Here is a 288358-nt window from a genome sequence, read left to right on the forward strand (position 1 = left end):
GGTATATACCCGAAGTCTAACTTCAACTGTTTCAGCTATATTGTGGAGAGGCAGGTTTGTGACATATGACACCACTCTGCCTATTAAGCAGGATTCTCACCTACCCACATCAGGTGCCTGAGGACTGGTGACTCCACCCATGCCACCTAGACACTTGCAAAGGGCATCTAAGAATAGGTGGTGCCTCCCAGGTCTTATAGCCAACAGAATTAGATGCCCACAGTCTGGCTGGAAAACCCACACACCTATGCACTCTAGGGAACAGGGACATGCTTTACTTGCAGACACTCAGGGGCAGCTGTCAGCCCCCTGCTTGCTCAGTGTGTTACCCACTACTGCATCCAGATACCTGTGTCTACACCAATTACCCCTGCTAGTCTAGGACTGTAGATAAGAGCCTGCACCACACACTTGGTGACTGAATACCTCAACACCTGAGCTGAATCCACATGAGAAAAGTAAACAGACTCCTGGGCTCACATATCTAGTAACTGCTCTAAGCACCTGATGACAGGACATTAGCACTTCAGAGGTACCAATAATCAAACTAGCTCACTTGAGCAGCCTATTTGGGCATAATAAAACAAAACAAAACAAAACAAAAAGCTAGGACACAGTAAGAAAACATAAAATAAATAAATACAATAACTTATTGATGGGATAGAGGAAAAGTCACCTACAAAGGAAAGTCAATAAGACTAAGCTCGGGCTACTCAGCAGAGACCATGCAGGTAAGAAGGCAAGGGGATGACATACATATAGCCATGAAGGAAAAAAAAAAAATTGCCAGCCAAGAAGTATATATCCAGCAAAACTGTCTCTCAAATATGATTGCAAAATTAGGACATTTCCAGATAAACAGAAGTTTAGGGAATTTGTAATAACCAGACCAAAATTACAAGAAATACTGAAGGGAGTCCTCTGGTTGGAAAATCAGTAATGGCAAACAACAACCCAAAACTAGAACCCAGGACAGAGCAACCAGATATCAACCCAGATAGGGAAATCACAAAAATAAATCAAAGCTAAAATGCCCCAAACAGGAAAACAGAGACTCCATTAAGTAAAACAAAAAAAGAGGGACTAAAAAATGTAGTCATAGATCTTTCACATGGAGGGGAAGTGAAGGTAATATAAAGAAATAAAAGATTACTTTAAACTTAGAAAAATGGAGGTAACAATCATACACATCAAAATACAAAAAACAAGAAAAACATAAACACTCAGCAAATACAAAATCAACAGCAACCAAAAAGTGGAAAAGAAAATATATAAAGAAAAACAACTCAGCACAGAAAATTAAGTGTAACAAACAAAACAGTCAACAGCACACAAAAAAAGACATCAAAATGACAGCACTAAACTCGTACCTATCCCTAATTACACTGAATGCAAATGGGCTAAATGCACTTATAAAGAGAGTGGCGGAATGGATAAAAAAACATGATCCGTCTTTATGCTAGCTACAAGAGACACCTTAGACTTAAAGACACAAACTAAAACTCAAAGGATGGAAAAATATATATCAAGCAAACAACAATCAAAAAGAGCAGGAGTGGCAATATTAATCTCTGACAAAATAGACTTTAAAGTAAATCCACCACAAAGGATAAGGAAGAACACTGTATAATGATTAAAGGGTCAATATACCAGGAGGACATAACCATAGTAAATATTTACACACCTAGTGACAGGGCTCCAGAATACATAAAACTCTAACAGCATTGAAAAGCGAGATAGGCAGCTCCACAATACCAAAATGTTACAAACACCAAAATGTTAGAAAGCATCCTTTTCTGACCATAGAGCCGTAAAAGTAGAAATCAATAACAGAAAAAGCAAAGAAAAAAATCAAACACATGGAAAATGAACAATACCGTGCTCAAAAACAACCGGGTTATAGAAGAAATTAAGGACAAAATAAACAAAATCGTAGAATCAAATGAGAATGAAAACATCCTACCAGAACTTTTGGGATGTAGCAAAAGCTGTGCTTCGAGGTGAATCGATAGCAATATAGGCACACATCCAAAAAGAAGAAAGGACCAAAATCAAAGAATTCACTCTACCACTCAAACAAATAGAAAAAGTGCAGCAAAAAAAAGCTCTCGTGCACCAGGAGAAGGCAAATAATAAAAATTAGAGCAGAATTAAATGAAATAGAGAATTTAAAAACAATTGAAAGAGTTAACAAGACCAAAATCTGGTTCTTTGAAAAGATCAACAAAATCGACAAACCGTTGGCCAAACTGACAAAAGAAAAACAGGAGAGGAAGCAAATAACCCCAATAGGAAATGAGGTGGGCAATATCACAACAGACTCAACTGAAATTAAAAAAATCGTAACAGAATACTATGAAAAATTGTACTCTAATAAATTTGAAAGCCTAGAGGAAATGGACAGATTTCTAGAAACACAATACCTACATAAACTACACAAACAGAGGTAGAACAACTAAATAAACATGTAACAAAAGAAGAGTTTGAAAAGGTAATTAAAAAATTTCCAACAACAACAACAAAAAGCCCTGACCCTGACAGCTTCACTGGAGAATTCTACCAAACATTCTGAAAAGAGTTAACACCAGTACTACTAAATATGTTTCAGAGCATAGAAAAGGATGGAATACTCCCAGACTCATTCTATGAAGCCAGCATAACCCTGATACTAAAACCAGGTAAAGCCACCACAATGAGAGAAAATCACAGACCGATATCTCTCATGAACTTAGACGCAAAAATTCTCAACAAAATCCTAGCCAATATAATTCAACAACATATCAAAAAAAGAAAATTCACCATGACCAAGTGGGATTCATACCAGTTATGCAGGGATGGTTCAACATTACAAACACAATTTATGTAATCCATCACATTAATACTTATTAATACACATTAATACTTATTATTAATACACATTAATAATAAGACAAGAACCACACGATCTTGTCAACTGAAACAGAAAAGGCATTTGACAAAGTCCAATACCCATTCATGATAAAAACTCTCAGCAAATAGGAATAGAAGGGAAACTCCTCAACATAATAAAGGACGTTTACACAAAGCCAACAGCCAGCATCATCCTAAATGGAGAGAGTCTGAAAGCATTCTCCTTGAGAATGGGAACCAGACAAGGATGCTCTTTATCACCACTCTTATGCAACATGTGCTACTGGTTCTAGTCAGAGCAATTAGCCTAGAAAAAGAAATAAAGGACATCCAAATTGGTAAGAAAGAAGTAAAAATATTTCTACTTGCAGATGATATGATTTTATATGCAGAAAACCCTAAAGAATCCACATGAAAACTACTGGTACTAATAGAAGAGTTCAACGCAGTATCAGGAAACAAGATAAACATAAAAATCTGTTGGATTCGTCTACATCAGCAAAGAGAATGTCGAAGAGGAAATCACCAAATTAGTACCATTTACAATAGCCCCCAAGAAGATAAAATATCTAGGAATAAATCTAACCATAGACATAAAAGACCTATATAACGAAAACTACAAGACACTACTACCAGAAACCAAAAGAGATCTACGTAAGTGGAAAAACATACGTTGCTCATGGAGAAGAAGACTCAAAATTGTGAAAGTGACTATTCTACAAAGCAATCTATAGGTACAACGCAATCCCTATTCAAATTCCAATGGCATTTTTTAATGAGACAGAGAAACAAATCACCAGTTTCATGTGGAAAGAGAAGAGGCCCTGGAGAAGTAAAGCATTACTGGAAAAGAAGAACAAAGTGGGAGGCCTCACACTACCTGATTTTTGAACCTATTATACCACCACAGTAGTCAAAACAGCCTGGTACTTGTACAACAACAGCTACATAGACCAATGGTACAGAATTGAGAAAGCAGATGTATATTTATCCACTTATGAGCAGCTTATATTTGACCAAGCCCCAAAGTCTGTTAAGTGGGAAAAGACAGTCTCTTTAACAAATGGTGCTCACATAACTGGATATCCACCAGCAAAACAATGACACAAGACACATACCTCGCACCATGCACAAAAATGAACTCAAAATGAATCAAAGACCTAAATACAAAATCTAAAATTATAAAGATCATGGAAGAAAAAATAGGGACAATGTTAGGAGCCCTAATACATGGCATAAACAGTATACAAAACATTACTAACAATGCACAAACACCAGAAGAGAAACTAGATAACTGGGAGCTCCTAAAAATCAAACACATGTGTTCATCCAAAGACTTCAACAAGAGTAAAAAGATTACCTACAAACTGGGAAAAAGTTTTTGGCTACGACAATTCTAATCAGTGTCTGATCTCTATATTCTACCTGATACTGCAAAAACTCAACAACAAAAAGAAAAATAACCCAATTAAAAAATAGGCAAAGGATATGAACAGGCACTTCACCAAAGAAGACATTCAGGCAGCTAACAGATACATGAGGAAACACGCACAATCATTAGCCATTAGAGAAATGCAAATCAAAACTACAATGAGATACCATCTCACCCCAATAAGGCTAGCATTAATCCAAAAAACACAAAATAATAAATGTTGGAGAGGTTGTAGAGAGACTGGAACACTTAGACACTGTTGGTGGGAATTGAAATGGTATAACCACATTGGAAATAGATTTGGTGGTTCCTTAAAAAGCTAGAAATAGAACCATACGATCCAGAAATTCCACTCTTTGTAATTTACCCTAGAAAAATAAGAGCCCTCACATGAACAGGTATATGCATAGAGATGTTCACCACAGCACAGTTCACAATAACGAAAAGATGGAAACAATCTATGTGCCCATCAATGGATAAATGGATAAACAAATTATGGTATATTCACACAATGGAATACTACACAACAATAAAGAACAACGATGAATACATGAAACATCTCATAACATGGATAACTATGGAAGGCATTAGGCTGAGTGAAATCAGTCAGTTTCGAAAGGAAAAATACTGTATAAGACCACTATTATAAGAACTCAAAAAAGAAAAAAAGGTTTAAACACAGAAGAAAACACTCTTTGATGGTTACGAGGATGGGGAGGGAGGGAGAGGGGTGTTCATTAACTAGACAGTAAAAAAATAGACAGGAATTATTTTAGGTGAAGGGAAGGACAACACATGATACAGGGAAGTCAGCGCAACTGGGCTAAACCAAAAGCTAAGAAGTTTCCTGAGTACAACCAAGCACTTCGAGGGACAGAGTAGCAGGGGTAGGGGTCTGGGGACCATGGTTTCAGGGGATGTCTAGATCAATTGGCATAACAAAGTATATCAAGAAAATGTTCTGCATCCCACTTTGGTGAATGGAGCCTGGGGTCTTAAATGCTAGCAAGCGGCTATCTAAAGATACATCAATTGTTCCCAACCCACCTGGAGCAAATGAGAATGAAGAACACCAAAGACACAGGGATGATATGAGCCCAAGAGACAGAAAGGGCCACATAAACCAGAGGTTCCATCAGCCTGAGACGAGAAGAACTTGATGGTGCCCTGCTACCACCAATGATTGCCCTGACAGGGAACACAACAGAGAATCCCTGATGGAGCAAGAGAAAAGTAGGGTGCAGAACTCAAATTCTAGTAAAAAGCCCAGACTTAATGGTCTGACTGAGGCTGGAGGGACCCCAGAGGACATGGCCCTGGACTCTCTGTTAGCCCCAGACTACAACTATTCTGGAAGCCAACTCTTCAGACGAAGATTAGGCTGGACTATAAGACATGATACTGGTGAGGAGCATGCTTCTTAGCTCAAGTAGACACATAAGACTAAGTGTTCAACTCCTGTCCAGAGGCGAAACGAGAAGGCAGAGGGGGATAGTGCTAGCTGAACGGACACCAAAAATACAGGGTGCAGAGAAGGAGTGTGCCGTCACATTATAGGGAGAGCAACTAGGATCACATAACAATGTTTGTATAAGTTTTTGTATGAGAAACTGACTTGAATTGTAAACTTTTGGTTAAAACTCAATTAAAAAAAAAAGAACTCAAACCATGTGTTGGATTGGGCAAATCTGCTTCAAAAAAAAAAAAAAAACCTCTTTAAAGTGTTAAAGAGCAAAGATGGCACTTTGAGTGCTAATGTGTGCCTGGCCCAAGCCACGGTATTTTCAATCACCTTATATGCATGTGAAAACTGGACAATGGCTAAGGAAGACCAAGAAGAATTGAAGCCAATTAATTATACTGTTGGTGAAGAATATTGAATGTACCATGTACTGCCAGAAGAATGAAGAAATCTGTTTTGAATGAAGCACTGCCAGAATGCTCCTTAGAAGTGAGGATGAAGAGACTTAATCTCTTGTAATTTGAACTTGTTATCTGGATGGACTAGTCCCTGGAGAAGGACATCAAGCTTGATAAGGTAGAGGGTCAGCAAAAAAAAGAGGAAGACTCTCAACGAGATGGACTGACACTTTAGCTGCAACAATGGGCTCCAACATAGCAATGATCATGAGGATGATGCAGGACTGGGTAGTGTTTCTTTCTGTTGCTATAATTCAGAATTGCCTCAATGGCACCTAACAACAGTAACAACAACTGTCCCAATGCTACCCAGAGGCTTTTAATGAAACAGTAACTTCCACTGCTCCCTCTTTTGCTCTCTTACTGTTGCTGTCTCTCTTTTATTAATCACCATTTGTTCTAGAATTTAGCAGGAGTCTAAGGCTTTTTTTTAAGGCTTGGAAGCTGACCTTAGCCATCTTCGCAGTCATTTCCAATCCTATGCTCATGTGTTTCAACAAAATCTTATTCTTTGTTTCTGTTTCTCAATTTATTAATATTTACCTTAATAAGCTGCTTTTCCCAGGATTTTATTACATTTTGCTATATGCTGTGGAGATTTTGAGAAATATGTGATGAATCAAATGATCAACTAATTATTTGTTTTGTGCTCAATATGTGTTTATTACTAAGTAGATTTTTTGGAAATGCAAAAGAAGCATAATTTCCCTGCACACAAATAGCTTACAGTGCAGATTGGGAAAGAAATGGGAAACAAGAAATAATTAATACAATTACAAAGAATTTATGGTCTTCATTGTATAAAAAACAAAGAATTATCACACATGAGGTGCACATATCCAATTATATATTCAAAATTTCATAACTTAAAAATAGCGAAATTATTATATAAGAGATACAAATTATAAATCAAAATTTTAAAAACTAGAATGAAAAATATCAAGGTCAAAAGTATGAGAAATTGACTTCCAGTGGAAATAACATTTAAGTTGAACCTGATGGCTAGAAAGAATGTAGATAGAATCTATTTGGAAAGAGGCTAAGTGTAGAAGATAGAAACTTCCGAAAGTATATTGTTATTGTTACGGGAAAAGTTCAACATGAATTCCTAAGATTAGTTTTAAAAAAGAAAATAGAAGCTCTCTTTCCTTGTTAGTCAATCAATCTATTCTTGGAATTAAAGTGATCCAAGATACCCTTTTTTCTTTAGGAGATCAAGGACAGCCTATTAGCAAATCATTTTGAGGAAAATAGGCAAGCTTTACCATGGTTGCTTATTAGAAACTCAACAGTGACTAGACAACCTAATGACTTCTACAAGTGGTTGTTGTATGAAATGAGAGCTTTATATAGTGTGATAAGGCCCTAACACATTTGAAGGCTGGGCAATGAATAAGGAAGCCCGAAGAATTGACCCTTTTGAATTACGGTACTGGCAAAAAATATTGAACATACTGTGGACTGCCAAAAGAACAGACAAATCCATCTTGGAAGAAGTACAGCCAGAAAACTTCTTGGAGATGAGGATGGCAACACTTTGTCTCAAATAATTTGGACTTGGTGTCAGTAGGGGTCAGTCCCTGGAGAAAGACATCATACTTGATTAAGTAGAGGGTCAGCAGAGAAAAAGAATAAAACACTCAACAAGATGGATTGACACAGTGGCTGCAACAATGGGCTCAAGCATGACAACAATTATGAGGACGGCACAGGACCAGGCAGTATATTGTTCTGTTGTACATACAGTTGCTATGAGTTGGAATCAACTCGATGGTACCTGACAAAAACAACAAGACCCTAATGTAGTGCTGTTTAATATGGATTAGTTTAATTATGATAGAAAAACAAATTTGGTACAGTCCTGGAGTCCCATCTTGGAGAATTGAATTTCGGATGTTTTAATTTCTGTTTGTAGAGATACTGTAATATTAGCTCTTACTTGGAGTGAATGTAGAGTGTACTTCTAGCTTTAATAGCATATTATTTTCTATTAATCATTTCCTCTATGGCTTATACAATTATCTTACAAAAGAGATTTGTTTTTCAAAAGTTAAATTAAAAATCTCCCCTTTTATCAGAGTAGTTTACCCTCGTTGAAATACATATTTCAAATTGTGAAATTGCTCTTAATGTCAAAGTGATAGAATAAAGTTCTGCAGAGAGAGATTAATTCTTATGGATATATTTTTTAAAGTTATATTATTGGTAGTCCTATGATTAGAACACATATTATTGCTTTATTCTCTTATGCTAACAATGAACATATTATTATTACTTTTAAAATGTTAAGTAACTTGGATTAGCACAAAATTGACCGTGATTTTATTTTGATAAAAAATGTTTAAGTCAAGTAAAATGATTTTGCATATGTTGAAGTACTACTATTTTAAAAATTATAATTAATTATACACAATGCTTCAACTTTATCAGATAATTTCATAAAGGGCAGTATGTTTTCTTCTTGATTAACTTGAAATGCTTTCTCTTGGAACCCAGTTATCATCCCTTGAAGACGCTTGGGCAGTCTGTAGAGAGACTCATATAGAGAAGAATCAAGGCCTCCAGTTTAGAGTCCCAGAGGGGCTCCCAGATGACATTTAGCCCTACTTGCCAATCATATGATTTAGCAATCTTGACATATAATTAAAAATGTTTTGATTACTTAGGAATTAGAAAAATAAGATGAATGCATGACTCAATAGGCAAGATGTGGGTAGGAGATTGTACAGTTAACCCAGGAAAATGTTTTGCATTTAAGACCATTACTTGTGTGTTGAATAACAAGAATAAACATGAAACTGCAATTATATTTGAAATAAAATCGGGCTTACAAAGTAAACCACAACAAATTTTGCCATTCAAAATATAGGGAACATTCATAGACACAGTAATTTAGAAAATTCTAGAAGTAGTTAAAGCCAAGTGCTAAAAATATTGTGGTTGTTTTAGGTGTGTTGAGTTGGCTCTGACTCATAGCAACCCTATGTACAATAGAACGAAACACTGCCTGGTCCTGCACCATCGTCGCTATGGTTGCTATGTTTGAGCCCGTTGTTGAAGCTACCGTGTCAATCCATCTCCTTGAGGGTCTTCCTCTTTTTCACTGATGCTTTACGTTACCAAGCATAATGTCCTTCTCCAGGGACTGGGTCCTCCTAATAATATGTCCAAAGTATGTAAGAAAAAGTCTAGCCATCCTCACTTCTAAGGAGCATCCTGGCTGCACTTTTTCCAAGATAGATATGTATAAAAAATAAATAAATAATATGTGTAAAAAATCTACTGAATGACAATCTTAATAAATGTCTATTTTGAAAAAAAGTGATAAGTTTCTCAGTATGCGTTTACCTCCAATGGCATATCATTCCAGTCTCAAATCTAAGAATGATTTTTTTTTTTCTGGGAACTATATGTAAAGACACAAAAATCTAATGTTTCTTTTATCAGTATAAAACATACTTTTTTTTAATCCCAATACTTGTTCCTGAGATCTCATTTTATGAAATAGTTTCTTTCCTTCCTTCCTTCCTACTTTCCTTCCTTTTTTTTCTCCTTTCTCTCTTTCATTCTTTCTTTTGTTTTCTTATTTATTTTTAATCTAAACCAAACACCTTGCTGTCCAGTCAAATCCTACTCGTAGCTACCCTATAGAACAGAGTAGAACTGCTTCCCCACCCCCTAGGGTTTCCAAGGAGCAGATGGTGGATTTGAACTCCTGACCTTTTTGGTTAGCAGCTGAGCTCTTAACCACTACACCACCAAGGCTCCATTTTTAATCTAAGGGTTATAAGAATACTGTATTAGATTGAGACTGTTAATTAAATTGCTATTGGAATAAAATAAATAAAATCTTAATTAAGCAGTTATTTGTTTTATCCAGGAGTCCTGGTGGTACAGTAGTTGAAGTGCTTGGCTGCTAACCTAGAGGTCTGCCATTCGAACCCATCAGCCCCTCCGTGGCAGAAAGACGTGACAATTTTTTTCACCAAAGATTACAGCCTTGGAAACACTGTTCTACCCTGTGCTAGAGGTCACTATGAGTTCGTATCAACACAACAGCAATGGGTTTGATTTTTGGTTTTATCTATAGGAATATAAACGGTCTTAAAAAAAAAATGGCAAGTTAGCTAGTAATGATGATGTACGTTAAAATGACTTAAATGTTCACATACATTATGTAATTTCCATATTAAGACAAGAAATGTAACTTTAATTATGCTTTATTTAATTTAATTATACGCACTTTTAATTTTAGTTTTAGATGATAATATGTACCTATGATTTTTACAAACTATAAATTATAGAGTTTAACAATGTTAAATTATTCCCCTCTTGTGATAATACCTATTAACTAAATTTAACTTATAGAATTGCTGGATGATTTCAAGTACGTGCCTTTAAAAGACACTTTCTAAAATCTATCCCTCTCAAAATCAGCGTTTGTTACACACATGTGCTATTACAATTTCTTTGTTTGATAAACTGTATCTTATTCAAAAGACCTCAAGCTTGACATAGCACTGAATATATATCTTGTTGATTTTCAAAGGATCACAGCTGGGATGCTATTCATAAGAAACTGAAGGGTAATACCACTATTCAACAGTATGCAGCATTTTTCAGATTCGCAATAATGTGTAAATTTTAAGCAATTATTACTCATAATAACTCTGGAAGTGCTATTTTCTCTTTCTAAACGGACAAATAACCTCAGAGCCTACACTGGAGAAGTATTTTAAAATAAATAACATACAATTTTTTTTGTTTATCAATACCTCTTTAAAGCACATTAAGGGACTCAGTTTTGATAGGAAAGTAACCACACACCTGATTTTTTAAATAGTAAAGAAATCAAATATCTGAATCTTTGAAGGAAAAGCTTTTTAGTGCCCTTCATTTACACATTTATTATCATTTTAAAAGTAATAACTTAATATATTATCTTAATAGCTCTGAATTGATCCTGTTAATTGTATTATGTGGTGAGAAAAAAATCACGTTCTAATTTTGTTGTTCTGATAATCCTTTAGAAATCTGAGGGCCACCTGCCCCTCCTGTTCCCACATATATTTATGGTATATCTTCTACTTTAGGAAGGAAGAGGGGAATAACTAGTTGTACCTATTAAAGATTATTTCTCAAACATATGACACCCATTTCTGTCTGAACAGTTTTTATAAAAATAAATCTTATTTTAATGCAGCAAATTGAATATGTAATGCAATTTCTCTTCAATTTTTTTTCCTTAAGCTGTGTGTGTAATGTTATATTAAATGAGCTGCCTGCACACTGAAACCTCTTCAAATGAGATACTGAACTAATAACTGGATATTAACACCACCAATCTATTCTGCAAAAATTGTCTAAAAGGACAGAAATCCTCCCTGCTTTGAAGTAGGTGCCTGGGGTGGAGGAGAACTCTGTGTCCTGCACAAAATACATACCCCTGAATAAAGCTGGAAAGGAAGCCATACCTGCAAAACATATAAAAATGGGACAAAATCTTACAAAAGTAGAATACTGTATATGATTATTTTGCGTAGACAATAAAGAGGGTTCAGTTATCTCTTTTTGACTGATCTATAAGTCTCTTAAGAAGTCTTGGTGGCGAAATGGTTAAGTGCTCGACTGCTAACCGCAAGGTTGGCAGTTCAAACCCACCCAGCAGCACGGTGGGAAAAAGACCTGGAAATCTACTCCCGTAAAGATTACAGCCTAGAAAACTCTGTGGGGCAGTTCTACCCTATCACATGGGGTTGCTGTGAGTCAAATATCAACTTACAGAAACTTTCAGCAACAAGAACAACAACATAAGTCCCTTGGTGTCTCGAAACGTATACCTCAATGCTTATTAAACAATAAAATAGACTAGTTTGAAAAGGGATTCATTCTTGATATTCGCAAGCACCTAAAACGTTTGCTCAGCAAAGAAGTCTTGTGAGTCTATAACCTACGATGTAACAACACAAAAAGCTGAGAAATTAAATGGAGACATGACCCAATCTCCTTCAGAACATCGAATTTATAATCTTCTGCCAATTCTTTAGTTACTAGGCCATTTGTTATGCTTCCAGGAACACACCGTTTCAGCTACATTGTAATGAGTAAGTTAAGGACTGGTCACTTTGACTGCCAATACATATGAGATTTAGAATAAAAAGGTTTTTAAACCCTGGATACTTCCTTTGATGTTATCAAGGTGCGGTGTCGGAGTCACTATGTCTTAAGAAGCAGAAATTTTGGCACGGAACAGCAGCACTTTGTCCCTGGGTTTACTGTTTTATATCCTAGTATCTTGGTATAAAAATGAAAACATCAGTATTTGCAAAAGAAATTAACCTATTTAGGCAACAGCATATGAGAGATGCTTCTTTTAATTAGTTCTTAAATTTTATTCTCCCTGATTCTGAAGGTTTTCCCTCTCTCTATAAGTATGCATTTACATGAGCTACTATGAAAATTTGATCTAATTTTGTGTTTTCTTAGCTTTTTTGTTTGTTTCTTTGCTTCTATAACGAATTATGTTTTTTCTGTGTTCCTCTGTTATGCCTCACTGGACGAAGGGGTGTTAATAAACTGAACTCAGCAAGAAAGATAAGCTAGATAGCAATTAACAGAAAATATATTTCCTCTGTGTGCGTCTGTGTGTGTGTGCGTCTGTGTGTGTAGGAGTGATTCTAAAGCTCCTCCTTTTAGACACGAAGAAATGTTTAGGTGCTTCATTTACAAAAGGACCGCATTTCCCAAAAGTTGTTTTACAGAATACTAGATCCAAGGTATGTTAATACGCGCTGCTTGTAAAAGTATTTTCTTGATCAATGAACAATTGGTAATATCTGAGATTCTAACTCAGAATTTTCTAAGCACATAGTCCATGAATCAAAACTTTGAGACTTAGCCACAATTTGGGGACAACAGGAACTATCTTACTCAATATTTTATTCCACATAAAAATATATTTGGATTATTTAACATTTTAATAAAAATAATAAGGAATATCTTAATAAGAATGCTGCCTGTGTTTACAATGACAGAATAAGAACAGAAAGCATTTGTAAATAGTAATCACAGAGGGATTTTATCTGATGGAAGGGCAAGAGAATAAGGTCAAAAATGGTAAGAATATATTTTAGATGGTACAGACAGGGTTCCTAAAGGTGTTAAAAAAAATTTGAGATTACTTTCAGGCAAACGGTTTTGCTTTATATTAGCCAAAAGCTCAGAGTTATGAACAAATTGTATTTTCTCTATTATGTTCCAACTTTAAATACATATTCATTAATATCTCTTTTGCAGAGTTTTGTGAACACAGTGGGACTTAGATATTTGATAAAGTCTTCATAGTTAATAAAATGCAAATGCTAGAAAGGAACAGATTTTAGCGCTCTAGTAGCAGAGCAATAAAAAACATCACAGTCCTCCTGCATATTCTCATTTTATATTTTAAAGACATTCATCTATGTTATGAGTTTTTAAATGGCCAATCATTTTTATGTGTAATGTCACAATATTTTTCATCCAGGAAATATGTATAACTTTCTTTGACTTTTTAAATGCCTTCTGAGCAGTTCATAAAAGTACTTCAAGAAAAATTATAATTTTATTTCAATATGTCATTCATTGTTCCAGAAAAGGAGTTATGCTCTCTCTTACTCTCTATAAAGTATATAGACATTCATCTTCGCTTATAAAGGCAGTTAGAAGAAATGAAACATTTCCAATTTTACCAGCTTTTGCAAAACCAGACTGTAGTCATACAAAAGATGTTTGCAAATAAATAACAGAGCACTGATAAAGAAAATATTTATTAACCTGATGTTTGGGTCGTATTAGTATAGACATTTTATTTCTTTTTTATTTTATATTTTCTTGCATAAACAGATATTCTAATATTTAACTAGCAATGCAAAGCCCTATACTACAAACCTAGCAGAAAGAAAGGCATACTCTTCTCTAAACATAAAATGTATTATACCAGTTACTACCTTCCTAAACAACAAGTTTGGTTTTCAACAACAATTAAAAAAAGTGCCACAAAAAAAGACTGACAAAAACAGCCTGAAGGTGCAAAGTAAGCATTAGAACCAGATGCAGATATGACACCGATGTTGGAATTATGAGACGGTATTTTAATAAATATGATTAATATTTTAAAGTTTCTGACGGAAAAATTAGACAACATGCAAGATCAGGTAGGTAATATCAGCAGAAAGGCTTAAAAAGTAAATAAGAATCAAGTGGAAATATTAGAAATCAAACTCACTGAGACAGGAATGAAGAATGTCTTCAATAGGGTCATTGCTAGACTTGATAAAGCTGAATAAACAGTACATAAGCTTGTAGAGTTGTTGTTGTTGGTTTGTTGTCTAGTCAATTCCAATTCATGATGACCCCATGTGTGTAGAGTAGAACTGTTCCATAGGGATTTTAAGGCTGTGACCTTTTAGAAGCAGATCTCCAGGCATGTCTTCCGACCTGCCTCTGGGAGGATTCGAACTATGAACCTTTCCGCTAGTAGTGAAGCACTTAACTGTTTGCACCACCCAGTTACCCAAATTGCGATATAAAGAGAATGTGCAGTGAATTTGAGAGCTGTGGGGTAATGTCAAACAGTCTAAGTCCATGTAATTGAAATCTCAGAAAGTGAAGAGGGAAGGGAGCAGAAGACATCGTTAAAGAAATGTTTTAAACTTTTTCCAAAATTAGTTGCTAATACTAAAGCACAGTTGCAAGAAGCACAAAAAAGCAACAAATGGGATAAACGTCCAAAGAGACCATTACGCTGGCATATCAAATTTAAACTGAGGAAAACCAAAGACAAAAATAAAATAAAAGGCCACATTATCTATAATGGAAGAAGGAAAAGAATTACAGCACATTTAGTGTCAGAAATCATGCAAGGAAGTAGCCAGAGAAGAAAAATCTTTAATATGGGAGTAACTTAAACACACCGAACCATAAAATTTGCTTGAACAAATGATATATTACCACCATTAAAATAAATAGATTAGATTTTACTAGGTGACTCCAGTAATTATAAAATGCTTTTGAAAAAAGTGTCAAGATGAACTAAAGTATGTACTTACTGACGTCTAGGAATTGCTAATAACAAATTTGTAACTGGTATAAATAAAATGATAGCAATTTATTTGCTCTATTTGATTGCATCGTATTTTATCTTTGATTTATGGAAGAAAAGCAGAAAAACATAAAGGCAAAATGTTTACAAATAGTTTTTGTAAATAAGGTACTATTACATTGATTGAAAGATACTTTGAAAAGCATATCCCCCCATTGCCCCATTGCCATCCAGTCAATTCCAACTCATAGCAACCCTGTAGGACCGAGAAGAACTGCCTCAGAGTTTCCAAGGCTGTAATCTTTACGAAAGTAGCCTGCCACATCTTTCTCCCGTGAAGCGGCTGGTGGATTTGAACTGCCGACCTTTGGGTTAGCAGCCTAGTGCATAGCCTCTGCTCCATCATGGCTCCTTTACAAAGAAGATACATGTATGTATATCATTTTACATAAATCTCTTTAAACGATCATCTAATATATATTTTAGGGTAGTCTTTTATTCCCTCATTTTCTTGTTTTTACCTAATCGCCCTGTTTTCGTTCTTCCATCCATATCACTTTTTCACCACTAATTAACTGCATTTTCAATCCATTTTACTTCCTTTCATATTTTTCTCCATACTCATATGATCATAGCTAGATAAACAGTAACAGCAAGTATTTAGTTTATGTTTACAGTGCCAGATCCTGTTCTGTTTTCCAAATGCTGATACTGTTGCTGGGTGCTAGGGAGTTGATTATGACTCCTATCAATGCCATGTGACCGAACTGCCCCTTAGGGTTTCCTAGGCTGGAATCTTTATTGGGAAACCCTGGTGGCATTGTGGTTAAGTGTTACCGTTGCTATCCAAAGGGTCAGCAGTTCGAATCCACCAGGCGCTCCTTGGAAACTCTATGGGGCAGTTCTACTCTGTCCTATAGGGTCACTATGAGTTGGAATTGACTCGATGGCACTGGGTTTGGTTTTTTTGGTTTGATCTTTATTGAAGCAGATCACCCACCAGGTCTTTCTCCTGAGGAGCTGCTGGATGGGTTAGAACCATCAACCTTTCAGTTAGTAGCCAAGTGCTTAACAACTGTACCACATTTAGGATAACTTTATCAGTTAGGTACCCATCATCATCTCTGTTTTCCAGATGGGAAAACTGTGCTATAGTGAGGTGAACATAAAGTTCAGATTTGGATTTCAAATGAAGGCTGCCAATGTCCAGAATCCACATTCTAGACTGCTTTGCTACACTGCCTTTCACAACCTCCTACCTGTTGGAAACACAAAATAGTCAATCTTCCACCAAGATTTATTTACAGATATGCCGTCATTTCTCTTATGCTAATATGTAAGAAATAGCTAGGGAAATCTTTAATCAAAATGTACATCATGTTAAGTTAATTAAATGTACTGTAAGAAGGAAAGAGGTATTGTTTTAGTAGAAAAAGGAGAAATCACTAATCGCTAATGGGCTGAATAAAATATTTATGAAGTTTTTATTAAACTGTCTTATTTAATTGCCTTCACTGACTTGACTAATTTTGTCTCTGGCAAATTACACTCTAAATTGTTGTTATTTTTAGTAGCACTTAAGTAAGACATTCTAATGACTGACATTTGGCAACCAGCAAGAGTAAATAATTATGCATATCTCCATGTATGATGGGTTCCTGAGATATAAATTTAACTTTACAATTTGGGTAAATAACAGAGTGACTTTGCTCTTAACCCACACATATTGTGGTGTGGGGTTAAGCGAAATTTGGGGAAAGTTAAGAGAATTAAATTACCTTAAATTAAATTAATTTGAGCAACTATTCCACAGACGATCTGATTTGAAATGAGCATTAAAGGGCATTGTAATACAACTAGAGTTTACATTTCCAAACTGATGCAGTTTTAACTGAACTAGTTTCCAGATGTTCAGGAAAGCCAATTTACTCCTTTGTATTAACATTTAAAAAAAAGGAAAAACTGAACTCTTAACTACGTATTTTTGAGACTTCTTCCTCAAGAATATTTTCCAATATTCAGACTATTTCAAAGTACAAATTTAAGATGTTAAAATACACACAAAACTTTATTACACAAGCCTCCACAGTACAACAAACTGATAGACAAGTGGTGATTTTAAATTATAGTCTATATTTATTTTACTATGACACAATAGTAATCGTTCTCTAATCTGACTGCATTACGTAATTAAAATTCTGAGCTTTAAGAAATACTAATACCTGGTTTCTGGCCTCAGGATTTCTCTTCAATTTATACAGGATTTTGCCTGACTTTAATTTTTATAAAACGTCCTTAGGTGATTCTAATATGCAACCATGTATGATAATCACTTCAATATGGGTTGTCAATTGAGTAACGTTCATGCATTTATAAATATGAATTCTTAACAGTTTAATCTTTTTAAAGCTATTATTCTAATTTTTAAACTCAATTTTATCCTTCACAAGTGAAGCAAAAATAAATATTTCATTTTTTTAATAACAGTATTACTAAATATAATTCACATACCATAAAATTCATCCTTTGAAAGTATAAATGCAGTGATTTTGACTTGTGCATCCACCAAACCATCCATCCTGACTGTATAGGATGGAGTAGAACTGCCCCTTGGGGTTTTCAAGGAGCAGCCATAGCTCTTAACCACCATGCCACCATCACCATTATCTGATTTCAGAACAGTTTTGCCACCCCCAAAAAATCCCCTAACCCATTAGGAGTCACTCTGCACCCCCCCCACCCCCCTTCCACAAGTCCCTGGCAACCATTAGTTTACTTCCTGTTCTGTAAATTTTCCTATTCTGGATATTTTGTGTAAGTGAAATCATACAATACCCGGTCTTTTGTATCTGGCTTTATTAACATATCGTAATATGTTTACAATTCATTCATGCTGTAGCATGTATCAGTAAGTTATTCTTTTTTATTGCTGAATAATATTCCATTGTATAATATGCCACATTTTGTTTATGTATTCATAGTTTGACTGACATTTGAATTGTTTCCACTTCTGCTAATATGAATAATGCTGCTATGAACAGTGGTTTGCAAGTTTTTGTGTGAAAACATATTTTCAATATATCTTATGTATACACAATAAACCCACTGCCATTGAGTCAATTCCAAATCATAGTGACCCCAAAGGGTTTCCAGAGCTATAAATATCTACAAAAGCAGACTGCAACATCTTTCTCCCATGGAGCAGCTGGTGGTTTGGACCACCAGCCTTTCAGTTAGCAGCCAATTGCTTTAACCACTGGGCCCCCAGGGCTCCTTTCTTTGGTGTATAACTAAGAATAAAATGCTGAGTCACATGTTAAAAGTATGCTTAACTTTTTGAGAAACTGCCAAACTGTTTTCAAATTGGCACACCATTTTACAACTATGTTAGTAACGTATGAGATTCCCAATATATCCACATCCTCTCTAAAACTTGTTACTCTCTGTCTTTTAGTCTTTTAGATTTTTACCACTCTAACGGGAGTGAGGAGCTCTGGTGGCATAGTGGTTAAGAGCTATGGCTGCTAACCAAAAGGTTGGCAGTTCAAATCCACCAGCCACTCCTTAGAAACCCTATGGGCCGTGGTATCTTATTGCCACTTTATTTTGCATTTTGCTAATGACAATGACTAGTGATGTTGAACATCTTTTCCTATGCTTATTGGCCAGTAGGAAATGTCTATTCAAACTTTTGGCCCATTTTTCACTGGCTAATTTTTCCTTTTATTTTTGAGTGCTAAAAATTCTTTACATATTCTGGATACAAGTACCTTCTCAAACATAGGATTTTCAAAGATTTTTCTCTTATTCTCTGAGTTGAAGTCCTTTCAAGCAAAAACATTTTTAATTTTGGTAAAGTCCAATTTATATTTTTTGTTTTTTGGTCATTTGTGCTTTTGGTGTTACGTCTGAGAAAGCATTGCCTAATCCTAGATAATGAAGATTTATTCCTACGTTTTCTAACTTTAGTTTTCTAGTTCATCTCTGTCAAGGTATCACGCAATTAATTCAGAGCTGAACTTCCTACACATTTTCCCCTAACTTCTTTTTACGGATAAGCACTATCTCAGTAGTATCTCCCACAGAAAAATATCATATAATCTTAATCAGATGATCAACATTAACTTCACCAGTGATAAGTCATGTTGATATCATATGCAAAATCCTGTCTGTGGTATATTTTCTCAAAATCTTTAACCCCAGTATATCCCTGAGAAAACATCAGACAATACTGTTTTCTTAAAATGTTCTCTTGAAATGGTTTTGAGACATTTACTGGAGGCTGGTCTGTTCCCTTTCTTGAGCAACTAATTAAGTTCATTCTCTAACAACTTCCTTTATCAAATTTTCAGAAACCTGGGCCTCTATGCACCCATCCTCATTGTCAGGAGACAGGTATCTAGCAACTAAAGCTTGTCTTTATGCCTAGAGCCTTAAGAATTTTTCAAAATTCCTAATCTCCAGGAAGCCTACCAACCTAGCTAATCTTACCTTGCTTGCCATATATAAACTGTCTCCTACAATTCTGGCTTGCCATTACATTGTCCCCATGGTGCAACCCCCTGTGTGGCCCTACATCAAGGCATGTGTGCCTCCCTGTCTCTGGAAGCTGTGAGTATAACAAACATAATTACTTTTCATGGCCTTCCTGACTCCTCTTTCCCACATTGCACCCAACTAACCATCCCACAGATTTGTTAGAACCCAGACAAACTTAACTTGAGGGACATTATATAAAATACTTGACCAGTCATCTTCAAAAGTGTCAAGGTTGTAAAAGACAAGGAAAGACTGAGAAACTATTATAGGTAGGAAGAGATTAAGTAAACATGATGAGTAAATGCAACGTGATATCCTGGTTTGTATCCTGGAACAGAATAAATACATTAGGGAAAACCTGGTGAAAGTCTGCAGTTTAGTTTACTGTTGTACCAACATTAATGTCTTAGTTTTAATAAAGACACCATGCTTGTGTAAGACATTGACAGCAGAGTGAATTGAGTGAAGGGTGAAAGGAAGCATACTATATTATCTTCGTAACTCTTTGGTAAATCTAATATCATTTAAGAATAAAATCAATAGAAGATGAGTAATGTCATGTTCATGGATGGATACCCTCAAATTAGTAAAGGTTTAACTTTTTCCTCAAATATCTTATAAATATGCAAAAGTTCCTTTTAAAAAAAAAGCAACAAGTAATAGAATTTATTGTAGAATTGGAAAAACTGGCTGTAAAAATTATATGAAATAATAAAACTGAAGGCTTTGTTAAAAAAAAAGAAATGGGAAGATAAAATCTCAATAGGTGACAAGGATACAATAATTAAGACATAAGAACATTGTTAGAGGAAAGGACAATTAAGTGTGATTGGCCCCTGCTGATCAATCCAGCTTTAGCTTGTGCCATTCCATAATCCCTTGAGCCACTGATTTTTTTTTTAACTTTTATTGAGCTTCAAGTCAACGTTTACAAATCAAGTCAGACTGTCACATATAAGTTTACATACACCTTACTCCATACTCCCACTTGCTCTCCCCCTAATGAGTCAGCCCTTCCAGTCTCTCCTTTCGTGACAATTTTGCCAGCTTCCAACTCTCTCTATCCTCCCATCCGCCCTCCAGACAGGAGATGCCAACACAGTCTCAAGTGTCCACCTGATACAAATAGCTCACTTTTCATCAGCATCTCTCTCCTACCCACTGTCCAGTCCCTTCCATGTCTGATGAGTTGTCTTTGGGAATGGTTCCTGTCCTGGGCCAACAGAAGGTTTGGGGACCATGACTGCTGGGATTCCTCTAGTCTCAGTCAGATCATTAAGTCTGGTCTTTTTATGAGAATTTGGGGTCTGCATCCCACTCATCTCCTGCTCCCTCAGGGGTTCTCTGTTGTGCTCCCTGTCAGGGCAGTCATCGATTGTGGCCGGGCACCAACTAGTTCTTCTGGTCTCAGGATGATGTAGGTCTCTGGTTCATGTGCCCCTTTCTGTCTCTTGGGCTCATAGTTATCATGTGACCTTGGTGTTCTTCATTCTTCTTTGATCCAGGTGGGTTGAGACCAATTGATGCATCTTAGATGGCTGCTTGTTAGCATTTAAGACCCCAGACGCCACATTTCAAAGTGGGATGCAGAATGTTTTCATAATAGAATTATTTTGTCAGTTGACTTAGAAGTCCCCTTAAACCATGGTCCCCAAACCCCCGCCCTTGCTCCGCTGACCTTTGAAGCATTCAGTTTATCCCGGAAACTTCTTTGCTTTCAGTCCAGTCCAGTTGAGCTGATCTTCCATGTATTGAGTATTGCCCTTCCCTTCACCTAAAGCAGTTCTTATCAGTAAAAAACCCTCTCCCACCCTCCCTCCCTCCCCCCCTCGTAACCAAAGAAGTATGTGTTCTTCTCAGTTTATACTATTTCTCAAGATCTTATAATAGTGGTCTTATACAATATTTGTCCTTTTGCCTCTGACTCATTTCGCTCAGCATAATGCCTTCCAGGTTCCTCCTCCATGTTATGAAATGTTTCACAGATTCGTCACTGTTCTTTATCGGTGAGTAGTATTCCATTGTGTGAAGGTACCACAATTTATTTAACCATTCATCCGTTGATGGACACCTTGGTTGCTTCCAGCTTTTTGCTACTGTAAACAGAGCTGCAATAAATATGGGTGTGCATATATCTGTTTGTGTGAAGGCTCTTATTTCTCTAGGGTATATTCCGAGGAGTGGGATTTCTGGGTTGTATGGTAGTTCTATTTCTAACTGTTTAAGGTAACGCCAGAGAGATTTCCAAAGTGGTTGTACCATTTTACATTCCCACCAGCAGTGTATAAGAGTTCCAATCTCTCCGCAGCCTCTCCAACATTTATTAGTTTGTGTTTTTTGGATTAATGCCAGTCTTTTGTTGTTGTTGTTGGAGTGAGATGGAATCTCATCGTAGTTTTAATTTGCATTTCTCTAATGGCTAATGATCGAGAGCATTTTCTTATGTATCTGTTAGCTGCCTGAATATCTTCTTTAGTGAAGTGCGACATGTTCATATCCTTTGCCCACTTCTTGATTGGGTTGTTTGTCTTTTTGTGTTTGAGTTTTGACAGAATCATATAGATTTTAGAGATCAGGCGCTGGTTGGAGATGTCATAGCTGAAAATTCTTTCCCAGTCTGTAGGTGGTCTTTTTACTCTTTTGGTGAAGTCTTTAGACGAGCATAGGTGTTTGATTTTTAGGAGCTCCCAGTTATCTGGTTTCTCTTCGTCATTTTTGGTAATGTTTTGTATTCTGTTTATGCCTTGTATTAGGGCTTCTAATGTTCTCCCTATTTTTTCTTCCATGATCTTTATCGTTTTAGTCTTTATGTTTAGGTCTTTAATCCACTTGGAGTTAGTTTTTGTGCATGGTGTGAGGTATGGGTCCTGTTCCATTTTTTTGCAAATGGATATCCAGTTATGCCAGCACCATTTGTTAAAAAGACTACCTTTTCCCCAATTAACTGACACTGGGCCTTTGTCAAATATCAGCTGCTCATATGTGGATGGATTTATATCTGGGTTCTCAATTCTGTTCCATTGGTCTATGTGCCTGTTGTTGTACCAGTACCAGGTTGTTTTGACTACTGTGGCTGTATAATAGGTTCTGAAATCAGGTAGAGTGAGGCCTCCCACTTTCTTCTTCTTTTTCAGTAATGCTTTATTTGTCTGAGGCTTATTTCCCTTCCAAATGAAGTTGGTGATTTGTTTCTCCGCCACATTAAACAATGTCATTGGAATTTGGATCGGAAGTGCATTGTATGTATAGATGGCTTTTGGTAGAACAGACATTTTTACTATGTTAACTCTTTCTATCCATGAGCAAGGTATGTTTTTCCACTTAAGTAGGTCCTTTTTAGTTTCTTGTAGTAGTACTTTGTAGTCTTCTTTGTATAGGTCTTTTACATCTTTGGTAAGATTTATTGCTAAGTATTTTATCTTCTTGGGGGCTACTGTGAATGGTATTGATTTGGTGATTTCCTCTTCCATGTTCTTTTTGTTGATGTAGAGGAATCCAAGTGATTTTTGTGTTTATCTTATAACCTGAGACTCTGCCAAACTCTTCTATTAGTTTCAGTAGTTTTCTGGAGGATTCCTTAGGGTTTTCTGTGTATAAGATCATGTCATCTGCAAATAGAGATAATTTTACTTCCTCCTTGCCAATCCGGATGCCCTTTATTTCTTTGTCTAGCCTAATTGCTCTGGCTAGGACCTCTAGCACAATGTTGAATAAGAGCGGTGATAAAGGGCATCCTTGTCTGGTTCCCGTTCTCAAGGGAAATGCTTTCAGGCTCTGTCCATCTAGAGTGATGTTGGCTGTTGGCTTTGTATAAAAGTTGGCTTTGTATAGATGCCCTTTATTATGTTGAGGAACTTTCCTTCAATTCCTATTTTGCTGATAGTTTTTATCATGAATGGGTGTTGGACTTTGTCAAATGCCTTTTCTGCATCAATTGGTAAGATCATGTGGTTTTTGTCTTTTGTTTTATTTATATGGTGGAATACATTAATGGTTTTTCTAATATTCAACCAGCCTTGCATACCTGGTATAAATCCCACTTGGTCATGGTGGGTTAATTTTTTGTTATGTTGTTGAATTCTATTGGCTAGAATTTTGTTGAGGATTTTTGCATCTATGTTCATGAGGGATATAGGTCTGTAATTTTCTTTTTTTGTGATGTCTTTACCTGGTTTTGGTACCAGGGAAATGGTGGCTTCATAGAATGAGTTAGGTAGTATTCCGTCATTATCTATGCTTTGAAATACCTTTAGCAGTGGTGGTGTTAACTCTTCTCTGAAAGTTTGGTAGAACTCTGCAGTAAAGCCATCCCGGCCAGGGCTTTTTTTTGTTGGGAGTTTTTTGATTACCGTTTCAATCTCTTTTTTTGTTATGGGTCTATTTTGTTGTTCTACTTCTGATTGTGTTAGTTTAGGTAGGTAGTGTTTTTCTAGGAATTCATCCATTTCTTCTAGGTTTGCAAATTTGTTAGAGTACAATTTTTCGTAATAATCTGAAATGATTCTTTTAATTTCAGTTGGGTCTGTTGTGATGTGGCCCTTCTCGTTCCTTATTCTGGTTATTTGTTTCCTTTTCTGTATTTCTTTAGTCAGTCTTGCCAATGGTTTATCAATTTGGTTAATTTTTTCAAAGAACCAGCTTTTGGCTTTGTTAATTCTTTCAATTGTTTTTCTGTTCTCTAATTCATTTAGTTCAGCTCTAATTTTTATTATTTGTTTTCTTCTGGTGCCTGATGGATACTTTTGTTGCTCACTTTCTATTTGTTCAAGTTGTCAGGACAGTTCTCTGATTTTGGCTCTTTCTTCTTTTTGTATGTGTGCATTTATCGATATAAATTGGCCTCTCAGCACTGCTTTTGCTGTGTCCCTGAGGTTTGATAGGAAGTATTTTCATTCTTGATGCATTCTATGAATTTCCTTATTCCCTCCTTGATGTCTTCTATAACCCAGTCTTTTTTCAGGAGGGTATTGTTCAGTTTCCAAGTATTTGATTTCTTTTCCCTAATTATTCTGTTATTGACTTCCACTTTTATGGCCTTGTGGTCTGAGAAGATGCTTTGTAATATTTCGATGTTTTGAATTCTGCAAAGGTTTCTTTCATGACCTAATATGTGGTCTATTCTAGAGAATGTTCCATGTGCTCTAGAAAAAAAAAGTATACCTTGCAGCAATTGGGTGGAGAGTTCTGTATAAGTCAATGACGTCAAGTTGGTTGATTGTTGTAATTAGGTCTTCCGTGTCTCTATTGAGCTTCTTACTGGATGGCCTGTCCTTCTCCGAAAGTGGTGTGTTGAAGTCTTCTACTATAATTGTGGAGGTGTCTATCTCACTTTTCAGTTCTGTTAAAATTTGATTTATGTATCTTGCAGCCCTGTCATTGGGTGCATAAATATTTAATATGTTATATCTTCCTGATCAATTGTCCCTTTTATCATTTTGTAGTGTCCTTCTTTATCCTTTGTGGTGGATTTAACTTTAAAGTTTATTTTGTCAGAAATTAATATTGCTGCTCCTGCTCTTTTTTGCTTATTGTTTGCTTGATATATTTTTTTCCATCCTTTGAGTTTTTGTTTGTGTCTCTAAGTCTAAGGTGTGTCTCTTGTAGGCAGCATATAGACGGGTCGTGTTTCTTTATCTAGTCCGAGACTCTCTGTCTCTTTATTGGTGCATTTAGTCCATTTACATTCAGCATAATTATAGATAAGTATGTGTTTAGTGTTGTCATTTTGATGCCTTTTTATGTGTGTTGTTGACAATTTCATTTTTCCACTTACTTTTTTGTGCTGAGACGTCTTTCTTTGTAAATTGTGTGTTCCTCATTTTCATAGTATTTGACTTTATGTTTGCTGAGTCGTTATGTTTTTCTTGGTTTTTATTTTGAGTTATGGAGTTGTTATACCTCTTTGTGGTTATCTTAATATTTACCCCTGTTTTTCTAAGTAAAAACCTAACTTGTATTGTTCTCTATCGCCTTGTATCACTCTCCATATGGCAGTTCAGTGCCTCCTGTATTTAGTCCCTCTTTTTGATTACTGTGATCTTTTACGTATTGACTTCAATGATTCCCTGTTTTGAGCATTTTTTTTTTTAATTAATCTTAATTTGTTTTTGCTTTTTCTCTATTTGAGTTGATATCAGGATGTTCTGTTTTGTGACCTTGTGTTGTGCTGGTATCTGATATTCTTGGTTTTCTGACCAAACAATTTCCTTTAGTATTTCTTGTAGCTTTGGTTTGGTTTTTGCAAATTCTCTAAGCTTGTGTTTATCTGTAAATGTTTTAATTTCACCTTCATATTTTAGAGAGAATTTTGCTGGATATATGATCCTTGGCTGGCAGTTTTTCTCCTTCAGTGCTCTATATATGTCATCCCATTCCCTTCTTGACTGCATGGTTTCTGCTGAGTAGTCTGAACTTATTCTTATCGATTCTCCATTGTAGGACACCTTTCTTTTATCCCTGGCTGCTTTTAAAAGTTTCTCTTTATCTTTGGTTTTGGCAAGTTTGATGATAATATGTCTTGGTGTTTTTCTTTTTAGGTCAATCTTAAATGGGGTTGGATGAGCATCTTGGATAGATAACCTTTTGTCTTTCATGATGTCAGGGAAGTTTTGTGTCAGGAGATCTTCAACTATTCTCTCTGTGTTTTCTGTTATCCCTCCCTGTTCTGGGACTCCAATCACACGCAAGTTATCCTTCTTGATAGAGTCCCACATGATTCTTAGGGTTTCTTCATTTTTTAAAATTCTCTTATCTGATTTTTTTTTTTTCAGCTATGTTGGTGTTAATACCCTGTTCCTCCAGATTTCCCACTCTGCATTCCAATTGCTCGAGTCTGCTCCTCTGACTTTCTATCACGTTGTCTAATTCTGTAATTTTATTGTTAATCTTCTGGATTTCTGAATGCTGTATCTCTATGGATTCTTGCAACTTATTAATTTTTCCACTATGTTCTTGAATAATCTTTTTGAGTTCTTCAACTGTTTTATCAGTGTGTTCTTTGACTTTTTCTGCAGATTGCCTTATTTCATTTCTGAGGTCATCCCTGATGTCTTGAAGCATTCTGTAAATTAGTTTTTTATATTCTGTATCTGGTAATTCCAGGATTGTATCTTCATTTGGGAAAGATTTTGATTCTTTTGTTTGGGGGGTTGTAGAAGCAGTCATGGTCTGCTTCTTTATGTGATTTGATATCGACTGCTGTCTCCGAGCCATCACTAAGATATTGTAGTGATTTATTCTATATTTGCTCACTGAGTCTTATCTTGTTTTGTTTTCTTTCAATATACGTGGATGGGCTACTAGATTGTGCTGTCTTGATTGTTGTAGGCCTTGACTTACTTATGACCTATTACCAGCTGGTTTGGGCTGTTACCAGATATATGTGCCTGAGTCCATTCACTATTCTTGAGTAGAATCTGATTTTGGTCATCAAGTGTGTGATGCACACTGTCACCTATCCACCTTGAGAAGTAGTGGTGATAGTTGTGTGCACCAGATTCTAGTAGCAGCTGGGGTTCACACTCTGGGGGGGGGGACAGGATGCTGACAGGCTTCCCCCAAGTGTCAGTGAGTTAGGTGTGTCTCTATTCCTAAAGCACCTTGGTGGGAGGGCTCTGCAGGTGTACCTTAGGCCCCCAGTGCAAGTACCTCTACAGATTGGTAGGTGTCACCCTCCTTAGACCCCTAAGGCAGGAGGCTAGGTGGTCTGGGGGAGCTTTAGCCCTCAGTTCCCTGTTGTGGGTCAGTGAGGGCTCTGTTGAATACGCAGAGATATCAGTCCTGGGGAACTTGTCTTTCCAGTAAATCTGCTAAAACAAATGCAGTCAGATCCCTATCAGAAATGCCTTTGCATTATAATAGCTACCTTGTTCCCTGTAGGGATGAAAGCCCAAGACTGTGGATCATATATGCTTGGCTTGAGCTGGTTCTTTGTTTTTAGTCCAATTAGGGAAGGATTTTTGGTCCCTGGGTTTTTTGTGGTTGCTTCTCTCAGGCCAGAAGAATGGGTTAGGAAAAGACCAAAAAAAGGGAAAAGAAAAACTGTGGAGCAGTTCTTCCTCTGGCTCAGGAAATTCCAAAGTTAATAAAGCCACCTGGGAAGGGGAGGAGAGGGTTCAGATAAATGGGAGACAATAGCACCCCAGAGTATGGACAAAGTTACTTATCTTGCTTGGGATGACTTTTTTATCTGAGATTCCCGAGGGGCGCGTCGCCTGTGTGCACTGGCTGGATAGATATTGCCCCTGAGTGTCAGGCCCACGTCCCCGTGCTTGCGCTGTCTCAGAAGCTGTGGTCAGTTCCTCTGCTGCCATTCCAAAGCCCAGCGTCAAGGTTCCCCGGCTGGGGCACTGCACTCCCGGCTCCAAAAACAGTCGCTGCCTGCGGGTGGCTTCTCCTCCCGCTAGCCGCATCGCCGCACCGTCTGCACAGACTGGCTGGGCACCCCCAGGTCAGTCCAGGGGGCTGGGGCTGTGCCCCATGTTTGCACTGTCACAGGATGTGGTGCTCAGCTCCCCTGTGCCCAGTCCAAAGCCCGATGCCAAGGTTACCTGACTGGGACACTGGCTCCAGGCTCTGAAAACAGTCGTTGCTTCCCCATAGTTGTTCGTTCTGGGTCTCTGTCACTCAGGTCAACTCTTTAAATCTGTGTTTATTGGTCAGGGTTCGTAGATTGTCACGTATGTGATCGATTCACTTGTTTTTCCAAGTCTTTGTTGCAAGAGGGATTCGAGGTAGTGTTTACCTAGTCAGCCATCTTGGCCCCCTACCGATCAACCCACTGATTTTCGAATTTGCCAAAGTCCTGTGTTTTATTGACTATGCAAAGACCTTCAGCTGTGTGGATCATAACAAATTATGGATAACATTGCAAAGAATGGGAATTCCAGAACACTTAATCGTGCTCATGAGGAACGTGTACATAGATCAAGAGACAGTTGTTCGAACAGAAAAAGAGATATTTTGTGGCTTAAAGTCAGGAAAGGCGTGCATCACAGTTGTATCCTTTCACCATATCTGTTCAATCTGTGTGCTGAGGAAATAATCTGAGCAGCTGGACTATATGAAGAAGAATGGGGCATCAGGATTGAAGCAAGAGTCATTAACAACCTGCTTTATGCAGATGACACAACCTTGCTTGCTGAAAGTGAAGAGGACTCAAAGCACTTACTGATGAAGATTAAAGTCCACAGCCTTTAATACGGATTACACCTCAACATAAAGAAAACAAAAATCCTCACAAGTGAACCAATAAGCAATATCATGATAAATGGAAAAAAGATTGAAATTGTCAAGAATTTCATTTTACTTCGATCCACAATAAAGACCCATGGAAACAGCAGTCAAGAAATTCAAAGATACGTTGCATTAGGCAAATCAGCTGCAAAGACCTCTTTAAAGTGTTGAAAAGCAAAGATGTCACCTTGAAGACTAAGGTGAACCTGGTCCAAGCCATGACGTTTTCGATAGCCTCATATTCATGCAAAAGCTGGACAATGAATAAGGAAGACCAGAGAAGAACTGATGCCTTTGAATTGTGGCATTGGCAAAGAATATTGATATACCATGGACTGCCAAAAGAACGAACAAACCTGTCTTGGAAGAAGTACAACCAGAATGCTCCTTAGAAGGAAGGATGGCAAGACTACGTATCACATACTTTGGACATGTTATCAGGAGGGATCAGTCCCTAGAGAAGGACATCATGGTTGGTAAAGTAGATGGTCAGTGAAAAAGAGGATGACCCTCAACGAGATGAATCGACGGAGTGCTTGCAACAATGGCCTCAAGCATAACAACGATAGTGAGGATGGAGCAGGACTAGGCAGTGTTTTGTTCTGTTCTACATAGGGTCACTATCAGTTGGAACTGACTCAACGGCACCTAACAACAACAATACAACAACAATGTCCTTCTCATCTATCCTGTTTCTTTTTCTACAAATAATCCCTACTTCAAGTGGTTAAATAAAGTTCACACTTCTGGCTTCACATAAATATCAATGGCTTTTATCTTTTTTCTGATGTCTCTGGCTAGATGAGGACTGACAATCTATTTTATAAAACATAATGCTTTTCCATTGTAAATACTTACAAAAATGGCAATTATGTTCCTGTTTTTTTTTTAGATGGGGCTTCATGAGAAAAAAAAGAAAAAAAATTTTTTTTCATGAAGAGTTGGCACATGCCTGTTTTGTCCACATCTTTATTCAGTAGTTGAATGAATGAATGAATGAAAAATGTATAACTCACAATTGACCCACACGCAGAAGTTGTGATTTTAGTTTTATTTACAACATAGTCTAAACTAACTGTCTTGACCTATAAGCAATTGAACAGTTTTATTAAAAAAAAAAAAATTTACAGCTTTAGCTGCGTAGAAATGTATTCATAATCTAAGACAACAGTTTTTTTCAAAGCTGTAATATTAATGTCACTAAGGTGACAGTTTTCTCTGTCATATCCTATTTTATCTACTTAAGGATTTTAAACAAGAATGTCATCAAAACAGAAAAACTCAATATTATTAGATTATGCCAACCCATATGTTCTAGGTTTCTGAAGCTAGCTTCTTCAAAGGCTTAAGTTTATGCTGTTCTTGAGCTGTCTCCTTATTAACAGGCAATCATTTTCCTGAGTGAAATTTTCCATAGCAATCATAATATAAAAATTAGCTCTTTAAAAGTTATTTTTTTAATGCAGAAATGTAAGTTTATAGTTATATTTTAATACCACATAGGCATGCAATTAAAAGAATTCCAAAGCAACATAACCGGTAAAAAGCTGTTGCTGTCGAGTCAATTCCAACCCAAAGCGACCCTATAGGACAAAGTAGAACTGCCCCATAGAGTTTCCAAGGGAGTGTCCGGTGGATTCGAGCTGCTGACTTTTGGGTTAGCAGCCGTAGCACTTAACCGCTACACCACCAGTGTTTCCCAAAGCACCATAGAGTTATGGAATACACAAATTGCTTAAAATGTTCATCTCTGCATGTATTTTAAGCAAATTCTTAATTAATGTATACTATTTGTACAGAAAAGTGTGCAAATTTTAAGTACACAGCTCAATATATTTTCATAAAGTAAAATCACCAATGTAACAAGCACCCAAATAAGAAACAGAACCAGCTCCCCCTCATGCCTCCTCCAACTCACCAACCTCCTCCCAACGCAACCACTGTTGGACATCTAGCTCCATTTATATATGTCTTCATTAAATTTTCTCTGGGTTGTGTTGTTGTATCTTGAGTTTGAATTTAACACAGGTTTTGTTGAAAGTTTTCATAGTATTTGGTTTTTGATGCTATTATAAATAACACTTTTAAGATTTCCATTGCTTATTGTTTGTATGTAGAAATTCATTTGACATTTTATATTCATCTTGCATCCTGTGACCTTTCAGACTGATTAACTCACTGATTAAACTCCCTGATTAATTCCAGTAGTTTTGTGTTTGTGTGTGTGTTACTATTTTTTTTGTTTGCTTGTTTTGTAGATTGCCTAAGAGTTTCTATATACACATTCACATTACTTGTGAATAAAGATAATATAATCCTGTCATTCTAATTTGTGTAGTATTTATTCGTTCATTTATTTCATCTTCTTGCATGAACCAAGATCTCCAGTATAACGTTAAAAGAACCAGTCATCGTTAACAGTCTTGCCTTATGTTGATTTTAAGAGATAAACATTCAGTCCTTAACCATTAAGAATGTTAGCTATAGCTTTCTCATAGATGACCTTATTTGGTTGATGATATTTTTCTCTATTTTTAGTTTATTGAGAGACTTTAGTATGAACGAGTACTGAATTTTGTGAAGTATTTTGTCTACATTTATTTAGATGATCATATTCTTTTTCTCTTTTAGTAAATAAGATGACAGCCTGATTGATTTTGAATGTTAAGCCAATGCTAAACTGTTGGGATGATATTTACTTAATCAAGGCATATTATCCTTTTCATATATTGCTGGATTCATTTGTTTTGTTGTTTTGTGACTTGCATAAAACATATTTAGAAGTCTGCTGTGATTTTAATCTTTATTGCTGTGTTGTTTTTTGCTCTGGCTTATTTTAAGAATTTTCCCATGTGTATGTGTGTTTACCCTACTTGCAATTTGTTGACCAGTGGATTGATAGTTTTGAGAGTATTTGGAGAATTATCAGTTGACTTTTTCAAATAAGTTTACTGCATCTTCCTTTCCCATCCTTCCAAACCTCCCGTTACATGATGGTTGTATCATTTAATATTTTCCCACATGTCACTAAGCATTTATTAATGTTTTTCCTGTGTTTTTCATTTTGGTTATATATTATGTGTTCAAAAAGATTTTTCTTCTGCAGGGTCTAATTTGTAAAATTCCAATCCAGTAAAATTATTTCATACATTGTATTTCATCTCTATATATTCCAATTGATTTTTAAAACACTTTCTATTTCTTCCCTGCTTATTTTTGTCTTCCTTCATATTTGAAATAATTGATCTAAAGTGATTAGCTATTAGTCTTAACGTCTCTGTCATTTCTGAATTTGTTTCTTTAGGCTACATATTTCTGCCTCTTGGCATGTATAGAACTTTTTATTGAAAGCCAGTTATTGTAAATATTACGTTCTTCAATGTCTGGATTTTTTGTCTTTAAAAATAAAAGGAAATTTTGGGATTTTACTTTAAGGCAGTAGAATGAAATCTGTTTGATTCCTTTGAGCTTTTTATTAAACGTGCTAAGGCAGAACTAAAATAGATGTCACTTCAGGAATAATTCAGCCTTACTCTAAAGTGTTCACCCTTGAGCATCTGTATTGAATGCCCTCGGTGATGCCTAATATCTCTCATGTCTGGTGGTCAGAGCTTGATGATCCCTCTAATCACTGTGAGCTCTGAGAATGGTTCAACCTTCAACCCCCATTCTTTTCTTTTTTTGGTTGGGGAGGGAGCCTGTGGAATTTTGCTTTATGCATGCATAGTCGAATATACAGCAACTATTTTAAAGGGACCCCTGTGCATATCTCTGGAGGCTCTTCTGTATGTCTCCTTCTTGAAACACTGCCTTATAACTTACAGCTGCCTCAGGCTTCCTGAATGCCAGTCATCTCTTTTAGCTCACTGAAACTGCCAGGCTCTTTTGAGTATCTGCTCCATGTCCATGCATTTATGAAATTGGTTTCTTGTGGAAAGCAGGGGTGATTTGTGGGCTTACCTCCTTTGTGTCCATCTCTCAGTGTTAAAAGTCTTCTGTTTCTTTTTGTCCAAAGCCATCTAACAGTTGTTGAATATGGTTGTCTAATAGTTTACGGTAAAAGTTCAAGTCTTGAACTTTTCATTCCATCATGATCATCAGACTAATTTCCAAAATATAATTTGTATGAAAAAAAAATGTAAGTTGTTTAATTTAATTGAATTATATCGAACTAGTAAATACCAATTAAAAAAAAATCAAACTCACTGCTGCCAAGTAGATTCCGACTCATAGTGACCCTGTGGGACAGAGTGGAACTGCTTCACAGGGTTTCCAAGGAATGGCTGGTGGATTCAAACTGCTAACATTTTGGTTATCAGCTGAACTCTTAACCACTGTGCCGGGGCTTAACCAGGGCTCCAAATATCAATTAATACCCCAATATTAGACCAACTTCACCTTATATGAATGAGTATGTCTTTGAAATCTAAAACGATTGGTTGACCATCTTGAATATACATATGTGCTTGTGTTGGGAGGAAAATTCAGCATTTTTCTGATTTCATACAAATATTGTTTATCCAACAAGAAGTTTATCATCCAGATGGCAACACTGAATATATTTTGAAAAGATGTGGTGATCATAAAAATACAAAAAACAAACCTTTAGCAGCCATTAATTTAATTCATTTATTAAATTTAATTAAATAATTAAATTTAATTAATAATTTAATTCATTTCCTGTCATTGTATTTTGATCTAAGAGAGTATTTTGAAATATTATTGGAAATTGGCTGTCCTACATGAAGGGGTGTGTGTGTTCAGCATTAACACAAAATCCAAAGAAGATAAGAAACATGTAAGTAAAATGAGTAAATGACACTCAATCTGGAGATTCTTTGATAATAACATTTTGCATATTTTTCCAAATATGTGGGATTTTCCAAAAAAAGTGAAACTCTGTTCATATTTTCACAAGAAATACAACGTACATAGATAGAAAATGTGCTAACGCAAGGTTACACTGTCTTTATGTTCAAAGCATTGGTAAATCAATAATCTAGATTCTTAATCTTACTGTCAAAAGTTCCTGTCAATACAAAAAGATTACAATATTTTCAAATATAAGCTATACCATTTCACTTGAAGTTTAATTATAATACTTAAGCACTGCTTACTTACTTCTATCCCTTGTATCATGAAAAAGTGGTTTTCATTGGGATTTTGAATAGCTAAAGGGATAAGTGGAGCCCCGGTGGCATAGTGGTTAACAGCTCGGCTGCTAACCAAAAGGTCAGCAATTCGAATCCACCAGCCACTCCTTGAAAATCTTATAGGCCAGCTCCACTCTGTCCTTTAGGTTTACTATGAGTCAGAATCATCTCTGTGGCAATGAGTTTGTTTTTAGTTTTTTTCTTTTTTTTGTACAATGAAGATTGTTATCTTTTTTTAAGGAATTACATCTGGAAATGGATTTTGCCATCAGCAATAATTAAAATCTTGTAGCAAGATTTTGCTACAAGTATTAACATATGTTCTCAGAATTTCTAAAATAACTCTAACAACTTTTCATTTAGAAACAAAACAGAGCCTATTTTGTGAGATAATAGACAAGTTATCATGGTTGTAATCTATGTGTTCATACTGTTTTAAGAGCTTCGTTTTAAATATGAATAATATTTAATATTACTATGCACAGTGGGAGCTTGGTAGTTACCAAAACACCTTCCATAATAGACACATTAAAAATCAGAAGAAATAAAACGAATTAAATTATCAAAGTATATCATGGTAAGTAAAGAATTCCATTTTCTGAGCTTTGTAAATGTTGGCAGTAAATAAGTAATATTTCAAAATAGCTTTATTGGACACTGAAGATTTATCTTAAATGGTAACTTTCACAAAATTATCACATTGTGATGCATTATATCATTTGCAAATAATAATAGTTATCTGTTGTTTATCTTCCATGACACGTTCTGTGAAATAGAATGTTATGTGATTTGAACGTTTTACTAACGTCCTATTACATATAGACAAATTGTGGGTTAAGAAGTCTGACAGTACAACCTGTAGTTATGAATCAGCCCCTATAAAGCCTATTATATTTAAAACCAGAGGTACATACAATGGTTTGTAATGACAAATGGACACTACTTTGCAATGCGCATAAAAACATTATTATTCTTAGGTATCTGCAGTTGGTTCTCACTCACAGTGACCCTATGTATAACAGAATGAAACACTGCCCAGTTCTGCACCATCCTTACAATTGCAACTATGTTTGAGCCCATTGTTGCAGCTACTATGTCAATCTATCTCATTACGTGTCTTCCTCTTTCTCGCTGACCCTCTACCAAGCATGATGTTCTTCTCCAGGGACTGGTGCCACCTGATAACATGTCCAAAGTATGTGAGATAAATTCTAGCCATCTTAGTGTCTAAGGAGCGTTCTGGTTGTATTTCTTCTAAGACAGATTTCTTTGTTCTTCTGGTAGTCCATGGTCTATTCAATATTCTTTACCAACACCATAACTCAAAGGCATCAATTCTTTTTACATCTTACTCATTGCCCAGCTTTCACAGGCATATAAGGTGACTGAAAATACCATGGCTTGGGTCAGGCACACCTTTGTCCTCAAGGTGAAATCTTCGCTTTTTAACTCTTTAAAGAGACCTTTTACAGCAGATTTGCCCAATGCAATACATCATTTGATTTCTTGACGGTTGTTGTCATGGGCATTGATTGTGAATACAAGTAAAATCTTTTCTCCATTTATTACGGTGTTGCTTATTGATCCAGTTGTGAGGATTTTTGTTTTCTGTATGTTGAGGTGTAATTCATACTGAAGGCAGTGGTCTTTGATCTTCATCAGTAAGTGCTTCAAGTTCTCTTCACTCTTGGCAAGCAAGATTGTGCCATCTGCATAACTCAGGTTGTTAAGGAGACTTCCTCCAATCATGATGTCGAGTTCTTCATATAGTCCAGATTCTGGGATTGTTTGGTCGTTATACAGATTGAATAAGTGTGGTGAAAAGATACAGCCCTGACACACATTTCCTGTTCTGTTCGAACAACTGCTTCGTGGTCTAAGTACAGGTTCCTCTTGAGCACAATTAAATATTCTGGAATTCCCATTCTTGGCAATGTTATCCGTAATTTGTTATGATCCACACAGTCTAATGCCTTTGCATAGTCAATAAAACACAGGTAAACATCTTTCTGGTATTCTCTGCTTTCAGCCAAGATCCATCTGACATCAGCAATGATATCCCTCATTACACATCCTCTTCTGAATTTTGCTTGAATTTCTGGCACTTCCCTGTTGATGCACTGCTGCAACTGCTTTTGGATTATTTTCGGCAAAATTTTACTTGATTGTGATATTAATAGTATTGTTTGATAATTTCCACATTCTGTTGAATCACCTTTCTATGGAATAGGCACATGTATGGATCTCTTCTTGTTGGTTGACCAGGTAGCAATTTTCCAAATTTCTTGTCACAGATGAATGGATGGTTCCATTTATTGAAATATCTCAGTTGGTATTCTGTCAGTTTCTGGAGGCTCATTTTTCACCTTTGCCTTCAGTGCAGCTTGGATTTCTTCCTTCAAGTACCATTGGTTCTTGATCCTGTGCCACCCCTTGAAATGACTGAACATTGACCAATTCTTTTTGGTACAGTGACTTTGTGTATTCCTTCCATCTTCTTTTCATGCTTCCTATGTTGTTCAGTATTTTGCCCATAGAATCTTTCAATATTATTATTATTGTTATTACTGTATTATTCTGTTAAAGATGTTTTAGTGTATCTGAAAGTGATTCTTTAATGTTTTTATGCATAGAAAGTTACAGTATATACTATATACTTAGACAAATTTTCATGGTAGATATGTACTGTAACTAACTGTTCTGATTACATACCAATATGACTTAAAGGTAGGCTTAGGAATGGAACTCGTTTGCATTCTTGGGACTGCCAGTACTTAGCAAAGCTATATGCGATACTGTAGTGTACAGTACCGCTATGTGCCAGGCATAATTGTTTTCTATACAAGAGATATGATATACACGTGTTAGGTGCAGGAAGCTGTAGTGTTCGCTACCTCTGGTTATATCTGCTATGCCCGTTCTAAGATCAGGATTTCTGAACTGTATTATAGCCTTATGGGACCACAGAAGTATACATGGTCAAATGGTGCCCAAATGGGCTGTACACAGCACATGACTGTAATAATAAAATCACAGTTGAAACAGATTGCATAAAACTCTCGTCCCATAGCAATTTTTAAAGTGCTTTAGGATTAACCTAGAGCAAAACTTGCCAGTCTTGTTGACCACTCAACAGGCATTCATGCTCCCATGCCACTTTTTGAAATAGCAGAGGTATTAACCCTGCAGTCCTGGCCTTACTCCAAATTGAGTAATTAAATTCTATGCACTTTATATTCCCTACATATTTCCAATTAGGAAAATTATTCTTCATTTCTCTTTGATATGGCTACTGGGAAATATTTCTGGCATGAATCTTTTGTATCTGTTTTCCCTTGGAATTTAATTCCAACACTGTTTGAAATTTGGGATGAATGACATCTTTATATTAATGTATTCTGCCCTCTAATAAACTGTGGCAACATGCACCATTGACATTATGCAGAATATGCAGTTCAGTTAAAATGTGGCATTTTGCTCATTTTTTTCTTTCTTAATCATACAACATCATAAGGGAAGAAAAGTAAATGATAACTTCCAGGATGTTTTAATGTACAGGGAGGAATTTTCTGACAAGAAAGCAGAAGTTTAAACTAATCAAAGCAGCTAGAAATTGTCAAGTATTTTCTCTTTCTTTCTATCTTTCTTTTTTTCACTTTTAAACCTCTACAGCTGTCTATGTGGGAGGGAAGAACAGATGGGATGACTTATACATTTAAATAGCCTTTGACATCACATCAAACACCTCGACTTTTAAATGGTACTTTACTATTTTTCTGCTAATTTGCAGCCATAACATTTTGCATTTTATTAAAATGATATATAGATGAGATTAATAATATAACATATATTAAAAGTTTTTAATTTTGTACTACACATGACAAAACAATATCAAACAATAATAAATGTCGTTATTTTAAATTAATAAACACCAAACAATTCTTTTTATTTCTTTACTCTGAAATCTGTGTTACCCTTTTGTACTAGTTGAAAATTATCTTTTTTCTTCCGCTGACATGAAGAGCATTTCTAAGCCAATGTTTATTTCAGGGATTTAATCGCTCTTTGAAAAGTAAGCAGTGTATAGAGCTTGCTGCCAGAAAAAGCCTTTTTAGATGTCTGACAAGCCTAAGGAACTTGCAGGTGGAGTTTGACTGTATATTATAATGACAGAATTTCAGATGGATTAATTAATAAATGAATTAATTAATTCAAAAAATAGTATTCAGATACCTACAATGGGACAGATATGGATCTAGGTGTAAAACAAAGTTTTAACCTTCAAAGCTTGCATGTTACTGGATGAGAAAGAGAGTTAACATCTAAATATGTAATTATGTAAGGTCATGTGTTTATAAGAGTTGTGAAGAAAAAGGAAGAGTAAAGAAATTGTTGTTGAAAACATATTACTAACCCAAGGTGGTTCGAGATTGTTTCTTTGGGCAAGTACCATTTCAACAAAAACATGAAAATAGTGCGAGAATGAACAGTGAAGAAGAGATAGAGGAAAGATTTCCAAATAAAGGAACAGCAAGTGCAATGTATCAGGATAGAGGTAACTATGCAGAGGCCACCATGCCTACATTAATGTGAATAAGGGAAAGAGGAGAAGGAATGCTCGGTTAGTATTGGAACCAGATCACAAAAGGATCTTATAGGCCATTTTAAGGGCACTGGCTTTACCCTAGGTGAGATAGAAATCTAAAGGGAAATTTTCTGTCAAAAGTGATGAGACTTGATTTATATTTTAAAAAGATGACTGCCTGCTCTGTTCAGCACAGAGTACAGGGCAAGCCAGGAAAGGTTTGAAATGATGGTGATTTAGACCAGAGTGTTAAGTGATGGTAATGCTTAGTAATGATTAGATTCTGGTGGTAATTTAAGTTAAAAACAATAAATGATCTGAAGGATCAGCTGTTTATATAGATGAAAGACAAGAGTAAAGGATACCACTGAGAATTTTGTCCTTTGAAACTCAAAGAATAATGTTGGGATTTAATAAAGTAGATAAAAGAAGGAAACAGGGAAAGATTTAGTAAGAAATCAATAGTTGATTTTGTGCATATTAATTTGGGAAGATCATTGAACATCTAAGGATAGACATCGAGTTAACAAAAATGGTTGTAAGATTTGTGAGTCACTCAGGAATAACTGATATTTAAAGTTGTGAGTGGGTGAAATCACCTGTGGAATAAATATGAAGAAAAGAGACAGGAGTATTGAGTCCTTGCATATTCCAACATTTAGAATTTAAAGACTCAGGAATGAGCAAAGGAGAATGAGAAACCAAATGAAAGAGTTTCAAGCAGCAGAAAGTGACACTTTGTCAGTGTTAATGGGAAAAGTAAGATGGATGATGGAAATAGGATATTAAGTTGAGTAATACTGAGATCACCATTGTACTTTCAAGAGCTATCTCAGTGGAAGGGATGCGCAAGACCCTGTCTGGTTTGAGTTCCAAAGAAAATGAGAGTAAATAGGAAGTTCAAGTTTTGAAATTTGGCAAATTTGGGAATTTGGTTGAAAGTTGGAACAGAGAAATGGAACAGAAGCTCAAGGTTGATGTAAGGTCAAAATATTTAAGAGTTAAATTTCCTAGCTCACAATAATTACAATAAATATTTTATCTATCAAAATACTGTAACTCATTCTAGCATACATAGTGACCAATGGCTTTCTTGGTAAATTTGCATATTGACTTAATTGCATTGAGAAAAATCTATATCCCAAAACGTATGACAATGAATAAATAACAATGCAATCATGTATTTCAGTATTTTGTCCATTTACAGGAATCATTAATTAAGTGGAAAATGTTAAAATATCTTCTATTGTGGTTCTAAAGTAAATGACAGAAAAGCTTAAAAACCAGAAATTTAATGAAGAACGGTGCAATAAGTAATTTCTATAAAACTTATAACATGAAATTTCCAACATTATTCAGAGAATTAAATAAATATGAATAGTCTCAATTATAATAAATTTCATATTGTTTTATTTTAATTATTAATGTTTAATAAATATTGTACTCATTTAGCTATGCCATGATTAGAAAGCAAATATTTATACAATTTAATTTTTATGTTAATAACTAGATTTTAAATTTACAAAAGAAAGTCAAGACTCTTTACCAATTTTTAAAAAATGAAGATTTGTTATAGACCACATTTTTTGGCTCAGTGCTGCCTCTGTTGTTGTTAGTTGCCATTAAGCCGATTTTGATTTACGGTGACCGCATGTGTGCAGAGTAATTTGGTTGCCAAGTTATTTAGACAGAATTCTTCTATGAGCGATGAGCGTTTTTCTCCATTTCATATGCTAGCAGGAAGTGGATTTTCGGGGAAAAAGTTCAGTTGAGGAAAAAGAACAAACGTTATAATAGCTTTCTGATGACCATCAACTTCAATTTCCTTGGCTGCTGTTATATTCAGCTCCCTCAACTAAGCCTTTAGGTCTGAGTTCATCTCCCTCTCAAGAAAAGCCTGAAAAATGCCAGACTCTAATTCATGTGGCTTTTCACCTTTGAGATAACATAATTTTCGTGCTTGAACTGAACATGGTCTTTTTCTTGCTGAGTGCCGTTCTAGGAAGGACTGGTCTCTTTCTTTATATATAAAATGACGGGTTTATATCCAATGAGGCCTAAAATCATGCTTAGCTCTAAAATTCAAGAGCAGAATAATTATGTTGCATTGACAGACACTCTGATAAGTGCCCAACACATAAGGCAGCCGTTATTACATCTGTCGAATGAAGAACTTTGAATTTAGAAAAGAAAGAAAAACGTGTAGTTTCAAATAATCCATGAGTACAAACCATTTTTCAGTAGATTCCACTGCCTCTTCCTTTCTTTTACTCCATTAAAAGCTATTTCATCCAATCAAATACATACTCTATTTCCTTCAGTTTGACAAGGAAGAAACCCTCCTCACTCACATAGGACTCTCATTTATCCATTATTCTTGCGCTAATAATTTTGCAACCTTTAAAATATTTCTTTCATTTAGGAAGACCTGATTTTTGGTTGTAAAATTAGTATACAAAAATAAGGTGTATAGATATTATATTTACTTAAAAAAATTTCAGAAAGTTCCAATGGATATACAGAATAAGCTAAGTGTTGAATTAATCAGGAAGACCTTTCTAATGGATTGCCCACCACCACCTTGATAAGAAACTTAAACAAGGACAGAAATTGCAAAATTAGGATTTTTTAACAATCAGTTATAAGGATAATTGGACTGGAGATGCAAAACTGCATCTGAATATAGTAAAAAGACATAAGGAAGTTGAGAGGGCACAGTCAATATTTGGGGTTCTGAAACTCATTCGTGCAAGTCTAAGTTGCCAACTGCTATGTATTTGACAAAATCTTTCCTTTATTTGAGCCCTACCATGATTTACTGAGACAAGGTTAAATGGATAAAATAAATTAGACCTATATATACCTAAGTAGATAAGAAAACAGGATTAAGGCTTTCATGTTTTAGTGGATTTTAGATGCATCTGGGGATCTAATCAAAAATTCATAATCCAGGGGCTTATCATTCAGAGATTCTAATTAAGAAGGTCTGTGCTGTAACAAATAGATCTTAAGAAGTCATGTTCAAAAAAAAAGGCTTCTTTCTAAAAATTAGAGATAAAGGTCCAACTAGAGTGATACTTACATAATATTTTTTATAATTATTAATTTTTATTTAATTTAGCTTATTAAATCTACCCTTTATACATTACTTAAGTTATTAAAAATAATCCTGTTGACTCATGCTTCTTGGTTTCCTGGGCTCTGGAGAGTTAGAGTAATTTTGACTCTGAGACACAAATTTATTTATTTAATTTGAATAATAGTTTGTTAGCAATTAATTTTAGCTCACAGAGACTGAATTTTAAGATGTTTCTGAATATAGTATGTTTCATTATATCACTATGAATATTAACATATTTATTGTTTAGCATACATTATGCTGAACACTGTTAGGAACTTTATATGATATTTTTAATCTTTTTCAAAAGTCTATGTAATAAGAATCAGAATTCTAGCCCATGCTTGAGTCCAAATTTCACACTTGTTCTTTTCACAGTTTTTTTTTTTTTTAAACTCCTCCTTATATAAGCAGCAGCAGTTTATAGAATATGGCTATTTATTTTTTGGTTCCATCATTAAATAATTTGATATTAAGAAATATTATTTAGAATAAATACAGACAATGGTATTAATAAAACATCATTAAAATTAATTATGAACAAATCACATTACCTTTTTAAATATTCGAGGCCCATTTTGTGAGGGTGATTTTAGGATTAGACCGATAATCCACTACTTTTTATCAATTGGCCAAGTGATTTTAATGTCTTGATTCCTTTTATTTATACTCAGACTTTTATTAGTTAATTATTAAGTAAGCCTAAACCTTAAAACTTTATAATAAGTAATATTTTAATGACAATCTACAATATTGTTTCCAAAAAATTCTTCTATGGAAACATGGCTATAAAAATACCAATATTACAGATATTATCTAAACAAACCAACATTGTTTAAAATTATGAAATGTTAGCAATGTATAAATTTTAAATCAATTTTAAAATATTCAAACACATTTAAGTTTCTCCCATTTGTGTGCAGTACCTGCATGATGGTCTCTGTTGCAAAATTACAGGCTGTAGCATATATATCATGCAATCTGGCCTTGAGATGTACTAAGTTGTTGTGAAAAGACATTTTACATAAGTCAAAATGATATACTGTGCTACTTGTGGCCAACTATTAGAAGAGACCCCAGATAGTGGAGTGTTTAAGGTGTTTGAATATTGAAATAATAGAGCATATATTTATTCTGTAGCACGCTCTACTGTGAAATGTGAGAAGAGTTTTATTATACGGAACCTTGGAGGCATTAAAAAAAGCTTTATGTCTATGGAATATCCAGGTATATTGAGTTAATATTCTCAATATTCCATTATTTGAATAAACCATTCTAAAAATAAATTTAGGTGCAAGATGAGAGCAAATGCTGTAAATGATTGGAATTTATAGAATTGAAATCAAAAGCAATAAAGCATAATGGCCCTGTAAGCAGCACCTTATTGAAATTTGTTCATAAGGTAAAAAAGGAAGATCCAAAAACAGGGATAGGGAAGTTTTATGTATATATTTATATGTATATATATACCCACACACACATACATGTGTAAGTATATATGGAAATCCTGGTCGCGTAGTGGTTAAGAGCTGTGGCTGCTAACCAAAAGATGGGCAGTTTGAATCCAGCGGGCACTCTTTGGAAACCTAGAGGGTAGTTCTGCTCTGTCCTATACGGTTGTTGTGAGTTGGAATTGATTTGATGGCAATGGGTTTGGTTTTTAGTTTATATGTCTGTACATATATATGTGCGTGTATATATATATACACACACACACATATACACACATATATATGTATATACATGTATATATTAGAGATGTTGGGACGGGCTGAGGAACTCAGCAAAAGTACTACATCACAAGGTGCATATGAAAAGTATTGTTATGTGTCAGCTTAAGGATTTACTTGTAGATATAGAACTTACTGTATAATCTCCAAATTACCCCAGCTATATGTAATTAGAAGATGTCACTGAAAATGCAATTTTTTAATTCACAGAATTTGTTGTAGGCAATAGCATTTTTTTTCAAGTTAGATGAAATCTTTTTTCAAATTTTAGCACATTCACAGCAGTTTATACCATATATATATTTTTTATTTTTCTAAAATAAGACTCTGTTTTCACTAAAAATAATAACAATATTTGTATTTTTATTTATCACCCAAATCAATAATTCCCACCAAAGTTAAGGAACGAAGATACCCAAGCAGAAAGTAGAAATGTTTGACCATCTCTCTCAAAATTCCTGTGTAAGACAATTTTGCCTCTTTTTGAGGGGCATGCCTATAACTCTTAGTGCCAAAAGGCTTGTATTTATTGTCACTTGGAATTTAAGTCTGATAGAAAGTATTTCTGAGGTGAGATAAAGTCATGGCAATACATCCCACACTACTCGTTACATCTGTGGTTAACAAGGCTTTTCATGAGACTATCTAAAAATAGTTTACAGATTTGAGAAATGAGATTTGGAGTAAGTTCTGATGTTGAATCTATATAGATTTAAAATAAATTTGGTCCGATATTATTGCAATTATATGTATAAATAAAAAACCTAATGGTACATAGGTGTCGAACATTCTCTTTATCATTTACCTAAGTAGATCAAACTTGAATTCTCTAGTAAAGTGTTTTAAATTTACTTGTGCTAAATGAGTGCTGCAAACAGCTAACACCTTCAGCTGCTTTGGAGGTTAGAGGTCCGGGTCTACCCAGAGGCACCTCAGAAGAAAAGCCTGGTAACCTACTTGCAGATAATCAGCCATTGTAAACCCTATGGAGTACACAGTTCTACTCTAACATGCATAGGGTCACCATAAGTTCGAATCGACTCCATGGCAACTGGTGGTTTTGTACCTATTGTATCGTTTTTACTCCCACATAGAGTGTCAATCTTTCACATGCATTTAAGAAGAAAAAATTCAATCATCTTATAGGTTGTGTTTGAATCTTGCAATTGGAATGTTTGGAAATTATTTGGTAAAAGGCAGAATTAACTTACATTTTCTCCCTTGTGTTAAATTCCTAAGGTCAGGTTCCTTTCACCATTCTATCTCCAGTGACCACACGCATAAAACCGGTTGCCATCAAGTCATTTCTGACTCATAGAAACCATACAGAATGGAGTAGAACTGCCCCATAGGGTTCCCAAGGCTCTAATCTTTATGGAAACAGATTGTGACAGTTTCTTTCACAGAGCAGTTTGTGGGTCCAAGCTGCCTACCGTTCGTTTAACAGACGAGTGCGTAGTGCCTGATAAAAGTGGCATACATTCAGAGATAATACAATAACATTTTAGAAATGAAGTAGCTCACAGTCTAGTGGGAGAAACATATGTAAATAGGTAATTTTAATAAAGTGTTATGAGCACTGGGTAAAGATCTGAATAGAGTACAGTGGTGGGACAAAAGATGCAGCCATATTTTCCATAAAAAATAATAATTATCTGAGAACATAAAACAGAGTGGTAGTGTTATTTCATGTGATTCCCTGGAGCTATTTTTCATGTACATCAAGAAATACATAATCAAATGTATGCTAAGTAGAAAACATTTTGATTCTATATTTGAATTCATGGGTAACAGAGACAACAGGGTCGTTTCTTCAAGATTTGGAATAAGAAAAAGCAAAGCCCCATTTTTACTGGCATCACTGCCTTCAATGAACTCATAATGTGTTTCTTTTAGAGTATCACAGGGTTAAGGACAGTCTTCCTTGCATTTAGTAGGTTGTTTCTTTCCACAGTTGTTATTATATTGGCCTTCACCCTGTTTTCCATATCACCCTTCTTCTATTTATAAAGGTTGCTTCGAATTATAATCATCATCTTCAAGGAGAAACCTAGCCTCTCTAACGTGACATGATCTACAAACAGAATTTTTGTATTGTCCAGTCTATCATTCTGGGCATTAATGAAAGCATAAAACTCTGAGTTTAAGATTAATTCTATAGGACACCAGTTGTTACAGCCCCTGCCTCCAGATTGACCCCTGTTTATTGCTTTTTGATTACAATTTAGTTAGTTTTCTGCTAACATAATAGCTATGTAATCTAAACTATATTTTCCAAGTACATTGGTAAGGATATTGAGCTTAAATATACTATGCACTAAGGACTCAAAATCCTTGCTAATGCTACATTAATGTTAGCACATCACAGTGATATTTATGAATACCCCAAATCCCTTGGAGTTACACTTGGCAGTAACTCAAGGTATTATAGTAAGGAAGTCGCCGACCATCTGTCAGTACAGCTGGGTAAGGGTAACAAGTTCATAACGAAGGGAAAACAAATTTTAAGCTATGGGTGATCATTGGTGACATTTCAGGAAAAGGATTGTTTATAATGTAACTTTTTTTTTTTTTTTTAGTCTAAACACTTATTCTGCAATACTGAATAATACCTAATCTCAGAATATTTCTAGCGTGGCCAAATATCTTGCCATACTTACCTTTTCAAGGGTGAAAGGGTAATATTAACATTTCATAAACAGTCTGGTCATCTTACAAGTAATGATAAGTAAAGAATTTCCTCAGGGGTATGTTATTGTTGTTGTTGGGTGCTGTTAAGTCAGTTCTGAATTGTAGAGAACCCATGTAACAGAGTAGAACTGCCACACAGGGTTTCTTGACTGTAATCATTACAAAAGCCATTTCCTAGGTCTTTTTCCTGCCAAATGGCTGTGTGGGTTCAAACCATCAACATTTTGGTTAGCAGCCAAGCCCTTAACCATTTTTGCCATCAGGGCTCCTCCCTTATAGATATACATAGAGAAATGTTTTGAAAACTCTATGTAAAATTAATTTCCTCGTTACCCATTTCCTGATGAAATGATTTGAAACTGATTAAAACAATTGGCAAAGAGAGGGCTAAGAAATAAGCAGTCATTTTTCCCCTTTTTCACCAAGAGCCTCTTTCATACCTTTAAACCTTTCAAACTTAGCATGCATACGTTAGAATTACCGCAGTTCTTAATTATATCAGACTACATTACTGGAACTAAAATGTTATCAGAAAAGGCTATAATAAAAATAATTTTCTTTTCACAAATCATCATAAGAACTAGAAGTACGGAAGTAACCACTTGTCATGGATTGAATTGTGCCCCCCAAAATATCTGTCAACTTGGCTAAGTCATGACTCTCAGTATTGTATGATTATCTACCATTTTGTCATCTGATATGATTTTCCTATGAGTTGTAAATCCTATCACTATTGTGGTGGTTAAGATTGAGTGTCATCTTGGCTGGGCCATGGTTTGCAGTGTTTTGGCAGTTGTATAATGTTGTCACTACTTCCCTATTGAAATCTGTTATGTGATCATCCCCATGATGGAATGTGTTGAGTGGTACCGGCAGGGGCAGGGTCTGTGGCAGCTCACCACCCACTCAGCCTTTATCTCTCTGCTGTCCACCACCTACTTTCTTCCTGCTTGCCTTGACAAGCCTTTTGGCTTGTTCTGGATCCTACAGCTGCCCCTTGTCATCTGATCTCCTGTTCTTAGAACTTGAGCTAGCAGCTTACCTGCTGATCTTGGGATCTGTCAACTTTCACAGCCTGCTCTCCAAACCTCCCGATCTTAAGTTCAAGAGCCCCTGAAGCTACGTGAATTAGGAGCCTGATCAATGGACTTGGGAAGTTCCAGCCTTTACAATCACGTCAGCTGTTCCCTTGATATAAATCTCTCTTTATATATATTTATATATATATAAAGGTTTATATTAAGAGAAGAAAATGGAATGTATTAAACCTATTTTATTCATTTGTTTGCTACACATTTTCTGCAGAGTGTGCTTATGAGGTAAGTCCATATTAGTTTCTGTGACAGAGCATTTTGAAGGTGGCATCTTTTCAACATCAGATTTAATGAAAGATAGGAGTCTCCAAGTGGTGCAAAACTTTAAGCATTCGACTATTAGCCAATAGGTTGGTGGTTCAAACCCTTCCAGAGGCAACTCAGAAGACAGGCCTGGTGATCTGCTTCCAAAAGATCACAGCCTTGAAAACCTTATGGAGCAGTGCTGCTCTGCAAACATGGGGTCACTGTGAGTCAGAGTCAACTTTGACAGCAACTAACAACAAAAGGGGCAAATTAACTTGTTGAAAAAAGCGAGACCTAAAGACAATGTAAGACTTAGAGTTGAAGTATGATTTTCAGCAGATTCCACTCTTTATCCTGAAGACTAACTTCGTGAATCATGAAGTAAAGTACAGCTCAGGGGATGAACAAGTCACTGCAGTTACCAGAGACTGAACATCAACCAGGACAAGGGGCACAGGAGAAAGGCTACATATGGTGAAACAGGCCTAACATTCAGAACCCCATGTGAGTCATCGCTGTTAAGTTTTTTAGCTCTTTGGAAGGATTTGGAGGTGTGGGTAAATATGAGCAAGCAATCCAGTTGCTGAGGTTGAATAGGATGAGGTTTTGTTTATTTGTTTTTAACTGATGCTATTACCTTGATTTTGGTAGCTTTAGAAAATATATAAATCTCCCCTTAAATTGTTAGTATTGATTCTCTCCGGTTGTTATTAAAGGTTTCTTACCTTAAAGGGTATTTATTTGAAATAAATCTTCTACTTAAGATGCCATAAGCCTATGGGCATTGCTATTTGAAATTAAGTGGATTTTTGATGAGTATTTTCTAATCCTCACAGATAAATAAATTCACATCTCCCTACCCCAACCAACCTTAAAATACACGGTTTCACAGCTCTTCCTCCCATTTCTTCTACACCAGCAATTGTACTCCATAGTCCAGGGTCATTAATAGCACCGAGTGTGTAGACTGGGCAAAACTATGAAACTGCTATTTATCTCAAAGACTCAAAAATCAACAGTGAGTAATGCTAAAAGTAATTTTAGAGACAATTTAGTTGAGTTCCTTTATTTTAAAGATGAAGAAATTGAGATTCACTTAATATCACCCTTCTTAAGTTTTGTATATAACTTATTTTTCTACAGGTTACTTTTTGAGGGAGCCCTGGTGGGACAGTGGTTAAGTGTTTGGCTACTAACCAAAAGGTCAGCAGTTTGAACCTACCAGCCCCTCCTTGGAAACCCTATGGGGCAGTTCTACTCTGTCCTATAGAGTCACTATGAGTCAGAATTGACTTATCAATACTCTTGAAATGACATTTTCTTATGTAAGATATGAGCAAAGAACAGTCAATTGATGAGTGATATGTTGCATATATTACTTATTGCTTATGGATCACATTTTTCTGGCTCAGCTTATCTTGTAGTTTGTTATTATGTGTTTAACACTCTGAGTGATGTATTTGTGGGAATCAAGATTATGTAGTCTTTTGTTTTTTTGCCTACAATTTTTTAAAAAATTTTGTTGTTAGTGCGAGTATACACAGCAAAACGTACACTGATTCAACAGCTTCCACATGTACAATTTAGTGACACTGATTACATTCTTTGAGTTGTGCAACCATTCTCACGGTCCTTTTCTGAGTTGTTCCTCCCCCCTTAACATAAACCAAACAATAGTTTAGTGTAACTAGTAAAAAATGGTCTGCCTTGAGCATTATGTTTTTTAAGAACTATCTATAAGGGATCAAACTGACAGAGGCAACTTAAAAGATTAGGTAGGATCCTTAGGGGGCAAAGAGTTTATGCTAGTATTGTCATCTTTTAAAGGATCTTGAGTCTTGTTCTGACAGCCACTTAAAATTACTGAAAATCAACTTGATCTCAAACTTGGTTTGATGCTTTGCTAGGGTGTCATGGATTGAATTGTGTCTCCCCAAAATATCTGTCAAGTTAGCTAGGTCGTGCTTTCCAGTATTGTATGATTGTCTACCATTTTGTCCTGTGTTGTGATTTCTCTCTGTGTTGTAAATTCTATCACTATGAGGCAATGAGATGGATTAGTGGCAGTTATATTGATGAGATCTACAAGATTAGTGTTTAAGCCAATCTCTTTAGAGATTCCCTCATATATATAATAATATTTTATAGAAATGATGTGAGAAATCTATGAAATAATGACTTAAAGTATCCTATGCGTATCCAGAACAGAGTGGTGACTCAATAAATAATAGGTATTAAGTTGGAAGAAGTGGTAACAGTGATGGTAGCAGTAGATAGGTACAGTGACATATATGTAGAAAGAGAGAAAGAGAAAGCAAAAGAAAGAATAAGATTTATTTTAAAGAATTGGCTCATGTGACTGTGGGGGCTAGCAAATTCAAAATCTGTAGGTCAAGTGACAGGCTGAACACTCTGGCAGTCTTGTGTCCAAAATCAGTAGACCAAATATCTGGGTGGAAACTTTGTTAGGATATCTATGTTAGGCTCTTGATGTAGAGTCCTTCTCTTCTCATTAAGGATTTTCTTGAGGAGAATACTGCTCCTCTGCAATAAGCTAATTACTGAAGAATTTGGTAAATAGTATTTGTCAGATGGTTCTGGGTTCTAAGTAGAGAAGGTTATATGACACAGAAATGATCAACACATGAAAAATTATAGGGAAAATGATCACACTGTTTACCTGGCACCGTTTATTCAACACTCTACCTTTTTTTTTTTTTTTCTACCTGGTCTATAAACATTCTTACATTCTACTTAATTAATGTTAACTGGTTTTGTTCTGTTGCTGATATTATTTTATAAATGATTATTACTATAATTGAACTGTCATCATTGTTGTTACTTAGTATCCCTTGATGACCCTACATTATGGAAGAAAGATTAGTAAAGTGGATTTATATGCAAACAAATCCCAGACTTACTATCTGTATGTTCTTGGCAAGTTTTTAACTTCTCTGTGTCTTGGTTTCCTGACATAAAATGGGTATAGTAAAAGCATCTACCATATAATATTGTATGGAAATTAAGTGAATATTTTTATACAAAGAACTAAGGACAGAGACTGGCACATAGTCAGTACTTAATGAAGGCTTTTCATTTTTATTTTTAACATTAAAATAATAATAGAGGGAAGACTGGGTTATTTACATTGTCCAGATATAGAAGACACTAATTAAGCATGTTCATGAATATAATATTTTATGTTAGCATTAAATGACTTTATGAATAAAAATTTGGTGGGATATAATTTTTGTGTGTTTCTAAATCTTATTTATTTTACTTAATCTTGTTTTTATTTTGAGATAATTTCAGACTCACATACAAATGTAAGATATAATCAAAGAGATCCTTTTCATACCCATTCTCCAGTTTTCCCTGATGGAACATCTTGCAAAAATAAAATATCAAAACCAGGACATTGACATTAATACAGTCAAGACACAGGACATTTCTTGGAAGCAGTACAACCAGAATGCTCATTAGAAGCAAGGATGGCTAGACTTTGTCTCACATAGTTTGGACGTGTTGTCAGGAGGGAACGGTCCCTTGAAAGAGACATCATGCTTGGTAAAGTAGAGGATCAGTGAAACAAAGGAAGACCTTCAATGAGCTGGATTGGCATAGTGACTGCAAAAACAGGCTCAAGCACAACAACCATTGTGAGCATGGTGCAGGACTGGGCAGTGTTTCCTTCTGTTGTATACAGGATGGCTATGAGTCAGAACCGAATCAACATCTCCTAACAATAACAGTCCCCAGTACCTGTGAATTGATGTACACTTATTTAGAAATAACATCTTTCCAGGTGTAATTTGTTAAGTTAAAAGGGTTGGCACTAATCCAGTATGACTACTGTCCTTATGAGAAGAGGAAACACAAGGAGAGAGAGACAGATAGACACACAGGGAGAATGCCACGCAAAGATGGAGGCAGAGATTGGAATGTTGCATCTATAAACCAAGGACCACCAATGATTGCCAGCCATCACCAGAAACTAGGATAGAGGCATGAAATGGATTTTTCCTCAGAGCCCTCAGAATGAATCAAAACTGCTGACATCCTAATTTTGTATTTTTAGTTTCCAGAGTTCTGAAAGAATAAATTCCTGTTGTTTTAAGCCACCCAGTTAGTGGTAGTTTGTTACAGCAGACCTAGGAAAATAAATCATGAATCAGATAGACTGATTCCTCCTATTTTATTCTTCTTTTTCAAAATTGTTTTAACTATTCATTCCATTATCTTTCCATACGTGCTTTAAAATAATCATGTCTATTTACAAAAATTCATGCTAGATAGAGGTAGAAATTTTGTTGGTGTTTATCAATTTAGAAAGAATTTTTATCTTTACTGTATTGATTCAATCCATGAATGTGTCTTTCCATTTATTTAATTATTTCATTTCTTTCATCAGAATTTTATTGTTTTTAGCATAGGAATCCCGGAAAAGTTTTGTTAGATTTACACTTAAATATTTTATTTATTTTGAGCAATTATAGATGGTATACTATTTTTAAGGAACCCTGGTGGTGCCATGGGTAAGCAATGGGCTGCTAACTGAAAGATTGGCAGTTTGAATCCACCAGTCTCTCCCAGGGACAAAGATGTGACAGTTTGCTTGCATAAAGATTTACAGCCTTGGAAACCATATGGGGCAGTTTTATTTTGTCCTACAGTGTTGCTATGAGTTGGAATCGACTCCACAGCAATGGGTTTGGGTTTTATACTATTTTTATTTTCTGTGTTATGTGTTCATTGCTACTATAGAAATACAGTTGATTTTTGGATATTCATCTTGCATCCTGTGACCTTCCTAAAGTTGCTTATTAGTCCTATTTCATTTTTCAATTCCTTCAGATTTTCTATGTAGACAATCATGCCACCTACAAATAGAGACATATTCATTTATTGTTTATGATCTGTATGCCAATTATTTCTTTTTTTTCTTATTGCACTGGCTAGAGCTATGCTAAATAAAAGTGGTGAGAATGGACATACTTGCCTTGTTCAGGAACTGAGAGAAAAGCATTCAGTCTTTTACTATTAGGTATAATATTAGCTGCAAGTTTTTTATAGATTCTCTTTACCATATTGAGGGAGCCCTCTATTACTATTTGTTGAGAATTTTTATCATGAATAGATACCAGATTTTGTCAAATGCTTTTTCTGCAGTGATTGATAGGAATATTTGTTTTTTCTTTTTTTCCCCATTAACCTATTGCTGTAGAGCAGATTCCGACTCATAGTGACCCTATAGGACAGAGTAGAATTGCCCTGTAGGGTTCCCAAGAAGCAGCGAGAGAATTCAAACTGCCAACCTTTTGGTTAGCAACTGATTTCTTAACCACTATACCACCAGGGCTCCTTTTCTCCCATTAGTGGGGTGGATTACATTGATGGACTTTTGAGTACTGAACCTGCCTTTTATTTCTGGAGTAAAAAACAAACACAAGAAGACTGAAAGGAGGAGAAACAATGACAGACAAGTTAGGAACCTTGGGAAACAAAAAATAACAAGGTGATTAGTTTCTTGGATTTTCTTTTTGCCTCATATACCCCAGACTAGGAGCTGAAGATGTCAGCAACCCAGAAATACCAATGGGTGCATACAATAAAGTCCCAACAAAAGTCTGCTATTTCAAGTATACCAGGAATGAGGTAGCCTAACAAATCAAAACCAAACCCGTTGCCATTGAGTCAATTCCAACTCATAGCAACCCTATAGGACAGAGTAGAACTGCCCCATAGAGTTTCCAAGGAGTGCCTGGTGTATTCTAACTGCACCGTAGCTCTTAACAACCACGGTTTCCTGAGGTAGCCTAGTAGAACAGAAGACATTTAGACAATTATCACTCTATTCTAGTAAAACACCACACAGAACACAATGGGCCCACCCATGCCGGTAAAGGCTAACAGGAGAACCTAAGCTACCATCCTTGTCAGATTGTAATGACTCACTTTCATTCCCTTTCACCTGCCAGCCCCATCATCCAACCCTCAGGCCCCCTCCATGGTGTCAGTTGAAACCACCCCAAGCAGACGTGGAAAAAAAAAAAAAACCGTTTCCCTGCTATGCTGGATGAAATCTTATTTTATTTTTTAAAATTTATAAAACATCTAAATCGAAAACATGTATACTTAGGGAATTTAAAAGGTGAATTTAATCCAAGTTTCCTGGGAGAGAGACTGTAAAGGGAACAATAAAGCATAATTTTTTTTTTTTGGTCTAATAAAAGAAAATATAACAGCTCTTTAAGAAAAAAAAAAGCAATTTCTCTTGCTGTAAATAAGAGAGTTCTTTATTACGTGTGATGTTAAAAATTATTATGATTGTTCCATCATTTTGTGTAACAAAACCGACTTGGCACTGTTTAAATAAATATAAGAGAATCAAATGTATTTAGCAAAAGTAAAATCTTGATCAAAAATGCCTGAGATTTCCCTTTCATATTTCTAACTTATATTTCTAAAACTCGAGAAAGAAAAGGTTGGAAAATTCAGATTTTGAAATGGTTCCCACGTTTCTCTATGATCTCATATTTATTATATGCAGATGTGTTAGCTATCCATCATCCTCCAAGATCTTCACACATTTAAATCATGGCAGCTTTAATTTTACTATTGTGAATTCAAGAAATCATTTTGAATACTACTCATGTTAGTAGGACACATTCTTATCAGGAAAAGGTGATATTTTAAAATTAAATGACATATTCATGGGGCAGCATAATGATGCCTTCCAAATATGATAAACTGTCTTTGGAATGTCTGTGCAAATAGGATGAAATGACTTGAACTGCGGGCACAACACATATTCTGGTGCTCCTCCCTGCTGATAAACTTATAATCACACATGTGAAACACATGAAAAGTGTATTTTTACTCAGAATTATATTTTTGTTTTATATCAAAATCATTTTTACATAAATGAATTGAAAAGGATTATTTTAGTTTTTTTTTCTTTTTTGGGTATTTTTTCCATTATTGACTATTATTTAGTTAATGATAAATGGAAATTTTACAGAATGAAGATTTCTACTTCTTGCATTTTGACATTATTTTTCCACTGCATATAATTCATTTGTTAGTTTTGAAAAATCATAGCCTTTTTATCTCATCGTGACATAACATCTAATAGGCATGAAATTGTGAAATATAATTGCTTATTTCTCAAGAAGGCACATCATCCCATTTTTGAACTTTAAAGAAGTTGATACATGAAAAACAGAATTTAAGCCAGGAGTGATTTTTTTTTTTTTTTTTTTAAGATAAAGAACAAGCTTAAAGACCTAAGAGAAATACTTTTATTTCCTAGACATTTTTCTAGATGTGTAAATGTTAATCGTGGATTTCCCAAACATTCTAGGATTGATGTTTTTAACAAATGTTCTGAAAGAAGCTGTGGGCAGAGAAATCAATTTGCATTCAAGTCAAACTAGATTTTTCAGCACAAAAATAACATTTTGATAAGATCAAATGTAGTGATATCATAAAAGCCTCCACGAGTGGACAGCAAATGAACAATGAATCTCCATTATATAAAGATTATCTTGAGAAACTGAAAATGTATACTTTGGGCACCACTGACCTATTGGACACAATAGAATAGAGACTGGGCATCATTTTTGACACATTTTTAAGTTACCTGTATATGTTATTGTTGTCATAAATACAAGAAAGAATAATGGCAATAAAAATTTTAAGGATCACATTTAACTTCTGGAGAGGTCAGAAATTTTAAAACCCTTTAGCTATCGAGGTGGGGCAAAAGGCTAAAGAAGTACATTAGTTCAAGAAGAGCAGGCATACTTTGACAGTTATAATGCACACAGTAACCCACTAAATAAGATAAGAAACCAAAACCAACCAAATCTATTGCCATCCTGTCTATTCCGACTCATAGCGACCCTGTAAGGATCAAGTAGAACTGCCCCATAGGTTTTCCTAGGAGCAGCTGGTGGATTTGAACTGTCAAACTTCCGGTTAGCAGCCATAGCTCTTAACCATTGTTCTACCAGGGCAATAGCTTACTGAAATCAGCTATAAATGGTACATAGATATATATGTGCACTCAACAATATAGACATGAATAATTATGGCTTTCAACACTCAATTTTCCCCCAAACATGTCTTTTTGTAATATGAAATTCATACAAACACATCAGATAAATCTAGTTTCTCTCTGTATAAACAATCTCTTTAAATGGTTGTCAATCATAGACACTAATACTTTATTACAAATGCATATGTGTATATGTGTGTGTGCCTGCTTACTCACATGTATTTAGAATGATTCTTGCATTACAAAATATTTTGAAAGTAACTGAAATGAATTCTTTAACCCATATTATGCAAGGTAAAATATACAGTATTTCTCATTGTACACTCTCTTACTTCTTCATTTGTTTAATTAAATAAATAAATTCTGATATAGCACTTATAACGTATCCATAACAAACTAATTCAGCAGCTGTTGAGTCAATTCTGACTCATGGAGATCCAATGTGTGCGTAGTAGAACTGTGCTCCACAGGGTTTTCAAAGCTGTGACCTTTCAGAAGCAGATCTCCAGGCCTTTCTTCCAAGTGGCAACTGGGTGGATTTGAATCACCAATCTTTTTTGTTAGTAGTCCAGCACTTAACAGTTCAAATGCTTTACAAATGATAGTTTACTTCATCTTCATAACAATTCAGTGAGATATCACAATTATCCCCATTGTAACATGAGTCAGCTGAGGTACAGATGAGTTAAGTAACACAGCTAACGTGTTGAAATCAAGATTTAAACCTAGGTCTTCTCTATCAAGGGCCCATTCTTTATAACAACGAACCTATCATGCCTTAATATGACAAATAAAATTACTTTATTATATTTAACACTAATGATATGACTATGCCTATAAATTAATTGTATTTAAGAGCAAACCCATTATTTGTCTTTAGGAAAACAGATTATTTTATTTCTTTAATTGACTAACACCCCTCTGTTATAAGAAGGGCCTAAAATTTTGTAATGTCTCAGGGAAAACTTCTTGACATAGTCCCATTTGACCAGAAGTTCCCTACCAAGGTTTTTCCACTTGCCTCTCACCAGTTGTCTCTCTCCTTAAATGACATCCCAGATACTCCATATGTGTTAGGGTTGATAAGTGACCATTATGGTATGCTGTGACAAAACAAAATTTTTTTAGTGAAATAAGAACATATTTTTCAAGAGAAGATTAAAGGAGCAGGAAACATGGGAGATAGAAGAAGAGTTAATGACTAGCCCGTTGACATCAAATCAATTCCAACTCATAGTAACCCTATAGGACAGAGTAGAACTGCTCCACAGATTTCCCAAGGAGCTGCTGGTGGATTAGAATGGCCAACCTTCCATTAGCACCCGAGCTCTTAACCACTGTGCCACCAGGGCTAGAGGAGAACATAAATAGAGTAAAACTGACTAGAGTTCTGCTGGTGATTCCCTATCAAGCTTCACCTCTAGCTACAGAGATTCCTCACTTTGTAATAAAGTGATACATCAAATACTAATAGGGGTTCTCTATTTCTTTTCACATTGTAATTTATTAGTCATTCATTCCAAATATATTCCCCTGAGGGAATTCTGTGTACCCAACTCACCTCTTGGGAAAACTACCCTTACCTTAACTAAGCTGGTGGGGAAATATGACCTAAAAATGACATGAAGCTACACATAGGTTTTAGATTTTTCTACCTATGATTAAGCACACACTTTGCTGAAGAAATAGTAATGTACTAAGAAAATAAATTTCTGAATTCTGAAATACATTTAATCTAGTTTCAGATAAGTAATTGTTATAAGTTGACTCCAATCACTTCTCATTACCCTCACTTCTGCTACCTAGTCTGAGTCATCATAATCTCTCTCCTGAATAACTATATTAGCCTTCTAATAGGTCTTGCTGCTTCTACCCTTATTCCCACCTCCATCACCTATACAATCTCCTCCCAACACAGCATCCAAAGTTATGTTTTTTGAATGTAAATCAGATTATTTTATTTCTTTAATTAACGAACACACCTCTGTTATAAGAAGGGCCTAAAATTTTGTGGTCTCAGGAAAAACTTCTTGACTTAAGTCCCATTTGACCCAGAAGTGCCCCACTGAGTTTTTCTCACTTACCTCTCACCAGTTGTCTCCCTGAATGACATCCCAGACACCCCATATGTGTTAAAAAAAAAAAAAAAAAATTTTTTTTTTTTTTTTGTTAGGGTTGATAAATGACCATTATGGCATTCTGTGATAAATTTAGAAAAAACATGTTCCCTTTTTGGTGACACCTGTGAGTGTCATTTAGGGTTGAAATCCAACCAGACGTCACAATTCAAGTGAAATGTAGACTCTTTATAAATAACCCTGCCACTGCTTCAACTACCACATCACAATTTGTCTCTGGCTGGTGAAGCTCCTTTTGCTCTGGTAGTACTCGCTAGTGTATTAACAAACTGAGCTCTTAAGCTTGCTCTTGGCCATGTCATTATCCAGTCATCCAGTAAAGTGTGAGGTAGAGGATTTTGGAAATTGCCTTTGCGGAGTTCCCTCTAGAGTCAATATAAACAATCTCACTCCCTACATAAAAAAAAAATACATAGCTCCCTATTATATTCAGAGTGCACACAATATGGCCTCCACCAACTCTATGCTCTTGTCTCCTACTAGTTCACTCTTCTGCTGCTACAATTGCTTCATTAATGCTTCCAGACTGATGCCAGACTTAACACCAGCTGTTTCATTAACCCAAAACATTTGTCTCCCAGATATTTATCTGACTAGCTATATCAACTTCTTCAACTGTTTGCTAAATATCCATTCTCAGTGAGATCTAACCTGACTATTGAAAATCGCAAACTTCAATTCTTCTCTATACCCACTGCACACCTAAATTCAACTACCATAATAGATTGTTCTTCTATTGTTCTTGCATTTTCAAGAATATTATGTAAGTTACTTGTGTCTTTTGTTTATGGATATCTTCTGTCTGTCCCAAAGAGTACGTAAGAGTCACATTGTCAGAGTTTTTTTTTTTAGTTAACTGATTTGATTTGCAAAATTTAAAAATTGCTTAATATTATTTTCTCCTAAATTGTTATTTATTACTGTGTCTCTTATATTCAACTGATCTTACAAGGAAATATAGTTCACATATTTAGCCATCTTTTGTAATAGATCTCTTTGTATATGTTGTATTTAACTGAAAATCTCATTTTCTTAGCTAAAAATGGTGGTTATTTGAAAACTATCAGTCTTGTATTCTTTTTAAGCATATAACCGTCATGAATTTAATTTAAAAGTGAAGACAGTCCACAAAGAAAAAATTTCTGAAAGTAGCCTCATCTGAAATAATGTTCAGTGAGTTGTGTTTTTTGTTTTCGTTTTTATTGATGAAATTAAATTACTCTACCTAATAACTCCAGATACACATGCTCATTTTGATGCTGTAGAATTTATATATATTTTCATAAATAAAACTGATATGGCTTAGTGGTACTTAATACTGTAGATGATTTGAAGAACTCTTTTGTTGGTTAAGCAAAAGTCACCGATAAATATCCGCAGTTCAGTTTCCTTCCTATAAAGTTGTGCACTGGGACAATTGGAAAACCCTGCATTTAAAAAAAGTAACTATTTTAATGCTGTTACCCACTTGCCTGAAAATACCAAAGTGGTCAAAAGTGATTAAGAAAATATGGAATACTTACTTCTGTTAGGCTAGTGACTATAATAATTTATATTTGACAAGGGAGGAAAAATACTGTTGCCAAGTTCCAGGGACTTAAAATGTCAATATATGTTCCTGTATCACCAAAATGCAAAATGCTAGTTTCTAATCACCACTGCTCCAATTTTGCCCTTGTCATTTGTGCTTCAAATACTAGAAAGTTTCTCTGACTTAATTTATGCATCTCCATTAAGCCAGTCATGCCTAGTGTTCATACCATGACCTACATATTTTAATCTGTATTCCTCAGTATGGCAATAAAAGTCATTCTATGACGTATCTCTGACTTCAATGACATCTACTAAAATTCTTGACTTGAAATACCTAGTTAAACCAATATTTTTGTTTCTTAATACTCTTGCTTTGTTTTGTAACCCATGCGTCCCCTTGTATATATTTTCCCAGGCCTCCTTTCCTTCATGATAGTCATTTCATCATTTAATTGCAATTTTATATTTACTTGATATTATTCATGTGATTATTTGTCTATTGTCAATCTTGCTCAATGGATTGCAAGCACCATGAGGCAAATATTACATCTGTCTATGGAAACCCTGGTGGTATAGTGGTTAAGCATTGAGCTGCTAACCAAAATGTAGGCACCTCTTGAAAACCTTATGGGGCAGCCCTACTCTGCCTTATAGAGTCTCTGTGAGTTGGAATTGACTCGACTGCAACAGGTTTACTTTGGATGCTTATTATTGTTTGCTTAGTGTGTAGTGCACTGCATATTGGTTGAGTGAATGGACAAGATGATTTCACAAATGACTTACATAATACTATGTATATTGAACACTACACCCAATACCTATGGGATTGGATTTACTAATTCTTCTGTATTTTTCACATAGCAACCCTTAGTGTACAAAACTTTTTCAAAAAGGTTCTAAAGAAAAAAAATAAAAGCATAACTTTAAACGACAAATTAATCTCTTTAAGGCAGTAGTAAGTTTGGAATAAGTGATTTAGTCATTTTTTTTTTTTTTTATTAAAGACTATATGCCCACATGTGCACCATTCCGTTAAAGACAAGGGGAAGAGAGTGAGTGCATTTGCTTATGGAGGCGGGGTGGGTGGGCAGTTTCTAAAGGAAGAGCATAATGAACAAAACCTGTTCACTTTAGATGTAATTAACCTCTTTATGCCATCTGCATTATTAATGCGATGAGACTATTATACTGTCCTAATGTATCTGAATTTCTATTAATGTTTTCTCTGCTAAATAAATAAAAGTGATTGAATAAGAGATGACATTTGCTTTAACTGTTCATTACGGATTTTTTTTTTTTTCTAAAGCTGTGGTAGTTTGCTAAATACAGGCTGTTAAATGGATGGTATTTCACGAGAGGTTTTGAACCTAATTATATCAAATGTCATCATTTTATTTACTAAAAGGATTTGCAAAATTGCTCAGCAAAAAAAAAAAAAAAGACATATACCTGAACTCTTATCATATTAAAAATTGTTCCAGTAATTTAAAATAATTTTATGAGGCAAATTATATTAATAATGCACTTAGTTTAAATTTATAATCAATTTGAGTCCTTTATAGACAACTTGAAGTTCTATGAGATATATTTCTATGCACCACTTGTAAATTATATTGCTGAAGGAGATGGTTATTGCAAGTCATACCAGTTAGATCAGAATGGAAATATTGTTATGCATCTTTAATTGAGTGTGAGAAGATGTCTAAACGTTTAACAAAAACTACTTTTTAAAATAGACATTCTGGCATTTAGAAATATAACATATTTAATAATTTTTAGGTTGATAGGATAAACTTTTGCATTGATTTTCACAGAGGGTAACACAAATGTGAACTTATTGAAATGTTAAAATGGATGTTGAAGCACATTTTCAACCACCGTCTTTTTTATTACGTTCTGTATTAAATGTTCGTTCACTGTTATTTTTTGTGGGAGGATATATTTTGGTTGACTTTGATGATAGTATTTCAGAGATTAATGTCATAATTGATGCTCCTGTATCTTCCTATAGAGAAAATTATAGATTCAGTAGTTTTCTGAGTTACAAAATCTTTATCTACATGTGTGTATAAGGATTCAATTTATTCAGTATTTGTATTATTGTCTCTGCTGATATCAGGATTAATAACACCATAAATCAAATTATTTTTTGAAGTATAATTCCAAATAGTTTTGGGAATATGGTTGTGAACTTTACTAAAAATACATTAAATCAAGAACATATGGGTTAGATGGCAAAAGAAAAGTGATGCCACAATAGAGAACTGTATCTCTGAAGTGCACAATTTGTATATTATCAAGAATTATTGGAGTTGACTGTAAAACCAATTTTAGGCATTAATGTTATATCTAGATTCCATTAAATAAATCCATAAATATTGTAAACAATGTTTAAATCTAGGTACTTTGATGTGGCTCCTACTTAGCTCTGAGAGTTCTTTTTTCCCCACCAAGTAATAGCATAGGGTAAATTCTAACATCAGCCTATTATGAAGCCAAAACAAGTAAAATAAAATATGTGCTCTGGTGAGGGAAGAAACATACAATTTATGGTAATACTGATGGGATAGATCCTTGCGCAAATGAAGAAATTTGCTCTGTTTTATGAAAACTGTCTCTACATTGCTATATACACACATACAATACACATGTTATATTTAATTTGAGCAGAATTATGGTTTGAGTCTTGTAGGGTTTAAGAAAATATCTATCTGAAGAATCTTTATGTTAATAGAGTTACTTTCCTTGAAAAAAAACATATGAATCCAACTAAAGTATAATCCTAACACACCACATTACTTAACATAAACCAAAGCTATGTTTTATTTTGATTGATTCATTTCCAATTTTTCTAGAAAAGCTATTTTTCTAAGTTACAACAACATTATCTACAACCTACGATTTAAATGAATAAATCCTAAGATCAGAAAGGATAAGTTGAAAATGGGTCATTATGTCTTATGCTTAAAAATAACCAAAGTTGTGACCTACAATTATATTCAAAGGGTAAGCTTTGAACAACTCAAGTTGGAAGCTTGAGTATTAACAGACGTCCAAGAAGTGTTACCTAAGTGGAAGAAACATCTCATTTTTCTTGATGAGTAGCACACACAAGTCAGTCTGGATAGAAGCCATAAGAACGGGGTGGGCAGGTGGGGGCACTGCCTTTTCAAACTCCTTTGGCAACCTCCTTTACTGTAGCCTTAAATAACGTTAAAGGCAAGAAACAACTGGAGAGCTGAATATGACCGCGGTATGAATCCTGGCTAAAGTACATGAATACATTTTCAGTAATAATTAAAATATATCATCCGAACTAATGCAAGATGATCATATATTCACTATAATGCTTACATATTTATATTTGTGAACTTGTAACATAAAATCTTTACAGTTTATAATCATTTTTGCCTGCATTACACCATCACATTCTTCTAATAACCCTGTGAGGTAAATTGAGGAAAAAATCATGGCAGTGAAACTCAAAATTCCACAGCTAGCTGTCAACAGAGCTAGAGCCAAATTATTTATCACCATTGACGCGGCTCACGTCATGTTAGGCAACTCTCCTTAACATAAAATACCACCCGCTGTTGAGTTGATTTGACTCATTTTTTTAGCCCCAATGTGTCACAGTAGAACTCTGCTCTGAACGGTTTTCAGTGGGTGATTTTTCAAGAGCAGAGTGCCAGGACTTTCTTCTTAGGCACCTCTGGGTGGACTCTAACCTCGAGCCTTTTGTTTAGCAGCTTAGCATGTTAACCCTTTAAACCAGCCAGGGACTCCCCTTTTTAACATAGTGCTGATAACTTTTGTGTTTTCATCGCTTCTTGATTCTTATCTTGCTCTGCTGACTCTTCCATTAGAATGTGAGACTTTTTTACATCTAGTATTTATCACAGTGTCTGTCTCATTATTAAAGGCCCATTACTTTTATATATATTTAAAAAAAATTATTAATGATCTAATGGATTATGGGCAATGTGATAAATACTTGGACTATTAAGGCAAAATATTTATAGTTCCTGTCTTTGAAATCATAAAATCTAGAATGAAAAGACAAATGATTATACTACATTGGTGAATATTGCAGCTCATCTGTTAATAGTGTGAGGAAAGAACAAAGCAAAAGAGGGAGAAAAAAGGAAGGGAAATAAGAAGTGAGGAAGGAAAGGTGATAAGGGAAGCAGGGAAAGGGGGAGAGAAGGAAAGAGAGAGGATGAAGGAGTGGAAAGAAGGAAAACTATAAAGGAGGAAAGGAAAGAGCAAGAAGAAAAGAATGAAGGGAAGAAATAAATTATACAGGGAATGTATATGTAAGACTAGGTTTTCAAAAGTGAATAATTCACCTAAAATTCTTACACGTAAACTAGACATGGTGACAGCCACCTGATAATTGAGCTCTACTGTTTGAGAATGGCTTAAACCATAAGCTTTTCTCTTGTCAAATTGCATATTTATTGATGTTGATCTCTCTAAAATTTGAAAAGTGTTAATTAATATTTATTTTTTACTTGGAATTCAAGATTAATTATTGGTTTGTTTAAAACAAACAATACAGCTGTCTGATTGCTAAAAGTCTATAAGGAGGACATCAGGACGAACATGAAGGGCAGGTAAACAATCTGTTAGTTTGTGACCCTTAAGGGGCATCAGCCAGTTGAAGTGTTTTAGGTGTAATATTCTTGGGAATTACTATAATGATGGATATGAGAATAGTGACATGAAGTCTTGCTATAATTACAGTTCTTCCACTATACTGCAATATGAATCTGGAAAATATTTCATTTTAGGATTCTTAAGTACATCTGGTTTTACATGATGATGAAACTTTTATTCATTCAATTGTGATAAATCTTATATGCATAAAAACAATTACATAATTGGATTGAGGTTTAAAACACATGATGGAGACTGTTTGCCTTATTTAAATTTGGTCATAATGATACTGTGGATAACACAGTCAGAAATAAATCACTCTTCAATCTTCATAATTTTTTTTATAAAATTAGCATAATTTTCATTCATTTGCCATGATTATGTAGGCCTACTGATCTCATTACAAATGTTTATATATACAGGCATGTTCAAACTTTCAATTCTGATATGCTGTTTTATTACTTGACTTATGGACTTTGGATAAAATGATGTGAACTATGAAGAAGATGAAATAAATATAGCCATGATTTCTTGTAAAAATTGTACTTTTATATGAGATAAGTCACATTTTTGCATATTAAAGTTTACCTATTCAATAAACATAAAAAAAACTAGTACAAAAAATGTACTGTAGATTACATGCAGTGTTTCCTGAAAAAAATAAATTTGCACATTAGTTTTAAAAAATTGAGTATAATGTGGCTCTATAAAAAAAAAAGAATCCTAGAATTCATATCCCTTACATTTTACTAAGCAAAATAAATGTAGAAGCAAATATGGTATTTGCACAAAACACTGAATCTTTATCACTCTCAATTCACAATTTTCAAAGGTGTTGATGAATTTCTCATGATACCTAACATGTGCCCCAAAAGAACTTGCATGGTCATTATTTGGTGATGATTGTGATCAGGCTCACTGAAGTTATTGCTCTGTGATACCTTAATGACATGGAAGAATTAGAATAATACTTATTAACACAGTGACACGTTGCCAAAATACCTAACTTGTACTCAGGGGGCAGTTTACAAATGGCGAGCATCTGGATGCTTACGAATTCAGCTCCCTCAGGTGGATGCCGCAGTACTTGCCATTATTCAGAGACATATTTAAAGATATGACACCTGCTCTATAAGAGTTTGCAAAGGTAAAGACAAAAACACACTGATACAATCTAGTTATAATAAAGCATAAACAAACTAGAAGATCTGGCATTATCAAAATAGGAAATAAAGACATTATAGAATAGCAATTACATTTTTCTATTACTATTGTAGTTTTAATGTATATATTTCTCTGCTCAGGCTTTGCTATAAAATGGTTTGTTTTGTTGTGTTTTTTGTTGTTGGTGGTGGTTTGTTTTTCAATAAATGATCATATTATTATACTTATTACAAGCCAAGAAAATGGACTAATGAGGGAGTTGTGAGACCTGCACAAGGACATGTTCGCACTGCACAGGCTGCACTGTAGTTACAAAGCAATCGTACAACCCACCAAATCACAGGGGCTCAGCACCACAAAGACGCATCCACTAGGAGTCTTCTCTACCGATGACTCAGAGACTGGTTTTCCTCCATGGTGAGGTTACCCACCCAACGCTTAAATTCCCGGTTCTCAGTGGTGAGAACTGTTATTACCCAATTTTATCCATGGAGAAACAGAGAGGTTTCTAGATTGCTTTAGACCCCTCCTTAGGAAGCAGTAACTCAGGACTTTTAGTTTCAGAGTCAAACACTTAACCACTATACTATACTGCCAACCAAGGTAATACACATTAAAACACTTCGACTTCTTGGCACATAGTAGACTCTCAATACCCCCTATTTCTTTCCATTTTATCTGCCAGACTGAACCCCTTTGGGCATAAATGTTTTTCTTATTAGCCTTTATCTTCTTAGTACTTAACACAAGGCCTGGAAAATAATAGAAAGTCAATAATATTAATTTTAATTCAAATTAATTTGTTTGCTGACATTGCAATGGGAGAGCTAAGGAATGTTAACCAAACACTAAATAAATGGGAGAGGTTAAGCATTTTTTTCTTCTCTTCTTATGCATAGATTTCTTAACCAGAAGAAACATACTTTAAAATGATTAATTTACAGTGAAATGATTTAGGCTTAATAAGTTTCATTCCAGATGATTTTAGTATATTTCTAAATATAATGAATTAACTCAGTTTTGAACTCTGACAAATTTGTGTGATTGGTAAAGTAGCCTGATAACTGAAATATAAATTCTTAATGGAAAAACAAAAAATCTCTAAAGTTTGCTAAATTGGAGATTAAAACAGTATTTAATTAGAAAAAGAAATTTAGAAGGCTCAAAATTGAATTCCCTCTCTCTATTTCTCCCTGTTTCTCCCGCATGTACACACAAACACAAACACACACACACTTAAAAGCAACCTAAAAAGGCTGTTCTAAGTTCTAAGTTGAATTAACGGTCTCAGAAATGCTAACCTATTCAGCTACGTAGCATCCCAGAAATGTTTGGGATTATATTTAAGAGTATGAAGTTTTAATTATATAAAGCCTGCCTTGTATTTATCGCATTGGACAAATGACAATGTCTCCAATTAAGATTTTTTGTTGTTGTTGCTTTTGTTTCTTTATGGTTGCCTAGACTCAATGAATGGAATATATACATCAGTGGGTTAAAAATTTAAATCTTGAACCTTAAGGTTATGCCCTAGAATCTAGATTGTTTTCTTACCTTGAAACATGGGAAAAATAATAACCTCATGATATGGTTGTTGTGTGGATTAATGAAAACTTATATGCAAACCACTGAAGATGATTCCTGCAATATATTTATTGAATATATTTATCGAATATATTTATTAGTAAGTAAAAAGTACTTATTAATTTTATTATTAGGTGAAACTATTTTTCCAGCATCATTACTGTTTGTGTAATTTGAAATATTTTTTATTTAATCTTTTGATTATGAACACAATTTGGTCCATTGTTGCTCTTGAAAGGAACAATGAAACAAAACCTTTTTTTTTCTAAATTCGCATCAATCTTAGTTCTTCGCAGCTTCACTTCTTTATCACAAGAAAATTCATGTCAATGCAAAATGCATCTATAAAAGTAAAGATGTAGCAAATCTGTTCAGCCCATTTTCTTATTTCAATTCCATGTCTCCTTCCTCCACTTTCTTTCCCTAGCTAACCTTCCAATTTGGTATAATAAGCAATTATAAAATGTGTCAGGTGGCACAAATGGTTTCTGTTTAACTACCAACCTAAAGGTTGGCAGTTCAAACACACTCAGCATCTCCATGGAAGAAAGGCCTGTGATCTGCTTCTGTGAAGATTACAGGCAAGAAAACCTTATGGAGCAATTTTCCTCTGTAACACACCGAGTTACCCTAAATTTGAATCAACTTGATGGCAAAGTGTTATGTATCTATTGGTGCTAGCGAACTGATTTGCCTTACATGAAGTTTATTTGTGCGTATGTAGTTAAGTTGGTTAATAAACAAAAGGGCACATTTAGAATTATACATTGGAATCTGGAAACTACTAGAGTTATCTTTTTACCACATATATAAAAAAAAAATTGCTGTTTGGAGCTGACCTTAATGATGTATATGGAGTAAGGCTATCAAGACTTTCATTTGCTAATGTGGCACAACTCAAAATGAGAAGAAACAGCTGCAAATATCCACTAATAATAGCAACATGAAGTGTACAAAGTATGACTCAAGGAAGATTGGTTGTTGTCAAAAATGAAATTGAAGGTTTGAAGGTAGATATCCTAGCAATTAATGACCTGAAATGGACTGGTATTGGCCATTTGGTGTCTGGCAGTCATATTGTCTACTATGACAGGAATGACAAAGAGGAACAGTGTCACATTCATCTTCAAAAAGATTTCAGGATCTTTTCTGAAACACAATGCTGTCAGTGATAGGATAATTTACACCTAAAAGGAGCACAGAAACCCTGGTGGCATAGCGGTTAAGTACTACGGCTGCTAACCAAAGGGTGGGCAGTTCAAATCTGCCAGGCGCTCCTTGGAAACTCTATAGGACAGTTCTACTCTGTCCTATAGGGTAGCTATAAGTCAGAATCTACTCGACGGCACTGGGTTTGGTTTGGTTTTTTTTGTTTAAAAGGAGCACCAGTTAATACAACTATTATTCAAATTTGTGCACCTACCACTAATGCCAAAGATGAAATAGAAGATATTTACCAACTTCTGTAGTCTGAAATTGATCAAACAAACAGTCAAGATGCACTGATAATTATTGGTGAATGAAATGTGAAAGTTGGAAACAAAGAAAAAGGATTCTTGTTGGAAAATATGAACTTCGTGATACAAACAATGATGGAGATTGCATGACGGAATTTTGCAAGACCAGTGACTTATTCATTGCAAATATCTTTTTTTCAACAACATAAACAGTGACTACATATGTGGACTTCAGTTGGTTGGAATACACAGGAATCAAATCCATTACATCTGTGAAAAGAGAGGATGGAGAAGTTCAATATCATCAGTCAGAGCAAGGCCAGGGGCTGGCTGCAGAACGGACTATCATTTGCTTATACACAAGTTAAAGTAGAAGCTGAAGAAAATTAAAACAAATCCATGGAGCCAAATTATGACCATGAGTATATTGCAACTGAATTTAGAGACCATCTCAAGGATAGACTTGAGGCATTGAACACTAATGACCAAACACCAGACGAGTTGTGGGATGACATCAAGGATATCGTACATGAAGAAAGCAAGAGGCCATTAAAAGAAAAGAAACAAAAGATCAAAGTGGACATCAGAAAAGATTCTGAAACTTGCTTTTGAACATAGAGTAGCTAAAGCAAAAAGAAGAAATGATGAAGTAAAAGAGCTGAACAGAAGAATTCAAAGGATGGCTCAAGAAAGCAAAGTATTATAATGAAATGTGCTAAGACCTGGAGTTAGAAAGCCAGAAGGGAAGAACATGCTAGTCATTTCTCAAGACAAAAGAACTGAAGAAAAAATTGAAGCCTCCGATTGCAATATCGAAGGATTCTATTGGTAAAATATTGAATGATGAAGGAAGCATCAAAAGAAGATGGAAGGAATATACCGAGTCGCTGTACCAAAAAGAATTGGTTGACATTCAATGATTTCAGAAGGTAGCATATGATCAAGAATCAATGGTATTGAAGGAAGAATTCCGAGCTGCACTGAAGTTATTGGTGAAACACAAGGCTCAAGGAGTTGACAGAATACCAATTGAAATGTCTCAACTAATGGATGCAATGCTGGAAGCGCTCACTTATCTACACCAAGAAATTTGGAGGACAGCTACCTGGCCAACAGACTGGAAGAGATCCATATTAGTGCCGATTCAAAAGAAAGGTGATCCAACAGATACAGAAAAAATCAAACAATATCATTAATATCACATGCAAGTAAAATTAGGCTGAAGATAATTCAAAAACAGTTGCAGCAGAACATTGACAGAGAAATACCAGAAATTCATGCTGGATTCAGAAGAGGACGTGAAATGAGGGACATCATTGCTGAAGGGATCTTGGCTGAAAGCAGAAAATACCAGAAAGGCATTTGCCTGTGTTTTATTGACGACGCAAAGGCATTCAATTGTGTGGTTCATAACAAATTATGGATAACATTGCTAAGATAGGAATTCCAGAACACTTCATTGTGCACATGCAGAACCTGTATATAAAAAAAGGTAGTTGTTCAAACACAACAAGGGGACACTGCATGGTTCAAAATCAAGAAAGGTTTGCAGCAGGCTTGTATCATTTCCTCATAGTTATTTGATCTGTAGGCTGAGCAAATGATCTGTAAGCTGAACTATATGAAGAAGGATGGGGCATCAGGATTGAAGGAAGACTTATTAACAGCCTGCGATATGCAGATAACACAACTTGTCTTGCTGAAGATGAAGAGGACTTGAAGCACTTATTGAAGAAGACCAAAGATTACAGCTCTGAGTTTGAATTACACCTTAACAATAAGAAAACAAAACTTCTCACAACTGGACCAATAAGCAACATCATGATAAATGGAAAAAAAGATTGAAGTTGTCAATGATTTCATTTTACTTAGACCCACAATCAAAGCCCATGGAAGCAGCAGTCGAGAATTTAACTGACATTGGGCAAATCTACTGCAAAAGACCTCTTTAAAGTGTTATAAAGCAAAGATGTCACTTTGGGGACTAAGGCATGCCTGACCCAAGCTATAGTATTTTCAATATTTTTTATATACACGCAAAAGCTGGACAATGCTTTTGAATTATGCATTTGAATTATGCTCCTGCAAAGAATATTGAGCATACTATGGACTGCCAGGAGAATGAACAATTCTGTCTTGGAAGAAGTACAGCCAGAATGTGCCTTAGAAGCAAATATGGCTAAACTTTGTCTCACTTACTTTGGACAAGTAATCAAGAGGCACTGGTCCCTGGAGAAGGACATCATCCTTGGTAATGCAGAGGGTCAGAAAACAGAGGAAGGCCCTCAAGGCGATAGATTGACACAGTGGCTACAACAATGGAAGTATTGTGAGGATGGTGCGGGACCAGGTATTGTTTCACTTTGTTGTACATGGAGCTGCTATGAGTCAGAACCGACTTGACAGCACACCTAACAATAACAACATTATATAATTTACTTTCTAAACATACTAGAAAAATAATTTATTTTTGGGTGGAACTTGATAAGCAAGTATCTAACTCCTGGATTGAGTGGAAAACTAAAATAGCATTTGTTAAAAATAAAAGCTGTTTAAATTTGATATTTCATCAGGGAGCTGATATTTTTTTAAACCATTGAAAATTGGTTTTTTACAGAATTTGGCTCCAACAAGATGTTAGAGACCAAGGCTTCCTTGGCAAAAACAAATAGAATTAATATCTTGATTTGATCTCCAACTATGGAAGACTATTTAGTCTTGTCTTATACATGTTTATGAGATGTAATAATAATTACAATACCAAAGGGATCCACTTAACTGTTAAAAGACCAACAAACACAGCAACAGGAAAAATAATGAAGACACTTGTGCGTAAAAGAATAATTTATTGGTTTTCTCAGTGGGGACCTGGGCCATAAATGAAAACACTAAAGACTAGCTAGGGGCAGCAGTGCAATTTAATATATTCCTGGCAAAACATACATAAGAGAGTACTCAGATGTGATTACAGGAGATGTCATCTCTTATGAATCCCAGTTTTTAGAACCCATTTGTAAAGCACTGCTAGGAATTTATTTTTTTGTTAAAAAAGTGTTTCTATAAGCACAATCATGAAGAGCTAGTAAACAATAAATAATTTGAAAACCTGTTAACCAATTTGATAGCAAGATAACTTGAAATTCCAAATGTTATTAATATTAACTATGACTTTATTTGGAGAAGATAAGAGAATGAACAAGAGAAAATCTTTTTTTTTTCCTAAGACATGAGTAGTAGTCTTTCATCACAAAAAGGCTTTGACAATTCACTCAATAGTACCTTCAAACAATAGTATCTTCAAAACATTTCAAAGTTCAATATGTTATAAATTAATTAGCAATAGCATATCAAGTCTGAGTCTACCCATGCAGAGAAAAGGGTGTATTTAAGCAAACTAAGTCTATGTTCTTTGACCAAAAATTAAGTACTTTCACCCAACTAACTTGATTATTGAGTCTATAATATTCCCTTTTTTGTGTTATTTTAAGAAGGAATCCAAGACACAGGTAAAGACATGATGATGATCAAAATGTATTTAAAATCCTGGAAATGGATAAAGGTATAAAGAAATTTCAGGCCAATATGCAAATTTCTGGAGGGATTTCTTAGAAACAGGAATTTAATGAACAATAAATAGCATGTTAGAACAAGGATGTTCATAACTTATGCTTTTGGTAGCCCAAATTATACAAAAATAAGAAAAAAGGATATGACTAAATAGGAAACTTTAACCTCTTTTTACACCACATACTTATAGAACTGGCACTTTTTCAATAAGTTTCTCAGTAAAAAATATGTACTTCAACTAATTGATGAGTAATTAGATGCAGTTTTCAAGAATAATAATGAAATTCTTTCTGAAATCCAGTTTATTCCCAGACATTTCCTGAGTATTTAACATGAAGGGGTTTACTATAAATAATATTTATTATGAATTCTATTACAATTACTTACCTGCTTTGGTCAAATAGAATATTGAAAAAGGAGTCATTTACCTAATCTATTAATTGTACACTTGATAAGAGATATTTAAGTAACTCACAAGTTCATATACAATATTTTATGTTACAGTTGCTTTATATGGAAGGAGAGCTCAGGGAGATGCAAATGCCAGGTTCGAATCTCCTCACAGAAAGAAGGGGGATTTGATTGGTTCCACAATAAGCATAATTGTTTTTCAAATAGCAAACTGACTTCAGAAGACAGCATATTAGATAACTTTGTCATCTGTTATAAAAATAAGTACCCAGTATTAAAAATATATATATATTTTTTACTTGGTGGAGAATAGAAGAATATATCCATTGGCATCCAGTCGATTCCAACTCATAACGACCCTATGGGACAGTGTAGAACTGCTCTATATGTTTCCAAAGCTGTAATCTTTACAGGAGCAGACTGCCACATTCTTCTTCCACAGGGCAGCTAGTGAGTTTGAACTACTGACCTTCTGCCTGGCAGCTGAGCTCTTAACTACTGCACAACAAAGGCTCCTTAAATAAAGTAACACTCTTACTGATATCTACTCTTAATGATAAAGCATGGACTGCCAAAAGAATGAGCAAATCTCTCTTGGAATAAGTACGGCTGAAATGTCCTTTAGAAGCAAATATGATGAGACTTTGTCTCACACACTTTGGACATATTATCAGGAGGGTTTGGTCCCTGGAGAAGAACATCATCCTCGGAAAAGCAGAGGGTCAGGGAAAAGAGAAGACCCTCTATGATATGGATTGATACAGTGGGTACAACAATGGGCTCAAGCATAGCAATGATTACGAGGATGGCACAGGACCAGGCAGTGTTTCCTTTTCTTATACATAGAGTCCCTATGAGTTGAAATTGACTCAACGGTACCTAACAACAACAACTTGCTGATATTGATAATTTTTCTTTAGTTAAAAAATAATATCATTAGAAAATCCTATAAACACATAACTGTCCTACAGGTTTGCCATGAGACAGAATTGACCAGATGCCAGTGGATTTATTCTTCTATTCTCTACCAACTGAAATATATATATACTTTTTTTTTTTTTAATGCTGGGTGCTTATTTTTTATAATAGATGACAACATTTTCTATTCAGCAGTTACAACATTACATCGACAGGAAACTGCCAGAAATTCAAGCAGTATTTACAAGAAGAAGTAGAACAAGGGCAATCGTTACTGATGTCAGATGGATCGTAGCTGAAAGCAGAGAATACCAGAAAAATGTTTACCTGTGTTTTATTGTGGCGTGGTGGTTAAGAGCTACGGCTGCTAACCAAAAGATCAGCAGTCTGAATCCACCAGGTGCTCCTTGGAAATCCTATGGGGCAGTTCTACTCTATGCTATAGGGTCATTATGAGTCAGAATTGATTCAACAGCAGTGAGTTATGACTATGCAAAGGCATTCAATTGTGTGGATCATAACAAATTATGGACAACATTGCAAAGACTGGGAATTTCTGAACACTTAATTGTGCTAATGAAGAACCTGTACTTAGACCAAGAGGCAGCTGTTCTAACAAAACAAGGGGATGCTGCATGGTTTAAATTCAGGAAAGGCATGCATCAGGGCTGTATCCATTCACCATACTTATTCAATCTGTGGAAACCCTGGTGGCGTGGTGGTTGAGTACTACAGCTGCTAACCAAGAGCTTGGCAGTTCGAATCCACCAAGTGCTCCTTGGAAACTCTATAGGGTGGTTCTGCTCTTCCAAAAGGGTTGCTATGAGTCAGAATTGACTTGACGGCAGTGGGTTTGGTCTGGTGTTGGATTCAATCTGTATGCTGAGCAAATAATTCAAGAAGCTGGACTATATGAAGAAGAATGGGGCATCAGTATTGAAAGAAGACTAATTAACTAGCAATATACAAATGACACAATTTTGCTTGCTGTAAGTAAAGAGGACTTGAAGCACTTATTGATGAAGATCAAAGACCCAGCTTCAGTATGGATTATAGCTCAACATAAAGAAAACAAAAATCCTTACAACTGGACCAAAGCACCATCACAATAAATGGAGAAAATAATGAAGTTGTCAAGGATTTCATTTAACTTGGATCCACAATCAACAGCCAAGGAAACAGCAGTCAAGAAATCAAACACTGCACTGCATTGGGCAAATCTGCTGCAAAATATCTCTTTAAAGTGTTGAAAAGAAACGACGTCACCTTGAAGACCAAGGGGCGCTTGATCCAAGCCGTGCATCCTGCGATTTTCAATCACCTCATACGCATGTGAAAGCTGGACAATGAATAAGGAAGACCAAGGAAGAATTTAAACCTTTGAATTATGGTATTGGTGAAGAATATTGACTATTACATGGACTGCCAGAAGAAAGAACAAATCTGCCTTGGAAGAACAATACACGGAATGCTCATTGGAAGCAAAGATGGTGAGACTTTGTCTCACACACTTTGGACACTTTATCAGGAGCGACCAGTCCCTGGAGAAAGACATCATGCTTGGTAAAGTAGAGGGTCAGCGAAAAAGAGGAAGGCCCTCAACAAGGTGGACTGACACAATGGCTGTAACAATGGGCTCAAACATAGCAATGATTGTGAAGAAGGCACAAGACCAGGCAGTGTTTCCTTCTGTTATACGCAGGTTTGTTATGAGTTGGAACTGACTCGACAGAACCTAACAGCAACACACAACTTATGATTAAACTGTAAGTGTGAGAAAGATAATGATAGTTTTGTATAAACCAGCAAAAAAGTATATATATTACATAATTGGCATTTCATTAACAATAGTTTTGAATTATGTCCTGCTCATTAGTAAAATATTTGATTTAATATTTACATAAGAAATATTTTAACTTTAGATCAGCACTGTGTAATAGAAAAATGTTGTTTTTGTTGTGACTTACCATCAAGTCATTTCTGAGTCAGAGTGATCCAGTGTATTCAGGGCAGTACTGTTCGATAAGGTTTTCAAGGCTGTGACTTTTCAAAAGCTTATCACCAGGCCTTATTTCTGAGGTTCATCTAGACAAGATTGAACTTCCAACCTTTTACTTAGTAGCCCAGTGCTTACTCATTTGTGCCAACCAGGGACTCTGACAAAAAAAAAAGTAATGGAACAAAATATGTTAAGTTCTTTAGATGTCACATTTAACAAAGCTAATGAAGATGGAGATGGAATTATTTTTAATAACGTTTAACAAACTGATATTTCTAAAATATTATCATTTCAGCATATAGTCAATTTTAAGATTGCTAAAAATAGACCCTGGTGGCATACTGATTAAGAGCTACGGCTGTTAACCAAAAGGTTGGCAGTTCAAATCCACCAGGCACTACTTGGAAACTCTGTGGGACAGGCAATTCTACTCTGTCTTACCCAGACCCGTCTTATAGGGTCATTATGCATTGGAATCAACTCGATGGCAATGGGTTAATGGGTTAAAGATATATCTTATATATATTTATGCTAAGCCTTGAAAACCTAGTGCATATCTTACACTCATAATACTGCAGAATTTGACTAGCCACATTTCATATACTCAATAACCATATTTGGTTAATAGCTACTTTATTAGACATTATTACTCTAGACTTCCCATTCAAATATATACTTATAAATAAAATAAATAATATTTTTAAAAAGTCTAGTATAAAAAATATCTTTAATAATTTTTAAAAGTTAATGGTACAAATTTAAAGCACCAAAATTGAACTTATAGGGCAGGACATAAAAGACATAAATTCCCAAAAAAATGTAGAATTTTAAACTATTATATCATCCTAGGGAACTATTGCATTATATTACTTTGTAAAACTTTCCAATAGAGGAATTATTAGGCCTTAAAGTCTGTTCTAAGTACTGTTATCACCATTGTAATGAGTGATATAATCCCAGAATTTCATTTAGTATATTTAGGGGTTGCATTCTTGAGGAGTATTTTGCTGCATTACTGCAAAATACTGATATGGGTCTCTCTAAAGGTTAAACTTATTTGAAATCTATGGGCAGAACACAGCAATAGGGAATTGGCATTAGTTTGTTAAAACCTAGTGGAATTTTTCAGGAGATTGGACAAAGGGTGAGTAAACTGATTATTCCTGTCTATTTGTTTCTGCCAGAGAGCAAAAGAGAGATTTTCATTGTGGCTAATTGTACAATTTAGATGTATTACTTGACTAATGTTGATAATACTTCATGGTGGTAATTATGCTATTTTGATGTATAAAGAATGAAACAGCATCTTGAAAAGTTGAATGGGAAGCTTAGGGAGTGGTGAATTTATGTTAATGGTAGTAGAATAATTTGAAAAAAGGATAACAAGAATGGATACATAACTTGAAGAATGTAAACAATGTCACAGAATTGTACATGTAGAATTTGTCAAAATGGTGTATCCTTAGTAGTTAATAGCTTGGCTGCTGACCAAAAGGTAGGCAGTTTGAATCCCCCAGCTACTTCTTAGAAACCCTATGGGAACAGTTCTTCTCTGTCCTATAAGGTCACTATGATCTGGAATTAACTTGATGGCAACAGGTTTGGTTTGGTTTTTGGTTTGCTATATATGTTTCACCAGTAATGAGAAAAGAATGGAGAAGTATAAAAGAATATAATGCTATAGATATTTTCACTTTGAGCTTTTTGTTTCATAGTTAGCAATTGCTCTTTGGCTCTAACTATATTATTTTTAATATTTACCAGATTTTTCATATTTTTTCTATGTTTGTTAGTGCTTTGTAATCAATAGGTAACTCTTAGACTTGCTTTCCAGCTCACAACTGATTTCTGCTCCTTTTAGTTTAGCCCATAATACAAAGAACTGGCCCCAGTGGTCAAACCTGTTCTGTGTAGCTGTACTGCCATGCTATAGGTGGTTGAGTCAGAGGTGGGTATCTGATCCAAATGGGCCAGGCAGATCCTCTGTTGTAGCAATACAATATTTATATTACCCACTGGTAAACATAGAAATGAGAATCACTGGATTTGAATTTTATTTCTGCAGGTTATGGAAAAAGGACCCACGAATTATTATTGCTGAGTCCCCTTGGAGAAATCTGGTTTCCCCAGTTCCTAATCTATAATAATTCAGCTAGCCCTTGCAGCCTTCCTGACGCCCCTAGATCCTTCCAATAACTTCTTTCTTTAATTATCCAGAATAAGTTCCTGTTATCTGCAGTCAAAGTAAATTGAACTTACTCACAAATTGTAGTAGAACTGAAACTACAGAAAACAGATATATTTTGAAATGGCTATTGAATTCATGCAGGGAAAAGGCAATATGCCTCTCTTCCCAATACAAAATGTGGGACTGGAAAACTTTGTTATGCAGTAAGCATACAGCAAATCACCTGGAACCAAGAGCACTCAGGGATAAGTTAAAGGGACAGCAGGTTTTGAAGGTAGAGTAAGGTCCAATAGGCTCTGATATGGAGAAGGGGAGTGCACACATCCTGACTGAGCAAAAAAAAAAAAAAAAAAAAAAACCTAAGAAATGAGTAATAGGAGAGAGGTAAAGACTATTCCTTTACTGCAGAACAACATATACTATGTCCCAGTAAAGAAAAAATAGTGCAATATTACATCATAGCATATTTTTGAATTTCACCGATTGTCAGAATTACTGTGTACTTCTTTGTAGAACCTTTCATTTTGTTTCATGGTAAGATAAATTTTCTCAATATATGAATTCCTGTGAAATCTTTGACAACTTCAGTCTTTTCCCCATTTATCGTGATATTACTTATTGGTCCAGTTGTGAGGATTTTTGTTTTCTTTATGTTGAGGTACAATCCACAATGAAAGCTGTATTCTTTGATTTTCATCAGTAAGTGCTTCAAGTCCTCTTCACTTTCAGCAAGGAAGGTTGTCTCATCTGCATACCACAGGTTGTTAGTAAGTGTCCCTCTAATCCTGATGCCCTGTTCTTTGTAGAGTTCAGTTTCTTGGATTATTTGCTCAGCATACAGATTGAATAAGTATGGTGAACGGATATAACTCTGAGGCACACCTTTTCTGACTTTAACCATGCAGTATCTCCTTGTTTTGTTAGAACGACTGCCCCTTGGTCTATGTACAGATTCCTCATGAGCACAGTTAAGTGTTCTGGAATTCCCATTATTCACAATGTTATCCATAATTTGTTATAATCCACACAGTCAAATGATTTTGCGTAGTCTATAAAACAAAGGTAAACATCTTTCTGTTATTCTCTTCTTTCAGGCAGGATCCATCTGACATCAACAATGACATCCTTCATTCCATGCCCTCTTCCAAATTCAGCTTTAATTTTTGGCAGTTTCCTGTGGATGTACTGTTGTAATCACTTTTGAATGATTTTCAGCAAAATTTTATTCATTTGTGATATTAATATATTGTTTGATAATTGCTGCATTCTGTTCGATCACCTTTCTTTGGAATAGGCACAAATATGGATCTCTTCCAGTTGGTTGGCCAGGTAGCTGTCCTCCAAATTTCTTAGTATAGACAAGTGAGCACCTCCAGCACTGCATCTATTTGTTGGAACTTCTCAATTAGTATTCCATCAAATCCTGGAGCCTTGTTTTTTGGCACTGTTGTCAGTGTAGCTTGTATTTCTTCCTTCGGTACTATCAGTTCTTGATCATATGCTACTGCCTGAAATGGTTGAATGTCAACCAATTCTTTTTGATACTGTGACTCTGCGTATTTCTTCCATCTGCTTTTGATGCTTCTTGCATCATTCAATATTTAATTTATATTTAACAATGACTTTTAGACATTTTCATGATCTTATTCTTAGAATAAACTAACTGTCCTTCTATTACAACTTTCTTCTAACCCTACTTATAATTTCAAAGTGCATTTAACTCATTTTTCAAAATTCTAATGGCTAAATGTGCCAAGATTTAAACTTTCTTACTATTAATAAAGATAGAATATTGCTTAAGTCAATGTCCATTTTTTACAATGATAGAAAATAATATCTACATGGGAGTGATAAAATTAATGTGGCCATGAAGAATGCTTAGAATTGAAATAAATTTATATATTTTTAAGAATATTTGAGATTTAGAAGTTTAGATGCAATTATAAAGAAAAATGATCAAGATTCCAAATGAAATCTACCATAAATTATAAACTCTGGAGGGAGAAAAGCATAATTAATAGATGAGAGATTATGTAGACATAATTTATTTTTATACTAGACTTATTCTATTTCATAAAAATATGATTTTGACTATAATAAGTTACTTCAACTGTGGAGCAGAAATGTACATTTCTTCTGCAATTTATTTATCTTATTCCCATGGAATATGAATTTCATTTTTAGAATTTGTAATTTTTTGTCTATTAAAGTTGTGTGACTGGGGACAACACCATATTATAACACTTAGAAGAAAATGTCAAAGTAGTGAAGTATGACCTTTTATGGATTCAATTTTAAAGCTCAGGCAGATAATATGTCTCCATTTTTCTATGATATATTTCATCAAATTATAATCTAGAAAAAAACATAAAGAAGGATTCCAAAACATTAAATATTTTTAATTTAAAATACATACTGTTTCTTCTGTTGTACCTCCTAGCTCAATTCATAGCACCTGGGGTCTTAAAAGCTTGCTAGCTGCCTCCCAAGTCACAACAATTGGCATCTATTCCCCTGCAACAACAGAAGAGGGAAAGTCAGGAATAGGAGGAGGATATGGAATGTGTGGCTGATTGCCTCCAGAAGCAACTGCCTCTCTTGCCACGAGAACAGAATTACTAGATAGTGCCCTGCTACTATTACTGAACATTTTAATCAAAGATTCCAAGGAAGAATTCCGATCAAAAGGGGAAAAATACAGAACAGAATTTCAAATTCTCAGGGACTCCAGACTACCTGGAGCCATGAAGGTTGAATGACCCCTGACACTATGGCCCTGAGATAATCTTTAAACCTTAAACCAAAAATATCCCCTGAAGTCTTCTTAATCAAACGATAGTTTAACTAGTAAAAAGTATCTGCCTTGAGCATTGTGCTCTTTTAAGACCCATCTATATGGGATCAAATTGACAACAGCAACGGGAAAGATTATACAGGAAACTTAGGGAACAGTGAATTTATGTTAATGAGGGAGGAACAACTTAGAAAAGGAGAGTGAGAATGGTTACACAACTCAAACGTTTAATCCAAACAGCATGCAAAAGCTGTTGAATTGGTGCATGTTTTGCTGTATATGTCAACAATAAAATAAATAAAATTATATAAAAAATACATACTATTACTACACTTCACATTTAATCTCTTTAAATCTGCCTTTAGCATGATTTTTCTTCAAGGTAAAATAGCATTTACCAGTCATATTTTATACTATTGAAGATATTTTATTAATCATTTCTTTTGATGAATATAAATAACATACATTTGAAAAATACTTTGCAACCATTAGAACCAGAAAAAGACATTTCTATAGCTAACAAAATATTTTAAAAAGATTTTTCTAAGATTTTATTATTCTAAGCAGGTATTTGGGAGTTGACAATAGAACTTGAATAAGTACTCTGTGGGTGCTTTATTCCTAAAACTCACAGTGGTAGTTGGTAGGAGGGTTACTGTCTGAGTGCATGATGGTGGTATGGTATTCTATTGTAATCCCACAGTGCAATATGCCTACATCAATCATGGCTGTAACCACATCTTTATTATTCAGTGTTCTCTGCAACATCCCTCACATTGCACTGCCCTACACACATGCACACACACACAGCCCACCATTTTGTTGTAGCACCCTAACATAAGAGCTTTTTCTTTTATCACTATGACCCCAGTATCTAGTCCATAACGTAGTAGGTTCTTAATAACTGTGAAATAAATTCATAAACGAATGAAATAAGATTTCAATTTGTTCATGGTGCCTCTCAGTTTCAACTATAACTTGTATAGATAAACTATTTTACATCTTAAAAAGTATTCAAATACTTTTTTAAGTAGCTAGCCTATCTTTGTTTATTAGCAAGGCTTATGATATATTATGTGGGGAAAAAACAAGACACAGGGAAATCATGTAAACAATTTAACCCAGGATTCAATAAAACCTAATCTAAATCTCCTCACTCCTACAGCATTAATGTTTTCATTGCAAAAATGTAATAAATTATATATATTGAATCTCCTCTACCTATAATCTTTCAACTTTTAAAGTTTCCTAGACTGGAATAAATAGATAGTGCTCTCAGACCAATAGAACATCAACTGTGCCCACCATGAACAGATTTCTTAGTTTGTTATATGTATTGTTTTTTCCAGCATATGAGTAAATGGACTTTAAAACAGATATTCTGGATTTATCCAGTTAGATCCTGCTTTGAACAAGCTAACTATATAAAGATATTTTAGGGGAAAATTGAGAATATTTGAATATGGACCACATGTGAAATAATGCCAAGGAATTGATGTTAATTTTGTTAGGTGTAATGATGGCATTGCAATTGTGTAAGAATATGTTGACTTTTTCATGATCATATCAGTTTTATAGGATGAAAAACATGATTTCTGGGAGTTTCTTTAAATATTCTAAAAAGATTTTAAAAAGTGTTGAAAAACCTTGATATTTGTTGAATCTAAGTGAAGAGTATAGATCTGTGCATCAAATTTCCTTTGTGTGTGTTTGAAATTTTTCATAAAAATAATATAAAGATAGTGTTTTCCATGGACAGATTGTACTAAACAATTTTTTTTGAGGAACATTATTTGTTAAGAAAATTAAGGAAGAACTTTTTTTTATTTATTCTCCTTGAGGTCCCTTGCATCTGCAGGGGGTCCATAACCAATTGAACCCTGGGTAAAACTGAATGAAACATTGGAGAGTCTAACTTATATACAGTATTCATTCATCCATTCAAAAAACATTTACTGATTATTCAGTTATATGGTAAGCTTTGTTCTAGGTACATCAAAATAGCAAAATATTTTGTCATAATGGAGCTCACATTTTATATAGAGACCATCTGCTCCTTCCCTATAAACACTCCTTACAACCAATTCCTTCCAGTGCACCTCCTCTGTCTAGACTCTCAAATTGTATAGTGAATGCTCCAGGTATACCTTATCACTGAGTAAGATTAAATTAAATATTCGTCAACTTTAAAAAAAAGGAGAGAAGTTAGTTATAGTTGGTATGTAATATTTGTTTCAAAATTATGAAACTCTGACAAAAATTAATATAGCATTGAATTAATATTGCATTAAAATTGCATTTATCCTCAACAAATGATACTGGGACCTTTGGCTTTCTGCCTGTAAAATAATGAAGCTGAACCCATACCTCACACCATATACAAAAATCAGTTCAAAATGGATCAATCATCTGAATGTAAAAGCAAAAGCAACAAGCTCTTGGAAGAAAACATAGGGGTAAATCTTCAGAAACTTCTTTAAAGTAATGGGTTCTTAGCTATGACACCAGAAGCACAAGGAATAAAAGGAAAAAGAAAAAAAAAAAAAAGATAAACTGGATTTCATTAAAACTAAAAACATTTGCACATCAAGAGACATTATCAAGAAAGGGAAAAGACAACCAACAGAATGAAAGAAAATATTCAGAAGCTATATATTAGATAAAGGTTTATTATCCAAAATGTAGATAGAACTCTTAAAACATCACAACAGACTAAACAACCCAATTAAAAAATGGATAAAGGACTTGAATAAACACTTCTCCAAAGGACATATACAAATGGCCAGTAAGCATGTGGAAAGATGCTCAGCATCATTAATCATTAATCAAACCAAACCAGTTGCTGTGGACTGGATTCAGACTCATGGAGACTTCATGTGCATCAGAGTACAACAGTGCTCCACAGGATTTTCAAGTGGTTCATATTTCAGACGTAGATCCCCAGGCTTTTCTTCCAAGGCAGCTCTGAGTGGACTCAAACCACCAGCCTTTCAATTAGCAGCCAAAATCCTTAACTGTTTGTGCCACCCAGAGACTCCCAGTAGGCACTAAAAATAAGGAAATGCAAATCAAAACAACATTGAGATACCACTTCATCTTCACTAGGATGGCTCTTATCCAAAAAAAGGAAAATAGCTATTGATGAGATGTGGAGAATTGGAACATTGCTAGTGAGAATGTAAAGTGGTGCGGTCACTGTGGAAAACCGTTTGGCAGTTCCTCAAAAAGTTAAACATAGAATCACCATAAAAACTGCTGTTGAGTCCATTCCTGCTCATAGTGACCCCACAGGACAGAGTAGAACTGCCCCATAGCGTTTCTAAGGAGCAGCTGGTGGATTCAAACTGCTGACCTTTTGGTTAGCAGCTGAGCTTTTAAGCACTGCACCACCAGGGCTCCAGAATCACCATATGACCCAGCAATTCCACTTTTAGGTATATACCCAAAAGAATTAAAAGAAGTGACTCGAACAGACATATGTACACGTTTGCTGCCGTATTATTCACAATAACCAAAAGGTGGTAACAACCCAAGTACCCATCAACAGATGAATAGACAACCAAAATGTGATATATGTAGTAAAACCTGTGAAAACCGGAACTGGTGGAAGACAGAAACCTGTCAGAAAAGGAAAACACAAATATTTTCCACTAATGGGAGCATGAGAGAAAAGTGCTAAGTCTGCACTCTGTCAAAGTTGGGAAACTTGCCACTCCTGGAAAAATAAGGCAGGACATTTTCAAGAAACTGAAAAGACAACAAGCAGAATGAGAGAAAGTATTTGGAAACTATATATCACATAAGGGTTTATCATCCAGAATGTAGAAAGAACCCTTAAAGTGCTACAACAAATAGACTAAGCAATCCAATTAAAAAATGGGCAAAGGCTCTCACAAGTTTTACTGTACTATTCAATCACAAAGAGAAAGGAAATCCTAGCACATGGCACAACATGGGTGAACCTTGAAAACATTATACTAAGTAAAATAAACCAGATACAAAAATATTGCATGATCCCACTTATATGAAATGTCTAGAATGGGAAAATGCATAGAAACAAAAGAAGATTAGTAGTTCCCTGGGCCTGGGTAGAGGAGGGAATGGGGGGTGGAAAACCAAAACGCAATACTTTCACTAGTATTGCGTTTTGGTTTTCCACTAGTCAGTACAGTGCTCTCATGGAGGAACAGTCAGAAACAGCACGTCCTTTGGATCCAGGAACCCTGCACTGAGAGACCTCTGCACCCAGGAGAGAGTGAGCTGTAACATTGAAGATGGCAAAAAGCTGACAGGAAGAGACAGCACTGCAGGCTTCCCAGCCCATGAACAGGGAAAACGGAGTGCCTTTGGGTAGAGGCTTAGGGCCAGGGAGAAGCATGTCTGTGACTATGGCTGTGAAGAAGCTGTTCTGATGGAAGAACTGTATTCTAAGTGTTCCTGTGCCTGAATTGTAAACCCCATAATAAACCCCATAATCGTGAGTATGGTCTGTAAGTTCTTTGTGGCTATTGCAATGAATAATGGAACCCAGCAGAGAAGTAGAGAATGCTGTGCGAGACACCGTTGGTGTCAGAATTGGTAAAGATGGTGGAGAGAAAAGGCATGTCTGACCACCGCGTCACAGGACTCAGCCTTGGGCTGTTGCTCTTGATTTTCCTTTCCCCTTGTGAAGTTAGGGGAGTTCAGACACTGCTTCCATGGCAATTTTACAAAAATCATCTACCACACAAATATTTACTGCGATAATTATCAACTGATACATTACCTTACAAAGGAGGATCATTATAATACAAAATAAATTTCAACTATCAAATATTCAATTAATTAATTTAACAGAGTACATTTTGCATTATTGACTCTGTATTTTCCATTTTCATAAGCATAACTGATTTCATAAGCATATACTGACTCATTTGTTTTACAGCTTAGTAAAAAGCTGTACTTAAAGTAATGTGACTGGAATAAAAAATGAGCAAAACTGGAGTTATGCAATAACTGTATTATTTTTGCTTATACTCTTGAAAAACCATGTTTAATTTTTCTTTCTTGCTAGATTTTGGTAAGCGAAGGTGTATTTTAGTATATTTCCCTGACATTAGAAGATTTTTGCTCAGTAAAGATGTGTCTGGAATTGTTTTAATACCCTAATCCTGTTTGTTTGTTTTCCTATGTATGTGAATATGTCAATTAAGGAATCCCTGGATGGTCGAATGGTTAAATGCTGGACTACTAGCCAAACAGTTGGCAGCACGAAACTCCCATAATTGCCTAAGGAACAGAGGACTGGTGATCTGCTTACAAAAGATCACAGCCTTGAAAACCCTATGGAGCATTTCTATTTTGCACACACAGGGTTGCCATGAGTCAGAATTGACTTGAAGGCAACTAAAAAGAACCAAAAACTCTAAATTAAAATCTGTGGAGAATCTTTTTTTTTTTTTTTTTAATTTCTCTTTTCGTTTTCAAACTGTCAAGTGTTCCCTCTATTTCTTGAAAGTAATATTACTGTCAGGAAGAGATCCAAATGTATGCTTATTCCCAAGACAGGTGATCCAACTGAATGTGGAAATTATAGAACAATATCATTAATACCACACACAAGCAAAATTTTGCTGAAGATCATTCAAAAAATGTTGCAGCAGAATATCAACAAGGAACTTTCAGAAATTCAAGCTGGTTTCAGATGAGGACATGGAACCAGGGATATCATAACTAATGTCAGATGGATCCTGGCTGAAATCAGAGAATACTAGAAAGATGTTTACTTGTGTTTTACTGACTATGCAAAGGCATTCGACTGTGTGGATCATAACAAACTATGGATAACACTGCAAAGAACGGGAATTCCAGAACACTTAATTGTGCTCATGAGGAACCTTTACATAGATCAAGAGGCAGTTATTCAGACAGAACAAGGGGATACTGATTGGTTTAAAGACAGGAAGGGTGTGTGACAGGGTTGTATTCTTTCACCGTACCTATTTAATCTGTATGCTGTGCCTACAGAAAAGGAGTCTGCTTCCCTAACCACCACAGCCCCTGCCTGTATGAAGAGACAGGACCCAAAGTTTCTGCTCTAAAATCAACAAGGCAGACCTCTCTCGGGGTCCTTTGGAGTCTGCCAGCACCTGTCCCACCCAGATACTGTCAGCAGCAAACCTACTGTGAGTTGCTACAGAAGGCCTGTGCAGTGAAGTCTGCTCTCATAATCAACACTCTACCAGCCTCCCTGCACACTCCGTAGCTCAGGCCTCTGAAAAGAACAGAACACACCTCTTAGGGAGTCAGGTCTGGTCTGTCTGCTCCCCCTTTCAAATGGTCAGTGCTGAGGACTGCTCATTGAGGCTGCTGTATGCTAGGAAGCAGGCATCTTTAGTGGAGACTATACGCACAGCCAGCATACTAGAAGGGGACTCTGATAGCAATAAGGCATACCTCCCTGAAGGTCCATTGTGAGCACAACAACCCCTCCCCAACCTGGACACTGTCATCTGCAAGCCAGCTGTAAATTGCTATGAAAGGCTTCTGCAATAGAGCCTGCTCCCATAATTAGCCCTCTACCTGCCTCCCTGCATACCCCAGAGCTCTGGCCTCTGAAACCAACAGGACAAAACTCCCTGGGGGTCAATTAGGATTAGTCTGCCCCCACTTCCAGTTGGTTCTGCAGACTGCTGATAGAGGCTACTGTGTGCTGGAAGTAGAAGTCTCATGGAGGCTGCACACACAGCCAATAATCTACCAGGGTGGGGGCAAGCTCTGACAGTAACAAGGCAGACCTCTATGGGGATCTAACAAGAGAGTGACAATGGCTGCCCCACCTGGTAATTGTTAGTTGGCAGACTATTGGAAACTGCTACATAAGGCCCCAAAATTGGAGCCTGCTCCCATAATCAGTACTCTACCTGCCTCCCTGTGCACTTCACAGGCAGTACTCCAAAACCAACAGGATAGACCTACCTGGGGATTAGTTTGGGTCTGTTTACTCCCTCTTCCAGTTGGTACTGAGGACTGATGACTGAAGCTGCTATGTACTAGGAAGCAGATATCATTAGTGGGGGCTACACCCACAGCCGACATACTACATGGGGGCTCTGATACCAATAAGGTAGACCTCCCCAGTGGTCCATTTAGCATGTGACAAGTCCCCCCCAACCAGTAGTTGTAGGCTGCTGGACTGATTTGAACTTCTACAGAAGTTTCCTTACAGTGGAGTCAAGAGGTGGGTCACCTAAGTGGAGAGTGCTCCCCCAGTCACCACAGGGCCACTGGAAAGACAGGGCCAATATCTCAGAGGTCCTTCTGGGGAGTGTCAGCCTCCACTCTTCCTGAAATGAAGGGAAGTCTGCTTGTGCTTCCCCTGAATGCCAGCTCCAATATAAGTAGCCCCCACAGGGCAGGGGAGAAAGGCAACACCCAGCCCCAAAAGGGTTTCTCTGGGTGTGGGTTTTCCAATACAAATGTTGTCACACAACAGAAACAGAGAAGGGAAAGAAGTAATAATCAGAGAGAGAAGGCTGTGTCTCTGATGGACATATTGATTAGTACACATATCTTGCCTGAGAAGCAGTGTCCACTGGTGGACAGACTGACCACAGTGTGTTCTCTGGTGTATGTGGGATAGACTGAAAGTTGACAACTGAGGCCTGGAACATTCAAATCCTAATTAAACCAGGGAGGAAGAAGCTTTCACAAAGAAGAAAAGGAAACAACAAACAAAGGTCAAAGTCTCTGCCTGTCTAAGAGTGTTTTGCAGAAAGTAGTATGGGCAAAACCAAACGCTGGGGAATGCTGAGAATGTTAACACCCTCAAAAATCCAAAGCCCCAACAACAAATCACAAGGTACACAAAGAACAGAGAAATAATACCCCCATTCAAATGAACATAACAAAGGAAGTAAAAGTGCATCAGGAGATGACCAAATAATAAAAATAATGGAAGAACATAATAAACCAATATTAAACATAATTAAAGAATTAAGGAAAACATAAACAAAGAGCTAAAGGAAATGAAGAAAACAATGCATGAAAAAAATGAGGATCTAAAGAAGAGACATTGCAACTGAAAGGGACAATAACTGAAACAAGAAACACTATAGAAGGACTCGCAAACAGATTTAATCAGGAAAAAGAAATAATCTGAAAATTAGAGGATAAGATAGTTAAAATTACAGACACTGAAGAGCAACTAATATGGAGGTCCAAGAAGGATGAGCAGAGTTCAATGGAATTATGGGACAACAGGAGACCTAATACACGCATCATAGGAATTCTAAGGAGATGACAGAAAGGGACAGAAAAATATTTGAAGAAATAATGACAGAAACCTAACAAAGAACATGAATCTACAAATCCAAGAAACTCAAAGGACCCCAAGCAGGATAAACCCAAATTGTTCTACACCGAGACACATCATAGTTAGGCTCCCAAAAAGTAAAGATGAACAGAGAACCCTGAAGGCAGTGAGAGAAAAATAAACTCACATGCAAAGGATCCCCAACAAGATTAAGTCCCAATTTGTCCTCAGAAACACTGAGGGCCAGAAAGCAGTGGAATGATACATTTAAAGTGCTGAAAGAAAAAAGATAAATAAAAAAAGACAACCAATAATACTATACCCAGTGGAACTATCCTTCAAGAATTAGGGTGAAATGAAAACATTTCCAGACAAAGAGAAGCTGAGAGAGCTTGTACCCACTGGGTCAGTCCTACAAAAAATACTAATGAGGGCTCTGTTAATGGAAGGGAAAAGATACTAGGAAGTAATAGAAAGCCATACATAAAGAGACAGATCCTTGATATGGGAATTGCATGGATAAGTATAAGAGCTAGCAATAAGGTATTCACTTTTGATTATTTTAAATGATTGTTCTTCCTATTTTTAATAATAAATATATATTAAAGAAAAGGATAAAATTTTGTTACAGGGTACAAGAAAAATTAATATGTAATTAGTGATAATAACAACCAATGGGGGTGTCTTAGTTATCTAGTGTTGCTGTAACAGAAATACCACAAGTGGATGGCTCTAACAAAGAGAAATTTGTTTTCTCACAGACTAGTAGGCTACAAATCCAAATTCAGGGTGTCAGCTCCAGGGGAAATCTTTCTCTTCTCTGTCAGCTCTGGTGGAAAGTCCTTGTCATCAATCTTCCTCTAGGTTAGGAGCTTCTCAACACAGGAACCTCGGGTCCAAAGGATGTGCTCTGCTCCCAGTGCGGTTTTTTTGGTGGTATGAGGCCTCCTGTGTCTCTGCTCACTTCTCTCTTTTATATCTCAAAAAAGATTGACTTAAGACACAATCCAATCTTGTAGATTGAGTCCTGCCTCATTAACATATCTGATGCCTATCTCATCTCATTAACTTCATAGAGATAGGACTTACAACACACAGGGAAATCGCATCAGATGGCAAAATGGTAGACAATCACAATACTGGAAATCATGGACTAGCCAAGTTGACACACATTCTTGGGGATATGATGCAACCCATGATGGGGGGAGGGGAATGGTATAGATACAGAATTTCTTGTTTTACTGAAGTTGGTACTAATTTACCCTAGAATGTTATAAATATAAACTGTTAAATATAATATTCATGTAACCACTAATAAAATATGTAAAAAAAAAACACGAACAAAAGGAAAGGAGAAGGGAACCAAAATGGGTCACTACAATAAACTAACAAAACAGGAAAGCAAGTAGTAGTAAAGGACAAAGGCAAAGAAGGCTTACAAATACGCAAACAAAATGACAAAATGGCAGAAGTAAGTCATTTCTTATCAGTAATTACAGTGAATGTAAATGGACTAAATGGAAAGAGTGACAGAATGGATTAAAACAAAAACATGACCCAACTATATGCTGTTTACAAGAGACACACCTTAAACCCAAAGACACAAGTTGGTTAGAAGTGAAAGGATGGAAAGAAATAGCCCATGCAAATAACAACCAAAAGAGAGCTGGTGTAACGATCTTAATATCAGACAAAGAAGGCTTTAAGAAAAAAAATCTGTTATAAGAGATAAAGATGGACATTACATAGTGACAAAAGGATCTATTAATCAAGAAGATTTAGCAGTCATAAATATATATGTACCCAACATTAGGGCATCTAAATATTTAAAGCAAACACTGATAAATTGAAGCAATAAATAGATAGTACTACAATTATAGTTGGAGACTTCAATACACCACTCTCAATATTGGACAGAATACCTAGAAAGAAGGTCAACAAGGAAACAGAGGACTTGAATGACACTATAAACCAACTACACTTAACAGATATATATAGAAGACTCCACCTAAAAAAGAGAATATACATTCTACTCCAGTGCACATGGGTCATTCTTCAGGGTAGATCACACTTTAGGTCACAAAGCAAGTCCTGATAAATTTTTAAAAGCTTAAATCATACAAAGTGTTTTCCTGACCACAACAGAGTGTAATTAGAAATCAATAACAGAAAAAAAAAAAAAAAAAACCCTGGAAAATACACAAACATATGTAAATTAAACAACACCCTATTAAACTACCAGTGGGTCAAGGAAGACTTCAAAAAAGAAAATACTCAAACATATGTAAATTAAACAACACCCTATTAAACTACCAGTGGGTCAAGGAAGACTTCAAAAAAGAAATTACAAATTTCTTAGAATCAAAAAAAAAAATGAAAGCACAACATACCAAAACTTATAGGATGAAGTGAAAGCTGCTCAGAGAGAAACTTATGAGAGTAAATGCCTACACTAAAAAAGGAGAAAGATTTCAAATTAAGAGCCCAACTTGGCAAAGCGATAAATTAGAAAGAGAGGATCAAACTAAGCCTAAACTTACCAGAATAAAGGAAATAACAAAAATTAGAGCAGAAATAAATAAAATAAACAGAAAAACAATAGAATCAATAAAACCAGAAGTTGGTTCTTTGAAAAGATCTATAAAATTGACAAATCTTAAGCTATACTGCCAAATAAAAAAAGAGAAAAGATACAAATAACCAAAATAAGAAATGAGAGCGTGGACATGGCAATTGATCTGTTAGAAATAGGGGATCATGACAGAATATTATCAACAACTGTACCACTACAAACTGGATAACCTAGATAAAATGGGTAAATTCTTAGAAGCACACAATTTACCCAAACTGACTCAAGAGAAAATAGAAAGTCTCAACAGACCCATAAAGTGTGAAAAGATCAAATTAGTTATCAAAAACTTCCAACAACAACAAAAAAAAACAGTCCTAGACCAGTTGCTTTACTGGAGAATTCTATCAAACATTTAGAGAAGAACTGACACCAATACTATTTAAACTCTTCCAAAAGATAGAGAAGGAAGAAATATTCCCTAGTTCACTCTATGAAGCAAACATAATTTTGATACCAAAACCAAAGACAACACAAGAAAACTACAGGCCGGTATCTCTTATGCAATTACATGCAAAGATCCTCAACAAAATAGTGGCAAACAGAATCCAACAGCATATTAAAAGATTCATAAATGACTTTTGCCAAGTAGAATTTAGTCTGGGAATGCAGGGATGGATCAACATTAGAAAATCAATCAAGGTAATACACCACATAAATAGAAAAAAGGAAAAGAACCTCACGATCATCTCTATGGATGCAGAAAAACCATTTGATAAAATCTAACACCATTTTTTGATGAAAACTCTAAAGAAGATTGGAATAGGAGGGAAATTCTTCAATATGATTCAGGGAATATATGAAAAGTCAGCAGCCAATATTAAACTTAATGGAGAAAGACTGAGAGCTTTCCTCTTGAGATTGGGAGAAAGACGAAGGTATCTGTTCTCAACACTTTCACTCAATATTGTATTAGAAGTCCTAGGCAGAGCAATAAGACAATAAAAAGAAGTAAAAGTTATCCAGATTAGAAAAGAAATGAAGTTATCTCTATTCACAGATGATATGACCCTATATAGAGAAAATCATAAGAGTCCAAAAGAAAACTTCCAGAGTTAATAGAGGAATTTTGCAAAGTTGCAGGGCACAAAGTCAAAAATAGAAATCAGTTGGGTTTCTATACACCATCAATGAGAAATCTGAAAAGGAAATTAAGGAAAGAATTCCATTTCCAATAGCATCTAAGAGGATAAAATACCTAGGAATAACTAACCAGAGAGGTGAGGGACTTACGCAATGAAAACTATAAAACACTGGTGAAAGAGATTAAATGAAAAGATGTTCCATGTTCATGGATTGGAAGACTTAATATTGTTAAGATGTTAGTACAATCCAAAGTTATTGTGGTGGTTAAGGTTGTGTGTCAACTTGGCTGGGCCATGATTCTCAGTGGTTTGACAGTTATGACGTAGTTTGGTGATCATATGATTTTGTGATCACTTCTATGATAAGATTTGATATAATATGGTTACCATCATGATGGGATCTGCTGTGAGTGGCCAATCAGTTTAAAGGGAGGTTCCTTGGGTGTGGCCTGCTAGAATATAAGCAGACATCCTGGCAAGGCTCATGGGCTTTTGCTCATGCTGGATCCTGCAGCTGGCTCCTGTTCATCTGACCTCTGGTTCTTGAGCTAATTGCTTATCTGTGGTGTTGCCTGTCGATCTCTGGGATTCATTGACCTTTACAAACTGTGAGCAAGAACCCTGTTCTCTGGTCTGCTGATCTTGAGTTTGCCAGCCCCTGCAGCTATGTGAATTAGAAGAAACCTGTATCCTGACCCACGGATGTGGGACGTTCCAGCCTCTACAATTGTAGGAGCCATTTCCTTGATATAAATCTCTCTCTGTGTATATTTATATGCTTTACTGGTTTTGCTTCTCTAGAGAAGCCAGATCAAGACAGTTATCTATAGATTCAACACAATCATGATCAAAACTACAACAGCCTTCTTTACTGAAATTAGCATACTGGTTAAGAGCTATGGCTGCTAACCAAAAGGTCCACAGTTCGAATCCACCAGGCGCTCCTTAGAAACCATATGGGGCAGTTCTACTCTGTCATATAGGGTCACTAAGAGTCGGAATCGACTCGACAGCAACAGGTTTGGTTTCTTTGGTTTTCTTTACGAAAATAGAAAAACCAATCCTCAACTTTATATGGATGGAAAGAGGCCGAATAGCTAAAGAATGTGGAAAGAGAAGGAAAAAGTAGAAGGACTCACACTTCCTGATTTTAAAATACAGTATACAGCTAGAGTAATCAAAACAGCCCAGTAATGATAAGACAATAGACACAAAGACCAATGGAATAGAATTGATAGTCCATAAACAAGCCCATCTGATGGAGAAAGAAGTGTGTCTTCAGTATATGGTGCTAGGAGAATTTGATTTCCATACACAGAAAAATGAAACAGCATTGATGTTTCACACCATACATAAAAGCAAATTCAAAATGGATTGAGGACCTAAATGTGCAAAATAAAACCATAAAATTCTTAAAAGAAAATTCAGGTGCAATGCTGTCAGGCCTAACATTCAACAATGGATTATCCAATATAATAACAAAAGCATAAATGACAAAACACCACAAATAAATAAATATGACCTCATACAAAGTAAAAAACTCTTGTTCATCAAAACACATTACTAAAAAAGTTAATAGGCAAGTTAGTAACTGGGAAAGTATCTGCAGAAACCATATATCTGACAAAAACCTAATAATCAAAATATATATAAAACTTCAACAACTTAGCAACAAAAATGTAAATAACACTATCATAAAATGGACAAAAGACTTGAATAGACACTTCACCAAAGAGGACATTCAAATGGCCACCAGACCCATGAACAGAGGCTCAACATTATTAACAATCAGAAAGACGTAAATCAAAACCACAATGTGATACCATTTCACTCCCACTAGGTTGGCTAAGATTAAAAAAAATAAAACAGGAAATAACAAATGTTGGCAAGGGTGTGGAGAAATTGAAATCTTTACCCATTGCTGGTGTGAGTGCAAAATGGTAGAGTCATTATGGAAAATGGCGTGGCCGTTCTGAAAATAACTAAAAATAGAACTACCATATGACCCATCAATTACACTCCTAAGTATATACCCAAAGACTTGAAAGCAGAGACTCAGAGACTTGTACACAAATATTCATTGCAGCACTATTCACGACAGCCAAGAGATGCCAACAACCTAAACGCCCATCAATGGATGAATGGACAAACAAGATGTGGTACATACATACAATGGAATACTGCTCAGCCATTAGGAAAAGTGAAGTCTTGGTACATGCTACAATAGGGGTGGAGCTGGAAGACATTTTGCTGAGGGAAATAAGTCAATCACAAAAGGACAAATAACGTATGGCCTTATTTACATAAAAAGACAAGAAAAGGAAAATGCATAGAGAACAAAGTTTATTAGTGGTGACCAGGGCTGGGAGGGAGGGGGACAGGTGGGTTAATATTGATGGAAATATAGCATTAAGGGTAGGTTTGCACAGCCAATTACTGTAATTGACATCAATAAGTTACAGACCTGTTAAAAGTTGAATTGGCAAAAGTTGTGTGATAGGTATATTTCCAACAGAGACAAAAACATAAAAGTAGCTGCTGAGGCTTCTTATATACAATCACAAACCTCATGGAATTTGGTTTCTTGGTTTGGAGGTTTAGGGTCATATTTCATGGGACATTCCGGTTAATTGGCATAATCATATGTTTGTCACTTCTGTTCTACCTCCTAGTTTGACAGGCAGTGCCTGGGGCCTTAAAACGTGGCAAGCCGGCAAGCCGCCACCATCCAAGCCACGATTGATCTCTATTCACCTGTAATAACAGAGGAAGAACAGTCAGGAATAGGAGGAGGATATGGAATACGTTATAATTGCCTCCAGGAACAACTGCCTCCTTTGCCGTAAAGCTGGAAGAACTGGATGGTGCCTGGCTATAGTTACTGAACATTTTGGCCAAAGATTCAATAGAAGAATCCTGATCAAAAGGGGAAAAATGCAGAACACAGTTTCAAATTCTCATGGACTCCAGACCTTCTGGAGCCAGGATGGTTGGATGAACCCCTGAAACTATTGCCCTGATATAATCTTTAACCTTAATCCAAAAATATTTCCTGAAGTTTACCTCAGCTAGTAAAAAAAAAAACTAGCCTCGAGCTTTATGCTCTTTTAACTTCTCTGGGATAAAATTGACAATAGCACTTTGAAAGTTTAGCCAGGAGGCTTAGGGGGCAGTGAGTTTAACATGGGAGGAACAATCTGGAAAAGGAGGTTGAGAATTGTTGCACAACCTGAAGAACATAATCAATGTAACTGACTTGTACATGTAGAAATCATTAAATTGGTGTATGTTCTGGTGTGTATATTTTCGACAACAACAAAAATAAAAATAACGTATTAAAAAATAACCTGCCGGGGTCATCTTTGTTTGAACTGATGAGAAGTAAATATTAGGAGCGGGCATGGCAAGACTTTGTCTCGTGTACTTTGGACATGTTATCAGAAGAGACCAGACCCTGGAGAAGGACATGCTTCACAAAGTAGAGGGTCAGAGAGAAAGAGGAAGAACAGCAACAAGATAGATTGACATAGTGGCTGCAACAAGGGGCTCAAATATTACAACAATTGTGAGGGTGACACGGGACCTGGCAGTGCTTCCCTCTATTGTACATAGGGTTGCTACGTTGGAACCGACTCGATAGCATCTAACAAGCAAGCTTCTATACATGAAATTGTAGGGAATATTTCTAGCATATAGCTACAACCAGGTTATATTTTTATGATTATAGCTAGTTTTCATTTAAGCCAAGCAATTAACTCAAATGAAATTCAAGTGTACTTGACTTTTGTGAATTATAAGCCACAATAATTCTGCATGCACCCTTTGAAAAGTCAAGTGTGTGCTGATTACATTTTGGAACGTGGTCAAATGTTTGTGATTGAGAGGTTAGCAAACTAAGAAAATGAAATGTCCAAAAATTTATTCTAACATTTGCTTACATTTCAATTATTAGATAAATGTAAATACTCATTATTTTTTTTTTTATAAGCATAGTAAGAACATGAGATATAGTAAGCCAAAATAATTTAGAATCAGGGATTTTTAGTATACAAGTGAGGATCAGATTTATCTCTAAAAAGCTTAGGGAACACCACATGGAATTAAATATATGAAAGACTAAAATTAAACCAAGATAGGAATAGCTAAAAAAGACTTTTTGTACCCACCTCTTGGAAACCCCATTGTGTAGTTTTACTTTGTCCTATAGGTTCAAAATGAGTTGGAATCGACTCAACAGCAATGGGTTTGTTTTGGTTTTGGTAATGGATTGAGGAGTCTGGTGTTGTGGTTAAAGCACTTGGCTGCTAACCAAAAGATTGATAATTCTAATCCAGCAGCTGCTCTGTGGAAGAAAGATATGGCAGTCTGCTCCCATTAAGATTACAGCCATGGAAATCCAGTGGGGCAGTTCTACTGTGTCCTATAGAGTTGCTGTGTGTCACAATCAATTTGATGGCACAGGTATTGGTGGTGTAATGATTAAGCTCTCATCTGCTAACCAAAAGGTACGCAGTTCAAACCCATCAAGGGCTCCATGAGAGAAAAGACCTGGTGATTTCTTCCTGTAAAGATTACAATAAGGAAACCCTAAGGGGCAGTTCTACTGTGTGCTACATGGTAGCTATGAGTCAGAATCAACCTGATGGCACACAATAACAGGAAAATAGTGGGTTGAGAAAGTGATGTCATTTGGCAGACAGATTATATTTCTCTGAGTGTTCTCTTGCTTTCTGTTCTTTCAGGAGGCAATTATTCAAAGATACATACTAGGTTATTTTATGTAGCATTTATTATCTGTTTAGAACACTTACAATAGTTCCCAACACATTCTAGGAACACATTAACTAATTTTTATCTTGATATGATTTTATATTTTTATTTGTACTTTATTAGTCATAATAATATTTACATATACTTGAAAAATATAATTATTCACATGTAATTGGCCTACATATTTATTTGATCCACTTATTATACCTGGTATACACTTAGCTATAATAGGTACTGAGATTAATTTTTCATTTCTATCTCTGCCCCACCAACCACTTCTTATTCGTAGGTCTCAAAATGTTTGATCCAACCCAGGGTACTTATTTCATAAATAAAGACATAAGGCTGATAATAGTTGATCAAATGGTTGTATGGATACTGAATAACTTAGACTAGCACCAAGACCTCCTGACTTCCAGTGCATTGCACTGTTTGTTACATGACGATGCCACATTTTCATTTGATATATATTTATAAAAATAGTTTGATAGGTATTTAGAAGAACAGTATGTACTAAGTTTGATTTGGATTGAGTGTCCTAATTTGGCATATTTCTTAAGGGGCAGAAACAGGAGAACCGTTAGGAGGTTATGCTATGATCCTTCCTGCTCAACTGTACAGCAAGGTATGAGAGTAGTTCCTACAGGTAATCAGAGAAATCAAAAGAAGTGGTTAGATTATGGAGTCAGTATTCTTCTGTATATATTGACATCACACACTACTTTCTGTAAGAAAAAGCTCTAGCATATTTAAAAGCAATAACATCTGAAAATGAATATTTAAAATTGCTTACTAATTACATTAAGTTAGAGAATTTAAAATATTTTCAATTTGACTTTTTATAAGCATAATTAAAATGAATTGTACAATAAATAATCTTGTACTATTGATTTATGTGTTTATAGAACCCACATGAACCTATGGCATCATTAGCAGATTAGTAATTCAAACATATTTCTCTTAATTCTCAGAATTTGTTTTCTATTTTTTTTTTCTTGGTTATATATACACATGTAGTAAAGACTTAGCACAGAATGAACATACAAGAAACTCCTTAATGTACATTTTATTCAAGGCATAAGACTATACAAAATGAAGAATATTAACTGATATAAAAACAAGGCATTTTTGTAACAAATAAAAATCATTTTATTTTAATAAAATTACATTCTGAGAAATTGAATATTCAGGCTACAAAAGACAAAAACATAGAGTTTACTGGCCCCATCATGACTCTAAAACATAATTTAGGAACTTAATTTGCTTGGAATGGAGGAGTGTTCCTATATTTCTGTGACAGCTATAACAAGACTTTCAGATAAAAGAAAATTGCCCTAGTCCCTTTCTCTAACAGCAGTCTAGATCTGCCTCTACAGTATTTTCGGTCCATATATATTTTCAGTCCAGTTTACATTTATAGTTTTTAACATATCCAGTGTATAATTCCATCTCTGATTGTTACATGCCAGACTGGAATTCTCATTAACTAACATCTGGCTCAGGATACTCTGTTATTGTAAATGTGTCCAAAACAGTAGATGAGCAGATGTTGTAATTTAAAGGGTTAGCATAGACACCATTGTGGAGATTTTACTTACTCAGGATTCCAGAGAGTGTAAAAAGGGACAACTGAAAGAACCAGATCTTTCAGAAGTTGCCTAATGTCTTCAAAGAGCCAAGGTTATGGTCAGGCCAGAATTACCTCTTCCTGGGTCTGTGGCCCGTAAGAGTGCCCAAGGGGTCAGGTGGTCTGATATGAGTTTAAACATATTTATGAGAAATCAACTAGCTTTAGTGACAAGTTGAACAACAACAACAAAAAAAAAACAGGATGCAGAATGACTAATATAATAACCGTATTCGCCATGTATCTTCATAAATTGGCTGTGCTATATAGGTAATTTATCTTCTCAAAGGGACAATTCTAACACTAAAAGACTTTATCAAATCATAGTAGTCAATGTTTGTACTAAAATATATCAATACATATTATAAAAAAAAAAAAGCCATAGAAAATTTATCAGTAAATTGGTTATTGTATTTATGTTAAGTACAGAAATATCACCCGGCAGATTTTATTCATCTTGTCACTTTCCTTTCATTCTGTACACCCAATAATAAATAGGATTCTATCTATTCGACTACAAAAGTATCCTTTTTTTCTTGCCTTAACCAACCCTCTGTTCACCCTGAGGTTCTATTATTTAATTGAAAAAAGAAATAGAAACTCAAAGGATAATGTGCACCTATCTTTGCCATTATAAGCTGATTCTAGTTTGTTTTTGGAATAAAATGGTGTTCCAGTGAAAGTGAACATTTATATTTATGTCACTTGCAGAAGCATTTTAAATCAAATTAATAAAGAAACGAGTATTCTGAATCTGCTCATTTTAACCCTAGTTTGTCTTAAGAGGAAATGATAGCTATTTAAATGCTGTTAGGTCACAGAGTACACTGAAAACAGAGGTCAATGGAGAGCAAACAACGATTCATAGATCAAGGATCTAACACTAGGGAATGTTCCAAGAAGCATTTCATTTAAAATGAATCCCTTCCACTTGGAGCCAAAGGTCAGCAAGATAGCATTAGTTAAAGAGGTCTCAGCTGCATCAAAGTTAAATAACAACCAAAAGTCACCCAGAGCAGTGTCTCTCTAATCCATAGATGTGTCCCCAAGGGCTGCAGGCCAAAGAAGAAAACAGAGAATTGTTAAAGGTGCCAACAATAAATGCTGTGATCAGCAAGCATGGGGCTGAGAGCTAAGGATAAGAAGCTCTTTTTTTTTTTTTTTTTTTGACTCTCCTTGCAGAAGAAAAAAAAAAAAAAAAATTCTATTTAAGTACAGCCGCCTATTGAAGTAACTGTATATACTTGGAATTGATCAGCCTTTCTAACAGAATATAACCAATTATAGTAATTTTTAGATTCAAGATACTTCACAGTAAACATAAGAAACTTTGTATTCTTTAAAAAGAGCTATTGTCATGATATAATAATCAACCTAATGAGAATGCCTTTTAGGTGAAATTTTTAAGAAAGGAAGAAGTCTTTTTGTAAAAAGCTTTTTCATCCTGTTGAAAATATCAATACCACATGCTGGAGTCACTACTCTCAGAAAAATAAATATTGATTTCCCTCCACCATCCCTTACCAATGGCAGGCAAGTGCCTTCAATGCTCTGAATATTTTATTGTTTTACAATTGACAGATTCTGTTAGCACCAAATTTTTGTTTGTTTCATTGTTCTCCCTCTTAAAAAACTCATTTGTATTATTTTTTGTGGTCGACAAGATGGAAAGGAGAGGCTGAAATGAATGTGGTGCCCTGTATATGATAGCTCCCTTGTGAAGTACGATTTATCGAAATTTGGCCTCTACTATCACTGACTTTGTAAAGATTTACTGAAAACTAAACTGCTTTTCTATTTCTTTTTTTTTTAGCAAATCAAACTATAAAATTATGTCCACTTAAGCAATGATTAATCTTTGGAACCAGGAATTTTTTCAAAAAATTCCATGTGAATGAGTTCAAACATCCTAGCCACCATTCTTTACATAATCACTAGCAATTATTATGTGGTGCTCTGTGTAGGCAGGCTTCATGGGTATATACAATGTTACCCATCTTTGGTCAAACCGAACAAAGTCAATGCAATGCAATAGGTGCCTAAGTACTGACTTGATCTACTGAGTTTATTTTTTCATTGCAAAATTTACTTAAGAATTCAAAATGAATATTAAAATGATATTGATCTTATTCATCAGGATTCAATTCATTTTTATGCCAAATGGATGAGTTCAAGAATAAATCTAACTGCAAAATGACCCAAGGAAATTACTTAAATACAGAAAAAAATGTCAATATAGTGCTTGAAAACTATTTTTTTTTAATCTCTAGTTTTAAAAATTCTAATACAGAGAAATACAAACAATTCATAAAAACATTATATATTATTATTGAGAAATAAAAACAATTCATAAAAACATTTTACATCAAAGTTAAGGTTATTTTATGTTAACTACTTTAAGAATATTAAAAATAACCCTAAAAACGTGCTTGCAAGTTCTCTTGATATTTCAATAGCTAATAATTTTTTTTTAATAATGTTTAGATAGCTTTTATGCTGAATTCCATCCAAGAAAAAATAATGCAGTATAAACAATGCAGTGGTACTGCACTATCTGTTTCTTGCAGGAATTCAGCATAAAAAGTATTCAAACATTATAACTTGCCTTAAAAGTTTTCAAGAATATTATAAAATTTGGGTTTGATTGAGGCTTTGCACTGAATTTGGGTAAGCTTAATTGATCGATTTTTAGAACATACGAGTAATTTAAAATAAAACATTTTAAAATTTAAGTATTCATGTTATTTTGTAGCATTAAATTGGTCATAGAATTTTAAAATGTGCTTACAGATAATTCTGGTGGATGGCCATTAGAGAGTTAGGCAGAAATGGTGGGAAGAGTAGAAAATCTTAAGAATTTTGTCTACCAAATGACCTGTTTAAAAAAGAGGAAGAAGTGGGAAAGAGAAAAAAAAGGGTGATGAATTATTCTAAGGTATTTTTTTTTTTTTTGTATATACACATATGTTTACATGGGCAAACAGCAGCTTTCAAAGAGATTAAAATTACAAATTTTAATTTCATTATGCACAAATCCTTCTGAACATTTGCTTATGAAATTTTTATAACTATTACTTAATTTTAATTTGAAAAAATTACCAAATAAATACTCTGGAAAACCTCCAAATGATGACTAATTTATTTTCCCAAATATTACACAACATTGAAAATGGAATTTATCTATGTGTAAATTTACTCACAAAATTCATCAATAAGGCAAATAAAGTGAACAATGATATTTCTAATTACTTATTAATTTTGACAGCAACAATTTCTCTTGGTTAAAGATGTCAAGTAAATTTTGCTGATGATTAGATTTTCTACTCTAGAGACTTCAAATGCCCTTAAGATAAAATAAACTCTGTGATTCAAAATTATATATATATATACAGTATGTGATCTTATATATATGTGTGTGTGTGTGCAAAATTTAAATAACATATTTCTATCAGAATTTGAGCTATTCAAAAGCTCTTCATGATATACTAACAATCCCAGTCCTATGGCTTCTTTTAACTGGAACTAAATTTTGTTCTTTCATTACATGTGGGTCATGACATACTAATTCAACACTTGCCCCTTTACACATATCAGATGGTTTGAAAGTGGATAAGAATTATCTTCTTGTTTCCAACTATAATATAAATAAATGTTAATATTTATAGGTCCATTAAAACATTTAAAGTTGTGTTCCTGTGGCATCTATAAACACACATATTAAACCTGTAAAATGCATATAGTAATAAAAATATAAAATCTCTTGCTTGGATTTACCTAAGCGTTAAAGTTTGTAAGTGGTTCAAAGTTTGGATTGCTATTAAAAACATATTACTATATTTTAAATGTCATTCTAGGCACTGTAATGTTTAGCTTTAAGAGAACTCTTAGAATTTTTTTTAACAAATTTAAATGTATGTAAACTAAGTAGAGCATATTTTATTTTTTATTTGCATTTTACTTGTTTTCATGAATATTTTAAATCTTTTTGTTTGTTTATTAACCTTCTAAAGAATATCCTTTCAAAAATGCCCATGTAAATAAGGGGTCTCCATTGCAATTAGTAAATTATTTTATTAAATCATCTAAAACACTAAATACAAAGCACATTCAGCAAAGATAGCTTGGCAGAAATCTCTAATGACACAGTTCAAAAAAATAAATATACCTATGGAAAAATAGGAAACCCTGGTGGTGTAGTGGTTAAGGGCTACAGCTGCTAACCAAAGGGTGAGCAGTTCGAATCCACCAGGCGCTCCTTGGAAACTCTGTAGGGCAGTTCTACTCTGTCCTATAGGGTCACTATGAGTCAGAGTAAACTTGATGGCACAGGGTTTGGTTTTGGTTTGGTATGGAAAAATAATTTTTCCAGCTCAAAATAAAATTTTCACTTTATGCAACTATCACAACTCAACAGCAAATCAAATCTCCATCCAAGCAAGATGTCTGTAGGATGTTTTTAACAATCTAGTTGCTGATTTTCAGCAAGGATGTAAACATTAATTATCTTTCTATTACCAGGCCATAAAGACAATAAGCATATTAACAATACTTTAATTCTTGCCTAAGTCTGACTTAGATTGCTGGTTTCATTTGGATTTCTTTTTCATATTTACCTATTTTCTTTATTTTATACCATTACAAATGAACATACTGAAGAAACCAAGCAATAGCTTATGATATAATAGGCAAATGGAACAGAGGAGCAGAGTGAGTTTTATCAAAATGAAAGCAAATAGATTTCCCCTCTACCCCTGGAGGAAATATCATGAGTGTGGGTAACACAGGAAAAGAATAGTAATTAGATCTGAAATGGGCTGTTAGTAGGAAGCATTGAAGACAATGATGGGAAGAGTTGATTTAATTTGTGAAAAGATTTGTTGTCACTAAGAGCTTGGGGTGGAAAATTGATCCATTTAATATTGCATTGTGTTAGAAACCTTTATGTACTTTCCCATGAAGGATGTATTATGGGGGTGAACTAGGAGGATTAATGAGAAGTAATTTCAGTAGCATAATGCTAGAATGATACCTGTGGCTATAGGAATTGAAAGGGAAAGTAGGATTACTCAAATACTGTCTGCAACTACCAAATTGTTTTCTTTACTCATGCTATTCTTTTTTTGAGCATGAAAACTTAACATATTCACAACTAAACTTAACCTTGCTGCGCTGATAGGTTTTTTTTTTTTTTTTTTTTGCTAAATCGTACTACCATCTACCAGGTCTCCAAAAACTAAGAATGGCTGTTATCCTCATTCCACTCCTACCACTCCCCATACATCCCAAGTACAATTGATTTGCTCTCCTTGGAAGATTTCATAAACTTCAATAACATATTTCTGTAAAGAAGGCCAGAATAACTAGCTGAGCAATTATCATGAACACATTCTTATAAAATTGTTTTTTGCATCAAAAGAAAAAGAGATGAGGTAAATGTGATATATGGAATACTAGACGTTATTTCCTAAAGGAGTATTCCTGAGTCATCAAAATGGCTGCCAGCAAAAAGTAGAGGATAAATAATTAAAAGTGTGAACATAATTAACTTTGGGCAAGTAGGCATTAAAACCTAGTAAGATCTCAGAGAAGATGGGGCCTTCATGGATTTCAATTTTAAAAGGTAGGAGTAGAACAAAATCTAGAAAAGGAGATGGCAGTAACAATCACGGTTATAGAAAAAAAAAAAAAAAAGAAGTAGCAGCAAAAACTAATTAAGTCCTTGTTTGTGCAGGGCATTCTTCTTAGGAATTTTACGTGCTGTCCCACATAATCCTCACAACTGCCACGTGTATGTCATGCTTGGTAAGGTAGAGGAGCATAGAAAAAGAAGACCTTCAGTGAGACGGATTGACACAGTGGCTGCAACAATGGTCTCAAACATCGAAACGATTGTGAGGATGGCACAGGAACAAGCAGTGTTTTGTTCTGTTGGACATAGGATCACTATCAGTCAGAACTGACTCCATGGGACCTAAGAACAACTGTCCTCACAACAATCCACTGAAATAGGAATTATTGTTACGGCCATTTTGAAGATGAGGAAATTGAGGTAAAAAGGATAAGAATTTACCAAAGGTTACAAAATGAGTTAATAGCAGAGCCAGTACCTCTTGATAAATTTAAAATGTGTTAAATAGCATCAATGACTGCAGACATTTCTCCAAGCCATTTATAATACATGCAACAAATATTTAGGTGTTTTTCTCCTGTATGCTGTTTGAGGTACAAAAAGGAAAAAAAAAAAAAATTGTTCTTGAAATGCTAACCACTGGAAGAAAAATAAAATATTAATGGCAATTAAGTCATGAATGATAAAAACCAGTATTATAGAAGTTCAGAGGAGAAAACAAACAGTATGGCCAAGATGCTAAGCTCCAGCTTCTTGAAGACAATTCCATAGAAATATTGAGATTTGAATTGGGCAATAAGAGATCACCTGCACCTGGTTAAGTAGAGAGAAGAAAAAAAATATTCCAGAAAGTAGAATGACATCAATAAGGTCATAAGTATGGGAGTGCATTATTTAATTAACAAGACAAAGATTCTCTTTCATAAAGAGATGCATAATTCAGAGTAACAAAGCCAGGTTTTAGCATCAGCATTAAACATGAAAATTTGTCTTTGTAATCAGGATGCGTTCCTGAAAAGACAGGCTTCAAATCACAGTTTTAAATAGAAATTTTATACTGAATTTTTACTTAATAATTAAAAATTATTCTAAATAAATTGACCTTATGGAAATTATCTACTTTAACAACAACAAACACTATATATAAACCACTATAGACTTATTACAAGGAAAGGCAAAATTACTACCAAAGAAAATATACCAGAATGTCATACTACTGTTTGTCAGGACAAAGGAAATAAAAAGATAATTTGATATTTTAGGAAAAAAGATATGCAATAATTTATTTTTTTTTTACTAAGTATCACTCATTTGTGAAAAAGAAAAGTTTCAATCGTTTCAAGATTCAAATAATATCACTTATGTATTCTTGTGAAAGTTATTCAAGGAAATAGTCAAGTCAAAGGAAAACAAAATGAAGAAAGAAATCTCAACTTCAAGGAAGATGGAAAGAGGAAGAATCCTGCTATACTATTATATTATTGGCTCCCAATTAAGATGAAAAGAGGAAGAATCCTGTCATACTGCTATATTTTTGGGCTTCCAATTAGCAATACCTCCATATACATTTTGGAAAAAAGACTCTGGGCTTGTCCATGGGATTTGCTTTGGCGGAGGGTACATCTGAAAGCAATATACAAGCAGAAATTTTATCAGCGCTTGTATATTGGGGTTTCCCCTCTTGCAAACCTTATGTAAGGAAGATTGGACTACGCTGCTGGAGATTGATGCCATATTGAGAGGGTCTGGAGAATGAAATACCATATAAAGCTACAGAGACCACGGTAAGAAGAACTGAGGCATTACTGAGTATCCTACTAAACGCAAATGGATGAATGACCCCAGTCGACACTGCATGGAAAAGAACTGCCTAATCAACCCAGGGGAAAAAAAAAAAAACCTGGTACATCGAGTCCATTCCAAATTACAGCAGTAGAACTGCCCCATAGGGTTTCCAAGTAGCGCCTGAACTGCCGAGCTTTTGGTTAACAGTCATAACTCTTAAAGCTATGCCACCCAGAGACATGAAAAATAATAAACTGTTATACCTCTATTCTAATAGGAATTAGAGTAGTTTGTTTTGCAAAAATTGATAACTGATAGACAAATGTGTACTAGAATTAAAGTGCTGCTTTAATAAAATAATTTCATGTCTTTGGGAAAGAGTGGCCTGTGTGAACTGTAGAGCCAGTGAGGACTTTATTAATGCAGGATGGAAAGCAGTAAGAAAATTCTTATTAAATGCTGAAAGAATGTTGACTTGTGTTTTGTAGTAGTAGAAATGTCACCTACAGCACAGAGAATGAATCTAACGGACTTGTGACTGAAGATATTTTCAGGCACAATGTTAAAAATACTAATCAGCTTCTTTTAGCTACCTAAGTTAAAATATAGAAGTGCGTCAAAGTTCTGAATAATCTGGTGGCTTTCCAACAGTGTTTAAAGAAACTATTTCTAACTCAGGATTTATGAGATTGGAAAATAGACCCATTCCTCACTTACTGGCATTGTCAGTTTCCAAAGCTCAGGTCGTTATGTGAAAACCATCATTATGCAAAACTTCAGCAACCAAATGCTCCTCAGGCCCCAGAAGTCATTTTGGAGGTGGCCCGTGGGGTTGTTCCCTCCCCTGTAGCTGCTCATCTCCACGTGACTTCCCTACTTCCCTACATCAGCCTGGCAGGTTGGCTTGTGACTTTTGACACCACAGGCAGAGCTGATGGGGTCAGGATTTGCAGCCAGAAGAGGACCCATCCTACTCTGACCCATGTGGAGTTCTTGTTCTCCACAGAAAGGGACCACACCACTGGTCCTATCACCCCCGAGAACAGAAACCGTGAGTCTAGGGTCTACGGGAAATGACCTCTGCATGCACTGCCTGCGTCCCTCTTCTGCCTTCTCCTAGACTCCTGGCTCTAAGCAGCAGCTCCACCACCTGCCTGCACCTGGCAGGGATTCAGCGAGATTGTGGAGCTCTTGTGCAGCTTAATGGCCCTAGAATCCGCCTTTGGTTCAGTTTTTTTTTTTTTTTTTAATCCTACTTTAACTTCATTCACATCCAAGGCTGGGGAGAGGGGTGGAACAAGAGGGATCAAGTATTTGGGGCTCAGGAGGGAAGGACTCTCTCCCTCAAAACACGTGGGTACTTACCTGGCTTTAAAGTGATTTAAATATATTTTTTCTTTTCTTTTCTTCCTTATTTCCAAGCTCTTCAGTCACAACAAATCACAAAGTTTAAAATAATACAGGTCAAAAACAATATCCTGGAATCTTTCAGTAAAAGAAAGCACCAAGATCAAATCAAGAATGTGTCTGTAAGCATTTTGCTAAAACCTTAGATTTCAAGTGGGGCCTCATGGACCCTCTCAGGTAAACCAAATAGCCATTAAAAATTGTAAGGGCATTTCTCTCTGTATCATAACTCTCAGACAACTACAGAGGGGCCTATCTCAGAGAGGTCTGTGTGTATAGCTTTTGTCAGATGGAATGGACTACAAATTAACACACAGAACACCTGCAAAATTTTAAGAAAATGTTGCTAGCCAAATACTAACATTATGAACTAAAAAGCACTAACACAGCTCAAAATAAAAGTAAACTTTTGGGACCACAAATTTCTATGTTAAAAAAGCAGGCTGAGAAAGTTATTAAAGTATACAAATAATCTATTAAAAGAAAGGAAAGATCTACAGAGAGTGGGTTAAGAGCTAAAAGAGAAATTGAAAGACTAGCAGAGAGCAATGGATTTGGGAACTTTCCCTAGGGACCACAAAGGGAACTGGTGACCTGTGCCCAATCAGATTTCAGAATTGCTATGGGACAGTAATTGCTATGTGCCTACAACCCCCTGCCCCAGTCACGCACAGTTTTGAGTGAGAATCATCATTATTTTTATTTTGTCCTTATATCAGCTTGTATTCAGGGTAATTTGTGAAAGATAACCTCTCAGATCTTTGGGACCCATGAATTAAACCTGGAAATCTTTATCAACATCTGAACTTTTTTGCATAGTAAGATCTTAAGCTTCAAGCCTAAGCCTGATGCTATAATGAGTTAAGACTTTTAAAGTTTTGGGAGGAGGATGAAAACATTTTGCATTTAGAAGAAGTTTGAGTCTTAAACGTCCAAATGGAAGGATGTGTTTAACTGTTACATTTGTGGGCCCCTTTAAATACTTGCATTGACTCTAGGCTTGACCACATGAATTGCTTTGGCTATGGACTCGATAAAGACTTTTGCATTAGTGTTTGTTCTCTTGGAACATTACCTTTGGGAACTCAGAAACAGTGTTATAGGGATATCCAGCCTATACCAAAAGAAAAGAGGTCCTAGGGCCTAGAGAGGTTTGGATCACATGTGGAGACTTGTGAAAGGAAAAGCAAGACACCCAGCTAATCTTCCAGATAAATATATCACCATGAGTGGCCCTAGTTGATAATTCATCAAGCAAAAGAAAAAAAAAAAAAGAGCCACCCGTAAAACCAAAAAATTGTGGGGGAAAAAAAATTATTTTAAACCACTACATTTTAGGGTTAACTTTTGGAGTTTTAAAGCTGCAATAGATAACATACTTAAATAGTTATTAAAAAATTGCTATATAACTAGCAATTCAAATCTCTCTGAAAATTACATATTATAGTTAAATATAAGTGGATAATGATAGCATGACTGGAGACTTGAAATATAATTTTAAGAAATCTTAAAACAGAAGAGACATACATTAAATGTTACTGATAGGCAGGAACTTAAATATTTAAACATTTTATAAAAATACAATATAAAGAAAAAGTGGAGAAGCAAGTATTTCTAAAGCTTCTTCAACGCCATAGAGGGAGGGTGAGTGGGTGATAGTTTGGAAGATCCTTTTTTTACAAGCCCTGATAGTGTATTTTTATTATTTTATTTTAATGAGTTATATTTTAATTATTTTACTTTAATACAATAAATTAATAGTTTAAGTAACTGTTTTGTTTTCCCCAACAGACAGCATTTGTCTTGATTTAGCACTAAGGAAAAATGGAATGGAAAGACAAATTTTATTTTTTGAGGAGTTGTTACGTTCCAGGCATCGCCTTGGAAACTTTATATAGACTGTCACATTTATTTATTATAACCAATATTAAAAAATAGATTTTATTTTTTCCTTATTTTGGAGTAAAGAAATTGAAATTCAATAAATTTATATACTTTTCCCAACATAAAACAGTGATCAAATACAGTATACTGTTGTTGTTGTCATCGTTATTAAACAACTGACAATACAGGAGTACCTCATTTTATTTTGCTTTGCTTTATTGTGCTTCACAGATATTGCATGTTTTACAAATTGAAGGTTTGTGGCAAGTCTGCATCAAGCAAGTCTATTGGTACTGTTTTTCCAACAGCCTGGGCTCACTTTGTGTCTCTGTGTCATATTTTGGTAATTCTCACAGCATTTCAAACTTTTTTATTATCATTAGACATTATCATTATATCTGTTATGGTGATCTGTGATCAGTGATCTTTGATGTTACTATTAGAATTGTTTCGAGGTGCCACCAATTGTGCCCAAATAAGACAGTGAACTTAATGGAAAAATATTGTGTGAGTTCTGACTGCTCTACTAACGATTCCCCCATCTCTGTCCCTCTCCTTGGGCTTCCCTATTCCCTGAGACATGACAGTATTGAAATTAGCCAAATTAATAACCTTACAGTGGCCTCTAAGTGTTCAAGTGAAAGGAAGAGTCTCTCATTTTAAATCAAAAGCTAGAAATGATTAAGCTTAGTGAGGAAGACATGTTGAAAGCTGAGATAGACCAAAAGCTAGGCCTCTTGTACCAAACGGTTAGCCAAGTTGTGAATGCAAAGGAAAAGCTCTTGCACAAAATTAAAAATGCTACTCCAGGGAACATAGGAATGATAAGAAAATGAAACTGCCTTATTGCTGGTATGGATAAAATTTTAGTGGTCTGGATAGAAGATCAAACCAGCCACAACAGTCCCTAAACCAAAGCCTAATCCAAGCAAGGCCCTAACTCTCTTCAATTCTAGGAAGGCTGAGAAAAGGGAGGAAGCTACAGAAGCTAGCAGAGGCTGGTTCATGAGGCTTAAGAAAAGAAGCTGTCTCCATAACATAAAAGTACAAGATGAAGGAAAAGGTGCTGATAGAAGCTGCAGTAAGGTATCCAGAAGATCTAGCTAAGATAATTGATGAAAGTGGCTACACTAAATAACAAATTTTCCATGTAGATGAAACAGCCTTATCTTGGAAGAAGATGCCTTCTGGGACTTTCACACCTAGAGAGGAGAAGTCAATGCCTGGCTTCAAAGCTTCAAAGGACAGGTTGACTCTCTTGTTAGGGTCTAATGCAGCTGGTGACTTTAAGTTGACTCCAAAGCTCATTTGCCATTCCGAAAATCCTAGGGCCCTTAAGAATTATGCTAAATCTACTCTGCCTATGCTCTATAAATGGAACAACAAAGGCTGGATGACAGCACATCTGTTTATAACAAAGTTTACTGAATATTTTTAAGCTCACCGTGGAGCCCTGGTAGCACAGTGGTTTAAGCATTTGGCTGCTAACCAAAAGGTTTACAGTTTGAATCTATCAGCCTCTCCTTGGAAATCCTATAGGGCAGTTCTATTCTGTCCTATAAAGTTGTTATGAGTCAGAATTGACTTGACGGCAACGGGTTTTGATTTTTGTCAAGACCTAGTGGTCAGAAAAAAAGATCCCCAAAATATTACTGATCATTGACAATGCACCTGAGCTCTGATGGAGGTATAAAAGGAGATTAAGAAGTTTTCATGCTTGCTAGTACAACATCCATTCTGTAGCCCCATGAATCAAGGAGTAATTTCAACATTCAAGTCTTATTATTTGAGAAATACATTTCTTAAAACTGCCATAGATAGTGATTCTTCTAATGGATCTGGCAAAGTAAATTGAAAACGTTCTGAAAGGATTCACCCTTCTAGATGCCACTAAGGACATTTGTGACTCATGGGAGGAGATCAAACTATCACCATTAACAGCAGTTTGGAAGAAGTTGATTCCAACCCTCATGAATGACTTTGAGAGGTTCAAGACTTCAGTGGAGGAAGTAACTGCAGATGTGGTGGAAATAGTAAGAGAACCAGAATTGAAAGTGGAAAGTGAAGAAGTGACTGAATTGCTAAAATCTCATGATAAAACTTTAATAGATAAGGAGTTGCTTCTTATTGATGAACAAAGAAAGTGGTTTATTGAGATGGAATCTACTGATGAAGATGTTGTGAACATTGTTAAAATGACAACAAAAGATTTAGAATATTACATAAATTTAGTTGATAAACCAGTGGCAGTGTTTGAGAGGATTGATTTCAATTTTGAAAGAAGTTTCACTATGGGTAAAATGCTATCAAACAGCATCACATGCTACAGAGAAATCTTTCATGAAAAGAAGAGTCAATCAATGTGGCAAGCTTCATTGCTGTCTTATTTTAAAAGAAATGCCATAGCCACTCCAACCTTCAGCAGCCACCACCCTGATCAATCAGTAGCCATCAACATTGAGGCACCACCCTCCATCAGCAAAAATATTACAACTTGCTGAATGCTCAGATGATGGCTAGCATTTTTTAGCAATATTTTTTTTAATTATGGTATGTACATTTTTTCAGATATAATGCTATTGCACACCTAAGAGACTATAGTATAATGTAAACATAACTTTTACCTGCACTGGAAAATGAAAAATTTCATGTGACTTGCTTTATTGTGATATTCACTTTATTGCAGTGGTCTGGAACGGAACCTGAAATATCTCCAAGGTATGCCTGTAATTTTGGCTAACATTGGAAAAAGGCATAAAAAGAAAATAAAATAACTCATAGAATAGAAGGGAAAGATGAAAAACTTCTCCACTAAGGACACAAAACAAACCATACACACAGGTCAGGTAGCCAGAACTAATGGCTACAGCTATTTTCATTTGTTCTGTTCCTCAAGCCTTAAATTGTTCTGAGAGAGGAAATGAACGTTCCTGCCTTCATCCTATATCCAGACATTGGCCAGGAAATGGCAAGGCATTCCTTTGAATAGCAGCCTCACCAAAACTGAATTAACGAGAGAAGGTTGGCTAAGGAGAACTCAACTAAAGTGCTGTTATCAAACAAAAGGGGAAGGGAGTTTGTTATTAGGCATACAAAACTGATAGATATCTACTAGAGCTAGTAGATGGGAAGATAGGATTCTTACTGGTTTGAATATAAGTGTATTACATTTTCATTAAGATTTTCCTATGATGTAAACAAAGCTGTTAATTATTTTTCAGTTTAAATTGAAAGACTTTGTCTACTGCCTACCAGTGCTTAACTACTCTCCACATCAATGATCGGATATCAAGATATATTTGAATCTTCTTAGCAGTAAGAATGTTAGTCTCTGCAGTAAATGCTTTATATTAATACTGGGAAATACTTTTTTGTAATTAAAAAAATACTAATAGGATAGAAAATCACTGTGAGAAGAAAATGTCTACTATGAAATCTCCTTGATGAGAATATTAACCTTAGGATGTTGTTAAGAAAGAACCCTGATGAAATTCTTAAGCAAAATATTTTATTTGAAAAACTGAGCCCTCAAGATGTCATTGAAAATGAATTATACTTAGAATTTTTATCTAATCATCATGTTTTCAATGTTATTCTAAGTCCATAGCTTCTACGTTAGTATTCTTCATAAAAAAAAAAAAAATAGAGGTATATCCTGACCTTACATTTTCAGTATAACTCATGAATAGACATTTTAAGATAATGTTATTTAATAATCCAGAGTTGATATTCTTCTTTGAATATTATTCTACCCATAATTTTTTCATCTCGATTAGCTTGATTTTTACAGTATCATGTACTTGTTTGTAAGTCATCATGGTTTATACAAATTATTATATTCATCAGGACTGTGAATAAAAAATAACCTACACTGTTTGGATTTATTCTTTTTTTTGGTGATATCTCTAATAGTTTGTGATTTAAGGAACCCTTGCTTCTCTTCAAGCATACACACTCCTCACTTATCAACATGGTTAAGTTCAAAAGACCAGGTCATTTTGTGAAAATCAGCGTTATGTCAAAATGGAGGATGATCACATCAGATCACAAAATAGAGGATGACTATATCATTACACAACTCCCAAATTATATCATTATATAACTACCAAATTACATAACTGCCAAATTGCATCATTACGTAACAGCCAAATCACTGAGATTCATGGCCCAGCCAAGGTGACACATAACAAACATTAACCGTCATAGCCATCATTGCTCTCACCTCCCACCTTGACATATGTTACTGCCAGACATAAGTCATTAATGTACAAAATAGTTGGATAGTAGACTTTTTTACTATTGCCCTAAGTATGAAATGTCAGATAAGACAGTTGTTAAGTGAGGAGTAGAAGTAATGACCCTAAAAATATAAATTGATATGTCTGTATAATTGCTATTATATTCAAAGTAAAATCAAGTGAATCTATATAACGGTCTCACCATTGTAGAGAACACCAGAAAGCATTCAGGAAGTGAACTTAAAATCTAGACTGAAATGACTCTTATTAGATGTATATCTGTAAAAGCAATTTGTAAAGTGCCTTTTCAGATTCTCAGCTCTTAAAACTAATAGGTGCAGAAGAATTTGATACAATGACAGTGTTCATCAAAAACCGGAAAACACGTTGAAATGAACATGGGATTATTTCTTACCTCTTCAAAAAACCTTTCAATATTCTTTCATTGAATTTAAGGTCTATTTCCAACTTCTTACCATAACTTAAAAGATTTTCAATTTCTAGTCCTTTTAACTGTCTATTTACTCCTTAGTACCCCCCACCCTCACCCCTGCTCTCTCTTGGTAAATTCACCAAGCTTTCTTTCACCTTCCAGTCTTTGAAGATCTTGTTCTCTCTGAAACAGTCTTTCCTCCCTCTTCACTTGCTTAGTACTTATGCTTCCAAAACGTCTGCTTAAATTCCTTTTCCTCAAGGAGCACGTCTTGAACCACACTTCCCATCCCAACCAGATTACATTAAGTTCTCTTCTTATCTTGTTATATATTTCTCTTTACCTTTGTTCCTCCTCTTTAATATTATTCATCACACTTGTCACAACATAGGTATTCCCATGAGAAAAAAAATTACTTTGTTTGATCACAATTGAGTTGGAGCACCTTTACAAAGTTCTTGGCGTATACTAGGCACTCAATAAATATTTGTCGGATTAATGACTACTGTGGCTCTAGAAAAATATTTTCTTCTATTCCCTTAAAAAAAAAAAAAGAAAACAAACCTGTTGGGCGTCGAGTTGATTCCAACTCATAGCAACCCTATAAGACAGAATAGAACTGCCCCAAAGTGTTTTCGAGGAGGAGCTGGTGGATTTGAACTGCTGGCCCTTTGGTTAGCAGCCAATCTCTCAACCACTGCACCATCAGGGCTCCTCTATTCCCTTAGGTAAATGTCAAAATCTTTAAATATCTTCTAACAAAAGAATCATGTGCATGAAATATCAATTCTGGCAGAGTAGTATTAAAACTCATTTTTGTATGCTAATTTTTTAGTAATATTCTTGCTCATGCAAAAATATCAAATGATTCATAATTATTTTTAAATTACACAGATTTTATTTTTACCTTATTTAATTTTTTTAATGCTTTCAAGATCAAAAAAGGTTAATAATCTTGTAATTCCCTCTGCTTTATTAATTGATGCATCACCTTCTTTAACACATCTCATACTAGTCTCAGTATTTATGTGTTTGCAAATTGGCCCTTTGTAGGCTTGGAAAATATTTAGTGATTTAACTGCAGACATCTCATTCTGGCAGACTGTGTTCAAATAATGCTGCAGAAAATTGCTAAGCACTGATTTTGCAAAATTTGGTCAACTGACTATTAATTTTTAACATTGTTCATACTTTATATTTCCTTAGGATGCTTTAAATTGTTCTTTTAGTTAGGGGTTTAATATTTGTTTGGAGGCTAATCTTCATTGCATTTTCTTCAAATGTGAATTGTATATGGGTTAAAATATTCTTTTATTTATTATTTTTTTAAAACATGTTATCCTTCATCCTGAGACCAGAAGAACTAGTTGGTGCCCAGCCACAATCGATGACTGCCCTGACAGGGAGCACAACAGAGAACCCCTGAGGGAGCAGGAGATCAGTGGGATGCAGACCCCAAATTCTTATAAAAAGACCATACTTAATGGTCTGACTGAGACTAGAGGAATCCCGGCAGTCATGGTCCCCAAACCTTCTGTTGCCCCAGGATGGGAACCATTCCTGAAGACAACTCATCAGACATGAAAGGGACTGGACAGTGTGTGGGAGAGAGATGCTGATGAAGAGTGAGCTATTTGTATCAGGTGGACACTTGAGACTGTGTTGGCATCTCCTGTCTGGAGGGGGGATGAGAGGATAGAGAGAGTTGGAAGCTGGCAAAATTGTCACGAAAGGAGAGACTGGAAGGGTGGACTCATTATGGGGAGAGCAAGTGGGAGTGCGGAGTAAGGTGTATATAAACTTATATGTGACAGTTTGACTTGATTTGTAAACGTTCACTTGGAGCTCAATAAAAGCTAATAAAAAAAATGTTATCTTACTGATTTTTAATGGTAAGAGTGGAACCCAGAAATCAACTAAATCTTGGAGTAGCCTGTCATTCTCAAAAAATTTCCCTCATTTACCTAAAGAAAGCAAAGCTATCTGCAAACACTAAATGAAAGGATAAAAAAAAAAAAGAAAAATCATCAATAAACTTCTCTGGTTTGCAAAAAAAAAAAAAAAAAAAACTTCCATTATCATTTATTAGGGGTTCATGTAAACTGTAGAACAAAATCTAAAAATTAAATCTTAAGAATGTTTGACATTGACATGACAACTCTTAATACCTAAAAGAGTAATTACTTGTATAATATCCTTTAATTATAGCATTCCCATAATATAGGTAAATCAATAGCTTAGTGTTCAAGTTATAATTAGGTCTAGATTTTATGACAATCTAACCTTGAATGCCCAACATTCTGTCCATTAAGAGTTGCTTACTCTGCTTACTCTGGACTTTCTTATTAGACAAGGAGGCATGCCCTTTCAAAAACCAGTGTATGCATATAGATTTGGTTCTACACATAACAGAAACAGAGACATGGAAAGTATAGAACAATAAAGAGAGCCTTAATTTACTTCATTGCTTTAGTGTTTGAGAAATAAATAAAATAAAAAGCCATGACAGAACACACTACACACATAGAATCCTATACAGCAACTGCGAAGATTTTCTTTCCATTCTGACCGCCTAAGTTATTTAAAACCTCTTTAATTATGAGACTTCATCAACATTAAAAGACCCCAATTTTTCCATGTTTTAAAGAAGCTTTTCCACAAATTAAGAGGGACAAAATTCTAACTTGACATTTCTTAAAAGTACCGCAAGGTGTTTCATTCATTTTCCGAATTTCTTTACCTAGTTACTACACTGAAAAAGTCAGGAAGACACATTCTAAGCAGTGAGTTTCAGAAGAAATAATCATAAACTTTCCATATTAAATTAAACCATCAGAGCAAGCTCATTTAAAACAATTGAACTTGACTTTTTGATACATTCCTTTAATTCATGAACAGAATAGACATAACAAAATCCAAGCCCATTGCCATCGAGTCAATCCTGACTCATAGCAACCCTAAGACAGAGTAGAGCTGCCCCATAGAGTTTCCAAGAAGCGCCTGTTGGATTCGAACTGCCGAATCTTTTGGTTAGCAGCTGTAGCACCAAGGTTTCCAAAGGCCTGTGGAAAAACCCAACAATACAATCTTCAACACAGTGATGTCAAACACTGGAGGTCACTAGATTTTCTTTTCTTCATTTTGTCTCCAGCTCTTGAAAAGGCCAAAAAAAAAAAAAAATCCTACAGTTTTTACAAAGCTTAGCATAAATGTAATGAGGCAGAGTAGATTATTTCATTCTTACTGGAAATGAAACTCATGCTTCCTCTACAACATGCTAAAGTATGCTGGTTTATGATAAACATGTCCTTTTCAAAAGAAAAGAAATCATTTTTGTGGGAGTTGCCTTCATGTTTATTTCAGATGGCAAAATGCTGAGAAAAACCCCATTTGCGGTAATGCACTGTGGTTACGTAGCTGAAATTTAAGAAAAGTTCTGTTTGCTGGACAGCTAATCACTATAATATGCTTTATCATATGTTTCTCTCTAGTGTATTTCAGCATCAAGAGATTTGTGTAGTTAGTGTGGTGGCTTAATGAACTAAACTATCACATTAAGAGATCAGAGTTTAAACTGTTTGCTTGTGGTATATTTTGTATATAAATTAAGTAGATAACTGTTTTGTGCTATTAAATTACCTCTTTTTTTCATCCTAAACCAGCTCCAAGGAGGCCTAGTCCTTCAGACTGACAGTTAATCAAGTTTAGGGTATAATTCAACCTTATCAATTTGAAATTTTCAGCTGCGTTAAAGTATACTGATGATACCTGCAGAAATAAAACTTGAAAATAAAATAAAAATTAAAAAAAAAAAAGGCGGGGCCAAGATGACTGACTAGGTAGACGCTACCTCGGATCCCTCTTGCAACAAAGACTCAGAAAAACAAGTGAATCGATCACATACATGACAATCTACGAACCCTGACCATCAAACACAGATCTAAAGACTTGACCTGAGTGACAGAGACTCAGCCAGTGTGAGCAGGCTGCACACTGATGTGGCTAACGAGAGAACGAGCAAACACAGGGAAGCAGTGACTGTTTTCGGAGCCTGGAGCCAGTGACCCAGTCAGAAAACCTTGGTGCCAGGCTTTGGACTGGGCGCAGGGGAGCTAAGCTTGGCTTCCTGAGATAGCGCAAACATGGGATGCAGCCCTAGCCCCCAGAAGTGACCTCAGGGGAAGCCCAGCCAGTGCACACAGGCAGCGCAGTGACGCGGCTGACAGGAGGAGAAGTCACCGGGAGGCAGCAACTGGTTTTGGAGCCTGGAGTGTGGCGTCCCAGCCAGGGAACCTTGGCACTGGGCTTTGGACTGGGAGTGGAGGAACCGACCAGGGTTTCTGATACAGCACAAGCACAGGACGTGGGCCTGACCCTCAGCGGCAATCTCGACCCAGCCAGCACACACAGACTACAGGTCCCTTGAGAATCTCAGATAAAACATTCCTCACCAAGCAAGATAAGTAAGTTTGTCTATATTCCTAGGTGTACTCTCTCCTATCTATCTGATCCCTTCCCTCCCCTTCCCAGGCAGCTTCATTAACATTGGAATTTCCTGAGCCAGAGAGTGAACTGCTCTGTGGGTATTTTTTTTGTCTTTTCCTAATGCATTCTCCTGGCTTGAGAGAAGCAGCTACAAAAAACCCAGGGACCAAAAATCCTTCCCTGACTTCCCAAAATTGGACGAAAAATACAGAACCACCTCCAGCCAAGCGTATGAGATCTACGGTCTTGGGCTTTCATCCCTACAGGGAACAAGGTGGCTATTATAATGCAAAGGCAATTCTGAGAGTGATCTGACTGGAATTGTTTTAGCTGATTACTGGAAAGACAAGTTTCCCAGGTCTTATATCTCTACTTGTTAAACAGAGCCCTCACTGACCCACAATGGGGAACTGAGGGCTGAAGCTCCACCCAAACCACCTAGCCTCCTGCCATAGAGGTCTGAGGATAGTGACACCTACCAATCTGTAGAGGTACATGCATTGGGTGCCTAAGGTACAGCTGCAGAGTCCACCCACCAAAGTGCTTTAGGAATAGAGACACACCTACCTCACTGGCACTTGGGGGAAGTCTGTCAGCATCCTGCTCCCAATGGAGTGTGATCCCCTGCTGCTACTAGAATCTGGTGCACGCAACTATCACCATTACTCCTCTAAGTGAATAGGTGACAGTCTACACCACACACTTAGTAACCCGAAATCAGATTCTACTTAAAAATAGTGAATGGACTCTTAGGCTTATATATCTGGTAACAGCCCAAACCACCTGGTAATAGGACATAAGTGATTCAAAGGCTACAACAATCAAGACAGCACAATCTAGTAGCCCATCTATGTATACTGGAAGAAAATAAAACAAGATAAGACTCAGTGAGCAAATATAAAATAAATCATTACAATATCTTATAGATGGCTCAAAGACAGCAGTCGATATCAAACCACATAAAGAAGCAGACCATGAATGCTTCTACAACTCCCCAAATTAATGAATCAAAATCTTTCCCAAATGAAGATACAATCCTGGAATTGCCAGATGCAGAATATAAAAAACTAATTTACAGAATGCTTCAAGACATCAGGGATGACCTCAGAAATGAAATAAGGCAATCTTCACAAAAAGCCAAGGAACACACTGATAAAGCAGTTGAAGAAATCAAAAAGATTATTCAAGAACATAGTGAAAAAATTAATAAGCTGCAAGAATCTATAGAGAGACAGCATTCAGAAATCCAAAAGATTAACAGTAAAATTACAGAATTAGACAATTCAACAGGAAGTCGGAGGAGCAGACTCGAGCAATTGGAATGCAGAGTGGGGGAATTAGAGGATAAGGCAATTGAGAGTGGGGGAGTTACAGGATAAGGAAATTGACACCAATATAGTTGAGGAAAAATCCGATAAAAGAATTTAAAAAATTGAAGAAACCCTAAGAATCATGTAGGACTCTATCAAGCAGAATAACTTGCTTGTGATTGGAGTTCCAGGACAGGGAGAGATAAAAGAAAATACAGAGAGAATAGTTGAAGACCTGCTGGCAGAAAACTTCCCTGACATCATGAAAGACGAAAGGATATCTATCCAAGATGCTCACTGAACCCCATTTAAGATTGATCCAAAAAGAAAATCACCAAGACATATTATCATCCAACTTGTTAAAACCAAAGATAAAGAAAAAATTTTAAAAGCAGCCAGGGATAAAAGAAAGGTCTCCTACAAAGAAAAATCAATAAGAATAAGTTCAGACTACTCAGTGGAAACCATGCAGTCTAGAAGGCAATGGGATGACATATATAGAGCACTAAAGGAGAAAAACTGCCAGCCAAGGATATCATATAACCACCAAAACTCTCTCTCAAATATGAAGGTGAAATTAAAACATTTACAGGTAAACACAAACTTAGAGAATTTGCAAAAACCAAACCAAAGCTACAAGAAATACTAAAGGAAATTGTTTGGTCAAAAAATCCATAATATCAGATACCAGCACAACACAAGGTCACAGAACAGAACATACTGATATCACCTCAAATAGGGTAAAAGCAAAAACAAATTAAGATTAATTTTAAAAAGAAAATAATGCTCAAAACAGGGAATCATTGAAGTCATTATGTAAAAGATCACAATAATCAAAAAGAAGGACTGAATACAGGTGGCATAGAACTGCCATATGGAGAGGGAAACAAGGCAATATAGGACAGTACAAGTTAGGTTTTTACTTAGAAAAATAGGGGTAAATATTAAGGTAACCACAAAGAGGTCTAACAATTCCATAACTCAAAATAAAAACCAAGAAAAACATAACAACTCAGCAAACATAAACTCAAAATACTATGAAAAGGAGGAACACACAATTTACAAAGAAAAACATCTCAGCACAAAAAAGTAAGTGGAAAAATGAAATTGTCAACAACACACACAAAAAGGCATCAAAATGACAGCACTAAACACATACTTATCTATAATTACGCTGAATGTAAATGGACTAAATGCAGCAATAAAGAGACAAAGAGTCTCAGATTGGATAAAGAAACAAGATCCGTGTATATGCTGCCTACAAGAGACACACCTTAGACTTAGAGACGCAAACAAACTAAAACTCAAAGGATGGAAAAAATATATCAAGCAAAGAACAAGCAAAAAAGAGCAGGAGTAGCAATATTAATTTCTGACAAAATAGACTTTAAAGTTAAATCCACCACAAAGGATAAAGAAGGACACTACATAATGATTAAAGGGGCAATTGACCAGGAGGATATAACCATATTAAATATTCATGCACCCAATGACAGGGCTGCAAGATACATAAAACAAACTTTAACAGAACTGAAAAGTGAGACAGACACCTCCACAATTATAGTAGGAGACTTCAACACACCACTTTCGGAGAAGGATAGGACTTCCAGTAGGATGCTCAATAGAGACACGGAGGACCTAATTGCTACAATCAACCAACTTGACCTCATAGACTTATACAGAACTCTCCACCCAACCTCTGAAAAATATACTTTTTTTTTTCTAGTGCACACGGAATACTCTCTAGAATAGGTCACATATTAGTTCATAAAACAAAACTTTGCAGAATCCAAAACATCAAAATATTACAAAGCATCTTCTCAGACCACAAGGCCATAAATGTCAAAATCAATAACAGAAAAATCGGGGAAAAGAAACCAAATACTTGGAAGCTGAGCAACACCCTGCTCAAAAAAGACTGGGTTATAGAAGACATTCAGGAGAGAACAAAGAATTTCATAGAATGCAATGAGAATGAAAACACTTCCTATCAAAACCTCTGGAACACAGCAAAAGCAGTGCTCAAAGGTCAATTTATATCGATAAATGCACACATACATAAAGAAGAAAGAGCCAAAATCAGAGAACTGTCCCTACAACTTGAACAAATAGAAAATGAGCAACAAAAGAATCCATCAGGCACCAGAAGAAATCAAATAATAAAGATTAGAGATGAACTAAATGAATTAGAGAAGAGAAAAACAATTGAAAGAATTAACAAAGCCAAAAGCTGGTTCTTTGAAAAAATTAACAAAATTGATAAACCATTGGCCAGACTGACTAAAGAAATACAGAAGAAACAAATAACCTGAAAAAGAAACAAGATGGGCCATATCACAACAGACCCAACTGAAATTAAAAGAATCATATCAGATTGTTACGAAAAATTGTACACTAACAAATTTGCAAACCTAGAAGAAATGGATGAATTCCTGGAAAAACACCACCTATCGAAATTAACACAATCAGAAGTAGAACAACTAAATAGACCCTAACAAAAGAAGAGATTGAAACGGTAATCAAAAAACTCCCAACAAAAAAAAGCCCTGGCCTGGATGGCTTCACTGCAGAGTTCTACCAAACTTTCAGAGAAGAGTTAACACCACTACTACTAAAGGTATTTCAAAGCATAGAAAATGATGGAATACTACCTAACTCATTCTATGAAGCCACCATATCCCTGATACCAAAACCAGGTAAAGACATCACAAAAAAAGAAAATTACAGACCTAAATCCCTCATGAACATAGACGCAAAAATCCTCAACAAAATTGTAGCCAATAGAATACAACAAAATGTCAAAAACATAATCCACCACGACCAAGTGGGATTTATACCAGGTATGGAATTTTTTTTTTCTTTTTTTATGCAAGGTTGATTTAACATTAGAAAAACCATTAATGTAATCCACCATATAAATAAAACAAAAGACAAAAACCACACGATTTTATCAACTGATGCAGAAAAGGCATTTGACAAAGTCCAACACCCATTCATGATAAAAACTCTCAGCAAAATAGGAATTGAAGGAAAATTCCTCAACATAATAAAGGGCATCTAAAGCCAACAGCCAACACCACTCTAAATGGAGAGAGCCTGAAAGCATTTCCCTTGAGAACGGGAACCAGACAAGGATGCCCTTTATCACCGCTCTTATTCAACATTGTGCTAGAAGTCCTAGCCAGAGCCATTAGGCTAGACAAAGAAATAAAGAGCGTCTGGATTGGCAAGGAGGAAGTAAAATTATCTCTATTTGCAGATGACGTGATCTTATCCACAGAAAACCCTAAGGAATCCTCCAGAAAACTTCTGAAACTAATAGAAGAGTTCAGCAGAGTCTCAGGTTATAAGATAAACATACAAAAATCACTTGGGTTCCTCTACATCAACAAAAAGAACATCGAAGAGGAAACCACCAAATCAATACCATTCACAGTAGCCCCCAAGAAGATAAAATACTTAGGAATAAATCTTACCAAAGATGTAAAAGACCTATACAAAGAAAACTACAAAGTACTAGTGCAAGAAACTAAAAGGGACCTACACAAGTGGAAAAACATACCTTGCTCATGGATAGGAAGACTTAACATAGTAAAAATATCTATTCTACCAAAAGCCATCTATACATACAATGCACTTCCGATCCAAATTCCAATGACATTTTTTAATGTGATGGAGAAGCTAATCACCAACTTCATATGGAAGGGAAAGAAGCCCTGGATAAGTAAAGCATTACTGAAAAAGAAGAAGAAAGTGGGAGGCCTCACTCTACCTGATTTCAGAACATATTATACAGCCACAGTAGTCAAAACAGCCTGGTACTGGTACAACAGGCACATAGACCAATGGAACAGAATTGAGAACCCAGATATAAATCCATCCACATATAAGCAGCTGATATTTGACAAAGGCCCAGTGTCAGTTAATTGGGGAAAAGATAGTCTTTTTAACAAGTGGTGCTGGCATAACTGGATATCCATTTGCAAAAAAATGAAACAGGACCCATACCTCACACCATGCACAAAAACTAACTCCAAGTGGATCAAAGACCTAAACATAAAGACTAAAACAAGAAAGATCATGGAAGAAAAAATAGGGACAACGTTAGAAGCCCTAATACAAGGCATAAACAGAATACAAAACATTACTAAAAATGACGAAGAGAAACCAGATAACTGGGAGCTCCTAAAAATCAAACACCTATGCTCATCTAAAGACTTCACCAAAAGAGGAAAAAGACCACCTACAGATGGGGAAAAAATTTTCAGCTATGACATCTCCGGCCAGTGCCTGATCTCTAAAATCTATATGATTCTGTTAAAACTCAACCACAAAAAGACAAACAACCCAATCAAGAAGTGGGCAAAGGATATGAACACACACTTCACTAAAGAAGATATTCAGGCAGCTAACAGATACATGAGAAAATGCTCTCGATCATCAGCCATTAGAGAAATGCAAATTAAAACTATGATGAGATTCCATCTCACTCCAACAAGGCTGGCATTAATCCAAAAAACACAAAATAATAAATGTTGGAGAGGCTGCGGAGAGATTGGAACTCTTATACACTGCTGGTGGGAATGTAAAATGGTACAACCACTTTGGAGATCTATCTGGAGTTTTCTTAAAAAGTTAGAACTAGAACTACCATACAACCCAGAGATCCCACTCCTCGGAATATACTCTAGAGAAATAAGAGCCTTCACACGAACAGATATATGCACACCCATGTTTATTGCAGCACTGTTTACAATAGCATAAAGCTGGAGGCAACCAAGGTGTCCATCAACAGATGAATGGTTAAATAAATTATGTTATATTCACATAATGGAATACTACGCATCGATAAAGAACAGTGACGAATCTGTGAAACATTTCATAACACGGAGGGACCTGGAAGGCATTATGCTGAGTGAAATTAGTCAGAGGCAAAAGGACAAATACTGTATAAGACCACTATTATAAGATCTTGAGAAATAGTATAAACTGAGAAGAACACATTCTTTTGTGGTTATGAGAGGGGGGAGGGGGGAGAGGGTTATTTACTGATTAGTTAGTAGATAAGAACTACTTTAGGTGAAGGGAAGGACAATACTCAATACACGGAAGGTCAGCTCAACAGGACTGGACCAAAAGCAAAGAAGTTCCCGGGATAAACTGAATGCTTCGAAGGTCAGTGGGGTAAGGGTAGGGGTTTGGGGACTATGGTTTAAGGGGACTTCTAAGTGAATTGGCAAAATAATTCTATTATGAAAACATTCTGCATCCCACTTTGAAGTGTGGCTTCTGGGGTCTTAAATGCTAATAAGCTGCCATCTAAGATGCATCAATTGGTCTCAACCCACCTGGATCAAAGGAGAATGAAGAACACCAAGATCACACGATAACTGTGAGCCCAAGAGACAGAAAGGGCCACATGAACTAGAGACTTACATCATCCTGAGACCAGAAGACCTAGATGGTGCCCGGCCATAACTGATGACTGCCCTGACACGAAGCACAACAGAGAACCCCTGAGAGGGCAGGAGAACAGTGGGATGCAGACCCCAAATTCTCATAAAAAGACCAGACTTAATGGTCTGACTAAGACTAGAAGAATCCCGGCGTTCATGGTCCCCAAAATGTTCTGTTGGCTCAGGACAGGAACCATTCCCGAAGACAACGCATCAGACATGGAAGGGACTGGACAATGGGTTGGAGAGAGATGCTGATGAAGAGTGAGTTACTTGTATCAGGTGGACACTTGAGACTGTGGTGGCATCTCCTGTTTGGATGGGAGAGAGGGTTAGAAACTGGCAAAACGGTCACAAAAGGAGAGACCGGAAGGAGGGAGCGGGCTGACTCATCAAGGGGAGAATAAATGGGAGTGTGTAGTAAGGTGTATATAAGCTTATATGTGACAGACTGACTTGATTTGTAAACTTTCCCTTCAAGCACAAGAAAAATTATTAAAAAAAAAAAACCCTCTAAAAGGAATTCCTATTGCCCTAAAATAGTTCTGGAAAATACATTTAAATAAGATACACCTGAATACATAGGTAAGAAATAAGTAGCATTTTTTTAAAAGTTGAACACTGATAGCACAGTGGTTAATCACTTGGCTGCTAACCAAAACCTGAGTTTGAACCCGCTAGCCACTTCACAGGAGAAAGATGTGGCAATCTGCTTCAGTAAAGATTACAGCCTTGAAAACACAAAGGGGCAGTTCTACTCTTCCCTCTAAGGTCACTCTGAGTTGGAATTCACTCAATGGCACCGAGGTTTTCTTTAAAAGTTATTTTTATTTAAACACAGAGGTAAATGATTAGGAAATGTTTGAGAATTAGCTCAACACAAGTGACAAAATAGTTTCTGATGTTTGCCTACCATAAGACATGAATTGCTTTCTTTCACTAATATAATTGTATATGCATAAATAACCTTGAAACTAGCAGAAATATTACTTCAGCTTGTTGTCATTAATACTATTCCCAAGAGAAATTTATTGTCTATAATTTGTAATATAAAAAAAATTTATGCACAGAGGGATGAAATGAAGACAAAGATATACTGTAGGTGGTGTTTTTAAAAACAATATCCATGTACTAGGGCAGGTTAATAGGAGTGTTGGAATAAAAGAGAGTCATAGTGTTTAAAGGATATTTTATGAATCCTAGAAATCTATAAAAATCAATTTACTAGACTCTATCTTCTTTCTCCCCTCCAATTTTAGTGCTTACAGTCTATGGCACTTTATTTGTACAGTCTAGGGCACTTTATTTGTGGGGTAAATGAATTATGTTATGAATTGAAATGTGTCCCCCCAAAATGTATGTCAACTTGACTAGGCCATGACTCCCAACATTGTGTGATTGTCCACCATTTTGCCATCTGATGAGATTTTCCTATAGTTGTAAATCTTACTTCTAAGATTATAGAGCCCTGGTGGCACAGTGATTAAGAGCTACAGCTGCTACCCAAAGGGTTGGCAGTTTGAATCCTTCGGCAGCTCCTAGGAAACACTTTGGGGCAGTTCTACTCTGTCCTATAGGTTTGCTATGAATCCACTCAACAGCAATGGGGTGTTTTTTGTTTTTTCTTTTGATGATGTTAATGAGATGGGATTAGCTGCAGTTATGTTAATGACACAGCATTCAATCTACAAGATTAGGTTGTATCGTATGTAAACCAATCTCCTTTGAGATATAAAAGAAAGAAGCAAGCAAGCAAAGAGGCATAAGGGACCTCATACCACTAAGAAATGACAGCCAGGAGAACAGCAGTTCCTGTGCTGAGAAGCTCCTAGACAAAGGGAAGATTGACGACAAGCACCTTCCATCAGAACCCACAGAGAGAAAAAGTCTTCCCCTACAGCTGTCCCCCTGAATTTGGATTTCTAGCCTCCTAGATTGTGAGAGAATAATTTCTCTTTGTTAAAGCCACCTATTTGTGATATTTCTATTCTAACAGCACTAGATAACTAAGACAAATTATAACAGATATAACTAAGAAGAAAAGAAACTATTCACCTTGGTGGAGGGGGCTATAGTTAGATCTCTTTTCTTACCTGTAAAAAAAAAAAAAAACAAACTGTACTTGCATACTTAAAATTAACAATACTTAGCACCAACTTTATACATAGTGCTGTGCAAGCCATTAAAAAAAAAAAAGCCAATTTGAGAAAGGAAGCTGGAACAAAAATAAAAATAATGATCCAGGATATTACATGATTAAGGTCTAATAAATAATTGTAATAAACGGTAGATGTTTATAAACTGTAGGCCACTTATCTGCCCTGAATAGTTGGGGAAAGCCTTGCTAGAAGAGATGACACAGACTTGGCCACAAAGACTAGACGGCATTTGGGTGAAATACAATGTAAGGCAAGTAAGAATCCCTTAAGCCTGGTGAACATTGAAATACTTTAGTAGTGGAGAAAACTGACAAACACTACTCAGCCAGCTGATCAGATTAATACCTCCAATAATAAGTCACACTGACAGTACGTACCCTTGACATGATGTGGTAAGAATGGCACTTAGCCCAAAAATTCATAACCCCAGTCTAATCATGAGAAACAAATTCATAAAAATAATCTAAATTTAAATACCAAAAAACCCAAACCCATTACCATTGAATCAATTCTGATTCATAGCGGCCTCGTAAGGACAGAGTAGAACTGCCGCATAGGGTTTCCAAGGCTATAATCTTTACAGAAGCAGACTGCCACATCTTTCTCTCTCAGAGTGGCTAGTGTGTTCGAAAGGTGGGCCTTTCAGTTGGCAGACTAGTGCTTTGACCACTGTGCCACCAAAGGTACTCTTAAAATTTAAATACTATCTACTTCACAAAACTGTCAAGTCAACAGTAACAAGGAAAGTCTGAAAAATCTTCCCAGTGTACGGGGGCCCAAAGAGACAGGACAACTAAACATAATGGCACCCTGAATGGGATCCTGGCGTAGAAAAGCGTTATTTGTTAAAATCTAAGGGCTTTACTTAAAAATAATGCATCACTGTTAGTTCATTAGTTGTGACAGTTGTACTATACTAATGTAAAATGCTAATAGTAGGAGAAGCTGGGAGTGGGGTACATGAGAACACTCTGTACTGTCCTTGCAATTTTTCTATAAATCTAAAACTATTCTAAAATATTATGCTGATTTTATAAAACTTGTGGACAAAGTAAGAAGAGTTAAATTACTATGAAGAATGAATTAGAATTATCTTTCTTATATTACATGAAAATGTAATTAATTGTGTTTATAATATACATCCAGAGGTTTCAAATCATTGGTAAACATAAATTAAACTTGTTAGATTAAACACTAAATAGGACAAAGCAAATGTGTTCCTGTTTGCAACTGAGGGAAAACAGAACATTTAATAAGAAAGAAAGTGACAGGTAAATATAACATAATAAACTAAAAATAAAGATTAATCATTCTTGAGAATATTGGGTCAGTTTGTCAATCTCACATCAACTGAGGAAGAAGAGAAATTAAAAAAAAAAATTTGGACAGGTTAAAAGGCTGTATTTCAACATAATTAATGTTTATAATTCTAAAGCATGAGCCATAAAATAAATATGCCACTTATATACTCAAGTTCCAGCTTCCAACTAAACCACATATGATAACTGACTGAAGCTGATTCTTTTTTTTTTTTTATTAATTATCAAAAGCTATTTTCAAATTTTATAGTTTAAGTTTCAGTAACCTGTGCCTACATACTTTGGGAGTTTATTTTTGTCTTTGATAAAACCTAAAGGAAATATTAAATGTTGATTTAATTTAAGCACTAAAATATCTATCATAGGAAAATCTCAAAGAGAGAATAAAATTCTGTTATAGGGTGTTATCTGTTTACTGTAGGATCATTTTTTTAGATCAAAATGGGTGAAGAAATCAATTCAAAACATTTCATGTGGTGCAACATTTACTGGAAAACTCTTATTATTTCTCTACATAATAATGATTCCCCTATAATTTAAAGTATGTTTAAAGTAACAGTAAAGTTGACGTTGGCAGCAAATTGAGATTAATTGATATTGGGCTCAAAATGATTATTGAAGTCTTCAAAGGCATAGATCTGGAAGCCTTTACTATTATAACGTTCTGCCTTTCTAATAAGCCACAAATGCACTAGACAGGATAGACAAAAATCAATTTACTAATTCAAAATGATTCAAAATATTTAACCACAGTTCTTACGGTTACATTAATTGATTTCAAAAAATGGCAAAAACACAAGCTCAAAGCATTAACCTAGAAGGAGCTGAGGTCATTTCCAAGTCAATGTGATAAATGATTTTATGTTCACCAGCACTTAAATTAGCAAATTGGGATACACTCTGCTGAAAAAATTAGAAAAACTAATGCTGGTCTTATTCCATAGAGTTTTCAGTCTACATTTAGTGCACATTTTTTTATCCTACCCTTTTTATCCTCTCCATACTCAATAGTTTAATTCTTCAATTGAGATCCAAAAATTTCAACTGAGAATCAAGGGATTTGTGACAGTATTCTCAGCAGTTCAAGAATTATCAAAATTATTTTTATTTTTTCATTGCATTTAAAAACAATATTTTATGCACACTCAATGCATAGTTTATAACTAAGTACTGTTGTAAATACCTACGCCTATGCCTAAGTCTACATTTGTGCTTAAAATCACATTGCCTTCAAGTAGTATTTTTTTAATTGGAAAGGGCTTTGAAAAACAAACAGATATGTACTTAAATACACAAATAGCATCCATAGCAGATTATTACATTAAGCTGAGTAAAAATTGGTTTGACTAATATATAAATAAGAAGAAGTGTTGGGATAATTAAGGGATAATATAAAAAAAATGCAGAAATGTATGCATTCCAAAAACAAAATACCTGCATATTCTTCTGGACATTCATATTGTAAAGGAATATGTCATAGAGAGACAGCCTTTGTACTTACCAATAAGTATGTCCAAGTTCATTAGTACCATAACAAGAATCCATCAAGGAGTTTTCCACAAATGACTTATATTATGGTAGCTAGTGAATGCCCTATTAAAACAAATGTTTAGTTGCTAAAAATTTTTTCAGTGCTAATCATAAGTCTACTAATAAACTGAATTAACAGCAATAAAACAAACAGAAACATCTCTACTTTAAATGCAACATCTGTGATTCCATTTCAATAGATCAATACCAGCTATTGTAATAAATTTACTGTTTCTAACTTCTGTTTCATTTGAGGCTTTCTTTGCATTAAATTTATGAAATATGTCTAGTTAGTAGTTACATAAGAACTAAAAGTGTAAAACATTTAAATACAATTTTATGTACATATCCCTCTATGCAATATTATAATAAAATATTATGGCAGCATTAGAAAGTCTGTGAGAGATATCTGACAGTGGTGAGATACAGAAAATATACCACAGTATCTAAATATGGGGCATGACTTACAATTGGGTATTGAGTAACAAATTAATAGGACTGAATATACAATACTACGGTGTCTGACATACAAAAGCCAAACCAGTTGCCTTCAAGTTGATTCCGACACACGGCAACCCCATTTGTTTCAGAGTTTAACTGTGCTTCATTGGGTTTTCAATGGCTACAATGTTTTGGAAGTGAATCACCAGGACTTTTTCCCAAGGCACCTGGGTGGATTCGAACTGCCAACTTTTCAGTAAGTAGCTGAGCATTTGTACCACCCAGAGACTGCAGACCTTACTTAGAGAAAAATTAAATATTTTTTACAAAACTACTCTCTTAATTTTCTCTGTGGGTGTGGGGTATAGTTGATGGTGACAGAAGATGCACTTCTTACAGGGAATCAGGGTCAAAAATATTTGAAAAAATCCTACTTGTACAATTTCATTCATCTGTGCCTTTGTGCAAATTCTATCCTTCTCCATTTTTTGTTTGGTTGGGAGCTAGATTTCAGTATTTACCATTAAAGAAAAAAAAAATTGCTCTTGCGTTGATAACCAATTCATGACTCCATGTGTTTCAGAGTAGAACTGTGTGCCATAGGGTTTTCAATGATTGATTTTTCAGAAGTGATTGCCGGGTTTTTCTTCCAAGGTGCCTCTAGATGGACTTGAATCTCAGCCTTTTGGTTAGCAGCTAAGCATGTACTCCCTGGGTGCCAAAAAAAGAAAAAAAAATCTCTAAACCCCAAGTTGAACTAATCTCTATTTGTGTTCTCATAACGTTTTACAAATACCTTTAAATTATTGTGTATTATATTAGTACTATTTTTATGTCCATTTTCTTTAATAAATTGAAAGCCATTTGATAGGAATTTTATATTATAACTTTGTGTCCACAGTGCTTAATGTGTTTAAAATAAACTGTTGAACTGAATTGAATTCAAATAAGCTATTTCATAATAAAAAGGTGGAAGACAAATAGCTGTAGTGAATAAGAAGGTTCTAATTATCTGGCTATTTGGACTCTTCAGTCATTATTATTATTATCATATATATAAACAAGGATGATAATATACAAAACACTGTAGCAGAATTTGTTTTTATGAAGTCTGATAAAAGGTTTAACAAATTCAGATGTTAGTAGTATAAGATATTGCCATAACAAATGCTAAAATAAGTGACATTGGCTTAGTAGTCACATGGCAGGCAATGAAAAACTAGATATTGAAGGTTGGAACTATGAAACTCATTGTATGAAATGTCAAAAACTTAGTAAAACTGTTGACCGCAAAAGTTTGAACTGTCTCCTCAATCTATAGCTCTAAGGCGACTGAAAAGAGAAAGTCAGTGGATGTTGGTTATTCCTTGCCTTTATAAAACAGCTATCATAAGGAAGAGATGAATTCAAGCAAATAGTGATTAATTTTCAAGCTGAAATAAAAAAGAATATGGAAAGTCTAGATATCTGTGTTTCTCAGGGTAGGAAGTTGAGCTGCTTCTGGATTCCAAAAAGCAGGAAATGAAGATTATAATGGTTCAAGAGCAATGATGGCCCATTGCAACTTCTGAGTCAAAAACTAAAAAATAAAGAAACTCATTTTTAGAATCACTGGATAAAATATCTTATGTTTTCATCCAAATAAATGCTTTGTTTTAAATGTCTTCAAAGTAAAAGCTGTTATTAAAATGTGAAAGAGAAGTGGGCTTGTGGGTGAAGAGACATAGAATAAAGCAGCCTTCAGCATTATGACTGGGAAAGTACAGTCAGCATGGATGCTAACATTTGGAACTGACTAGTAACAAAAAGGTCAAATGCCTTCTAAGTGTTCAAGGGGAAAAAAATATATATCTAAGTGTAAAGCAATATCATGAGTTGTGTAGGATTTTATCTTAGAAAATTAATAGGGAGATACTCAGGTTTGTCATGCACAAACTCGGTTTATTGCAAGGTAGTCATGGTAAGGCAGGCATGTAAGACTTCACAACATTCATTTAAAATCAGAGAATAAGAATTTACAATTACAATGTTAGTTCGATGGTTATAATCCAAATCTTTAGACTTCAGACTTTAAAAAGAGATCTCGGGGGAAGGCTAAACCACAACTCTAACTTGGTGGAGGTCCCTCGTACATACCGTCCAAGATCTGTGGCTGTGGACAAAATCTCAATTCCCTCTCTACCTTCTCTCAGTGAGTGAATCTGCCACCTTGGCTCCACGCAAGGGCTGGTGTAACATCAAAGACATATGTCTTTTCTCCAAGTTTAAAGCATAGTCAAATGACATATCTTTTGCTCAAGATTAGAAGTTAGGGAAGTTATTTAGATTTATGCCATATTTTCTTGTGAAACAGTATGCTGGGACACAGTGAACGTAAAGGTTGTTTACGTTCTGTACATACTTCACATGCTTCTATGTTTCCATTTCTAAGTTCAGAAATTTTCTAAATCATTTTCTTGTGACTTGCAGTTAGAGAACCTCACAAAGGTAGACATATTTCTATTTCTAAGTTCATATTATGAGTGCTTAAGCATACGTATTTTGAAAGTGTAATAGTGACTAATAGTCTATGGATTTTGAGATCACTATAGAAACATACAGAACATTATCACATGTAAGCAGTGTGCTAAGAGAGCTTTACAGCTCCAGAAGAAAGTATCTTCCCAAAACATCCTTTAGAATGGGCTATGAGTAATTTTGTACCAGAAGAACCTTTCATAAGGTGGACCCATGGGCAGCTAAAATCATAGGATAAGAACTTCTCCCAGAAAACATGTCTAGCATTTGACCTAGAGGCATCCTTCACTGGCAGAACAGAGGATTTTTGCAATGTCTACCAACTAACAGTCTATCAGGGCCATGAATGAGTTTCCAGTTTTCTTTTACTAATTAGGGATTTTTACTTATTTGTTCTGATCCCATCATCGTATACTGAGTATGGAGGAGAACAGCAGAAAATGTCTATTTATAAGATGCTAGATGACAGGGAGCCACATTCCCACATGGTACCAAGGACTTCATGTCACCAAAGTCTGATCTTTGAACTAGATGCTCTAACTGAATGGAACTTTTGGTTTTCTACAGTGAGCAGAGGATGAATGTGTGGGGTTTTTTATGGGAAGAATGATGCAAGAGGATATTTGAAAACAGAAAGGTAAAAAGAGGCAGATGTGTGTTCTCTAAATTTTTGTTGCCTATTCATCCTGGACTACCAACTAGAGTATATTTTTATCCTGAATTTGCTGTGCAATGTGGCAAAGTGACTGAACTTTAACTACAGGAAATTGAGTGGAAATGTTTTGTGCTATCTTGGAGCTTTTAAAAAAGTTGATATTGCCCATCCACTATTTTTTGTTTCCCATTTTCTTTTGGCTAGTTACAAGGAAAGGAGCCCTGGTGGCACAATGATTAAGTGCTTGGTTGCTAACAGAAAGGTAGGCAGTTCAAACTCACCAGCTAGCATGTGGGAGAAAAAAGCTGTCAATCTTCTTGCCATAAAAATTTCAGCCTAAGAAGCCCTATAAAGCAGTTCTACCCTGTCCCATAGGGTCACCCTGAGCCGGAATCTACATGAAGACACCTAGGGCACCTACCAACAAAAACAATGGTTACAACCAGCGACTGGGTCCAAGGAATTAGGGAACCACAAGTTGGAAAGAACCTGGGACACTGAATTCCCACAAGGAGGAAAGCGGTTCATTGGAAGGAATCCTCACTTTGGAACTCAATGTGACCAAAATTAAATTTCTACTATGTTTGAGCCATTAAGGTGCTGGAATCTATTTGTTACAGCAGCCCAACTTTGTCCTAATTAGTACTAATATCATGAGGGGAAAACATCACGAACTGTTTTTTAAGTGCCACTTTTTTTTTACATGTTGTTGTAAAAAAAAACAAAAATAGCATAGTGCACTTTACTAACTTGCTTACCTACCTAATTAAAACATGTGGAAATGTCTTCAGTCCTCCCTGTCAGGAAAAATAATCTCCCCAAACCAATTAAACGGCAAACTAACGAAGTATGCATTTCACAGTGACATTAAACTTATTAACTAAACCAATGAGCAAGCAGAAGTGCCAACGTTTTATACTTTTTCTTCTCAAAAACATATTGAAAATACTAATTATTCCATATCGGCATAGTTACATCACAGTTTTCTACAGATTGTTATGTTAAATATGGCATAAACATTGGAGCTTCTTGGCAGTGGCTGAAGCTCTCCTCCCCACTCCCCCTTCTTTTTGTGTATCCCTGAATCAAGAATTTTTTCTTGTATGCTGTTTTAGTGAGTGAATCTACAAAGGAGTTCAGTGATAATAAACACTTTTTTCTCTTCCTAACAAGACAGAGATGCCTCCTAATACTGTGATGATGGAAATGTTCTGTCATGTCTGTACAATATACAACCACCAGTTCCTGTAGAATTGATTCTGACTCATAGTGACCTCATCTGTGTCAAAATAGAGTTGTAATCCACAGGATTTTCAATGGCTGATTTTTTCAAAGTAGATTGCCAGGCCTTTTCCCCAGAGTGCAAAGAAAAAATTAAGCCACAAAGAAAAAAATTAAGTCATAGAGATTAAATAATTTGCCTAAAATCACAAAGGTAATAAATTATATCTCTCTATCCTTTCCATAAAGAGCCTAGTTAAAAATAACCGGGTATTCATAATAGCCAAAACAAGAGACGGCAACATTCCTTTTAAAATGCTATTTTTATGAGGTTTATTTCTGTCCTGGGCTTCTATACATTTAACATTGACTTGGGAGAAGTTAATTTATTTTGATATATACACATGTATACAATATATACACTATATATACATTATATGTTGTTGTTAGGTGCCATCAAGTGGGTTCCAACTCATAACAATCCTATATACAACAGAACAAAATATTGCCCAGTCCTGTGCCATCCTAACAATTGTTAAGTATAATCCATACTGAAGGCTGTAGTTTTTGATATTCATCGGTTAAGTGCTTCATGTTCTCTTCACTTCCAGCAAGCAAGGTTGTATCATCTACATATCACAGGTTGTTAATGAGTGTTCCTCCAATCTTGATGCTGTGTTCTTCATATAGTTCAGCTTCTTGGATCATTTGCTCGGCATATAGATTGATAAGTATTATGATAGTCAAAATTGTGTGTCCACTTGTCTGGGCCATGATTCTCAGTGTTTTGGCAGTCGTATGATATTGTGATTGCTTCCCTGTTGATATTTGATATGTGATCATACCCATGATGGGATGTGCTGTGAGTAGCCAGTCAGTTGAAAGGGGATTCGTTGATCTTCACAGCCTGTGAGCAATAGCCCTGCTTTCCAAAATGCCAATCTTAGGTTCTCCAGCCCCTGCAGCTACGTGAATGAGTCAGAAGCAGCCTTAAGGTCTTGCCCGCTGATCTTGGGTTTCATCATTCTTCACAGCCTGTAAGCAACAGCACTGCTCTCCAACCTGCCGACCTTGGATTCACCAGTCCCTTCAGCTACATGAATAAGGAGAAGCCTCTATCCTGTTCCATGGACTTGGGACGTTCCAGCCTTTACAAAACCATGAGCCAGTTCCTTGATATAAATCTCTCTCTATATATATATATAAATTTATATGTTTTACTGGTTTTGCTTCTCTAGAGAGCTCAGCCAAGTACAAGTATGGTGAAAGGATACAACCCTGAATCGCACCTTTCCTGATTTTAAACCACCCTGTATCCACTTGTTCTGTTCAAGTAAAGGCCTCTTGGTCTTAGTCAGGTTATGCATAAGTACAATTAAGTGTTCTGGAATTCCCATTCTTCTTAATATTATCCATAATTTGGTATGATCCACACAGTGCCATGCCTTTGAATAGTCAATAAAACATAGGTAAACATCTTTCTGGTATTATCTGCTTTCAGCCAGGATCCATCTGACATCATCAGTGATATCCCTTGTTCCACGTCCTCTTCTGAATCCGGCTTGAATTTCTGGCAGTTCCCTGTCGATATACTGCTCCAGCCGTTTTTGAATGATCTTCAGCAAAATTTTACTTGCCTATGATATTAATGATATTGTTTGATAATTTCAGCATTCGGTTGGATTGCCTATCTTTGGAATAGGCATAAATATGCATCTGCTTCAGTCGATTGGCCAGGTAGCTGTCTTCCAAATTTCTTGGCATAGACAAGTGAGCACTTCCGATGCTGCATCAGGTTTGTTGAAACATCTCAATTGATATTCCATCATTCCTGGAGCCTTGTTTTTTACCAATGCTTTCAGTGCGGCTTAGCCTTCTTCCATTAGTACCATCAGTTCTGCATCATATGCTACGTCCTGAAATGGTTGAACATCAATCAATTCCTTTTGATATAGCGACTTTGTATATTCCTTCCATCTTCTTTTGATGCTTTCTGTCTTGTTTAATATTTTCCTGGTAAATCCTTCAATATTGCAACTCAAGGCTTAAATTTTCTCTTCAGTTCTTTCCATTTGAGAAATGCTGAGCGTGTTCCCTCTTTTTGGTTTTCTAACTCTAGGTCTTTGCACATTTTATTATTTTACTCAGCCTTCTCTACCTGCCTTTTGAAATTTTCTGTTCAGGTCTTTTACTTCATCATTTCTTCCTTTCACTTTGGCTTCAGTACATTCAGGAGAAAGCTGCAGAGTCATTTCACAGCTCACCTGCTCTTTGGTTATTAGTGTTTAATAGATCAAATCTATTCTTGAGATGGTTACTAAATTTAGGTGGAATATACTCAAGGTCATACTTTGGCTGTCATGGACCTGTTTAAATTTCTTCAGCATCACCTTGAACTTGCATATGGAACAGTGAATGGTCTGTTCCGTAGTTGGGCCCTGGACTTGTTCTGACTGATGATACTGAGCTTTTCCATTGTATCTTTCCACAGATGTGGTCAATTTGATTCCTGTGTACTCCATCTGGTGAGGTCCAAGTGTAGAGTGGTTAAATATAAATATTTATTTTGGTGAAGAAAATGTATTTGCAATGAAGAAGCCGTTGGTCTTGCAAAATTCTCTAATGTGATCTCCAACATTGTTTCCATCACCGAGGCCGAATTTTCCAACTACTGTTCCTTCTTTGTTTCCAAATTTCACATTCCAATCACCAATAATTATCAGTGTATCTTGATTGCAGGTTTGATCGATTTCTGTTTGGAAAAATTGTTAAAATCTCCAATTTTTTTTATCTTTGGCATTAGTGGTCAGTGCATAAATTTGAATAATACTTGTATTAACTGATCTTCCTTGTAGTCGTGTGGATATTATCTTATCACTGACAGTGTTGTACTTCAGAATAGATCTTGAAATGTTCTTTTTGACAATGAATGCAGTGCTTATCCTCTTCACTTTGTCATTCCTGGTATAGTACACTGTGTGTTTGTCCAATTCAAAATGGCTAATACAAGTCCATTTCAGCTCACTAACGCCTAGGATATTGATGTTTGTGCATTCATTTTTGACAGCTTCCAGTGTTCCCAGATTAATACTTCATACATTACACATTCCTTTTATTAATGGATGTTTTCAGCTTTTTCTTCTTTTTTTTGAGTTGTGCCAAATTAGCAAATGAAGGTCATGAAAGTTTGACTCCATCCACGTCATTAATATACACTGTATATTATATGGAGGCCTGGTAGCCCAGTGGTTAACCACTTGGCTGCTAACCAAAAGGGCAGCAGTTTGAATCCACCAGCCACTCCTTGGAAACCCTATGGGGAACTCCTACTCTGTCCTACAGGGTCATCATGAGTTGGAATTTACTTGATGGCAACAGGTATATATATATATATATGGGGGGGGTGTGTGTGTGTATAGTAACATTTAACCTGCTTTCTCTGGCTATTATTTTTCGTTTGCTTTTTTCTGAATAAGTGTCTTCCAGAGAAATGAGGTTTTACCAAATTTGGTGTGTTACTAGAAGAGTGTAGCTGTTTATTCCAACTTCATTCTAAATACATAATATAATAGTTTATTCATATTTATTAAAATGTCAGTTTCATCCATTTGTGTGGTAACAAAAATTCACATACAGATTGTAAAACAAGAAATTGTTCTTTTCTTACATTAGAATGAATAGATCTGTAGGGTTTAAACAAGGGACTTAATTTATTTTAATCTCATTAATAAACAGAATCTAAAACAAAGAGATATTTCCTAAGGATTTTTTTAAATCTGGAAACACACACAAAAAAGCTTCTTTACCTAAGAGAGTTGTTTATTATCACTAATACAATGGCAGTAAAATAACATTGCCATTGAACAGATAATTCTCATCTCAAACCATCTGCAGATGTAAATCCATTAATGCAAAAACTTACAAGTAATAGATAATTGTTACTGTAAAGGGAAATTGGAGTTTAGATTATTCTCTTGATTTCAGTTTACCGTATTTGATATTTTTAGAGAATTGACACTTATCTCTACGATAAATTACTTTTTGGCCTGACCTAACTTATGCTTTAAAAAATATTAAAATTAAGATTTGAGAGACCAATAAATACTTGTAACATTATAGCTTTCATTTTGGTGGTTAAAGAACTCCAATCATAGAGTATCAAAATTAGGGTACAATTGTAAAAAAAAAAAAAATGCTCTTCTTTCAAAAATGAATAAAATATTTAGCTAGACATACTCTAAAATAATGATTTACCTGATCATCAGTATATTTTTACTGGTTTCCATCAAGTGATTAGGAACAAAGAAGATGAATTACTTATATGTATTTACCAATCATGTCAGTTTTTACTAATGTGTAAAATTCTGATGGACTGTTAAGAAAAATACTCCTTCTTTCAGTATGAAACTTAATCTGTATCTTATCATGAAGACCTTGTCTGCCCTAAGAGATATATGCATGTGAGTGATAATTATGATTTAAATTTATCATTATTATCCTTTATATATTAGCACCTACTGATGATCAAAGACTAAAGCCTTCAATATGAATTACACCTCAGCATAAAGAAAAAAAAATCCTCACGACTGGACCAATAAGCAACAACATAATAAACAGAGAAAAGATTGAAGTTGTCAAGGATTTTGTTTTACTTGGATTCACAATCAGCACCCACAGAAGCAGCAGTCAAGAAATTAAATTACACATTTTGCTGGGTGAATCTGCTGCAAAAGACTTCTTTAAAGTTTTTAAAAGCAAAGATGTCAACTTGAAGACTAAGGTACCCCTGACCCAAACCATAGTGTTTTCCTTTTTTTATTAACTTTTATTGAGCTTCAAGTGAACGTTTACAAATCAAGACAGAGTGTCACGTATAAGTTTATATATACCTTACTCCGTACTCCCACTTACTCTCCCCCTAATGAGTCAGCCCTTCCAGTCTCTCCTTTTGTGACAATTTTACCAGCTTCCAACTCTCTCTATCCTCCCATCCGCCCTCCAGACAGGAGATGCCAACACAGTCTCAAGTGTTCACCTGATATAAATAGCTCACTCTTCATCAGCATCTCTCTCCTACCCACTGTCCAGTCCCTTTCATGTCTGATGAGTTGTCTTCGGGAATGGTTCCTGTCCTGGGCCAACAGAAGGTTTGGGGACCTTGACTGCCGGGATTCCTCTAGTCTCAGTCAGACCATTAAGTATGGTCTTTTTATGAGAATTTGGGGTCTGCATCCCACTGATCTCCTGCTCCCTCAGGGGTTCTCTGTTGTGCTCCCGGTCAGGGCAGTCATTGGTTGTGGCTGTGCACCAACTAGTTCTTCTGGTCTCAGGATGATGTAGGTCTCTGGTTCATGTGGACCTTTCTGTCTCTTGTGACCTTGGTGATCTTCATTCTCCTTTGATCCAGGTGGGTTGAGACCAACTGATGCATCTTAGATGGCCGCTTGTTAGCATTTAAGACCCCAGACGCCACATTTCAAAGTGGGATGCAGAATGTATTCATAATAGAATTATTTTGCCAAATGACTGAGAAGTCCCCTTAAACCATGGTCCCCAAAACCCCGCCATTGCTCCACTGACCTTTGAAGCATTCAGTTTATCCCGGGAACTTCTTTGCTTTTGGTCCAGTCCAGTTGAGCTGACCTTCCATATATTCAGTATTGCCCTTCCCTTCACCTAAAGCAGTTCTTATCTATTAATTAATCAGTAAAAAAACCCTCTCCCATCCTCCCTCCCTCCCCACCTCGTAACCACAAAAGTATGTGTTCTTCTCAGTTTTTACTATTTCTCAAGATCTTATAATAGTGGTCTTATACAATATTTGTCCTTTTGCCTCTGACTAACTTTGCTCAGCATAATGCCTTCCAGGTTCCTCCATGTTATGAAATGTTTCGCAGATTCGTCACTGTTCTTTATTGATGCATAGTATTCCATTGTGTGAATATACCACAATTTGTTTAACCATTCATCCGTTGATGGACACCTTAGTTGCTTCCAGCTTTTTGCTATTGTAAACAGAGCTGCAATAAACGTGGGTGTGCATATATCTGTTCGCGTGAAGGCTCTTATTTCTCTAGGGTATATTCCGAAGAGTGGGATTTCTGGGTTGTATGGTAGTTCTATTTCTAACTGTTTAAGGTAACGTCAGATAGATTTCCAAAGTGGTTGTACCATTTTACATTCCCACCAGCAGTGTATAAGAGTTCCAATCTCTCCGCAGCCTCTCCAACATTTATTATTTTGTGTTTTTTGGATTAATGCCAGCCTTGTTGGAGTGAGATGGAATCTCATCGTAGTTTTAATTTGCATTTCTCTAATGGCTAATGATCGAGAGCATTTTCTCACGTTATTTGTTAGCTGCCTGAATATCTTCTTTAGTGAAGTGTGTGTTCATATCCTTTGCCCGCTTCTTGATTGGGTTGTTTGTCTTTTTGTGGTTGAGTTTTGACAGAATCATATAGATTTTAGAGATCAGGCACTGGTCGGAGATGTCATAGCTGAAAATTCTTTCCCAGTCTGTAGGTGGTCTTTTTACTGTTTTGGTGAAGTCTTTAGATGAGCATAGGTGTTTGATTTTTAGGAGCTCCCAGTTATCTGGTTTCTCTTCGTCATTTTTGGTAATGTTTTGTATTCTGTTTATGCCTTGTATTAGGGCTCCTAAGGTTGTCCCTATTTTTTCTTCCATGATCTTTCTTGTTTTAGTCTTTATGTTTAGGTCTTTGATCCACTTGGAGTTAGTTTGGTGTGAGGTATGGGTCCTGTTTCATTTTTTTGCAAATGGATATCCAATTATGCCAGCACCATTTGTTAAAAAGATTATCTTTTCCCCAATTAACTGACACTGGGCCTTTGTCAAATATCAGCTGCTCATATGTGGATGGATTTATATCTGGGTTCTCAATTCTGTTCCATTGGTCTATGTGCCTGTTATTGTACCAATACCAGGCTGTTTTGACTACTGTGGCTGTATAATAGGTTCTGAAATCAGGTAGAGTGAGGCCTCCCACTTTCTTCTTCTTTTTCAGTAATGCTTTGCTTATCCGAGGCTTCTTTCCCTTCCATATGAAGTTGGTGATTTGTTTCTCTATCACATTAAAAAATGTCATTGGAATTTGGGTTGGAAGGGCATTGTATGTATAGGTGGCTTTTGGTAGAATAGACATTTTTACTACATTAAGTCTTCCTATCCATGAGCAAGATATGTTCTTCCACTTAAGTATGTCCTTTTTAATTTCTTGTAGTAGAGCTTTGTAGTTTTCTTTGTATAGATCTTTTACATCTTTGGTAAGATTTATTCCTAAGTATTTTATCTTCTTGGGGGCTACTGTGCATGGTATTGATTTGGTGATTTCCTCTTCCATGTTCTTTTTGTTGATGTAGAGGAATCCAAGTGATTTTTGTGTGTTTATCTTATAACCTGAGACTCTGCCAAACTCTTCTATTAGTTTCAGTAGTTTTCTGGAGGATTCCTTAGGGTTTTCTGTGTATAGGATCATGTCATCTGCAAACAGAGATAATTTTACTTCCTCCTTGCCAATCCCGATGCCCTTTATTTCTTTGTCTAGCCTAATTGCTCTGGCTAGGACCTCTAGCACAATGTTGAATAAGAGCGGTGATAAAGGGCATCCTGGTCTTGTTCCCATTCTCAAGGGAAATGCTTTGAGGCTCTGTCCATCTAGAGTGATGTTGGCTGTTGGCTTTGTATAAAAAAAAAAAAAAAGTATAGATGCCCTTTATTATGTTGAGGAATTTTCCTTCAATTCCTATTTTGCTGAGAGTTTTTATCATGAATCGGTCTTGGACTTTGTCAAATGCCTTTTCTGCATCAATTGATAAGATCATGTGGTTTTTGTCTTTTGTTTTATTTATATGGTGGATTACATTAATGGTTTTTCTAATATTAAACCAGCCTTGCATACTTGGTATAAATACTACTTGGTCGTGGTGAATTATTTTTTTGTTATGTTGTTGAATTCTATTGGCTAGAATTTTGTTGAGGATTTTTGCATCTATGTTCATGAGGGATATAGGTCTGTAATTTTCTTTTTTTGTGATATCTTTACCTGGTTTTGGTATCAGGGATATGGTGGCTTCATAGAATGAGTTAGGTGGTATTCCGTCATTTTCTATGCTTTGAAATACCTTTAGTAGTAGTGGTGTTAACTCTTCTTGAAAGTTTGGTAGAACTCTGCAGTATAGCCATCCAGGCCAGCGTTTTTTTTTGTTGGGAGTGTTTTGATTACCGTTTCAATCTCTTTTTTTGTTATGGGTCTATTTAGTTGTTCTACTTCGGATTGTGTTAGTTTAGGTAGGTAGTGTTTTTCCAGGAATTCATTCATTTCTTCTAGGTTTGCAAATTTGTTAGAGTACAATTTTTCGTAATAATCTGATATGATTCTTTTAATTTCAGTTGGGTCTGTTCTGATGTGGCCCATGTCGTTTCTTATTCTGGTTATTTGTTTCCTTTCCTGTATTTCTGTAGTCAGTCTTGACAATGGTTTACCAGTTTTGTTAATTTTTTCAAAGAACCAGCTTTTGGCTTTGTTAATTCTTTCAATTGTTTTTCTGTTCTCTAATTCATTTAGTTCAGCTCTAATTTTTATTATTTGTTTTCTTCTGGTGCCTGATGGATTCTTTTGTTGCTCACTTTCTATTTGTTCAAGTTGTAGGGACAGTTCTCTGATTTTGGCTCTTTCTTCTTTTTGTATGTGTGCATTTATCGATATAAATTGACCTCTGAGCACTGCTTTTGCTGTGTCCCAGAGTCCAAACCATGGTGTTTTCAATGGCCCTGTATGCATGTGAAAGCTGGACTAAGTAAGGAAGACCTAAGAAGAACCGACACCTTTGAGTTATGGTGTTGGCAAAGAATATTGACTATACCATGGACTGCCAAAAGAATGAATAAATCTGTCTTGGAAGAAATACAGCTAGAATGCTCCTTAGAAGCAAGGATTGTGAGACTATGTCTCACATACTTTGAACATGTTATCAGAAGGGACCAGTCCCTGAAGAAGGACATCATGCTTGGTAAAGTGAGCGTCAGCAAAAAAGACAAAGATCCTCAATGAGACGGACTGACAAAGGCTGCAACAACGGACACAAGCATAATAACAATTGTGAAAATGGCACAGGACCAGTCAGTGTTTCTTTTTGTTGTACATAGAATCTCTGTGAGTCAGAACTGACTGGACTGCACCTAACAAATTTTATTTCTCAGTGAAACTGCACTTGCTTTTCCCTATGCAATTTGTTTCATACCCGAATAACATGTCATTTTTAAAATTTATTCTATCTTAATTATCTAGTGCTGCTATAACAGAAATACCACAAGTGGATGGCTTTAATAAACAGAAACTTATTCTTTCATAGTCTAGGAGGCTAGAAGTCTGAATTCAGGGTGTCAGCTCCAGGGGAAGGCTTTCTCTCTGTCAACTCTGGGGGAAGGTCCTTGTCATCAATCTTCCCCTAGTCTAAGAGCTTCTCAGTGTAGGGACCCCAGGGTCCAAAGAACACTCCATTCCTGGCTCTTCTTATTTGGTGGTAATGAGGTTCCTATCTCTCTGCTCACTTTTTTCTCTGTTTATCTCTTGTAAGATAAAAGGTGATACAGACCACACCCCAGGGAAACTACTCTTACATCAGATCAGGGCTGTGACCTGAGTAAGAGTGTTTCATCCCAACCTAATCCTCTTTAACATAACCTAATCTTGCCACAGGCAGAGATTAGGATTTACAACACATACAACAATTACATCAGATCACAAAATGGAGGACAACGGCACAATACTGGGAATCATGGCCTAAGCAAGTTGGTACATGTTTTGAAGGAACATGATTCAATCCATAAGAATAATAATAGGTAATAGGTATTAACTCTATTTTATGGAAACTGAGGCTTACAAAGCAATTTAAACAGGCCACACAGTCCATAATTGATAAAGGCAGGATTTTAAACTCTTGCTCTACAATACTCTCACTGTTGTAAAATCAGTAAAACAACATAGTTATAGAAATTACAAAATTTCTATGAAAATTTTGGAATCAACATACTCATTTTTTAAAATGAATCTTTCTGAATCTTTGAGACATAAGGATATAAAAAAGGCTAATTTTTTGGAAGCTTTGACATCCATTCTACAGATACTGATTTTGGTCCTAGTCTTGGCTACTAGGACACAGACTGAGGCTGACAAGGTATATTGACACTTTCCTTCTTGACCTTATGTGTTATGTAAACATTCTGTTTGCGCTATCACACAATTATTTTAAATTCTTAGGTGAATTCCTTCATAAGATGAGTAATATTATATTAAAGGAAGATGCTATACACAGTTGAGAAATATTCCAGTGTATCCTTCTACACTTTACTGTGTATGTATGAGGAAGAAAATAAGAGTTCAGAGAAATATCTACTAATAGACAAAAGCTAGGCCTGAGTAGTGTGATCAATATCATCAGAAATCAGGATCCCTGTAATGCAACTACCTTATGTGGGTGAACAAAAAAGCCTGCCTTACAAGGAGATCCCATAGAGTTATGTACTACACTGAACTCTGTTTCTGAGTGAAGCTAAAAATAATCAAAAAGTCTTCCCTAACTGATCTTGAGTTTGTTTTAACTTCAAGCCCCTGGCACAAGTAAACACCCTTTCTGGATAATTTTACTTCAAACCCAGTCTTCCAAATGTTCTCTTAAATGAAGTTGCAAGAAATATGAGTTAACAATGCAAATAAATCAGTTAATTTATGGGGGAAAAATACAAAAAGAATCATAACTCTATAAACTGAAATATTAAAACACTCAGATATAGAATAAAATTTAAAAATAAATGTGAGGAAGGGAAAATGAGACTATCAAAGATTTGAAAAGGGATTTTGATACACAACACACATGGAGATGAAATGCTGTGGTCCTTACTGAAGAAAAGACTCACTGCCCAGCTGTGGGGAGTAAGGTCTGTAGACAATTTCCAGCTCAGGCCCTCCAGGGTCTCCCTCAATTGCAGACAGATGCTTCACCTAAAGTTAAGCCCTTTTGGAGTCAACCTGCAACTGATGATGGAGCAAGGAGTATATAAAGGTTCAGCCACTTTAGGTCTATGCAGGTTACTCTCACAGGCAATACTGGCTCCAATGTTCCTCCCTCAAGGGGTTGGCTGAATCATTGACAGAACTACATCACAGTTCCATATCTTCCTATGCCCAGTTCCACTTCCTTTCTCTAGTATACATATAATTAATACTGCCTAAGCAACTGTTGTTGTTGTGTCCCTGTGCGGTGGAGTCAATTCGGACTCATAACAACTCAATAGGACAGAGTAAAATTGCCCCATATGGTTCCTCGGTTGTAGTCAATCACCTCATATGCATGGACAATGAATAATGAAGACCAAAGAAGAACTGATGCCTTTGAGTTATTGTATTGGTAAAGGATATTGAATATACTATGAACTGTCAAAAGAATGAACAAATCTGTCTTGTAAGAAGTATAGCCAGAATGCTCCTTAGAAGTGAGAATGGCGAGACTTTGCCTCGCATACTTTGGATGTGTTATGAGGAAGGATCTGACCCTAGAGAAGGACATCAGGCTTGGTAAAGTAGAAGGTCAGTGAAAAAGAGCAAGACCCTCAATTAGATGGATTGACATAGTGGCTGCAGCAATGGGCTAAAGTGTAAAAATAATCAGGAGGATGGGGCAGAACTGGGCAGTGTTTCATTCTGTTGTACTTAGGGTAGTTATGAGTCAGAACCAACTCAAAGGCACCTAACAACAACAGTAAAAATCTTTACAAAAGGAGCTCTAGTGGTATAGTGGTTAAGAGTTCAGCTGCTAACCAAAACATTGGTGGTTTAAACCCACCAGCCAGCTCTGCAGGCAGTCTGCTTCTGTAAAGATTACATCCTTGGAAACCCAGTGGGGCAATTCTACTCTGTTCTATTAAGCTCATTATAAGTTGGAATCTACTCATGAGCAATTTTTTTTTTTTTTTTTTGGTCATTGTTCGTTTCTTTGATCTTTATGGGAACAGATTGATGGGTTCAAACTGATATCTAAAATTCATCCCACCTTCTAACTCAGTACTGAAGTCAATCCTGAGTTTCACCCTTCAGCCAAAAATTAGCAGGTCTATAGGGCCAACAATAACACACGTGAGGGATGTGCTTCGTAGTTCAACCATGTATGCAAGGCTAATGAGCACACTAGCCCAAAAGCAAAGATGAGAAGGCAGGAAGGGACTGGAAAACTGGATGAATGGAAAAAGGGAAGCTGGGGTGGAGAAAGGAGAGTGTTGACACATCGCGGGGTTGGCAACCAATGTCACAAAACTGTTTGTTAACTGTTTAATGAGAAACTAATTTGCTCTGAAAACTTTCACCTAAATCACAATTTAAAAAAAAAAAAGAAGATAGCTAAACAAGATAGGTCTGAGTTAGCTCAGATTTTGTAAAATTGTTAAAAAATTAAAGCATTTTGAGGGCATTCCATCATAACCATCAACTCTATCTTACACCATACACCAAATTCAGGTCCACTTGGTTTGTAGCTCTAAATGAGAATGGTAAAAACCATAAAGCATTATTGAAGATAACAAAGGAGGATATTTTCGTTACTTTTGGATAGGCAAAAGTTTCTTGAGATTTCTTAAACATTACAAAACAGCACTCGCCAAAAAAAAAAAAAAAGAAAGTGTAGGTTGGAATACATGAAAAATTAAGAACTTCTGTTTATTAAAAGAATAAGAGTAAGAGAAGATATTTGCAATACCTGTAAATGACAAGAGACTAAACCCAGAATACATAAACAACTCCTTGTACTAGTTATCTATGGTTTAGAACAAATTACTTCATAACTTAATGATTAAAAAAATATATATGTATGTGTGTATATATATATATATATATATATATATATATATATATATATACATCCCAACATCTGCTTCTGGAGACCCAACTGCAGCAGGCACCACACATAATTTCTAAAAATGAACTGTAGGTAGATATAGATAGATGATAGATAAATATACGGATAGATAGATACATAGATGGGTAGGCAGATACATAGATACATAGATGATAGATAGATTAAGTAGATGATAAACCCCAACCCAGTGCTAGATGGATAAATTACAAACTTTAAAAATGGTTAAGCTACAGATTAGGCAGACCAAATAGGAAGCACAAAATGAGATTTTTGAAATGATTTTAAAAAATCTCTAATCACAACAATGCAAAGAGAGTAAACACCACAGCTACAAGCAAAAGATTACCAGGTAAGATTTAAAAAAAAAGGGGGCCATGTCTATTTACTGTGCTCATATACAAATAACATAAAGCCATAGAAAGATTAGAAGTAAAAGGAAGGGAAAGTTGAGGTATTGATTATTCCTACCACAAATTCTGATGGTGTACAAAAGCATCCCAACTCCCAATTTGTCTTCACTGCTTCCACAGCCCTGTTTGTTCGACATGAAACTTTTTTGAAGAAGCTATTATTTTTCATCCCCTCATGCTAGGGTTGTTCACAGACACTTTCCATAAATTCACTAGTGGGCACACTATTAACTAATCTCTTATTTGATAGTATGAGTAGTCATTTTAAATACAAATCTTCAAGGAGGGGAGGGTAAGGAAGAAGGATCTAAGTGCTCTGGGTGGGAAGAGATCTTTCCAAGTGTTTTCCATGTGGTTTTGTTACATTGTCTTCCTCTTTACGTGCCCCACGTATTTAATGAATGCTAAAGATAATGCACACAGATTTAGACAATCCAAGCAATAAAGAACAGTGAAAAAAAGAAAGGAGAAATCATTCCCAATCACTGTTAACATGAAACAAAAATTATATTGAAGCCATAAGTCTTCCAAATATCAATTCTTTTAAATTTTGTACACCATTATGATTGTTCACCAATAACAGCAACAACAATGAGAAACAGAATACTTTATGAGCATTTCTTATTATCTTTATGCCCAGGTAAGTGAATGGTAAATTATAATTGGTGATGTGTGTGGGCAGAGGTAATAAGAAATATACTGACTAGATTTTATTAGAAATGAATAATAGTTTTCCATTCATACTACTGAGACTATGAGTTTTATTTTTGTCTGCTTACTATCTTTGTAATTTAAAAAAAGTATACATATAAAAAAAAAGACATAAAATAATTATGGCCTCTTGTAGAAGCCAAGGGCTTTTCTTTTCATTAAATTCCTTGGCTTCTTATTTTCAATATAATTTCTGTCTTTGTTTTTCTAAAAAAGTAATTTATTATATTACTCTGCAGTTTCTGGAGCCCTGGTGGCACAGTGGATCCAGTTTCTAATGTCAGAGGCACATTCTGCCTTGCCAGAAGCAAGCTCAGTAACAGATTTTTAAAGCAGGAAAATCAGATTAAGGTTGAGCCCTAAATGTGGAGAACTGCTACAAGAAAATATTATTTCAGTCACAATGACCTTTTCTTGACATCCTTAAAGTTTAAATTGGAGGGAAGGGAAAAAACAAAACAAAAAAAGCAATGTAAATACTTTATCCAGATTTGAGAATCTTGTGAATGTAAATTGGGCCCGAGTGGCACAGTGGTTAAGAGCTGGGCTGCTAACCAAGAGGTCGGCGGTTTGAATCCATCAGCCACTCCTTGGAAACCCTATGGGGCAGTTTTACTCTGTCCTGTAGGGTTGCTATGAGTCAAAATTGACTTCACAGCAATGAGTTTGGTGTTTTGGTTTGTGAATGTAAACATTTTTTTCAATTTTCTGTGTGGTATGTAGCTTAACTATTGTATTAGAAATTGCTGCACAGAAGCATCTTTTTCATAAAGAGATATGAATCTTTGTACAACAACAAAAAACATACATTCAATATTTTGAGAAACAATCTCAGATATGGAAATACAGAAATGGATATTTTTATAGCATAGAATACTGGGGTATTGTGTGTCTGCCTAACGTTTTATTGATCAAACTACATTGTAACTGCTTCGGAAGTGTCTTAAATAATTAACGTATTCATTCATTTAATAAATATTTCTTAAGTGCTTACAAGGTGTCAAGCACTTGGTATACTAGACACTACACTGGCAATGAAAACACTAACTCCTTGTCTTTGAGAAGTTTATATTTACTGAGGACAGACAGAAATTAATCAAATAAAAAATTGTTTAAACAATATTGTCAGTGTGTGAGACGTTCTTACGCTCGCCTTTCCTGCTCCCCTAAACACAGAAAGCTTCTCAAAGTAGGTAAACATGTTTTTTTTTTTTTTTCTCCTCCTCCTTAAATTATGTCAAATAAAGGCCCCTTCCAAAGAGATTACAACAACCCTATGGGCAGTTCTACTCTGTAACACATGAGGTCACCAGGAGTCAGGGGCCAAATAACAACAACAGCATATAGAATTTATCTACGATAAAGTCTACAAAAGCTTCAACAATCCTTACCCTAGAAATCCCTTGCATGGAATACTCTCTTCAAATCTTGACTCTCTTAGTCTAAACTAGTAATGCTTTCATTTCCCCACATTCATTTGCCCACATAGTCCTTTTGCAATACTCTAATTTATTTTTAGTGTCATCCATTGCCAATTCATATTTTAACCTACTATCCATGTTTCTAAATTCTTCACCAATTTGTGAACTTTATAAGGCAAGAAACATTTCATTTAAGGATAAATATCTTAGTAAAAAAAAAGTCTTCCAACATCTACAAAGACACATGTGAACTCAGCCCCGGTCAAATATATCATTTTTTATTCCCAAGAGGTGATACTCAAACTGGCATATAGTAATTATTTACTAAATTCATCCTGAACAAAACAGAAGACATAAACATTTGGTCATTACCGAAAATAAAATGATGTGATAACAATCATTAATTCATAATTTTTTGTTAGAATCTTAAAATTCCTCTGCCGATAGGAATTTTAAACATATACATTACTGGTCACTAGGTTGTATATAAGGCATTTAACAATGTTTTATCACCCCTTGTTACAGCAGAAGATTCTATTTGGATCTTTTGTTTAGAAGTAACCTGCATCTTCAGAGAGTTAGTACAACACTACAATGGTACAGTATCCACTTACAGTAAGGAATGAGTGAAATGTGTATACTACAATATAAATGATCCCAAGTATGCTTTTGTATGTGAAAAAAATTATAGATAAATATATTTAGTATTTTACCATTTTTAAGAACAAAGGTGGCAGTATCAATATATATGTGTATAGGAATATATATGTGTGTTTATCTTTTAATTGCAGTAAAATAAAAAATAAAAACAAAAATCTATGAAGAATAAAAAAAAACTAATTTACAACATGTTTATCTATCAGAATAAAAGGAACAGGATGGAAGGGACAGAAAGAGAAGCCTAACATCTCCAAACAAATTTAGATATATGGTGCAAGATGGGGCGGCATTTCCTTCTGTTGTATATGGGGTCTCCTTAGGAGTCAAGGGCCAAGTTGACAGCAGCTGACAGCATCAACAGAGATACAGAGAGGAAGAGAGAGGTAGAGAGAAAGAGAAAAGGCACGTGAAACAAAATTCTTTAGCTTGGTTGAATTAGTATGTTTGAAATACTTCCTAATTAAAAAAAAAAAAAGCTGAAAACAGAGTTAAAAAAAGAATGTGGGTAGAATATAAAATTCCTTTTAGAAATACTGATTGTGAGATTCTAATAGAATAACTAAGTAATGTCAAAGGAAAAGGTTGAAAAGTTTCAGCTGAAATTTAGTACTGTCATTCCCGGTCCTAAAAGAAAAAAAAAAAAAAAAACAGTTGAACCCGTCCTAGGCTGCAAGCACTATGGTAAGTCCTGATCATATAAAAATGACTCATCCTTGCTTCCTGCCCTTGGAAGATGTGTAATCTGAAAGTTCCCATTAGATCTAGAAATAAGGGTTCGCGCGTCTTCAGCACAGAAGTTATAGTTGAATGCTATCTAGTTTTCTCTTTTGGGTTTTGTTGTATTATTACATCTCAGTGAATATATGAGATAAACATTTGTTTCAGAAGTTACTTAAAAATAATTTTGTCTTGCATTTGCCTTATTAATCCCACTGTATACAATTACCTACTTTATAAATTACCCCTTGCTCATTTATTTTTCTATTTTATTCCACAGTCAAATACTGATTTTTAATAATAAATAAAAATACAATTTTTAATAATAATGATCTCATCTCTCACATCACTAAATATGCAGACATCAAACGAACTATGGTTTTCTGAAACAGGCTCCACAAACCTTTTATAAAGCAGAATAAAAAGAAATGACATAAAAACCTCAAGCTATAAAGAATGATCAGAATCATCCTTGTATTTTTTAGAATGCAGTTTATTGCATTTTTAGATATCGTAACCTCTCTGAATTAGGTACCAAATCAAACTGGCAATTATTTCCTTCAGGATCTGCACTGATAGCAAAATAAGCCCAGCTGTTGCATCAGCATTATAACAGTTGGTAAAAGGAGGCTCTGAGTGACACTTGGTAATGCACAGGCTAGATTACAGTAGAAGGCTGTAACTGTATAATTGTATTTGTGATCAAATTCTAAATGTTGATACAATCTCAGAGAAAATAGAATGGAGAAAAAGGAATAAAGTATTATTTTAATATGTGCTTATTTTTCTCTAAAATGTTTTAAATGAAGTTATTCAAAATTTAGGAAAATCAAGGTACAGTGAAAACTTTGAGAGCCAAAATTTGACAGAACTGCCTTGTTACCTCAAAAATTTTCTACCTTTGGACAATGTGCAGTCTTACCTATCTCTCCTTTTAGTGGAAAAAGTTTTTTGAGTTTTCCATTTCTGGAAATTTTATGCCTTACACAGGTTCCAGCTTTTGGAGATTTTACTGAACATTTATTGCAGAAAATAATCAAAAGTCAACAATTTATTAATTAATAATCTACGTGTCTGTCAGTTTGTCGTACTGTGGGGGAGTGTGTGTTGCTGTGATACTGGAAGCTATGCCACTATTCAGATGCCAGCAGGATCACCCATGGAGGACAGGTTTCAGCTAAGCTTTCAGACTAAGACAGACTAGGAAGAAGGACCCAGCAGTCTACTTCTGAAAAGCATTAGCCAGTGAAAACGTTATGAATATCAGTGGAACATTGTTTGTTATAGTGCTGGAAGATGAGCACTCCAGGTTGGAAGGCACTCAAAAGATGACTGGAGAAGAGCTGCCTCCTCAAAGTAGAGTCGATCTTAATAACGTGGATGGAGTAAAGCTTTTGGGACCTTCATTTGCTGATGTGGCACGACTGAAAATGAGAAGCAACAGCTGCAAACATCCATTAATAATTGGAACCTGGAAGGTATGAAGTATGAATCTAGGAAAATTGGAAATCGTCAAAAATGAAATGGAACACATAAACATCGATATCCTAGGCATTAGTGAGCTGAAATGGACTGGTATTGGCCATTTTGAATTGGACAATCATATAGTCTATTATGCTGGGAATGACAACTAGAAGAGGAATAGTGTTGCATTCATTGTCAAAGAGAAAGTTTCAAAATGTGCCCTGAAGTACAATGCTGTCAGTGATAGGATAATATCCATATGCCTACAAAGAAGACCAGTTAATACAGCTATTATTCAAATTTAAGCACCAACCACTAGGGCCAAAGATGAAGAAATAGTAGAGTTTTATCAGCTGCTACAATCTAAAATTGATCAAACATGCAATCAAGGTGCATTGATAATCACTGGTGATTGGAATGCTAAAGATGGAAACAAAGAAGAAGGATCAGTAGTTGGAAAATATGTCCTTGGTGATAGAAACAATGCCGGAGATCAAAAGATAGAATTTTGCAAGACCAATGACTTCTTCATTGCAAATACTTTCTTTCACCAACATAAACAGTGACTATATATTTTTTTTTAAACACATGGACCTCACCAGATGAAACACACAGAAATCAAACTGACTACATCTGTGAAAAGAGATGATGGAAAAGCTCAATATCATCAGTCAGAACAAGGCCAGGGGCTGACTGTGGAACAGACCATCAATTGCTCATATGCAAGGTCAAGCTGAAACTGACAAAAATCAGAGCAAGTCCACAAAAGCCAAAATATGACCTTGAGTATATCCCACGTGAATTTAGAGACCATCCAAAGAACAGATTTGACGCATTGAACACTAGTGACTGCAGACCGGAAGAGTTGTGGAATGACATCAAGGACATCATCCATGAAGAAAACAAGGGGTCACTGAAAAGACAGGAAAGAAAGAAAAGGCCAAGGTGGATGTGAAAGGAGACTCTGAAACTTGCTCTCGAACGTCAAGCCGCTAAAGCAAAAGGAAGAACTGATGAAGTAAAAGAACTGAACAGAAGATTTCAAAGGGCAGCTCAAGAGGACAAAGTAAAGTATTATAATGACATGTGCAAACAGCTGGAGATGGAAAACCAAAAGGGAAGAATTTGCTTGGCATTTCTCCAGCTAAAAGGACTGAAGAAAAAATTCAAGCCTCGAGTTGCAACAGTGAAGGATTCCATGGGGAAAATATTAAACGAGGCAGGAAGCATCAAAAGAAGATGGAAGGGAGGCGGGGCCAAGATGGCTGACTAGGTAGAAGCTACCTCGGATCCCTCTTGCAACAAAGACTCGGAAAAACAAGTGAATCGTTCACATACATGACAATCTACAAATCCTGACCATCATACACAGATCTGAAAGTTGACCTGAGTGACAGAGACTGAGAATGAACAACCACGGGGAAGCAGCAACTGTTTTCGGAGCCTGGAGCCAGCGTCCCAGTCAGGAAACCTTGGCGCCGGGCTTTGGACTGGGCCCAGGGGAGCTGAGCATGGCATCCTGAGATGGCCCAAACAAGGGACGCAGCCCTAGCACCCTGAACTGACCTTGGGGGAAGCCCAGCCAGTGCACGCAGGCAGCACAGCGAAGCGGCTGACAGAAGTCACCGGGAGGCAGCGAGTGGTTTTGGAGCCTGGAGTGCAGCATCCCAGCCGGGGAACCTTGGCACTGGGCTTTGGACTGGGAGCAAAGGGACTGACCATGGCTTCTGAGACAGCACAAGCACAGGATGCAGGCTTGACCCTCGGGGCCAATCTCTACCCAGCCAGGGCACACAGTCAACACACCCCTCAGGAATCTCAGATAAAACAGTAATCCCAAGCAAGATAAGTAACTTTGTCTATATTCCGGGGTGCTACTCTCTCCTATTTATCTGAACCCTCACCTCCCCTTCCCAGGAGGCTTCATTAACATTGGAATTTCCTGAGCCAGAGAGTGAAGTGCGCTGCAGTTTTTCTTTCTTTATTTTTTTTGGTCTTTTCCTAACCCATTCTCCTACTAGAGAGAAGCAGCTAAAAAAAACCCAGAGACCAAAAATCCTTCCCTAATTGGACTAAAAACACGGAACCAGCTCCAACCAAGCAAATGTGATCTACAGTCTCAGGCTTTCATCCCTACAGGGAACAAGGTGTATATTATAATGCAAAGGCATTTCTGATAGGGATCTAACTGTAATTGTTTTAGCAGATTACTGGAAATACAAGTTTCCCAGGTCTGATATCTCTGTGTATTCAACAGAGCTCTCACTGACTCACAACAGGGAATTGAGGGCTGAAGCTCTCCCCAGACCACCTAGCCTCTTGCCTTAGGGGTCTAAGGAGGGTGACACCTATCAATCTGCAGAGGTACTTGCATTGGGGGCCTAAGGTACAGTTGAAGAGCCCACCCACCAAAATTCTTTAGGAATAGAGACACACCTACCTTACTGGCACTTGAGGGTAGCCTGTCAGCATCCTGTCCCCCCCCCAGAGTGTGACCCCCTGCTGCTGCTAAAATCTGGTGCACACAACTATCACCACTACTTCTCTAGGTGGATAGGTGACAGTCTGCACCACACACTTGATGACCCAAAATCAGATTCTACTCAAGAATAGTGAATGGACTCAGGCTTATATATCTGGTAACAGCCCAAACCAGCTGGTAACAGGACATAAGTGATTCAAGGGCTACAACAATCAAGACAGCACAATCTAGTAGCACATCTAAGTATATTGAAAGAAAACAAAACAAGATAAGACTCAGTGAGCAAATATAGAATAAATCACTACAATATCTTAGTGATGGCTCAGAGACAGCAGTCAATATCAAACCACATAAAGAAGCAGACCATGATTGCTTCTACAAGTCCCCAAACTAAAGAATCAAAATCCTTCCCAGATGAAGATACAATCCTGGAATTGCCAGATGCAGAATATAAAATACTAATTTACAGAATGCTTAAAGACATCAGGGATGACCTCAGAAATGATATAAGGAAATCTGCAGAAAAAGCCAAGGAACACACTGATAAACTGGTTGAAGAACTCAAAAAGATTATTCAAGAACATAGTGGAAAAATTAAAAAGCTGCAAGAATCCATAGAGAGACAGCATTCAGAAAACCCAAAGATTAACAGTAAAAGTACAGAATTAGACAACTCAATAGGAAGTCAGAGGAGCAGAATCAAGCAATTAGAATGCAGGGTGGGAGATCTGGAGGACAAGGGAATTGACACCAATATAGCTGGAAAAAAATCAGATAAAAGAATTAAGGAAAAAAATGAAGAAACCATAAGAATCGTGTGGGACTCTATCAAGAAGAGGAACTTGTGTGTGATTGGAGTCTCAGGACAGGGAGGGATAACAGAAAATACAGAGAGAATAATTGAAGATCTGTTGGCAGAAAAGTTCCCTGACATCATGAAAGATGAAAGGATATCTATCCAAGATGCTCATCAAACACCATTTAAGATTGATCCAGAAAGAAAATCACCAAGACATATTATCATCAAACTTGCCAAAACCAAAGATAAAGAGAAAATTTTAAAAGCAGCCAGGGATAAAAGAAAGGTCTCCTGCAAAGGAGAATCAATAAGAATAAGTCCAGACTACTCAGCAGAAACCATGCAGTCAAGAAGGCAATGGGATGACATATATAGAGCACTGAAGGAGAAAAACTGCCAGCCAAGGATCATATATCCAGCAAAACTCTCTCTGAAATATGAAGGCAAAATTAAAACATTTACAGATGAACACAAGCTTAGAGAATTTGCAAAAACCAAACCAAAGCTACAAGAAATACTAAAGGAAATTGTTTGGTCAGAAAACCAATTATATCAGATACCAGCACAACACAAGGTCACAGAACAGAACATCCTGATATCAACTCAAATAGGGAAATCACAGAAACAAATTAAGATTAATCTTAAAAAGAAAAAAAACACTCAAAACAGGGAATCATTGAAGTCAATATGTAAAAGATCACAATCATCAAAAAGAGGGACTAAATACAGGTGGCATAGAACTGCCATATGGAGAGGGATACAAGGCAATATAGGAAAATACAAGTTAGGTTTTTACTTAGAAAAATAGGGGTAAATATTAAGGTAACCTCAAAGAAGTATAACAACTCCATAACTCAAAATAAAAACCAATAACAATGACTCAGCAAACATAAAGTCAAATACTATGAAAATGAGGAACACACAATTTACAAAGAAAAAAGTCTCAGCACAAAAAAGTAAGTGGAAAAATGAAATTGTCAACAACACACATAAAAAGGCATCAAAATGACAGCACTAAACACATAAAAAAAAAATACCTATAATTACATGGAATGTAAATGGACTAAACGCACCAATAAAGAGACAGAGAGTCTCAAACTGGATAAAGAAACATGATCCGTCTATATGCTGCCTACAAGAGACACACCTTAGACTTAGAGACACAAACTAAAACTCAAAGGATGTAAAAAATATATATATCAAGCAAACAACAAGCAAAAAAGACCAGTAGCAATACTAATTTCTGACAAAATAGACTTTAAAGTTAAATCCACCACAAAGGATAAAGAAGGACACTACATAATGATAAAAAGGACAACTGACCAGGAAGATATAACCAGCTTAAATATTTATGCACCCAATGACAGGGCTACAAGGTACATAAAACAAACTGAAGAGTGAGATAGACACTTCCACAATTATAGTAGGAGACTTCAACACACCACTTTCGGAGAAGGACAGGACTTCCAGTAAGAAGCTCAATAGAGGCACAGAAGACCTAATTGCTACAAACAACCAACTTGACCTCATAGACTTATACAGAACTCTCCACCCAACTGCTGCAAAGTATACTTTTTTTTGTAGTGCACATGGAACATTCTCTAGAATAGACCACATATTAGGTCATAAAACAAACTTTTGCAGAATCCAAAACATCAAAATATTACAAAGCATCTTCTCAGACCACAAGGCCATAAACGTGGAAATCAATAACAGAAAAATTAAGGAAAAGAAATCAAATACTTGGAAAATGAACAATACCCTGCTCAAGAAAGACTGGTTATAGAAGACATTAAGGAGGGAATAAAGAAATTCATAGAATGCAATGAGAATGAAAACACTTCCTATCAAAACCGCTGGGACACAGCAAAAGCAGTGCTCAGAGGTCAATTTATATCAATAAATGGACAAATACAAAAAGAAGAAAGAGCCAAAATCAGAGAACTGTCCCTACAACTTGAACAAATAGAAAGTGAGCAACAAAAGAATCCATCAGGCACCAGAAGAAAACAAAGAATAAAAATTAGAGCTGAACTAAATGAATTAGAGAACAGAAAAACAATTGAAAGAATTAACAAAGCCAAAAGCTGGTTCTTTGAAAAAATTAACAAAATTGATAAACCATTGGCTAGACTGACAAAAGAAATACAGGAAAGGAAACAAATAACCCAAATAAGAAATGAGATGGGCCACATCACAACAGACCCAACTGAAATTAAAAGAATCATATCAGATTATTACGAAAAATTGTACTCTAACAAATTTGCAAACCTAGAAGAAATGGATGAATTCCTAAAAAAACACTATCTACCTAAACTAACACAATCCGAAGTAGAACAACTAAATAGACCCATAACAAAAGAAGAGATTGAGAAGGTAATCAAAAAACTCCCAACAAAAAAAAAAACCCTGGCCTGGACGGCTTTACTGCAGAGTTCTACCTAACTTTCAGAGAAGAATTAACACCACCACTACTAAAGGTATTTCAAAGCATAGAAAATGATGGAATACTACCTAACTCATTCTATTTAGCCACCATATCCCTGATACCAAAACCAGGTAAAGACACCACAAGAAAAGAAAATTACAGACCTATATGCCTCATGAACATAGATACGAAAATCCTCAACAAAATTCTAGCCAACAGAATTCAACAACATGTCAAAAAAATAATCCACCACAACCAAGTGGTATTTATACCAGGTATGCAAGGCTGGTTTAATATTAGAAAAACCATTAATGGAATCCACCATATAAATAAAATAAAAGACAAAAACCACATGATCTTATCAATTGATGCAGAAAAGGCATTTGACAAAGCCCAACACCCATTCATGATAAAAACTCTCAGCAAAATAGGAATTGAAGGAAAATTCCTCAACATAATAAAGGGCATCTATACAAAGCCAACAGCCAACATCACTCTAAATGGAGACAGCCTGAAAGCATTTCCCTTGAGAATGGGAACGAGACAAGGATGCCCTTTATCACCACTCTCATTCAACATTGTGCTAGAGGTCCGAGCCAGAGCAATTAGGCTAGACAAAGAAATAAAGGGCATCCGGATTGGCAAGGAGGAAGTAAAATTATCTCTATTTGCAGATGACATGATCTTATACACAGAAAACCCTAAGGAATCCTCCAGAAAACTACTGAAACTAATAGAAGAGTTTGGCAGAGTCTCAGGTTATAAGATAAACACAAAAATCACTTGGATTCCTCTACATCAACAAAAAGAACATGGAAGAGGAAATCACCAAATCAATACCATTCACAGTAGCCCCCAAGAAGATAAAATACTTAGGAATAAATCTTACCAAAGATGTAAAAGACCTATACAAAGAAGACTACAAAGTACTAGTGCAAGAAACTAAAAGGACCTACATAAGTGGAAAAACATACCTTGCTCATTGATAGGAAGACTTAAAATAGTAAAAATGTCTATTCTACCAAAAGCCATCTATACATACAATGCACTTCCGATCCAAATTCCAATGACATTTTTTAATGTGTTGGGGAAACAAATCACCAACTTCACATGGAAGGGAAAGAAGCCCTGGATAAGTAAAGCATTGCCGAAAAAGAAAAAGAAAGTGGGAGGCCTCACTCTACCTGATTTTAGAACGTATTATACAGCCACAGTAGTCAAAACAGCCTGGTATTGGTACAACAACAGACACATAGACCAATGGAACAGAATTGAGAACCCAAATATAAATCCATCCACATATGAGCAACTGATACTTGACAAAGTCCCAATGTCAGTTAACTGGGGAAAAGGTAGTCTTTTTAATAAATGGTGCTGGCATAACTGGATATCCATTTGCAGAAAAATGAAACAGGACCCATACCTCACACCATGCACAAAAACTAACTCCAAGTGGATCAAAGACCTAAGCATAAAGACTAAAACGGTGAAGATCATGGAAGAAAAAATAGGGACAATGTTAGGAGCCCTAATACAAGGCATAAACAGAATACAAAACATTACCAAAAATGACAAAGAGAAACCAGATAACTGGGAGCTCCTAAAAATCAAACACCTATGCTCATCTAAAGACTTCACCAAAAAAGTAAAAAGATCACCTACAGACTGGGAAAGAATTTTCAGCTATGACATCTCCGACCAGTGCCTGATCTCTAAAATCTATATGATTCTGTTAAAACTCAACCACAAAAAGACAAACCACCCAAAGAAGAAGCGGGCAAAGGAAATGAACACGCCGCACTTCACTGAAGAAGATATTCAGGCAGCTAACAGATACATGAGAAAATGCTCTCGATCATCAGCCATTAGAGAAATGCAAATTAAAACTACGATGGGATTCCGTCTCACTCCAACAAGGCTGGCATTAATCCAAAAAACACAAAATAATAAATGTTGGAGAGGCTGCGGAGAGTTTGGAACTCTTATACACTGCTGGTGGGAATGTAAAATGGTACAACCACTTTGGAAATCTCTCTGGCGTTCTCTTAAAAAGTTAGAAATAGAACTACCATACAACCCAGAAATCCCACTCCTTGGAATATACCCTAGAGAAATAAGAGCCTTCACATGAACAGATATATGCACACCCATGTTTATTGCAGCTCTGTTTACAATAGCAAAAATCTGGAAGCAACCAAGGTGTCCATCAATGGATGAATGGTTAAATAAATTGTGGTATATTCACACAATGGAATACTACACATCGATAAAGAACAGTGCTGAATCTTTGAAACATTTCATAAAATGGAGGAACCCGGAAGGCATTATCCTCAGTGAAATTAGTCAGAGGCAAAAGGACAAATATTGTATAAGACCACTATTATAAGATCTTGAGAAATAGCATTAACTGAGAAGTACACATACTTTTGTGGTTAGGAGGGGGGGAGGGAGGGAGGGTTGGAGAGGGTTATTTACTGATTAGTTAGTAGATAAGAACTACTTTAGGTGAAGGGAAGGACAATACTCAATACCCGGAAGGTCAGCTCAACTGGACTGGACCAAAAGCAAAGAAGTTCCAGGGATAAACTGAATGCGTCAAAGGTCAGTGGAGCAAGGGCGGGGGGTTGGGGAGTATGGCTTAAGGGGACTTCTAAGTCAATTGGCAAAATAATTCCATTATGAAAACATTCTGCATCCCACTTTGAAATGTGGTGTCTGGGGTCTTAAATGCAAACGAGCAGCCATCTAGGATGCATCAATGAGTCTCAACCCACCTGGATCGAAGGAGAATGAAGAACACCAAGGTCACACGACAACTATGAGCCCAAGAGACTGAAAGGGCCACATGAACCAGAGACTTACCCCATCCTGAGACCAGAAGAATTAGATGGTGCACAGCCACAACTGATGACTGCCCTGACAGGGAGCACAACACAGAACCCCTGAGGGAGCAGGAGATCAGTGGGATGCAGACCCCAAATTCTCATAAAAAGGCCAGACTTAATGGTTTGACTGAGACTAGAAGACTCCCGGGGGTCATGGTCCCGAAACCTTCTGTTGGCCCAGGGCAGAAACCATTCCCGACTACAACTCATCAGACATGGAAGGGACTGGACAATGGGTTGGAGAGAGATGCTGACTAAGAGTGAGCTACTTGTATCACGTGGACACTTGAGACTGTGTTGGCATCTCCTGTCTGGAGGGGAGATAGGAGGGTAGAGAGGGTTAGAAACTGGCAAAATTGTCAGGAAAGGAGAGACTGAAAGGAGGGAGCGGGCTGACTGATTAGGGGGAGTGTAAGTGGGAGTATGGAGTAAGGTGTATGTAAGCTTATATGTGACAGACTGACTTGATTTGTAAACTTTCACTTAAAGCACAATAAAAATTTTTTAAAAAATAAATAAAATTCTGATAGATGCTACAACGTGGATGAACCTTGAAGGCATTACGCTAAGTGAAAGAAAAAAAAAAAAAAAGTGAAAGAAGCCAGATACAAAAGACCACGTGTTGTATGATTTCATTTGTATGAAATGTTCAGAAAAGGCAAATCCATAGAGACAGAAAGTAGTTTAGTGGTTGCCTGGGGCTGGGGTGAGAACAAGGATTAAGTGCTAACAGGAAAGCAGAATCTGTCTAGGGTGATGGAAATGTTCTCACAACGAGTGATGATGGCTGCCCGACTCTGAAAATTTACTAAAAATCACAGAATCACTTAATGTGGGTGAATCTTATGGTGTGGAAATGACACCGCAATAAAGTTGTTAAAATAAAAGAAAAAGAAGATGGAAGGAATACACAGAGTCATTATAACAAAAAGAATTAGTTTGTATTCAAACATTTCAAGAGGTGGCGTATGATCAGGAACTGATGGTATTGAAGCAAGAAGTCCAAGCTGCTCTGAAGGCATTGGCGAAAAACAAGGCTCCAGGAATTGATGGAATATCAATTGAGATGTTTCAACAAACAGGTGCAGCGCTGGAGGTGCTCAATCGTCTATGCCAAGAAATATGGAAGACAGCTTCCTGGCCAACTGACTGGAAGACATCCATATTTATGTCTATTCCCAAGAAAGGTGATCCAACTGAATGTGGAAATTATAGAACAGTATCATTAATATCACATGCAAGCAAAATTTTGCTGAAGATCATTCAAAAACAGCTGGAGCAGTACATAGACAGGGAACTGCCAGAAATTCAGGCCAGTTTCAGAAGAGGACGTGGAACCAGGGATATCATTGCTGATGTCAGATGGATCGTGGCTGAAAGCAGAGAATACCAGAAGGATGTTTACCTGTGTTTTATTGACTATGCAAAGGCATTGGACTGTGTGGATCATAACAAACCATGGATAACACTGTGAAGAATAGGAATTCCAGAACACTTAACTGTGCTCATGAGGAAACTTTACATAGATCAAGAGGCAGTTGTTTGGACAGAACAAGGTGATACTGATTGGTTTAAAGTCAGGAAAGGTGTGAGTCAGTGTTGTATTCTTTCACAATACCTATTTAATCTGTATGCTGAACAAATAACACAAGAAGCTGGACTATATGAAGAAGAACCGGGCATCAGGATTGGAGGAAGACTCATTAACAACCTGTGTTATGCAGATGACACAACCTTGCTTGCTGAAAGTGAAGAGGACTTGAAGCACTTGCTAATGAAGATCAAAGACCACAGCCTTCAGTACGGATTACATCACAACATAAAGAAAACAAAAATCCTCACAACTGGACCAATGAGCAACATCATGATAAATGGAGAAAAGATTGAAGTTGTCAAGGATTTCATCTTACTTGGATCCACAATCAACAGCCACGGAAGGAGCAGTCAAGAAATCAAAAAACACATTGCATTGGGCAAATTTACTGCAAAGGACCTCTTTAAAGTGTTGATGAACAGAGATGTCTCCCTGAAGACTAAGGTGCGCCTGACCCAAGCCATGGTATTTTCAATCACATCATATGCATGTGAAAGCTGGACAATGAATAAGGAAGGCCAAAGAAGAATTGACGCCTTTGAATTGTGGTGTTGGTGAAGAATATTGAATATACATACCATGGACTGCCAAAAGAATGAACAAATCTGTCCTGGAAGAAGTCCGACCAGAATGCTCCTTAGAGTCAAGGATGGGGAGACTGTGTCTTACATACTTTGGACATGTTGTCAGGAGGGATCACTCCCTGGAGAAGGACATCATGCTTGGCAGAGTACAGGGTCAGCAGAAAAGAGGAAGACCCTCAACGAGGTGGATTGACACAGTGGCTGCAACAATGTGCTCAAGCATAACAACAATTGTAAGGATGGCGCAGGACCGGGCAGTGTTTCATTCTGTTGTGCATAGAGTCTCTAAGAGTCGGAATCGACTCGGTGGCACCTAACAAGAACAACAACGTCCATAATTTTTAAGTCAGTAGATTGACTGAATTATGAATCATATAATACTTTATAAAACAATTTAAAGACATTAAATGAAAAACACAAAAAGGAAAATAAAAATAAAATCCATTATTGGCACATGTGCAGATACTCACAGAATTGTAAAATATACCCTGACAATTTAGTAAGAGGCAATAGAAAGCTTTATCTACTGAGTGATTATATTTTAAAAGTTGTACACTTTAAGCCATTAAAAAGCCTTAGCAACATTTTTACCTATCTTCCTACTGAGTTTTGGTACCAGAGTGCACTGCATTTAAATTACATATGTACTTTAGGTTTTGGTTTTGTTTAATTCAGTGCTATATAAACCACTATACGATGCCTTTGAATTACATTGTTGGAGAATAATATTGAATATACCTTGGACAGCCAGAAAACGAACAAACCTGTGTTGAAAAAGGTACACTCATATGATATGATATGGCCTTTGATACTATGGTCTTCTAATTCCCACTCAAGTGATTGGGTGGGACTGTGAAGATACAGTAATCGTGGCCCACCAAAGGGATTTGTCAGTTTTGCCATTCTTCTGGGCTTGAAGTGAGCCATTCAGAGGCAGGAAAGAGAAGATCCCACCACTACCAAGGTAGAACACCAGGAGCCAGCACATCGTTTGGACTCAAAATTCCTGCACTGAGAAGCTCCTGGACACAGGAGAGAGAGAGTGAACAACCCTGAAGACGAGGAGAAGCATGGCAGAGAAGCAGTGACATAGAAGCTGTGTCAGGAGACACCAAAAGGAGAGACTGCAGAGTGGGCTTCCCAACGCACAGGATGAGAAAACTGAGTGCCTTTGGGCAGAGGCAGAGGGCCAGGGAGAGGTGTGCCGGTGAGCACAGTTGGGAAAAGTTTGTTCTGATGGAAGAACTATATCCTGAGCATTACCAAACCTGAATTGTAACCTGTTGTTGTTAGGTAGGTTCTGGCTCGTAGCATTCCTGTGTACAACAGAACTAAACATTTCCCAGTCCTGGGCCATCCTCACAATTGTTGTTATACTTGAGCACATTGTTGCAACCACTGTGTCAGTCCATCTCATTGAGGGTCTTCCTCTCTTTTGCTGACCCTCTACTTTAACCAAGCATGATGTCATTCTCCAGGGACTGGTCCCTTCTGATAAATGTCCAAAGTATGTGAGATGAAGTCTCATCATTCTTGCTTCTGAGGAATATTCTGGCTGTACTTCTTAGACAGACTTGTTCGTTCCACTGCCAGTCCATGGTACATTCAGTATTCATTGCCAACACAATAATTCAAAGCTATCAATTCTTCTTCAGTCTTCCTTATTCGTTGTCCAACTTTCACATATATTGAAAACACCATAGTTTAGGTCAGGTGCATCTTAGTCCCTAAAGTGACATCCTTGCTTTTTTAACACTTTAAAGATGTCTTTTGCAGTATATTTGCCCAATGCAATACATCATTTTATTTCTTGACTACTGCTTCCAAGGGTGTTGATTGTGGATCCAAGTAAAATGAAATCCTTGACAATTTCAATCTTTTCTCTCTTTATCACGTTGTTGCTTATTGGTCTAGTTGTTAGGATTTTTGTTTGCTTTATGTTGAGTTGTAATCCATACTGAAGGCTGTTGTCCTTGATCTTCATCAGTAAGTGCTTTAAGTCCTCTTCACTTTCAGCGAGCAAGGTTGTGTCATCTGCATAATGCAGGTTGTTAATGAGCCTTCCTCTAATCTTCTTCATATAGTTAAACTCCATAAGCATGAGTATTGTCTGTGAGTTCTGTGTGGCCATTGTAATAAATTATCAAACACAACAGAGAAGTAGATAGTGCTGTGGGAGGGATGGTTGATGTCAGAATTTATAAAGATTGCTGAGAGAGGAGGCATGTCTGACCTCTGCTGCATAGGAATCAGCCTTGCACTGTTGATCTTGATTCTCCTTCCCCCTTGTGAAGTTAGAGGAGGTCAGACGCCACCCCCATGCTGTTTTTATGACTCAGAATGTTTCTGAGAAGTGAAAGTGGCAAGACTTGGTCTTATGTAATCAGGAGGGACCAAATCCTGGAGAAAGACATCATGCTTGGTAAAATAGAAGGTCAGCAAACAAAAGGAAAACCCTCAACGAGATGGATTGACACAGTGACTGGCAAGAATGGACTCAATGATTGTGAGAATAGCACAGGACTGGCAGGCAGTGTTTTGTTCTGTTGTACATAGGGTCACTATGAGTCGGAACACACTCTATGGCACCTAACAACAACGTATAAATCACCCGATAAAATTTTTAACCAGTTTGGTAGTGAGATTGCTCAAATCAAAACTACTGGTACAGGATAATTAAGATTTTCAGTATGCATTATATTGTTGGCAAATCTTAGTTTTAAAAATTTTATGTCCCATATTGATCTCTCTAGAACAGAGATTGGAAAAAGTTTCCATACTGGGTTGGATTGTAAATATCTTAGGCTTTGTGGGCTATACACTTTCCATCACAATTACTCAACTTTGTCGTTGTAGAGCAAAAACAGCCACAGACTACAGATAAATGAATAGGCATGGCCCGGCTGCAGTAATGCTTTATTTACAAAAATGGAGTCGGAATTGGCTCGAAGGCAGTGGGTTTGGTTTGGTTTCAGAATTCCCCCAGCTGGCTGTAGTTTGCTAACTTTTGTCCTAGAAGGAAAAAAAAAAAATTCTGTAATGAAATCATGAATATTAATCCCCTAAAGACCTCTCAAGATGTTGCTGTTGTTAAGCGTCCTGGAGTCAGTTCTGATTCATAGTGACCCTGTGTACAACAGAAAAAAACAAGGCCCAGTCCTGGATCATCCTCACATCATTGTTATGCTTGTTGTACCCATTATTGCCGCCACTGGGCCGATCCTTTTCATTGAGGGTCTTCCTCTTTTTCGTTGACCCTCTATTTTACCAAGCATAATGTCCATCTCCTAGGACTGGTCCCTTCTGATAACAAGTCCAAAGTATGTAAGAAGTCTTGCCATTCTTGCTTCTACGGAATATTTTGGCTGTGCTTCTTACAAGACAGACATGCTCGTTCTTCTGGCCAAAAAAAACCCACTGCTGTCAAGTCGATTCCGACTCACTATGTTCTTCTGGCAGCCCACGGTATATTCAATATTCTTCACCAACACCATAATTCAAAGGCATCAACTCTTCTTCAGTCGTCTTTATTCATTGTCTAGCTTTCACATGCATGTAAGGCACATGGCATGGGTCAGGCTGCTTTAGTCCTTAAAATGATATCTTTGCTTTTTAACACTTTAAAGAAGCCTTGCAGCAAATTCACCCAATGCAATACATCATTTGAGTCCTTGACTGCTGCTTTCATGAGAGCTACATGAAATAATCAATTGAAAGAAATGAAATTGCAGGTATTTTACAAGTTTCCATGCACTCATACTCTGGAAACATTGCCTAAAATAAAAATGTAAGTATATATTTTTTAGATGACCCAATACACCTTCTTTGCATTTCTAAATTATCTGGCCACTTATGCAGTGCCCAGTGGGCACCAGGTGGCTCTATGAGGCAATAGTAGCTGCAGCATATCTTGCCCTTTCCTCCTCTGACTAGAATGAAAAACACTGATGGCATCTTTCTCATAGAGTCCTGATAAGACACATAAAAACAGCAAAGTCTCACCTTAACAGAAATCTCTTAACTTCAAGGATTTTGTCACCATTCCAAAAGAGCTGTTGTTTATATTCTTCTTTTAAGGAATTATGTATAAACATTGGAGTCTCCTGGGTCTTGAAAGAAATTGGATCAATAAGACATATGTGCATCTGAACGGAAATTATTTTGGTAGTCTGCTCTCACTAAGGAAACCCTGGTGGCATAGTGGTTAAGAGCTATGGCTGTTAACCAACAGGTTGGCAGTTCAAATTCACCAGGTGCTCCATGAAAACCCTATGGGGCAGTTCTACTCTGTCCTTTAGTGTATCTATGAGTTAGAATCGACTTGATGGCAACAGGTTTGGTTTTGGATTGGCTCTCACTAAACAATGCATTTATTTCTAGTTTCCTGATGATCACACATTTATATTTTTTCATAGAAAAAAAAATAAGACTTTTGAAAACAAAGATGAGAAAGAAACAATTGGTCTTAAGAAAATCTGAGACATCCCAGAAAATGAGCACTGGGGACAGTGACTAGATAGTTACCAATGACAATTTGTTACCTTTGCAAAAAGGCATTTTCATAAGATAATGTGGAGGTAAGTCAGTATATTAGTGTATTAAAAACAGAGAATTGTAAATTGAAACAAGGCTTATATATTCTTTCATGGGCTTTTGTATTATTTTCCTTTATTCAGAGACAATAAAAGATGAAAGAATCCCTAGAAGGAGTAAGAGATTTAAAAGAAGAGTAGTTTATTATTGTTAGATTAGCTGAAAAATAAACATGTAAATATAGTTACAGGCTGATTGAAAGGAACCAGTTGAAAAAGCTTGCAGCAAAGTGGTTAATAAAGGGAGGATTAAAATTTAGAAGAAACAACTGTATAAGAAAAAGTAGGCTAGAGGTTGTTAGCCACAAGGAGGTTAAGTAATCCTTTTTTTTTTTTTTTTTTTTTGGTCACTGTCTCCCTAAGAACATCTATATAGGGAAAAAAAATGGTGAAATAAATAAGATTCTTTGTTAAAGTGGTATTGAGAAAGCTAGCATATGTCATAACTTCACACTCTGCAGTGTAGCTATCAACCATGAATGAAAATGATCCAAGTGTCAAGAGAACTGACTGCTTCTTTACATATTGTTACTTAGTGTTACCATCACAAGAGCAGGCCTGAGCTCCATAACTCCATAAACTTCCATCTGACCCTATAGAGCAAGTTTCTACAGCTTCAAAAATGCATAGAATTTTTCTCTCTCTCTGGGAATCATTATTTGCCCAGCCCATTGCCAATGGAAACTGATGTCTGCACACGTTAGAGAAGCAGAAGTGTCAGAAAAAGAAGGAGCAGTGCTTTTTCAGACCTGAAAACCAGAAGTGGGAGGAGGGTGTGGAACAGACATTACTTATGATTGGCCTGTTACCTAATTAATTTTCTAGACAAACCACCACCTCCCAAATTATTCTTCAGGTCTATAAAGGAAATGTAAGAAGGGAAAGAGAAGAAAAAATAACAATAACCACAGCAAGCAAACAAACCAAAAGAAATTCAGCAACAGTTTAAAATGGAAACATATAACATAATTATATTCTCTTACATTAATAAAATAAATATGTAATGAAAGGGGCCATATTTTATACATCTCCTATGTCCCCTATAGCACTTAATGTTGCCTCTTTAGATAAAATAAGTACTTCAATGGAAAGTGATGAATTAATGAAGTGTGATTATGCATACATACCTTAATGAATGCAGATAATGGTGACAAATCAGCTTGGAAAAGACAGTGAAATAGAAGGAGATTATTATTTGTTATGTAATGACAATATAAATACATTAGTGATTTTTGTAACAACATCAGCAATTTGGAGTCGCTAATAAGGCCCATAATATTCAAAGCATTTAACAGTCTTATTAATTAGCTACTGGTGCTACATTTTAAAGAAAGAAACATAATTAAATTATATGATAAGCTACTTTAGAGGATTTAAAAAATAAATACAAATTATATGAATAGCTTTATCGGAGTAAATAAGTGCTTCCTCAAAACTAAATCAGATTCATTTGCATTTAGCAATTGTAAGCTTTTGTTTTCAAACAAAATAAACTGTTTTTGGCTGCAAATAGAAATAACAAAAATAGCAGTCGCAACTATTATTCTGTATCTCCAGCACCTGGAGCTGTGACAAGCACACAAGCACATAATAGGTGGTGCTCGACAAATTCTGTTGGAAAAATGAATGAGGAAAGAAATAGATGAATCAGTCAACAATTGATTTTTCAATAATGAAAGTCATTATCTACTATGCATTTGAAATTTGTCAGACTGTTATAAATAAAAGTGTCACTTAATTATAAATTCTTGTACGATTCTATGATATAATTATCTTCCAAAAGAGGTGAAGTCAGGAATGATCATGAAATTTTATTTAAGGTAGCATAAAGTGGAGCTAGTATTCAAATACTGTCCATTCCTCCTAAGGTTTTTAGTTCTAAAGTGCTATCTTGCACCACCTTCAGCTTCCTCAAGATCTTCTTCCTCATTTATTATCTGTTTATTTTTCTAAAGGATAATTCTAAGACCTAGAACGTCACATAATTGGCCTTGTGTAACTGTTTCTAATCATGGTATTTATTTCAGTCATCCCTCCTCACAGAGGAGTAGATCAGCTCACCCCAGGTGGCTCATTGTCATTTAAGAGAGTGAGGTTGGACAAGTCAAGTAAGTTCTCTAAGCCAGATTTTTCCACTGGTGAACTGCTGTTCAACCCATGTTATGGTGCTATGATCGGTAATCAGTAAACGTTATAATTACCAACATGAAAAAAAAAAACCCGAAGGACTAAGGTTTTTTTTTTTTAATTCACATGTTAATGTAAGAGTTTTTATTGCTCATAATTTAAGCTCAGATATAATTATTGAGTCATAATAAATATTAATGTACATAAAAATTAAATAATAGTGTATATGTTTATGCACACAATACACAAACCCATACACACATGTATATATGTCTATATAATTTTTCTTCAATTTACAGATTTTAACTTCTACTTTTGTAACTATGCTTGCTTACTCTATGATTTCTTTCTTTTTTCCTGAAATATGATTTGATTTGCCAAGCTTACAGATTCTCATTACATCATTCCTTTTAAAATCTCTAGTGTGTTTATCCTTGATACTTGTTGGTTAGAAAATGTGCTAATATCATCTTTTCAATGACCTGATGAGTACAAACGTCCCGATAAGTCTTGTCAGTATCTGGCAACCCTGTCATGACTGATAAGAAACGAATCATAGGCTATTATCAATATGATGGCAAACTCCATTATCGAAGAAAATGCATTCTGATGTGTATATTGGGTCTCTGAATAACAGAACTAAATTCCATCAGCAAGAATTTTTAGAATAGCAGTGTATTTAGATTGGTCCATGAAAAAAGGGCTCCATCACCTGATAAAAGACATAATGAGTCATATGAAGATAAAGAAATATTCAAAAAACATGTTTTTTAAAAATTTGTAATGAAACTCCTATGAAGCTATGTTGAAGTGTAGTAGTAAGTACTAGGCATACCAACTGTTAACAAATCTTTTCAGTAAACTTGAACTCTTCACAAATTTGTCATAGTAGTTAAACAGGAAAAACCAAATGAAACACCTAAAAGTATGCCTGGGGCCTCTTATCTTTGATCTGTGGACATAGACTTTTGTCCCAGGATCCAGTGAAGCTCCTTTCTCACTGAAATAATTCTAATTATAACTTGCATTCTGAATTTGGTGCCCCAGCAACAGAGCATCTTTGGACTACATGTCCTTATCATTGCACAATTTTTGATTAACTTACTTAGCCATCAAAGTCTTTTCTGTGATACTTTCAGTAATACAATTACATCCCCACCACCACAACAACCATTCCATGGTAAAACCCACTGTCTCAATGACTGCCATGAAGGCAGTGAAGTTGACTAAAAAGCCAACAAGCAAAAAAATAAGTCTTTATTTATCCTTAGACACAACCAGTGTTAACAGATTGAACCACGTCCCCAGAAAAAGATATGTTGAAGTCCTAATTCCTGTACCTATGAACACCACCCTGTTTGGAAGGTTCTTTGAAGATATTATCAGTTAACATAAGGTCATGCTAGAATAGGGTGGGTCCTAATGCTATGTAAAATCCTTAAAAGAGACGATACACAGAGACAAGAGACAGAGGACGGACACTATGCGATGTTGCAGCTGTAAGCCGAGGAATGCCTGAAGCTACTAGAAGCCAGGAGAGAGAGAGGGCTGAAACAGACTTTCTCTTAAAGTCTCAAGAGGACTCAACACTGCCAACATCCTGATCTCAGACTCTCAGCCTCCAGAACTAGGAAACAATGAATTTCTGTTGATTACAACCACTCACTTTGTGGTATTTTGTTATAGCACCCTTATAGAAGCCCTAGGAAATCATGTTCCTTGAAATATTGAAGGTAAAATATACCTAAAAATTTACAGTGATTCTGTATTGTCATAGTGGTTTTTACCCATTTCCAGTTCCTGGAAAGGAAATTCTGAATTACTTAAGTGGTTAATCAATTTGCCAGGCATTATCAAACTGGAAGGCCACTGCCAAAAAACATGGTATTTAGTCTTTGTGAGTTTAAAAAGGTTTGTGCTGCAGCTGATATGCAACTTCGGATCTCTTATGCCACTCTGGATCAAATTTACCATGTGACGCATCCCCTGAGGAGGTCAAACACAGACATTTTTAAGGAAACACAAGAGAAAGTTTACGGGTTACCCTATGTTCCCAACACTGCCTGGCAGCTGCAATTCAGCCACCTTGTGGATTATAGTGCCGAATATTACTCTTACCTGATGTCCAGGGCATGGCTTCCATGGTTTGGAAAGAATGTTTTCCATAGGATCCTTTTAACAGGGCCGTGGGTGAGCACTATCCCCTGGGGATGCTGATGCACAGAGGCAGAAAATTGCCCATGCTCATGGTTCAAGGTATGCTTCAGAAGTGCCTTTCCATCGATGACTTTGTAAGTGCCCTTGTTTCCGACTTGGAAACATTCTTCATGGATTCTCAATAGCTAAAAGAACTCTGTGTGTGTGTGTGTGTGTGTTTGGGTTCTTGTATGTTCTTTAGCTCACACAATGAAAGCAGAGAGAAAGACTGTCAAACAGAGTATGTGTTTGTTAAAGGCTTTAAGGTAGCTACAAGAGCTTTACCCTGTTGCCATGGCCTCCTGTGACCTAGGGGCAACACGTCAATAAAGGAATGATGTTAGTATCAGAAAATGTTTGTTTTTACTTGGTGTCAACTTTCTGGAAGAGAGCATGCTGAAGAATAAAAGCAAACAACCATAAGGGAATTTGCTCACTCATAAATAACCTTGTAGTTTACCATCTCACTCTCTGCACACAGAAGTTCAAACGCTTCAAATGCTATTTGAAACTCATAGATTTACCAGTTTCTCTCTGTGTGTGCACTTCCTTCTTTTTTTTCACTTTGCCTATTTTTAGCGACAGAAGGGTTTCTATGAGGGGAGTTGATTTGGTTTGGTTTTACATATATTAATCAATCCTCTCATTGTGAGCAATTTAGATTCTATATCTAAAGAATAATCCCTTAAAAGTAAATTTTTTTTTCAAAGCCTTGTACCCATGATTTAGGAGGTTTGTTATTAGAAGGGAGACCTGGTGGTGCAGCAGTTAAGCATTCAGCTGCTAACCAAAAGGTTGGTAGTTTGAATCTACTAGCTACTCCTTGGAAACCCTGTGGGGCAGTTCTACTCTGTCCGATAGGGTTATTATGAGTAGAATCAACTGGAAGTCATTGAGCTTTGGGGTTTTTGGTTACTAGATGAGAGGAGCCCTTGTGGCACAGTGGTTAAAGCTCTCATCTGCTAATTGAAAGGTCGGCGGTTCAAACTCACCAGCTGCTTTGTGGGAGGAAGATGTGGCAGTCTGCTTCTGTAAAGATTTGTAGCCTTGGAAACCCTATGGAGCAGCTCTGCTCTGCCCTATATGGTCACTATGAGTCAGAATAGACTTAATGACAGTGGTTTTGTTTTTTTTTATTTCATTTTGCTTACTAGACAGAAGGACTTTCTTGTTAGAGGATGCTAACTAGATGACTGCATCAGAGTGAAAGCTAGCATCACAAAAAAATGAAAACAGAATTCTATTAAATGTTGTCAAACTACAATCTATAGAAAGAGATAAAACAAATGACATAATTTTTAAAAAGAAATATGTATATATTAAAAGTGCTAGCTTAATGATTTTTGCAACTTCCTATGAGTGTTACAAGTGTACAAGGAGCCCTCGTGGTGGGGGATTAAACGAAGCCATTGGGCACCTAACTGAAAAGTCAGGAGTTCACACCCACCAGCCACTCCACAGAAAAAAGATGTGGCAGTCTGCTGCCCTGAGGGGTTACCTCCTTGGAAACTCTATGGGGCAGTTCTACTCTGTCCCATCGGGTTGCTATGAGTCAGAATCAACTCAGTGGCAATGGTTTTTGTTTTGTTTTTTATGAGTCTATAATTATTTCAAAACTAAATTTCAAGAAAGATATTTATGAGCTTAGTAAAGTTACTCCTTCAGCTATTTCCATTGTGGTAAACTGTCATTTTACTTAATTTACCATTAAGTTATTTTTTCTTGCTCTCTTTCTCATGCAGTCTGAAATTTATCCATAGCAGTCATTCAACTGCTACCATTTGTTTTTGTTAATTTCTAGCTCATTTCAAACATGGGCATAATGACAGTGATTAATATTTATACAGAGCAGTTACTGATTACAATGCTTCAAGATATATATAATCAAATTAATATATATGTATTAATTTGATTGTTTCAACAACTTTCTAACCGATTTCATTGATGGCAAAACTGAGGCTGGGAGTAAAAATAGGTCATGTGCAATGTTTCATAGTTAAACACAGCAGCCAAGATTCATATGTCTATTTTCTAAACGCACACCCTCTACCTTTTTCTCTGTATCATAACTGAGGAGACTTTAGTGATCATTGAGGTCAAACAGCTCATTACAATGATGACGAGGCGGAGGTTTCAGAGGTCAAGTGGCTTGCCGTTAAGAGACTTGAGGCATTGCATGAGCATCAACCAATTGCCTCAAGGCATTACTTGTAATAATTACTGTACTTGCAGCCTTAGTTTCTATGCACTAGCTTTTTCCTTGCTCCTCTGATCTGAAAATAAACGTGAATTAGTATGGTGACAGTATAGCTATATTTGTTTTCTCTCGCTGGTATTCCTCGGTCAGTCTCATCTTTTGCATAGCTTCAACGCTCTCCATGTGGCTAATAACAAACCCTCACAGCATAAAATCACAGGAGATGTATGTGTAGCAGAGACATTCTGGAAACTTGGACCAAAATGTAAAGGTAAAAAATATGTCTAGAAAGGTTAAGGGAGAAACACACAGTGAGGTACGAAAACTGAGGGTTTTGAATTTGGTAGTAATACAAACAGAATTAATCTTTGGGCAGATTATTCTAGCAGAAGAGTGTAGGAAGAACAGAAATTATTGAAATGGGTAAGGAACACTCCCCCCCTCCATGGTATCCCAGCTGATTTTCTTAATCACTATATTAAAATTGGAAAAATTAAGTGTCACTCCGTAAACATAAAGATATTAGTGTAACCTAATGCAGCGAAAATTTATTTTGAATAGAATTTACAAAGGAGAGAGTTGCATGTCTTGCTGGTCCAAATTTAAAAAAACATTTTAGTTGGATACTTGAAAGTCATTTACACGAAGAACTCATTTAAACTTAACTGTGTCCAGTGAAACCAAACACAGCAGTGAAAAGTAAAGGTTGAGTTAATGTCTGCAACTTGAACAAAGAAATGAGCAGCAACTCAGCAGTGTATATATATTTTTTCATGTGAGTATTCATTTCACAGTGTCTGCTACCCAGTAACACATTATCTCACTTTAAAAAAAGGTGCTCTTTATGGCAGGATACTTTCCCAATTTCTCTGGAACACCGTGTTATTTAACAATTTTTTACCATGTGTCGACTCGACAGCACTGGGTTTTTTTTTTGTATAAATAAATGTCATGTCTATACTTATCTTTGGATTGCCTAAATATCAATTAATGTCAAGAGATTATTAAAGAGAAATGAAAATAAGCAGTAGAGTTTTGTGTACTTATTATTACAATAATGCTATGTAATAAACTACCCTAAAATCAGTCACTTAAAAAGTATTTATTTAGCACACAGGATAGTAAATGAGTCATTTAGGCTGGATTCACTGAGGCAGTTGTCCTGATCTTTGGTGGGACCCCTCACACATCTGTGTTTGTGTGGCTGTTGGCTGCCTATCATCTGGCTATTGTTAGGGGGTCTAGGATGACCACTGTATTTTTACACAAATAACAGGCATCTTCTATGTTTGTTTTTTACGTTACTGTAAAAAATTAGCATAGCACTTATAAAAATACCTTGCAGGGGAGGTCACACTTGGTAAACAAAGGAAAAAGATGAGCTTTATTTTTGAAAAAAATATGGTAGGCCTGTTCCAGCAGTCTAGGCTGCCCACGTTCTTGTGTTAAAACAGAGAAACATGCACAAGCACGTGGGAACATACAAGTCCTCTGAGACCTAGATGCAAAACTGGTACACTGTTCACTTCCAATGTATTCTAGTTACCAATGCCCATTACAAGGCCAGTGCAGATCTATGTGTTCCTTAACTTGTGCCATAATTTTTTTATATAATTTTTATTGTGCTTTAAGTGAAAGTTTACAAATCAAGTCAGCCTCACACACAAAAACTTATATACACCTTTCTACATACTCCCAATTACTCTCCCCCTAATGACACAGCCCACTCTCTCCCACCACTCTTTCTTGTCCATTTCACCAGCTTCTAAGCCCCTCTACCCTCTCATCTCCCCCCCAGGGAGGACATGCCAACATAGCCTCAAGTGTCCACCTGATCCAAGAAGCTCACTCCTCACCAGCATCCCCCTCCAACTCATTGTCCAGTCCAATCCATGTCTGAAGAGTTTGCTTTGGGAATGGTTCCTGTCCTGGGCCAACAGAAGGTCTGGGGGCCATGAACACTGGGGTCCTTCTAGTCTCGGTCAGACCATTAAGTCTGGTCTTATGGGAATTTGGGGTCTGCATCCCATTGCTCTCCTGCTCCCTCAAGGGTTCTCTGTTGTGTTCCCTGTCAAGGCAGTCATCGGTTGTAGCCAGGCACCATCTAGTTCTTCTGGTCTCAGGATGATGTAGTCTCTGGTTCATGTGGCCCTTTCTGTCTCTTGGGCTTGTAATTATCTTGTGTCCTTGGTATTCTTCATTCCCTTTTCATCCAGCTGGGTTGAGACCAACTGATGCATCTTAGATGGCTGCTTGCTAGCTCTTAAGACCCCAGATGCCACTCTTCAAAGTGGGATGCAGAATGTTCTCTTAATAGATTTTATTATGCCAATTGACTTAGATATCCCCTGAAACCATGGTCCCCAAACCCCTGTCCCTGCTACACTGGCCTTCGAAGCATTCAGTATATTCAGGAAACTTCTTTGCTTTTGGTTTAGTCCAGTTGCGCTGACCTCCCCTGTATTGTGTTGCCATTCTCTTCACCTAAAGTAGTTCTTATTTACTATCTAATAAGTGAATGACCCTCTTCTACCCTCCCTCCCTCCCTCCTTTCATAACCACAAAAGAATGTTTTCTTCTCAGTTTAAACTGTTTCTCAAGTTCTTATAATAGTGGTCTTATACAATATTTGTCCTTTTGCAACTGACTGATTTCACTCAGGATAATGCCTTCCAGATTCCTCCGTGTTATGAAATGTTTCACAGATTCCTCACTGATCTTCATCGATGGGTAGAATTCCATTGTGTGAATATACCATAATTTATTTATCCATTCATCCTTTGATGGGCACCTTGGTTGCTTCCATCTTTTTGCTATTGTAAACTGTGCTGCAATAAACATGGGTGTGCATATATCTGTTAGTGTAAAGGCTCTTATTTCTCTAGGATATATTCCGAGGAATGGGATTGCTGGGTCCTATGGTAGTTCTATTTCTAGTTTTTTAACGAAGCGCCAAATTGATTTCCAAAGTGGTTATACCATTTGACATTCCCACCAGAAGTATATAAACGTTCCAATCTCACCACAGCCTCCCCAAAATTTATTATTTTGTGTTTTCTGGATCAATGCCAGCCTTGTTGGAGTGAGATGAAATCTCATCGTAGATTTGATCTGCATTTCTCTAATGGCTAATAATCGTGAACATTTCCTCATGTATCTGTTAGCTACCTGAATGTCTTCTTTAGTGAAGTGTCATATCTTTTGCCCATGTTTCAATTGGGTTATTTGTCTTTTTACAGTTGAGTTTTTGCAGTATCATGTAGATTTGAGAGGTCAGGCACTGATCAGAAATGTCATAGGTAAAAACTTTTTCCCCTCTGTAGGTAATCTTTTTACTCTTTTGGTGAAGTCTTTGGATGAGCATAGGTGTTTGATTTTTAGAAGCTCCCAGTTATCTGGTTTTTCTTCTGCATTCTTAATGTTGTGTATACTGTTTATGCCATGTATTAGAGCTCCAAACATAGTCCCTATTTTTCCTTCCATGATCTTTTATCGTTTTAGATTTTATATTTAGGTCTTTGATCCATTTTGAGTTAGTTTTTATGAATGGAGCGAGGTATAGGTCTTGTTTCATTTTTTTGCAGGTGGATATCCAGTTACGCTAGCATCATTTATTAAAAAGACTGCCTTTTCCCCATTTAAGTGTTTTGGGGCCTTTGTCAAATATCAACTGCTCATATGTGGATGGATTTATGTCTGGATTCTCAATTCTGTTCCATTGCTCCGTGTATCTCTTGTTTTACCAGTACCAGGCTGTTTTGACTACTGTGGCAGAATAATAGGTTCTAAAATCAAGTAAGGTAAGGCCTCCCACTTTGTTCTTCTTCTTCAGTAATGCCTGATTTATACGGGACCTCTTTCCCTTCCATATGAAGTTGGTGATTTGTTTCTCCATCTCATTGAAGAATGTCATTGGGATTTGGATCAAAATTGCATTAAATGTATAGATCACTTTTGGTAGCATAGATATTTTTATAATGTTAAGTCTTCCTATCCATGAGCAAGGTATGTTTTTCCACTTATGTGAGTCTCTTTTGGTTACTTGCAGAAGTGTTTTGTAGTTTTCTTTGTATAAGTCTTTTACGTCTCTGGTGAGATTTGTTCCTAAGTATTTTATCTTCTTGGGGGCTACTGTAAATGGTATTGATTTGTTGATTTCCTCTTCGATGTTCTTTTTGTTGGTGTAGAGGAATCCAACTGATTTTTGTATGTTTATCTTGTATTCTGACACTCTGCTGAACTCTTCTATCAGTTTCAGTAGTTTTCTTGAGGGTTCCTTAGGGTTTTCTGTGTATAAGATCATGTCATCTACAAATAGAGATACTTTTACTTCTTCCTTGCAAATCTGGATGCCCTTTATTTCTTTATCTAGCCTAATTGCTCTGGCTAGGACCTCCAACATAATGTTGAATAAGAGCTGTGATAAAGGGCATCCTTCTCTGGTTCCTGATCTCAGTGGGAATGCTTCCAGGCTCTCTCCATCAGGGAGATGTTGGCTGTTAGCTTTGTATAAATGCCCTTTATTATGTTGGGGAAATTTCCTTTTATTCCTATTTTGCTGAGTATTTTTATCATGAATGGGTGTTGAACTTTGTCAAATGCCTTTTCTGCATCAATTGATAAAATCATATGATTCTTGTCTTTGGTTTTATTTATGTGGTAGATTACATTAATTGTTTTTGTAATGTTGAACCATCCCTGCATACCTGGTATGAATCCCACTTGGTCATGGTGAATTATTTTTTTCATATGTTATTGAATTCTATTGGCTAGAATTTTGTTGAAGATTTTTGCATCTACATTCATGAGGGATATAGGTCTATAATTTTCTTTTCCTGTGATGTCTTTACCTGGTTTTGGTATCAGGGATATAGTGGCTTCATAGAATGAGTTTGGTAATATTCCATCCTTTTCTATGCTCTGAAATACCTTTAGTAGTAGTGGTGTTAACTCTTCTCTGAAAGTTTGGGAGAGCTCTGCAGTAAAGCCATCTGAACCAGGGCTTTTTTTTGTTGGGAGTTTTTTGATTACCTTTTCAATCTCTTCTTTTGTTATGGGTCTATTTAGTTGTTCTACCTCTGTTTGTGTTAGTTTAGGTAGGTAGTGCGTTTCTAGGAATTCATCCATTTCTTTCAGGTTTTCAAATTTGTTAGAATACAATTTCTTATAGTAATCTAATATGATTCTTTTAATTTCAGTTGGTTCAGTTATAATATCGCCCATCTCATTTCTTATTCAGGTTATTTCCTCCCTATCCTGTTTTTCTTTTGTCAATTTGGCCAGTGCTTTATGATTTTTTTTTTTTTCCAAAAAACCAGCTTTTGGTCTTGTTAATTCTTTCAATTATTTTTCTGTTTTCTGTTTCATTTAGTTCAGCTCTAATTTTTATTATTTGTTTTCTTCTGGTGCCTGTGGGTTTCTTTTGTTGCTCTCTATTTGTTACAGTTATAGGGATAATTCTTCGATTTTGGCCCTTTCTTCTTTTTGGATGTGTGCATTTATTGGTGTAATTTGGCCTCTGAGCACCACTTTTGCTGTGTCCCCGAGGTTCTTATAGGAAGTGTTTTCATTCTCATTGGATTCTATGAATTTCTTTATTCCATCCTTAATATCTTCTATAGTCCAGTCTTTTTTGAGCAGGGTGTTGTTCAGTTTCCAAGTGTTTGATATCTTTTCCCTGCTTTTCCTGTTATTGATTTCTACTTTTATGGCCTTATGATCAGAGAAGATGCTTTGTAATATTTCAGTATTTTGGATTGTGCTAAGGCTTGTTTTATGATCTAGTTTGTGGTCTATTCTAGAGAATGTTCCATGTGCACTAGAAAAGAAAATATACTTGGTTGCTGTTGGGTGCAGTGTTCTGTATAAGTCTATGAGGTCAAGTAGGTTGATTGTGGCATTTAGATCTTCTGTGTCTTTATTGAGCTTCTTTCTGGATGTCCTGTCCTTCACCAAAAGTGGTGCGTTTAAATCTCCTACTATTATTGCACAGCTGTCTATCTCACCTTTCAGTGCTGATAGAGTTTGTTTTATGTATCTTGCAGCCCTGTCACTGGGTGCATAAATATTTAATATGGTTATATCTTCTTGGTATACTGTCCCTTTAATCATTTTATAGTGTCCTTCCTTATCTTTTATGATGGATTTAATTTTAAAGTCTATTTTGTCAGAAATGCTCTTTTTTGATTGTTGTTTGCTTGATATATTTTTTTTCCATCCTTTGAGTTTTGGTTTGTTTGTGTCTAAGTCTAAGGTGTGTCTCTTCTATTTTAATCCATTCTGCCATTCTCTGTCTCTTTATTGGTGCATTTAGTCCATTTACATTCGGGGTAATTATGGATAGGTAGGAATTTAGTGCTATCTTTTTGATGTCTTTTTTTGTGTGTTGTTGACAGTTTCTTTTTCCCACTTAATTTTATGTGCTGAGTAGATTATCTTTATATATTGTCCTTTCCTCATATTTGTTGTTGTTGAGTTTGTTTCTGCTGCGTCTGTATTTTTCCTTTGTATTTTATTTTGATGAATAGGATAGTTTGTCTCCTTTGCGGTTACCTTATTATTTACGACTATATTTCTAAATTTAAAACTAACTTTTATTTCTTGGTATCTCCATATCTTCCTCTCCATATGGAAGGTGTATGATTACATTTCTTAGTCCCTCTTTATTATTTTAATGTTATCTTCTTTTATATAATAATATCGCTTTTACCTTGTTTTGAGCATTTTTTTTTTTTTTAATAATCTTGCTTTGTTTTTTTGGATTTGTCTAATTTGACTTCTGGTTGCTCTGCCCAGTGTTCTAGTCTTGAGTTGATAGCTGATATTATTGACTTACTAACCAAAGAACTCTCTTTAGTATTTCTTGTAGTTTTGGTTTGGTTTTTATGAATTCCCTCAACTTGTGTTTATCTGGAAATGTCTTAATTTCACCTTCATATTTAAGAGACAGTTTTGCTGGACATACGATTTTTGGCAGGCAATTTTTTTCCTTCAGTATTTTAAATATGTCATCCTATTGGCTTCTTGCCTGCATGGTTTCTGCTGAGTAGTCTGAGCGTATTCTTTTTGGCTGTCCTTTGTAGGTGACTTTTCATTTATCCCTTACTGCTCTTAAAATTCTCTTTATCTTTGGTTTTGGCAAGTTTGAGTATAATATGTCTTGCTGACTTTCTTTTAAGATCTACCTTATGTAGAGTTCAATGAGCATCTTGGATAGATATCTTCTTGTCTTTCACAATATCAGGGAAGTTGTCTGGCAACAAATCTTCAACAATTCTCTCGGTATTTTCTGTTATCCCTCCATGTTCTGGTACTCCAATCACTCGTAGGTTATTTATCTTGATAGAGTCTCACATGATTCTTAAGTTTTCTTCATTTTTTAATTCTTTTATCTGATTTTTCTTCAAATATATTAGTGGCAAGTGATTTATCTTTGAGTTCAGAAATTCTAGCTTCTACTTGCTCATTTCTACTCCTCTGACTTTCTGTTGAGTTTTCTAATTCTGTAATTTTATTGTTAATCTTCTGAATTTCTGATTGCTGTCTATCTATGGCTTCTTCCAGCTTATTAAACTTTTCATTATGTTCCTGAATAATCTTTCTAATTTCTTCAATTGCTTTATCTGTGTGTTCATTCCTGATGTCTTGAAGGGTTCTGTATATTAAACGTTTGTATTCTGCCTCTGGTAATTCCAGGAATGCATTTTCATCTAGAAAATCCCTGGATTCTTTATTTTGAGAGCCTATCGAGGTGATCATGGTCTGTTTCTTTATGTGACTTGATATTGATTGTTGTCTCTGCGTCATCTATAAGTTATTGTATTAGTTTATGCTTGCTTACTGTGTTTTAGCTTCTTGCTTTGTTTTGTTTTGGTATACCCGTATTGGTTGCTTGAGTGAGCTAGCTTGATTATTTTTGCCTTTGGCTTTCTGACGTCCAGTCCCCAGATGGCTAGATCTACTATCTGGTATATCAGTCTAGGAGTCCATTCAGTTTTCTTGTATGAATTCAGCTCAGGTTTCCAGGTAGCTGATCATCAACTGTGTGGTACAGGCTCTGCCCTTCAGTCTTAGAGGGGCAGGGGTGATCGGTGTATATACCAGTATCTGATTGCAGTGGAGGTCATGCTCTGAACAAGGCAGGGGGTTGAGAAACAACCCCCTAGTGTCTCTGAGAAAGCACGTCCCTGTTCCCTAGAGCATGCATGTGGGTGGGTTCTGCAGACGGACCATGGGCACACAAAGTTTTTGGTTGTAAGGACTGAGAGGTACCCGTTATCTTTAAACCCCTGTTGCAGGTGGCTGGGTGACCTGAGTGGAGCTACCAGTCCTTAGGTCCCTGATATGGGTAGGTGAGGACCTTTTTTAACAGGCAAAACAATGGCAAATATCAAATACTTACCTCTCCACCGTTCAGCTGAAATGGTTGGAGTCTGACAACAAGGGCCTATTCTCCTGAAATAGCCCCACACAGGTCCATGCAGAAGGGAAAGGTTCTCAAAGTTCACAGACCATTTATGCCTGGACAGGAGCCACTTCTGTCCTGAGCTCCCCCAGTTAGTGGAGCTAGCAAATTATCTTTTCCCCAGATGCATTTTTTTTCCTTCTCCAAGGCCAGGAGTATGACTCTAGGTGCTCAACAGTGCCTATCTCAGGCCCAGGGAATTCAGCCAGTGAAGCCAGCTTGGGGGTGGGGGGGCGTGGTAAAATATACACAAGTACTTAGCTTTTGCTGAGAGTGCCATTCTTCTCAGGTTCCAGAGGTGCGAGTAGGCTGTGTTGCTGGCTCCTTCTCCGTGAGGAAACTGCGGCTGAATGCTAGTACTAGCCCATCTCTGTCACCGCTCTGGGAATGGTGCCTGAGGGCTCCCTGTGATTCAGGTCGGTTAACTCCTCTCTGCTTCTGAATTGTCTCTTCCTCCTGCTGCCCTTTAGTTCTTTTTCTAAGTTTGTCTTTGAAGCTCAGGGCTCCCAGCTTGTCACAAATATACTTGTTTTTTCAGGTATTTGTTGTAAAGAGGGCAGTGCAGAATCATCTGTCTGTTCTGCCATTTTGGCTTCGCCTCCCTGCCATAATTTTTTTAAGTGCAGTTTACATGATCTAATATTTTTAAAAATGTCCCTTGCTTAGTTCCAAAAAATACAGTTGCAAAGAGTTTTTTTTTCTTTTTTTCCTTAAATAAAAGTATGTGTATGCTTCACTATAGCACTAGATCATGTCCCAATCAATTTCTTATTAATTGTAATTATAATTAATTAATTTTTCATCAATGGTTTATATGCAGACATAACTGATGCTTTACTGTTAGGTATCAAATGCAACCAGACCAGCCAAAATGACACATTTTAAATGCAAACATGTGAGGTATATTTAAAATAATGTCATGTAGATTAGAAAAAAGAATAGAGTGTCATACTTTCCCTTTAGACCAGATGTTTCATTTAAAGTGCATCTTCAATATTAGTGTCTATAGTTTATAGAAAATTTACATATATGCATATAAACATGTTTTTTTAGATGTGATCAAATCGATTCAGACTCATAACAACACCATATCACAGAGTAGAACTGCCCCTTAAGGTTTTGTAGGCCTTAACATTAACAGAAGGAGATTGTCAGATCATTCTCTCACAGAGACACGGGGTGATTTGAGCCTCCAAAGTTTCAGTTAGCGGCTGAATGTTTAACCATTGCTCCACCAGAGCTAAAATATGTATATTCTTTGTTTTGAAGGAGTGGAATTTCTGATATTAAAGTCCATTTTTATCTATTAAAAAACAGTATCTTTTTCTCAAACTTTACTACCTGGATTTCTTTTACCAAAAGATACTTAGCTTGGGAAGGAGAAGAAAGAAATTCTACTAGAGCATACACATTACTATCAGCAAAGTTTTTTCACACAAATACAGCCTCACTCATCAGCCATTAACAAGCCAAAGCCTAGAAAGGTGAACTATTCCCTATGTATTTTTGTTTTGTGATGCTGTATAACAGATGGAACTTTATGTCATGCCACATTAGTATACTGTTAAATTTTAATACCAATTAATATTCTTTACACTTCCTTTTATTCACATGAGGGATATTTTAGGCATTCATTTCCCTTCTAATTAGCTTTTATTGCTGAATTCACTCTGAATCAGGAACTCATTAGTTTTTAAACACTCACAGATAAATTTACTTATGCACTAATAAAATTAATTAGTTTTTTGAACAAAATAGTCTGAAATTTTTATTTTAACCAACTTAATTTTAAATTGTATATGTGTGTGTGCAAAATTCATAGTATCTGACGATGGCCACTCAGAATGTTGCCTCCGGGCTTAGAATAAGTTCATTCCTCTGCTGAGAATTTGCATTTCTAATAAGTTTCCAGGCAATGCTAAAGCTGCTGGTTAGGGACCGATTCTGAGAAACACTGCAGCAAAACTGTTCTCAAAATTTATAATACATAAGAATTCTGATTCTACATATCTGGGGTGGAAATGCAAATTCTCAGCAGGAGTTCAAATCAGAATGGACCGGTTCTTGTTCGAAGCCCTGGACTGGCCCCAGAATTCCTTAGAGATTCATTTACAGCCATTTTCTTTTGTTTAGAGAACAGCTCAACATTCTGTAAAAATTCATAGCTTTGAGCATTTGCTGTTAAGTGGAAAAGAGTCTCTCTCTTTTTTTCTCTTTAGCAAATTCCTAATCATACCTCTATACCCAATTCTAATATTCTTTAGATGTGAAAGTTTGATATCAAAGCAAAACCATACTTGAGATTTGATGTAGTAAATATCTTGTAAATATCTTAGGATTCTAAAATTCATTGTAGGAACTGAAATACAAATAGATTAAATCAAAGGCAAATTAATTAAAAATAAACCCTATGAAACAGTTTAAATGAAGTAAAGTAATGGCTAAACTATGTTAATGCCATTTTCCTATACAGTGTCTTAGATCGTTTTTTCCCAAAAGTAGGTTCAGAGGCAAGAGCCAAAAAAAATACTAAGAAGAATTTCTTCAAAATTAATTTTTCTGGGCCTCACAGCTTGAGATTTGAATATTGGTGACCCAAGAATCTGCATTTAAAAAGATCTCCCCAGGTGATTCTAATGATCAGCAACTTTTAGAAGCCAGTTCTCCAGGACACCATCTAATGAACAAACAATAAACATGTATGTTGATTAAAAGCTAACTAGGCCATAAATGGATTTCTAAAGAAGTGCTTCTATACATTTTGGGTTGATTGAAGGAATTTCATTATCTTAACATATCCAAACATTGTTCCAATTGATGACATACTTCACTGTTTTTAATTCTTTAAATATTTGTTGAAAATTTATTCTATGTTCTTAAGATACAAAATATAGAAATATAATCACTGCTTCTGGATCTCTTATTCTAAAAGAAGTATATAGAAGGCAGAGACAATCAAAACAACATTTAAAGTGCTTTCTAATGAGTCACAGTCACTAATTCAACAATCTATTTACGGATTCCTTGAATTACTTCTAAGTGCTGTCTCAATACTAGGCATCATGTATGTAGTGGATTGTAAGGTCACTGGAGGTCCCTGGGTGGCACAAATGATTTGAGCTCAAGACAATCGTTAAAAATAAAACTCAATGAAAATTTGAACTTAAGGTTTATTCTGAGGAGGTATTCTATATGCATATATCCCATTGCGGTCTAGTCTATTCTGACTCATAATGACCTGATAGGTCAGAGTAGAACTGCCCCATAGAGTTTCCAAGGAGCACCTGGTGGATTTGAACTGCCGACCTTCTGGTTAGCAGCCATAGCACTTAACCACTACCGCAATATGCATATAGGGAGACCATTTTGATTTCAAAAAAGAAAATGGCTCTAAGAAGCTGGAACAATGAAGCTTATAAACAGAAGGGGAGCAAGAAATATGGAAGATCAGCCAATGGCTAAATTAAAAATAATTGATTCAATCCCACCCACTCCCTTTTACTGATATCAAAGGATATCAGTTCACAAGATGGTTTCCACTCCTCCTCCCAGCCATGTCCTTGAAATCCAAATTTAGTAAAACTTGTTAGCAGCAGGAAAAAAAGAATTTGCAATCTGCTGCTGGCAGATTAATTTATGTCAGCAATTTCTTTAAAGTGAATATTTAGTTTCTTGAGTAAGAAAACTCAAAAGCAAAAGCAAGATATGTGCTATCCATTTCTGTTTGACAATAGTAACCTAAAGATGGGAGGTTCAAACCCTCCAAGAGCTACCATAGAATAAAAGCCTGGTGACTGGCTTCCTTGAAGATTACAACCAGCAAAATCCTATGGAGCATTTCTGTTTGGTAACACACGTGGTCACCAGTTGGGTTCCACTCAATGGCAATGGTTTAAGGTCACTACCCATTGTCATCAAATTGATCCCAACCCATAGCAATCCTATAGGTGGCAGAAATGGTTTGTGTTCAACAACTAACCAAAAGCTTGGTGGTTAAAATTCACCCAGTGACCCTGCTAAACAAGGGCCTGGTGGCAAACAGCCACATGTCACTTAACACCTTTGATACTTTCTGTGAAACAGGAAGTTATGTGATTTGGGCATTGTGCGAACAACATATTGTATACTTAGCAAAGATATACAGGTTAACTTTTTTTTTCATTTCCAGATTGTTACTTCTCCTTTGTCTCTTGCTGCTTCTAGCACTGGTTTTGCTGCATTTGGAAGCCTTGATGCCCTTCATGATAATATTTTTGAAACAAAATTAAATAGATAACACAACAACACTAAGAAACACATGATACACGAGATTCAATGCTGCTGCCCACAAGTTGAAGCATACACTGTTACACATAAAACTTTTTATTTGTAAGTAGGGAAAATTCACATTAAAATAACAAAAGAAAGTCCAGTACACTACAAACAGAAGCCAGTCACATAGGCATTTATTATGACTATCATTTTTTATCAAGACATGTGTTATAAGATATATACATATCGTACCATTATACGTCCGGGGCTGCGATTGCTTTGTGTATAAGAGACACGAGCCACACGTGTTCTGTGCAGAAAACTACCGTGTTCAGTATGTCTGGTTATATCTGCTATGTCCACTATGTCCTGTTCTCCTGTCAGGATTTCTGAACTCTGTTATAACCCCATGCTTCTGTCAATTTGTTGCACCGTGGAGCTTGCAAGTTGCTGAGACGCTGGAATCTATGCCACTAGTATTTCAAATACCAGCAGGGTCAGCCATGATGGACAAGTTTCAGCTGACCTTCTAGGTTAAGGCAAACTAAGAAGACGCTGGCAGTCTACTTCTATAAAAAATTGGCTGGTGAAAAACTTAGGAACAGCAGCGAAACATTGTCTGATACAGCACCAGAAGATGAGCCTCTCAGGTTGGAAGGCACTCAAAATACCTGCCTTTTCAAAGTAGAGTCCACCTTATGGAAGTGAATGGAGTCAAGTTTTCAGGATCTTCATTTACCGATGTGGCACAACTCAAAATGAGAAGAAATAGCTGCAATCATCCATTAATAATAGGAACGTGGAATATACTAAGTACGAATCTAGAAAAATTGGAAGTCGACAAAAATGAAAGGAAAGCATAAACATCAATATCCTAGGCATACGAGCTGAAATAGACTAGTATTGGCCATTTTGAAACAGACAATCATATGATCTGCTATGCAGGGAACAAAAAATTAAAGAGGAATGGTATGACATTCACCATCAAAAAAGGACATTTCAAGATCTATCCTGAGGTACAATGCTGTCAGTGGTAGGATAATAACCATAAGCCTACAAGGATGACCGGTTCATACAAACATTATTCAAAATTATGCACCAATCTCTAATAACAAAGCTGAAAAAATTGAATATTTTTACCAACTTCTGCAATGTGAAATTGATCAAACATACAATCAAGATTCATTAGTAATTACTGGTGATTGTGTGAATATACCATTATTTACTTATCCATTCATCCATTGTTGGGCGTTTTGGTTGCTTCCGTCTTTTTGCTATTGTAAACAGTGCTGCAATGAACATGGCGTGCATATATCTGTTCGTATAAAGGCTCTTATTTCTCTAGGATATATTCCAAGGAGTGGGATTGCTGGATCGTATGGTAGTTCTATTTCTAGCTTTTTAAAGAAGCACCAAATCAATTTCCAAAGTGCTTGTACCATTTTACAGTCCCACCAGCAGTGTATAAATGTTCCAATTTCTCCATAGCCTCTCCAGCATTTATTGTTTTGTGTTTTTTGGATTAATGCCAGCCTTGTTGGAGTGAGATGAAATCTCATTGTAGTTTTAATCTGCATTACTCTAATGGCTAATGATCGTGAGCATTTCCTCATGCATCTGTTGGCTACCTTAATGTCTTCTTTAGTGAAGTGTCTATTCATATCTTTTGCCCATGTTTTAATTGGGTTATTTGCCTTTTTGTAGTTGAGTTTTTGCAGTATCATGTAGATTTTAGAGATCAGGCTCTGATAGGAAATGTCATAGGTAAAAACTTTTTCCCAGTCTGTAGGTAATCTTTTTACCCTTTTAGTGAAGTCTTTGGATGAGCATAGGTGTTTGATTTTTAGGAGCTCCCAGTTATCTAGTTTTTCTTCTCCATTCTTAACAATGTTTTGTATGCTGTTTATGCCATGTATTAGGGCTCCTAACATTGTCTCTATTTTTCCTCCCATGGTATTTATCTTTTTAGATTTTATATTTAGGTCTTTGATCCATTTTGAGTTACTTTTTGTGAATGGAGTGAGGTATGGGTCTTGTTTCATTTTTTTGCAGGTGGATATCCAGTTATGCTAGCACCATTTATTAAAAAGACTGCCTTTTCCCCATTTAACTGTTTTGGGGCCTTTGTCAAATATCAACTGCTCGTATATGGATGGATTTATGTCTGGATTCTCAATTCTGTTTCATTGGTCTATGTATCTGTTGTTGTACCAGTACCAGGCTGTTTTGACAACGGTGGCAGTATAACAGGTTCTAAAATCAGGTAAAGTACGGCCTCCCACTTGGTTCTTCTTTTTCAGTAATGCTTTACTTATCTGGGGCCTCTTTCCCTTCCATATGAAGTTGATGATTTGTTTCTCCATCTCATTAAAGAATGTCGTTGGGATTTGGATCAGAATTGCATTAAATATATAGATCGCTTTTGGTAGAATAGACATTTTTATAATGTTAGGTCTTCTTATCCATGAGCAAGGTATGTTTTTCCACTTATGTAGGTCTCTTTTGGTTTCTTGCAGAAGCGTTTTGCAGTTTTCTTTGTATACGTCTTTTACATCTCTGGTAAAATTTATTCCTAAGTATTTTATCTTCTTGGGGGCTACTGTAAATGGTATTGATTTGTTGATTTCCTCTTCGATGTTCTTTTTGTTGGTGTAGAGGAATCCAACTGATTTTTGTATGTTTATCTTGTATTCTGATACTCTGCTGAACTCTTCTATTAGTTTCAGTAGTTTTCTTGAGGGTTCCTTAGGGTTTTCTGTGTATAAGATCATGTCATCTACAAATAGAGATACTTTTACTTCTTCCTTGCCAATCTGGATGCCCTTTATTTCTTTATCTAGCCTAATTGCTCTGGCTGGACTTCCAGCACAATGTTGAATAAGAGCAGTGATAAAGGGCATAGAGATGTTCATTTTAAAGAAACGCTTCTATGTTATTTTTATGTATGTTTTGTAGAAACAAATTTAGAAAAATGAGACTGGCTAGCTTAAAATATGCTATAAGAAAGATTCTTATGAATAAAGAATACATTTAAGAAACTCAATTCTAGGCTCAGGAACACCAATTAGGGGCTGTTCCATGGAAGAAAAGAGCTGGCAATCTGCTCCCATAGAGATTACAGCCTAGGAAACCCTATGGGGCAGTTCTACTTTATCCTATAGGTTCTCTATGAGTCAGAATTCACTCCAGGTTACACAACAACCACGGCAACAGTATAGGCAGGAGATAACAAACACTTGGATTTGACTGACGGCAAGGGAGATTGAGACCTTTTCACTTTTAGCTATTATAGTTTCTAAAATCCTTATTTGCATTTTTATGGTTTTTGTCTCTTACTAGAATTGATCTATTGTTTAAAAATCAAAACAATTTAAGCACTAAAACCTTATTTCTTTTTTCTTACTATGAAGTAGTTAATCAATCCTTTAGCTTTCTATTAAGGTCAACTCATAATTAATCAGGGGCCAATTGTCTTGCTTATTGATTATCAAGCCCTAGGCTGCTTGTACTTCAGTAATCATTAGAATTTCTAAACTAGGCCATACAGTTAAGGGAAAAGGAGCTCATGTGCTGCTTTACCTTTACTTTATATAATTCAGAGGTCTAGTCTTACATAGTATTTGTTTTTATTTTAATTGGAAATAAAATTTTCATTATTTTACACAAAACCAGACTCTGAAGAAATAAACTTTAATGAGGTTTTAATTCTATTCACTGACTCTCCCAGCCACCATTTTAGTTCCTGATAAAACATATAATGTTCCAAAAATTATCACTTAATGAACAATAACATATAATGGAAGTACTTAATTTTTCTTGTAATCCAAGGGATAAGTTATTAAAATATATACATATCATAAAATTTTAGTATAAGGGTAAAGCTATTAATAAAATAAACCTTCAAATTTAGTTATTTATTTTAAACTTTTGTATCTTTTTTTTTTTAATCACCTTAGATTATTACATATTTCTGTATGTCTAATTTAACTTCTCTTTTTACTTTTAAGATCCTATGCTAGATGTAATTTATTTTTACTTTGGTTCTCCCAAAGCCAACCACAAATTCTTGTACTACACTCACATACTTATCTTTGTGATTTCCCCATACCTAATCCTCTTAGAAAAGTTCACGCCTTATTCAAATCATTTACTGCGCTACTCTTTCATATTTTATTTTTATGGGTATAGTTTATTTCTGTGACCTTATTGTTACATTTTAGAAACTGTCAGCTTCCAGTTTTGCTATAGACTTTCTGTAATGTGTCCTTTCCTACCAGTTGTCTGAGCTTGCTGATGTTAAGTTTTTAAAGCCTCAATTTTCTTGGTTCTTTCATTCCTTCTAATTCATGATCATTATCTCCTAAATTGCCTTCCACTATTACATTTTCAGCATTTGAAAGATAGGTAATGAAAAATGTTGCTAGTATTTGGTCATCTATTTTGAAATTTAGTGTCTTTAGAAAAGTTTTAAAAGCTAAAAGTATTCTCCCTTTTTATAATTTGGTAATTTATGCTAAAATTGATCGGGGGTTCAAAATGTGTGCAAATAGTTTAGAGGTGATTCATTTCCTTGGCAACTTGGCTTTTTGGATGCCTAAACTTGCTGAAATAATCACCACATATGGGCTTTTTTGGAAAATGGTCCAACTTCGAATGGATATTTTATTATGTTTTAGAAAACTGATTGCCATTTCTGTTGTCACATGAAACTCTCAGACTCTGCTAAAGTAAAACACAGATTCATTGAAAGCATAAAAAACATTTAAATGGAGAGACATTGGCCCACACAGAGTGAAGACCAACAAATCCAAGGGGAGGCAGTTTTTATAGATTAGATAAAGGGTGAAATCAAGAACCTCCCAGCAAGATTCTGATTGGTTGACCCTCCCTGGACTTTCCTAGACTTGCCCAGGCTTGTTCTGCCTTGCCTTGGCCTGCCCTGTTTTGCTTAGGTATAGCCATATTGTCTGTTGGTTCCAACCAGCTAGAGAGCCCAATGCCATGTGCATATGAATGGGAAGAAGTCAAAATTACATTCTCAGGAATGCAGAAGCAGAAGCTAGTAAAAAAAACTGCAGTCAGGCCTGATCCTAGACACCTCCTTTCCTTGCCATTGAGTTGTTTCCTACTCATAGTGACCCTATAGGACAGACTAGAACTGCCCCATATGGTTTCCAAAGAATGCCTGGTGGATTTGAACTGCCGACCTCTTGGTTAGCACCCATAGCTCTTAACTACGCCACCAGGGTTTTCTGCTCCTAAACCAGCTGCTCTAAACATGCCAGGCTTTTCATATAACATGGCTTTGAAAATCAATTTAAAATAATTACTGGTTTACCCTTAATGTAACTCCCAGTCTGATCTTTGGAATCTGTCTCCTGAAATCAACTGAATTCTTCAAAAAGGCACAATGCCCAGAGCAAAATGGTCTTACTAATTTATCTGGTTCATTGTTTTACTCAAATGTGGCTTTAGGAACCATTTATTTTCTCAGAGCTCAAGGTTCAAAAGGACACCGAAGGGCAATGGCTATGTGGGTTATGCCAACTTCCATGAAAGCCAGAAGTCTGGATTCTAGGAGAATTACAACTTTCATCATTTCCTATCAGTTTGCTTTTGGTCAGTGCTCCCCTTCACTTGTGTTGTCTTTTTCTGGAAGAAATCTTATTGTGCGTATTATTCAGTAGTATCGCATTTGAGTATTTAAGCCCAAAGATTAATCATTAAGATTTCTAATAGGTTACAACACAACATTGTTCTTACGTGATTGATATTCACCTGGCTAGTGAGAGTGAGAAACTAACAGGTAACATAGGTGCTAACAAAACAGTTTTAATTCCCCTGAAAGTCAGATTTTTGGCTTTCAGGGAAGTTGGTGTAATTACAAAGGCCATTGCCCTTAATTGTCCTTTACAACCTTGAACCTTGTAGGAACTGGTTCCCTGGAGTCACTTTCAGGTCAAACAATAAATAGCTTAGTAAGCAGCTTGGCAGAGATGTTTGCCTTTAGGCATTGAATTATTTTGGGTAATTATGTATGTACAGCCAGCTTCAAGAAACAGGAATTCCAGGGTCTCACTAGAGGCTGTTGTAGGATGTATGCCATGTCCTTGGTGACTATAACCTGCCCTGTGCTCTTTTGAAGAATTCAGTTAATTTCAGGAAACAGACTGCAAATGTCAAACTGGATGCTATGTTTAGGGTTAATCAGTAATTAACTGTTCTTCCTGACAATGCCGTATGGAATTCTTCCTGACCACAAATTTATCAGTTCTCTTCTCATCCTTTTTCCATAGCAATGCCAGTAAGATTTGGTATAAAAGTTTTGAAAGTTCTCATCTTTAGAACATCTCTGATACTCTAGTTGAAATGTTATCACGATTTGCATATCGCATATTCAATAAACCAACTGGTATCTATTTTTGGCTTGATATAACTTTTGTTTTAATGTGTTTGTTTATGATTTTTTTTAAAGTGAAACCTATTTTCTATTACCTTTTTTTTTAATTTCAAGCCTCAAAAATCTTGTAGTTAGAAAAAAGAACATTTGTTCAATAAGAACATTATATTTTTCTCATATCTAAAACAGGCCTGCCCATCAGCATACATTTCTATTATTACTGACAGGTCTTATTTCTAAAAACTACTGCATGTGTTTCTCAATTACAAGATTAAAAATAGAAATTTTGAATTGTACTTTTAATTATCATGTTAAATTAAAAATATTTGCTATTAAAAATACTAACCTTAGCAACTTATGATTACTGAGGTATCTTGGTTCAAACAATGTCACATAATGATTATCCTTGGTGAAGTAGCTTAAGGTAACAATAATACAGAGGTCCCCAGGTTGCACAAAATTCCACTGCAGCTTGCTTGGCCAGCCTTGCCATTTTCAGTTCCATTGCGAGGCTGGCCTCTCAATTTGTGTTAAAAATGCAGTTCTTTTGCTTGCTTTGTCCTGTGAAAATCCTGGCACTTGTGTGGTATGATTAAAAATGTTGCTGACATAACCTGTATGAACTCCCTACTTATAAACTCCTTAAAAATAACTTTTTTCCCTTACCCTCCCAAAGCACTCTTGGCAGCAACAGCCCCGATTGCAACCTTTCCATGCACAACAAAATAAGGACTCTCCCGCCTCCATTTCTCATTTATTGGTTGACTCAAGTCATGCTGAGCAAAACATGGGTTGTCCGCGAGGTAATAACAATATTAAACTTCACTTGAGCCCTGTGTTACTGGTGACAAAAGAGTTGTAATTCTCCTGGAATCCAGATTTCTGGCTTTCATGGAAGGTGGGGTAACCTACACAGGCTATTGCTTTAGGTGTCCTTTTGAACCATGAGCCTTAAAAAAACTGATTCCTAAAAGGTACTTTCGAGTCGAACAATGGTCCTGATAAACTAGTAAGACAATTTTGCCTTGGGCATTGTGCTATTTGAAGATTTCAATCAGATTTGGGAAATTGACTCCAAAGGTCAGACTGTAAGCTATGTTTAGGATAAATCAGTAATTTAATTGTTCTATAAGACAATGTTGTTTTGAAAATCAAATTTGTTTATCAGTTCTATTGCCACCCTTTTTCCATGGTAATGCTGATAAGATTTGATATAACAATTTTAGAACATTTCTGATGCTCTAGTCAAAATATTACCCTGATTTGCAAATTGTTGGATATTCAATAAGCTTCAGTCAGTTTCTATTATTGGCTTAGTATGATTTTTAACACTGCAACAACAGTTAAGAAATCCCCACACCCTTTTGTGTTGCAAGAAATGACTTACTACAAAGAAATACCTTTTCTCATATGATTTCAATGGCCCTCATGGATGCTTTTCTTGTTTTATTCATGGCAAGGCCAGATACAGATCTTTCGAATTCCAGTTTTATGTCTCATGAATGATTAGTTGAACTGTTTGTACCCACTGATGAATATGGACAATGGACCTGCTAATTTGACTTGAACAAGCTTTGGTTGAACTTCTCTCCTCTCTGGCCTCTGAACTTTGGCCCACTCTCAGTCTGAGCATCACAATGTGACACAGTCCATAAGGGTCTTTCTCAAGAAACCGCTAATCTTAATCAACCTGCATAAAAATAAATGCATAGAAAATTAGAAAGTGAAAGATTTAATATTTCTATATCTATGTATTTATAAGCATAGCCATTTGTAATTTGGCAAAAAAAAAAAAAAACAAGGAAACACCAGTGTAACCACATTAATATCAAACAAACTAAGACTTAAAGGCATAAACCTTAATTACAAATAATAAGTTCAATCTTATATAAAGATAATTTTAAAATGGCCTGAAATCAGATTTAGAACCTGAGAGATTTATAAGATTTAAAAGAGATTTATGAAATTGACAATTCTGCCATCCTAGTAGGAGATTTTATTTTAAAATACATTTATTTAATTATAAATGACATGTTACATAATTCAAAATCCAAACCAAACCCACTGCCATCAAGGCAATTACCACTCATAGTGACCCTACAGGCCAGAGTAGAACTGCCCCATAGGGTTTTTAAGGGTGTAATCTTTAAGGAAGCAGACTGCCAAATCTTTCTCCCATGGAGCAGCTGGTGCATTCAAACCTCATACCTCTCGGTTAGCAGCCAAGTGCTTAACCACTGTGCAACCAGATCTTCTTGTTATGTAATTGATATATAATTAATGTATTATGTAGTTAAAGGTAAACAAAATATAGAAATGGTGACTGACTTAAAGAGTTTGATCTACTGAACATTTATCAGTTTGTCTTACAACTGAAAATGACACATTATTTTCAAGCACACACAAAACATTTAAAAAACATATCACACATCAGGCTGGAAAACATTCTCAACAAATACCAAATAGTACACATTATAGAAACTGTGTGCTCCAATCACAATGCAATTAATAAAAATAAATAAATAATAGATAACTTAAAATATAGATCGTCATACATTTGTTAAAACACACATTTAATAACTCCCTTTTTTTTTAAGAAGAAGAAGAAAACCCTGGTGGCATACTGGCTAAGTGCTGCTAACCAAGAGGTCGGCCAAGCGCTCCTTGGAAGCTCTATCAGGCAGTTCTACTCTGTCCTATAGGGTAGCTATGAGTCAGAATCAACTCGACGGCAGTGGGTTTTTTTTTTTTTTTTTAAGAAAAAAAAAAAAAAAACAGCCTAGAACTAAATGACAATAAAAAATAACTGCATGTGGAAACTTGTCTGAAGCAGGTAAAATGGAATTTAGAAGGGGATGAATAGTCTTTATTGCACACACTGTGAAAGGGCAACAACTAAAAATTAATCAGCTAAACATGCAACTTTAGAACCTTAAAAACAAGGACAATAGAATAAAACTAACAATGTTAAAGAAAATGAAATAGTACAAATTTAAGCACGTATTGATAAAATAGTATCCTATATACAACAGAAAGGATCAACAAAGCAAATTTGTTAATTGAAAAGAATTGATATAATGTACATGCTTCTTGCAAGTTTAATCAAGTTTAAAAGCCAAGTGGGCAGAAATTAACAATACAAACAAAAATATATCCTAACTATAGAAGCTGCCAAAGTTGTGGACACATTTATGTCAACATATATGAAGATACAGATAAAATTAATAAGATTGTAGAAAAACAATTACTGACTTAGTATAAATTGAAAATGTCATCTGTCATGAAACCACTAAACGAGTTTAATGAGTGTTTAAAAATTTGCACACCAAATTGTTAACTCTAGGAAATATATAAAATGCTTTTGAAATGTGTTGAAGAATTTTCCTTTGTTGCATTTTTCAATATAGGTGCTGCTAGTCATGCCAGAGGATCTTCAAAGCTCAATACATTCACTGTTTCACTCTGAGACACAGGCACGCACAGAAACAAAATGTGATCAAGTTAACATTCTCTATTGCTGTTTAAATCTTATATTTTAAATCATACATGGAAGCAGTAATGTTGGAGGGTCACTAGAGCCCCTGTCACAATGTGATCTAATGAATGACTAAAGCCGCTGTTGGGGAGTCTGCAGTTGTGGTTTTTCCTTGCAGAGCATGATTCTTTGGAACTTGTACCGAGTGAAAGCCAAGCATGGAGCATGGTTTTCTGTGAGCACTAGAAATACAATAAACATATGCTCTCAGGAATCTGCTGAATTGACTATCTAGATAAAATGAGATATTGCCTAACAATTAACGTAAATTAGGCAGCTGTTTCTTACTATATTGTGCTAATGCAGCTTCAGAATTGTGACTCGTTAATGGGACATCGGAATGAGAAGGAAACAATATTGTTTCACATTTCTATAGCCATTCTTTTTACGATTATTATAAAAAGCAAGTATTTTTGCAGCTGGTGGTGACTAGAAATAAAATATGACAATCCAAGAAAGCTATGTAAACTGAATAAATAGTAAAAAGTAAAAGAATTGGAACAAACTAGTTAATCATTTTTTATAGTTAAAAAAGAAAAAAAAGGTCAGATTCACATGGAACTACTGCAAGAGTTAATTGATACATATGCTCGGTATTCTGGAGAATACCATTGAACCTGAGGAATGTAACAAAAGCAAGCTAGGAAATTCACAACATTCTTTAATACTTTACTTACAACATATCCTAGAGACTACAAGTACTTCAAAAAATTTTTTTAAAAAAGAAAAGAAAAGACCTATAGAACTCAGGTTTATGTATTTAAGACTAAATATCAAAATTTTTATGGAAAACATGTAACATGAGTGCAGTTGGAACAGGTTTTGTTTTATTAATTCAACCAGCTTGATTTTTTTTTTCGTGTTACTTAGGTGCTATTTAAGAATTTCTGAAATATATATAAACTTCCAGAACTAAAGAAAAGAGATAAACTTTGGAGAACACAAATGTGCTTTCCAACATTAACCTACCTCAAACGATTCCTTTGTCCTAGGCATGTGCAATTTGTAGTTCCTTTGTTTTATTCAGCATTTCTTTTAGAGATATTCTTGAATCGTTGGGAAAGATCACTTTATTCTCCCTTATATATATAAACACAATAAAATAACATCCCAAGATCATGCATATGTAAGTATCTATTTGAAACAATTTGATTTTTGTTTGAGTAGTGTCTTAGTCATCTAGTGCTGCTATTGCAGAAATACCACAAGTGCATGGCTTTAACAAAGATAAATTTATTCTCTCACAGTCTGGGAGGCTAGAAGTCCAAATTCAGGAACTAGGGGAAGGCTTTCTCTTTCTGTCGGTTCTGGCAGAGTGTCCTTGTCATCAACCTTCCCCTTGTCTAGTAGATTCTCTGCACAGGGACCCCAGGTAGAAAGGACAAGCCATTCTACTGACTCATGTTTCTTGGTGACATGAAGTCCCCCGTCTCTCTGCTAGCTTCTCTCTTTCATATTTCAAAAGAGATTGACTCAAGATACATTGAGTCCTGGCTCACTAACATAACTGCCTCTAACCCTGTCTCATTAATGTCATTAAAAAAAAATCCATCGTCCCCAAGTCAATTCCGATTCACAGCGACCCTATAGGACAGAGTAGAACTACTCCATGGGGTTTCCAAGGAGCAGCTGGTGGATTCCAACTGCCGATCTTTGGTTAGCAGCTAAATGCTTAACCACTGCACAAGGAGGGTTTATGACACATGGGGAAATCACATCAACTGACAAAATGGTGGACAGGCACACAATACTGGGAATCATAGCCAAGCCAAGTTGACACACATTTTTAGGGGACACAATTCAATCCATGACAAGTATAGTGATGGATTTTGTTGTATAAAACAAGTATTTTATGCGTATTTCCTTACAAGCTATAATCAATAAATACTAAGTAAATTTGGGTAAAAATTCATTTTATTAAATGCAAACTGGTGCATTTTGGAAACATGTTTTTACAAGTTGAAAATAATTCAAAACTTTTGGTTTACTTTTACTCTTTTTCTTTCACTAAAGATTTCAGATCATATTATTTCAAGGTGATCATATTTTATTTTGTTACACACCATCACTCTTTTAAGGACGTTCAGTGGTGTTAAGATTTCTGTGTAGTGGGTGATGCATTACCTTTGCAAAGGGATAAAATGAAGCATAAAGATGACGGAAAATTATTTGTCTTTTGATTGCAAGGTAACCCAGGGACAGAACTCAATATAAATTCTCAAATCTTTGACTCCTAGTTCTATGCTAGACCGCATTACTAATATAGTCTCTCTCTGTGGTAGTCATTTTATTGTATTTACTTGACATTTGTCAAGTGCCTTACTCTCTTTTAGTCTTTTTCTATTCTTTAGATGACCCTCTGATCTAACAGTGATGGGTAAGGAAGTTGAAATTGAAATCATCATGTTCACTGAATTATCAGACTTTACTCATTTGTTCTCATAAATTTATTCACATTAGTGCAATTCCCCCAACTTCCTGGCTTAACTCACTTCAAACTATTATAACCACAATTATTATTTGCTTAAAATTAATGCTATTACAGAGATTTTCAGATAGATATTATTTTGACAGTGGTTATTTTTATTTATATAGTTTTAGAATTTAAAAAACACCTGTAAAAGCATTTCTCATGTTATTCTTACTTTAACCCAGTGCACTGGTTAAGATTTTGTGTCAACTTGGATGGGCCATGATTCTCAATGTTTTGGCAGTTGTATAATGTTGTGCTCACTTCCCTGTTGGATTTGATATGATCACCCCCATGATGGAATCTGCTGAGTGGTACAGGCAGGGGAGGGGCCTGTGACAGCTCACCATCCCCTCAGCCTTCATCTCTTCACTCTCTGCTGCCTACTTCCTTTCTGCTCACCTTGCCAAGGTTTGTCAGCTTATTTTGGATCCAGCAGCTGCCTCTTGTCTGACCTCTGGTTCTTGGGACTTGAGCTAGCAACTTACCTGTCCATCTTGGGATTCATTGATCTTCACAGCCTACAAGCAAGAGTCCTGCTCCCAGACCTGCCAATCTTGGGTTCACCAGCCTCTGCAGCTACGTAAAGCAGGAGAAACCTAGTGGTCTTGCTTGCCAGCCTTGGGAGTCCTCAACCTTCACGGCCTGTGAGCGGAAGCACTGCTCTCTGACTTGCCAATCTTGGGCTCACCAGCTTCCGTGCGTCCATGAATTGGGAGAAATCTCTATCCTGCTCTACGGACTTGGGACATACCAACCTCTACAATCGTGTGAGCTGTTTCCTTGATATAAATCTCTCTGTCTATATATTTACACGCTTTACTGCTTTTGCTTCCCTAGAGAACCCAGCCTAAGTCATCTGGTAGTGTGACATCACTAGTATTGATAAAATATGCCAAGAGACAGGTTAGGAGAATTGAAAATGGGGAAGAGTAATTTGTGTTTCTCAACGAAAAAAAACATGTAATTGCATGTTTATTGGGAGAGCTCAATGAATCAAATTTATTTGAGGATATTCAGTACATTTTACAGTATAAAGAAATATCATCAATATGTACTTTTCTTTTCTTGACATATACACACAAAACACAAACCAGAGAGCTAGATGTTATTTGGCTGGGAGCTGGTTGGATTAGAACTGTGAGATAGTGCTGGGAAAAGTGGTATCAGCAATGAAGAGAAGGAGAAGTCAGAAGCTCTCTGATGAATGTTATTTGTCAAAGGATAAGAAGAAGGAAGTTGGAAGACTTGGAGGACCACTTCTGCACTTTTTTAAATACTCTATTACTGTTTTTTTCTTCAAGTCATGTTATAAACATGAAAAGATAAATAAATAAATAAATAAAAATGTTATAAACATGAAAAGGTAAATACATTGGCTAAAGTAGAATAAGCCAGTTTATCTGAATAGTTGTACATATTAACATTAAATCATTAAAATAAAACAAAACAAACTTAATAGTAACAAATATCCTGTACTTATCATTTGTTGTTAGGTGCCATTGTGTCAGTTCTGACTTACAGCAATCCCATGTATAACAGAACAAAACATTGCCATCCTCACAATAGTAGGTACGATTGAGTCAATTGTTGCAACCAGTATGTCAATCTATCTCATTGAAAGTCTTCTTCTTTTTCTCTGATCTTCTACCCTACCAAGCATGATGTCCTTTCCCAGGGATTGAACTCCCTTGATAATATGTCCAAATTAAGAGAGACAAAGTCTAGCCATCCTTACTTCTAAGGAACGTTCTGGCTGTACAGATTTGTTTGTTCTTCTGGAAGTCTGTGGTATATTAAATATTCTTTGACAACACATCACCATTCCTTAAATCATCAATTTTAGATAGAGCAGATTTTATGAATTACATTTAACACATGACAAAGATATAAAAACAGTGTATCCATTTTAATTTTAGCTCAAAAGAATTAGTTGTCAAAAATGTGACGTGTATCTTCTAACTATGGGGTTACAAATGTTTTATTCAGTTATTTCCATGAAGTATATGATTCTATATAACCCAAAACATATTTTGCTGGTTGTTTAAATAATCCTGCTGATATAGGCTAAATTCAGCTGATATTACCCATTACTACAATGGAGGAGTTGAATAACTGCAAAAAAGAACAGGTGGAATTCAAAACTGAAAATTTTTAAAGAGTTTGCCAACACATTTTGAGATTGATTGAGATCGTAAGTTAAAATCGTTTGTTGTTTTTAGTCAGCATTCATATACTATTCACTTCTTTTTTTATTGAACATTGAACAAATACATGTACACACACACACATACACACACACACACACACATACTTGTATCTCTTTCCTTGTTTGGACCTAAGAGGAACTGATTAAGGACACTGATCCAGAATCTTTTCTACCTTTTATAACTTGGCTGTTAAAGCAACATCAAAAAGAACCACAACCCTAATTTTGAACATTAGTTCGTTTTAAATAAAATAAAAAAAAAAAATTCAATTTCCTTTCAAATATGAAGTCTTAAAATAGAGTTTTAGCTTTTAGTCTGAATACTATAAAGTACAGTTCTAAGAATGAATATGTTAAGTAGTTTTGTTTAGAAAGAGTTAAATGGTTCATCTTTCTATCTTTAAGAGAGTTTGGATAACAAACAATAGAGTTATAGTCAAGATCAAAGTGTTAAAGTCAGATATTGGCTACCAGAAAGGAATCTTCATTTCTATTTTAAGCCAATTAGTAGCATTTATAATTTCTATGTGAGTGAAACTTCATTTATGAGAAAAAGACATTTAGCTTATTTAATTCAACACTTGATTCCGTATTTATAGAACATGTAGAATGAATTTTCTTTCAATCCATAGAAAAGATCATTTTCAAAAGAGAAAAAATACAGAAGGCTCTGAATATCACTATTAACAGCTCCTAAAACTTCATAATTAAGCAGTAATTACCCTGATCATAGATTCCTTTATTCTATCTGGCATTAATGGTGAGAAATCAGTAAAAATTGAAGTAATTGAAACACAGCAAGTTAGAGTTATGTTCACAACTTGACAGTTACATGTAGTGACATTATCCAGAAAATAAATGTTTCATCAAGGATACAAAGGATTGATTTCCCAATAAGATTGTTGTGTTGTAGTTTAACTCTTTGGTGATTACAATTCATATGTAGACGATTTTTCTGAAAAATATAATTTATCAAATATACAAAGAAGATTTAGGTTCTTGAATATAACCTACACAAAATTTAGATTATTGATTTGCATTTTTGTTTTACTGACAACCAGTTAGTGGCTAGTATGGTATATGTTGTGAATAATTGTTTTAATGCAACTACTATATTTTTATTATTTATGTATTTCATAACAACATTACCAAAGTATTAACACCTTTAAACAACACAAAAAATGTTATTAAAGTTGGAAAAATCATAGTAATCAGTTTAAGACAGTAATATGTTTAGGGAAGAGTTGTTCCCCAGAGATGTTCTTTCCAAAGCCAGTAAATAAGATTCCCGTCTTCTGTGGCCTATAAAGTCATTGTTTCTGTAAATAAAATGAATTCAAGACAAAAGTCATTAAACAGAGACTTGGTGAACTCCCTTTCTCCAGATCAGTTTCAAGTGACAAAAATTGCAAGGGAGCTGAAGATCATAATTCCTTGAATTGAGGGATAATTATCACAGTGACTGCCCCCAAATGAGTTGAATAGAAGCCAAATGACATTTTAAATGAAGACACAGTTTTGATCATAAAAACAAACCTTCATATTTTTATTATTTTTGTTGTTTAGAAAAGTTTACTTTGCTCCAGTGTTTGTCAAAAATACTACATTAGTTATTTTTGAAGATTCAGTACATTTTCTTCTTTCAGATAAGTAGTTTTCAGAACAATTACACTTTTTCAGAGATATAATAACAATTATAAATAATACTAATGGGAAAAACAATACTTGAAAATAAAACTCTTATTCTCACTCTCCAAAATAAAACTTTAGTAAGTCTAATTTTTGATATATGATTGACAATAGCATCTTCTTCAATTTCCTTTTAAATAGCAACATCAAGCACATCTTCATCGCCACTATTATTCGTTTAAAATCTCAAGATGCAAGATTTCTCTTCAGATGTAAAATGCTGTGCCAATAAAATGCACTGAGTATTCTATTTTCAAAGAAATGGTAAATATTACATTTTCTATTTTGATTTAGAAAAATTCAAAAGAAAAATGAAATAGATTTTACAGGATTACTGATATAAAGGAATATATCAAATGCTTTACAGTCTGTTGATTTTAGTAAAACTTTTTCCCTAAGCTATCAACTAATGCAACACCCAGTTTCAGAATATAACACTTTTTTCCTCTTTAGTTATATTTGCTATTTAATAATACTTTAAAAAGTAATTTAACCTAATGTATATGAAGACACATAAGGTGTTACATATACATATATATAAACCCATTGCTATCAAGTTGATTCCAACTCATAGCTACTTAATAAGACAGAGCAGAACTGCTCCATATGGTTTCTAAAGATCAGGTGTTGGATTTGAACTGCTGACCTTTTAGTTAGTAGCCAAAAGCTTAACCACTGCACCACCAGGGCTCCTACATATATATATATATATATATATATATATATATATATATATATATATATATATATATATATATATATATATATGAAAAAGAACAGGCCATCAGAATTGGAGGAAGGCTCATTAACAACCTGCATTATGCAGATGGCACAACCTTAACTTCCTGAAAGTGAAGAGGATCCAAAGCACTTACTGATGAAGATCAAAGACTACAGTCTTCAGTATGTATTATGCCTCAACATAAAGAAAACAAAAACCCTCACAATTGGACCAATAAGCAACATCATGATAAATGGAGAAAAGACTGAGGTTGTCAAGGATTTCTTTTTACTTGGATCCACAATCAACAGCCATGGAAGAAGCAGTCAAGAAATCAAAAGATGCATTGCATTGGGCAAATCTCTTTAAAGTGTTTAAAAGCAAACATGTCACCTTGAGGACTAAGGTGAGTCTACCCCAAGTCATGGTGTTTTCACTTTCTTCATATGCATGTGAAAACTGGACAGTGAATAAGGAAGACTGAAGAAGAACTGATGCCTTTGAATTGTGGTGTTGGCAAAGGATATTGAATATACCATGGACTGCCAAAACAAGGAACAAATCTGTCTTGGAAGAATTACAGTGAGAATGCTCCTTAGAAGCAAGGATGGTGAGACTGTTCTTACATACGTTGGACATATTATTAGGAGGGATCAGTCCCTGGAGGAGGATATCATGCTTGGTAAAGTACAGGGTCAGCGAAAGAGAGGAAGACCCTCAATAAGATGGATTGACACAGTGGCTACAACAATGGGCTCAAACATAGCAACAATTTTGAGGATGGTGCAGGACCAGTCAGTGTTTCATTCTGTTGCGCATAGGGTCGCTATGAGTCAGAACCAACTCGATGGCACCTAAGAGCAATAACTCTCTCTCACTCTCTCTCTCTATATATACACACACACATATATGTAAAGTTGCTTTCTAAGACAAGGAAATTTCCTGTCCAAGCCATAGGATTTCTTCTGGCTTCTGTTCTTATCAATAATTTGACAATTTAAAGGACATAAAGATTCACATTTAGTTATCTGCAAGTATCAAAAGGCAGTTAATCTCAAATGATAGTCTACAACCCTAGGCATTTATTATCCAACCTAAAATGATTGACATCAAAAAAGGACATTATTTAAGTAGACTAGATAATAGGAGAATTTATTTCCTAGTAGATGTTTACCTGCCACAAGTATACTCTTCTTATGAGGAAATAAAGATATTTTTCAACTATGTGAGATAAACCTATGTCCCACATTTCATAAACTGAATTTATTCTGTATTATTTGCCTTGAGAGTGCTCAGTTCAAAATTTTAAATTGTGTGCCGAGTGTTTGTGTAAATTATATGTTATCAACAAGTTTTTTTCTAGGATAAAATGATTTCAAAAGCAAGGGTGAGTCTATGACAAATGCTGCATCTTATACAAACAGAAATCTCCATAACATATTAAAAAAAAAAAAAAAAGCTGTCACTGTTGACTCGAATCAATTCTGACTCATAGGGATGCTATAGGACTGAGTAGAACTGCCCCATAGAGTTTCCAAGGATCGCCTGGTGAATTCGAACTGCAAAGTTTAAAAATACACATTTTAGTATGAAAGGTTGGCAAAAGCAAGTATTGAATTTTATTTTTTTATGTCTAATTTTTCATTATGTATCAATGTATTTACATTAAACTGTAAAAGCCATTTTCATTAAAGCTAAATAATTTTTTCCCAAAATCAATATGTTGACTACCACTATAGTTAAAATATACAAGTTATATTTAAAATCTATGTGAATATAATGAACATTGTATTGTTTCACCCCATTTCTGTTATCTAAGTCAAAAGTATGTGGCATGAGAGAAAAGAAGGCAAACACATTAGTCGTAATTAACACATTTACTTTATAATTTTTTTCTTTCAGACTATATAAAATATAAATATATGCATGAAAAATATACATCTATTAGAATGGGTACAAAGGTTTATATACTTATTTTTAAATGAAGTATATGTTATCATTATATTGTGTGTTAAGAAATTAAAGAAAAAAAAGAAGTGGTGTTTAGAATTTTTAAAAGATGGTACTCAGTCATTCATGAATGACTCTGAAATCTTCTTGGTCAGTTTATAGTTTTAGTACATTTGATCATGAGCAAAGTTCAAAACTAGTTCATGTAAAAAATGGTGCCAACTGTAAAATGGTGTGATGGAAGCATCTGGCCTCCTCTAACTTCACAAGGGGGAGAGAGAATCATCAGCATCAGCCCAAGGCTGATTCCTATGAAGCAGAGATCAGACATACCTCCTGTCTCCAAATTTTTTACAAATTCTGACACCAGCTGTCCCTCCTATGGCACTCTCTACTTCTTTGCTGGGTTTGATAAGTTGTTGCAATGGACATGCATCTTACAAACTGTACTTAAAGTTATGGGACTTATTAGTGAAGTTTAACAGGTTACAACTCAGGATACAGTTCTTCAGTCAGGACATCCTCTTCTCATCTGTGCCAGTAGCAGGCCTCTCTCTGGCTTTCAGCCCTTCAGCCCCTCAAGCCAGCCTCTGCTCTGCTAGGGCAAGTATTAAAAAGTTCTTTAGCTCTTCCAGTAAGTGCCTAAGGGCAATCCACTCTGCCAGCAAGCCTCCTGCTCAAAGGTGCTCAGCTCTGTTGCTCTGTGGGTGAGCCTAGCTTCACCAAGTGCGTGGAGGCACCCTACTCTGTCAGCAAACCTCCTGCCTGAAGGTTCTCAGCCCTCTCATTACATGGGTTGGCACACCAACTGTAACCTCCTTGTCCGATGGGCTGGGAAGCCCACTGCAATGTCTTGCACTGGTGTCCTGGTTCTGCTGCCACCATTTCTCTGCCATTGCTTCTTGCCATCTCTCACCATCTCTGTTGTCACAGCTCTCTCTCTCTACCTCCTGGGTCTAGGAAGTTCTCAGCACAGGGACTCTGTGTCCCAAGGATGCACTCCATTTCCCTCTTTTCTTCTTGGTGGTAGTCAGATTCCCTCTGTCTGCCTCTGGAATGGCTCATTTTAAGTTTAGTGGGATAGCAAAACTGACCAATCCTCTCGTTAGGGTTCCATACACCTATTTACATGATCCCACACCCACAAGGGTTCCATGCACCTTATTTGCACTAGCATCAAGCTGTCTAATTCCCTTGATGGGCCACAAGCAATTTATTGCATAGTCACACTCAATCTTTCTGCAGGAGTCATGAAGATTATGGCTAGAAATGCCACGTTAAGTAATTCACTGCACCGTAGTTTAATCGTCCAGTTTCAACAGCTTGAAGAGGACTATTTATCTTTAAATCATTTTTTTTCAAATTAAACTACAAGCATCGTTCCTACAAAACATTAAACGGCTGCCTCATCATTTGCACGAACCATGGCATAATTAAAATGAGCCTTGGTAGCACAGTGGTTATGTCCTCAGTTGCTAATCTAAAGGTCAGTGGTTCGAACCCACCAGCTGCTCCACAGGAGAAAGATGAGGCAGACTACCTGTGTGTAAAGATTACATCCTTGGAAACCCTATGGGTTCTACTCTGTCCTGTAGGGTTGCTATGAGTCAGAATCAACTTGATGGCAACCGATTTTGATTTTATATGGAATAATTATAATAATTATGTGTTTCCTCTCCTCTTCCTCCTTACTGATACTTTCTCAGTCTTTAAAATTCAGTATGTTATCTTTTCCACAAAAGATTCTCTTCCCTCAAACAGACCAAATGAATATTTTTTGTCAAATAGAGAATGTCAATAAAGAGATAGGGTTTATAAGAAAGAACTAAATAGAAATTTGGGACTTTAAAAAGTAAAATAAATAAATAAATAACTGAAATAAACTACTGGATGGCTCAAAAGCAGATTGAGCTGCAAAAGAAAGAATCAGCATTAGAAGAATTGAGGTTATCCAGTCTGAGGACAGATATAAAAAATAATATTAATAAAGAATAACAAACAGAGCCTCTGAGACCTACAGGCCATCATCCAGTATACCAACATACACATAATGTAAGTCCTGTAAGGAAAGGGATAGAGATAAAGAAATATAAAGAACACTTGCAGAAATAGTGGTCAAACTTTACTAAATTTCATTTAAAAAATATTAATCTATACATTCAACAAGCTCTTCAAACTCTAAATAGGATAAAGTAGAAAATACCTGAACATATATGTGAACTATGACTATAAGATCCATATCATAGTCAAAGTGACAAAAGTCAAAGAAAGATCATCTTCAAAGTGGCAGGAGAAACCCTAGTCATCATGTACAAGTTATCCTCAATAAGATTACTATTTTTTTAGGCAAATAACATGTTCCTTCTATGTTTTTTTTTTGCCAACCACTCCATCCCCTCCATGAGGTATTTTCATAAGCAAACTATGACAATTTTTTTTTACAACAACATATAAAAGAAATTGACATAGCAGTGCTTATGTAGATACCTTGTGGGGGGAGGGAGCCATCAGCAAACAAAAGTAGAAGGCACACATGATTTGCATTAAAATACGGTGATAACCAAATTCTCAGCAGAAACCATAGAGGACAGAAACAGTGAGATAAATCTTCAAAATATCGAAAGAAATGGAATGTGAACTAATAATTTCATATCCAGTGTGTCTTATCCTGAAATCTCGGCTTAAATTTGTCCACCATAGATGACATTGCTATTACTTGAAATGTCAGCATCATAGTAATACATATGCTACAACAGGGCAGCAAGCTGATAGATGGGTGATAGATGCATTTATAGGGTCTTTTATAATTACAGAATTAACTACAAATATTTTTTCTTTTCTCTTTCCTTTCTTACTAGTACTCCTATTACATATATGTTGGTGACCTTAATGGTGTCCTACATTTTATTTTGTTTAGTCTCTATTTTTCTTTCTTTCTATTTTTGGCTTAAATAATTGATATTGTTCTGTCTTCAAGTTTGCTAATTCTTCTACCAGTTGAAATCTGTTGTTGAACTTGTCTTTTGAATTAGACCATATATTGCATGATTCTATTTAAATGAAATGTCCAGAATTGGCAAATACATAGAGACAGAAAGTACATTTGTGTTTGCCTAGGGTTATGGGTTGGAATGGAGACCTGATGGCACAGCGGTTAAGAGCTACAGCTGCTAACCAAAAGGTTGACAGTTCGAATCCACCAACTGCTCCTTGGAAACCCTATGGGACAGTTCTACTCTGTCCCATAGAGTCATTATGAGCCACAGTTGACTTGATGGCAATGAGTTAGGTTTGGCTTTGGTTAGGGGGCTATGTGTTTACCGTGAGCTGGAATTGACTCGATGGTAACTAACAACAGCATGGATGAGGGTAATGACGTGCACTGCTAATGCTTTCAGGGCTTCCTTTTGGAGTGATGAAAGGGCTTTAAAGTTAGATTGTGGTGATGCCTTTTGAACACACTAAAAAACCTTGTATGCTTTAAATGGGCAAATATTATGGTGTATGAATTATATCTAATAAAGATATTAAAAAAGGACTATTACATGTCTTTGCTGATTGAAATAGTTACATAATAGTTTTAATTACATTTAATGTTGAGGAAAGAATTCTAGTTTATAAACTTTGAATTTTTGTTTACAAAATAATTTTGATAACCAGGAAAAATTCATTTTGTTTGGCAGATATCTATTAGAATTCCCCTACCTTCCAACATTTATTGCACTGCCATCATGCTCTTTTGAATAACAGTATCTTGACGAGTTTTCCTGTTGTAGAACAAGAGCTTTAGTGGACATTTATGAATTTCCTTAAAAAGAAAAAAAATGGAGATTTTTTTGGAGACAATACATACAGTTGAAATCTGTTGAGTTGTAGTTTTTTTCTTGTTGTTTGATTGTTTTAGAGACCCTAAAATTGATCATAGAGGCATTAAGAAATTCTAGCTCATAATAAAATATATTGATTATACAATAAAATTATACTTTTATACTAATCCATGCTGCTGATATATAATAAGGTATAACTTTTACATCAATTTATCACATGTTCATGTGAACATGTCTGTACTTTGAAGTCTTTTTTTTCAAAAAAGCTTCTGAGAACATTTTAAAAAACCATTAAATTATTGAAAATATGCCAAAAGAGCATCTATCTGCTTGCCATTGATTTACTGTAACTGCATTTTTGTCCATATATAAAAATATGAAATTTTAAACACAACGCATACCACATTTTAACATCTAAGAAAATTTAATGTGAAATTTTACTTATTAATATACATTTATCTTTTTCAAAAACAGATTCATCGATATAATAAATAACTATTTTAACATTGATATAACTATTTTAATACGATATAGTATTTTCCATTGCAAATAACTTCCTCATTTAATTTTTTATCTATACCAGAGCTTTCTAATTCATGGGAATCCTCACATGGATGTCACTGAGATGTTATGCTCTCAGAACTTGGGACAACTGGGTGGAAGTGACTGAATATTTGATGAAGTTACACCAATAACAACTGTTTCTGTCTGGCAACTGAATTATTTGAATGGAGCATTGGTGGTTCAGTGGTAGAATTCTCACCTTCGATACAGGCGACGTGGTTTCAATTGCTGGCCAATGTGCCCCTTGTGCAGCTACTACCCACATGTCAGTGGAGCTTTGCATGTTGCTAAGATGCTGGACATGTTTTAGCAGAGCTTCCAGACTAAGATGGACTAAGAAGAAAGGCCTAGTGACCTACTTCCAAAAGTTGGCCAGTAAAAACCCTATGGATCACAACAGTGTGATCCTCAACCAAATATGGGGATAACACAAGACAGGGCAACATTTCATTCCTTTATTTCTGCAGCTGCCATGAGTCACGACCAACTCAATGGCAGCTAAAATCAACACTGAACTATTTAAATATTATCATTTCATTTGCATGAAATGATATAGAAAAGATTGGGATGCACTGATGATAAAATATAAAGACACATATATGGACACTTATTTATATACTGAAGCAAAGCCCCCTGTGGTTTATTGAGTAAAAGCTATCTATATGACCTTTCATTTGATGCTGGCATTTGACCAATGTAAGTGTAGTGCAAAAGAACTGTATCTATCTTATGTAGCCCTTACAAGGAAAGATGAAAGGGCATATTCAGAGAACAGTAAATGCAATTATAATTGTTAAGTTAAAAAAGTGTATAAAATATGCACTTCTACTATTGTCATATTTTTGTGAAATACATACCTATGCAAGTCCATACACTGTGGGGTCACATTTCATAAATTTTAGATTATTACAATTTAAAACATTTAAAATATTAATTAAATACCAATTTATGCTCAATATTTAAAATAGTGCAAATATTAAACAGTTTTAAATTTTCTAAATAATATTTCATTTCAAAATCGTTCACTGAAGAGAGCTATCATTGGTATTCATGTTTGTCCTACATGGTGACTTATTTTAACTCTAAAGAGAAACACCTACCATCCTTTGTCAGGGTGGGTTAATCGTGGATTAAATACATGTTGAGTAATGTGGGAACTACAGAAAATCACCCATCACACAAAACAATGTGCCTTTACTGAACAAGCCACATTTTGTAGGCAATTGTAAAAAGCAGCTTTATTTTGTTCTACCATTTTTCTTTTAAGCCCCGAATCCTGACATACACTTTTCCAGGCTCTACCTTTTTTCCACCTGAAATTTCTTATGTGTTGTGTAATTTTCAAAGTCCCTTTAATATGGGGGGGGGGAGTTCAGGCTTTCTAATTATAGTATAACACCAAAAATGTATTATATTAAACTTTATTCTCAAACTTTGTCCAGCCTTAAGCTTAGAAGCCTCCAAGTTAAGGGATACCGGGGGTAGCAGGGAAGGACCATGACCTGCTTTATGCTTCCTTGATCTATCTGCTTCTCACTTGCTCAGTACCAAGCTGGGCACTTTTAGGAGAGTCGGGAAGAGTAAGAGGTAAAATGTAGAAAGAGCTGGTAGTCTTGCCATTTGCTTTTCCCCCTACTTGTCCCATCAACATACTCTCTGGAAGACAAGAGGAAAATGGGGAGAAGATCCTTTTTTTTTTTTCCTTTTTGTAATCTTGAGGATTTCCTGCACAGTAGAGTAGAACTTTGCTTTATTATTTTGCCTCTATCATACTTTTTCTGCTTTAGGGGCTTTGACAAAATTGAAATAAAAGGAGTCTGATTTTAACATCCTGTAACAAATTTCTATGTAACATCAATCACACACTCACAACTCTCCCTGTAATTCCACATGACAAAGTAAATCTATCAGCATGGCAACCCGCAGAAGTCACGAGTTTAAAAATGGTCTAAGATTCTGAAGAAAAGAAAGAAAAAGAAAAGCACAAATGGAGAATCAATACTGGCTTTATTTAAGATGGTGTTGACTGTAGTATGAGGCAAAAACCATATAGACACTCAGCAATGGTTATATTAATATAATGCTAAAACTGGGTGAAGTAACTACTAATCAATAACTTAAAATTACCAGAGAGAAAAGAATAGGAGTGCACCAAATAAGTCTTAATTGAATAAACAAACAAACAGAAGGTGGAGTGGTGAAACTAGGAACATTAAGAGAGTGTGGAAATATATTCTTTTTGCTACGTCCCTTCCACTCGGAGGCTCAGCCTCCATAAAAGTAGCAGTTATACCTAGACTTTTATTTGGCAAATATCAATAAATGTATACGATTAGCAACAACAGTACAGGGCTAGGATAATCCTTGTTTTCTTATTTAAATCTAAAAATCCACTGACTGACATGGACAATAACAACAGAGAAAAATCAATTGACCTACGAACCTGTACACCCAGGTTCTGCATTGTGAATGCTGCTCAGTGTGTGTCATTTCAAATGAGGCCTGTCTGATTAGATGATTCATGACCCCTATTTACAAATTAAACAGCAGTGCCTGGAATATGTGAAAGGTTATTCTTGGTTTCCAATATGTGGCTGCAGAGTGAAAGTCATTGTTTTGTTATTTCTCCAAGCAAAGAAGGTTATTAGAGAAAGTACAATTATTACAATGCCTATAATTAGGGATATATGCAATATGCAGTTCTAGAATGATTCACAGTGCATTAGCTTTGTTTAATCTGATTATATGGGAAGGAATTTTAAGTAGAACCCAACAAGTTAGAAAACAACAGGTATGGAGGAGTTAGGACCCGATTAGCTTTTTAGATTACTGTGCCAGGAATATGATTCACACACAAAAAAGAAAAATTTCCTTCAGTTACATAGAGGAAGGCCAACGCAAATATTTAAGTAACAATATATGTTTTATAAAATGCTTGGGTATAGTTATTTTTTTATAATACCCCAGTCAAATTATCATAAGCTTTGGCAGTGTTTACTTCTTTTGAGAATTGTTATGATTGGTATGTTCAAAATAACAGACTAAATTAGATCTGTGTGTAATGAAATATATATTAAGTATATACAACACAATTTAATATGTATAAAATTAAACAGCATATAGGAATATATGTAAAAATTTAGTCTCTGTATAAAGTATATTGAATATATACAACAAATGCTATTTTCAATTTCCCAAATAGAAAGTTATAAAAAGAAATGCTGAAAGACCAGATTGGGTCTGAATATGAAAGACTGAAAGGACTGTAGAGACCTGAGGAGCTCGAATAAAAAACATTAAAACATGCTGATTTAGCTTAGTTTGTTGTTGCTGTTGTTCGACATCATCGAGTCAGTTCCAACCCATAGCGACCCTATGGGCAACAGAACGAAACACTGCCCGGTCCTGCACCATCCTTACAATCGTTGTTATGCTTGAGCTTATTGTTGCAGCCACTCTGTCAATCCACCACATTGAGGGTCTTCCTCTTTTCTGCTGACCCTGTACTCTGCCAAGCATGATGTCCTTCTCCAGGGACTGATCCATCCTGACAACACATCCAAAGTATGTAAGACGCAGTCTCGCCACCCTTGCCTCTAAGGAGCATTCTGGTCGCACTTCCTCCAAGACAGATGTTCCTTGTTTTGGCAGTCCATGGTATATTCAATATTCTTCGCCAACACCACAATTCAAAGGCATCAACTCTTCCTTATTCATTGTCCAGCTTTCAAATGCATATGATGTGATTGAAAATACCATGGCTTGGGTCAGGCGCACCTTAGTCTTCAGAGTGACATCTTTGCTCTTCAACATTTTGAAGAGGTCCTTTGCAGCAGATTTGCCCAATGCAATGCATCTTTCGATTTCTTGACTGCTGCTTCCATAGCTGTTGATTGTGGATCCAAGTAAAATTAAATCTTTGACAAATTCAATCTTTTCTCCATTTATAATGCTGTTGCTCATTGGTCCAGTTGTGAGGATCTTTGTTTTCTTCATGTTGAGGTGTAATCCATGCTGAAGGGTATGCTCTTTGATCTTCATTAGTAAGTGCTTCAAGTCCTCTTCACTTTCAGCAAGCAAGGTTGTGTCATCTGTATACGCAGGTTGTTAATGAGTCTTCCTCCAATCCTGACGCCCCGCTCTTCTTCATATAGTCCAGCTTCTCGGATTATTTGTTCAGCATAAAGATTAAATAGGTATGGTGAAAGAATACAACCCTGACACACACCTTACCTGACTTTAAACCAACCAGTATCCCCTTGTTCTGTCCGAACACCTGCCTCTTGATCTATGTACGGATTCCTCATGAGCACAATTAAGTGTTCTGGAATTCCCATTCTTCACAGTGTTATCCATGGTTTGTTATGATCCACATAGTTGAATGCCTTTGCATAGTCAATAAAACACAGGGAAACATCCTTCCGGTATTCTCTGCTTTCAGCCAGGATCCATCTGACATCAGCAATGTAATCCCTGGTTCCACGTCCTCTTCTGAAACTGGCCTGAATTTCTGGCAGTTCTCTGTCGATATACTGCTCCAGCTGTTTTTGAATGATCTTCAGCAAAATTTTGCTTGCGTGTGATATTAATGATATTGTTCTATAATTTCCACATTCAGTTGGATCACCTTTCTTGTTAATAGGCATAAATATGGATGTCTTCCAGTCAGTTGGCCAGGAAGCTGTCTTCCATATTTCTTGGCATAGACAAGTGAGCACCTCCAGCACTGCATCTGTTTGTTGAAACATCTCAATTGATATTCCATCAATTCCTGGAGCCTTGTTTTTCGCCAATGCCTTCAGAGCAGCTTAGACATCTTCATTCAGTACCGTAGATTCTTGATCATATGCCAGCTCTTGAAACAGTTGAATATCGACTAATTCTTTTCGGTATAATGAGTCTGTATATTCCTTCCATCTTCTTTTGATGCTTCCTGCGTCGTTTATTATTTTCCCCCATGGAATCCTTCACTATTGCAACTCAAGGCTTGAACTTTTTCTTCAGTACTGTCAGCTTGAGAAATGCTGATCGTGTTCTTCCCTTTTGGTTTTCCATTTCCAGCTCTTTGCACATGTCATTATAATACTTTACTTTGTCTTCTCAAGAGGCCCCTTGAAATTTTCTGTTCAGTTCTTTTACTTCATCAATTCTTCCTTTTGCTTTAGCTACTCAATGCTCAAGAGCAAGTTTCAGAGTCTCCTCTGACATCCATCTTGGTCATTTCTTTCTTTTCTGTCTTTTCAGTGACCTTTTGCTTTCTTCATGGATGATGTCCTTGATGTCATTCCACAACTTGTCTGGTCTTGGGTCACTAGTGTTCAATGCATCAAATCTATTCTTGAGATGGTCTCTAAATTCAAGTGGGATATATATACTCAAGGTCATATTTTGGCTCTCGTGGACTTGCTCTGATTTTCTTCAGCTTCAGCTTGAACTTGCATATGAGCAATTGCTGGTCTGTTCCACAGTCCGCCCCTGGCCTTGTTCTGTCTGATGATATTGAGCTTTTCCATTGTCTCTTTCCACAGATGTTGTCAGTTTGATTTCTGTGTGTTCCATCTGGCGAGGTCCATGTGTATAGTCGCTGTTTATGTTGGTAAAAGAAGGTATTTGCAATGAAGAAGTCGTTAGTGTTGCAAAATTCTATCATTCGATCTCCAGCATTGTTTCTATTACTAAGGCCATATTTTCCTTCTTCTTTGTTCCCAACTTTCACATTCCAATCACCAGTAATTATATATGCACTTCTTGATTGCATGTTGGATCAATTTCAGACTGCAGCACTGATAAAAATCTTCTGTTTCTTCATCTTTGGCCCTAGTGGTTGGTGTGTAAAGTGGTTGGTGGTTAGTTTAGAGGGGCAATAAATCATAAGGGAATTAAGGAAAGATTATTTTTGGAATCAAACCTTGAATTTGGATTCAAACCCCACAAGCTGGGTATCAACAAGAAAATTAGTCTCTTTGAATCTCAATTTCTCTATCAAATGAATAGTAAAATACCAGTTTCATAAAGTTATTGTGAGGAGCAGGCGATATAAAGTTTATAAAATGCACATTGAGTCTAAAGTACTTAATAAATACTACCAAAAACTCATTGCCATTGAGTCACCACCCTGTAGAAGAGAGTAGAGTTGCCCCACAGGGTTCCCACGGCAGACTGATACATGTTTTCTCTTGTGGAGTGGCTGTTGTGTTTGAACCACTGACTGTTGGTTTGCAGCTGAGTGCTTAACCCTTGTGTCACCAGGGTTCCTCAATAAATGCTAAGCACTGCATAAATGCTTTCTTTTGTTATTATAGAGTTTTTGTTTTGTTTTGTTTATTTTTGTTTGTTTTTTTCCTAACTACATTCAGATGCTGAAGATAATTCAAAAACAGATGCAAGAAAACATTAACAAGGAACTCAGAAATTCCAGCTGGATTCAGAAGAATACATGAAATAAGGAACATCACTGCTGATGTCAGATGGATCTTGACTAAAAACAGAGAATACTAGAAAGATATTTACCTGTGTGTTGTTGTCTATGCAAAGGAATTCACTGTGTGAATCATAACAAATTGTGGATAACATTGCAAAGAATGGGAATTCTAGAACACTTAATTGTGCTCATGAGGAAATTTTACATAGAACAACAGGCAGTTATTTGAAGAGAACAAAGGGAAACTGTATGGTTTGAAGTCAAGAAAGGTGTGTGTCAGGGTTATATCCTTTCATCATACCTATTCAATTTGTATGGTGGACCAAAAATCCAAGAAGCTGGACTATATGAAGACGAACGTGGCGTCAGGATTGGAAGAAGTCTCATCAACAACCTGTTATATGCAGATGAAATAACCTTGCTTGCTGAAAGAGAAAAGGGCTTGAAGCACTTACTGATGAAGACTACACCCTTTAGTACAGATTATCCCTGAATGATAAAGAAAACAAAAATCATCACAACTGGATCAATAAGCAACAACATGATAAATGGCGAAAATATTGAAGTTGTCAAAGATTTCATTTTGCTTGCATCTGCAATCAACACCTATGTAAGCAGCAGTCAAGAAATCAAACGACATTTGGCATTGGACAAATCTGCTGCAAGGACCTCTTTGAAGTATTAAAAAGCAATATTATCCATAATTTGTCACTTTAAGGACTAAGGTGCGTCTGACCCAAGACACTATGTCCAATCGCCTCGTATACATGTGAAAGCTGGACAATGAATAAAGAAGACAGAAGAAGAATTGATGCCTTTGAATTATGGTGTTGGCAAAGAATATTGAACATACCATGGACTGCCAGAAGAAGGAACAGGTCTGTCTTAGAAGAAGTAGAACCAGAATGCTCCTTAGAAGGGAAGATGGCAAGACTTTGTCCTATGTACCTTGGACGTGTTATCAGGAAGGACCAGTCCCTGGAGAACATCATGTTTGATGAGGTAGGGGGTCAACGAAAAAAAAGGAAGAACCCTGAGGAGATGGATTGACACAATGACTGCAACACTGGGCTCAAAGATAGCGATGATTGCGAGGATGACACAGTACAGGGAAGTGTTTCATTCTGTTGTACATAGAATAGCTATGAATAGGAACTGACTTGATGGCACCTAACAACAGCACACAGTCAATTCAAAGATGTAACGATAAAGAATAGCTGTTTTTCAGCTGCCATTGTGTCAGCCCTGAATTCATGGCAACCCCCAACTCACAGCAGCCCTGTGAACAATGGAACATAACATTGTCTGGTCCTGGCCAGCCCCAAGATGAATTTTGGATTGGACCGTAGTGATCCGTAAGGTTTTCAGAAGTAGACTTCCAGGCCTTTCTCCTTAGTTCGTCTTAGTCTATAGGCTTTGATGAAACCTGTTCAGCATTATAGTAACAGACATGATTCCACTGACAGATGGGTCCTGGCTGCACATGAGTTTTGTTGGCTGGGAATCAAACCTGGTTGCCTGCATCTAACACTAAATGCTTATTTTGAACAAATTTTTGGTATTGTGTTCAATGTTTTAAAATTTTCTCAAACTACATAGAATGCATTTATAGTAACATACTTCAAATGTCAAAATCATCCATTCATTTATTCAAGCACATACATCTCTCATACATTAAACTCAGTAAGAGTTTAATCTAAGACAAAATAGTCATAACAAATATATTCCTTTCCTAAATGAAGCTTAAAATCTGGGGTCGCAGATGACATTACTAAAATAATTTTTTGTAAATACCATATAAGTTTGCTGTTATGATAACTGTATTGAAAGAAAAGTATATGATACTATGTGAATGATGAGGTATTTGACTATGTCAGTGAGGTCCAGCTGGCTTCCAAGAAGATTATATTTAAAATATGATTTTAGATACTTCTGATTATAATCATTAGTGCTCAACATATGACAAAGTAGTAAAATAAGAAATATCAAAAATTTTAATAGCTGAGGATGTTTATGTTTCATTTAGAGAGGAAAATAAATCAAACATTAATTTATAGATATAAACTAATATATACAGATAAACAATGTTGTGGAAAACATATTTAGATGAGGCTCTCGAGCGAAAAAGTCCAAGTCAATTTCCTTTCCTTTTCTAACAGGTTTTTCTGTGACAAACCTTTAATATGCCCACATCTCCTGCAACATAACTATTTTCAGATTGAAGTATTGCTTGGGTGCTCAGTGAAATAAACTTGAATGATTATGTTTTATCTAGATTTTTTTTAAAAGACTTCTTAAGAATGTAATTTCATTTAAGCAAAGTGAGGTAATTATAAAAGCAACTTATGTGAGAAATGTTACTTGTGTAATTATTTACTTTCCCAATACATAATTTTTAGCTATATACTAGAGTATAATGAAATAAATCATAAAATCAAATAGCATGCTGAGTTGCATCCTACATCCTACTGGAAGTCAGGGATGTGTTGTGTTAGGTATTTCTGCACAGTGAAGATAAGCAAGCATTTTCTCTATCTCTAAAGACCAACTATTCTCTTTCTCTGCAGAAAGAGGGCTTGGATTTTGAATTCAAGACCTAAAGGAATACGATGCATTATTTACTTTCTATGCGTCCTTCTCCATATATAGACTTAAAAATTGATAGTGGTTTTTAACCTTTTGAATGACATTACTGCATTTATATCAAGGAAATTGGCCCAGATAAACACTTACATTGCCTCATGAATATATGCAACAAATGTATATTAAAAATATATTTCTAAAGCTGGGATAAGATCAAGAGCATAGGTATAATTCTTTTTACTCTCCAAAGTCTAAGCCGTTTAAAATGTGTGGTTTAAGTGATTCTCCAGCATGTAGGCTGCCAGATGAGCTGTATTCTGTCACTTGGAATTGAGAGTCTTGGCCAAAATGGTGAAGGTGAAGTGGAACTACAAAAACTATCCTTTTCCTCTTGCACAATCCTTGCCACCAAATTCAGGGCAACACCCCTATCCTCTCTTAGTCATTATGAGCCAATGCAAACACACACATTTTTTAGTCAAATGAAACAACGGTTTATCTTCTCTCCCTTTGTCAAAACCTATTCTGGATGGTTGGTAGAAGTAAAGGATAAAATGCCTCCACAGTAAATTAGAAGCACAAGAAATACTGCCCCAGCAATGTTTACCTTTCAAGAAGCTCCTCGAGAATTATTAAAATAATGGGCTCTGATTCTGGAATTTTAGATATAAACCGGTATGGGGAATGTCATTCTTAAATCACTACGTTTTTTCTTTTTTCATTTTTTTTTTTTAAAGTGCTAATATAAAATAGCTCTATTCCACAGGTGAGTTTGGAGCCCAGTAAGAGATAGATTTAGGAATCAGGCCCCTTTTGGAGAATATGTTTTCAGTCTTGTCTTAGTCATCTAGCGCTGCTATACCAGAAATATCACAAGGGGATGGGTTTAACAAAGAGAAATTTATTTTATCACAGTCTCATAGGCTAGAAGTACAAATTCAGGGCATCAGCTCCATGGGAAGGCTTTCTCTCTCTGTCAGCTCTGGAGGAAGGTCTTTCTCCTCAATCTTCCCCTGGACTAGGAGTCTGTCTGGTCAGGAACCCTGGGTCTAAAGGAGGTACTCTGCTTCTGGTGCTTCTTTCTTGGTGGCATGACGTACCCAACTCTCTGCTTGCTTCCTTTTGCTTTTATCTCTTGAGAGATAAAAAGTGGTACAGGTCACATCCCAGGGAAACTCCCGTTACATTGGATCAAGGAGGTGACCTGAGTAAGGGTGGTGTTACAATCCCACCCTAATCCTCTTAACATAAAATTACAACCACAAAATGGAGGACAACCACACAATACTGGAATCGTGGCCTAATCAAGTTGATACACAAAGTTTTACACGGACATAATTCAATCCGTGAGAAGTCTGTTAGCGAAGTAGACTTGGGACATCTACTACAGAAAAAGTTTGAGTCTTCAGAGTAAATACTCTTACCCAAGAGACCTGCCTCAAAATTTCCCAGTGCAAAGAGAACACAAAGAGACCTATTTTTAACTAAATGGCATCAAGTGATGACTATAGATCAATGGCTGCCAGTAATTAATTAACTAGTTTAGCAAACCTCCTCCATGGAGAGGAGTAAGAGGTGACTTAATTACCAAATGATGCTTAGATCAAATCAGCCCTCAAGGAAATTAATCTATACCTCTCCTTTTGTTACTGCACCTAACCAGTATTTCCACATCCATTCTTTCCTTTTGTTTTTCTGTGGGTAAAGTTATTTTCTTAAATAAACTTCTTATTTCAGAGTAGTTTTAGATTTTCAGAAGAGAAAATGCTGAGAGTTCTGGAATGCCCTTAAATTTGTCCTAATGTTAACATCTTACATAATAATGGTATATGTGTTGAAAGTAAGAAATTAACATTTGAGTCCTGGTGATGCAATGGTTAAGAGCTACGGCTGCTAACCCAAAGGTGACCAGTTCGAATCCACCAGCTGCTCCTTGGAAACCCTAGGGTGCAGTTCTACCCTGTCCTATAGGGTCACTATGAGTCAGAATCGACTCAATAGCAATGGGTTTACCTTACTATTAATTCAACGAGAGATTTTATTCAGTTTTCAGTGTTTTTCTTTCTGTTCCAAATCTGATATCAAATTGTATCTAACCCTCTTACCTTTTTCACATTTCAGTTAGAGTGCTGTGCAACATGACCTATGGTCTATAATCTGGGCCTGGTCTTCCCCGGAAATCTGTCTAGCACTTCTCCCCATATGTATCTCTCTGGACTTCAGAAACAATGGCCTTTTTTTACTGGCTTTTTATTATTATTATTATTTATTACTATTATTATTTCTACTTTGGGGTCTTTGTAGATAAAGTGCCTTCTGCTTCTGTGTGCATGTGCTCACCCACACATCAAACTAACTTCTGCACTCCTTCAAGACTTAGTTTAAATGTTTTGTTTTTTTCAACAAAGAAAACTCTCCTAACCCCAGAGATAAAGCCAACCCTCCATTTATGCTACCTTAGCACTCTGTACTTCATAGAATTTATCACAATTCTAATTAGTAGTTTAGAAGACATCTCTCCCAATCTTATATAAACTGTGATGTCAGGGGCTCACTTCCTTGTTCTCTTCTCTTCCTTTAATACCCTGCCTAGTTCTATACACAGAGTAGATGCATAACATGTTTTTCTTAGGCTAGGTTGCATCTTCATTGACATTATTACTAAATTATTTCTTTGTAATGCAAGTTTTATTATGTAATTTGTTGACGTATAAATCATATATTCTTAGCATTTTGACATATTTGCTCAGTTTATTAATAGTGTGCACATCTGTATATGAGTATTTACATAATTTTACTTATTTATTCTGGAATCATGGGAAACTAAGTTGCAGATATCATTAACACCTCACCATTAATTACTTCAAGAAACATCTAAGAATGAAAATATTTTCTTTCATAATCACAATACTATTATCATATCTAATTAATGTGAGTTCCTTAACATTTCCTAATGTACTTCTCATTTTTTTTTTTAAACCAGTATCCAAATATGCACTTGGTTATTACCCTTCTTAACTCAGTTTTGATAGAGAAAAAGTCCATGTCTTAGCTTAAATTCTCTCAGAAGCAGGCCAGAAGAGGATTAAAGCTTAAGTAATTCATTAGGAAGGTGAAAGAAATACTAGTGAGGAAGTGAGAATGGGACAGGTAACCACTAAAGGCTGTTTTATCAGGTCAGCTATCCCTGTGGGTGAATGGAACCTAATCCCTCTAAAGACACTCTGAAAGCCTGAATACAACATACACCTCAGATATGCCCTTTAACCCTCATCTAAAAGAATGAGAGAGTATTTATCATATACTGTAGTTATTGCCGAACACGCGTTCTTGTCCAGTCCTACTATCCAAGTGCAATGAGATGGACATACACCGCCAATTGCTAGGGAAACCTAAAGTGGAATTTATTGTTTGCACACACAAGGAACAACGTGGGGGCCTCATGGCCGAAAGACCAGAGTACCCCACCCGAAGGGAGCTGGGAGCTTTTAGGTCCTCGAGTCCCCAACAGGCAGAGATTGGCGGCCAAAATCCGCATTCCCCCCTCCACCAGCCCTCCCATGCCCATATATGGAGATCTGGGTGCTGAGTCATGGTGCAAAGGAAGGGACTTTTCACTTTGCAAATAGGCTGGGGCACCCATGGTGTGCTGGAAAATACCTTCCGCTCCGGCAACGCTCACGTTTGGGCTCGAGTCTCTGAGGACACAGCTCTCCGGGTCCTGCACATGCGCCTAGATCCTGTTCCATGCTTGTGCAGGATTCTGGGACCAAATTCAAACTGCAGATAGGGCCGCGGCAAGGTCGGGCCAAGCCTTACTTAGAAAATGTGGCTTGGCTGGCGGGGTGGGACGGGGGAACCCATGGCGGAGCGGCTTGGGGAGCTTCTGGCAGGCTTCATAGTCAGTCATTGTTTTAGGACTATTTCTCACAACGTTAACCCTCCAACACATTTTTGCTAAATCACAGGCAGCAAAGTATGCCCTGGTAGCAAAAGAAAGCGCTCAGGAATCTAAACCACGTACTCACTCATGTGGAAATCAGAGCGATGTACACACACTGAAATGGTGAAGGCAAGAGGGAAGATAGTACACCAGAGACATCAACCATAATCTCTTATGCTTTTAGTTTTCCGATGATATTGGCATTTTGAGGAGACCAGGCCAGTTTTTCTAACTAAAGAGATGAAATAGAGAAAATACATTTTCTCTAGTGTTTTAATATTAAAGTAGAGGGAATACATTTTCTAGTTTGTTTTAGCATACCTGTATAAGCTGTGATTAATCTCTAGTTTTTGAAAAATGGCACAGGTTCTGTTCAAGATATGGCTGAGCGGCCTGTTCCACTCTTAACAAACATGACCGAGCTTTGTTTTGCAACAGCTAGAAGGGCTGCCTGGTGCTTTTGGGCTGGAACTTTCTCTCTCCTTATCTCAGTCAGAGTGGACTTGGCAGAACAGTTCCACTAGGCGAGAGACTCTTATGTAAGTGTTTTTTTAGCTTGTCATGAACATACAGATTAGAGTCCAGATGTCTGACATGCATATCTTTAGTTTAATAGTTTCTTATAGTTGTTTTGTGATGTATAAGACCATCTGTGGGCTACCTGCTTAAAAACATTAGGTAGCCCTGACCTTCCCCCTATAAAACTCTCCCGTTAGCTCTTTAGAATTAGACAAAATTTGGGAGAAACTTTACCCCGTCTGTCTCTTGGATACCGGTGTTCAATAAAGCCCTCTTGTTGCTTACCTCCTCCTGTCTCAGTGTTGGCTTTGCAGCAGGTGGCTCGAATCCACAATCTGTGGTAACAGAAATGTTCCACAGTGTGATTTTGTCTAATTGTTGTCTCATGATGTCATGTAACTTATTTCTTTATCCCTGTATTTCCTGTAAGTTAAAAATTAGTCCTTAAGACTTAAAATAAATTCTAATTGAACTTATTTTGCAAAGATGGTCCTTAAGGGATGTACACACAGTTGAAATGTTCCCTTTTTAATGATGTGATTTTTAATCGTTTGATTATGATGTTACCACTAATTTCTCTATTGTAAAGGTAAAATATTTCCACTCACAATTAGCATCCTCTACTGTGTGATGATACACTGGCACCCCACAGTTAATCAGTCCTCAACACCTACCAAATGCTGATTTTTACTATCCAATAATGATTCCTGCCTGAATCAATGATTTCAAAAGGGGTAACAAAAGAATGATTTCCTAAATCTATCATCTACAATTATTACCTAGCATTCTTACATTCGAAAACAAAAAGAAGATGAGGGAGGAGGAGGAGAAGGAGAAGAAGAGGAAGAAGAAGAAGGAAAAACATCTCTCCATCATTAAATGAGGATAAATTAAAGTTTCTTCTAACAAGGCAGGTTAAATGCTTAGATGCTTATTTCTTTTCATTTAATTACCAAATTTCACTGCAAGAATTTGGTAGAATAGTGGTCTCCAATGGTAGTTGAATTATATAACTCTCTTTCTCTTTCTATCTTGCTCTGTCTCTCAGCATTCATTGATTTTTTTTTTAATTCAATCTTTTACATTCAGTTCTAATCAGCGATGTACTTAATGCAGATACTGCCCCAAATTTACAAGGGAAATTGATTCTTCTTTAAGGACTGTAAGGTATGCCTTTTAGACTATAGAGACTTCTGCGATGTTAATTATTTATGGATATATTTAATTAACATACTAGTGATATTTACAATATCAAGTCCTTATTTTATGTCTTTGTAATATCTGAATGTTTACCCACAGTAAGCTTTATTTAAAGGCTCCGTTTTCTTTGCAATCCTTAAAAATTAATGATTGCAAAGAAATTATGTTTAAAGACCCATAATTAGAAGGAATGGTTTAAACATACTGATGACCTCTGTTTATTAATCTTAAAGGTCCATGACACATTTTAAATATCCCTTTCCCCTCAAATATTCATTCTGCAGGTTTTTTCATCTAATCTATAGTAACACTAAGAATTATTCTCAATCTAATTTGCTAAATCACAGTACTTTTGCATTTTATAGCATTGCGATTGAAGTACATCAACATATACTTCAGTTTCTAAGGTATACTTTCAAATTGATTTATTTTAAAAAAGTAATTTATATACATATATGGTCTTTTCCGGAAAATACGAAAGGCTTTTTTTTTTCCCTTGAGGTTTGTCGAAGCGGAAGAGATGGTGGTGTAAAATTTCACAAATGAACTTATAATAAGGGCCCGCTGCCAAAGAGCAAAGATTTATAGGCAATTGTAAAATACCAATACCTAATGTGGTTTTTAAAGCACTGATTTGTATTGAAGCAGTCACTTCCATAAGTCATGGGTGTTGATTTTTTTAAGGCATTATTGATTTGATAAAGAGAAAGGTATCTTGGGTCCATGATTTTCCTCATTATGAAACACTAAGTAGCTAGAGGCTTTTAAAATAGTAGTTCAGCTAAGAGAATCTATTTTTAACAGATTAGCTTTGAACTTCTCTTCTAGTGCACCTGTTTACAGTCTCCAGGAACGTTTGGAATTTAACTGAAAATCTGACTTTTATTTAAACAGCCTTTATTAAATTGGTTCGTGTGTGTTTTGATGATGGCTGGCAAAGAGGGCACTACAAATAATATGACATATTAATGCTATATAAAACACATTTTTTAGCCTCAGGTACAGAGGATTTAGTAAAGTATGCTTACTTGTTAATGTTGCATTATCATCGGGTTGTGGTGTGTTTTCATTTTATTTGCTTAACATCACCATTGATCCTTATTCTACCTCTACTCCAACGACTTTAATGTTATTGAGGCATAATAATCATCACAGCAGAAAATGTGAAGAACTGTAATGACACCCCTGAACATAGGTGACCTGCATTTAACACTGGTAGTGTGTGATTTGGTTTATGATTGCCTGTACTGTGAACCTTCGTATTTAAGATTCTGCATTCTACACTATTGCTATATTCTGACAAGTGTGGCTGAAGAGATAAGTGAATATTCTGTAATCATTTTTAAACATGTATACATGTAAAGAATATGTTCTATTCTGCCTGATGGAGACTATTATATATGTGCTTGCAACATGGGTGACTCCAATTGAGATTGCCACTTGTTAGTATGACTTATTTATTTCTACTTTATTAGAGACTATAGGTATAGATGTCTCCACATCATTGAGTCTAATTGTACATTGACGTGCTTAAAGCTAAACTGGCTGACGTTTGCCCAGGCTGAGAGAAAGTATATGTATTGTGTCCAGCAAATTCTCTGTATGGTGTTCAGATAAGGGATAGAAGTGCCGACACCGTAGATCATCCTAGAAAATCTTTCTTTTGACTGTGCCCATGGCTGTACAAACAGCTTGAAAGGTAGTGGATATTCATCTCCTTTATGTGATTGGCTAATGTAATTAAATGAAAGCAATGACAGTTCTATTGTATTAGACAGAATGTTAAATCAATATTATACTGTCCCTTTACTTGATTCTTAAACTAATTAAAAAAAAAAACTTAGTTTCATAAAACAATTTTTGTTTTTCTTTGTAATTGAATTCTATAGCGCAGAATTTTTTTACCTCGCTGAAACTTCGCTGTACTAACATACTGTTGAAAGATGTTGGAAATATGCTAGTGTCATATTTTAAAGCAAAATTATAGATTATGACCTTACTACTCAAATTCAAAGCAGAAATTTCAAATTATAGATTTTTCTATTTTTATCAACAAAAAAGGTGTAAGTTAAAACAGTTATATTTATAAAACTTTAGGCACTAAAATGGAAGGGAATTGTTTTAAAAACATAAATTGTATATTTATTTGCTGATTCTTAATTTCAAATGAATAATTTCTAACCTTCTGTCAACAATAACAAAGGCTCAAAAATATACAACATGCTTCTTTTAATTATTTATTATCTTTCCCACTAATTTTCTCTCAGAAGGCTGTTCCCAACAATCTAAGGTTCAAACATCAAAGTCTCGTCTCAGGTAGTCTCCTCTCTCAGCACTTATAAAATAATGGATATCAAAAAATGTATATTACCTTCCTTGGTTTTTCCAGTTTAAGGATTTATTTTTTCAATTTTTTTCTCAATAAGGAGAAGATAAGACAGATTTGTATTTGTTAAATGCTACACAATATCTGGAGCACCTGTGAATGGTTAAGTGCTGGAATACTAACTGAAAGGCTGGTGGTTCAAATCCACCCAAAGACAACTTGGAAGTAAAGCCTGGGGATCTGCTTCTGAGAGGTCACAGCCTTGTAAACCCAATGTAGGGCAGTTCTACTCTGCACACATGAGGTCTCTGGAAGTCAGAATCACCGCCACAGCAAACAACAACACACAATATCTACTTTCATTAAAATTAGAATAAGTGATTTTGGTATTCATTTTACTTCCTAGCAGTAGATTTCTATACTCCTTCTTTTTTTTTTTTTTTTTTCTGTTGGCTACCTTGCCTTTCTCAGACTCTTGGATGTTTTTGACCAGAAGAGTGGTAAAATGAAAGCTGTGTCTCGTACCGTTAATTCATCAATGCCACATTTATCAGTCAGAGAATCTGGTGAGCAAAACAGATATGAACTAGATATTTTAACAAAGATAATTTAATATGAAGAATTGACTAGGTAGGTGTGCCTATATGGGTTCCTGGATCTAGGAATCAAGGCGTGGATATGTGAGTGGCACAAGTCACTATAACTTCTAGTGACCCACTCACGGGATTTTTGCTTCCTGTCCCTGTGACCTTAAACCCTTCAGGTCTGGAGGTCTTAGTTCTAAAGAGAGGAATAGTCCCAACTGAAAACACATCTCTGATTCCATTGAACTAGAAGCTAAGAATGCCACCTGGCCACTTTGGTTTCCTTATGCCTCTGGATCAACAGGCAAAGAAAGGAGTTACCATACTGGCTGGTGTGATTGATCCTGATTACGGAGAGGAAATTGAATTGATATTTTTTTTTTAATGAAGGTAAAGAAAAGTACGTCTGGAATGCCGGAGATTTCTTAGAGTGTCTCTTAGTACTACCATGCCCTGTGATTAAAGTCAATGGAAAACTACAGCAATTCAATTCCAGCATGACTACTAATAGCCCAGACCCTTCAGGAATGAAGGTTTGGGTCTCCCCACCAGACAAAGAACAATGATGAGCTGAGGTACTCGCTGAGTGCAAAGGGAATACAAAACGGATGGTGGAAGACGGTAGTTCTAGATACCAGTCACAGCCATGTGATCAGTTGTAGAAACAAAGACTGTAATTGTTAGTTCTACCTTGTATGTCTGGATCAAATTTTTTTTTTTCTTCACTTATAAAATATAAGATGTAAACAGGGCTAGTGCATTTTCAGTCGTATGTGTGTTAAATCATGTTAGGTGCAAGCATGACTTTATAATTGTCTTTATTCAGAGATTATGTATGGTTTAAGGAGGTGTGTACATGTATCAAGTTGACAAGCAGTCGACTGTGATGGTTAAGGTTGTGTGTCAACTTGGCTGGGCCATGATTCTCAGTGGTTTGGGAGGTGTATGATATTGTGATCACTTCCATGATGAGATTTGATATAACGTGATTACCTTCATGATGGGGTCTGCTATGAGTAGCCAATCAGTTGAAAGGGAGTTTCCCTGGGTGTGTGGCCTGCATCAAATATAAGTGGACATTCTGGCAAGACTTGTGGGCTTTTGCTCATGCTGGATCTTGCAGCTGGCTCCTGTTCGTCTGACCTCCAGTTCTTGGAACTTGAGCTAGCAGCTTACCTGCAGTCTTGCCTGCTGATCTTGGGATTCTTCAAACTTCATAGCCTGTGATCAAGAACCCTGCTCTCTGACCTGCCTATTTTGTTCTGATTATTAATGAATGCATGCAGGTGTTTCTTTTCATTTTGAATCATGCCACATCAGAAAATGAAGGTCCCGAAAGCTTGACTCCATCCATGTCCTTAAAGTCGACTCGGCTTTGAGGAAGCAGCTCTTCCTTAGTGGTATTTTGATTGTTTTCAACCTGAGTGGCTTATAATGAAATGTGCAAAGATCTGGAGTTAGAAAACGAAAAGGAAAGAACACATTCGGCATTTCTCAAGATGAAAGAACTGAAGAAAAAATTCAAGCCTTGAGATGAAATTTTGAATGATTCTATGGGCAAAATATTGAATGATACAGGAAGCATCAAAAGCAGATGGGAAGAGTACAATCACTGATGACATCCAACCATTTCAGGAGGTAGCATATATCAAGAACCAATGGTATTGAAGGAAGAAGTTCAAGCTGCACTGAACCAATGTGAAAAACAAGGCTCCAGGAACTAATGAAATACCAACTGAGATGTTTCAAGAAAGGGATGCAGTGCTGGAGGTACTCACTTGTCTATAACAAGAAATTTGGAAGAGTGCTACCTGGCCAACCTACTGGAAGAAATCCATATTTGTACCCATTCCAAAGAAAGGTGATTCAACAGAATGTGGAAATTATTGAACAATATCATTAATATCACAGGCAAGTAAAATTTTGCTAAGGATCATTCAAAAGCAATTGCAGTAGTGAATCCATGGGGAGGAAACCCTGGTGGTGTAGTGGTTAAGTGATACGGCCGCTAACCAAAGGGTTGGCAGTTCGAATCTGCCAGGTGCTCCTTGGAAACTGTATGGGGCAGTTCTTCTCTGTACTACAGAGTAACTATGAGTAGAAATCTACTCGACGGCACTGGGTTTGGTTTTGGTTTTGGTTTTTATCCATGGGGAACTGACAGAGATTCAAGTCAAATTCAGAAGAGGATGTGGACAGGGCTAGCATTGCTGATGTCAGATGGAGCTTGGCTGAAAGCAGAGAATACCAGAAAGATGTTTACCTCTGTTTAATGACTACGCAAAGGCATTCAATTGTGTGAATAATAACAAGTTATGGATAACACTGCAAAAAATGGAAATTCCAGAATACTTAATTGTGCTCATGAGAAACCTGTACTTAGACCAAGAAGCAGTCGTTTGAACAGAACAAGCAGTCGTTTGAACAGGATACCGCATGGTTTAAAATCAATCTGTATGCTGAACAGATAATCTGAGAAGCTGGATTATATGAAGAAGAACGTGGCATCAGGATTGGAGGAAGACTCATTAACAACCTGTGATATGCAGATGACACAACCTTGCTTGCTGAAAGTGAAGAGGACTTGAAGCATTTACTGATGAAGATCAAAGACTATAGTATGGATTACACCTCAACAAAAAGAAAACAAAAATCCTCACATCTAGAGCAATAAACAATATCATGATAATGAAAGAAAAGCTTGAAGTTATGAAGTATTTCATTTACTTGGATTCACAATTAACAACTATGGAAGCAGCAGTCAGGAAATCAAATGACATATTGCATTGGGCAAATCTGCTGCAAAATACCTCTTTAAAATGTCAAAAAGCAAAGATGTCACCTTGAGGACCAAAGCTGTGCCTGACCCAAGCCATGATGTTTTCAATTGCCTCACATGCAAAACTGGACAACGAATAAGAAAGAAGAAGAATTGATCCCTTAAATTATGGTGTTGGCAAAGAATAGTGACTATACCATGGACTCCCTGAAGAATGAACAAGTCTGTCTTGGATCGTGAGAATGACACAGGACCAAGCAGTGTTTTGTTGTTGTACATAGAGTCACTGTGAGTCAGAATGGACTCGATGGCACCTAACAACAATAAAAAAAAAAAAAAAAACAATAAGATACATAATATGCTTGATTTTGCCTCTGGTCCTCAAAGGCAAAATACATACTCACTGGATTTTTTTTTTTTTAATTGAACTCTAGATAAAGGTTTATAGAACAAACTTGTTTCTCATCAAACAGTTAGTACACGCATTGTTGTATGACATTGGTTAACAACCCCACGACCTGTCAACACTCTCCCTTGTCAACCCCGGGTTCCCTATTACCAGCTTTCCTGTTCCCTCCTATTTTCCAGTGCCCACCCACCCTAGGGCTGGTGCACCCTTTTAGTCTTGTTTTGTTCCATGGGCCTGTTGAATCTTTGGCTGAAGGGTGAACCTCAGGAGTGACCTCATTACTGAGCTGAAAGGGTGTCTGGGGTCCATACTCTCAGGGTTTCTCCAGTCTCTGTCAGGCCAGCAAGTCTGGTCTTTCTTTTTGAGTCAGAATTTTGTTCTACATTTTTCTCCAGCTCTTCTCTATTGTGATCCCTGTCAGATCAGTCAGTGGTGGTAGCCAGGCATTATCTCTTTATACTGAACTCAGTCTGGTAGAGGCTGTGGTAGATGTGGTCCATTAGTTCTTTGGATGAATTTTTCCCTTATGTCTTTGGTTTGCTTCATTCTTCCTTGCTCCCAAAGGGGTGAGACCAGTGGAGTGTCCTAGATGGCCCCTCCCAGGCTTTTAAGACCCCAGATGCTACCCACCAAAGTAGAATGTATAACGTTTTCTTTATAAACTCTGTTATGCCAATAGAGTTAGATATTCCCTGAGACCATGGCCCCCACAACCCTCAGCCCAGCAATTCGGTCCCTCGGGGAGTTTGGTTGTGTCTTTGGAGCTACCATGGCCCTGCCTTATACAGGCTGTGCTGGCTTCCCCAGTATTGTGTACTGTCTTACCCTTCACCAAAGTTACGACTTATCTTTTGTCCATTAAGTGTTTTTCCATCCCCATCCCTCCCCTCCCTCATAACCATCAAAGATTATTTCTTTTTGTATGTAAAACTTTTCTTGAGTTTTTACAGTACTGGTCTCATACAATATTTGCCCTTTTGTGACTGACTTATTTCACTCAGCATAATGTCCTCCAGATGCAGCCATGTTATGTGATGCCTCACAGATTCATCGGTGTTCTTTAGTGTTGTGTAGTACTCCATTGTGTGTACATACCACAGTTTCTTGGTCCATTCATCTGTTGATAGGAATCTAGGTTGTTTCCATCTTTTTGCTATTGTGAACAATGCTGCAATGAACATGGGTATATATATATCTATTCATGTAATGACTTTCATTTCTCTAGGATATATTCATGGGAGTGGAATTGCTGGATCATATGGTATTTCTATTTCTAGCTTTCTAAGGAAGCACCATATTATTTTCCAAAATGGGTATATCATTTGCATTCCCACCAGCAGTGCATAAATGTTCCTTCCAATCTCCCCGCAGCCTCTCCAACATTTGTTATTTCCTGTTTCATTAATTTGTGCCAGTAATGCTGGAGTGAGATGGTATCTTATTTCGGTTTTGATTTGCATTTCTCTGATGGCTAGAGATCATGACCATTTCCTCACGTGTCTCTTGGCCACTTGAATGTCTTCTTTGGTGAAGTGTCTGCTCATATCTTTTGCTCATTTTTTAATTGGATTATTTGTATTTTTGTTATAGAGGTGTTGGATTTTCATGTAGATTTTAGAGATTTGACCTTTGTCTAATTTGTAATAGCCAAATTTTTTTTTTTTCCTAGTCTTTAGGTTCTCTTTTTACTCTTTTGGTGAAGCCTTTTGATGAGCATAAGTGTTTAATTTTTAGAAGATCCCGGTTATCTAGCTTATCCTCTGGAGCTTGTGTGTTGTTGGTTGTGATTTGTACCCTCTTAATGCTGTGTATTGGGAAACCCTGGTGGCGTAGTGGTTAAGTGCTACATCTGCTAACCAAAGGGTTGGCGTTCAAATCCACCAGGCAGGCGCTCCTTGGAAACTCTGTGGGGTGGTTCACTGTGTCCTATAGGGTCGCTATGAGTCGGAATTGACTCGACGGCACTGGGTTTTTTTTTTTTTTTAATGCTGTGTATTAGCGCCTCTAGCATTGATCCTATTTTTTTATTTTTTTTTTCTTCTATGAACTTCACAATTTTTGGCTTTAGATTTAGGTCTTGGATCCATTTTGAGTTTGTTTTTGTATATGGTGTGAGGTGCGGGTCCTATTTCATTTTTTTGTAGATGGACATCCAGTTTTGCCAGCACCATTTATTAAAAAGACTGTCTTTTCCCAATTTGATGGGTTTTGGACCCTTGTCAAAGATCAGGTGACCGTAGGTGGATGGATTTACGTCTGGGTTTTCAGTTCTGTTCCATTGGTCAATGTGTCTGTCCTCGTACCAGTACCAAGCTGTTTTGACTACCATAGCTGTATAGTAGGTTCTGAGATCGGGTAGTGCAAGTCCTCCTACATTTTTCTTCTTCAGTAGTGCTTTACTTATCCGGGGAGGCTTCCCTTTCCATATAAAGTTAATGATAAGTTTTTCCATCTCTTTAAAGAATGCTCTTGGTGTTTGGATCAGTATTGCATTGTATTTGTAAATCAGTTTGGGTAGAATCGTCATTTTCACAATGTTGAGTCTATCTATCCATGAACGTGGTATATTTTTCCATTTGTGTAGATCTCTTGGTTTCTTGCAGTAGTGTTTGGTAGTTTTCTTTGTATAGGTCTTTTACATCCCTAGTTAGATATATTCCCAAGTATTTTATTTTGGGGGGGCTATTATAAATTTTATTATAAATTTTATTGTAAATGGTATTGTTTTCCTGATTTCCTTTTCATCGTCCTCTTTATTGGTGTACAGGAATCCAAATGATTTTTGTATGTTGATCTTGTATCCTGCTACTCTGCCGAATCTATTAATTCTAGCAGTTTTTTCATGAGCCTTTTGGATTTTCTTAGTATCATATCATCTGCAAAAAGGGAGAGTTTAACTTCTTCATTGCCAATATTTCTTGCCTTATTGCTTTAACTAAGACTTCCAACACAATGTTAAATAGGAGTGGTGATAAAGGGCATCCTTGTCTTGTTCCCATTCTCAAGGGGAATGTTTTCAGTCTCTCTCCACTGAGAACAATGTTGGCCATTGATTTTGCATAAAAAAAAAAAAAATTTAGATGCCCTTTATTATGTTGAGAAATTTCCCTTCTATACCTATTGAGAGTTTTTTATCAGGAATGGATGTTGAAACTTGTCAAAGGCCTTTTCTGCATGGATTGATATGATCATGTGATTTTTTTCTTTCTTTTTATTTATGTGGTAGATTACATTGATTGATTTTCTAATGTTGAACCATCCTTACATACCTGGTATGAATATTACTTGGTCGTAGTGTAGTATTTTTTTGATATGATGCTGAGTTTTATGGGCTAGAATTTTGTTGAGAAGTTTTGCATCTATATTCATGAGAGATATTGGTCTGTAATTTTCTTTTTTGTGTAGTGTCTTTGCCTGGTTTTGGTATCAGGGTTATGCTGACTTCATAGAATGAAATTGGAAGTATCACTTCCTTTTCTATGCTCTGAAATAGTTTGAGTAGTACTGGTATAAGCTCTTCTCTGAATGTTTGGTAGAATTCTCCAGTAAAGCCACCTGGGCCAGGGCTTTTTTTGGTTGGGAGTTTTTTTAAATTACCTTTTCAATCTCTGCTCTTGTTATGGGTCTGTTCAGATATTCAACATCATTTTGTGTTAGTTTGGGTAGGTAATGTGTCTCTAGAAATTTGTCCATTTCCTCTAGGTTGTCAAATTTGTTGGAATATAGTTTTTTATAATACTCTGTGATGATCCTTTTTATTTCACTTGGGTCTGTGGTAATGTCACTCATTTCATTTCTTATTTGGGTTATTTGCATTCTCTCCTGTTTTTCTTTTGTCAGTTTGGCTAGTGGTTTGTCCATTCTGTTGATCCATTCAAAGAACCAACTTTTGATTTTGTTGATCCCTTCTATTGTTTCTCTATTCTCTATTTCATTTATTTCTGTTCTGATCTTTATTATTTCCTCTCTTCTGGTGGCTGTGGCCTTCATTCGCTGTTCTCTTTCTGTTTGTTAAAGTTGTGTAACTTCTTTCTTGATGTGTGCATCTAGTGCTATAAATTGATGTCTGAGGACTGCCTTTGCTGTGTCCTGAAGATTTTGGTATGATGTGTTTTCATTCTCATTTGATTCTAGGAACTATTAGATTCCATCTTTGACTTCTTCTATTACCCAGTGGATTTTAAGCAGTCTTATTCAGTTTCCATATAATTTTTTTCCCCTTACTCTTCCTGTTGTTAATTCCTACTTTGATGGCATTGTGATCAGAGAAGACACTTTGTATTATTTCAATGTTTTGGATTTTGTTGAGGGTTGCTCTGTGGCCTAAGATGTGGTCTATTCTGGAGAATATCCCATGTGCATTGGAAAAGAATGTGTACTTTGCAGCTCTTGGGTGGAGTGTTCTATACATATCTATGAGGTCAAGTTGGCTGATTGTGTTCTTTAGCTCTTCTGTATCTTTGTTGAGCTTCTTTCTATATGTTCTGTTCTTTACTGAGAGTAGTGTGTTAAAGTCTCCTACCATTATTGTGGAATTGTCAATTTCTGTTTTCAGTGCTGTTAGAGTTTGTTTTATGTATTTTGGAGCCTTGTCATTGGGTGCGTAGAAGTTTATTATGGTTAAGTCTTCATGATAGATCATCCCTTGAATCATTATATAGTGCCCTTCTTTGTCTATTATGGTGGATTTTTTTTTAAAGTCTATCTTACCTGAGGTTAGTATTGCCACTCCTGCTTTTTTTTGGTAGTCATTTGCTTGATGGAAACTCTGCTGGTGTAGTGGTTAAGTGCAATGGCTGCTAACCAAGAGGTCAGCAGTTCGAACCTGCTGGGCACTCCTTGGAAACTCTTTCAGGTAGTTCTACTCTGTCCTATAGGGTCGCTATGTTTCAGAATTGACTTGATGGCAGTGGGTTTGGTTTTTGGTTTTGGTATTTGCTTGCTATACTTTTTCTGCCCTTTGATTTTTAATAAATTTACATCTTTGTTTCTAAGGTGTGTCTCTAGTAGACAGCGTATTGATGGATCCTGTTTTTTTACCCAATATGTTACTCTGCATCTCTTTATGGGTGCATTTAGGCCATTTACATTCAGTGTAATTATTGATATGTGTGAGTTTATTGTTGTCATTTTGTAGTGCTTTGTTTTTGTGGTGGTAATATTTTCTTTGTTCCTCATACTTTCATGTGCTGAGTTCCTTTTGTTTGTGGATTTTTTTCATTTCTTTTGTTTTTGTAGATTTTGTTTTTATTGAGACTTTATGTTTTTCTTCTTTATTTTGATGAGTGGGTTTGTTAATTTTCTTTGTGGTTACCTTGAACTTTACCCTTATTTTCCTAGATTTGAATCAGCCTGTTATTACTTGGTATCGCCTTGCCTTCCTCTCCATTAGAAAGTTCTATACTTATACCATTTATTCACTCTTTTATTGTTCTGATGTTGTTGTCAATTACAGGTTAACCTCCCTGGTTCCCTTTTGCAATTGTTTTGGTTTTGGACAGTCCTTGAGAGTTCATTTCCTAGGTTGGTATCTGGCTGGGACAATCTTGCCTCCTAGATTCAGGCTGTGGTCTAATGTTGTTTTTTCTCAGACTGAAGAACTCCCTTTAATAATTCATTTAAGTTTGGTTTGGTTTTTACATATTCCCTTAATTTCTGTTTATTTGGAAATGTCCTAATTTTACCACTGTATTTGAACCAAAGTTTTGCAGGATATATTATTCTTCATTGACAGTTTTTTCTTTCAAGGTTTTATATATATCATCCCATTGCCTTCTTGCCTGCATGCTTTCTGATGAATAATCAGAGCTTAGTCTTGTTGTGTCTCTTCTGTATGTGACTTTTTGTGTCTCTTGAACTGCTCACAAGAATTTTTCTTTGTCTTTGGTTTTACCAAGTGTGATTATGATATGCCTTGGTGTTTTTCTTTTGGGATCTATCTTATATGGGGTTCGTTGAGCTTCTTGGATGGTCAGCTTTTCATTATTCATGATATTAGGGAAGTTTTCTGTCAACAATTCTTCAATGATCTCTGTGTTTTCCATTTTCTCTCCCTGTTCTACAGCTCTGATCACTTGCAAATTTTTGCTTTTCATTGTATCCCACATTATTCTCAAGGTTTCTTCATTTTTCTTCATTCTTTTTTTCATCAAACAGAGTTGTACTCAAGTGTTTGTCTTCAATTTCACTGATTCTGTCTTCCATTGTTTCAAACCTGCTCCTCAGCCCTTCTATGACACTGCCCATTTCTGAAATCTTGTTATTTATCTTTTGGATTTCTAATTATTGTTTTTGTATAATTTGTAGTTGTGAGTTTATTTTGGCATTTTATTCCTGTATTACTTTCCTGAATTGTTCCATTTTTTTTGTCTGTATTTTCCATGAATTCGTCTGCCTTTTCCATAAATTTGTCTTTTCTTTCCCTTATTTTTGTATGCTTTTTGGTTCAACTCTTTGACTGCTCTGCATATTTAGAGATTTGAATTCCCCATCAGGTAGTTCTAGTGGCTTTTCTTCTACTGGGAAGTCATCTGATGTTTTATTTTGGACTCCTACTGGAACCATCCTGTCCTGTTTTTTTAATATGTTTTGATATTGTCTGCTGTCTTTGGGATATCCAGTAGTAATTTTCTTTGTTTCTTGATTGTAGATTTGTTTGTTTTGTCCTGCTTTTTTGTTTTATTTGGTTATGTATGAGCAGGCAGGCTGTGCATTTTTTGTTGTTTGCTTGTCTTTAGTCACAATACTTTTTACCTTCTTGTCCAATGGGCAGGGCAAGTCAATCAGCTATGGTGCAGCAGGGCAGGTCCAGCAGGAGCTATGTCTCCTGCTGGGAACATCGTGAAGCTGCTTTCCCATACTTCCTGTTCACCAATCTCCAACGTTGGTGGGGAGAATCCAAGTGGCACAAACAACGCACTTCCCAGCTGGCCGAACCACTACAGCCAGCCAGGAAGCTCAGAGGTAGAGCAGCGGGGACAGAATGTGGGGTGGGAAAGTATGTATCACTGGTTACCGCATGCTCCGTCTCCTGCTGGGAGTTCCATGAAGCTGCTTTCTGTGCTACCTGTCTGCCAATCCCTGATAGGAGTCCAGGATGGCAGATCCATGCTGTGTTAGTGATGGGGTCCTCTACATGTATCTCTCCTTTCTACACGTATCTGTCCTCTGTCATTTTCTTATTCCATTCAGTGCTTGGCTAAGTTCTTTATCTCTTCATTTGACACTTCATGTTCCAGGAATGATGTTTGTCTCTGTTTTACTTAATTTTTCAGGCCTTTGCTGAAGTGGGACAGTTTGGTGCATCTGTCTATGGCGCCATGTTGGCCGGAAGTCCTAACTGGCTTTTTGAGGAAAGGTTTATCAATCCCTGAACTAGTGGAACAGCTGCAAGAGGTTGAGGTTATAGAACCTGGAAGTCTGGAGGACAGGCTCCAAGGAGCTGAACCTTGTCTGTTTGTTAAATTCTTTAAGGGATTTGCCTTCAGGCTGGTTCTGGGAGTGCCAAATGAAACTGAACACTAGAACTAATTACCAGACTGAAGAGCCATTGCTGGGGCTGAGAGTAACAGTATATAAACAGGAGCAGATCTCTATGAGTAAGAAGTGCCTTGATGGCAACATTTTTTTGTTTGTTTGTTTGTTTGTTTACTATGCCCTACTTTCTGCCTTCAGTAGCCCTTTATTGTCCCCTGCTGGTGATGCAGAGTTCCAGCCCTAGCTTTGTGATTCTTGGAACTTTGAATATAAGCATTTGAAAGACTTATTAGTTTATTAGCAGTCAAACAAGGTGTTGTTCCACATGGCTCTGAATTATCTAAAAAGTAAGAGATATATTTTTAGTTTAGGTGGCATGACTTTCAAGACAGACGGGGCAATAAATGCATTCTTAATAAAAATACTCAAAAGCAAGTGAAACCTATTAAGTTTTATACTTGTTCTCTTCTCTTGTTCTAGGCCATATAATTACTTTTATGTACAAATATTAGCATCTTTTGGGTTACATGGATTCGCTGTAGTCATTTTCTTTTATTCAGAGGAAGGACCTATTTGGTCTCCATGTGGCCTCTTTGCATAAGTACATTTTCAGAATGGCAGCAAACTTAATTAAACACTAACTTCCTTTGTGATAGAAACAACTCATCCCCACTCCTCTTCCTCCAAATTATTTATGTTGACCAATCAAATTAAATATTGATTATTAATATTTTAGCTGAGGGTTTTACTTTCAGAGATGTAGTACACAAACGCAAATTGATGGAAAACCAAACCCGTTGCTATTGAGTTAATTCTGACTCAGCAACCTTATGGGACAGAGCAGAACTCCCCCAAAGGGTTTCCAAAGCTGTAATCTTTACAGAAGCAGGCTGCCACATCTTTCTCCCAGGGAACAGCTGGTGGGTTCAAACCACTGATCTTTTGGTTAGCGGTCTAGTGCTTAACAATTGTATCACCAGGGCTTCTTTAAATTAATGGAACCAACCAATGATTCCTCCTTTCTACACTCCACCCCCAGTTATAAATTAGCATGGTCTCATGGTCTTGTCCTCTACTTGACATCAAAAGAATATGACATAATAAATATAACCGTAATAACTATTCTTGGATTATTACTTGACTGCTGCATGTTTCTAGAGAAAATAAAAAATTCAAGTTGACTATTACAACATTATCCCAGATAGCAGAACGTGTGAATTATAAGGACCCAAAACTGTGACCAGGATTCAACCATATTATATTCTCCTCCCCTAACTTCTCTTGAGATCTATTTCTCAAGATCTCACTCAGTGGCTCTGTAAGAACAAGGGTTTGTCTTTCATTGTATAAATTGCTTTAGTCTTTCAGAATAGAGTCCACTGAACTTATAAATTACTACCCTTTGGGAAAATTTTCATAATTTAAATCTTAAATAAAACATAATGAAATAAACTTTTGGTAAATGAGCAAAAACAGGCACTAGGTAAATGGGGGTCAAAACTATGAGGGTCAGATTAGAGATATGGAAGATGCCCACCCCCCCTTTTTTCATCTCTTTTAAGGGAGCCCTGGTGGCACAGTCATTAAGTGCTTGGCTGCTAACCAAAATGTTGGTGTTTGGAACCTACCAGCTGCTCCACGGGCTAAAGATGAGGCAGTCTGCTTCCGTAAAGATTTACAGCTTTGGAAACCCTATGGGGCAGTTCTACTCTGTCAAATACGGTTGCTATGAGTTGGAATTGACTTGAAGGCAACAGGTTTGGTTTTTGTTTTGTTTTTACAAACATACCAAGAGATTACCTGGTGTTGGCTTTTTCTTCTCCTTTAAATTTCTATCTAAGGTAATAATATTTTCCACTTTTTCTGTTCATTTGCAGGAATTGTGAAGAGTAATTCAATTAAAACTGAACTAACAGGAGTAAGAATCCACACTGAAAGAGAAGCAAGTAGACTGAAAGTGAAAGTTTTTAGTTTGGGATAAACATTGCTTGCCTTGTGTTTTCACTGACATTCATTCAATTCCTAGACTAACACAAAGGACATTTTCTACCTTTAAACATTTTTCAAATGCACCTTGTGGAATATTGTATATATGGTGAACTATGTGGCAGTCGAATGCTGCAGAATACAAAAGCATCTGTACAGTGAATGCAACAATTAAAGAATCATTTGTATGTTAAGCAGTTGTTGAACAGTACAAAGTTATTTTGCTTAACAAAGGACCCAACATATATTAACATCTTGTAAACTTCCTCTCTTTTTCACTTCTACCAAGGGTAAAAAAAACAAACCCACTGCCGTGGAGTCAATTCTGACTCATAGTGACCCTACAGGATAGGGTAGAACTGCCCCATAGGGTTTCCAAGGACCACCTGGCAGATTCAAACTGCTGACCTTTTGGTTAGCAGCTCTAGCACTTAACCACTATGCCACTAGGGTTTCCCTACCAAGGGTATAACCTTAAAAAAAAAACCTGAACTTTTAAAATGAAATCCCCTATACAGATACATTAAAAACAGGTCATAGAAGCATCTGGGATCTTACCACAAAATTACTTTTAGTAAAACAGATATGAATTAATGAACTTGGATGGCAGTGAGACTGTATATAAAAGGGTGAATATGAGAAAAAAAAAAAAACCCACTGCAAAACATGCAGAAAAAATTACAGAGGTGTGCTTCAGTGATTATTATATGCAATGCTGAACCAAACTGTTAAATGCTTTTATCCTTAGTGTCTTTAAATACAGTTAACAAAAACTCCTTCAGGTTTATAGTGAACATTGAATGAGATAATGAAAGTGAGAATACCATCATTCTGTAAATTAGTACACAAAGTTTTTATTCCTTAGTGGTGTAGTTGCAAGAAAACGGACCTTACAGAGCCCAGGGGAGGGAGATATTAAACAAATAACTTCATAACTGATCATTTTATTTTAGTTGTGATACCTGTCCCTAAGGAAAAGGATAGGTCATTGTAGCAGTTATAACTAGGGTACTTGGCTTAGCCTAAGGGTTTAGGTAGTAAGCGTTGGTTTTGTTAGGTGTTGTTGAGTTGGTTCCGACTCATAGCAGCCCTATGCACAACAGAACGAAACACTGCCCGGTCCTGTGCCTTGCTTACAATCGTTGTTACACTTGAGTTCATTGTCAGTTTGTCTTACTGTCAGTTTGTCAAACTGTGGGGGCTTGCATGTTGCTGTGATGGTGGAAGCTATGCCACCAGTATTCAGATACCAACAGGCTCACCCATGGAGGACAGGTTTCAGCTGAGTTTCCAGACTAAGACAGACTGGGAAGAAGGGCCCAGCAGTCTACTTCTGAAAAGTATTAGCCAGTGAAAACCTTATGAATAGCAGCTGAACATTGTCTGATATAGTGCTGGAAGATGAGCCCCCCAGTTTGGAAGGCACTCAAAAGATGACTGGGGAAGAGCTGCCTCCTCAAAGTGGAGTCAATCCTAATGATGTGGATGGAGTAAAGCGTTCGGGACCTTCATTTGCCGATGTGGCACAACTCAAAATGAGAAGAAACAGCTGCAAACATCCATTAATAATCGGAACCTGGAATGTATGAAGTTATTAAGTAGTTAATATAAACATACAAAGTTTGTTTACATTCGTTATAATTACAGTTAAAATAACTAGCAACATAATTTGAGATTTTTTGAATTTTTACTTCTCCTTGTATAAAGGTAGGTTTGGTTTTTCCTGGCTCTTAGCACTCTCTTCTCAACTTCTGGTTTATGATTGTCTCCTGTACACAGACGCTCTCTTCTGGAGCTTCTCCAGGTAACTGTCTTGAACAGTCTCTTTAAACAGCTCCAGGCCTATTCTCTATATTGTATGCTTTTAAAAAAAATATGCTCCGACATCCCTTGAACTTAAAACTCTGAAAGTGAGAAGTATTTCTTATATCAGCATCTCATGTCAGTTCATCAGATGATCAGCCAGCCATTTGCTCAGGCTTTTCTAGGCATGTGTATAGCACCAGCCATAACCCTCCACCCCTAGCCCCAAGGACTTCAAGAAGAACAAGTCAAACTCTCTGGTCTCCTAAAACTCCTCTTAGTGGGTTGAAGATAAAAGTTATCTTCTATTATGGCCACCATGAAGAGGGTCGGACTTGCACTGTACTAGCAATTCCCTCCAAAGAAATTCTCTCCCTATTTGCCTTTTCAACTTTACTGCTTTTATACATTCAAAGGAGATGACAGCCTAAGTGTTGCAAGGCTAACTTTCTACCATCTCCTTTGATCACCTCTTCCCAAGTGGTCTAGAAACTCACATCAGAATGTAGGGGTCATAACAGCAAGGACCTATTATCTTGGGACATCTGGAATTGACTCAGAAATAATCCTAATCTATAAAGAATTATAAGCAAAATGATAAAGGAGCACAGACAATGCAGACAAAGTTACTTAAATCATTTATAACATTTTCAAAATTAGCCCATTGTTAATTTCCTGCCAGGAAATCACTGCTCTAAACAACGTATATAATTCTGATATAAGTCATTCTCAACTCTTTTATGCTGACAGCTGAATGAATGGGATATTTTTTCCCCTTATTTCCAGACATAGAGAACTATCTTAAGCATTTATTTTGAAATAAAATGCACTGTATAATTAAATGAGAATGAAATGCATCCTTCATTGCAGAATTAGTTTATCTTTTCAAGAGTTTTCTTGGGCTGCACAATTGATCATACATATTTCATAGCTATCTTAGGTTTGTGCATTTTTGTATTATAATTTAGTTCCAACTGTGTTAGAAAATGAGTACCAAATATTATCTGGAGGCAAACTGAGGGGAAATGTGCTTTATCTGGTCGACTCAAATGTTAGGTCATTAATCATATTCTTCTTTATCACATCTTTTATTTTCTTTATCTTTCCTTTTTTTTTTTTTTTTTGGTTCCCAAGATAGATTATTTGTATTCAAGCCACTCAAGGTTGCTTTTAAGTCATAGTCACATCTAAAGTGAAAAAGCTGGATATATGTAATTTTTTTAAAGTTCTCTCAGTCTTCAATTCATCCTATTTCTAGCTTAATTTCATTTACCCTAGAGGCTAGAAAGCAAAAAAAAAAAAAAAAAAAAAAAACACACACACACTTTAAGGTAAGATTCTGCATGTCAATACACTCACATGAGGTTTTCAGGCAAAGGAGAGAAATGTGACTGAATGGACGTGTGTGCTGAGTTTGTTTCTTCTGGTTCTTGATCTTCTTGAACAGTTATGATAAATATTCTGGCCTCTGGGTCTTTATTGTCATAGGTGACTATTGCCAGGTGGCTGAAACAGAGGTATCATGTCATAACAATGCCACAATTGTTTTTGCTGACTATTCCTTGCTGTGTATTATCCAAGTCTTATTCACTGGCCTGTACCTTTTAATAAATCCCTGTCTGCTTAAACAATCAAGAATGGATTCTATTTTCTGCAACTAAGTACTCAGGCAGCCATTAAGACATTAGAGCCTCAGGGCAATGTAGTTCAAGAGTTGGTGGTTTTCTAACCTGAACGGACTTAAGACAGTGACACTCTGGTTAGGGTTAGAGGCAGGAGCACAAGGCCAAAATATTTGCTGAAAATTGTTTTGCATTGAGTGGGTTTGGTTTTTGTTCTTTTTTTTTGGGAAGGTGAGCTTTAGAAGACAAGTCTTTTGTAGGCAGACTGGCTACTATTGTAGAACAGTTTGAAGCAATTCAAGAATATGAAGTAGGGTGATTTTTTCTAACTGGGGAAGCAAGTGAAATGAGAATCTAAAAATTTTGAATTACCAAATCAAGGCATCGTCAGAGAATCAAGAAGAGTTTCTGACTACTTTAAACGTTATATTATAGCTTGTAGTGTTCTGATTTAACAAAAAATCAGGTTTAAATTTATATCCTTGACAAGTAACTCATGTCAAAGATAGAATGTTGTTTAAGTGCGTGTGGGAGTCTTGGAAAAATGTGGATGGCTCCAAGTAAGAAAACTCAAATCCCATTAACCCCTCCTTGCCAGCAGAAGCAGTAAATTTCTCTACCTCCCTGTATGTTGAGGCTGTTTTTGCCTTTTACAAAAACAAAATCAGAAGTATTCCCCTGCAAAGAAAAACCATTATCTCCTGAAGAGTTTCCACTTTCACCCCTCATAGCCTTCAGATCAGTATCTAGAGTTCGAGTCTCACATATTTTAGGGTGTCAAGAACAAGGAGAATAAAGGTTATACGATAAAGAAGTTTAAACATTTTGCTAATTTATAACAGTTTTTTTATATTTTATAACAGTAAGAATCTTTGAAATATATATGAGAATACATAATTCTTGCTTTAGACCAGCAAAAAGGGCACATAATCTTATGTTGTACTAACTACATTTGATACGGGTAAATTGAACACAGACTTTTCCATCAATATAATAGCTAAAGCAGGTATGAATGAGTCTAACTTTTCTTGATTAGTGGATGTAATCTGTTCTCAGTGGTGCCTTATGGTAACTGAAATTGCAAGGCCAGAAATTCCTCAATTTGATATAGCGGAATTCATCTAGATATTTTTGGAAATAGCATAACTAATATAAAGAAGATTCCTTGTAATCTATTCAGCTTAGATCTAACTGCATCACAGAAGAAGATATAGAACATAAATCCCTCATGAAAGACATACTGGGAAAGTTTATTATTATTTTTTTAAAGACAGAATTGACATATTCGAAAAGTGTTAGAGTTGTTTTCCTTTGTAGGTTGGAATGAAGGCGGAAAGTGTTGCCTTTGAACTGGGATTTCTGATTTTTTTGGTGGTATTGGCATCCTAGAGTGCCAAAAGCCAGGGAGAAACCTGTCCACTGCAGAGAATAGTTGTCATTAAAGGCAAGATAAGTGATGAGAAATGTGTGACCTACAGGGAAGTTTTTGCAGTGTCTCATTAAAATTGTCTACCACCTGTCTGTCATTTTGTCGTTCTGTGGTGGCTTCCTTGTTTACTATGATGCTGAAAGCTTAAAGCTATGCTACTGGTATGTCAGGTACCAGCAGGGTCATTCATGTCGGACAGGCTTCAGCAGAGCTTCTAGATTAAGACAGACTAGAAAGAAAGGCTTGGTGATCTACTTTCAAGAATTAAACCAAAAAAAAGCTTGTTGCCGTCAAGTCGATTCTGATTTACAGCGACCTTTATAAGACAGAGTGAAGCCCTGGTAGCACAGTGATTAAGAGCTACAGCATGCTATGGGTGTTAACCAAAAGGCCGACAGTTCGAATCCACCAGCTGCTCCTTGGAAACCCTATGGAGCTGTTCTCCTCTGTTCTATACGGTCAGATTGACTTGATGGCAACGGGTTTGGTTTGGCTTATAGGACAGAGTAGAACAGCCTCATAGGACTTCCAAGGTACAGCTGGTGCACTCAATCTGCAGATCTTTTGGTTAGCAGCTGAACTCTTAATCACTACGCCACTGGGCCTCTTATGGAGATCTCCTAGATTCCAATAGAACAGTGTCCAGCTCACTTGCTTTGGACAGGGAATAATCCCTAGAGAAGGACATCATGTATGCTAAAATGGAAGACCAATAAGGGTGAGGGAGACCCTTCTTGAGGTAGATTAGCACAATAGATGCAGCAACGGATTCGAACATGGTAGCGATCATGGGAATGACTAGACAATGTATAGTTCTGTTGTACATATGGTCATCATGAGTAGACATTGACTCACAAGCAGGTATCTATCTAATTGAAATCATAGGTTTTAAAACAAATGGAGAGGAACAACTTGTTATGGTTGTATTTTGATCTATATAACAGATGAAGAACATTAGATCTGGCAAACAAAAGTCTGATTTGTATCACAACGATAGAGTCATGGGCTCTATTTTAAGACTTGAATCTTACATGCTAAGCATTGCTCTACCAGCATTGTTATGTTGTACAGGAACTCTTTTTGTGAAAACATAAAAACCATGAAGATGCTTATTAGAAAATAAGCATTAGAAAAGACCATGATAATTTCACTAAATATGATTACTAGGAAAAATTATTACCAGATGCATTTAACCATTCCCCATTCTTCTGTCTCCCATTAACTTAATTGTTGCCACTCTGTCTAAATTTTGCCACTCTCTTCTTTGATCACAAACTGAACTCATCGCCCACCCTGTTTTCTGGTAAAGTGTCCACTTATTCTGAGTTTTCAATACACTAAGATGTGTATGAACTTATTGTGATCCTTTTTTTCCAAAGAAATTTCCAAAGGGCTTTAGTTATATGATTTGAAATGTATCCCCATGGAAAACATTGCTCAAGACATTGGGCTGAAAAAATGTGGTGATGGAAACATTAAATGGATACCCTCTCAACTGTCACTTTGCTGCAATTTTATCAGTTTTGTCTATTATTCTGTATGTTAGTCTCTTTCTCAAATATAAAAGTCACATAAGTAAAATTTGGAAAAAATACAGAAAAATTATGCAACCAGAAACTCTAGTTTACTATATTATGTTATCCCTGGTGGTACAGTGGTTAAGAGTTTTGCTGCTAACCAAAAGTTCAACAGTTCAAATCTACCAGCTGGTCCTTGGAAACACTATGAGGCAGTTCTGTTCTCTCCTATATGGTCTCTATGAGTTGGAATCGACTCGACGGCAACAGGTTTGGTTTTTGGATATTGTGTTAAACATTTTATTCCATTAAATCATACTTTATATGTAGTATTATATGTGGTATTTTGCATTTTTAAGTCAATATTTTCATTTCTAATATATGCCTTGAAAATAAAAATTTTAGTGGACACATTCTTCCACCATATATATGTACCATAATTTATTTAACAATTCCCAAATTAATGAGGACATTAAGGTTGTCTGGGTGTAGCTGTTCAATAAAGCATCAAAAATCACACTTCAGCAGAAAGTAATTTTTTCAATAGATGTTTGACACCTCCTTAAAATTGAGCCCTCATTTTTGCGAAATAAATATAATTTTTACTTTATACATTTTGTAAGTTGTTGTTGTTGTTGTACACCCTGTGTACAACAGAATGAAACACTACTGGGTCCCGTGCCATCCTTACAATCATTTTTATGCGTCAGCCCATTGTTGCAGCTACTGCGTCAATTCATCTCGTTGAGGTTCTTCCTTTTTTTTTGCTGACCCTCTACTTTACCAAGCACGATGTCCTTCTCCAGGGACTGATCCCTCCTGACAACATGTCCTAGGTATGTGAGACACAGTGTTGCCGTCCTTGTTTCCAAGGAGCATTCTGGTTGTACTTCGTCCAAGATAGGTTTGTTCATTCGTTGGCAGTCCAGAGTATTTTCAATATTCTACACCAACACCACAATTCAAAGGCATCAATTCTTCTTCGGTCTTCCTTATTCATTGTCCAGCTTTCACATGCATAGGATGCAGTTGAAAATACCATGGCTTGGGTCAGGTTCACCTTAGTTTTCAAGGTGATGTCTTTGCTTTTCAACACTTTAAAGAGATCTTTTGCCGCAGATTTGCCCAATGTAATGTATCTTGATTTCTTGACTGCAGCTTCCACAAGTGTTGACCATGGATCCAAGCAAAATGAAATCCTTGACAACCTCAGTCTTTTCTCCATTTATCATCATGTTGGTTATTGGTCTAGTTGTGAGGGCTTTTGTTTTCTTTATGTTGAACTGTAATCCTTACTGAAGTCTGTAGCCTTTGAACTTCATCAGTAAGTCCTTCAAGTCTCTTCACTTTCAGCAACCAAGGTTGTGTCATCTGCATAACACAGGTTATTAATGAGTCTTCCTCCAATCCTTATGACCCACTCTTTTTCATTCAGCCCAGCTTCTTGGATTGTTTGCTCAGCATACAGACTGAATTGTATGATGAAAGCATACAACCCTGATGTACACCTTTCCTGACTTTAAACCAAGCAGTATCCCCTTGTTCTGTTCAAATGATTGCCTCTTGATCTGTGTACAGGTTCCTATGAGCACAATTAAGTGTTGTGGAATTCCCATCCTTTGCAATGTTATGCATGCCTTGTTATGATCCAGAAAGCTGCATGCCTTTGCATAGTCAATAAACAAAAGTAAATACCTTTCTGGTATTTTCTGCTTTCAGCCAGGATCTGTCTGACATCAGCAATGATATCCCTGGTTCCACTTCCTCTTCTGAATCTGGATTGAATTTCTGGCAATTTTCTGTTGATATACTGCTGCAGAAGCCTTTGATTGATCTTCAGCAAAATTTTACTTATTTTTTCATGTAATTAAGTATTCTGTGCTGTTGTAATTTTTCTAAAGGACGCTGCCCTTATGCAGAATATTGTCCTGTGTTTTCTGGACTGGATTCTTCATCTCTTTTTAACACATTATATTTCTTTCTAACTTTTTTAGTTATGTAGAATATGTTCATAGTTGTATTTCCATTTGTTTTCATCTTGTTCATGATAAATGTGGTGAGCTACACCTAGGGTGATAAAAATGATGATGATGACACCATCAATGTAAATTCTCTTTCTATCTTATCCATTGCCTGTAAGGCTTTTCCTGAGATTGCAAATTCCTTCTTACCGTTACATAGTTTAGGTCCTGATGAGGAAGAAGCAGTGCAGAAGAAATGTTGGCTGGGGTTGAATAATACGATTGTTCAGAGTATTTTGTGCCATTCTTTTGCTTCTCTTTTCATGCTTTTAATGGTATAGTTTGAAGAGATAGTTTTTTTTTGTTTTTAATTTTGATAAAGCCACTTTTAAAAATTTCTTCTTTTATCTCACTTTCTCTCTCTATTTTTTTCCCCCTTTTCTTTTTGCAGGCTCATCTACAGTGTTTTTATTTACAGCAAGGTCTTGATGATTTTTCTCCCAGAAATTAAACACTTTTAGTTCTTATAAATGAGTTAATGGCTCATTTTTAGTTAAATTTAGAGTTAAATTTATTTATCCTATCTGGTAAGATTTGTGGTTAATTTTTTATCTTTTCTTTCATTGGATTGCCTTAGCACTTTTGCGAAACTCATTTGACCATATATAAGGATCTATTTCTGAATTTGAGCCCCTAACCATTATAGATATCCATCACATAGAAGGAGCTCTGGTGGCACCTTCTGTGATGCTATCTACAGTGTTTAAGCCCTCGGCTGCTCATTGAAAGGTTGGCAGTTCGAACACACCCAGCAGTTCCACAGGAGAAAGACCTAGCGATATGCTTCCATAAAGATTATAGCCTAGAATACCATATGAAGCTATTCTGTCATTTGAAGTTGCTATGAATCTATACTGACTTATTGGCACCTAATAATAACAACAATAACATATCTATATCTATTAGGTCCCTGGTTGGCACAAGCAGTTTGCAATTGGCTGGAAACCTAAAGGTTGACTGTTTAAACCCACCCTGCAGCGCAAAGGAAAAAATGCCTGGTGATCTGCTTCTATAAAGATTACAGTCAAGACAAATGGAGCTAGCAAAACTGAATGTCCATCTGCAAAAGAAATGAAACAGGACCCATACCACACACCATACACAACAATTCAAAATGGCTCAAAGCCTAAATATAAAACCCAAAACTATACAGATCATACAAGAAAAAATGGAATCAACATTAGAGGCCCTAATACACAGCACCAATATAAAACAAACCATAACTAACAACACACAAACTCCAGAAGATAAGCTAGATAATTACGATCTTCTAAAAATTAAACACTTATCCTCATCAAAAGACTTCACCAAAAAAGTCAAAACAGAACCTACAGACTGGGAATAAAATTTTGGCTATGACGAATCTGACAAAGGTCTAATCTCTAAAATCTACAGGAAAATCCAACACCTCTACACCAAAAAGACAAATAATTCATTTAAAAAAGGAACAAAGGAAATGAACAGACAATTCACCAAAGAGGACATTCAAGTGGCTAACAGGCACATGAAGAAATGCTCACGATCACTAGCCTTTAGAGAAATGCAAATCAGAGCCACAGTGAGATACTATCTCACCCTGGCATTACTGGCACAAATAAAAAAAAAATTGGAAATAAATGTTGGACAGGCTGCCAGGAGATGGGAACTCTTATGCACTGCTGGAGGGAATGCAAAATAATATAACCATTTTGGAAAACGACATGGTAATTCCTTAAAAAGCTAGAAATAGAAATACCATATGATCCAGCAATTCCACTCCTAGGAATATATCCTAGAGAAATAAGAGCCACGACACAAACAGACATATTCATACCCATGTTCATTGCAGAATTGTTCACAATAGCAAAAAGATGGAAAAAATCTAGATGCCCATCAACAGATGAATGGATAAACAAACTATTGTACATACACACAATGGAGCTCTTTGCAAGAGTAAAGAACAATGATGAATCTGCAAAGCATCTCAGAACATGGATGTATCTGGAGGTCATTATGCTGAGTGAAATAAGTCAATCACAAAAGGACAAATACTGTATGAGATCGCTACTATAAAAACTCAGGAAAAAGTTTACACACAAAAAGAAACAATCTTTGATGGTTATGAAGGAGAGGAGGGATGGGGATTGAAAAACACTAAATAGACAATAGATAAGTGGTAACTTTGGTGAAGGGTAAGACAGTACACAATACCAGGGAAACCAGCACAACCTGTAAAAAGCAAGGTCATGGAAGCTCCATAGACACATCCAAACGCACTGAGGGCCTGAATTACTGGGCTGGGGGCTGTGGGGACCATGGTCTCAGGGAACATCTAGCTCAATTGGCATAACATAATTTATAAACAAAATATTCTAAATTCTACTTTGTTGAGTAGCAACTGGGGTCTCAAAAGCTTGTCAGCAACCGTCTAAGATACTCCCCCATCAGGAGCAAGGGAGAATGAAGAAAACCAAAGATGCAAGGGAAAGATTAGTCCAAAGGACTAATGGACCACAGCTACCACAGCCTCCACCGGACTGAGTCCAGCACTAGATGGCACCTGGCTATCACCACTAACTGCTCTGACAGGGATCACAATAAATGGTGCCAGGCAGAGCTAGAAAAAAATGTAGATCAAAATTCTAACTCACAAAGAAGGACCAGATTTACTGGCCTGACTGGAAAAACCCTGAGAGTATGCACCCCAGATACACTTTACCTCAGTAATGAAGTCACTCCTGAGTTTTACCCTTCAGCCAAAGATTAGACAGGCCCATTAAACAAAATAAGACTAAAGGGGCATACCAGCCCAGCCGCAAGGACTAGAAGGTAGGAAGGGACAGGAAAGCTGGTAATAGGAAACCCAAGGTCAAGAAAGGAAAGTGTTGACATGTCAGAGGGTTGGTAAACAATGCTACAAAACAATATGTGTACTAATTGTTTAATAAGAAGCTAGTTTGTTCTGTAAACCTTCATCTAAAGTACAATAATAAAAATGAAAAAAAAAAAACAGGTTACAAACAAGGAAACCCTATGGAGCAGTTCTACTCTGTAGCACATAAGGTCATCATGAGTCAGATTCCATTCAAAAACAAGTTTGTTTTTGTGGTTTATATGCATCTAGTACACATTTCTGAGGCTCTGTTCATTTTTCTTTTTTCTTCTCTTTTTTCTGTCCTTTGGATTGACACTCCCTTAAATTTCAGCCCTCTTTTCAAGTTTATTAATTCTTTCTTCTGACAGTCTAAATATACTGTTGAGCTCCTCTTGTAAATTTTTCTTTTCAGTTATTGTATTTTTTAAGTGTAGAATTTTTATTTGATTCCTTTTTTATTATTTACATTTCTAATGATATTCTCTATTTGACTTGACATTGTCCTCAAACCACTTACTTATTTAATTATGGTTTTCTTGGATTCTTTAAGGACTCTGGGTGGTACAAATGGTTTGCACTTGACTATTAACTTAAAGCAAACTTAGTGGCAAAGTGGTTAAGCATTTGGCTGCTAACTGAAAGGTCAGTGGTTTAAACCCATCAGCCGCTCTGCAGGAGAAAGATGTGAGTCTGCTTCCATAAAGATTACAGCTTTGGAAACCCTATGGGGCAGTTCTACTGTGTCCCGTAGGGTTGCTATGAGTTGGAATTGACTAGATGGCAAGGGGTAATAACCTGAAGGTTGATGGTTCAATCCTTCTCAGGCCCTTGGAAGAAATGCCTGGCAATTTGCTTCTGAAAGGTCATAGCCATGAATATCCTATAAGCAGTTCTACTCTGACACACTTGAAGTTACCGTGAATCAGAATGGACTGTAAGGCAGTGAGTTTTTGTTTAGTTCTTTGAATATAATTATAAAAGCTACTTTGAAATCTTTGTCTGTTAAACCTGACATTTGAGTGGTTTTAAGGCACTTTCTTGTGTCTTCATTTTTTCCAGCGTACGGATCAAACTTTCTTGTTTATTTGCACGTCATATATATTGGGCATTCTAGGTAATATAAACTAGTAAATCTGGCTGCTACTCTCCACCCTTCAGGGCTTGTTGTTATTTGCTTGTTAACATTTTTAGTGACTGGCTGGGTTATTTTATTGAAGCCTAACCCACATAATGTTATGCCTCTGATGTTACTCCTCAGGGGGTGCATCCTTGGACATACCCACAGTCGCCCTGGGAAGACAGTCTTTTTGGCAGGTCTCACATTCCACTGATAGCTGGCTGAATGCTATGCTGTTTTTGCCAATGCCCTGGAGCATAAATTGCTCTACAAACCAACTTAATCAAATTGAGGCTTCTTTGAAGGGGTAAACCAGTGCTGAAAAGTTTTTCTGACCCCAGGAGGGCTTCTCCCAGTTGTTTCCTTCCCTGCTTGTCTCCTGTAAATTAGCTGATATATTAAAAAAAATAAAAAGTGTTGCCTTGGAATTAGTTCTGACTCTTGTTGACCCATATTCATCAGGGTAGAACTGTGCTCCATAGGGTTGTCAATGACTGATTTTTCGGAAGTAGGCTTTCAGGCTTTTTTTCTGAGGTGCCCCTGGGTAGACTCAAACAGAAACCAGGGACTTCAGCTGACCTATACAAAAAACCACACTTGTTGCCATGGAGTTGATTCTGACTCATAGTGACCCTATAGGACAGAGTAGAACTGCCCCAGGGAATTTCCAAGAAGCACCCGGTGTATTCCAACTGTCGACCTTTTGGTTAGCCGCTATAGCACTTAACCACTACACCACCAGGGTTGAAAGTTTAAATGCCCTACAAATCTAAGCATCTCCTCCTAATTGCCTTTCACCACAACCTTCAGTGTTTCTGATAGTCAGGCTTGAACTTCGCTGTGATCTGTTGCAGTCAGTTAGCTCTGGGAAGAGATTAGGGACTATTTGCTTTATGGCCTGCTTCTTCCCCAGGCAGAATCTCTGGAGCTTGGAATGGAACCAACGGCACTGCTGCCTTAAGTGCTGAGTGCTCATAGGGGTAGCAATAGTCTCATGTCCTCTAGGTTTGCCTCTCCTTGCATGGAACTACTACCACTCAATATGGAACTAGGGTGATTCAGGCCCCTTTATTTTCTGTGGAGGACCCCTGGTGGCACAATGGTTAAAACACTGGACTGCTAACAAAAAGGTCGGCAGTTAGCACCAACAGCTCCGCAGAAGAAAGATGGGGCAGAACCTACGGGGTCATGTTACGGACTCGAAGGCAGTGAATTTGATTGGTTTGAATTTTTTTGTGGGCCACGCCCAGTTTAGAGTCTCTGTCCCATTAGTGGGGGCTGGGCAGAAGGAGGGAGTCCCCTACCACTCACCTGCAGTTTACACTCATTAGAAGGTAGCAGAAAAAATGCTGCCATCTTGCCCCTCCTGGGAAGATAGCCCTCTGACTGGGAGCTGGAGGAAGAAAAAGGCCTGTGTTCTTGGCTGCACCTGCCTGAAGTAGAATTTTCATCTTGTTAACCTGGGGAGGGGGGAGGAAGTTGGTAGTCCTTGTTCAAATACCATAGACTTTCACTATTCTTACCAATGTTTAGTAGATTTTCTTGAATCTTCATACAATTTCTTGAGGTTTTTCTTTTTAAGGTATATGTATTTATATATATTTGAATTGGGGAAACAAATCACAAGAAATATAGAACTGAGACAAACTAGAAAAAAATAAACTACCATATATTTTTTCAGTCAGCTAGAATAGAACCTCACGTTGAAAATCCATAGTGTGAATTCCTACCATGTGTCAGAAGATGGACAACTAATACTACCTTGCAATTTCTCCAACTGTGTCTTCCCAACAGCACAAAATTTATTCCTCGTGGATAAGAACCTCATGGATAGGTGTGGCTCTAGATATTGGAAGAAGGAGGCTTGCTAACCTGTTGAGCCATGCTTAGAGTTCAGATTTTGAAAATCTAAATCCAAGGCTTGCCATGAAGCCTGTGTGGAGAACAGGGACTAGAGCGAGCTTCACTCACAGCCTGCAGAATCCACTGGGCAAGATGGTCCATATGTGCATCTCCCTCTTAAAATATCACTGTAAGAAACCTGGATGGTACAGTGGTTAAAGAGCTCAGTTGCTGAGCTGCTAATCAAAAGGTCGACCGTTCAAAGCCACTAGCAGCTCCACAGAAGAAAGATGCAGGAGCCTGCTTCCATAAAGATTTCAGCCTTGGAAACCCTATGGGGCAGTTCTACTCTGTCGTACAGGGTCATTATGAGTCAGAATCGACTCAAAGGCAATGGGTTTGTTTTTTAGGGGGTTGGTGAGGAAAGAAGCTGAGAGAGATGTGAACCATGCTCCTATCAAAAATAATTTCTTTGGTTGCCTAGTGCTAACATCTGCCTTGCACAACACCCCTATCCTCCAATACCCTCTCTCTTCCTCTCTCTTTTTAATCTCTTTTCATTTTTCACCCAAGTAAATGATACATATTTTTCATTGTCTTAAAAACAGAAAAGGGAAGTAGGTAAGCAGGGATGGAGAACTATATGGAGAAAGTTAAAAATGCCAAGAAATTTGTAAAATAAAGTTTGTGTCAATGCTAGCGCCTTTGCAAACCTGGGTTATTTTGGACACACTGTGCACATGCAACACAGAGGGCAGCCGTTCAGTGGAAGGCTGGGAGAGCTGATCTCCCTCAGTGGGGGCCCCCACATGTTTCCCCAGATGCCCATTTTTCCTGTTTAAGCTCAGACACCTGGGCTTGAAGGGTAGCCTGTTTCAGGCCAAAGAAGTTGGCAAGGTAATTTCTTCATTTGCTATATGCCCTTAGGACCATGTCCAGATACTTGAGTTTTTTTTTTTTTTTTAATAGTTTTCACTATTAAACTGGGCAACAGGTCCAAAGAATTCCTCAAGCTGTTATGTAGAAAGTCAGTTTCCAGTATCTGGTTCTTATAATGGCTTAAATATGTTTAGTAATTTCCCAGGTCTCATCACTGCTCTACTTTAATAAATCTCTAATTTTCTTTCACCTAGCAGGATTGTGGAAACCCTGGTGGCATAGTGGTTAATTACTGTGGCTGCTAACCAAAAGATCAGCAGTTCAAATCCACCAGGTGCTTCTTGTAAACTCTATGGGGCAGTTCTACTCTGTCCTATAGGCTCGCTATGAATTGGAATCGACTCGATGACAACAGGTTGATTGGTTTTAGCAGTAAATGTAGAGAAATACCAAATATCACTCCTTAGAGGATACCAATTTTATATATTTTAATATTAAACAAACAAACATTTTTCTCAAATAATCATACTGTGATTTTTAAGTCAGAAAGCTAAGAATGAGAATCACTCACCTCTTTTATTTTAAAACATGTAGATTTTTATGTAAATAGATTTTTCTGTTTATAATCCTTTGTAATAAAGAGTAAATAAATATATCCAGCAGGTTTACATAATATGTACGATATAGCCTTAACAAAGAATTATGTCTATTTGAGTTACAGCATTATTGCACGTCAGTCAATATCTAGAGTACTACCAAAGAAGTGGGCATATTGTGTACTCATTGTACCAAAGTACTTCACTCCTCCCTCTGAACAAAGAGGAATAATAAGCGGTGGCTAATAAAAAACAGAAATGCTTAATTCAATATGTGTAAGAAATGGGTAAAATCCATACTCTTAAAAGGGGAGCAAAAAAAATTTTTTTTTTATGTTAGAAAAATCAAAAAAGCATGCCTAAAGTCTTTACATAGCACAGCTTTCTTACATCTGAAGTCTTTATCCATCTATGGGCTAACTGGTTTTCATTATCTGGTAGTTTTTCCAAAAATTACTACGGGCACTATATGGAGTAATTTATTCCACCTTGAAAATATGATTCTGTTGTTTTTATAAATAACCGGTAACTTAGGTTTGTATAACATTCAAAGGTAAAAGCATTTTCTCCTTTAGATGTTTGTAAGTTTGTAAAGACTGTTTAATATTTTCTGTATTACATTTGTTATTGTTGTTGTTGTTAGGTGCCATTGAGTTGGTTCTGGCTCATATTTACCCTATGTACAACAAAACAAAACACTGCCCGATCTTGCACCGTCCTCACAATTGTTGCTATTTTGGAGTCCATTTTTGTAGCCACTGTGTCAATCCATCTCATTGAAGGTCTTCCTCTTTTTCAATGACCCTCTATTTTACCAAGCATAATGTCCTTCTCCAAGGACTGGTTCCTCCTTATAACATGGCCAAAATACACTAGATCCTGCCTGTACTTCTTCCAAGACAGATCTGTGCATTCTGCTGGTAGTCCATGGCATATTCAATATTATTCACCAACACCAAAATTCAAATACATCAATTCTTCTTCAGTCATCCTTATTATTGTACAGCTTTTGCATGCATATGAGGCAATTGAAAATACCATGGCTTGGGGAAGGTGCACCTTAATCCTCAAAGTGGCATTTGGTCTTAGATAATTCTGATGACAGAATGTATTGTCACCTATAGGTGACTTACTATTTTTCTTCTTTTTTCTAAATGACCCTTGTAGTCGTTCTTTATTTTTGAAGTTTAATGAATTCACCAGAGTATATCATGGTTTTCCTATTTGTCTATCTTTTCTTTTTTCTATCAAAATATCCTGCCCCTGGTCCACATAGTCTTGTATTCAGTATTGTCAGAAAAGCTTCCTTTGATTATTAAGTAATTGGCTTTAAATCTATGCATAAAATCCTGTCGTTTTACCCAGAGGTGCTTAAGTAACACATGTGTGGTTAATTGCTTGGCGGGAAAACCCACGATTATTTGCTCTGATGGTTTCAGTGCAGGGATTTCTGGCCATTTTCAAATGGCACATGGGCTATTATGGTAGACCTGTTGGAACATTCTAAGCCATGGCATTGTGTTGCTAAAACTGCTAGAATGTCATGAGAATGATTATCCCATTCAAAAGTACAATGTTTTAGATGGAAGGAATAACATTAGGATTCAGCAGCTGATTACTGAAAATATTCTTCTAATCATTTTAAAGCTTCACACGTTGCTAAGCTTAGAATTTCAGTCAGATTTGCACGACGTAATCACAGACCTTTTATAGCAGTGTCATTTGAACTAATCCATTAGCCTTGTCCAAATTAGCCCAATTGTTTATAAGGTATTAAATGCACTACAAAGCCTAGCATGTTTGTTATGCTCCATAATCATAGCACCTGTTAAACAGCCCACTGCAGCTGTACTTGCAACAGATTACAGGCCATTAGGCAAGTTATACAGTACCTTCTTTTATAACCTAATTTCTCTTATTTTGCATGAGACTTTCTGGATCATAAAATGAGAACTTTTTCATAGCCCTTCACTGATTGAGATGAGGAGAGAGGTTTTAAAATTATTGGGATGCTCAGATACAACTTGCAAATGCTGTGGTAAAATGCAGTAGTAAAATATTTCATTAACTTTTAATCTAATTTAAGATTGTTTTCTTCCTCATGGGACTGGTTGTCTTTAGATTCATCATGCTCTTTTTTGGAACTACTGAAAAAAGTTAAAAGTAAAACTACGGAGTAAGGAAACCACAACCTACGTTAAAGGATTTTTTTTCCCCAAGGTCCAGACACTTGCCAAATGGAAGAAACATCTGGCACCTATTTTATCCCTTCATTAATTTTGTAAGCACTTGCAGGTTGTCTAAATCATCAAAACCCTTCTGTGTATGCACACACATACACACAAAATCACCTTTAGAGTAATAAAGAATATAAAATAGAAGAGCAATTCATTCATTTATTCATTATTCAATAGGAGTTCAGAAACTTTCGGCATTCTGCTAGGTGCTGAAAATAAAATGGCGAGCAAATCTAATTTAGAACTTGCTCTCATAGAGTTTAAAGCTGCCTGGGGAAGATAGACTTTAATAAATGGAATTAGAAAAACAAAAACACAAAGTGTACATATTGACAAACTGTGAAGAAAGAAGTGTGCATGTGTGAATTCACACGTATACACACAACAAAAAACATGAGGATTGCAGTGTGCTATGGCTCCCTACGAACCTGAAGAAGTAATATATTCATTGAAATCTAGTGTTTAACAGGTTGTGTTGCAGTAGGAGATGGGGTCAAGGAAAAATGGGATTATTCTGGGGAGAAAGAATGACAGGTGCAGAAATTCAGTGGTAAGGGAGAATATTGCACAAGAAATACTTGGAGAATTGAAAGAAGGCTGGCATGGCTAATAACAAAATAAGAGAAAAGACTGCACTGGAAAAGACTGCAGATATTCTCAGGCGCACTTCTTAGCCGTTGTTAAAGAAGCCCTGGTGGCACAATGGTTAAAGTGCTTGACTGTTAGATGAAGAGTCAGCAGTTCAAACTCCCCAGCTGCTCCACAGCATAAAAGATATGGTGATTTGTTCCAAAAAAAAAGTACAGCCTAGGAAACCTCATGGGTCAGTTCTAATCTTCCTATAGGATCACTATGAGTCAGAATCAACTTGACACACACAACAAAAACAACAAGCCAGTATTAAGTTTTATGGTCCTCCAAGGTGCAGTGGAAAACTAGCAAGTGTTTTTAAGCAAGGAAAGTCATGTAAAAGTGGTGAGAAATCAATACAGTCATGGAACCAGTTAAAAGAAAACTTTTTTTCTGCTAAGAAATTCAAATTAAGGAATAAATTTCTACTTCAATTTCCCTGGAGTTGGCATACTATTTTTAGGTAGATTTATGTGACCCTTACAATAAAATGAAATAATAAATACACATTGGGAGATGACACTGTTAGAATGAACAAGAATGTAGATAATCTGAGAAAATTTACAGCATATTATATAATTTGGGAGGAGCCCTCAAGGCACAGTGGATAAGCGCTTGGCTGTTAATTGAAAGGTCAGTGGTTCAAATTACCAGACTGCTCCATGGGAGAAAGGTATGGCAATTTGTTCCTTAAAGATTTACAACTTGGAAACCCTATGGGTCAGTTCTACTCTGTCCTGTAGGGTCACTATGAGTTGGAATAGATTTGACAGTAATAGATTATTATGTAGTTTGGGATGTTTGAGGTGTCAAAAACTAACAGTTCCATTTCCTGACTTGGTTTATAGCTAATTTAGAGATTGCCAAAGGTGACTGGAAGAAGGTGATCAAGATTTAACCTTTTTTACTGATAAAGTCACAGGGGAGGGCAATGCCCTGGCAAAATGGCTTAGGAAAGCTGCACGTAAGAAATGAATGATCATAGAAACTGCAGAGTAGGGAGTTCTAAGAGTCAGTTCCTGCACTGAAGCAATCATTAAACTGACAAAAACTGAAAGAATCAACTTTTTCAGAACTCTGGAGTCTAATCAGCACCTTACAACAACAAGGGAAATACTTGATGAAGGAAAGGACTACTAAATTTCAGTAAGGAAGTATTGTGACAGTTTTATTAACTTGCCTACCGTCAGACTTTCCCCAGCTCTGTGACAGTCATGGAGGCTGCATGCCTAGGTGGTCTTCCAGTACTCGTGGAAGGGGAGTAATATAAATCTGATTCTCAAAAATCGTTGTGTGTTTTCTTGAGGAAATGGCATAGAGGTGGAGGAAGTAGAGGAACATTCTTGGGGAAATAAGGAATATGAACCCATTGCAAGTCAATTCCAACTCATAGCAACCCTATAGAACAGAGTAAAACTTCCCCAAATGGTTTTCAAGGAGTAGCTGGTGAATTTGAGCTGCTGACCTTTTGGTTGACAGCTGTAGCACTTAACCACTGTGATACCAGGGTTTCAAGAAATATGAAGGACTACCACATAGACCGGGAAATCCTAAGTGCAGTGTGCACGTACAGTGCCAGACACATGCTCAGAAAAGACCTGAAACTCCCCTAGCCTTGCACATATGATATTATACAAGGTAAAGACACAGTTTTAGGTAGCCTGGTTTAGCATGAAAAGAGTGCTCCAGCTCAAAGTCAATCTGCAAAGACTGAGAAAGTTTTGTGTTTTTTTTTTTTGTTTGTTTGTTTTCTAATTTTTTACTCCAGGTGTTTAAGGAAATCTCTTTCAGATCACTGGCTCATGGTCGAGATAACAGAACATAGACTTCTGTGGCATCACAGAACAATGGTATGATTTTTGCAGAAATAGTTGGGAAAAGTCACTGAACAAATACATGACTACAGCCCTTAAAAATTAATGACAGCAAACCCTGGGGAGAAAGGAGATTCTGATTTTCAGATCTAACACATAGTATAAAATGACTAGTTTTCAACAAAAAAAATCACGAGGCATACAAGGAAACATAAAAACGTATGGACTATTCAGAGAAAAGGAATAAAAAAAAGAGAAAGAAATCAACAAAAATCATCCCTGAGAAAGCCTAGACATTAGGCTTCCTAGAAAAAGACTCTAAATGAACTGTTGAAGTGTCTTAAATAGGCTTAAAAATAAATGAAATCATGGACAAAGAACTAAAAATAAGACACAAACAGCAACAAAACAGGAGAAACACATATCAAAGAATAGGGTGTATCAATAAAAGGATAGAAATATAAAAAAAGAACCATACAGAAACTCTGAAGATAAAAAGCAAAATGACCTGGTGGTCTTGAGTTGATTCTGACTCATAGAGACCCTACTGGACAGAGTACAGCTGCCCCATGTGGTTTCCAAGGTTGTAAATCTTTATGGAAGCAGACTGTTACATCTTTCTTCTACACAATGGTTGGTGGGTTTGAACAGCTGACTTTTTGGTTAGCAGTCCAGCACTTAGCCAATTGTGCCACCAGGGCACCTAAAAAGTATAATAGCTGATATAAAATAAATAAATAAATAAACTATAGGGGTTCAATAGCAGCTTTCAGCAGGCAGAAGAAAGAATCAGCAAACTTAAATGAAGAGAACAACTGAAAATGTCCAGCCTCAGGATCAGAATGAAAAAGAATGAAGCAAACGAAAAGAGCCTAAGGATCTTCGGAACAACATCAAGCATATCAACATGCAAATTATGGCAGTCCCAGAGAGATAAGACAGAGAAAAGGGGCAGAAAAAACATTTGAAGTAATAATGGCTGAAAACTACCCTAATTTGATGAAAGACATAAATGTGCACATCTAAAAGGTTCAGTGAATTCCGAGCAGCATAAACTAATTGAAATCCACACTGAAACATAATCATACTGCCGAAAACCAAGGCCAAAGAGAATCTTAAAGGTAGCATGACACAAGCAACTCATTAACAATGCATCCTTAATAAGGTTAACAGCTGATTTCTCATCAAAAACCACGGAGACCAGAGGTGGGGGGAGTGATATATTTAAACAACAACAACAAAACTGTCAACCAAGCATTCTATACCCCACCAAACTATCCTTTAGCACCAAAGGAGACATTAGGACATTCACAGATAAACAAAAGCCAAGAGAGTTTATTCCCGGTAGACCTGCCAAAGTATGTTTTGTAACCACAATGGGATGACAGTAGATATCAATAATAGAAGGAAAATTGGTATATTGCCAAATATGTGGAAATTAAACAACACACTCTTAACCAATTGGTCAAAAAAGAGATTACAGTGGAAGTAAGAGAATAATTTGAGATGATTGAAAATAAAAATATAATACCCAAAATGTATGGTAGAAAGATATTGCTTATGGGAATATTTATAGTTATAAACACATACAAAAAAAATTATGTTTCATAATACTGGTGTCACACTAGAAACATTTCTATGAAGGCCAGGAATAAGGCGATGATCTCTACTGTTTTTACTACTATTTATTATTCAAAAAAACTATTATTACAGTAGAAGTAAAAGCCAGTGCAAGTAGGCAAAAGAAATCAAATAGGGGCATAAAAAATGATAAAGAAAACTATCTCTATATGCAGATGATTTGATAGTATACCTGGAACCCCTTAGAGCAGTAGTTGGCAAACACTGGCCCATAGTTAAAATCTGACCACTGAGGCTCAGAAGTGACTTCCTCTTTGGAAATTTCCCCTCATCTGATGGAAGTCACCTCTGCCAAGGTTTCGTCTCTTCTGTGGGAGAATCATGCATCTAGTTACTGGTCAAATTTGGTGTTCAAAGGACAAATTCCCTTGCCTCAGTTTGGGATAATTCTAAAAAGCCATTGCAGGATCAGAGCACATCTAATCCCTTGAAAGTATTGTTCCCAAGAGCCAAAACACCTGCTGCCATCTAGTTGATTCCAACTCACAGAGACCCTGTTAGACAGAGTAGAACTGCCCCAGAGAGTTTCCAAGGGGTGCCTGGTGGATTTGAACTGCTGAACTTTTGGTTATCACCTGTAGCTCTTAACCACTATGCCTCCAGGCTTTCCCAGGAGCATTTCCTAATAAAAAATCTGCATGCAACTATTCATCTCAGAAGTAGTTTTCAGGGAACTTAATCTATGGTGTTTTTAAACTACACATTAAAAGTATACAATATGTATGTGTATCCATCCATCCATCCATCCATCCATCCATCCATCCATCCATCCATCCATCCATCCATCCATCCATCCATCCATCCATCCATCCATCCATCCATCCATGAAAGCAAGAGAGAGATACACTTTAAGTCCATCTTCCTGAAAACTAAATTGACACAGAGAAAACTTTGTTATAAGAAAAATTCTAGAAGATATTCTAGAAGAATATCTTCACAATCATGAAGAAAACAAATATATATTATATAGGGCACAAATAATTATGTAATTACAATATGTAATATACGTGTGTATATAATTATATATCAAGGGCATCAGTAATTATTACACTGGTTTTGTAAAGAAAAACTATGTATATACACATATACTCATGTTAAGAATATATCCCTCAATTCCTATATTCTTGAGTGTTTCCATATGAATGGATGTTGCTTTTGTCACTTTATTGGGTTTTTTTTTTTATCAGTAAAGATAACAGTATTTTATTACTTATATCTTTTATTATGGTGTATTAATATTGAGAATTTCTAAGAATTGAGCCAACCTTGCATTCTTGAAATAAGTCCTACTAGGTCATTTTTTTTTTAAAGAAGTCAATACAGAAAAGAATGTTTTCAGAGAATAAAAACAAAAAATAATGATAAAACATAACAACAAAACCAAGGGTATGATTTAAGCTTACCAGCGCAGTTCAGTGAATTCCAACTCATAGTCAACCCACAGGGTTTCTCGGAGGCTCTAAATCTCTGCGGGAGCAAGCTGCCACATCTTTCTCCCATGAAGTCACTGGTGGTTTCCAACCACAGAACTTTCAGTTTGCAGTTATCTCTTTAATCACTGTGCCACCAGGGCTTCTAAAGAATTACGTATGGTTTTAAATTAACTCATGTTATAGAGGTAGACCAAGTCGTTTTATGATGATTTTTTAATAAACTTGTGCTACCTGTCTTTGCAAGAATAGTATTTCAAGGATTTGCTGCAAAAAAAAATTACAAGGGTTAACTGATTTGAAAGTAGATGAGATTTAATAAAATAATAAAAAAATAGCCTTTTATACTTTTCAATGCATCTTCCTACACATAATTTCTTTTGATAAATATAAGGTTGTAGAAAGAAGAGTAGTTAAAATTTTCCCAATTTGGTAGAAGGATAAAACTGAAATTAAAGACTCAAACTCTCTCATTACCCACTGCTTTTTCACGACATATTTTGTTGAAAGTGTTACAGTGAAACTGAAAAAAATGTGTTGTGCCAATATTTCATATTTCCTCATTTTATTGTGCAGTCGTATGCCCCATAATGTCCATTTGGGCAACCTTCCACTGCATATATATCAGTGGTCTCACAAGGTTTTTTTGTTTAAGGGAAATGGTTCTCTGTTTTTTATTTTGTTTTAAATTATTTCCCCTAATGGCTTCAAAGACCCCAAACCCAGCCTCTTGCAGCACTAGATCATGGGTGGGATAGAGGCAGGTGAGGCAGAGGACATGGATCTGGGCGCAGGCTCCGGCGAGGGTTGCAGGGCCCAGCTGCTCCTGCTCCTCCAGTGGACCGAACAGGGGGCAGCGCTACGCGTGCTGTGCTACCTCCATGCTGGCTTCCTCTTGCTCAGATTCCTCAGTGATGGCCCCACGCGGGGGTAGTCCAGCTTCTGAATATTTAGCAGCTCGCTGATTTTCACCCCCAAATACAAGGAAACTTCTCCCTCTTGGGGAAGTATGAAGGAAGCCCACATCCCCTAGTGGCTGAGCACATAGGCTGCACCTGGCCACCTCTCGTTGGAATTGGAGCCCACTGGCATTCAGACAGGAGGGCGGAATAGGGCGGGGCGAGGGCTGGATCAGCAGGGACACTAGCAAGTGTTTCCTGAAGCCCATACCGCAAGCCCAGGTTGGGGTCCAGGGGCTGAGAGGGTGGCTCATCTTGGCCTTAGAATCTTGAGGCCGGGACTCCGGGTTTATGGGGTCTAGAATGACATCGCACACTTAGCACACTTAGCTTTTTTTCTCAGCCTTGCTCCTCCTCCCTGCCTGTCTGGACTCACTCCGGTGGGTTCCAATGCCGGCAAGGTCCATGCCAACCTTCCAAGCCGGAAGAGCAGGTAAAGCATAAGCAGAGGCCTTCTGGGCAGCTACTCCAGCTCCGGTCACTGCATTATTGGCTCTGGTTAAACATTTCCAGGCCCACCAGGGGGCTGATGGTTTGTGACTGCTGAGGGAGCAGAAAAACGGCACAGCCCCAGAATTGTGTCTATAAGGGCAGAACCCCTGAACCCCAGGTCACAGTCTGTGCAGAGGCAGCTGCCTCATGCGGTTTGGGAAGGCAGCTGTCAGCTCCATGACCTCCGACCAGGCCCAGACAGAGCCCTGAAGGTGCCATCCTGCAGTCAACGCCTGAAAAGTCCCTCCCCAGGATGCGGAGGCTGTGTCTTAACGTGAGCACTCAAGAACTCTGGCCACCCTGGAGGTAGGAGATGCTGCAACCACCCCCACCCCTAATCCTTTCGGATGGAATCAGGTGGAAATCTAGAAACCAAAGATACCTAACATCATCGAGGACGACTGGAAGAGGGCTCCCATGAGATTTTAATATAACACATTTTAGGGGGATTGGTTCATAACTACCAGTTGTCCATAAGTTGTAGTTCCTAACCTGGGGACTGCCTGTATATAAAATGGTGTTTGCACAATGTCCAAATCACATAATGCCCTATTTCACAGAATGTATTGTGGACATTAAGAGATGACTCATGACTGTATTTGAGAAGAAAATTACTTGGTATGGCCATTCACTCTGGCCGTAATACCAAACCAGTGAAAGAATTGTGACCCCAATAACATACAGAGCCCATTGCCAAACAATGACATTACGTATTTGTCAAAACTCATAGAACTGTAGCCCACAAAGGCTAACCCCTAGTGAATACTCTGGACTTTAATTAATAATAAAGTATCAATATTGTTTAGTCAATTATAACAAATGCACTACACTAATAAAAGATGTTAATAATAGGAGAAACTGCAGGGGAGAAGGGCATATGGCAACTTTTAGAACTTTCTGTGCAATTTTCTGTAAATCTAAAATTGCCCTAAAAAATCAAATATCTTAAAAAAATAATTAATATGCATTCACCTCTTTGATCTTGGTTTCTAATGCCATTCTCCAGTAAAATGAATCAGGGCTCCTTAGAGAAACTGCTGATTCTAGCTGGAGGTTGGACATGGAATATATAAGACAAGCCAGGAACATCTTGTAGTGCCAGAAAGGAAGTGCTCATTAAACAAAATGATAGTGGTTTGTCAAAGGGACACAGAAGCCAACTGAAAAAGCTTCCCACGTCCAAAGCTGTAACAACTTGAGCAAAAATAAAAATAAGGTAGTATTAGATTATAAAGGAGCCCTGGTGACACAGCGGTTAAAGTGATCCACTGCTAACCAGAAGGTCCGTGGTTCTAAATCACCACCCGCTCTGTGGGAGAAAGATGCGGCAGTTTGCTTCTGTAGAGATTTACGGCCTTGGAAATTCTATGGGGTTGCTGTGAGTCGGAATTGACTTGACGGCAGTGATTTTTTTTTTTTTTTTAAAGATTATAACCCAAAGTGTGAAATAAATACACATGTGTCCACACTGATCTGATAAAAATAAATGATTGAATACATATATAAATGGAGAATAGACAAATAATTTTCATGTTAAGATATTGCCCCCTGAAGAAGTTGAAACATAACTTCCCCAGTCTTTAAGATTGGCTAGGTATAGTGACTTCCTCCCAAAAAGCATAGTATGAAAAGAAAAGGGAAGAAAGAGTGGTTTTACATTGTAAAAACCTGACAAATATTACCTTTGCCAGTCATCAAAGTTAACATCAGTGGCAAGTCATGCCGATGTTATGAACATACTCTTGATACAATGTGATGAGAACAACAGCTTACTTTTGTGGTCTCTTCCCCAAAATCCATTTCCACTGTCTAATAAAAGACAAAAACTTCAGACAAGACCATATTTAGCGACATTCTACAAAACACCTGGCCAGTCCACCTCAAAGCTGTCAAGGTCGTCAAAAACAAGGAATATCTGAGAAACTGTCACAGCCAAAGAAATTTAAGGAGACATGATAACTAAATGTGATGTGGTATACTCAGTGGGATTCTGGCACAGAAAAAAGGCATTAGGGAAAAACTAAAAAAAAAGAAAAGAAAAATCCAAATAAAATATTTCATTTAGTTAATAATAATGTACTATTGGCCCATTGATTATAATGAATGCACCATACTAAGACAAGATGTCAATTACAAGAGAAACTGGGGCTAGCGTATATGGGAACTCTGTCTACTATCTTTATAACTTTTCTATAAATCTAAAACTATTCTAATATGAAAGTTTATCTAAGAAATTCTTATAGTGATTTTAATTGCTTGTTTTGTACTCTAAGTACATACTTAAACAAACCTAGATACAGTTTGCCAAATGTGATTCTTTTATAAGTGTAATTCTAAAAGTAGCCTAGTAAACTTATGCCTATAATTGCCATCTTGTTGTCATATTTTCTCCTTTTAAGAAGTTCATATGGTTCCTTCGGTTATAATTAGATCTATTAGTCATTTTGGGATCTTGCAGAGTATTTTTTTATAGCTGTTTTCCACACACATGCTGACAAAGACAGTACAAAAATAACCTATTAAAATATTAAAGACAGTTACCCTTTGTTTATTATTTCAGTATTTATACTGCTTTAGGGTATCTTGTCCTCCTTTGGCAGTCATTCCGATATTCACCACTAGCTCTACTAGCTTTGCAAGCCTTGAGCCAATTTAAGAAAAGAGCAACATAATGAGCCTAATTTTTCTTTCTGTAATGGGAAAATCAAACAAACAAAAAGTATTTTCATAAGTTTGGGGTAAATGTCTTTCCTAAAACCCCATATGCACCAAATGATACTTCTCACTTTATCACTCTTGTATAGGTCTTTTCTCAGCAAACATTATCTATTTTTTGAAGTCATTTTCTAAAAAACAGCTTTTTTTGAGGTACAACTAACATGTAATTAATTGCATATATTTAAATATATTATTTAATGTGTTTTTGTATGCATTTACGTTCCCTAGGTGGTGCAAATGGTTTGTACTCAACTACTAACCCACCCAGCAATGCCACAGAAGAAAGGCCTGGTGATCTGCTTCCATAATATCACATTCAAGAAAACCCTACAAAACATTTTTACTCTGTAACCTATGGGTCACCATGAGTTGAAATCAACGAGTTTACGTATATAAATATATATACCATGAAACAATCACCACAATCAAGATAATGAACATATATATTCAACACATCATGTTTCCTGGTGCCATTTTGTAATTCCTCCGTCTCATCCCTTCCTATCTATCTCCCATCCCTAAGCACTCACTGGTTTGCTTTCTTTCACAATAGATTAGTTTACATTATCTAGCATTTTACATAAGGAATAATGCAGAATGTAATCTTTTTGGTCTGGCCTCTTTCACTCAGCAAAATTATTTTGAGATTCATCCATGTCATTGACAGTATCAATATTTGAATCTTTTTTTATTGTTGAATAGTATTCTATTGTATAGATATACTACACTTTGACTTTTTATTCATTTGTTGATGCATATTTGTGCTATTTCTAATATTTGGCAAATAAGCCACTATCAACAGTTACGTACAAGTTTTCATTTACAAATATATTCTTTTCTCTTGGGTAAACACCTAGAAGTGAAGAGCTGGATTATATAATAAACATCTATTTAACTTTTTAAGAAACTGCCAAAGTGTTTTCCAAAGTGATTGTACTATTTTCATTCCCACCAGCAGTATTTATTAAAAAATAAAAAGTAAGCACAAGTGATATATAAAAACATAAGTAAAAATAACAGTAAATATTAATAATAAAAGTAGGTGGACCATGTTTATGCCTACTTAGTGCACTCTTTAAATTGACATTTCTCAGAAAAAAACATTTGGTCTTTCTCTGTAAATTCGTAATTACAATGGTTTTCTAGAAGTAGTCAAATTTCTCAAAACTCACAGAGTTACTAAATTGGAAGAAATATAGACACAGGTCACTGGAGTTTATGAAACATTGGAAGACCTTAAGTATCTATGTCAAGAAATTTGGAAGACAAGTATCTGGCAAACCAACTGGAAGAGATCCATATTTGTACACACTTCAAAGAAAGGAGGTCAAATAGAATGTGGGAATTATCAAACAGCATCATTAATATCACACCCTAGTAAAATTTTGCTAAAGATAGTTAAAAAAAAAAAAAAAAAAACTATTGCAGCTGTGCATTGATAAAAATTCAAGCCAGATTCAGAAGAGGACATTGAATGAGGAACATTATTGCTGACGTCAGATGAACCTTGGCTGAAAGCAGAGAATACCAGAAAGATGTTTTATCAACTATCCAAAGGCATTCAACTGAGTGAATTATAACAAATTATGGGTAACATTATGAAGAATGGGGATTTCAGAACACTTAATTGTACTCAGAGGCAGTCATTTAACAGAACAAGCGAATACTGTGTGGTTCAGAACTGGAAATGGTGTTCAACAGGGTTATGTCCTTTTGCCTTATTTATTTAATCTGTATGCTGTACACATCTGAGAAACTGGACTATATTAAGAAGAATATGACATGAAGATTGGAAGATGCATTAACAACCTACAATATGCAGATGACACAACCTTATATGATGAAAATGAAAACATTTTGAAGCACTTACTGATGAAGGTCAAAGACCACAGCCTTCAGTGTTGATTATGCTTGAATGTGAAGAAAATGAAAATCTTCACAATTGGACTGATAAACAACTTCATGATAAATGGCAAAGACATTGAAATTGTCTAGGATTTTATTCTAATTGGATCAATAATTAATGCCCACAGAAGCAGCAGTCAAGAAATCAGCAATGGATTGCTGAAAAAGACCTCTTCAAAGTTTTCAAAAGCAAAGATGTCACTTTGATGACTAAGGTGGTTCTGACACGAGCCATGGTCTTTTTGATTGCCTCATATGCATGTGGAAGCTGGACAATGAAAAAGATAGAAGAAAAGTGATGGTTTCAATTATGCCAGAAGAATGAAAAAAGCAGTCTTAGAGATAAACAACCAGAATATTTCTTAGAAGTGAGGATGGCAAGACTTCAGCCTGTTGAATTCAAATTTCATCAGTAAAGACCAATTGCTAGAAAAGGACCCCATGTTTGGTAAAGTACGGGGTCAGGGAATACAAGGGAAAACCTCAATGAGATGGATTGACACAACAGCTTCAACAATGGGCTCAAATATATCAACAATCATAAAGATGGTAGAGAAGCGGGCAACTTTCCACTCTGTTATATACAAGGTTGCCACGAGTTGAAGCCGACTCCATGGCAACATACAATAATATTTACAACACAGAGACAATTGAATCTAATTAAACTCCTAAAGTATGTTGTCAGAGCTCATACTTATAAAAATCTCAATACTAATTCAAAGCTACATCTCAATTCTTTTGTTTTCATATGTTTAGTTTTTTGGATTTTAGAGAAGACCAAGCTTATTCTTACATGGTAGCACTCCATAAGATTAACTACAATGAAGAAATTTCCCCTTTCCAGGAGTGGAACCACAGATAAGAAAATTGAAAAGAAGGAGAAGAATAACTTAGAAGGAACAAAAAGTAAAGGCATTCAATAAAAAGTACAGAATGATTTTGATATCTACACATTCCATTGATGACAGGGGACAACAAGGTCCTCCATATCCAACTTTTGAGTCATTTCCAAGCTTTTCCTGGGAAGTATGGAAAACCTTCTGAGCTGACGTATGAAAAATGTAGACTGACTTGCAGGAGAGTGATGGAAAGTGTTTCATGCTGTACACATATGTGTCACTTTAATCCCCCTCCCCAAATTTTAAAAATGTTAACAAGTGGTACAAATAATAGCCAAGAAATCCTGCCAAATACATAACCTACCACATCAAACAAAAAAAGCATAGCTAATTTTTTTTTAATAATAAATATGAATTCCCTTGGTTCAAACAAAAATATCCTAAATTGAGACTAAACTAAATTCTCCCAAGTTGCTTGCAAATGCATTCTGAAATGCCTCAGGGAATAATCTTTTAAGAGTAATTTGCAGACAGAAAATGTAGTATCTGACATAAATTATTCCCTTCTAGGTGGTTGATCATCTTGTAGACAATCTCTCATTCTTGGGGCACAGGATGTTGTATCAAGTGATAAGAGATATTAAAGCACTATTTATATTTAATAAGTTACTATTGTTATAGTTATTAATATAGTCTGGTGAAAGTTTTGAGCAAGATAATTAAGGATTTAAAATTAAAAATGTCTTCTTGCTGACGCGTGGTAAGCTTTGCTAACAAAAATTAATGTTCCGCCTAAATGCTGAAATGTGGACTTATACTTCTTTTTTTGGAAAAAGAGGAGCATGGAAATAAGTATTCAATCTTTCTGCTGAATTTCATATTTAAAGAATTATTTTAACTGTATTATACCCTAATAAATTGTGAAATAATCATGTAAAAACATCTACCTTACATTTTATTAACATCATAGGAATTTACTTTGCTTATCTATATATCTGTCAGAGTAATGATTAATTTTGCCTAGGTGTTGGAGATTATCTAAATGTTTCAGTCCTTACTCCCTGTTTCAATAATTGTTTAGCATCCAATTGTGCTTATCAGCCTATTCTATGTTCCCCAAATTAATAAAATAATTAATAAAGCCATTTTTAGTACTTTATTACACTCAGCGATTTTATGTTCTTTGTTCAATAAAGGTTTAGTCAAAAAAATAATTAAACCTAAAAAAAAAAAATAAGAATAAACTATACTGAGCTTACTTTTCTAAATAGCTCACAAGTACCTCGTTGACCTTGCTAACCTTTGGTAACCTGGCCTCTGTCCAACCATTATGGTGCCCTGTTGACATTTCATTCTGAAATGCATCTTTGGAAGGCCTCATTCTTTTTAACTTCAAGGGAAAAGCAAAATCTTTAACATGCAAAATCTAGTACCTAAAAGTTACCTGAATGTCCTGATCGGTGTATCCCTACTACCCCCAAGTTGTGTGTTTGACTCTATACCTTCTCCCTGTTCTGCTATAAGTTATGCACACGTCCTAGAATGAATAAATGAAGTGTAATGGGATTGTGACTTTTTCCCCCATTCTAAAATAAAAGAGTATGGGGAAAAATATTTGGAGAAAACATGATTCTGTGAGCATGGATAATCACGTGGATTTTCTTAGTTGTCAAAACTGGAGCTCTATGTACAGTTTTAGGTTAGTAGCTGCAACTTTAATAATAAAACTTAATTCTTGAGGCAAATGATTTTCATAATGTTGAGTGTCTCTTTATGTCTTCTCAACAATCCTGTGGAAATGGTAGATATTCTAAGAGTTCCTCACCACTTTCCAGTGCCAAATGATGAGAGAAATGTGAACTAGTACGGGGTGTCCATTGCATTTTCTGTTACCCATGTAAAGGGCTTAGCACAGTTTTTGCCACAAACTACACACTCAAAAAAAAAAAAAAACTTAAGCCATTAGAATTATTTTAAGCTTCATTTTTTTTTTTTAAATGAACAGAGAAGCTATACCCTCTGTTCATGATGGGTTTAATAAAAATTGCTAAATATCTCTACTTGCTTATATGCTACAGAGAAATTGAGCCAAAAGCAACACAGCTTAAAATAAAATTGAAAGATGTTGAGTATTTACATATCTACTTCCAACCAAGAAGTCAATCCAAAGCATCTTTTTTCTATTTGCTTTTTTTTTAGTTAAAAAAAACAAAATAAGAATAATACCAAAGAATCCAGCCTTCTCATTGAATTCTTTTTCTGCCTCTTCAACTAGTACTTTAAAACATTGCTGAAATCTCTGCTGAGGGTGCATATGACCAGAGATTTGACAGATGCCTGCCTTTTCCAAGGTGAATCACTCTTATTAAAACATATTGTGAGTGATATTTTACCCTTCAAGCTTGGCATTTTAGAGGTCAGAATAGTACTTCTTCAAAAATAATATTAGGTAATGACTCTTACCAAATAATAAACATCTTCCATTGTACATATATAAAAATGAAGTGAAATACTTTTCATGTCATAGATTTAACTCAGCGTTTTGTTTTATGATCAAAACCACCAAGTACCTTACTTGTCTGAAAAATGAAACTATACTTTATTGCCATGCTTCTGATTGCAACACTTGTATCGTTTTACTTCAAACTCTTCCATGAAGTTGCTGAACACATCATTAGTTTCCCTTTCCTAAAGGAACATTGAAGGAGTTTTCATAATATAGTACAGGAATATTTAGGAAGAAGATTATTATTTAATAAAGATAAAAAATCATGAAATTAAGCTAAACGTGATAAATGAAAAGATAAATAAGAAATAAAAGACTGCAGGTCAATGATTAAGTCTGTGAATATCATTATTTTATAGTAATTAATTTGGTATTATATAAATGATAACAATTCTATTTAGAAAGATATTTTTCCATACAAAGGAAATATATCTCTACCTATAAAAGCAAAAATAATAACTCTTCTATAAAATCATCATCCTTCCCACATGCCTGTAGGCATACTGGTAAATTATATGGTTGGAAAGGGAAAGGAGAAAATAAAAAAAATATGGAAAACAAGGAAACAAGGGAAAAATTAAGCTCAGAAACAACATGGCTACTCAGTAAAACTCTGCTAGTAGACATATACATTGTAATGGTCACAGTCATGAATTAATTACAGAAATATTTGTTAAGCATCCAGTACCTCTCAGTTCCTATCCTTGGCTATGGTTACACAAATGAGTAAATCACGTGCTTAGCATCAACTGTGGATGACTTAATAGGAAAGATAGACTTGCAACATGATAAGTGAATTAAAATATATTAGAATCATAACAGAAAAGTGCACATGAGTTGACAACTGGAAAACATGGAGGAAGAAAGGAGGAACTCATTAAGGACTGTCCTACCGTGGAGATAATGGATGAGTTTTGTTTTTAAGAAAAACTGTCATTTTGCTAGACAGAGAATCTGGTAAGGTGCATCTAGGCAGAGAGAAAGTTCATCCAAAGACAGAGAGGTATTACACCATTGGCGGACATGGGGTGCCAAAGGGTAAATGGTATAGAATGAAGCTAAAGTAAATCAAAACAGAGGGCCCTTGCCTCGAATGCAAGGCATTCTGGGCTGCAGTCATGAGCAATGGGAAATCTTTAATTTGGAATTCAGCATGGTATACAATGCCTGGTGTTGAAAATGAAAGCAGTTTGCTAGATACTGGAAATGTAAGAGGAAAGGAGGTGGTAGGGGTATACCGTTAAGTGTGGAACTTGATAAATTTTACTTACTGAATGCTATTTTTATATTTTATAAAACCACCAGTGCAGGAATCTGAACATTGGATTTTCATTTAGACTTCCCTAAACTTGATCAAAGTGAACTCCAACTCTTCCAGTCATCCTGACAAATCATTTTTATTCTCTTTTAATATGTAAGCAGAATTTAATCATATCATCAACTCACTTCTCTCTTAAGGTAAAAGTGTAGCTGTTAATTCACAAACAGGTTGTGCTTTCTAATGAGAGTTTAGTTGTATTAAAAAATATAGTTTTGGTTAGAACTATTGATTTAAACATCATAGTAGTTGGTTAGCATAATCATTTGTTTTTATTTTCCTGATGCTTCAGGTCAATGTCTTTTGATGCTTTCTTTTCTTTTCTTTTTTTATTTTGATTTCACCTTATACATATACTTTTATTCATAAAATATGTAATTTTATTTATTTTCTTTCTAAGAAAATAAGCATGCATGAAAAGAGAAAAACTAGCAAATAATTTTCATGCTACATGATTCTAATTATTATTGCAAAAAAAATGGAGGATGACAGTAGTAGCAATTGAAATTGTTCAACCTATAAAAGAACTCAAAATGGAGGTAGTCTTGTACATCTGAGGAGAGGAGAGACGGCTTTACAGTTTAATTCTAAAAATGATAAAGAAAAGAGTTAGCAATTAGTTTCTATGTCTCATGCAAATTTTAATAATTCTTAAGAGGATGCATGTAATGTTCTGTGGAGTAGAATTCCAAGGTTGCATTCATTCTCAGAAGGAAAGAATGTTCTAATAACAAAATATTCCAGAATATGGGAGGAAAGAGGGTAGCACTGGCATCATGAATTTACTATCCCTGGGAAATATGCACTCATAAAATAGCACCTAGAATAATACAATGAAAAAGAGAAGAACCATATGTACTGATGCTTGGTGATGTTTGGTGAGGTGATATTCATGATTAAAAACTCTATATTAGAAACTATGAGAAAATGAGGTCTACTATTTTTTCTAAGTTGCTGTTTGCCAACCAGTACATTTACTGGCTTATGAAAATAATGCATATGTCATATGTTTTCTGCAAATAGTGAAACCACCTTGCAGAGTATTTTTATAAGTGTGTTATACAATCATTTGTTTATATGTTACTGAATTTAACTGCAATTTTTTTTTTTTTCTGTTCAATGGATTTAATGTTACCAGAATAAAACTGATCTCATGGAATCTTCATTTTAGAGTGGCATTTTCCTAAACCAAGTGCAACCAATGGTGAATTAAATGTGATGGAAATGTGATAATAGGTTGAAACCAATTACAGATGCACAAAAAGACTATAAATGCACAAAAAGCTAGAAATTAGTAAGTAAGAAATGGTCCTAGGCCTAAAATTACAAGAACAAGATGTTGGTTATATTTTATTGCTTTCAAAAATCTTAAACTGAAACAATTTTTGATAATCAATTTCTTTGAAATCAGCAAATAAAAATTACCAGAAGGTATTGTGTTTTCATCTTATGACAGACCAAAACCCACCAAACCAAACCCACTGCCATCAAATCTTACTCCGACTCATAGTGACTCTATAGGACAGAGTAGAACTGCCCCATAGAGTTTCCAAGGAGTGCCTGGCAGATTTGAACTGCTGACCAATTGGTTAGCAGCCATCGTACTTAACCACTACACCACCAGGTTTCCTATAATAAACCATTTTAGCCTACTCACTCATTATCATCATCATCTGACTCCTGGAACCCTTCAAAGTCCAAGCCCTCTTCACTATCGTCGTTGAAATATCTCAGAGCTGACTACAGACGTTCTTCTGTGACTTGTCATCATCACTGACTTCCATGTCTTCATCTTCATCATTGGTATTCTGCTCTACACAATCCTAGCGTTTCTGAAGCCACTGTAGTTGGTTTCTGGGGTTATTTTTCCCCAAGTAGAAGCCACCCACTTGCAGACTTACGTAAATGTCATTGGCTTCAGTCATCCTGATGATGTGAACTCAGGAATCCCAGACTGCATCCATTCACTCCACTTGCTCCTCAAGAAAGTTTTGAATAGGTGGCTGGCTGCTATATCTAGCAGCTGCAGCTTACAGATAAGACCACCAGGTATGACTGCTATATGGGCAACTGTTGAGTTAATATAATTTTGAGTTTTTTTTTTTTCTTTGTGAGCAGCCATGGTGTTGAAAATTAGGAAAGACTTCTTTGAAAAGAATCCCCTGTGTCTGTCCCCATCATCTTTATCTACCCGTACTTTCATAAAATCACAGTCCGTCCATTTCTACTTATTACAGTGAACAAACATACCGGTGGGCAGTTTTTCACAGGCATGGTAACTCTCTTCAAAAGCACTATCGGATTTAATTTCAACCCACTGGTGCTCAGTGGTTGTGATGGCTACGTTTTCCATACCTGAGGCAACTACAGTCTTGGTGGCCGGAACGTCAGAAGACATCAGAATCAGGTCCATATTAATTCCGTCCATTCCTCTTGATGGATTTAGAAATCCAGGTGAAATTCACCTTGAACCCATGATTCCTCTTTCATTTACCAGAAGTTTCACTTTGATCGGAATTGCAGCAGTAGAGACAGCTTGATTTTGTCCCCTTTGAGAAATAATCCACTCTTTCAAGCCATTCTCCAAAGCAGACCATTTTGCTGAGGGCACCCAAAGTGAGTTTTTCACAGACTCATTTTCTCCATCTCCTTTTACTCCTTTCCCCATTCATGAACGGAGACTCTCCAAATGCAAACTCTCTCGCTGCCTCTCTGTTGCTTCTTTCTCCCACCCTGGAAACTTTCAGTTTCAAGTCGGCAGTATAGGAATTTCATTTAATTCCAGACATGACCCTAAATGATTCTAAGATTCAGATTTACAAACTAAAAAAAAAAGTACACAATATAATGCATAACTGGCTGGTGCGAATAAAAAGATCACAAAATTCAAACGTAAGACATACACAAAGTAAGGGTCTTTTTACATGCTCCCAAGCATATGATTAAGGTAACTCATGATAACTGATCAAAGACACTAAAAAGGCATAATTAGACTATGAAAGAAGCAGAGCAGATCCAACATTGCTTAATGCAGTGCTGGAAGGGCTCACTTGTCTATGCCAAGAAATTTGGAAGATAGCTACCTAGCCAACCGACCTCAAAAAATCCATATTTGTACTCATTCCAAAGAAAGGTGATCTAACAGAAAGCAGAAATTACCAAACAATATCATTAGTATCACACACAAGATTTTGCTGAAGATCATTCAAAAGTGGCTGCAGCAATACATCTAGAGGGAACTGCCAGAAATTCAAGCCGTATTCAGAAGAGGACATGGAAAAAGGGTACCATTGCTGATGTCAGACAGATCCTGGCTGAAAGCAGAGAACACCAGAAAGATGTTTACTTGTGTTTTATTGACTATGCAAAGGTGTGCAACTGTGTGGATCATAACAAATTATAGATAACATTGAGAAGAATGGGAATTTCAGAACACTTAATTGTGCTCATGAGGAAATTGTACTTAGATCAAGAGACAGTCATTGTGTGTCAGTGTTGTATCCTTTTAACATTCTTATTAAATATGTATGCTGAGCAAATAATCCAAGAAGCTGGGCGTCTGAAGAAGAACATAGCATCAGGATTGGAGGAAGATTCATTAACAACCTGCGTTATGCTGAAAATGAAGAGGGCTTGAAGCACTTGCCAATGAAGATCAAAGACCACAGCCTGCAGTATGGATTATGTCCCAAAATAAAGACAACAAAAATCCTCACAACTGGAACAATAAGCAACAGAGGAAAGATTGAAATTGTCAAGGATTTCATTTTATTTGGACCCATAATCAATGCCCGTGGAAGCAGCACACAAGAAATCCGAAGACACATTGCATTGGGCAAATCTGCTGCAAAAGTTCTCTTTAAAATGTTAAAAAGCAAAAATGTCACTTTGAGGACTAAGGTGCCACTGACTCTACCCACAGTGTTTTCAATTGCCTCATTTGCATATGAAAGCTGGACAATGAATAAAGAAGACCAAAGAATGTATTCCTTTGAACTATGGTGTTGATGAAGAATATTGAATATACCATGGACTGCCAGAAGAACAGACAAATTTGTCTTGGAAGAAGTACAGCCAGAATGTTCCTTAGAAGCAAGGATGGCAAGACTTTGTCTCACATACTTTGGACATGTTATCAAGAGGGATGAGTTCCTGGAGAAGTACATCATGGTTGGTAAAGTAGAGGATCAGGGAAGGAGAGGAAGACCTTCAACAAGATGGATTGACACAGTGGCTGCAACAATGGGCTCAAGCATAACAACGATTGTGAGGATGGCTCAGGACCGGGCGGTGTTTTATTCTGTTGTACACACGGTCTCTGTGAGTCAGAACCTACTGGACAGCGCCTAACAACAGCAACAACATAGCTTAATGGTTTCACTTAAGATGATTAGATAAGGTTTTCACTTTCAACTCTTGAGCCAAGATCGATCATGTATCTATTGTGTTTTGTTTATTCCTCCAATTAAAAGCCAGAGTAGGAAGGCAACTGTGATAATTATGTCACTGCAGATTGAATTGAGATTCCCATTGATAGCTACTGGATGCCATTTAATGCCAGCACAGGCTTCCCTTAGCTTTCACTTCCAATTGATAGCACATGATTTATGAACAGGCTTCTGTATATTCCAGGCTCCAACTGATGACTCAAAAGTGACATAGATATAATTACCAACTTAAATTAATAGAAACAAATGCACAATTTCTGTTGTTCATTTTCTGATTACTGGGGTACTACCAAACTCAATCCATGACTTCTTGACTATGGCTTATACCTTTATTATAAAAAGAAGATCAAAAGCAATATTTTCAGACTATTGGATTAGGGTGAATGAGGCCTAAATTCACTTCTGGCAATGTCAGGAGATATGTATAGTATATGCATGGGCATGCTATGCCAGAACTTTTTATATAATATCGTTATTTCTGTGAGTTACGTGTGTGTGCATTATGTATGTGGGCATGCTATTTGTGAAAAATATGGTCCTTGTCAACTTTTGCCCATTACCAGGATACTTTTAATGTTTTACAACATCATAGTTTTATAATGTCATAGTTTCATTCATTCTATTTTAGCATCTTTTTTAAATTGAAGGTTACATCAATAAATTGGCAACAATAATGGGAGAGAAAGAAGCGTATGTACTCTATATAATATGTTTCAAGGCCAGAGAAGGAACTGACAAATAACTGAGTGAAGGACTTGTCCAAAAAAGATTGCAACTCTCAGGGGTAATTTGGTCATTGCTCCCTATAACAGTCTCATTTTTTATTAAATTTCTCTATTGATCTTCCTTCCATATACACACCAGCTTTGCCATTCTAAACTACTTGTAGTCTCAGAAAAGCCCCTCTTTGCCTTTAGACTTTCCCATATTCTGATTCTACCTGAAATGGTCCACTTTCTACCCCTCATTCCCCATTCCAAACCAAAACCAAAAACCAAACCCGGCGCTGTCAAGTCGATTCCGACTCATAGTGACCCTATAGAACACAGTGGAACTGCCCCATAGAGTTTCCAAGAAGCACCTGGTGGATTCAAACTGCCAACGCTTTGGTTTGCAGCCATAGCACTTAACCACTACGCCACCAGGGTTTCCCATTCTAGTCCTCCTAAATTTCCACTTCCATTAATGATTACTGGATATTTTAATTTTATTTAGGTACCAAATTTTTATAGACTTTCCTTATCTTAAGCAAATGAGTCAGGTACCTGTTTGCTAGCTTTATATACCATGTAACTAGTATTTTAAGAGTTCTTTTTTACACTCCTTTGTCTTTTGGCATGCTTGTTTTACTTCTAATTGTTGAGCTCCTTTATAGCAGGGACATTCTCTTATGGTCTCAGTGGCTCAAACAGTGACTAACAAGTAGATAGTGGCTGACAAACAGATATTTATTGAAATAATAAAGGATAGATAATTTAAAAATAAAATACTCTCTAATCTCATTTATTACAGGAGTTGTGCTTTCGTTGAATAAAAAAAGCTCATTAGGCAAGTCTATTGCACTGACTTCTGTCTGAATAAGCTCTGTGATTACAACTTTTTATTGTTCTATGAATTCTTTGCTGAAGCCACAAAATTATAGCATATGACATTTGGGTGCTACTTGCCTAAGTCTGATGACTGAATGTCTTAATGCACAACTTTGAGGAGAGGACATATGCTGATCAGTTTTCTTGTTAGTATGTATGTGCAGAGTATAATTTCCTTCCCCAAGTAAATTATCATTTTGATTAAATACTCCTTATTTTAAATGCTTATAAAATTAATGAAAACTGTTATGTGTTGTAAAGTGGAGATTTATTAATTATCAAGTTCAGAAAAAGAATTAGCATTGCTTATGAATATTAAACCAGGATCCCTGGTGGCACAGCGGTTAAAGTGTTAGGCTGCTACCCTAAAGGTTGATGGTTTGAACCCACCAGCCATCCCACAGGGGAAAGATAAGGGTAGTGTGTTTTTGTTAAGATTTATAGCTTTAGAAACCCTACGGGGCAGCTCTACTCTGTCCTGTAGGGTCTCCGTAAGTCAGAATTGATTCAACAGCAGTGGGTTTGGTTTTTTGGTTTACGAATATTAAAGGAACAGTTACAAGAAGAAGGTAAAATAATTGAATAACATTAATACTTTATATGTCATGAACTCATAGGAAGAAGAGATACTTTAAATTTAATTTGATCCATGTTCTTTATATTACATTCTATAGATGAGGAAAACAGAGCCCAGAGAATTTAGAGTCATTTGCCCAACCTGAGATGAGCATTACCAATAAAATTAAGACAAAAAGCAAAGGTCTCTTGATTGCTAATCTAGTAGTCTTTCCAATGTGGGGCAGTGTTATTTCAAAGTTCTCAAGGATGTGGCATTTTCTGCTTGACTGAAATATTTTCTGCCTTTCTCTCAACTGGCCAACAAACTGAGGACTGTTCCTTTTCTTGGAGAAAATACAAGTCTAAGCAATGAAAGCCACCTAAATTGCTAATGTCAAAATTCAAAGATTTGCATGGAAGATAAATGACAGAGAAAAAGAGAGAGACTTAATTTTACAAATTCTTTTCCACGTAACAGGACTGGAGAAAGGAGAAGGGAAGAAGTGTTAAAGAAAGGCAGAATATTTTGATAGGTCATTCACAATTAATTTTACTTCTTATCTCTATTCAACAATTCTCATCTATTTTAGAGGGTTGTTTTTTGTGCTTCAAAATGAAAAGTATAGTGGTGTTTCTTAATATTTTCAAACAATAATAGGACAGTTAGTAAGTCAGGACTCTTTACTCAGAGCGTTTGTTTTCACTGGAGATTGCCCAGAAGACAGAACACAGGCTATGTATCCAAATAAGCCTAGGCAAAAATTCCAACTCAGTTATTCAGTAGTTGCCTAATTTACTAAAACTCATTGAACCTCAATAAATCCATGTATAAATGGGAAGAATTATAACCACCTCATAAGGTTATGTGAAAGTTAAATGAGATGATGTAAATCATTAATTTCACTGCCCATTTTTTATAAGGGAAAAGATTTTTGTTTATATTTGGAAAACTCCACGATTACAACATTAACCTGTCATTTTTTAGTTGTTTCTAAGAGACTGATTTTTATTTTGTTTTCTCTCTCAGTAATCTTGAACAGTTCTGGCTTATTCAAGGTTACCCATTTCAAAGTCATATGCTCTTGATTAATAATTATTAAAACTCTAAATCACCTAGTACAATATCAACAAGTGATAACACCAACTATATTGATAACTTATGGAAATATGTTGGGTTTTTTTTCAGTGTTCATTTTACTCACAAGTAAAATTATTAATTCCTTCATACTTAGACGTATGCTGGCCAACTTAAATTTAAAGTAAGTAAATAAAATTAAAATGTAGTCCCTCAGTCACGGTAGCTATCATTCATCTGTTCAATAACCACATGTGGTTAGTGGCTACCATATTAATCAGAAAAGATACAGAGCATTTCTATCATCAGAAAGTTTTTTTTTTTTCCTTGTGCTCCTAGTCCTTAAAAACTACAATTGACACTTAAAATAAAGCTCAAATTATTGGATAAGAAAATTAAGATATTTAAAATTCTTTATTACTGGCACTCATTTCATATAAAGACTTTAAAATACTCATAAAATAACATCCATTGTTAATTTTAAAAGTACGAAATGTACACAGTTCTTTGTATGAATAAATATTACAAGTAAAGTTTTCCTTTCTCTAATAAAAACTGAAAATATGTCAGTAAACTTGGCTTCATTTCCTTTTTGATAGTCATGGAAATAGATAATAAAATGATGCTTATTAAAACTCCCTCTGGCACTCAATTTTCCAGAATAATTTATTTCCCATTATTAAATATCAAAGAAAAAAGAAAATACCAACAACAAATAGTTGTGAGAACATTCAAATTAATTTTTCCTATTAAAATGTCTATCCATGGATATCAGTTTTTATTACATTCTTCAGCCTGCAGGATTACAATGATATTATACAAATATCTCATCTAGTTTAAAGTCAGTGAGAGAGAATTCTCACGGTAAAGAGGAAGAATTACTGCAGCAAAGAAATGCTTTACAATGCTGATTCTTTTCAATTTTAACTATGTGGCACTTAAAAAGAAAATTATCAAGTCAGAACTGGTATCCTGATTTCTTTCTAGGGCTGCAGTTACTGATACATAAAAGTTAGTTACAAAAAAAGTTTAGATGATTTTTTTATAAAATTAGTGGTGCTACAAAGTAGGATAAATTTATTGTTCGTGGTTTATCAGAATTTTTTATACTTTGTGTTTTGAGATAATTTAAGACTTCCAGTAGAACTGCAAAGGTACTACAAGGAGCTTCCAATATGCCCTTTATTCAGCTTCCCCTAATGTTAACTCTTCTGTGATGAGAGTACAATTATCAAAACTCAAAATTAACATTGCTACAATACAATTAACTTATGTTATTCAGATCTTAACAGTTTTCCTACTAGTATCATTGTTTCTTACTCAGATACATTATCCTCTCCTATCAGGGAAACAACCTGGGGGCCGGGTAGGGGGCAGTCAAGGACTTTGCTGTTGTAGTGAGAAAAATATTAATCCAGTCTGTTCCCCAGATAATAAGCCAAAAGTTTTGGTATCTGGGTTTTAAAAAAAATTTATACTGAAAATGTTCTATTGTATTTATTGTGCCTCCTATGCATGTAAAACCTGAACAATGAATAAGGAAGACCAGAGAAGAATTGATGCCTGTGAATTATAGTGTTGGTGAGGAATATTGAATATACTACAGACTGCCAGAAAATTAAACAAATATGTCTTGGAAGAAGAACAGCCAGAATGCTCCTTAGAAGCAAGGATGGTGAGATTTGACCTCATATACTTTGGACATGTTATTAGCAGGGATCAGGCCCTGGAGAAGGCCATAACACTTGGCAAGGTAGAGGGTCAGCAAAAAAGATGGATTGACGCAGTGGCTGCAACAATGGGCTGAAACGTAGCAATGATTGTGAGGATGGTGCAGAACCAGGCAGTGTTTCCTTGTCGTAGGTTGTGTTGCTGCAAGTCGTAAGCGACTCGAGGGCACCTAACAGCATCAATAATCTTAGAGTGTTCATAGAAGCAATAGTCAAGAAATCAAACAACTTACTGCATTGGGCAAATCTGCTGCAGAATACCTCTTTAAAATTTTAAAGAGCAAAGACATCACTTTAACGTCTAAGGTGTGTCTGACCCTAGCCAGGGTCTTTTCAGTTGCTTCATATGCACATGAAAGCTGGGGGATGAAAAAGGAAGACAGAAGGTGATTTGATGCATTCAAATTGTGGTGATGGAGAAAAATATTGAACATACTGTGGACTGCTAAAAGAAAGAACAAATAAGTCTCAGAAGAAATACAACCAGAATATTTCTTAGAAATGAGGACAGTGAAATTTCAACCATCTTACTTTGAATACATCATCAAGACGGACCAATTAGTAGAAAAGGACATATGTTTAGTAAAATAGAGGGCCAACAAAAATGAGGGAACCCCTCAAAGAGATGTATTGACACAACAGCCACAACAATGGACTCAAACACCCCCAAAATAACCAAGGTGGCACGGGACTGGGTAACGCGTTGCTCTGTTATACTTAGGGACATCATGAGCTGGAGCCAACTAGGTGACAACTAACAACAGCAATAGCTTTAGACTATTATTAGTTGACTTTTGAAACTCTTTCCCTGAGACGTCTCAGTTTCCTAACAAGGATAAAGTAGTAAAGTCCAAGTTTCTCTAATTTGTATTTTTGGGGATTTTCTGCTTCCCTTTTTGATTCTGCTGTTCCTTTCATTTCCATCAGCCCATGTTGCTCTTACTAATCCAGCATGTTTACTGCTTTCTAATTTAACTGGTTTAACTTTAAGCATCTGTTTTGATTGACTTTGTCCTTATTCTCCAATTTTCTCCCATGTAAGCCCTAGTTGTTCTAGTGACTTGAACTATGGTATGGAATGCTGTTTGACAGAAGAAAGGGCTTGGGCTCTCTTATCCTAAACACAGAAGTTTTTGGGAAAGCATTTTCTGGCAGAAAATATATACATATATATATGCAAACCAATTTGGCAAGAAGCCTTGGAAATTATTTTCTAAAAATATTTTAATACAGTGGATGATATAGGACAGGGCCTGTGTTTCCTGGGAATAAGTTTAACATGATAGGTTATAGAAATTGATCTTAAGAAGTCAGATGGATTTATATGCATTTTTTAAATTAACTATTAGCAAATACTGAGCACCAAGGTTTTGTACAATTTATTCTTGTTTATTACATGGCAAAATTTTCTTTTTTTTTTTTTTTCTTGTACTTTAGATAGCTTACGGAACAAACTATTTTCTCATTAAGTAGTTGGTACACATATTGTTTTAATACATTGGTTAACAATCCCATGACATGTCAACACTCTCCCTTCTCAACCTTGGGTTCCTCTCACCAGCTTTTCTATCCCCTCCTGCCTTCTTGTCCTTGCCCCACGGCTGGTGTGTCCCTTTAGTCTCATTTTGTTTTATGAGCCTGTCCAATCTTTGGCTGAAGGGTAAACCTCAGGAGTGACTTCATTACTGAGCTGATAGGGTGTCTGGGGGCCATACACGGCAAAATTTTTGAAAACATCAAAAGCATTTAAAACCAAAAGAAAAAAAAAATCAGTCATACTTTAGAAATGTGATTTTCATTAGTGATGGAAAGAGTGGAATCTTCACAACTACATCCCCCACCCCAGAAAGCCCATCAAAACAATTCAGCATGAAGGCACACTGTTTGAAAAAAGAGATTTATATGAATACCTCAAACTTGTTGAAGGTAGTGATCATATTAATCTTAGAGTTTTCAAATAACATTTAACAAGGTTAAGCAATTTTTATGTTTTTTAAACAATGTTGAGAAACTATCTCCCATCTAAAATCATTTCTTCCACGTCTCTTCCTCATATCAGTAATATACATCATCGTCTACCCTGTTGCTCAAATCGATAATACAATAGTAATTCTTGATTCCTCCCTATCCACCTACCGATACCAGTAAATCACCAACTTCTGCTGGTAGAAACTCTATATTGGAACTCGGTTCTCCCATCCTTATCTACACTGCCACCTCCACCCAATTTATGCCATCACTGTCACTTATATAGACAAGGGGAATAACTTCCTCTTTCCCTTCTTCCACTCTTGCTTAACACTTCCCTTCTAAATTGAATCTGCCAGTAGTAACCAGTATTCTGTCAAAAATCAAAAAGTGTGATCAAGTTACTCCTTGGATTAAGCATATTATAGACTCCTGCTTAAACTGAATAAAACCCAGATATTCTTTGATGACCTGTAGTGATTATCTATAGACTCCAAACTCATCCTTTGCCACTCTATTACTCACCACACTCCACACTTCTGATAGTTTCTAGAACACATCCTACAAGTGTATTTAAAAAATATATACTCTAGCTTCAAGTATGTCCTGTTCAGAAAAGCCAAAACAAAAAGCAAAACCTATATCTCACAGAAAACATAATATCCATTCACTCAAAGATCTTTCTCATGCAATAATATCTAGCAATCATTCACAATAAAACATATCTTCTTTTACTTTATTTCATCAGGTGTACTTTAAAGAAGTTTTTGAAGGTGCTTTATGAAGGCAAAGTATTGTGAAAGCATAACTCATTTTGTAGTATCAGCCACTCAGTGATACTTTAGTCTGTCACTGAAATAAAAGTGTCTCATTTATTCTGCTGTAAATTTTGGATTTCTTGGTTTGAACAAATAATAATCATTTTTAACATTATCTAAATCTCATAAAATACTATAGGATTTTTGTTTCTATCTTTTTTCTTGTCATGTATTTCTGAAATGGTTTCAAGTTTTCTGTACAGTTTGTATACCATTATGAACAAACTTCTGGGGTTTGTGTAATTGTGATAAATATGTTTAAACGTACTATTTTTTAACCATATGGGTACATTTATATGTTTTCTTAAATTAAAAAAAAAAGAATACTTCCTCTAATTGCATTGACAAACATTATTCTTATGCAGTAAATTACTGAATTCACTTAACTTCTGAGTGGCCCAATTGCCTTGTAAATAATATACATATTAAAAGATTATCTAATACTGGGC

This window comes from Elephas maximus, chromosome 6, assembly GCF_024166365.1.
Source record: "Elephas maximus indicus isolate mEleMax1 chromosome 6, mEleMax1 primary haplotype, whole genome shotgun sequence".
NCBI lineage: Eukaryota > Metazoa > Chordata > Mammalia > Proboscidea > Elephantidae > Elephas > Elephas maximus.